Source organism: Pongo pygmaeus, chromosome 7, assembly GCF_028885625.2.
Source record: "Pongo pygmaeus isolate AG05252 chromosome 7, NHGRI_mPonPyg2-v2.0_pri, whole genome shotgun sequence".
Taxonomy (NCBI): domain Eukaryota; kingdom Metazoa; phylum Chordata; class Mammalia; order Primates; family Hominidae; genus Pongo; species Pongo pygmaeus.
Window position 1 is genome coordinate 17,618,051 of NC_072380.2, and position 288,358 is coordinate 17,906,408.

Below are 288,358 nucleotides of genomic sequence, written 5' to 3' on the forward strand. Positions count from 1 at the left end.
TATCCTGAATTTTTGGCTAAATTACAAGATGCCATTGAAAAATCCATCTCTGATGAGCGCACTCAAGGTATTCTCCTTTGTATGTTAGCTTTCGAGAATGCAAACCGTGAGTGGAAAATGGCCATGCATCCCGTCCAATGACTAAATTTACCTCAATTACACTTAGCATTGTTTACTTTAAACTTTCTAAATGTTCCTAAAGAAAATACTCTGACTGCAGCTGAACGCCATTATACAGGCAAAAAATTCTCCCTAAATGAAGGTAAGCCAGTGTTATGGAAAAACTCCCAAACCAATACCTGGGAACCTGGAACACTTATAACGTGGGGAAGAGGGTATGCTTATGTTTCACCAGGAGATCATCAATCGCCTGTCTGGGTGCCCACTAGAAGACTTAAACTTCATGTGAATACTGACAATAAAAACCACAGGGAAGAGACATCTGCCGACTCCTCAGAGACTGGCACGCCAAGTCAAAATGGGTCTGGTTCAATCCTCCTTAATGGCAACAGAGACCCCTCTAACTAATCCCCCTTCTCCTCATTCCCTTTCTTTTTCTCCTTATGAACCTAAAAACTCACCATTTCTATTAGCCTAAAAATAACATCCCCCTGTTCTTCTCTTCCTCCTTCAGCACTGGATCTTGCTTAAAATAGGTTTTATTTAATAATTCTCCTCCTTATACTTTCTGTCTCGCCAGTTGCCCCTCACACTGATTTACCTGCTACACAAAATTATTCTTATTGGGCTTATGTGACTTTTTCTCCACTTATTCGACCTCTCACCTGGATGGATGCTCCTGCAGAAATCTATACTAACGATAGTGTGTGGATGCCTGGAGCTACAGATGACCATTGCCCCACTCAACCAGGAGAAGAAGGCACTGCATTTAATGTTACTGTAGGTTATAAATACCCTCCTCTGTGCCTCGGACATGCACCTGGTTGCATCCATCTAGAAACTCAAGTCTGGGCTGCTTATCTTCCGGAGAGATTAGCCACAGGGGAATGGGGACATTTGGTCTCTGGCCTCTCCCTTTCTCCTTTAAGACAAATGAAAGCGGGAGTAATAGGAGATACCCTATACTTTCAATATAAACCTGTAGGAAAACGACGTCCTAAAAATTTTGAGGGCCCATCTAAAACTTTAATTTGGGAAGATCGTGTTAACTCACATGCAGTAGTATTAAAAAATGACTCATATGGTTTAGTAATAGACTGGGCACCAAAGGGCTATTTAAAGAACAATTGTTCCTTTGGTGGAAGGGAATGCATGAAGGCTACTTATTTTATTTCTTATTGGGAAGACGAGGATCATCATCCTACTTTGCATAGGAGGTTCAGCTCATTCTTTCCCTTAAAGTGGGAAGATAAGAGCATTACCACCCGGGGCCTCATATGATATTCCCCCATTCTGAGCCCAGAACACCCAGAACTTTGGAAATTGGCTATTGCCATGTCCAGACTGTGAATATGGGAAGGAGAAACTTTTCTGTCTGTTGTTCACACTACCGCCCCTCACATCCATGATTCTGAACCCCATGATAGATCCCCTTTGAACCCTTTTCCTCTTTTTGATGCTGATCCCACTTTATGGGACTCCAGTTGGCATTATGATAATTCTTCTCGACCCAGGTATGCCCCTCTACCGCTTCGCATCCCTGGGCACCTCGGATTGCTTCTTTACGGCAGAGAACATCGGGCGTTGCCACCGCCGCTCCTCTCCCTCAGTATCAACATAGATTCAAACATTCTGCTTTGTTTACCTCCAACCTGACTATTCCTATACAGAGTTGTGTTAAGCCTCCTTACATGCTGTTAGTGGGAAATATCAAAATTTGGACGAATAATCAAACTGTCCAATGCATTAATTGTCATTTATACACTTGTGTTAACTCCCGTTTTGACTTCAGGAAAAGTGTAATATTGATTCGAGCTCGAGAAGGAATCTGGATACCAGTAACCTTACCCAGACCTTGGGAATCTTCCCCCTCAGTACATTTAATTAATGAAGTGCTAACAATGAATTATCAAAAGATCTAAGAGATTTGTTTTCACTTTAATCGCTGTGATCACGGGCCTAATTACAGTCACTAAACTGGCCACCACTGCCAGAGTGGCATTACACCAGTCTATTCAAATGGCTTATTTTGTTAATGATTGGCAAGCCAATTCCACCCAAATGTGGAATTCCTAACAGAGCATTGATCAAAAATCAGCTAATCAAATTATTGATTTAAGACAGTCTGTTATTTGGCTTGGAGATCGGCTAAGGAGTCTCGAACATTGCATGCAAATGCAGTGCAATTGGAATACTTCTGATTTCTGTATCACACTGTATTCCTACAATGAGACTGATCATTCATGGGAAATGGTCAAAGGTCACCTTCTGGGCAGGGAACATAATTTACTTATGGACATAACTAAATTAAAGAAACAAATTTTTGAAGCCTCTCAAGCTCATTTATCCATTGTGCCTGGAGCTGAGGCATCAGATCAGGTGGCAGAAAGTCTTTCTGGACTAAACCCCACGACTTGGATTAAGTCTCTTGGGGGCTCCACTGTAGCAAATTTTGGAATCATGTTTCTCTGTTTAATTGGCTTGTTTTTAGTGTGCCAGACCAGTCCAAGAATCCTGCATCAAAACCGAGAGAATGAACAAGCCTTTGTCGCCGTGGCACATTTATATAAAAAGAAAGGGAGAGATGTTGTGGGAAGTCAGGGACCTCAAACGGAGGGACCAGCTGGAGCCGCGGCAGAGGAACATACATTGTGAAGATTTCATGGACATTTACCAGTTCCCAAATAATACTTTTATAATTTCTTATGCCTGTCTTTACTTTAATCTCTTAATCCTGTTATCTTCTCAAGCTGAGGATGTACATCACCTCACGACCACTGTGATAATTGTGTTAACTGCGCAAATTGATTGTAAAACGTGTGTTTGAACCATATGAAATCAGTGCACCTTGAAAAAGAACAGAATAACAGCGATTTTTAGGGAACAAGGGAAGTTACAATCGTAAGGTCTGACTGCCTGCAGGGTCGGGCAAAAAGAGCCATACTTTTCATCTTGCAGAGAGCCTATAAACGGACATACAAGTAGGAGAGATATCACTAAATTCTTTTCCTAGCAAGGAATATTAATGTTAATGCCCTGGGAAAGGAATGCATTCCTAGGGGGAGGTCTATAAACAGCCGCTCTGGGAATGTCTGTCTTATGCAGTTGAGATAAGGACTGAGATACACCCTGGTCTCCTGCAGTACCCTCAAGCTTACTAGGGTGGGGAAAAAACTCCACCCTGGTAAATTTGTGGTCAGACCAGTTCTCTGCTCTCGAACCCTGTTTTCTGTTGTTTAAGATGTTTATCAAGACTATACATGCACCGCTGAACATATACCTTTATCAGTGGTTCTGCTTTTGCCCTTTGCCTTGTGATCTTTGTTGGATCCTTATCAGTAGCTCTGCTTTTGCCCTTTGTCCTGTTCCCTCAGAAGCATGTGATCTTTGTTCTGCTTTTTGACCTTTGAAGCATGTGATCTTTGTACCTACTCTGTGTTCTTACACCCCCTCCCCTTTTGAAACCCTTAATAAAAAGCTTGCTGGTTTGACGCTCAGGTGGGCATCACAGTCCTACCAATATATGATGTCACCCACAGTGGCCCAGCTGTAAAATTCCTCTCTTTGTACTCTTTCTCTTTATTTCTCAGCTGGCCAACACTTATGCAAAATATAAAGAACCTACATTGAAATATTGGCGGTGGGTTCCCCTGATAGATTTTTGTGAAAAAATCATCCTGGTTGTATGTCTGTAGTTAATGAAGACTAGTTAGAAAAGTTACATGTCCTTATCTTGGGGATGGAGAAGGGATGCCCAAAATATTGGCTGATTTTTTCTTACTTAACAAATTCCTAATGGTATTCACCACTTCAAAGGGGCAAATAAAAAGCACGGAAGGCAATGGAGTAGGGAGATTTCATGGGTAAGCATAGAAAGCTACCGTTAATTAAAATAGATAATGAAAATGGCCAGGCACGGTAGCTGACGCCTGTAATCCCAGCACTTGGGGAGGCTGAGGCCGGAGGATCACTTGAAGTCAGGAGTTGGAGACCAGCCTGGCCAACATAGTGAAACCCCATCTCTACTAAAAATACAAAAATTAGTCAGACATGGTGGCACACACCTGTAGTCCCAGCTACTCAGGAGGCTGAGGCAGGAGAATTGCTTGAACCCGAGAGGTGGAGGTTGCAGTGAGCTGAGATCCTGCCAGTGTACTCCAGCCTAAGAGACAGAGTGAGACTTATCTAAAAGAAAAGAAAAGAAAGAAAAGTGGGTGTTACAGGTAATGTGATCATTTATCTAAAAACCCAAGAGATCAACTGAAAACTATTTAGTCTACTAAGAAGTTCCATTAAGGTGACCAGATACAAGCTAAACATACAAAAAAAAATTAATCAGGCCTTGGGAAAGCAGGCTTCAAGTTGTATTTGATTTAGAGCTGCAAGATAATGCTTATTTGAATTGGCTAACATTATAGTAATTGTTGGAAAAGGAAAGGAAAAGATCAACACGACATTCTAATAATAAAATTCTTTCTCACCCTAGAGACAAAGCACGTGGATTTTTATAGTGAAATAAGACCTGTGAAAAATACAGCTTGGGCAGTTTTTGTTTTCAAATTTAAAATCATCTTGAGATTGTCTCATTCAAGGATAATAAGCCTTGTGATGAAATAGCTACATGTCTTGGGGAGCCGTTATACTTCTTATGAATTCTGTTCCCATCCTAATAAAGACCCCTATATTAATTTGCTGGGGCTACCATAACAAAGAACCACAGACTGGGTGGTTTAAAGAACAGAAGTATATTCTCTTATAGTTCTGAATGGTAGAAATCTGAGAGCAAGGTGGCAGAAGAATGGGTATTCTCTGAGGCCTCTCTCCTTTGCTTTTATTTATTTATTTATTATTTATTTATTTTGAGACAGTCTCTCTCTGTGGCCCAGGCTGGAGTGCAGTGGTGCCATCTCAGCTCACTGCAACCTCGCTTCCCAGGCTCAAATGACTCTTTCGCCTCAGCCTCCCAAGAAGAGCCTCTAAGTGGCAAGAGAAAGAGGGACCACTCTAAGCTAAATGTAGCTGAGCCAGGGCAGTGAAGCTTGACAATAATGGCATAAGAGAGGCGGAGCTGGCACATGCACAGTCAGCATGGAGGGGATACTGCGACCGAGAGGAGGAATCTAGACCCAACCCCAGGCTCCAACACGGAGTGAGAGTTAAGCAGTCAATTCATGGGGTCAGAATGAAAAGAAATCTCAGGGTGGGGCAACTTAGGCAGATTTACCCTCTCCTGTGAGCACCCTCCAAGTCCTTTGCTCAGAATTCTCCCCAGAATACGACACACCACATTGCAGTGGTCTAAATGCTTGTCCACTCCTTAAAAGTAGCTATGATAGATGATGTCTTAACCTTCATAGCCATGAGGTTAATCACATAGCAAACTCCTGTTGAAATAATCGCCTAGTTCCCTTTCTTAATAAACAAGAGATGCTAAAACCCAGAAGGTTAAGTGAATTGTGAGAGGCGTTGAGAGTTTGGGCCAGTGTCAAGATCTGAACTCTGGTCTTTATTCCCAGGCAACTGTTCTCTGCATCACAAGGCAAGTGAGTGGCAAAGCTCGGGCTAGAGCTGGCAACAGAATATAGAATTCTTGGTTCCTCCTGCAGAAGTGACTGAGAAGCATTAGTTTGTTATAAATGGCAGCACTTCTTTCGTTGGGTGTTGAGGGACAAATCCCTTTCCTGTTATTTAGAATTGAGCTTCCTTTAATACCAGTGCCTGGTGCTGAAGAGCACAATGAGATGGGCTGCTTCTCACCAGGGGGAACACACACCGGCATCTCCCCCGCTAGCAAACTGCTTTGATCATGAGAGTCTGCAAGCTCAGAAACGCAGGATGGCTCTCTGCAGAGGGACTTGTGAAAGCCCGTATCCTCTGCCCCACTGTTACCTGATAGAATTGTCCAGGTTCTTGGCCTGTTGAACAAAGAATTGAACGAAATGCACAGAGTAACGAAAGAAAGAAGCAAGGAAAAACAAAGCAACAGAAGAGAGGAAGGAAAGCGTAGATTTATAGAAGACAATTCACAGAGGGCGCTGCAGCAAGCCACAAGAGCCTGACGTTCCCCAGGGATTTTATAAAGCGAAAAGAACTTGGCAACACCCTTGGGTTCCCTTTAGAGGCCTCCAACTGGTTACACCCTACGAAGGATTGGCCTGCGACCAATCAGAGGCTAAAGTGGAAACTTCTGCCTTGTTAGAGGAGCGAGGATGCGGCCTGTGTGCCGCCTCATCATGCCTAGAACTGTCTGCACCTGCTGATCTTTTGCTTCTGCGAACTGGCTGCACCTGCTGTTCTCCTGCTCATATCCTAGTCTGTGCTTACCCTAATTCCCTGTTCTCCTGCCTCACCACCACAGGCCCAGGTTATCTGCACAGTCTCATTTTCCACGTTATTCCTGTCATGAACCCGTCCTCCCACCCCCACCAGCAGTTACAGGGCTGGGTGAGCAGACCAACTCTGGCCAGACACAGAGGAGCAGCAAGAACCCAGGACAACGGTCCTGTGAGTGAGTGCATGTGGGAGAGAGAAATGGAATGAACAGAAATATTTAGGGAGCACTTTTTACAGAGCACTCAGGTTCTGCCTGAGTAGGTGGGGCGAGCGCTGGTAACATTTGGACAATCGTGGTTAAACGTGACCCCATCAGCACCCGCTGATCCTTCTTGAACTTGATAACCTCGGTGAAAACGCCAAGCGTTGGAGAAATTCAAGGAATGGCTGTTGTAATGTACATTTCACGCTTAGCCTTTCCTCCCCTCGCTGGGAAGAAGTGCTGCGCACCGCGGCTCCGCCAGGGGGCAGGAGACGTCATATTACACAGAGAACTAAAAAAAAAAAAAAATTCCCCAACTTTTCCCCCCAAACCTTGTTCCTCCTCAAGAAACCGAATCCTCCCGCTTCGGCGTCCCAGGAGCCCGCCCCTCGCCCGCCGCCTCCCCTGCGTCCTCGCCCCGCGCAGCCGCCGCGCTCCTGCGCCCCGAGGTTCGAGGTTCCCGAGATGAAGGTCTGGCTACTGTTTGGTCTTCTGCTGGTGCACGAAGCGCTGGAGGATGGTGAGTGACTCGGGGCGCGGGGCCACCTAGCTTGTGCCCTGACTTTAGCCGGGACCCGAAGCCCCCGCCGCCCTCCTGCCAGCTTTTGCTCTAACGTTCGGCCCTCGGTGGCTCAGTCCCCGCGCCACTGCCTGCCCGGTGCACCTGCCCCCTCCTGGTGGGGTCTCCTTTCCTCCCGCTCTTTCCCTGCCTGGAGAGCCCTCTAAGCAGCTACCCCGACCCTTAGGAGCCCACCAGGACCTCTCCAAGCCCCCATCTCCGGGCGAACCAAGCATCCCCAGCCAGCGCCTGGTCCAGCCCCCAGTGTCAACGTGTCGGTCTGGGAGGTGGCGCGGGAGCCTCGGATCGCTTCCACCTCCCAGCGGCGTGGCCGGGACCTCTGCTGCTGAGAGCGGGTGCCACCTAGGCTCGGCAATCGCTGATTCCGTTGCAGAGTTCCAGGTGACCTCCCCCTCCCCTCGCAGTTCTGGGCGTATTTTCGTCTACTACCTTGGGCTTGAATCTTGCAAGATCTGCCTAGATCTTCGAACAAAAATGTCAGTGTATGAAACTTCAAAACGAATCAAAACCCCACGGCATATTATATTTATCTAATTGAATGGGAAATGGTGAAGAAAATGCATTTTTTTGGTACCGCGTATGGGACCGTGACCGCTGCGAGTTTGTGAATGTGTACCTGCCCTGGGTCCACCCTGTCCTGTACACCCGTGACCACAGGGTCTGGTGTTATTTTTCTGTGTGTCTGGGTGTGTGTATTACTGTGGTGTGTATTATATATTGTTGTTAGCATTTAAATGTTTTGTTTGCTCTATTCACTCCATGGGTGTTATTTGTACAGTACATGTTTCATCTGGGTGCCTCCTGGTAGCCTCAAGCCTCTCTTGAAATTCCTGGGCTACAACACAATTTTTGCTTAGATTTAGTGGAAAAGTAGCTTTTGCTGTTATGCAACTTCATGCTGGAGCCAGCTCGACCTGGCTCACATTTTTATCCACTCGTTCATCCTGACCAGTTCCTTTCTTTCCTAGGAAACTACATTTGCCAAAAAAATACCGCATTGTAGTTTGCAAAATCCAAGATAGTTGTGGGACTTGAAGTTGAGCATGAGGGTCCTTCAGCCTAGAGCTTTGCTTAATAAGACGTAGGCAGAGCTTCTACTGGGAGAGTAACACTTAACTCTGCCCGGAGAGAAGTTGTCATGAGTCCAGTTTGTAAAATGCAATATTAAAATGCTCCTGGCAGGCCCTTGTATGCAACTGCTGAAAAGGCAGAAATGTAATTTGTAGTATCATTTTTTGAATAGGGCAGGAGATGGCCAGGCAAAATAATTTCAAATCAGCCATTCCTTTGTTTATACCCAACTTGCCAGTCTTAGAGGCTCAGAAAGTGGCTTCCATTCTGCCTCCTGGATCTCGCCCGGCCCATGTGAGTTTATTACAAACATCTGACTAAATTTACCATTTCTTTAAGTGTAATCCATACAAACAAGAAGCATTTATGAGACAATTGGAGAAAGCGGAATACAGACAATGTAAGAAATCGTTCATAAATTTTAGGTGATAATAGCACTAAGATTTTGTTTATAAAAGTACACACATCTGGCCAGGCACAGTGGCTCATGCCTGTAATCCCAGCACTTTGGGAGGCCAAGGCATGTGGATCACGAGGTCAGGAGTTCAAGACCAGCCTGGCCAAGATGGTGAAACCCCGTCTCTACTAAAAATACAAAAATTAGCCAGGCGTGGTGGTGGGCACGTGTAATCCCAGCTACTTGGGAGGTTGAGGCAGAGAACTGCTTGAACCCGGGAGGCAGAGGTTGCAGTGAGCCGAGATCGCACCACTGCACTCCAGCCGGGCAACAGAGTGAGACTCCATCTCAAAAAAATAAAGATAAAAATAAAATAAAAGTACACATATCTATAATATACGGACTATTTTTGGATACAATAGTGAACACACAGTGCTTCATTAAGTTATGTAACCATTTGGCTAAACCTATTAAGAATGGTTTTTGGTTTTGAGTTGTGTCGTGAGTTGTGGCCAGGAGCTACTAAGGAGAGTGGATTACACAGGAGGCCCTTCCAGTGCCGGTCTCCGATTGGCAGTTTGGGAATATCCTGCCTTCAGGGCCATCCCAAAGCACAAACTACAGACACAAGGTCCACGACTCAACTTGTTTCACTGCCTTTTAGTTTTTCTGATCACATCTAAAAGACAGTCTTTATTATTATTTTATTGTTGTTGTTATTATTATTATTATTATTTTTGAGATGGAGTCTCGCTCTGTCACCCAGGCGGAGTGCAGTGGCACAATCTCAGCTCACTGCAACTTCCACTTCCCAGGTTCATGCAATTCTCATGCCTCAGCCTCCCGAGTAGCTGGGACTACAGACATGCACCACCATGCCCAGCTAATTTTTATATTTTTAGTAGAGACAGTGTTTCGCCATGTTGGCCATGCTGGTCTCAAACTCCTGACCTCAAGTGATCCACCCACCTTGGCCTCCAAAAGTGCTAGGATTTCAGGCGTGAGCCACCACAACTAGCCAAAGACAGCCTTCTAAGAGGAAAAGACTTCCCTGCAAGTGTGTGTGGGGGTGAACATCTGGCCTGACCCAGTGAAGTTGGCTGCTCCCAATTACAAAATGCTTTAAATTTTTGGAAGTAATGTTATTTCTCCTCATGAAGATGGGTAGCTGGAAAGGCACATAATACTCCATGGCATGAAACTGAGGGATGAAAACAGGTAATAAATAATCCAAGATTCCACTTGGAGACATCAATCATAGCACCTGATTTTCAGCATTTATATGGAATACATGCCACCGAGTTTATTAATAGGGTGCTTCTATTTTCACATTAAAAGGTATAAAATCACAAGTATTTCCTGACTTTTGATTACCTACATATGTTTATTGAATGTCAGGAGCAAACATTGAAGTGTTAATATTGATTTGTCACTGCTGTTTTGTTGAACAACATGAGAACGTTGATCCAAGCTAATCTGGTCTTCAGTAACCTGGGTTTATTTTGCATCTGGTGAAAGGGGTTTCTTTCTGGGAGGACTAAAGACATTCATTATTGTCTGAGGGCAATATAGCCAGATCTCTAAGAAAGTAAGGACAGAGACACAATGACAAGGATTCTCTAACCAAGAGTCTTTGACATTTTCGTGTCTTCATTTATTCTTGAGAAAAAAAAGAGTAAAAATTAGTACAGAAATATTTTAATGAAAAAAGAATTCTAAAGTTCCTTATTGTTTATGAATGCACATAATGAATGCTTTGAAGCATTTAGGATCTTGGCTGGCATGTTTGACATACAAAACAATTTCTGATCCCTAAAACGCAGAAAGAGAAAAGTATGAGGGCAAGAGAGAGAGATCTGGTGGTCAGAGGATTGATGGTTTTCAAACCTAGACAAGGTTCTAAAACCCTTTCTTTGTGGTGCTCAGCGAAGGGAGAGGAAAGATAAAGAAGTAAAGATACAATTTAAGGAAGTGGTAAGTGGCATCAAGAATCATGAATCAGGGTCTATTAGGTTCCTAGGGCTGCCATAACAAAGTACCCCGGAATGGGAGGATTTAAAACCGCAGAAGTTTGTTTGCTCACAGTCCAGAGGCTTGTAGTCCAAAGTCAGTGTCAGCAGCGCCACACAGCTTCTAAGATGCTGGGTAGAATCCTTCCCTGCCTCCACTAGCTTCTGGGTGTGGTCAGCAACCCCTTGGCATTTTTTTTGGCTTGTGGCCGCAGCACTCCAATCTCTGCCTCTGTTGCCATGTGACCATCTTCTCCCTGTGTCTGTCTTTACATGGCATTTTCATGTGTGTGTGTGTCTTCTCATAAGAACATCAGTTCTGTTGGAGGAGAGCCTACCCTAATGACCTCATGCAAACTTGATTACATTTGCAAAGACTCCATTCCCTAATGAGGTTACATTCACAGATACCTGGGAGTTAGGACTTCAGCATATCTTTTTAGGGGACACAATTCAACCAGTAAGACAGGGTGAGACATGGAGAGGACTGAGGCGGGGTGTGAGGATGCTGTTTGGATGGATAGCCATAAGCCTGCCTGAAGCGAGGAAGCAAACCCCAGAGGTAGCTGAAAGCAAACCTGTGCACTCCAGGGACACCACAAGTGCAACAGCTTCAAGACGGGCTTGTACTGGTTGCCAGTGTGGCTGTGGCTGTGATGTGTGGGACAGGAGATGGCCAAGCCTTGTAGGGCATGGGAAGATTTAGGGCTTTCTTCTAGATGAGATGAAAGTCACTGGAGGCTTCTGAACGGAGAAGTACCCATAATTTGATTTATGTTTTCAAAGGTAGGTGCTATGGTTTGTATATGGTTTGTCCCCACCACATCTCAAGTTGAATTTTGATCCCCCATATGGTGGTGGTGGGAGGTAGGGCTTCATGGGAGGTGTTTGGGCCTTGGGGGTAGATCCTTCATGAAGAGATTAATGCGTTGGGGATGTGTGCGTTCTCTATTATTTCCAGCAAGAACTGCTTGTTAAAGAGAGTCTGGTCCCTCCTCCTCCCACCCCAGCATGTGATCTCCGCACTGCTAGTTATCCTTGCCCTCTGCCCTGAGTGGAAGCAGCCTGAGGCCTTCATTGGAAGCAGATGTTGGTTCCATGCTTCTTGTACAGCCTGCAGAATGATGACCCAAATAAACCTCTTTTCTTTATAAACAATGCAGCCCTAGGTATTCCTTTATAGCAATGCGAAATGAACTAACACAGAAAATTGGTACCAAGGAGTGGGATATTGCTATAAAGATATCTGAAACTGTGGAAGCAGCTTTGGAACTGGGTACTGGGCAGAGAATCAGAAGAGTTTGGAGGGCTCAGAAGAAAATAGGAAGAGGAGGGAAAGTTTGGAATTTCTTAGAGATTGGTTATATAGTTGTGACTAAACTGTTGCTAGAAATATAGACAGTAAAGTTCATGCTGACAAGGTCTGAGATGCAAACATAACTTATTGGGAACTGGAGAAAAGTCACCCTTGTTAGGCCTTAGCAAAGAACTTGGCTGCATTGTGTCCGTGCCCTAGGGATTTGTGGAAGGCCACACTTAAGAGTGATGTCCTAGGGTATCCAAAAGAAGAAATTTCTAAGCAGCAAAGTGCTCAAGCAGTGGTGGGTGTGGCTGGTTTTAAAAGCTTAGGATCAGCCAGGTGCGGTGGCTCAGGCCTGTAATCCCAGCACTTTAGGAGGCCGAGGCAGGCGGATCACGAAGTCAGGAGATCGAGACCAGCCTGGCCAACATGGTGAAACCCTGTCTCTATTACAATACAAAAAATTAGCCAGGTGTGGTGGTGTGCGCCTGTAGTCCCTGCTACTTGGGAGGCTGAGGCAGGGGAATCGCTTGAACTCGGGAGACGGAGTTTACAGTGAGCTGAGATCGGGCCACTGCACTCCAGCCTGGTGACAGAGTGAGACTCTGTCTCAAAAAAAAAAAAAAAAAAAAAAAGAACTTAGGCTCAAGATCAATTACAGCAGCAAAGGAATGACCTAAAGGTAGAATTTATTATGAAAAGGGAAGCAGAGAGTAAAAGTTTGGAAAATCTGAAGCCTGGCCATGTGGCAGAGAATGAAAGAGCATTTTGGGAAAAGAATCCAAGGGCATAGCTAAGAGACTGTTTGAATCATGTGCTAGTAGTTAAGAAAATAAGAGAAAGGCCTTATAGCCATTTTGGAAATCTTTGAGGAGCCCCTCCCATCCCAGGCCCAGAGACTCAGGAGAATAGAATGGTTTTGGGGGGCAGGCCCTGCTGCCCTCCTGCCCTGCACCACCTCGGGATGCTACTGCCCCTATCTCAGGTGCACCAGCTCTAGCCTTAACTTAAAAGGCCCCAGCGGTGGTTCCAGATGGGCAAATAAGAGCAGAAGAGGCCAATAAGTAGAACAGAGAGGCTGCTCCAGAGGGCACAAGCTATAAGTCTTGGAGGCTTCCACATGTTGTCAAGTGTGCATGTTCCCAGAATGCAAGAGTGATGGAGGCTTAGCTTCCACCTAGATTTCAGAGGATGTATCAGAAAACCTGAGTGTGTGGGCAGAAGCCTGCTCCAGGGGCAGAACTAACACAGAGAGTCCCTACCAGGGCACTGCCTAGGGGAGCCATGGGAACGGGGCTCATGTGGGGATCCCAGAATTAGAGAACCACCAGCAGTATGCACCCTCAGCTTGGAAAAGAAACAGACATTCAACTCCAACCTTTCAGATCAGCCATGTGGGCTTCACCCAGCAAAGTTAGAGGGGTGGGGATGGCCAAGGCTTGTTTTTGATTTTCCAGGCTCACAGCTGTAAGGAACTTGTCTCAAGTCTCAGATGAGACTTTGGACTTCTGAGTTGATGCTGGAACAATTTAAGATCTGGGGGACTATTGGGAAAGGTTGCTTGTAATTTGCAGTATTTGAAAGACATGAGTTTTGGGGGGCCAGAAGTGCAATGCTATGATTTGGATATTTGACCTCCTCCAAACCTCATGTTGAAATTTGATCCCCAGTGTTGGGGGTGGGGCCTAATGGGAGGTGTTTGAGTCATGGGGGCGGATCCCTCATGAATGGCTTGTTGCCCTCCTGGAGGTAATAGAACTAATAGCGTGAGTTCTTGCTCCATTAATTCATGTAAGAGCTGGTTAAAAGGAGCCTGGCACCTCCCCTCTCTCTTTCTTGCTTCACGTCTCTCCATGTGATCTCTGCATACACCCATTTTCCTTCACCTCTGCCACCAGTGGAAGCAGCCTGAGGCCCTCACCAGATGCCCAGTCTTGAATGTTCTGGCCAGCAGAACTGTGAGCTGAGTAAACCTCTTTCCTGCATAAATGATTCAGCCTCAGCTATCCCTTTATAGCAACACAGGTGGCCGGAGTGATACAGTGGAAGCCAGGGGGCTGCTTAGGACATAGTATAAATGTCTGGATGGTAAGTGGCTTGGCCCAGGGTGGTATCAGTGGATGGAAGGAAAAGAGGCTGAGTTCAGGGTCTGTTTTCAAGATGAAGTCAAAAGAATTTGTTGCTGGATTGGATGTGGCTTAGGAGAGGAAAATTTAAAACAAGTGAGACTTGGAGGTTTTTGTCCTGAGCAATTGTCATTTGCTGATAAAGGGAGCATCAGGAAGGAGCAGGTCTGAAGGGGCATTCAGAGGTCAGACATGCTAAATTTGAGATGCTAAATTTTGGACATGCTAACTTTGACATGCCTACTAGTGTTTCAAGTGGCCGTGCTGAGTAAGCAACAGGATATTTAGATCTGGAGTGTAGAGGCCGGGTCAGGACAGGAGCTACGGCTTTCAGCATATAGATGCAGCAAGGGTCACGGGACTGTGTGAGGTCACTTAGTGAAGGGTAGTTAGAGAGGAGTGATCAGGCAGGTAAGGAAAATGAGGAACAGCTGCCAGAGACTGAAGAGTTGTCAGTGACGCAGGAGGAAAACCAAGGCAGCACAGGGTCCTGCGAGCCATGTGAATCAAGTTTTTCAAGAAGACAGTAATCAACTGTATTCTAACAGGTGTTCTGGAAAATACTTCAGATTGAGGTCTTTATCCTGGCATCGAAGAATCTAATTCTCAGAAAATGCTTTTTTTTTCTTTTTCTTTTTTTTTAAATGATACTTTAAACAGTGGTAATGTTACCGGAAAGGGGTCCTGATCCAGACTGCAAGAAAAAGTTCTTGGATCTCGTGCAAGAAAGAATTCAGAGTGAGTCCATAGAAGTAAAGCGAAAGCAAATCTATTAAGAAAGTAAAGGAATAAAAGAATGGCTTCTTCATAGGCAGAGCAGTGGCATAGGCTGCTCAGCTGCTTATACTTACTGTTACTTCTTGATTATATGCTAAACAAGCGGTGGATTATTCATTAGTTTTCCGGGAAAGGGATGGGAAATTCCTGGAACTGAGGGTTCCTCTCCTTTTTAGACCATATAGGATAACTTCCTGATGTTACCATGGCATTTGTAAACTGTCATGGCGCTGGTGGGAGTGTCTTCTAGCATGCTAATGGATTATAATTAGCGTATAATGATCAGTGAGGATGACTAGAGGTCATGTTCGTCGCCATCTTGGTTTTGGTGGGATTTGGCCAGCATCTTTACCACAGTCTGTTTTATCAGCAAGGTGTCTGTGACCAGTATCTTGAGCCAACCTCCTGTCTCATCCTGTGACGAATGCCTTTACCTCCTGGGAATGCTGCCCAGTGGTTCTCAGCCTTATTTTACCCAGCCCTTATTCAAGATGGAGTCTCTCTGGTTCGAATCTCTGACAGTAGGTGGGTTTTTTGGAGTGGGGTTCTCGAAAGGAATAGAGAAAGGAAGGGCTCGCTACATCTTGCTACATTTTCCTTTCCATAGTGTGGCTTTCCCACCTTCTCAGCTTTGTTCCTGGAAAAGTGTATGTGTTCCTGGGAGCTACTCTTAGGGATGGCCTTTCCCCTCTACTGCCCATCAGGGAGGAGAAAACCCATCAGCTCTCGCACTTTGATATTAATGACTGTGCTTAACAAGAAATCTCATCCAGGCTGCAGTCAATGATTCTTCTAATGAATTTATTTTCTCCTCCAACACAGTTCTATTGAATTAGGCTAATTGGTCATTTTTGATGAATAAGATTTGATTGTGAGTCTCAGTTGATGATGAATAATGATGGTCCTTTTTCCTGCTTCCTTCTTGCTTTGTAACATTTGTTTATTTATTTTGGATATAAGGGTTTTGGGGTTTTTGTTTGTTTTTTCTTTTTTTTTTTTTGGAGACAGAGTCTCAGCCTGTTGCACAGGCTGGAGTGCAGTGGCACGATCTCAGCTCAGTGCAACCTCCGTGTCCCAGGATCAAACGATTCTCATGCCTCAGCCTCCCAAGTAGCTGGGACTACAGGCGTGTGCCACCATGCCTGGCTACTTTTTTTGTATTTTTTGGAAGAGATGAGGTTTCACCATGTTGGCCAGGCTGGTCTTGAACTCCTGACCTCAAGTGATCCACCTTCCTTGGCCTCTCAGAGTGCTGGGATTATAGGCATAAGCCACTGCACCCAGCTGGAGATGAGGTTTTGACCAGCATCTCCTTATTGAGGGGATCCAATGTGTGCCTTGGAAAAGCACCTCCAGCTCTTCCAGGAAGAGGAGGCTCTCATCCCCAGCATCAAGTTCTCTTTGGCTTGGAGCTCTATGTCACATCAAACGAATCTCATGGTGCATGAGATTGTGCAAAAAAAGTGAAAAAGCAACAATATGCTAATCTCTAAGTGGATGGAGAGGCAATGGCATGAGCCAGAGAAAGCTCTAGACTTGGAGTCAGAGGGTCTGTTTTTTCACTACTTTGTTGATGACCTGGAGTGAACTACTTGGCATCTATACTTTAAAAAGAATAATATCTGCTTTGTTTCCACCACAAGTTCATTATAAAGATCTCATGTGACAACCATAAAAAAACAAATAGCACTTAGCTAGCAATCACTTACTATAGATCAGATGCTAATTTCAGCGTTTTTGACGTATTAACTCATTTCACTCCCACAGTAATTATTATGGTTATTATGAGGTAGTTATTACCATATCATTCTCAATTTATAGATGAGAAAACTGAAACAGAAGAGGGCAAGTAGCTTCCCAAGGTCACACAGCCAGTAAATGGCAGGCCTGGACCTGAAGTTAGTAATGATATTTAATGGTTCTTGAATTTTGCCACCTATTTCTCCATAAAATATACGATGCAATAGTCTCAAAAATGCAATGGTAATGGACATTCACTTTTATTTATAGTATGAATTCTTGTATTTTTTAGGTCTTTGAAAAATAACCAATTGACATAGTTAGGCTGAAGAGTCACATTCTTTTAAAAAGTTAGACATGGGATTTGGGAGTCACTCAATTCCAGGACTGTCTGGGTATCTGTGGGGCCACTAGGCTGGCTCCTTTAACTTAGCATCATTACCATCAAACCACAGGCCAATTCTGTGGTCAGGCAGCTGGACCAACTCTACAGTTAGATCAGCTGGTGGGGCTATTTGGTCAAAAGGTCAAATTATTTTGCATAGATAATAGCAAGTATTTGGATGCATAATCTCCATAATCAGATAATCTGATGTTCCCGAGTAACATAGATACACAAGATATGATATCTTAGAAGTCAGACAAGTAGCTCTGTTTGTCTAAATTCCATAGGATTTACAGATGGTTATTGTCGTTTCTGATAGCTTGAATTCCTGTTACATGATACACAGAATACCAAATTAGACCTTAATCCAGAGGTTCATTAATTTCACAGGCATTAAAGTATTTATGGGGCACAGATATCTTGGGCATTATAAAGGTAGGCTTTTCTTTCTTTCTTTTTTTTTTTTTTTTTTTTTTTTTTTGAGACAGAGTCTTGCTCTGTCACCCAGACTGCAGTGCAGTGGTGCAATCATAGCTCACCATAAACTCGGACTTGTGGGCTCAAGTCTCAGTCTCAGTCTCCAGGCGTGTGTTACCACACTAAACTTATTTTTTTTCCCTTAATTTTTGTAGAGATAGGGTCTTAGCTTATTGCCCAGGCTGGTCTTGAACTCTTGGCCTCAAGCAAACCTCCCAACTTGGCCTCCCAAAGTGGTGGGATTACATGTGTGAACCACCATGCCTGGCCTATTATTTTCTATCTTAAGAAAAAAACTAACTTTTACCTTATTGCAGAGCTGAGGCTGATGCTTCACAATTGATGTTGCTGGATTAATGTTCTTTTGTTGGCCTGACACATTCCCAACTGTTGCAGTGCTTTTTCTTCTAGGAGGCTGGGAGCGTGTGCATGGGAGCCATTGTCTACCCCCACCTATCATTAGAACCCGGGGTGATAAACCACATGTGCAGGGTCAGCAGAATAATGGGCAAACAGAAGATTCTACAGCAGATGTTGGGGGTTCCACCCTGGAGACTAGGGTTCAAGGTCACAGCTCTGCTTCCTGGGAGGATTGAGAATGCTCAGTAAGGCCTATAACCAAGAGGAAACTTAGTATGGGAAGGAAGGAAAATAAACGACTCGGGCCTAAGAGAAGAAAGAGGTCACAGCTGGACTTGAAGTCACAGAAAATAGAGCAAGGCTCAGGGATTGAGGCGTTGAAGCCCAAAGAGTGAGGCTTGGTTGTTGACACTGAGCCAAGAGATCCCAAGGGCAGGATTGGTTCTAGAGTCAGGGCCAGACTGAACTAAGAGTAGAGGCCACATTGCTCCCGTTTCAAAGGGCAACACACAAAGGAAACCAAATTCATCATTACACAGTTGAGTCCAAATCAATTGCGTTTTTTATTATACTTTTCTCCTGATCTATCACATGTTCCCATTTTCTACAAACGCACTGTCGTTCTCTCAACTGGCCAAGGGCTGTGTGGTTATTCAAAATATGTACAGAATGTTTATCTCCATGTAGTGAAATGAGCACTTTGGAATAGGAATCGGGGGCCTGACTTCTGTTCTCACATTCTGCCACTAACCAGCTGAGTGACTCTGTACAGTTTATTCAACTTTTCAGGGAGGGCCTCCTTTAGTTTTTAAATCTACAACATGAGAGCTTGACCTAAATGATCTCTAAGGATCTTGTAAGTTTGAAAATTTTGTAATTCTGTGGGTATCTATCGAGGTGGCCTTTGAGCTTTTGCAGACAGATGGTCAAACTGAAACTCTATAGTCCCTTTTCCTTTCGTTTTCTTTTTTTATCTTTCTTCCATTTTTTTTTTTTTTTTTTTTTTTTTTTGAGACAGGGTCTCACTGTCGCCCAAGCTGGAGTGCAGTGCTGGAATCTCAGCTAACTGCAACCTCCGCCTCCTGGGTTCAAGCAGTTCTCGTGCCTCAGCCTCCTGAGTAGCTGGGATTACAAGCATGCGCCACCATGCCTGGCTAATTTTGTATTTTTAGTAGAGATGGTGTTTTGCCATGTTGCCCAGGCTGGTCTCAAACTGCTGACCTCAACTGATCTACCTGCCTTGGCCTCCCAAAATGCTGGGATTACAGGCATGAGCCACTGCACCTGGCCTACAGTCCCCTATTCATTCTTGTTGAGTGGACAGAACTGTGTGGCTGCAAGGGGCTTAGCTGAGACTTTTAGAGTCTGGTGGCCCACCACAGGCAGAACAGTGGGGGCACTCTTCCCTGGATGCAGGCAGTAAGGGTGCCTTACTTATAGAGAAGGCAAAAATGACAATAAAAGCAACTTAAAGTCAGTTAGCTTTTTATTATCACTATTTGCCAGCAACTCTCAACAATGTTGGTGATAAAATATTCCTTCCCCAAAGACATTTTGTTGGTGAAATTCTAAATCATTGCTACAGTTACAGTTGAGTTTTGATCATTTATATGTAAGCTTCAGATTAGTATACATTTAATATTTACTCTTTAATAATAAATATTTTATTCTACCTAGACATCGCCAGCCCCTGACAAATGTAATGTCTGCTTTACCATTTGTTTTGAGAGAAAGTTCACTGTGGTTCAAAATCTTGGCTGGGCAGAGTGGCTCACACCTATAATTGCAGTACTGTGGGAGGCCTAGGTGGGAGGGTTGCTTGAGGCCAGGAGTTTGAGACCAGCCTGGGCAACATAGCAGGACCCCATCTTTAAAAAAAAAAAATTAGCTCAGCATGGTCTCACATATGTGTAGGCCTAGCTACTGAGGAGGCTGAGGCAGGAGGATCACTTGAGCCCAGGAGTTCAAGGCTGCAGTGAGCTAGGATCATGCCATTGCATTCCAGCCTGGGTGACAGAGTGAGATTCCGTTTCTAACGTTAAACACAAAATATTTTGCGTGCACTTTCAGCACAGTTTGTGTCCTCAGTCTCTGTGGAACTACATATTTCTGTGTTTAAACAGTAGAATCAAAATGAATAGTGACAACATATAGACCGCAAAGTAAACAAACAGCCTTGAATGGCTTCACTTCTGCTGTTTTGTGTGACTGCTTGGAGACTATGAGACAGTGTGAACTACAGGCAGTAATATTTTTGTTTTCTAAGGGCAAATTTTAGCTCATACATGAATTATTTTGCTGAATTTGAATAATATCTTTGGAGCTGAAATATACTTTTTAATGTTTTAAAATTAAAGAATCAAAAAATGATTATTACATGACTTTTACTGAAAACAATATTGACATATGAGGAGAGGAGGATTAAAAAGTTATCTTCTCTACAGTTACCTAAAAGTTATGAGGGCTGGGCATGGTGGCTCACTCCTGTAATCCCAGCACTTTGGGAGGCCAAGGCAGGCAGATCACCTGAGGTCAGGACTTCGAGACCAGCCTGGCCAACATGCTGAGACCCTGTCTCCATGTCTCTACTAAAAATACGAAAATGAGTTGGGTGTGGCAGCGGGCACCTGTAATCTCAGCTACTCAGGATGCTCAGGCAAGAGAATCACTTGAACCTGGGAGGCGGAGGTTGCAGTGAGCTGAGATTATGCCACTGCCCTCCAGCCTGGGCAATAGAGTAAAAATCTGTCTCCAAAAAAAAAAAAAAAAAAAGTTATTGGCCTCAAATATTCCAAAGATGCCATTACTACAGCGCATTTCTCTCTCCTTACATTTGTGCAGTTACTGGCCAACACCTTCCCAAGAACAAGCGTCCAAAAGAACCAGGAGAGAATAGAATCAAACCTATCAACAAGAAGGTGAAGCCCAAAATTCCTAAAATAAAGGACAGGGACTCAGCCAATTCAGCACCAAAGACGCAGTCTATCATGATGCAAGTGCTGGATAAAGGTCGCTTCCAGAAACCCGCTGCTACCCTGAGTCTGCTGGCGGGGCAAACTGTAGAGCTTCGATGTAAAGGGAGTAGAATTGGATGGAGCTACCCTGCGTATCTGGACACCTTTAAGGACTCTCGCCTCAGGTAAGCATTTTTTTTTTTAAACTGTGTAGGGTTGAAGATTTGTAATAGTTAACAAAACTCCTTCTTAACTATTATTACACGTTGTTTCTGATATGTTCCATTTTACCCTAATAGATCATAAATATAGAAGCTCAAAGAGCAAAATTCATAGATTTTATTTCTTTACCCAGTTAATAAAAACAATTGCAAATCCTACCAACATTTGTTGAAAGAGTGAAATTTTATAGGAAACCATGTGACAAAACCATATAACAGTTTTCTGTGAAAATGTATGATGAGTGAAATTTTATAGGAAACCAAAATGTTATAGAAAACTATTATGCATAGAGATGGATGTTTAAAAATTCATATTGTGTGGCCAGGTGCAGCGGTCATGCCTGTAATCCCAGCCCTTTGGGAGGCCAAAGCAGGTAGATCACTTGAGGACAGGAGTTGGAGACTAGCCTGGCCAACATGGTGAAACCCCGTCTCTACAAGAAATATAAATTAGCCAGATGTGGTAGCATGCGCCTGTAGTCCCAGCTACTCAGGAGGCTGAGGCAGGAGAGTCGCTTGAACCCGGGAGGCGGAGGTTACAGTGAGCCGAGATCGCACCACCGCACTCCAGCCTGGGTGACAGAGTGAGACTCCGTCTCAAAAAAATTAAAAAAAAAAACTGTGAAAATTAATGGACTCATAGTTTAGGTGTTTTTTTTTTTTTTTTTGAGTAATCATAATGAAAACTGAAATGACCTAACAGGAGTTTCCTGTGAGCAACTTGAGCAGTTATCAACTTCAACTACTTTTCAACTGCTTCTGATTATTATTATTCTTTTTTCTTTTTTTTTTTTTGACTTGGAGTCTCGCTCTCTCCCCCAGGCTGGAGTGCAGTGGTGCGATCTCAGCTCACTGCAAGCTCTGCCTTCCGGGTTCACACCATTCTCCTGCCTCAGCCTCCCAAGTAGCTGGGACTACAGGCACCTGCCACTAAGCCCGGCTAATTTTTTCTATTTTTAGTAGAGACGGGGTTTCACCATGTTAGCCAGGATGGTCTCAATCTCCTGACCTCATGATCCACCTGCCTTGGCCTCCCAAAGTGCTGGGATTACAGGCATAAGCCACCGCGCCCGGCAGCTTCTGATTATTTTAACATTCGTAAATCTATGACTGTTAAACAGAGGCCTCAACTGGTAAGAAGGCCAGTGATTTCTCATGTTTGAATGAGTACCTTCAGGAGGCTAGGCTTCTAGGCCAGGAAGAGTGGTTACGATGGTGACAGTGGCAAGTGTGAGAAGCAAGAAAGAAACAAGTGCTTCCTGGGGTGTGGGAGGAACCTGAGCACGGGCTCTGAGTCAGGGGGTGTGTAAGGGGTTGGAGTCTTGTGCACCTTGGTGAAGTCTCCTAAACTCTGTCAGGTCTCAGTTTCCTTATGTGTAGAATGAAGGGTAGGGGATGACATGATTTCTAAGATTCTTTCTGGCCGTTTTTCTGTATATGATGGAGAAATAGGATGGATTTACAATGGAGAAATACCAGATATTGTCTGAGATGACAAGAATGGGAGAAAGAAGGACTGCAGGCAGGCTGGGCACAGTGGCTCATGCCTGTAATCCCAGCACTTTGGGAGGCCAAGGCGGGAGGATTGTCATGAGGTCAAGAGACTGATACCATCCTGGCCAACGTTGTGAAACCCCGTCTCTACTAAAAATATAAAAATTAGCTGGGCGTGGTGCATGCCTCTAGTCCTAGCTATTCAGGAGGCTGAGGAAGGAGAATCGCTTGAAACTGGGAGGCGGAGGTTGCAGTGAGCCGAGATCACACCAGTGCACTCCAGCCTGGCAACGTAGCGATACTCTGTCTCAAGAAAAAAAAAGAAAGAAAGAAAGGCTGCAGAGGGCAGGTATCTCAGACTGCATGCTCGTAACAGATTCATATTTCCACACAAACTGTGTTTCTGCAGAAATTCATCTCCCTCAAGGACATCATTATCCACTTGGTTACCCAACCAGATGACTGGGCAGCATCCATGCCTCCTCCCTCTCCCCCACACTCTCCACATCCAATCAGTCACCAATTTAAGGCAGTTCAGCCTTCATTTTAACATTTCAAAATTCTCAGTTTGTGCAAAAATAATAGCGGTTCTTGCCGTGAAAAGTAATGATGAGAAACCACTGTTGCTTTTGCGCCAACCTGATACATGACTCAATTCCCTCTTCATAGCAATTGAGCCTTCTTCCAGGAATGGGAATCTGTCCATTTGCATCCCTGGAGTCACTGTCCCCTGTCTGAGCTGCTGTTCTCTCCCATCTCTGATATTGCGGTGACCACACCAGGGCTAGGACTTCTCACTGCCGCTGGAGCAACACTTAAAAGTCAGAGTTCAGTGTGTGGCTCCCCTGCTTACCACTCGGTGGATGCCCATGGGGATAAAGTCCAACATCCTCACATGGCAGTGAGGCCCTCCCTGACCTCTGCCGTCCTCTGGAGTCACCTCTAATCTCGATCAGTCACTCTGCTTTCGCTGCCCTGGGCTCCTGTGAGATTCTCAAAAGCACCAGGCTCCTGGGGCCTTCAAGTTTGCTTTTTCATAGCCAGGAACACTCTTGGGCCCCTCAGCACCGGGCTAACCTCAGGCATCACTTTCTCTGGGAAACCCATGGCAGGCCCCCCCAGCTATGTGTTCCCACAGCACTTGCTGTTTCCTTTTCCCAGCTCTCTTCACACTGAAAACTACTTTTATTTTCTTTCAATATCTTTGTTTTTCACTGAGACTCACCTGAGTGGTTGGCGTTTAGCTTTCTCTCTTTATTGCTTGACTGACAAGCCTCCCTGATACATTTATCCTTCTTAAACACACATACACACGCACACACACACTCCCCTACGTACACGCCTTGGAGAATAAATAAAAATACATGCATACGTGATATTAAACTGTCTACTTATCTCTCTTATCCTCTTGTATTAAGACATCTTTCACATTTTTATTCTGACTCTACCCTCTAGCCTTGTGGATATAACAGGATAGAATCCTTCTTAAGGCTGAGTGGGCTGGGTGGGGATTGGAGAGGGAGAAAGTGAATCCATTCTTCCTGTTTCCCTTTCCACACTTGAAGTGCCTGGGTGTAAGAGAGAACGTATGGATATTCTGCTTGGAAGAAATCTGGAAAGGCTTACCACTATATATATTTATGTGCGGTAAAAAACACATAACATAGATTTATCCTCTTAATGATTTTGAAGGCCAGGTGTGATGGCTCACACCTGTAATCCCAGCACTTTGGGAGGCCAAGGTGGGCGGATCGCTTGAGCCCAGGAGTTCAAGAGCAGCTTGGGCAACATAGTGAAACCATCTCTACTAAAAATACAAAAAAAAAAAAAAATTTTAACCTGGCTTTGTAGTGCATTCCTGTAGTTCCAGCTACTTGGGAGGCTAAGAGGATGGGATCCCCTGTGCCCAGGAAGTCAACGCTGCAGTGAGCCGTGATCATACTACTGTACTCCAGCCTGGGCAACAGGAGTGAGACTGTTTCAAAAAAAAAAAAAAAATGCTGGGCGCAGTGGCTCATGCCTGTAATCCCAACACTTTGGGAGGCTGAGGCGGGTGGATCACCTGAGGTCAGGAGTTCGAGACCAGCCTGAACACGGCAAAACCCCTTCTTTACTAAAAATACAAAATTAGCTGGGCATGATACATGTCTGTAATCCCAGCTAGGGAGGCTGAGGCAGGAGAATCGCTTGAACCTGGGAGGCGGAGGTTGTGGTGAGCCGAGATCATGCCTTTGCACTCCAGCCTGGGCAACAAGAGTGAAACTCCATCTCAAAAAAAAAAGAAAAAAAAAAGAAAAAATAATTTTGAAGTGTACAGTATTGTTAACTATAGGCACATGGTTGTATAATAGTCCTCTAGACCGTTTTCATCTTGCATAGCCGAAACTATGTGCCCACTGAACTCCTCTCCTAGCAGCACCGAACTCCTCTCCTAGCAGCACCGAACTCCTAGCATTCTTTCCTGGCAATCACCTTGCTACTGGCTGTTTCTATGAGTTTGACAACTCTAGGTACCCCATATAAATGGAACATGCAGCATATTTGTTTTTTTTGTTACTGACTTATTTCCCACAGCATGATGTCCTCAAAGTTCTTTGATGTTGCAGCCTATGACGTGGTTTCCTTTTTGTTTAAGGCTGAGTAGTATTATATTGTACGTATATATTACATTTTATTTTTGAGACGGAGTCTTGCTCTGTCACACAGGCTGGAGTTCATTGGGGCGATCTCGGCTCAGTACAGCTTCCACCTCCCAGGTTCAAGCCATTCTCCTGCCTCAGCCTCCCAACTAGCTGGAATTACAGGGACACGCCACCACACTCACCTAATTTTTGTATCTTCAATAGAGACAGGGTTTCACTATGATGGCCAGGCTGGTCTCGAATTCCTGACCTCAACTGATCTGTCTGCCTCAGCCTCCCATAAGTGCTGGGATTACAGGTGTAAGCCACAATGCCTGGCCTATACTACATTTGTTTTGTTTGTTTTGTTTTGAGATGGAGTCTTGCTCTGTCACCCAGGCTGGAGGGCAGTGGTGCGATCTTACCTCACTGCAACCTCCACCTCCCAGGTTTAAGCGACTCTCCTGCCTCAGCCTCCGGAGTAGCTGGGATTACAGGCACGTGCCACCATGCCTGGCTAACTTTTTTATTTTTAGTAGAGATGAGTTTCGCCATGTTGACCAGGGTGGTCTCGAACTCCTGACCTCAGGCGATCCACCCGCCTCGGCCTCCCAAAGTGCTGGGATTACAGGTGTGAGCCACTGTGTCTGGCCTAGACTACGTTTTTGTAATCCATCATCCAGCAATTGGCATTTAGGCTCCTTCCACCTTCTGGCTGTTGTGAATGCCGCAGTGAACATGGATGTGCGTATATTTCTTTGAGATTCTGCTTTTAATTCTTTTGGATGTATACCCGCAAGTGGGATTTACCACGTACATTTTTTTTTTCCTAATGTACATCCTGATGTTGGTTTTACTGTTTGCGTTTTGAATACACAAGCCGGGTCAGGAGCAGTGAGATTTGCAAGCACTCAGGGCCCTAAGGGTCTTGGGCCAGCTCTGGATGGAGGGAGAGCCCCACATGCCCAGAGCAAGGCCCCCCATTAAGGGACTGCAGCTACCTCCAGGGGCTCCTCCCTCCACCCACCTGCTCCCACATGCCAGAGGGAGCCTCCTCGCCCTCCCTCCCTGCCAGCCATCCCCTCAACCATCAGCCTGGCGTTCAAAGCCTTTCCAAGTTCCACCTCACTTTTCCCGCTCCCAAAGGTGCCCAGGCTGTGGCAGGCCCAGCTCATATGCCTGATGTTGGCACATTCTCTGGAGGACCCTCCTGTTCTTGGGTAGAGGCCATGCCCCACATAGGTAGCTGCCCCATTTTGGATCCTGTAGGATCTCTAAAACCCAGCTCTGGCCCCAACTTTCTGTCTGGCCTGGAGGTTTCTCAGCCTCTTGAGAGCTCTCCTGGGCCCTGGTCTGGGAAGAACCTGGACCTAAACAAACAAGAGCCAGGGCAGCCAGGGTCTCTGCGTGGCTGGGCCCAGGGGTTGACCTCAGAGCTCACCTGTCCAACAGGAGAGGAGTGTGCCTCCACCTTCCCTACTGCCCACCCGTTTTTCAGGGTCTCAGGGCCTCTAGCCCTGTGGTGGGGCAGGGGTGCTGGGTGCCCCAGGTAGAGCTGAAGTCATGGGGCTGTTGAGGAGTTGGTGTCCACCTGGAGTCTGTCCAGTGAGTTTAGGTCAACAGGTGTGCAGTCTGTCCTTCGGGGCTGAGCCACTTCCCAACAGCCCATACACCTCGAGGGGCCTTTTGAGGGAGGGGCAGGCAGGCCTAGTGGGTGGTCAACCCAAGGTGAACCCACTCACCATGGCCAGGGTTCCTCAGGTTGAGCCTCCGGTGGGTGAAACCTGGGAGTCCTCAACCTTACTGGTAGATGGGGCCATTGACAAGAGGAGATGGGTGGGGCCTCCATTGACTCCACCCTGTGGTGTCACACAGCTGGCAGCCAATGGGAAGCAACCAGCCAGGAAGCCCGGGAGTTACCCTTGCTGGGGGACCTGGGCCATCCCAGTTGGTGAGAAGTGGCCGGAGGCAGTTAGGAGCCCACATTCAATCCAAGGCCGTCCACTGAGCCCCGTGTGACTCTGACCGGGCTGGGGATGTCCATGTCCTCTCTGGACCTCATTTCCTGTAAAACGGCCCGTTGGCCAGATCGGCTGCCGGGCTGCTCACAGGTGCACGAGGTGCACCTAACTCCGTGGGAAGAAGCCAACGCGCCCTCAGGACCGGCCCTGCCTCCAGTACCACATACATTTTAAACGACCTTATTCACCAAAGTCAGATTCATACACTTTTTATAAAAAAACAGAATTGATATAATTTAAATTATTCTGAACATTTAGTCTTTGACTTACTACAGAAAGCATCTTAAGCTTAGAGGATTCCATGCTTGAAATTTTAGTATTTTCTAAGAGTATTTTCAAATATATCTAAATTATATATTAAAAAAATACATTTGAAAACATTTTAAAGACTCAAAGTGAGCATTAATCTGAAGAGAAATATTCAGCATCTGAAAAAACAAATTTTGACTCTGTAGTGTTCATTCGAAGAACAGCAAGAGCCTTAGAAGAAAGTAATGACAGATGTGGGCTTCCAAAAACTTATGAAACAATGTGAAAAAATGTGAAAAACATCTAGTCATAGCTATATCAACCACAGATGTGCTATTTGCCTTCAAGGGGGCACGATTTATTTCACACCAGAGATTCAAGAAACGGACTCTTGACGTCGTTCCCAGAACGTGGTGCCTTTGGATAGAGAAGTATTCATTCTGTGTTTTCTTTTTTCCGTAGAATGAGTTCTTTCCAGGGCTATGACAGTGTTGGGTTTGGAAGCTCCCCAGGTGTTCATCCAACAAAGCCTTGTAGTTTTTTTGTTTTTTGTTTTTGTTTTTGTTTTTTGGCAAAGTCTTGCTCTGTCGCCTAGGTTGGAGTGCAGTGGCACGATCTCAGCTCACTGCAACCTCCGCCTCCCATGTTCAAGCAATTCTAGTGCCTCAGACTCCCGAGTAGCTGATACTATAGGTATCTGCTGCCACACCTGACTAATTTTTGTATTTTTAGTAGAGACTGGCTTTCGCTATGTTGGCCAGGCTGGTCTCGACCTCTTGGCCTCAAGTGATCTGTCCACCTTGGCCTCTCAAAGTCCTGAGATTTCAGGCGTGAGCCTCCTCGCCCAGCCAAGCTTTGTAGTTTTAACCAATATTGTTGGCTTTCTGGAAGCGTGGCCACATTATCCAAATCTTCTGACTGCTTCATCTTTTCCTACTAAATTGTGAAATGTTCTTGACACTCACCTACAAAAGCAGGCCAACAGAGAGAGTAATTAAGAAGAAGAAAGAGGTCTAATGAACTTTAGAGCTCTAGGAAGTAAAATGCCCAAGTAGAGAAAAATGCAGTATACATTTGTTTTTCCCAAAGTGCTGGGAATGTCATAGTTGCTTATTAAATACTTGAATGAATTAATGTATCTGGCTTTATTCATCAATGATTTTGGTAAACGATTTAAACACAGTATCAAGAAAAGAACATTCATGGCACTCAAATATAATTTGGTATCTCTCTAGGACTGGAGGATGCAGAAATCCATCTCTTCTTATTGATTTTTCATGGTGGTGTTTTAGCAAGGATGCTGCCTCATTTTCTTAGCCTGTAAAACAAGATGGTCTTTAAGGACCCACTCAACTATGAATTTGGGATTTGGGAAATTGTTTAAAGCAATATTTCAGTAAGTTAATGTGTTGTAACCTGCAGTAATTTCATATGGATTTTTATGTAGATCTACTTATGATTTTGATGACAATATGGTATTCCATCAATGTAACATAGCATTGTCTTCTTATCTAGTTCCCAGCTTGTGGCTGTTTGAGTTTTTACTATCATAAATAGTGCAATTATAAACATTATTATATAAATAACTTGCTCTCATGGTTCATATGTGTAACACAGAGAAAGCATTCAGTTTACTCAATAAGGATAAATATATTATTCTATATGTTCCCTGCAATGAGAGTAAAGACAAAGAATGCTATGGAACAGAGAAGCCACAGGCTGAGGCACAGCTAGATTTGAATCTTCCCTTTATCACTAACCAGCAAAGTGGTGTGTGATCAGTAATTTCCTTAGAACCCAGTTTCCTGATCTGGAATGTGAATATATTATTGCTTATTTGTTTATTTAATTGATTACTTCTTTATAATCTGGGATCTGTGTCCTTCTTCCCTCCTGAAAGAATAAACCCCTTGAGGGCAAATAACACATTTGTGGTTTATCATCAGATTCCTAGCACCTAGAACAATGTCTGACACATACCAGAGCTCAGGAAGTATGTTTTGGCTTCCCCAGGGGTTTAGGCCACATGTCAGAAGTCAGTTCCTAGCCATTCATTCATTCATTCATTCAGTATTTAAAGATAATTACTGAGTACTGATGTGTACACTGCATGTATTGGGAGGTGGGTCTGCTAGGCAAACAACAAAGTATTAACATATTTCATATCTATGGTGTGTGTCACCTGGATCCATCCCCATTGTCTCAGAGCCTGATAGGGTTTGACTATTTTACCTCCAAAATCTCATCTTGAATTATAGCTCCTGTAATTCCCACATGTTGTGGAAGGGGCCCAGTGGGAGATAATTGAATCATGAGGGCGGTTACCCCATACTGTTCTCATGGTAGTTAATAAGTCTCACAAGATCACATGGTTTTCTAAGGGGAAACCCCTTTCTCTTGGTGCTCATTCTTTCTTGCTGGCTGCCATGTAAGACATCCCTTGCTTTTCCACCAGGATTGTGAGACCTCCCCAGCCACGTGGAACTGTGAGTCCATTAAACCTCTTTCCTTTATACATTACTCAGTCTCAGGTATGTCTTTATTAGCAATGTGAGAACAGACTAATACAGAACCTATTGTTACTTGACCTCATAGAGCCATTAGTCCATTGACTCTCCCTTCTCCCTCTTTATCCACATTGCCCCTTAATGTCTTTACTTCTCTTTCTTTTTTAAAATTGTATTTTTCCATAAGTTATTGAGGTACAGGTGGCATTTGGTTACATAAGTTCTTTAGTGTGAGCCGTGAGATCCTGGTGCACGCATCATCACCTGAGCAGTATACACTGCACCATATTTGCATATTTGTTATCTTTTATCTCTCGCCCCCCCCCCAAACTCTTCCTCCCAAGTCCCTAAAGTCCATTGTATCATTCTTATGCCTTTGTGTCCTCACAGCTTAGTTCCCACATATCAGTGAGAACATACGATGTTTGGTTTTCTATTCCTGAGTTACTTTACTTAGAATAATAGTCTCCAATTCTGGGCTCTGTCATTTCTACTGAACTCTTGAATATGTCCTAAGTTCCTTTGCTCTCTGTTCTTCCTTCATTTCCACTTGGAAACTTGTGACCCTAAATAACGCTCTTCATCTACTTTCTCTTGTCTGCACATGGACCCTGAGCACTGCTGGAAGGAGCTGTACAACTGGCCACATGGCCGTGGCTGCCAGTAGATGTGGCCTCCTCACTTTTGCCTGGCAAAACTCAATACATTTCTCTAGAAAGGTCACTTTTTCTCTCTTCTTAAACCTCTGATCTCCATCTGTCTGACTTTCAGCTAATGAAGTTATCCCCTAACTTATTAAGAAATTGGAGCTCTAATTGCCTTAACTTTCTCTGATCATATGTCCTCTTTCCCTGCTCTACCAGTGACAGGGGAAGAAGGATGAGGATTTTCCCTCCGAAGGCCAAAGCACTGTCTGTGCCCTGGATCTCATCTCTACCTACTTTCTCAGGAACTTCAACACATCACTTACTGCCTCTTCATTCTGGATCGTCAACATCTCCTTGAAAAGGATTTATGGGTCCTTTTCATCAATAGTCACCAAATTAAGAAATTCTGCCTTGACCCCTATGAACCCTGCAGCCATCTTCCTCTCTCATAACCTTCACACCCAGTTCCCTGGGAGGAGTCTCCGTCCTCATTGTATTCACTTTTTTTCTTTTTCCTATTCACTCTTCAATAACTCTACCTGACTCCTGGCCCCATTGCTCCACATGCATTTTATCACTGAGGTCAACAAGGGCACTAAATCCAGAGTTCGCTTTTCCATGCCTTGAGATTTCCTTCACCAACTCCATTTAGCCGAGTGAAGTATCGTGTCTTGGCTTCCGCAGTCCTGTGTCCTTCTGGTTTTCTCTCTGTCTCACAGCCCTTCTGGAGTCCTCTTCACCAGCTCTGAATCTTCCCCTCCTCCAGACATTGAATGTTGGTTCTGTACACTCCTCTCTACATGCTGGCGTATGCCCTCAATTTATCCTATATTATGTTAAATGTTTCTTCTGAGCTCCAGACTGAGCTACCTAGCTGCCTGCTCACAATATCTGCTTGGATCTTTCATGAGCTTTTATTTAAGCTCAATCATCTATCCCAGCAACAGGGGAGGCCAAGATGGGAGGATCACTTGAGGCCAGGACTTTGAGACCAGACTGGGCAACATAGACGCCCATCTCTAAAAAAATTTGTTTTAAATTATAGGTGTGGTGGTACATGCCTGTAGTTGCAGCTACTCAGGATGCTGAGGTGAGAAGATCACTTGAGCCCAGGAGTGTGAGGCTGTAGTGATCTGTGATCTATGATTGCACTCCAGCCTGGGCAACAGAGCAAGACCCCATCTCTAAAAAAAAACAAAAAAAACCTAAAAATTAGCCAGGCATAGTGCTGCACCCCTATAGTCCCAGCTACTTGGAAGGCTGAGATGGTAAGATAGTTTGGGCCCAGGAGCTCAAGACTGCAGTGAGCTATGATTGTGCCACTGCTCTCCAGCCTGGGAGACAGAGCAAGGCCCATCTCTAAAGAAATAATAAACAAACTGAGCTCATGATCTTTCTCCACACCTGGTCATCCTCCTGTGTCCTTCATTTCAGAGAATGGCACTAATTCCATCCAGTTGCTCTTGACCAGAGAGGCCCGGGAATCACTCGAATACCACTTTCCTTATTCACTCCCGCATCCAACCAATGATGCTACTATCTAAGTATTTCTCGAATTGTCCCACTTCTTCCTATCACAATGGCAGTGACTGTAGTCTCTAACCTTAGAGGGTGTCTGTTTATTCCCTGATGTTTTCCTCACACCCAGCACAGTCTCCAGCACGCCACAGGTCCTCCATATGTATTTCCATGAATGAATGGTGCCTGAGGCACTGAGCCTGCAGGGGATCTAAAGTCAGGCCCCTGAGATCATGAGACCTGAGAATCTGGGAACAAGCTCAAAGAACTTTGGACCTGAAAGGGACCTTCTGATTGTTTAGCTTACACCCCCCCTTTATTTTTCTCTTTCCAACTTTTAGGTTGAGTGTGTATATGTGCAGGTTTGTTATGTGGGTAAATTGCATGTCACAAGGGTTTGGTGTACAGATTATTTCATTATCCAGGTAATAAGCTTAGTACCCGATAGGTAGTTTCTCAGTCCTCACCCTCTTCCCACCCTTCACCTTCAAGTGGGCCCCTGTGTCTATAGTTCCCATCTTTGTGTCCAGGTGTACTCAATGGTTAGCTCCCCTTTAAAAGTGAGAGCATGTAGTATTTGGTCTTCAGTTCCTGTGTTGGTGTACTTGGGATAATGGCCTCCAGCTGCATCCATGTTGCTGCAGACGACATGATTTCATTCTTTTTTATGGTTGTGTAGTATTCCATGGTGTGTACGTACCACATTTTCTTTATCCAGTCTACTATTGATGGGCATCTAGGTTGATTCCATGTCTTTGCTATTGTGACTAGTACCGCGTGAACATAGGAATTCTTGTGCCTTTGTGGTAGAACAATCTATATTCCTTTGGATAGATACTCGGTAATGGGATTACTGGCCCACATGGTAGCTCTAAGTTCTTTGAGAAATATCCAAACTGCTTTGCACAGTGGCTGAACGAATCCACGTTCCCACCTGCAGTGTGTAAACTTTCTCTCTTCTCCACGACCTTGATGACATCTGTTATTTTTGGCTTTGGTTAATAGCCGTTCTGACTGGTGTGTGAGGGTATCTCACTGTGGTTTTGGTTTGGATTTCTTTAATGATTAGTGATGTTGGGTATTTTCTCATATGCATATTGGCCATATGTACGTCTTCGAGGAAGCCCCACTTTTTGACAGATAAGGGAACTGAGAGTCATAGAGGAGATGTGTCTGGTCAGAGGGACAAGCTGGCAAGTGGCTGCGTGGGTCCCAGAACTTGGGCGCCGTAGTTCCTGAGGCAGAGTGGCTGCCCCACTTCAGAGCTCTGTGGTATGTCTGTTGAGATAAATTTAGATCACAGTACACTCTCGGTCTGATGGAGGTAGCTTCAGGCAAGAGAGATGAATCATCGACTTTTTTGTAAAGCTATAGACTAAACTAATCTGATTTCTAAAGATTCAAAACAGAAATGAAAAGCATATACTTACCCAGAATGAGGCATTGATTTTTCTTGGTGGAATAGCTTTGCGTGGAAAGTGGTTGAAATTCCACATTGATTTAGGGTAGCTCTTTGGACGCCAGAGTGTGAAAACCTGACACTGGGCTATTTGGAAAGGAGAGCTCTGTCAGAAGAGTGTAACTGAGGGATGCTCTTGGAGTTCTGGTCTACTCTGCGATGCTTGCTTGCAAAACCCTGTCATGAGAAGGTCCACTAGATGGCAGGTTTCAGCTGTGCTACAACTGTCTTCCTATCACCAGTAAATGAAGAAACATTCCAAATGAGAACTGAGTGGATATAATACCTGCACACTTATACGTTGTGGTCCTTTCAGCCTTTTAGGCTACGCAGTGGTCACAGTTTCAAGTTGTATTTTAAACAGTATAGAATTCATTTTACAAACAAACAAATTTTATTTTATTTTTATTTATTTATTTTTGGAGACAGAGTCTTCTCTCTTGCCCAGCCTGGAGTGCAGTGGCACGATCTCAGCTCACTGCAACCTCTGCCTCCTGGGTTCAGGCGACTCTCATGCCTCAACTTCTCAAGTAGCTGAGATTACAGGCGTGCGCCACCAAGCCTGGCTAATTTTTTGTGTTTTTAGTAGAGACAGGGTTTTGCCATGTTGGCCAGGCTTGTCTTGAACTCTTGACCTCAAGTGATCCACCCACCACCTGGGCCTCCCTAAGTGCTGGGATTACAAGCATGAACCACCGCGCCCAGCCCAACAAACACATTTTTTAAAAAGGGAGTAGACATTTGTAAGTGTATGTACCCACACAGGGACAAATTTATTCATGTCCCTGTGCCCTGCTGGGTCTTTCAGGAGCAATGGCCCCCTTAAACAGTGTAGTTGATCCCTTCGAGGCTAATAGAAACATGCTGATGACTGTATTTTCGGGTGCTGAAATTAATTCAGGTTTTACCTCCAGACTCAGTCCATCCCAGATCCCATAAACATCTCCTCTCTTTGAGATGGGAAACAGCAAAGGTACCGTTTCTGACAACAGTAATTATCACTTGTCGAACGCTCTGTTTCTTGACTCCTCTGCCCTGTTCCTTTCTTCCAACTGTTTTGTTATAAGCATCTACTACGTTTATGGTCCCTGCTAGGCAGATGCTGGAGATAAGATGGTGAGCAAAATAGATAAAATCTCTATATCCCATAGATCTTTTAATCTTATGGAAGACAATTAAATAAGCAATTTTAATAAAATATTAAAATCTGTTAGGAAGTGCCTTGTTAACAGAAGTATGGCGTCAAGGAGGAGGAAACTCAAGTTCATATTTGAAAGTTCCCTGGGTAAGGAAGGGCGTAGAAGGATATAAGGAAATTCCAGAAAGAGAAGTGTTTGAAGGAAATACCTAGAAGTGGGAAAGAGTATAGAACTAGGAGCATGGAGGGCAGGTGGGTAAGATGCGGCGGTCAGAGGTGAGGGAGTGGGAAGGAGGTTAGGAGGAGAGATGATGATGGGAGGTGAGGCAGACCATGGAGGGCCTTGTTGGCCACATAAAGAATTGTAGAGTGAAATTTAGGGCAATTGTGAGTCGAGGATTTAAAGCCTTTCTAAATATGTATACGTAGAAAATGTATGGTTGGGCGTGGTGGCTCACGCTGTAAATCCAGCACTTTGGGAGGCTGAGGCGGGTGGATCACTTGAGCTCAGGAGTTTGAGACCAGCTTGGGCAACGTGGCAAGACCTCATCTCTACGAAAAAAAAATACAAAAATGAGCAGAGCATGGTGGCGTGTGCCTATAGTCCTAGCTACCCGGGAGGCTGAGGTGGGAGGATTGCTTGACCCCGGGAGGTGGAGGCTGCACTGAGCTGAGATCATGCCACTGCACTCCAGCTTGGGCAACAGAGTGAGACTCTGTCTCAGAAAGAATGAAAGAAGGGAGAGAGAGAGGGAGAGGGAAGGAAGGAGGGAGAGAGACAGAAAGAAAATGCAGAGTAATATAAACCATAGTGTGAGGGTTAGCACTCCTCATTGCCTTCAGAGGAAAGACAATGTCTCTTCCTGTGTCAATTGCCTCCATTCTTCCTCCCCAGGCCCCACACCCATTTCACTCAAACTGGGGTCTTTAGATGTGTTCTTGGACATCATGCTTCTTTGCAATAATTTTTTTAATTTTTGCTTTCATTTTCTTGATAATATTAAAAAATTTGTATAAGAATATTCTAGATTATCTGAATAACCCCTGCTGGGAGATCAACATGACCCATTTCCATCTTCTCTGCACACATTTTGTTTGTTGAATCTCATCATAACACACTTCCAGGGTGTAGAGCCAGAGAATTCTTGGCACTGCACTGAGCCAGGGAAGAAAACGAGAAGAAACTGAGAATAAGTGGGTCTGGACGAAGGGTTAAATATAACCAATCAATGCTGGTAGGAACAAAGAGATTTTGGAGATTTCAGCTATGTTGTCAGCAGCATCACAGCAGTAAAAAGAAGATAGGCTCATGTGGTAATAATCCCTGGTCCTGCTCCCTAGGAAATAAGAGTCCAGGCATTGTCTTTCAGGATGTTTCTCTGGTATCTGGTCGGATGTTAGCATTTTTTCAGTGAAGAACTGGGAGTTGGGAGGAGTGTGTGGGGGCACAGGAGATCTCTTTGATGGCTGGCTCCTCTGAAAACAATAAATAGCTTTTAGAGAGAAGGGAGGGCATCGGGCTTTTCATTTGGCCACGGTTGGCAACAGCTTACTCCACCCACAGACAACACAAAGGGAGTGTGGGCCGATGGAGCAGAGAGTGGGCTCCCAGCCAGGCTCATCATGTCATCCAGCATCTGGATGGAGAGTCTGGAAGACATTTTAAAAGAAAAAGAGAAATATCTTAAGTGGTTATCAACAGAAGAATCCCACCATTGAGAAAGAATCTGCACAGACTTTGGTAAATTTTGCAGACAGTATTCTGGTGTTATGCTGAGGAAGGTATTTTTTTCTCATAATTTATATTTTTGGAAAATACACAGAACATACAAATTACAATATTAATCATTTTTAAGTAGATAGTTCAGTACACTTAAGTGCATTCATATCATTATGTGGGTGTCTTTTATATTCGAACTCACTCTCCTCCAAAGCTTGTTTTATTTTATTTTCTGAGCAGAGCAAATGAAGATGAGGAGGCTCTCACTTTGCCTTCATTCTTTTCTGGAGCATGGGTCCAGTTGGGGTCTAATTTGCAGTGGCCAGTCAAAAGGAAACACCACCCTCAAACTCTAATACTTGCCCTCAAATGGTCTTCTACCCCAGAAATGACAAACACATGACCTAACCAATGCTGAAGGTAGAGCGTTCTCTTTCCAGACTCACTGGCACCAGCTCCAGGCCCTCCCGTATTTCCCCAGAGATGGGTGGGTGGAGGCAGCAGGATACAAGACTTCCCCCAGTGTACTCAATGTTCTGACAGCGTTCAGGTTGCAGAAAAACACAGCTATGTTCCGTTCAGGACATGGGTGGGGGGGCAGGTAATAATAGAACGAGGCTCACTGTGCTGTTCTCAGGATAGAATGAGGTCATGCATGTAAAGCTCTTAGCACACATGGTAAGCCATCTAAATATCGGTGAGTTATTTCTGTTCGTCATACTGTACCCAAAGGAGGTAAATCATAAGAAACAGCCAGTTTTTCAGATTTTTTTTTTCTTTTTTTTTTTGTTGAGACGGAGTCTTGCTGTGTCACCCAGGCTGGAGTGCAGTGGCGCAATTTGGGCTCACTGCAACCTCCACCTCCCAGGTTCAAGCAATTCTCCTGCCTCAGGCTCCTGAGTAGCTGGGATTACAGGCGCACGCCACCATGCCCTGCTAATTTTTGTATTTTTATTGGAAACGGGGTTTTGCTATGTTGGCCAGGCTGGTCTCAAACTCCTGACCCAAGTGATCCACCTGCCTTGGCCTGGGAGTTTCGTTTTAAGAAACGTTTTAGACGTGTGTCTCAATCCCCTACAAACTCTTTGTGTCCATAGCACTGTGGAGGGCTCACTGATGCTCATACTAATGGTCCCGAGGTTCTCTAGATCACCCATTGCTTGTCGATCTAGTCATTAGGGTGGGGGGCAATTGGTTGAAGCACATTCTATAGTTTTGGGGAAAACATCTTCTGCTAACTCTTATCTAAAAATAATGTTTCTACCTACACCAAGCATGTATTTAAAAAAGCAAAAAAAAAAAAAGTTTCTTTCAACAAAACATTTCATTTCTTGAGCATTTCTCGTAAGTCTAGGATTGATTATCCCAGATGTATTGCACAGAACTAAAATAAAGTAAGAAAATGAGAATACAGTCAAGCTAGTGCATCAAACCAAAGACACTGTAGGACTATCACCATGTTAGATGATAATTTTGGGGCATCTTGCAAGATGGAGCATTGCTTATAGTACCAGTGATTGCATGTATTTTATGAGTGAAATTTTGCTTTAACAAATATGTATACATGTGGGTGACGTCTGGGATTTAATGCTCAAAAGTGAACACTGGTGTGTTAGCATGATTTTTGACCAAGTATTTGAATATGTAAAATGTAAATAAAACAGTTTTGAAAGGTATGTCAAAGGAGGGAGCAAGAAAAGAGGAATAAAGGATAAGATGTACAATGGGAAATTTTATGTCCACTAGCCTATAATTGTGTAGAGTGGCACATTTATAAAAAAGCAAGATGAAGATGTCAGAGGTTTGCCTCCAGTGTCCGGGCTTGGCTGCCTTGGCAGCTCTGTCCCACCCACACAGCCGGCTTCAGGTGGGCAGCTGCTAAGTTGCTGCCCTGGGGAGTCTGCCCAGAACCTTCTCTTGTCACTTCCCGTCCTGCATTCCCAACCTGTCCACTCTGTCCTGGGGCCTCAGGGGCCTGTCTCCTGCCTCACTTAGTGCCTTCCTGCTCAAAGACTTTGCTTGGATTGCCTTTGGGAGTTCATCGTGATTTACCCCTGCTCTCTGCCTTTCAGATCACATCCTACTGTCCAAAGCACTCCTCTCTCCCCATCCCACTGCCTAGAACCCAGGTGAGATCTGGTGCCTCACTTACATTGGAGCAGAGGTCAGAAAGCACCAGCTCACCCTTCCCTGTAACAGCACACTGTTCTTTGTGAACTTGACTTCATAGCTGGGAAAAGGTAGGGGGTTGGGGGCCCTGTGAGTCAACCAACGTTGATACAAGTGAATCAATGTTAAATGTGTCCTCATGCATTTATTTACCCAGGTGGCTCGTGCGATGGCACGATATATCACGTCACCTGTAGGCATCCTGGGGAAAGAGGCAGAGGGAGTCACTGTCCCATACAAGAGCCGGAGGGGTGACCAGAGTGAGTGTGTCATAGCCTTCAGTTAAGTGTTGGTCCGCTGAGGAGAGTGCACGCTAAATAGCATTAATGTTTGCTTAATGTATATATAAAGACAGTCTACTAAGTCAGAATGCATATGAGGGGGAAAAAAAACACAGAAATAGTCCCAACGACAAGCAGCTTAGGAACTAGTGAGATAAAAGACAAACGAGATACAAGGACAGAGCAACAGAAGACAGCGTGTGGCAAGTGTGAGTGTGGAGCGGCTGACGGGAAGGAGAGAAGGCAGCTGTGAGCAGGCGTTGTTGAGGCAAATGGAATCATTGAGTGAGTGATGACCTAATTGTAGGAGACCAGGCCTTGAAGATAAGGTAGAGACTTGTGCAAAGCAGAGCCAAGGAGGGGCCAGGCACGGCAGCTCATGCCTGTCATCCCAGCACTTTAGCAGGCTGAGGCGGGAGGATCACTTGAGCCCAGGAGTTTGAGACCAGCCTGAGCAAAATAGTGAGACCCCATCTCTTAAAACAAAAACAAACAAAAAATTTTAGCTGGATATAGTGGTACACCATCTGTGGTCCTGGCTACTTGGGAGGCTGGGGTGGGCGGTTGAGGCTGCAGGGAGCCATGGTCACACCACTGCACTCCAGCCTGCGTGACAGAGCAAGACTCTGTCTCAAATAGTAATAATAAAATAAAGAAGAGCCGGCTGGGCACAGTGGCTCATGCTATAATGCCACCACTTTGGGTGGCTGAGGCTGGTGGACCACCTGAAGTTGGGAATTCAAGACCAGCCTGGTCAATATGATGAAACCCCGTCTCTACTAAAAATACAAAAATTAACCGGGTGTGGTGGCAGGCACCTGTAGTCCCAGCTACTTGCGAGGCGGAGGTTGCAGTGAGCCGAGATTGCACCACTACACTCCAGCCTGGGTGACAGAGCGAGACTCTGTCTCAAAAAAAAAAAAAAAAAAAAAAAAAAAAAAAAAAAAAAATTACCTGGATGTGGTGGTGTGCACCTGTAATCCCAGCTACTCAGGAGGCTGAGGCAGGAGAATCGCTTGAACCTGGGAGGTGGAGGTTGCAGTGAGCCGAGATCACGCCACTGCACTCCAGCCTGGGTGACAGAGTGAGACTCTGTACAAAAAAAATAAGAGCCAAAGAGAACAGCATCAAACCTCCCCCAAAAGATTGTGATATGCAGCCAGCTTGGAGAACCACTGATGTGGCTCGAACGCTACATTTTACAAAGTGACTAGATTAGAGCCACAGAGCGTAAGAGACTTGTTCATGTTGCACAGCTTTTAGTAAAGTAAACTCAAAGCAAGCCATATTCCCAAGATCTCTGTAGTCTCTACACCAAGAAAACAGTTTGTTTATTTAGGTTTCTGATGTTATTCGGAAGATTTACCATCAAAGTGGCATTATTATGAGCGATTACCTTGAAAACGTTGGCAGGAGGGAGATTTGGTGGATTTTCCCGCAGTGAATTCACAGTGCTGGGTGTGAATGGGTCCAGGCCCCATGGCTGTTGCATTCGCTATTCTGACTTGGTCATAATACACTCACTGTGCCTGCACGCCTGCCCATTAGTAATTCACAGCTTGTTCTCCTAGCAAGGGTGGCAGAGGCTTGCTCCTTTGTCCTCTGTCCTCACTCATCTTCCAGGGCCGATTCTTCCCAAGTATGTGGCTGTGAGCATTCAGCTGAGCAGAGCTGGGGCGTGTTTTTCTCGTTACCCACACAGAAGTGCTGATGAGCTTCTGCTACATTGTAAGATTAGAATTGCCAGATTTATAGTAAGGGTTGGGCATCCCTAATCCAAAAATCAAGAATCTGAAATGCTACAAAATCTGAAACTTTTCAAGCACTATGACATTCAAAGGAAATGCTCACTGGAGCATTTCAGATTTCAGATTTTCAAATTAGGGATGCTTAACTAGTAAGTATGATGCAGATACTTCAAAATCTGAGAAAAATCTGAAATCCAAACCCCTCTGATTCCAAGCATTTTGGATAAGGGATTCTCAACCTGTAATGTGAGTAACCCATATACATCTGAATTATATGGTCACAAAGTTTGAAAGATGACCTTGTCAAAATTACATGAGGAGGGCCAGGCTCGGTGGCTCACATCTGTAATCTGAGCACTTTGGGATGCCCAGGTGGCAGGATCCCTTGAGCTTGGGAGTTCAAGAGCAGCCTGGCCAATATGGTGAAACCCCGTCACTACTAAACACACAAAAATTAGCCGGGCGTGGTGGCGCATGCCTGTAGTCCCAGCTACTCAGGAGGCTGAGGCGGGAGAGTCCCTTGAACCCAGGAGGCAGAGGCTACAGTGAGCTGAGATCACGCCACTGCACTCCAGCCTGGGGGACAGTGAGACTCCGTCTCAAAAAAAATTACACGAGAATGATGGTTTCATTGTTATTTCTATGCATTTCTCTATGTGGTGAGCGCCTATCTGGAAAGTTATCATCTGTAAATTTCGTCCAAGTCATTCGTTTGGTTAGGACTTACTTATGTATTTAAAACAGTCAACTCATGTTTCTTTTCCAGTGTGCAGTGGGAAGCATGCCATACTCTCTTTACTCAGGAGTCCCCAGGGATTTCATTCCCAGCTCTGCCTCTAGCTGGCCTTGTAACCTTGGATGAGTCACTTCATCTCTGTAAAGTGAGACATCCAACCAGATGATCTTTAAGGTCCCTCCCAGCTCTGAAATTACTCTTGGCACTTGCACTTAACTCACATTGGATAAAAAAGGGGGGTAAAAAGTAAGGACTCTTAGATAAGTTATTCAACCCGCTTTCACTCACTGCATTCTCTTCTATTCTGTACACTGTCACCTTTAACCATAGTTCAAGGTCACACAGCCAGTAACTGGTGGAGGCAGGATTTGAACCAAGGAAAGCTGACTCCTGAGCACATGCTCTTAACCGCTGTTTTACAAAGGCCACTGGACATGGTCGGCCTCCTTGGGAATAGGACCCTGAAGAGTAACCACGTTTTGGTCAGATAGAAGAAGAGAGCCCTTCAGAGGGAAAGAGATGGGCGGAGGGCTCAGAGGTGGAAATGAGCCGACGTGTCTGGGTTTGGTGAGGAGCTAGATGGCTAAAGACACAAGGTTACTCGGCTTAAGGGCTGGGAGAGCAAAGGAGCCGGAATACCAGGCAGAGGTGGTAACGTGCAATTCTGTGTGCAATGGGAGAAGCTAATATTTAGAACTGGAGGTAATGATAAAATGGTTTTCAGGGAAGTATATCTGATACTTGATGAAAGGCATCTGAAGGGGATGGAGGAGACATTTCTCCAGAAAGACTGATTTGTCAGCTGACAGAGTAGAAATGAGAGAGTCAATGGTGATAGCAGCCTGGGTGACAAGTGGAGTTGCAGCTCCGTGAAAAAACTAGAGATGCCGAGAGTGGACACCAAGTAAGAAGGAAGGCTTGCTAAGATCTGGGAGCCTGGGTTAAATTCCAGGGGAGGTGGCACAGCCTCGGCAGGTCCACACAGGCAGGGGAGCAGAATGGTTAAGAAACAGCCGTGCTGCACTCCAAATGATGTGTTATACTCCAATTGGCAGTGTTTCCATTAATCAGAACAAAATAATACACAGTAGTTTTAGGCCTCTAAAGGAATTCTTGGTGGCCCTGCCTGTTGGAAATTCACATTTTAAAAAGGCAACACTTTGTAAAACTAACCTCCAGGTATTTAAATACACATGAGCCATTGCGCTTACGCATTTATGCAGTATCTGTTTCGCATTGTATAAGTAGTTTTACTTTTATTATAGTTTTTCTTTTCTCTTCTCTCTTCCCTCTTCCTTCTTCCTTCTCTCCTCTCCTCTCCTCTCTTTTCTTTTTTTTGAGACAGTGTCTCACTCTGTTGCCCAGGCCGTAGTGCAGTGGCGTGATCTCAGCTCACTGCAACCTCTGCCTCCCGGGTTCAAGTTATTCTCCTGCCTCAGTAGGAGTATAGCTGGGATTACAAGCACCTGCTACCACACCTGGGTAATTTTTGCATTTTTAGTATATGTGTGGTTTCACCATATTGGCCAGGCTGGTCTCAAACTCCTGACCTCAGGTAATCCACCTACCTCGGCCTCCCAAAGTGCTGGGATTACAGATGTGAGCCACCACACCTGGCCCAGTTTTTCTTTTCTTATTATAAAATAACACATACTCATTCGATTTAGAAACTTAAAAACTATAAATAAGCAAAAAGAAGATCACTGAAAATCCCAAGATACATGGTTAACACGGTAGTGTTGAATCTTCTAGTTTTGTATTTAGTATAAAAAAGTATCAAAATCTGCAAACTCTTTAATGACTAACTTTTCTCCTAATCTGTTGTGAATATTTTTTATGTGTAAAGTTACCAAAATATTCAAACTCTTTTATGATTAACTTTGCACCTAATATATTGTGAATATTTTTATGTGTAAAATTATCAAAATATTCAAACTCTTTCATGATTAACTTTGCACGTAATCTACCCTGAATATTTTTTGTGAGTTATGGCTGTAATACTGTAGTAGGTTTAGTTAAATCTCTTGGGTCTCTCCATCTCTTAGATCATGGCCCCATTTTTTACGATCAATGTCATTGCTGCAGCTAACATCTAGCTAGCATTGATCTCTTCCTCTGGGTGGAATTGTTGGGCGTATTTTAAGGCCTTTATTCCAGTTGGTTTGAGGGGATTTTCTGTTGGGCGGATCGCTGGTGTGTCAGGTATGGTTTTGGTTCGTGGTGTCAAAGGGATATCCACTTCTCATTTTCTCAGAGGCTAGGGAATATCTGAAAGAGGAAGAGGAGCTTTTCCTTTGTAAAGGACCTGGATGTGCTGGTCAGAGGGTCAAAAAGAATGATGACCCCAGCAGGTGGCAGAGGGGAAATGAAAAGGGAAGGGGGACTTTGCAGTGTGGCGGGCAGAGTCCAGGCAGTGCCAAGAAAAGGACCTGCGGGGGTGAGAGTGATGCCAGCAGGGCTGGAGGGACGTAGTGTGTGCAGTCTCCCGTGAAGTAGTGGAGAAGTGCTTAGGGTGACTTCTTTTTCAATAATCCAGAGGAGGCCAGGCGCAGTGGCTCATGCCTGTAATCCCAGCACTTTGGGAGGCCGAGGCAGGTGGATTGCTCGAGCCCAGGAGTTCGAGGCCAGCCTGGGCAATGTAGGAAGCCCCTGTCTCTATAGAAAAATGCTAAAATTAGCCAGGCGTGGTAGTGTGCACTTGTAGTCCAAGCTACGCAGGAGGCTGAGGTGGGAGGATGGTGTGAACCCCACAGAGGTCGCACCACTGCCCTCCAGCCTGGGTAACAGAGTGAGACCCCATCTCAAAAAAGAAAAGCTACCTTAAAAATAATAATAAAATAATAATACAGAGGAATCTGGCATAAGTGATTGCAGTGGAGAGACCTGAGCCACGTTTCACAACGTAACTGGTTGTTGAGATGGAAATATTGTATCACATTGCAAGAATTTTGAATAGTTCCTTGGATAGTATGCAAATGTGGAGATAGATGGTAGATGGACAACAGACAAATTGACAGATGATAGATTGATAGATGATAGATCAGTAGATGATAGGCTGATAAATGATAATTGATTGATAATAGATAGATTGATAGGTGATAGAGGAATACAGCTATTCCAGCCTGATTTCTGATACAAGCACTATATTCACTTTGAAGTCCTTTAGTTTGCATATTTGTTTCCCTTAGATCGTCATGCATATTTCTTCTTTCTTTTTTAAAGAAACATAAACAGTGACAGTTTCAATATGTTTTACCCAGCTGTCTGTTTCCCAGGATCTGTACTCTGCTCATATGGCACGTTTCCTGCATATCATTCAGCCATTCTTCTCTGACATGTTCTGAGATGGAGACTTAGAGGAAACACAGGCCCTGTGTAAACACTCGAAACACAGACAAGCAAATACCCATGAGTCTTTATCGCTCTTGATTCTTGGCACAGTTCCTTGCATGTGGTAGAGGCCTAACAATTTTTCAAATGAATGTAGAATAAGGAGGATATTTATGTTTTAATTTTGTAAACTTGTTTAGAGACAAGGTCTCCCTCTGTTGCCGAGGCTGGAGTGCAGTGGCACAATCCTAGCTCACTGCAGCCTCCAGCTCCCAGGCTCAAGTGATCCTCCCACCTCAGCCTCCCAAGTAGCTGGGACTATAGGCAGGCTTCGTGACGTCCAGCTAATTTTTAACATTTTTGTAGAGATGGGGGTCTCTGTGTTTCCAACAGAGGCAGCACAGAGCGTTCAAAGCAGAAAATCTTTGTTTATCTAGCTGAGGCACCCTGGGAAAGTTGTTTAAACTGAGCTTCAGATTCTCTGGTGGCTCCAACACTTCCTGTGTAGCCTCGGGAAAGTTACCTGACCTCTCCAACTTGTTTGTTCACCTGCCACGTGGGGTTAATAATAGCACGTGTCTCTCAGGGCTTCATGAGGATCAAATGAGTCAAAATGGGTAAAGGGCTTACAGCATTGCTTAGCACATATTAAACACTGCTTAAGTTTCAGTTATTATTATTAGTTTCATCATTGCCATCTTACGGGATTAAGAAAAAGTAAAGTATCTCTTGCCTATTGCCAGTTATGAGGTCGATGCTTAATAACTGATGGGTGTCCCATTCTTGTTTCTTTTAGTCAATTACCGGATGGTTTAGTGTTGACATAATAGAAAACAGTGTACCATTTCTACTGTGGAATTTAAAATTCTGAGCTCATTTAACTGGATCTCTCATATTTTCGTTTGTGATTTGGGAGTGTTTGTGTGTGCATGGCTATGCTTAGCAGATTTTACAAGCTATTTAGAGGTGCCATCACTCAGTCAAAATTGCTTCATTTCATTTCTGTCAGATGAAAATCCATGCCCTCTTCATTTATAAGTGTTTGTAACCTGAGTCTGTGTGACACTAGATTTGATGCTCTGCCACTCAATAGCTGAGTAACTTGGACAAGTTGCTTCTCTATGTTTCGGTGCCCTCAATCAGTAAAAGGGGAAAAACAGTACCTCCAACTTAATGTGGCTGTGAGAACCAGGGGCACCATAATAACGACAATTTCTAAAATGTATTGAGTCTGGGTGTGGTGGCTCATGCCTGTAATCCCAGCACTTGGGGAGGCTGTGGTGGGAGATCGCTTGAGGCCAGGAATTCAAGCCTAGCCTGGGCAACACAGCAAGACCCTGTCTCTACAAAAAAATCTAAAAAATTAGCTGGATGTGGTGGCACATGCCAGCTACACAGGAGGCCAAGGTGGGAGGATCCCTTAAGCCTAGGAGTTTGAGGCTGTAGTGAGCTATGATTACACCACTGTACTCAAAGCCTGGGCAAGAAAGCGAGACCCTATCTCTAAATAAATAAATAAGATGTGTTGAGCACTTCTCTGTGGCAGATGCTGTTCTAAGGCCTGAACTTGTTTACAGAGCTTGGCAGCATGCCTGCACTCCATAAGCATTAGCTATCATTGTTGTTACTGCAAGTCTGAAGAGTAGGTGAAGCCAGATTGTGGAAGACGAGCCCTAGCTAAGGACTCTGAAGGTCGTTGTGGAGCCGGGATTTGAATCTGGTCAGTAGGGTTCCAAAGTCCATGATTTTAGTTTATTATTGTTATTATTTTTTCTTTCTTTATTTTTGAGACGGAGCCTTGCTCTGTTACCAGGCCGGAGTGCAGTGGCGCATTCTCAGCTCACTGCAACCTCCGCCTCCCGGGTTCAAGCGATTGTCCTGCCTCAGCCTCCCCAGTAGCTGTGACTACAGGCATGCACCACCACGCCCAGCTAATTTTTGTATTTTCAGTAGAGATGAGATTTCACCGTGTTGGCCAGGATGGTCTCGATCTCTTGACCTCGTGATCCACCCACCTCGGCCTCCCAAAATGCTGGGATTACAGGTGTGAACCACTGCACCTGGCCCAAGTCCATGATTTTATGCCTTTCACCATGGTCTTCAGCCAACCTGTGGTCCAGAAAAACATCTCTTTGTTCTGCACAAACCTGACTTTTTTCTTCTCTCTGGAGATCTCCTTCCCTCGGAATGAATGCCCTTGATTTGTCCATGTTGACATCCTTCCTTTCTACCAAGACCCTGTTGGCCTGGAGGCTCTTGCTGGTTACTCTCCTTGGAGTTCTCATGGCATGTTGTGTAGGAGCGAGAGCAGGGACTTCTCTAGACATCACTGCATCCCTCCTGTCCTCTCCAGCACCTCCCATTTATTTTGTACTCATTAAGTATGTATGGGTATAATACCAATGAATCATTATCTTGTAACCCAGGGCTCACCCCTGCCCTTGGCTTGCAGAGTCTTCACGGGGACAGATAGGAAATGGACCCCACTACTGTTCCCTGGCCACTGCCCCAAGTAAGATGCACCGGTCCCTGTATCTGAGGACTGTCAGCTCCCTCCTCTGTGCCATCTCATGACTTAGGCCACCCCCAGGAGAGAGCAGCCTGGGCTAAATGTAGGAAGCTTCAGGCCTCCACTGATGGGAGCAAGACTGTGTGTGTGCTAAGGCCAGGGGAGCGTGTTGGAAGACATACACACACATACACATACACAGGGTCTTAAAATTTGAACACATTCACTTTGAAACATGGACTTGGCCATCACTGAGATCTCTGTGGGTCAGGGCTAGAACTCCTAGTTTAGAAAGAAAAGGCCAGAGGCAAGCTGATATGTTGGCGTGTTCAGAGCTGCTTCCTGTTAATGTGAATTCTGCTTCTCTTAGAACGCTTTTTCCTGGCACTTGGTCATGACACCTCAGCTCCACTCAAACTCACCATTCTCCACTTCCTCCATCCCTGGGGGTGATGTTCAGCGGTTACACAGAAAGGAAGGGTCTTTGATGAAGCATCTCTGTATAGACAGTGGCTCTGAAGGGCTCAGGGAATCCTTGTCTCCCTTTCATGACACAGACTCAGCCTCCAGAGGCCCTTGGTCACTTCCAACCCCTTGCGTAGCCTGCTGCCTGGACGATGAGATACCATTAGTAGAAATGGACATTCTAAATCCAGGCACTTAAACTGTAATCCTACTAAATAATTTGTTTCCTGTTTTATAGTGTTTGCGTAGAAGAGGGGGTGGAAAAATGCAGAACTGTTTTCCAGTGCATTTCCTTCCTTCCACCACCCCCAAACCTACTAAAGATACAGCATGCAGGTTACACACTTGTGGTAGGGTTATTCCCAAGTGTTAATTTTTTACGTGCCTAATTACTTTCCCAGTAGGAATGGCATCTTATACTTTCTATCACTACAGTGCTTGCAAATGCTTGGCCCAGAGAAGATGTGCAGTGAATTTACTGATTGCCTGCTGATTTTGTACCCCAGTTCTGAGCTCTACGGGAATGTGGCCAGAAATTGTTGTGCGCATGGGGAGACTGCCGCCTCCTTTTTCCCTTCCCTATTCTTTTTTTTTTTTTAATTTGCTGAAATCTAGCTTCATCCTTAAAACTAGCATTGATCTTTCCATTTTTATTATTTTTTAAGTCAGGGTTTTGCTCTGACACCTAGGCTGGAGTACAGTGGTGGGATCATAGCTCATTGCAGCCTCGACCTCCTGGGCTCAAGAGATCCTCCCACATCAGCCTCCTGAGGAGCTAGGACTACATGCACATTACCATGCCTGGCTAATGTTTAATTTTTTGTAGATATGGGGTTTTGCTATGTTGCCCAGGCTGGTCGTGAACTCCTTAGCTCAAGCTATCCTCCTGCCTCAGCCTCCCAAAGTGTTGGTATTATAGGCACCTGGCCAAGGTCCACCATTTTTTTTTAATTTACTGTGCTAACTATCCCCAGTGCTGCATGTGTACTATTTGTCATGGCTATAGTAATATTCATGATTACTACTACTTATCTGTAATTAAGATATAATTGGGATAATACAATGAACCAGGCATTGCACGAAGGGCTTTGTATGTATTTTCTTATCTAATGAGTGGTATTCAGAACATACTTAAGTGACTAAAGGAAGACTTGATCACAAGTGTTTCACAAGCTGTGGGTTTCAGGGAAGTCATTTCTGCTGTCTGAGTCTCAGTTTCCCCCTCTGCAAAATAGGGAGCTGGATGCCTCCCTCTCCAGGTTCTTTCCTTTTCCATCACTGGTTTAACTCAATTCACTCATGTTTAGGGAGTCCTTACTGTGTACTCTGCACAGATTTGTTGCTTAGAGAATATAAAACAAATACAGTTCAGTCCCTGCCTCAAAGCTTGTACCATCTAGTGTAATGACAGGAAGCCAGAGGTATCCGAGGGGTAGAGAACAAGGAAGTCAATTATGTCAGGCAAAAGTGGGGAGATCCCTGAGAGTTGATTCTAATTAGAAGCTTCCTGAAGGAGGAGAGATTTTCGTTCAGGGTAAAGGAGGCAGTTGATGGCGTGGGAGTACAGAAGCACCACTTGGCAGAACTGGTGGACAAAACCAGCTATTCCACAGTAAACCAGAACAGGGCTGCATTCAGGACCAACTCACCCGACATTTTGCCCTATGCTAAATGTAAACTGGTCACGGTATTGATACTGCTGCAAGATAAACTGGAGAATCTCAACTACATCATAAAAGTATGTGGATCTCAAAAGAGCGAAACATTTGGATATTTCAGATGAGTCCCCAGATTAAAACTGCTTATTTTGGCGCCCCCATGTGCTGAGGCTCTCAGCCTCAGGGGAACCTCCAGTGTGAAGATGATAAATCTGATACATCTGGATTTCTGCCACAATATGATAGAATTAATTACTATTGAAATTGGCTAGTGCTAGTGTTTAATAATAAATATGTATGCCCCTCTTCATTTCAGAAAGAAACTGAAGGGGTTTGCAAATATATTGGCCATGCAACAAGATACAAAATACAAAAGATAAGGAAGAAAAATAAAAGAAGAAATAATAGAGTAAGGTCAGAGGAAACGTCCAAATGCCCAAACGCTTTAAACACTTTATTAGAAGTGGGCTGCATGCATACTTTGGGCTCGGGACCTTATCAGCCAATGCATTTTTTTCCTAAAAGAAAGTTTTTGGTTTTAACATGATAATGTAGCATGTCTAAGATTCCAAGAGTTAACGTGGAGACTTATCTTTATTGATGAAAGGGATTTTGGATATTGGATAATGCTGTGTGCTTTCATTCATGTTGACTGCTTATAAACGAATTCATGAGACACAGGCTGAAAGCAAAACACCAGGCCAAGGCTTTCTGGCTGAGCTTCTGAGGCTGCGTAGCTATTGCACCAATGATTTTACTTAAGGAAACTGCAGGTCTGAGGACAATTATCTTCCCCAAGAAGAGAAAGTCTCTTTGACATTTATTATTTCCTTTGAGGAGAGGCTTTTCTCTCTGCTTCCTCCACATAACCATTTATCAGAAACGTACTCTTTATTTTTTAGAGACAGGGTCTTGCTCTGTCACCCAGGCTGGAGAGCAGTGGCGTGATCACGACTCACTGGAATCTCAAATTCTTGTGCTCAAGCTATCTTCCTGCCTTAGCCTACCAAGTAGCTAGGACTACAGGAGTCAGCCATCATGCCAGGCTCATTGTTTAATTTTTGTAAAAATGGGGTTTTGCTATGTTACCCAGATTGGTCTCAAACTCCTGGCCTCAAGTTATCCTCCCATCTTGGCCTCTCAAAACACTGGGATTATAGGCGTGAACCACTGCCAAACACATTCTTTTTTTGAAATTTATTTTAGTGGTGACACATTGGTTTATTAAAATATGTAGCAATGTATGGTGAAAATAATATTCGTATTTTATTTTCTTAAAACAGAATATTGCAGTTTTTAGTGATAGATTTTGTTTTTTTAGGGTGGTTTTAGGTTTCAGAGAAATGCAGAAAAAGATACAGGGTGCCCATTTACCTCCTCCCGTCCTGCACACAGTTTTCCCATTATCAGTTTCTTACGTTAATGTGATACATTTTTGACAACTGATGTACCAATATTGATACATCATTATTAGCTAAAGTCCATAGTTTAAGTTAGGGTTCACATCTTGTATTGCTCATTCCTTGAGTTTTGACAAATGTATAATATTGCATTTTCACGATTAACATTTATATGTATTTGATCACTGCATAAAATCTGAAAAAAGTAGTAAAATCCAGAAATATGGTTATGAATAAAATTTTTTGAATTGTTGCAAAAAATATTTACCTCATTGTATTATACTGAAAAGCCGAATAATCTATCATGTTGCTCAAATTGTTTTAGAATGAACTTTAAAATGTAAAAATGTCATTTTTTTCCTGATTTCTTTTTTTTTCAGTTTTTATTATTATTATTTTTTATTATTATACTTTAAATTCTAGGGGCGTTTGACAAGTCAAACACATTCTTATATTACTTTGTGACATTGGAGAAAAACTGGGGCAAGTCTGCCCAGAGAACAGTGGAGCCAAGTGTGACAGCTGGAGGGCCCCAGCCAGGTCTGACCTGCTTTGAGTTCATGTCTGTTTTATTCCTAGTGTCAAGCAGAATGAGCGCTACGGCCAGTTGACTCTGGTCAACTCCACCTCGGCGGACACAGGTGAATTCAGCTGCTGGGTGCAGCTCTGCAGTGGCTACATCTGCAGAAAGGACGAGGCCAAAACGGGCTCCACCTACATCTTTTTTACAGGTAAAATACTTGGTGCATTAATGAAACTCTTCAAACTTCTGGACTGGGCTGAGAGCTGAAGGTTCTCCCACTGCATGCCGAATAGCAAATAATGACAATCAGAGCCCTTCCTGTTTGCCAGGCTCTGGGCTAAATGCTTTACATCAGTTATTTCATGTAAGTCTTACCATAACCCTTCGGGGCAAATACTAATACTATTCCTATTTTTTTTTCAGATGGGAAAGTTGAGGTTTAGAGTGATTAAATAAGTCCTTAAGGTCGCACAGAAAGTAAGTGGTGGTAACAGGATTTCAACACAAACCATTTGGTTCCAGGGTCTGTTCCTGCACTCCCCAATACGGTGACTACTAGACACGTGTGGCTACTTAAATGAAAATTAAAATGAAATAAAATTGAAAACAATTTCTCAGTGCACTTGCCACATTTCAAGTGCTCAACTGTAGCACGTGGCTTATGGCTATTGTACTACACAATACAGAGAGGGAACATTCCCTTTATCACAGAAAGTTCTATTGGACAGTGCTGCTGTTGACTTTCATCATTGTGCTCTCAGAACCTATGACCATCTTCTTTTTGGAAACTCCATAGGATGCTTCACTAAAGACCTCCTCCCATTTGTCCTTTTTATTATTTTGTTTTCTGATTTTTCGGTAGAAGTGAGGTGTCACTGTGTTGCCCACGCTGGTCTCGAACTCCTGAGCTCAAACTGTCCTCCTGCTTTGGTTTCCCAAAGTGCTGTAGTTACAGGCATCAGCCATTGTGCTCAGCCCCGTTTGTTCTTATGAATACTATGAGCTGAGATTTCGGGGTCAAGATTCCCAAAGATTGTGGCTCTTGTGTCTCCGGTCCCTGTCCCTAATCCTCAGTGGACTGCCTGAAAATGTTCAGGTCAGAGTGGAGAACTCTTCTCTGGAGTACAAAGTATGTTTCTGGAAGGTGGAGCTTGCATTTTTGAGAAACAGGTGTGCAGAATAACTGCTCAGCCTCTTTCTTCTGTAATGTTCTCTAAGTTCTGAAGTTTAGGGGATGAAGTTCTCCAGCAAGGTTCAGAAGTCAGTAACAGCTTTCAGGAATCTTACAAAGCCACCCTCGTCCTATTGTTGTCCAAGACATTTCAGGTGAAACCAGAATCCTTTGTTCGTGCTTGGGCAGGGGCTTTCATGAAATTTCTCTATGCTCTGAATCCATCTACCTTTCAGACCTAGACCTAGACCTAGCCACAGACCTATGACCCAAATGATGTTATGCCCTGACCATTAAAGAATGTTTTAGTACAATCTTATGTATTTGTCCTTTCCTGCCCAAATAACTCCTGTCTGGCAAGAAGGTGCATTAGTAGGATATGCTGCAGTTCTGGAAGCACATGTATCTCATTTTGATGCAGACTTTTTACTCCTTAGCTCAGAGATCCAAGTTCTTGTCTCATGCCAGGAAAACTTAGGCACACAGGCACTTAAAAGAGTGAGTGGAATAGAATTTATTCTGTGAAAAGGAAAGCTCTCAGCAAAAAGAGGGGTCCTGAAAGCAGGTTGCAGGTTGCTCTCTACACAGTTGAATACAAGGGCTTCTATGTTCTCCCGGTAGGGCTGGGTTCCCTGTTTGTAAAAGGTGTGAATTCCTGGCGTCTCCACCCCATCCTTTCAGTGTACCTGTAGGCCCTTAATCTGAGTCGCTCCACGTTGATTTATTTCCCTTACTGCATGTGTGTTAAGGGATGGAATTTTTCACTGGGGACATGTTTAGGCAAGACCCATGTGCACAATGACCTTGGTAGGTCAGAGGTTCTCTAAGGACCTTCCGTATCTGCTTAGGAGAGTTCTCTGCCTCCTGCCTCTATCAATTTCATTGCACAGCATCCCTGGGAAATAAGCAAAAGCTATTTTATTATCTCCAAAATACTAGAAGTACTAATGCTCATGCTGAGCCTCAATGTTCCAGGACCTGGAGTGGCACAATAGGGAGCCAAACCTGTTTTTCTGACCCAGGATCCATTGTTTTTACTGCCTTGAACCTTTTGTAGGACAAGGTGAAGGATGGACTGATAGCCAGATTCTAGCTAGCATAACTGGTGTTGTCAGGAGAATTGCTAATAATTGTTCATAGGCAATATCTTTGGATCTTCATTTTGGAACTTGCTACACGAGATTGTCCATGTGCCCTTTGTATTATACCATGCTGTGAAGCAACAGTGGAAAAAGCAACCAACTAAGATGAATAAAAGTCTGTTATTCAAGACAATGACTGATTCCACATTTCAAGTTGCAGAAGGAAGATTCTTTGCCAAGATTAGCACTGTTGGGTCTTCCTAAAGTATTGGTTGAGGTTTTGAACTGAAGGCTTAACTTGGACAGAATATCCTATTAATATTATGGGCTCTTGGCCGGGCATGGTGGCTTATACCTGTAATCCAGCACTTTGGGAGGCCAAGGCAGGCGGATCACCTGAGGTCAGGAGTTTGAGACCAGCCTGGCCAACATGAAGAAATCCCATCTCTACAAAAATACAAAAATTAGCTGGGTGTGGTAGTGCACACTTGTGCTCCCAGCTACTCAGGAGGCGGAAGCAGGAGAATCGCCTTAATCTGGGAGCTTGTGGTTGCAGTGAGTCAAGATGGCGCCACTGCACTCCAACCTGGGCGACACAGCAAGACTTTGTCTCAAAAAAAAAAAAAAAAAAAAAAAAAAAAAATTTATGGGCTGTCTTTGAGTTTTGGAGGCAGATCCTTTTTTTTTTTTCTTTCTTCTTTTTTTTTTTTAACTGAACTAATTTTGGGAACCAAAGAAATGCTAAAATATATTTATTCCAACTATGAAGAAACTTTGATCAAAAAGGGAGGTGACCTAATGTGTTACATCACTTATTTTTTCTTATTTGTCAACACTAAGCTAGGAGTCCAGTTGGATTTTCACTATAGGGTTTAGCAATTTGTCTTTTGAAGCATGGATGGGTTTGAGAAACCAATATGGGCTGTTACAGAAGCTGAGGTTCTCACTGCTGGCACAGGATTCTTTCAGAACATATGTTTCCTGGCTACCCATGTGGAGAAATGTTTGTCATTCATTATGTTTGTACATTTCCTAGAGTTTGATTAAAAACACTGAAGCTTCTTTTGGGGGACTGACTGTTGTTAGTGTGCAATTTGTGATTATATAATTGCTGTATATATTTCCTCTTTCATCTTGATCCAGGAGGCTCTTGGAAGGTTTTCCCTGCTTCTCTTTCACTTTTTATTGGAGTATAACATATGTAAAGAAAAACATTCAAATTCTCAGTATACAGCTCAATAAATTATCCTTAAGCAAACAGGCACATGTAACTCCCATCCAGATTAAGATGAGAACATTACCAGCAGCAGGGCTTTCTCATAGTAAAAGGCTGGGGCTCTAATTTTTATACGTAGGAAAACCACATTAATAAGTACTTTCCTGGCTGGGCGCAGTGGCTCATGCCTATAATCCCCTTGCACTTTGGGAAGCCGAGGCAGGCGGATCACTTGAGGTCAGGAGTTCAAGACCAGCCTGACCAACATGGCAAAACTCCCTCTGTACTAAAATACAAAAATTAGCTGGGCATGGTGGCACACGCCTGTAATTCCAGCTACTCGGGAGGCTGAAGCACAAGAATTGCTTACACCCAGGAGGCAGTGAGTCAAAGTTGCAGTGAGCCGAGATTGCACCACTGCACTCCAGCCTGGGTGACGGAGTGAGACTGTCTCAAAATACTGAATTTGCTGTAATTTGGATTTAGTTTATAGCTTGTTAACTTGCATTTTTTTTTGTTTTTTTTTTTTTGAGATGGAGTCTCGCTCTGTTGCCAGACTGGAGTGCAGTGGCACCATCTCAGCTCACTGCAACCTCCGACTCCCTGGTTCAAGCGATTCTCCTGCCTCAGCCTCCCGAGTAGCTGGGATTACAGGCATGTGCCACCGTGCCCAACTAATCTTTGTATTTTTAGTAGAGATGGGGTTTCACCATGTTGTCCGGGAGGGTCTCAGTCTCCTGACCTCATGATCCGCCTGCCTTGGCCTCCCAAAGTGCCGGGATTACAGGCATGAGCCGCTGCACCTGGTCGAGTTCTTTTTTTTGTAATCTAAAATCCCATGTGTTTAGTTTTCTTTAAGTAAAACATTTGTCTTCTAGATGAGTGGACATAAATACATTTGCAGGGGACATGTGTAATCTATAATTATTAAAACAAACTTCAACACTTTTTTATTGTTGATGGAAGCTACGGATTGCAAATATATTTTTAAAGCAACTGGTGTGGTCACTTATTTCAAAGTATGTATTATAGTATAAGAAGTAATGTGTATATTATAAGAAGTAAGGCTGGGAACATTGGCTCATGTCTGTAATCTCAGCACTTTGGGAGGCCAAGGCAGGAGGATTGCTTGAGTCCAGGAGTTTGAGACCAGCCTGGACAACATAGTGAGAACCTGACTCTACAAAAACTAAAAAATAAAAAATTAGACAGTCATGGTGGCACGTGCCTGTAGTCCCAGCTACCCAGGAGGCTGAGGTGGGAGGATCGTTTGAGCCCTGGAGGTTGAAACTGCAGTAAGTCATGATGGTGCCACTGTACTCCAGCCTGGGCAACAGAGTGAGACCCTGTCTCAAAAAATAAATAAAAATAAAATAAGATATTTTTGTGTTCTTAAATTCACATGGTTCACTTATTCGACTAACGGCTTTGCTTATCGGTTCAGATTATTCTACACACTCTTAAAACAAAAATTGCCTCTAAATCTTGCAATCATAAAATCCTAAAGTGTTATTGCTAAGAAAACATCTTTAATATTATCCACTCCAGATTCTTCTCTTGACATATGTGGACATTGAAGCATGAGGAAATAAAATAATGCCTCCGAGGCCATGTAGACGGACTCTGAACACATGAACACTGGGCATAACATTGACAAAGGTACCCCTTACCTAAGCCTGAAAGCCAATTTCTTATGAAGTAGCACAGACCTCCCAGCCTAATGGAAACCCATGTAAAACACGGAGAATCTCTGAGCCATGATATACTCTTCCCTCGTCTTAGAGTCAGGAGGAAGAATCTCCATGTTAGTGAACTTGGTACTCATAGCCCAAGAACTCTTGGCTCATGAACCATTTGATGGTGTGTCCAGGAATTCTGCCCCCAACCTAAAACACCATCTAACTGTGACACAAAGAAGGCAAGTCGGGGAGAAAGCCAAGAAAAATTATTTATTTCAGGAACACTGTGGGGAAAACACAAGAAAGCATGTAATACGTATTGGGGTATCACTAGCTCTGAAGATTTTTCTTTGCAAATACTGTAATATTCCCTCACAGAATGATCCAGAAAAACAAAGGATGTAATGTACCATGTCAAAAAAGAAAAGTCACCAGCACCGACAAAAATACCCCCAAAAGCCCGGTCCAGAGTTTCTTGCCTGTCCTAAGGACAGAATCAGTAAGCCAGTCCTCGTTTCTCCCATTTCACTAAGATAAAAATACCATCATCTGAGCTTAAAGAACCAGGCAGAGTAATTTCAGAGCAGATGAGGGGAGATAAGAGACTGGCTGAAGATTCCCAGCCAGGTGCTGGCCAAGCCGAGAGCAGACCTGAGACTGATGGGTTCCTCCTTCAAGCCGACACCATTCCCCTCCACTTACCTTGGCAGGTGCCAGGTCCTCTGGGCTGTGTGAGGACAGGCTGAGGACACTGTCACCGTGCTGGGGCTCCCAGGGGAGCTCTGATGTGCTGGGAAATGCTTCCTGGCTGGCAGTTACTGACTGTGGCTGTGGGGCTGATTTCTCCACCCACAAGCAGCAGATGGTTTCAAGGTTTTGCAACTGCTAAGGGTTTAAAACTTACAATCATAAAATCACATTAATAAGTGCTTTCCTAAATTTTGAGTTTGCTGTAATTTGGATGTAGTTTACAGCTTATTAACTTGATTTTTTGTGGAGATCTAAAATCCAATGTGCTTCGTCTTCTTTAAGTAATACGTGTGTCATCTACATGAGTGGATGTAAATACATTTTCAGGGGACATATGTAATCTATAATTATTAAAATGAACTTTAACACATTTTTTTGTTGATGGAAGCTACTGATTGCAATTTTTCTTTTTTTTTTTGAGACACAATCTCGCTCTGTTGCCCAGGCTGGAGTGCAGTGGCATGATCTCAGCTCACTGCAACCTCTGCTGCCTCCTGGGTTCAAGCAATTCTCATGCCTCAGCCTCCCATGTAGCTGGGACTACAGGCGTGCACCACCACACTCAGCTAATTTTTTTTTTTTTTACTTTTAGTTAAGACGGGGTTTCACCTTGTTGCCTAGGCTGGTCTCGAACTCCTGAGCTCAGGTGATCCACCCGCCTCGGCCTCCCAAAGTGCTAGGGATTACAGGCATGAGCCACCACGCCTGGCCAGATTGCAAATATATTTTTAAAGTAACTAGTGTGGTCACTTACTTCAAAGTATGTATTATAGTATAAGAAGTAAGGCTGGGCGTGTTAAACTTTAACTTGTTAAAGGTTAATATGTTAAACCTTAATTTAAATCTTGTTCCTTGCTTCCTTATGGTGGTGATCCATGGGCCTCATTTGGGCTTGAACTGATACCTTTTCTGTTTTCTTTTTCTTTTTTTTTTTTTTTTGAGATGGAGTCTTGCTCTGTCGCCTAGGCTGGAGTGCAGTGGCGCTATCTCGGCTCACTGCAGGCTCCGCCTCCCGGGTTCACGCCATTCTCCTGCCTCAGCCTCCCGAGTAGCTGGGACTACAGGCGCCCGCCACCACGCCCGGCTAATTTTTTGTATTTTTAGTAGAGACGGGGTTTCACCGTGTTAGCCAGGATGGTCTCGATCTCCTGACCGTGTTAGCCAGGATGGTCTCGATCTCCTGACCTCGTGATCTGCCCGCCTCAGCCTCCCAAAGTGCTGGGATTACAGGCGTGAGCCACGGCGCCCAGCCTTCTGTTTTCTTTAAGGAGACAGGAAGTAAAATCATTCTTCCAAAAAATGAAAAGCATTAAAGTAAAAAAAAGAAACCCCAGCCTTTCCTAGTCCTAAGGACTCAGTATTCGGAGTATGTTGCCAGAATCCTTAAGGGTGCTTTTACTTTGCGTCTCCGGAGTGAATAAGCCTGTGTCTTCCCTTTGCAGAGAAAGGAGAACTCTTTGTACCTTCTCCCAGCTACTTCGATGTTGTCTACTTGAACCCGGACAGACAGGCTGTGGTTCCTTGTCGGGTGACTGTGCTGTCGGCCAAAGTCACGCTCCACAGGGAATTCCCTGCCAAGGAGATCCCAGCCAATGGAACGGACATTGTTTATGACATGAAGCGGGGCTTTGTGTATCTGCAACCTCATTCCGAGCACCAGGGTGTGGTTTACTGCAGGGCGGAGGCCGGGGGCAGATCTCAGATCTCCATCAAGTACCAGCTGCTCTACGTGGCGGGTAAGCCTGGCCACCCCTGCCTAGATTCTAGTCACTCCCCTGGTCAGTTTCAGGTACTGCTGTTCCCTGCCTGCAGATGGAATAAGGAAGCGCCATGAGTACCTTTTGTTTCATTGTTATTGGGTTGTTGTTGGTTTTTTTTTCTCTTTTTTCCTGGGACAGGGTCCCGTTTTCTTGCCCAGGCTGGAATGCAGTGGCACAACGATTTTCTCACTGCAGCATTAAAGCCCTGGGCTCAAGCGACCCTCCTTCCTTAGCCTCCTGAGTAGCTGGAACCACAGGTATGAGCCACCATGCCCTGCTAATTTTTTTTTTTTTTTGTCTCATAGAGAAGAGGTCTCCCTACCTTGCCTGGGCTGGTCTCGTAATCCTGGGCTTAAACAATCCTTTGATCTCAGCTTCCCAGAGTGCCGAGATTACAGGTGTGAGCCACCATGCTCGGCCCACTTATGCTGTTCTTAAAAAGGCTTCCCTTCTGCCCCACCACTTCTAGGAGGGATGTTCTCCTTCCTTGTTATGACCCTGACCGAAAACCCCTCTTCTCCATTCCAGCCAAATCCTTCCGTCGTTCACTCTGGTGCTGCCTCTGTGTTTGATCAGCAGGTCTTCTATGTCCCCAAACTCCTTTAGAGCATCTTCCCAGCCTCTTGGTCTCAACCCAAATCTGCTGTCTCCTAAGGACACCGTTCACTCCCACCTCAAGGCTGGCATCCTCCTTGTACCCATTCCCACCTGCCAGCCCTCATTCTCTGCCCTTCTGTCGGGAACCTCTGCTCTTCGGGGGCTCTACCAGCATTCTCATTTCCTTTCCTTTCACTCCCATGCATTCATCGAAAATTTTGGCACTTGGTTCATGGCCCTGCTTGTCCCTCCATTTTTAGGGTGACTTTGATATCGACTTGGAACCCACTGGCCAGGTTCATGGACCCCTCATCCGTTCCACCTTAGATTGTCCCACCCTCATCACAATGCGAACATGTCAACCACAACCACTGTGACAGCAACTACCGGGGCTGACCCCAGCTCCAGTGACACAGGCTTGTACTTTCCCAGGATTCTGTGTTTAATGACTCCCTCAACCGCAGTCCTCACCTGCACCCCCCCTGTTCCCGAGGGCTTTCTGCCCTCCCCACCCACGAGGCTTAGATCCTGGGTCCCACCACATCAGTACTCACTGCCCACACACTGCATGCCCTCCTCTCTCTACTCCCCTCTCCTGTCCAGGAAAGAACCATCCTGGATGAACACAACTAACCTTCTCCCTATGCCTGTACCCAGAGAGTTAAGAGCTACTGGGACACTCCTATGGGTGGCTAGAGGGCATGGCCACGAATCCCCCATCTCTCGTCTACCGTGCGTGGTGTCCTCTGCGTTTTGTCCCGTCTTTCTTCTGCTTTCCCCAGTGTGCACAGAACACTTGGAGTCCTCAAATTCCTGCCTCATTCTCTTCCAATTGGCCTTACTCCCTTCCTCTTGACAGAACTGAAACATGATCAGTCTCTCAATTAAAATTGGAACAACTACTTTTAATGTGGCCATTTTAGTGAGGAGTTTCATTTCAGGGCATTTATACATGAAATACTTTTTTCCTGGTAACTGCCATCCGTTCCGTTGTGTTGAATCCTCCTTTTCCTGAGGGTAGGGAGATCTATTGGTCATGTCGAGTTTCCCTTTGATATCCACCAGGCTTGCTGGGTGAGTAAGACAGCCTCATTCTGGTTTCTAAGACTGTTTGTTTAAAATCTTCAGTCCCAACAATTGATCCAAGCCTGCTTTCTGCTCTTCCTGTCACATGCAGGCTCCATGGTGAGTCCAGCAGCTCTGAGTTAGAGGCCACAGTCCCCTCTCACAGCCCCTGCTCCACCTCCCCCAGTGTTTTGCTGAGCCCATCACTCTTCCCCACTAGAACCAAGTCCCTGAATGAAAGAGCTCTCCATGTCCCTCTCCACTTCCTTTCCTCCCACACACTCCTCCGCCCACTCCATCTGGCCTTCTCCCTTGACTTCCACCAAAACGACTGTTGCCAAGGTACTCGGGGACCCCCATGCCATTAAAATCGGTCCCTGTACCACTGGATTCCACCTCACCTGCAGGGAACCACCACTGCCCTGGCTCCATTTTTTCCCAGCTTCCCCCACCTCCCCCACAGCTTTCTCACTCTTCTTGGTCAGCTCTTAGCCTTCCATCAAATTTGAAATGCTGATGCTCCCCCAGGCACCCTTCTTTCCCACTCCTTGTTCTGTCCCTGGGCCTGCTTCACATCTGTACGCTGGTAACTCCCAAGTGAACGGAAGTGGCCGGATCTGGGAGCGTCAGGTCCATGTGTCTGCCGTCCACCTCAGATGTGCAATGAGATGCTTTGGGGTCCTCCATCCTCTGCATGCCATCCCTGGCCTCAGTGCCATCCTCCCTGGACCTGGTTCTTCCTCCTCCTCTGCCTTAGTGATGGCACTACCTTCACCCAGGGGACAGGCCTGCGGCTGGAAGCCAAACTGACCTCCCTTCTCCTCCTGATCCTTTCTACTTTTTTCATTAAATCACTTTCAAATCCTACTGTTTCTCTCCATCCTCACTGCAAAAAAGGGATCAAGCTAGCATTGTCTCTGCCCTGGACTTATGTGACTACCTTCTCATTTCCCCTATGTCCACCTTTTCTTTCTCCACTCCATTTTCCACACTGTAGCTGATTTTTTTTTTTTTTTTAAATACAGTCTTGCTCTGTTGCCCAGGCTGGAGTGCAGTGGCATGATCTCGACTCACTGCAACCTCCACCTCCTGGGCTCGAGTGATTCTCCTGTCTCAGGCTCAGTATCTGGGATTACAGGCATGCACCACCATGCCCAGCTAATTTTGTACTTTTAGTAGAGATGGGGTTTTACCATGTTGGCCAGGCTGGTCTCGAACTCCTGACCTCAGGTGATCTGCCCACCTCAGCCTCCCAAAGTGCTGGGATTACAGGAGTGAGCCACTGTGCCCGGCCCCTGATTTTCATTAAACAATTCAGTAGGTTCCCACTTCTCCCAGAACCAAAGTCCAAATCCTCTGTGTGGCCTGAATGGCCTCACATGGACTCACGTCTGTCCTCCTCCCCATCCAGGTCTCACTCCTCCCTCCCCTCCTCTCCCCAGCCCTCCTCCACTCTGCCACCGCCTCTCACCCAGGGCCATGAACATGGGCATTCCCAGCCTGCTCGTTCTTCCCTGCTTCTCCTGTTCCTGTCTCTGAAGCTCGGCCTTGAGATTTTTGTTCAAACAGCACTTCCTCAAGGAAGCCCTTCCGGGCTCTCAGACTGTTCTATTCTGGCCTTTTGGAGCACTCTGGGATTCTGCTTCATAGCTTTTAACACAGCATTTTAAATTAACCATACAATGACTCACTCAGTGTCTGGCCCCTCTGCTAGAATACAGGTTCCAAGGGCTCAGTGATCAGGTCCATCTCCCTCCCTGCTCTAGGCCCACCTGCTGGCACATAGCCTTGCTCAAGGCTGCCATCAAAATTGCTCGTTGACACACCTGTCATCCCAGCACTACGGGAGGCCAAGGCATGAGAATCGCTTGAGGCCATGAGTTGGAGATCAGCCTGGGCAATATAGACCAAAAAAATTGAAAAACTAGCCAGGTGCAGTGGCTCATACCTTAATCCTAGCTACTCAGAAGGCTAAGGTGGGAGGATGGCTTGAGCTTTCCTCCAGGATGCAGGAGTTTGAGGCTGCAGAGAGTTAAGATTGCACCACCGTTGGCAGGCACCTGTAGTCCCAGCTACTCGGGAGGCTGAGGCAGGAGAATGGTGTGAACCCGGGAGGCGGAACTTGCTGTGAGCCGAGACCGCGCAGCTGCACTCCAGCCTGGGCGACAGAGACCCCATTTCTAAATAAATAGCTTGTTGAGTGAATTCCCCATAATGAAGAAATTTGTTTCCGAAACGTGATGAGGCAAAGGCACTGCAGACCCAGGTAGCACTAATGCCCAAACATCTTTCACATCTGTACATTTAGATTTTCTCCTCCTCGTCTGTGGACGGACAGCCACACACCTATCTGCTCCCTGCCATCCCTGTGGACGCCACCACCCAGTACTTCCTACCTGCTTCTTCCCTAGGGACTTCTTCCCCCTCACCTCTTCATTCTCTTCACACAGCCACTGATGGACCTCTGAGCTTCCTCACCTAATCACAGGCTGGGAGGCTGTCCTGGGAGTCCTGGTGCCTACCCCATTCCAGACCACCAAGGTGAACAGGTAAAGGTGGCTTCAAAGGAGGCCCCAAGTGGTGGACTCACACCGTCCTGGCACTGGTCGGGAAGCTGTGAGAAAGGCAGAAAAGTCCATCTCTTTCCATGGAAAAGAATGCATCTGTAGGTTTGTTTTTGAGGTTACACTCAGGGTCTCACTCTGCCTGTCTCCTGCTTGCTTCCAGTTCCCAGTGGCCCTCCCTCAACAACCATCTTGGCCTCTTCAAACAAAGTGAAAAGTGGGGATGACATCAGTGTGCTCTGCACTGTCCTGGGGGAGCCCGACGTGGAGGTGGAGTTCACGTGGATCTTCCCAGGGCAGAAGGTAAGTGCTGTACCTGCATCTTAGCACCTGCATCTCAGCCTCTGCATCTCAGCCAGCCATTTTAATTCACAGCTTTGTCCCCACCCAGTGCTACATGCCATAACTTCAGAAGTGCAAGAAACATGTGGGGCTATGTTGGGGGCCAGGGCTTGTTTGTTTTTTTTGAAGATGTTTCAGTATATTTAAAAATGAATTTTTTGTTAAGGACAGGAAATAGAAGATTGAGTTTCATTAGTCAATTTGCTCAATGTACCCTCTTCATATGCAGGGTTTTTTTTTTTAAACCCTTAGCTAAGAAAGGACAGTAATGCTCATTGCAGCGCCATTCACAATACCAAAGGCATGGAATCAACCTAAATGCCCTTCAATGGTAGACTGGATAAAGAAAACGTAGTACATATACACCAAAGAATACTATGCAGCCATGAAAAAGAATCAGAGCATGTCCTTTGCAGGAACACGAATGGAGCTGGAGGTCATTATCCTTAGCAAACTAACACAGAAACAGAAAACCAAATACCTCATGTTCTTACTTTTAAGTGGGAGCTAAATGATTAGAACACATGCACATACAGAGGGGAACACCCACTGGGGCCTACCTGGGGGTGGAGGGTGGGAGGAGGGAGAGAGGATCAGGCAAAATAACTAATGGGTACTAGGCTGAATGTTAATACCCGGGTGAGGAAAGGATCTGTGATTTCATGACATGAGTTTACCTATATAACACACTTGCACATATACCCCTGAACCTAAAATAAAAGTTAAAAAAAAAATAAAAGGACTTTGGGAGGAAAGGGAAATGAAGGATCTCCCTCTTTCCTCCTGCCTCTACCTCAATCTTCAATCCCATCTTCTGGGCCAACTAGAGTCTAATCTAACCTCCTCCTGCAGACCTTCAGAGTGTTCTCTTTGTTTTTAATATATTTTGTCATTTTTGATTTCAATAGGTTTTTAAGAACAGTAGGTGTCTGTTACATGAATAAGTTCCTTAGATGATTTCTGAGATTTTGGTGTATCCATCGCTTGAGCAGTGTACACGGTAGCCAATGTATAGGCTTTTATCTCTCACCCCCCACAACCCTTTCCCCTGAATCCCCAAAGTTCATTGTGTCATTCTTATGTCTTTGCATCCTCAGAGCTTAGCTCGCATTTAACAGTGAGAACATACCATGTTTGGTTTTCCATTTGTGAATTACTTCAATTAGAATAATGGTCTCCATCCAGGTTGCTGCAAATGCCATTATTTCATTCCTTTTTATGGCTGAGTAGTATTCCATGGTATATATACTACATTTCTTTGTCCACTCATTGATTGATGGGCATTTGAGCTAGTTCCATATTTTTGCACTTGTGAATTGTACTGCTGTAAACATGTGTACAAATATCTTTTTCATATAATGACTTCTTTTTCTCTGGGTAGATACCCAGTAATGGGATTGCTGGATCAAATGGTGGTTCTACTTTTAGTTCTTTAAGGAATCTCCACAGTTTTTCGTAGTGGTTGTACTAGTTTACATTCCCACCAGCAGTGTAACAGTGTTGCCTTTTCACCACATCCATGCCAACATCGATTATTTTTTAATTTTTAAATTATGGCCATTCTTGCAGGAATAAGGTGGTATCACATTGTGGTTTTGATTTGCATTTCCCTAATCATTAGTGATGTTGACTACTTTTTCATATGTTTGTTGGACTTTGGTATATCTTTTGAAAATTGTCTATTCATGTCCTAAGCCCAATTTTTGATGGGATTGTTATTTTCTTGCTGATTTGTTTGAGTTCCTTGTAGATTCTGGGTGTTAGTCCTTTTTCAGATGTATAGATTGCAAAACTTTTCTCCCACTCTGTGGGTTGTCTGTTTATTCTACTGATTATTTCTTTTGCTGTGCAGAAGCTTTTTAGTTTAATTAAGCCCCATCTATTTATCTTTGTTTTTGTTGCATTTGCTTTTTGGTTCTTGGTCATGAACTCTTTGCCTAAGCCAATGTCTAGAAAGGTTTTTCCACTGTTATCTTCTAGAATTTTTATGGTGTCAGGTCTTAGATTTAAGTATTTGATCCATCTTGAGTTGATTTTTGTATAAGGTGAAAGATAAGGATTCAGTTTTATTCATCTACATTTGGCTTGCCAATTATCCCAGCACCACTTGGTGAATAGGGTGTCCTTTCCCCATTTTATGCTTTTGTTTGCTTTGTCAAAGATCAGTGTCAGTATTTGGGTTTATTTCTGGGTTCTCTATTCTGTTCCACTGGTCTATGTGTTATTTTTATACCAGTACCATGCTGTTTTGGTGACTATGGCCTTATAGTATAGTTTGAAGTCAGGTAATGTGATGCTTCTAGATTTGTTTTTTTTTTTTTTTTTTTTTTGCTTAGTCTTGTTTTGGCTATGCAGACTCTTTTTTGGTTCCATATGAATTTTAGGATTTTTTCTTCTAGTTGTGTGAAGAATGGTGGCGGTATTTTGGTGGGAATTGCATTGAATCTGTGGATTGCTTTTGGCAGTGTGGTCATTTTCACAATATTGATTCTACCCATCCATGAGCACGCAGTGTGTTTCCATTTGTTTGTGTCATCTATGATTTCTTTCAGCAGTGTTTTGTAGTTTTCCTTGTAGAGGTCTTTCACCTCCTGAATTAGGTATATTTCTGAGTATATATATTTTTTGCAGCTATTATAAAAGGGGTTGAGTTATTGATTTGATTCTCAGCTTGGTCGCTGTTGGTGTATAGCAGAGCTACTGATTTGTTTACATTAATTTTGTATCCTGAAACTTTGCTAAATTCATTTATCAGTTCTAGCAGCTTTTTGGAGGAGTCTTTAGGGTTTTCTAGGTATATGATTATATCATCAACAAACAGAGACAGTTTGACTTCTCTTTATCGATTTGGATGCCCTTTATTTCTTTCTCTTGTCTGATTGCTCTGGCGAGGACTTCCAGTACTTTGTTGAATTAAAGTGGGCATCCTTGTCTTGTTGCAGTTCTCAGGGGAAATGCTTTCAACTTTTTCCCATTCAGTATAGACGGTTTTCATTACCTTAAGGTATGTCCCTTCTATGCTGATTTTGCTGACGGTTTTAATCATAAAGGGATGCTGGATTTTGTCAAATGTTTTTTGTGTGTCTGTTGAGATGATCATGTGATTTGTTGTTTTTAATTCTATGTGGTGTATCTCATTAATGTCTTGTGTATGTTAAACCACCCCAGTATGAAACCCATTTGATCATGGTGGACTATCTTTTTGATATGCTGTTGGATTTGGTTAGCTAGTATTTTGTTAAGGATTTTTGCATCTATATTCATCAAACATGTTGGTCTACAGTTTTCTCTTTTTTGTTATGTCCTTTCCTGGTTTTGGTATTAGGGTGATACTGGCTTCACAGAATGATTTAGGGAGGATTCCTTCTTTCTCTATCTTGTGAAATAATGTTGATAGGATTGATACCAGTTCTTAGAATGTCTGATAGAATTCATTTGTGAATCCATCTGGTTCTGGGCTTATTTTTGTTGGCAGTTTTTTAAATTACCATTTCAATCTCACTGCTTGTTATTGGTCTGTTCAGAGTTTCTCTTTCTTCCTGGTTTAATGTAGGAGGGTGGTATAATTTCAGGAATTTATCCATCCCTTCTAGGTTTTCTAGCTTGAGTATGTAAAGGTGTTCACAGTAGCCTTGAATGATCTTTTGCATTTCTGTGGTATTGGTTGTAATATCTCCTGTTTCATTTCTAATTGAGCTTATTTGGATCTTCTTGGTTAATTTTGTTAATAGTCTTATCAGTTTTATTTATCTTTTCAAAGAATCAGCTTTTTGTTTATCTTTTGTATTTTTTTGGTTCAATTTCATTCAGTTCTGCTCAGATCTTTATTTATTTTCTTCTGCTGTGTTTGGGTTTGGTTTGTTCTGGGTTTTCCAGTCCTTGAGGTGCAACCTTAGATTGTCTATTTGTGCTCTTTCAGACTTTTTGATGTAGTCATTTAATGCTATGAACTTTCCTCTTAGCACTGCCTTCGCTGTATACCAGAGGTTTTGATAGGTTGTGCTACTATTTTCATTCAGTTCAAATAATTTTTTAACTTTCATCGTGATTTCATTCTTGACCCAGTGATCATTCAGGAGCAGGTTATTTAATTTCCATGTGTTTGTATGTTTTGAGGGTTCCTTTTGGAATTGAGTTGAATTTTATTCCACTGTGGTCTGAGGGAGTACTTGATATAATTTCAATTTTCTTAAATGTATTGAGACTTGTTTTGTGGCTCATGATATGATCTATCTTGGAGAATGTTCCATGTGCTGATGAACAGAATGTATATTCTGCAGTTGTTGGGTCGAATGTTCTGTAAATAGCCCTTAAGTCCATTTGTTCTAGGTTATAGTTTAAATCCATTGTTTCTTTGTTGATGTTCTGTCTTGATTACCTATCTATTGCTGACAGTGGAGTACTGAAGTTCCCCACTATTACTGTGTTGCAGTCTAGCTCATTTGTTAGGTCTAATAGTAATTGTTTTATAAATTTGGGAGCTCTGGCATTAGGTGCATATATATATCATATATATAAAATATATATATTATATATAATATATATTATATATTATAATATATTATATATAAAATATATATTATATATTATAATATATATAATATATATAATATATTATATATATTATATATGTATTGTATATATAATATATATATATATAAAATTGTGATATTTTCCTGTTGGGCAAGTCCTTTTATCATTACATAATGTCCCTCTTTGTCTTTTTTAACTGCTGTTTCTTTAAAGTTTGTTCTGTCTGATATAAGAACAGCTACTCCTCTATAAGACAGGCCTGCACCTGTAATCCCAGCTACTAAGGAGGCTGAGGCACAAGAATCACTTGAACCTGGGAGGTGGAGGTTGCAGTGAGCCAAGATTGCGCCATTGCACTCCAGTCTGGGTGACAGAGTGAGACTCCGTGTCAAAAAAAAACAAAACAAACAAAAAGAATAGCTACTCCTGCTCACTTTGGTGTCCCTTTGCATGGAATATCTTTTCCCAGTCCTTTACCATAAGTTTATGTTAGTCCTATTTGTTAGGTGAGTCTCTTCAAAACAGCAGATACTTGGTTGGTGACTTCTTACCCATTCTGCCATTCTGTATCTTTTAAATGGAGCATTTTTTAGGCCATTTACATTCAACAGTAGTATTGAGATGTGAGGTACTATTCTATTCATCGTGCTATTTGTTGCCTGAATACCTTGGTTTTTATTTATTGTGTTTTTGTTTTATAGGTCCTATGAGATTTATGCTTTAAGAAGGTTCTATTTTGGTGTATTTCAAGGATTTGTTTGAATATTTAGAGCTCCTTTTAGCATTTCTTGTAGTGCTGAGTTTGTAGTGGCGAATTTTCTCAGCATTTGTTTGTCTGAAAAAGATTGTATCTCTCCTTCATTTATGAAGCTTAGTTTTGTTGTACACAAAATTCTTGGCTGATGATTCTTTTGTTTAAGGAGGCTGAAGGTAGGGCCTCAATTTCTTCTAGCTTGTAGGGTTTCTGCTGAGGAATCTGTTGTTAATCTGACATGTTTTCCTTTATAAGTTACCTGGTGCTTTTGCCTCACAGCTCTTAAGATTCTTTCGTTCGTCTTGACTTTAGATAACCTGATGACTATGTGCCTAGGTGATGATCTTTTTGCGATGAATTTCTCAGGTGTTCTTTCAGCTTCTTGTATTCAGATGTGTAGCTCTGTAGCAAGGCCGGGGAAGTTTTCTTTGATTGTTCCCTCAAATATGTCTTTCAAACTTTTAGATTTCTCTTCTTCCCTAGGAACACCAATTATTCTTAGGTTTGGTTGTTTAATATAATCCCAAACTTCTTGGAGGCTTTGTTGATTCTTTTAAATTCTTTTTTCTTTGTCTTTGTTTGATTGGGTTAGTCCAAAAATCTGATGTTCGCGTTCTGAAGTTCTTTGTTCTGGTTGTTCAGTTCTATTGCTGAGACTTTCCAATGTATTTCGCATTTCTCTAAGTGTGTTCTTCATTTCCAGAAATTATGATTGTTTTCTATTTTTGCTTTCTATTTCACTGAAGATTTTTCCCTTCATATATCCTGTGTCTTTTTTGATTTTTAAGTTGGAGTTCACCTTTCTCTGATGCCTCCTTGAGTAGCTTAATAACTGACCTTCTGAATTCTTTTTCTGGCACTTCAGGGATTTCTTTTTGGTTTGGATCAATTGCTGGTGAGCTAGTGTGATCTTCTGGGGTGTTAAAGAAACTTGTTTTGAAATATCAGAATTGTTTTACTGGTTCCTTCTCATTTGGGTAGACTATGGTAGAGGGAAGATTTGGGGCTCAAGGGCTGCTCTTCATATTCTTTTGTCCCATGGGGTGCTGTCTTGATACAGTGCTCTCCCCCTTCCCCTATGTGTGTGGCTTCCTGAGAGCCAAACTGCAGTGATTGTTATTTCTCTTCTGTATCTAGCCACCCAGCAGAGTTACTGGGCTCTGGGCTGGTACTGGGTAGTGCCTGTACAGAGTCCTTTGATGTCTCAGGTGTCTCAGCCATGGATGCCAGCACCTGCTGATGGAGGTGGCAGGGGAGTGAAATGGATGAACTCTGTGAGGGTCCTTAGTTGTAGTTTTGTTTATTGCACTAGTTTTGTATTGGTCTTCTGCCAGGAGGTGGCACTTTAAAGAGAGCATTAGCTGCAGTAGTATAGGGAGGATCAGGTGCTGGGCAGGACCCTAGAGCTCCCAAGAGATTATGTCCTTTGTCTTCGGCTACCAGCGTGGGTAGAAAAAGACCATTAGTTGGGGGTGGGCTAGGTGTGTCTGAGCTCAGACACTCTCCTTGGGCAGGTCTTGCTATGGCTGCTGTTGGGATTGGGGGTGTGGTTCTCAGGCCAATGGGGTTATGTTCCTCAGGGGATTATGGTTGCTCTGCTGTGTCATGCAGGTCACCAGGGAAGTGGGGGAAAGCCAGCAGTTACAGGCCTCACCCGGCTCCCATGTAGCCCAAAGGGCCAGTCTCACTCCCTCTGTCCCTGCCAACAGCACCAAGTTTGTTTCTAGGCAGTGGATGAGCAGGGTTGAGAACTTGCCCCAGGCTACCAGCCTCTCAGCTAAGAAAGCAAACAGGGCTTTCAGATTTCACATCTCCTACCTGCCATGGTTTCTGTGCTGTGTCTGCACTCCTGCTTCACCCCCTCACCCGAGTTCTGTCCAGGAAACTTTGTGTTTGGTCAAAATTGTTACAAAGTTCAGCTAGAAGTTTCCTTCTCCCTGTGGTCTTTTCCCAGTTTCTCTGGTAGCCCTCTCCAAGGATCTCTGTGAGACAAAGTCAGAAATGGCTTCCTTGGGGACTGAGAGAGCCCATAGCTCTCTTTCTGCTGCTTCTTTGTACCCCTGTGTTTCACTTGGCTAGAGTGTTCTCTATACAAGCTGTGCCCATGGCAAGCTGCTCTGAGCAGACATCCACCAAGTGGGCATAAACCATGCCAAAAAGGTGCTGTGAGGCCAGAGATAATTTTAAAGTAGACTTCTCATAAAAGCAATTGCAGCATATTTAGCCCTTGTGCATGTTCTGCTTGCTAAAATAACAGCTCTGCTACCAGCACGGAATAATCCCTTTGTTGCCAGAAGAGATTTGGCCTCCACGAGACACATTCAGTAGCTGACATCCTTCTGGCCTACGGGCTGTGATTGGTAGAAAATAACTGTCTCTGGGGAATAGTGTTTTCCGGCATCCTGGTACCAGGCACTTGATTATCAAACGTGTCGGTCATACTTACAGGACATCGATGATTTTCAATAGAGGTCCCCCCCCCACATTGCTATTTGGTATTTTATGAGAAAAGGTATTCACTTAGTGTAATATATTAGTTCTGTTAAATGAATTCAGAAAATACTATGTTCTTATCACCAGAGTTGGCTGGACATCTCAAAAGTGACCATCGCACTTTCTAGAAATAGGGGTCCTGTCATGTAGTACATTATCTTACCCATCCTTGGTACAACTTTTCTCCCACTAGAGTCCTAAGGCACATTGGCCTAATCATACTTCTCCCTCTCCCAAATCTGAGCAATTGGGAGCTCTTAGTCATTTATACAGTGGGTGCTTTTTCAGGTTACTGACTTTCAGTTCTGTAGGTAAGAACCACTTAGCTAGGAAAAGAAAGTGGGCAATGTGAAGAACGGGACCAGTGGAAAATTTTGTCCCTGCTTATGCTTAATACCAGTTCCACTTCCTTGGAGTTCTAAAAGCATACATTTTAGACTAAGTAAAACCTTACAGAAGAAAAGGGCAGAAAGACAGTGCCAAACAATGTAATGAAATTCAAGGCTGTTTGGAAAAAATGCAGCCTAAAATGATTCCAGTGTAGAAGCTTCCACAGCTTATGAGCTACGCATACTAAACAGTCTTTTATAAGCATGTGCTTTGCTCTTTGAAAGGAACACTCAACAGTGTTGGGTGAGTGGGAGCTGTTTATAGCAGCTTGTCCCTCGTGCTTCAGTCTGTGTGGGTGTCGTTAAACAGGATGAAAGGCCTGTGATGATCCAAGACACTTGGAGGTTGATCCACAGAGGACTGGGACACACCACGAGAATCTCCCAGAGTGTCATTACAGTGGAAGACTTTGAGACGATTGATGCAGGATATTACATTTGCACTGCTCAGAATCTTCAAGGACAGACCACAGTAGCTACCACTGTTGAGTTTTCCTGACTTGGAAAAGGAAGTGTAATGAACTTATGGAAAGCCCATTTGTGTACTCAGTCAGCTTTGGGGTTCCTTTTATTAGTGCTTTGCCAGAGGCTGATGTCAAGCACCAAACCCCAACCCCAGCGTCTTGTGAGTCCGACCCAGACATCCAAACTAAAAGGAAGTCATCCAGTCTATTCACAGAAGTGTTAACTTTTCTGACAGAAAGCATGATTTTGACTGCTTACCTACATACGTGTTCCTAGTTTTTATACATGTGTAAACAATTTTATATAATCATTTCTATTAAATGAGCAAGTTTTTGTAAAAAATAAAAAGTGGGATAAGTGTTTTTTAAGTTAAGTTGGCTTAAAATACATCCAGAAAGGCTTGGTGGTGGTGATACGTGGTCAATACCAAGTATTCTCTTTTATATCACCACAATATATTAGAATTTTAAAATGGACTAGATACAGTTCAACTACTGACCCACAAGCAACAACTCCAGATTCAAATGCTTAGAAATGTCATTTTGTCTTAGTAGCAACTTTAACAAATGTGAGTTAATTTATGAAGGTATTGAAAAAAATCATGTACACTTCATTTTTTTCAACTGCTGCACTCAAAGGTATAATTGTAGATTAGTCTATTCAATACCTAGAACATGTTTTTACAAGTTTAGCTTTCAATATGAAATAGATGCATAGACTAAGAACATTCAACTTTTAGACTTTTTTTACCATATTCAAAAATATTTACCAAGTTTGTCCAATTTTCTTATACAGCAGAAATTGTTACAACCAGCCAAAATTTGTCAGATAGCTTTGAATTTAGAGAAGAAGAGCTTAGCTCTAACTCCAGCTCTGTGAGCCCATGAGCAATTCTGCGGTTGCAGTGGAAATTCCTGGGAAATAAACTAAGAGGAGATACGATCTTCACTGTGGTGTCACAGGGCTGTAAAAATGAAGAATTTGAAGAATGAAGGAGGTCAGAGGATGCAATTCTTGAGTATTCCAGCATTATTTATTTGATCAAAGTAAAATACACTTCCTATCACTACAAACTGAGCACAACTACAGTTGTCTACACATTCATATTTTTGACGTGCCAACATTTTGCATTCTACATGAAACATTTGGTTTAAACGAAATCTTAAAAATTCTCTATTTTGTTTCCCATCTTCTCTCCTGTTCTCTCCCATCCTCCGAAGATGTTTTATATTAACTGCTATGAGATTTATTTCCCAGTCACGTAATACGGAGGACGGCAGGGAACAACACAAGATTTACCATGCCTAGGGGATGAATGGCAAACCCAACTTTGGCTAATGTCATTGAGAACAACTTGGAAGCGTGAGCAGAGATATCCCACGAAGTGGCAGTGAATCTACATTTCCATTTATCAGAAGCAAACATGGAAGGTTACATACATGATAAACTATTGGAAGTTAAAGACTTAAGACACAAAATCACTAATTTAAAAGAACATGCAACATGAGTATCAACTTGCTATGTAGTGTACATGTAAATGACCCAAATATTCACCTCTAGCATCCTGAATCTCTTCTTACTACGGCAGTATTTGTACAGCCACTGAATGTAGATGAGTAAATACTGACATCGCAATGTTGACACATGCGGGGAGGGGGAGATAAAGCAACAGTTCTTCCTTCCACCTTTTCCAAAGTCTCAGGATTAGGAGAGGTAATAAGTTTTGGAAAGAAAAGAAACTGAAATGCAACTTGGAGGAGAGTTGGACGAGCCACATTTTCCACTCATGGGAAAGAAGCGGGCCATTCTGCTACTTTCCCAAAGACAGAGGGACTCCTCAAAGGGTACCTGAAAAATGAGCACGATCCTCCCAGACTGTTTTCCTCTATCAATCAAATACTGCATCATTGGTACGCACTGAATCCTACCTTTCTTAATTATATTAGCCAATGACTTCCTTTTTCTCGTTCTTTATTCTAAGATTTCCCAAAATGTGTAATATCAAATCCAGGCTTTACTTTATTTGGAAAGTGGTTTCAGCACCTGGAAGATGAGCTGGCTCTGGGGCTCTGGAAAATCATATTCCTTTATCCTTGTCCCAGAGAAAAGTAGGTAGGAGGTAGAAGGTTTGCTTTTGTGGTTCTGGATGGTGGAGAAAGGTAAAAGGAAAATGAGAATAATGGGAGAGAAGAAGACAGGTTAAATCTGCAAGGATAGATCAAAGGTAAAAATAAGGCGGAAAAATCCATTGGTACTGCCCTTTTTCTTTATACAGTTTGTTTTTTTATACAAAAATTAGGGCTCTACATTTACACATAGCCTGAGAAAACAAATTATAGGATAGTGTTAGGCTCACATGGGTAAGTGAAAAATCTAGTTTCAACTGACATGGCTGAACACTGAAAAACTGCCAAGAAGTTAACCCCAAAAGATACAGAGAATGTATACACAGGGACAAGTCAAAGCTTTTCCTGTTATACCCTCTCCCTACCCTGTTACAGGGCTGAGCAGAGTTGGTGGTAGATGATCATAATTCAAGCAACTATTGCTTTTTCTTCTATGGCTTTGGCTGAAATGTATACGCTGATTATTATTTGATTAGTACATATCCAGATATATTCAGATTTTGACATTTAATACACAGCAAAGGAGGCTGCATCAGACACATGACACTCTGTGACATCCATTTCATTCACACCCCCCCACCCCCACGGTCAGACTGAAAACTCACAAGAAGGTGTCTGTGGTGAAGAACATTACAAAGGTTATAAATCTTTATCTTAATAGGGCCCTGAGAGTTTTTCCCCCTATGCTTAGGTGAAAAAGGCGATGAACAAGATGCTCTCGTTCTTTAAGTGCTTTGTGCAACAACGTCCGTGTCGATGCCGACATCTTTTTTTGGAGGAATCTTTTGGACGGAGGCAAAAGTCTTCCTCCAGAGTTCCAGTCTCAGAAGCTGAGATTCCGGCGGTGGTGACGCTCCAGTTATCCTACGGTGATCACACGTGTGCTGATATACCTCTGTGCCCATATTCCTCCTTGGGGTCAGTCCTGCAGACCTGTATCAAAATGCTTTCCAAGAGTCTGTGGACTTTGGGGAGGTGTCATCTGGGTGAAATGCTGGGGCTGGGGAAGGAGCCCGAATTCCTTGGTGACTGGAAAGGGATGGCGGAGGACGTGGGGGATCTCTTGGGGCTACACAGGTCCCCATTGTGCAGCTTCCACAGAAGCTCCTCGTTTTCCATAGAGAGTCGCTTGTTGACTTTCGACTCCTTCTCCAGCGACTCTTGCAGAACGGCCTGCTCTGTGGAAAGTTGCCTTGAAGAAAAAAAAGCCAGAAACCATGAGATCTATGTAAAAAAAAAAAACTTGAAAAATTTTAATTAGCATTTGAAACTTTAAAGTCCAAAATTATTCCTTTGGGATAAAACAGAATCCTGCACAAGGTCACAGGTATTTGGCTGGCTAAGAAACCCAAATACAGGCCGGGTGTGGTGGCTCATGCCTGTAATCCTGGCACCTTGGGAGGCCAAGCTGGGTGGATAACTTGAGGCCAGGAGTTCGAGACCAACTTGGGCAACATGGCAAAACTCCGTCTCTATTAATACAAAAATTAGCCAAGCATGGTGACATGCGCCTGTAGTCCCAGCTAGCTACTCAGGAGGCTGAGGTGGGAGGATTGCTTGAGCCCAGGAGGTGGAGGCTGCAGTAAGCTAAGATCACACCACTGTACTCCAGCCTGGGCAACAAAGTGAGACCTCATCTCAAAAAAATATGTAATAATAACTGTACTTTTTGGGCAATTTCATAGTAGGCTGAGTGCCACTTTTGCAAATATTCGACATGTTTTATGACTATCTTATGTTGGGGGCTGTTTTCTATTTGGTTTTCTGTTGCTCTTTGTCTGAAAGCATTCTCAGAGGCAGCCAGAGGCCGTGGGAGCAGGCTTGCTGGCCTGGGTCTCAGTTTACAGTTCAGGCCACTTTGCTAAAAGCATGAACTACTACAATCGTATTTTCCAGAGAGAAATCAATGCCCCTTTAACCATCTGCTTCCATCATATTTCCAGGAGGTGCACGGGTAGACCGTGTCCAGAAAGTACACCGGATGTGCAAGGGAGTGGGGAGCTTGGGAGAAACAGCACTGTTTTATGTTTACCTTGAAATTGCCATGTGCTTATCCATCCGAGCTTTTAATTCTTCATTCTCCTGCTGGAATCGCTTCAATTTGTCAACCAATGCTGTGTTGTTGTCCACCTTGGCATAAACAAGAATTCCAACATTTATACAATATTTTTTAAAAACCCTCATTTCTTAAGGCACCTCACGACACAAGCATACTTTGGAGATTTAATTAAGGAAAATGCAATACCATATTAAAATACTTACACACTAACATACTGAAAAAGATTTTAAAACAGCGAAATGGAGCAGCTGAGTATTTTTAAAACATGTATGCCAGGCCACTTAAATACTGATACAAGTGGGTAACAGATTTGTTCCAGGTCACGCTGTTTTGGAATTCTCTAAGAATTGGTGCCTCTTTCTGTTTCAATGTGAAATAAACCCTGCTAACACACTGCCCACACTTATCAAAGCTCATGTATCTTCTTACGGTGAATTTTGCTGGAAAAAAAAAAAAAAAAAGATTCCCACATCTGATAAAAACTGATAGGCCAACAATTCACAGTCCCTGGCAACGTTTACTATGGACTTGAACTCAGTTTCATGGTAATTCTTCAGCATTTGCCTCTGAGTGGCCACACAAAGCTGCAATTTGACAGAGCTCTCAGAGCATCCCATCAAAGAAGTAACACTCCGCGAGTCTCCTCAGGTCAGCTGAAGATAGGTCTGTTCGCTTGCTGTCCTGTGCAGGCTGATCTTTCAAGACAAACAAACTCATCAGCAGAGAGATGAAAGGATAAGATGCCTGAGGACGTTTAATCACTCAACATGATGAAGATCTGATTCCATCCTCCACTCACTTTCTAAAGGTAAGGCTTTATGAAGAGGCCGTATTATAGCTCGGTCAGAATTAAGTCTAAGTCCTTGTCCTTGTAGCAGGACTAACGCGCTTTGAGTATGTTGCTTAGTTTGGAGCCCGATTGTTCTTAAGACATGCTGTTATCCAGAAGCAGCTCAGGACAAGCCGTTTGGGTTAAATCACTTTCCAGAAAAGGATTCTACGTTCAGTAGTTATGAAGGATTCCCAGATAAAACAATGTGGAAAAAAACCCTGGAATTCGAGATTGGGAGGTTTTGTCCTTCAAATATTATCTCATCCTAGGAAAACTAGTCCTGATAATGTCACAGAGCTGATTATCGGCAGTGCCAGTTTCATGGGAAAGCTGTCTTTCTTAGAAAACTTCCCGTGCTTCTAAGTCTCTTAATTTCATCAGAGGCCTGTAATTTACAAATATGAAGGGAACAGTGGGTTTCCCTCTCATTTTATCAACTCATTCTTCCACACATACACAATGCAAGGCTGATGCATATTATCAGGATACCTCTGGGGCACGGCAAGAAACAAATAGTAGATCAACAAAAATTAAATGTGTTGGTAAGTTTACAGCAAAGTCTGATTTATTGCACATGATTTTTTGAAACTTTTGATGCATGAATGGCATATGGAGCAGTCCTATTAACAGGATCATCTGAGTCATCCATGAATAACAGATTAGAAGATACCAGACTCAGTCGAACAGGACGACCTTTGGCAGGAACTGGTATGTATACTAGGTTGGGTCCATTAACAACCATGAGTTCCTTTCCTTCCTTTACAAAAATTTCCTGATAATTCAAAATGCTGTTATATCCACATAGGGGCTTGGCCGTTATCTCCCTCAACAGAAGTCATAGTCTCCAGAAGAAAACCAAACCCCAAACCAACTCAAACCAAACAGCAGAGAGGTCCCCCGTGTCCCCTACTGTCCAGGGCTGGTTTGGGTTTGAATGAGGCACTTGTAGAAGCCTGAGTCACTCATCACTGTGGGGAGAAGAGGCCAGCAGCATGCAGTAGCTGGACAGTGAGGGCGGGGATCACTTAAGCTGCCTTGCCAAGCTCTGCCAACTTGGTTAGAGTCCTGGCTGGCAGCAGCTGTATTTCAGGGCCGGGCCAAGACTGACGCTGAACACTGAACGTGCCACTCACACTGACATCGTTCTGTGTTCTAGACACTGCAAAGTGAATGTTATTCATATTTTTGGTAACACCTGCTACTTGTCCAAATGGATTAATCTTATTATAGCACAATTTTTTTTTTGAGATGGAGTCTTGCTATGTTGCCCAGGCTGGAATGCAATGGCGCCATCTCACCTCAGTGGAACCTCCACCTCCCCAGTAGCTGGGATTATAGGCACCCACCACCACACCTGGCTAATTTTTATATTTTTAGTAGAGACAGGGTTTCACCATGTTGGCCAGGCTGGTCTCGAACTCCTGATCTCAAGTGATCCACCCGCCTCAACCTCCCTAAACTGCTGGCATTACAGGAATGAGCCACTGTGCCCAGCCCACAATTCTTTTATCACATGCTAATTCGCAAAAAGCAAGATGAAGAATTTTGGTAGATTGTATTGCTATTCATTTCTATTAAACATACCCAACTGTTTTGGACCTAAGAAACCTGTCCAGGGTGGGTGGTATATTAAAGTATTGATTTTACATAGATATTTAAACATTTTTCTTACGCAGGTGAAGACTCAAAATACCACTGAAATATAAGCCTGATTTGTTTGTTGTACTTTTTCCAAGGACTGGGTACTGTTTTACATGTTCCTTGAAAAAGAAAACATTCTAGGAGGCAGCAATGAATAAATATTGAGCAAACTTGGCAAAGAAATGTAAACTTTATCTTTTGTATAATTTCTAAATATCTTTAGGAGCAGTTAACCCAACTCCATAGTTGTAAAATACAGGGCTCCATTTCACAGATATTACCCCATTTGTAAGATCCTCATTCATTCTGAAGGAAACATACCAGTTTCTCCATTTTCATTAACTTGATGTCCTGTTGATGCAGTTTCTCATTCTTGATCTCTAACACAGCTTTCAGGCTTTCTAACTCCTGTTCCAGATACATGATCTGAGGATTTTTCTGGAAAGGACATAGCAAGATACTGCTCTTATTCCACCCACTCACGTAGTTCAAATTCTTAACATAAAGAATCTTCGATTAGATTTAGACATTAGACAAGTAGCAAGCAACAGATGTTCATCATCTTAGAGCAATTTCAAAGAAAGACGTGAAAAACAAGAGCACCTTAATGTCAAAGACTAGTCCTAATATTGAAAGCAAACATTTCACTTATTTATCAGTAACTTAATATGCAAAAATGTGAGTTGCATCAAACATGTTATTGTATCAAGAGAAAAACCTTGCTTACGTACAAAACAGAATCTTGGCTGGAGATGAGGCAATGTGTGAGTCAGTTATTGGCATTTGCGGGGAGAACAGGGAACAACAGTTCTCTCCTACCAAACAAACTGATCAGGAAAGAAAAAGCAGTGCATTATATGGCTCTCTAGAAAACAACAGGGATAACAATGTCCTGAGTCTTTGGATTTTCGTTATTATTAGGCTACGTTGACCGGGCCATACTTCTAGGGCAGATGTAATACTATCATTTTATATTGTGACACCCCAGTATACACGGCATGGAGTACATAGCCTATTAAAATTTCTCTCCAAAAATTACAAGTTTGCCAGGCATAATGGCATATACCTACAGTCCCAGCTACTCAGAAGGCTGAGGAGGGAGAATCAACTGAGCCAGGAGGTCAAGGCTGCAGTGAACTGTGAATGCACCACTGCATTCTAGCCTGGTGGCAGAACAAGACCCTGTCTCAAAAACACAAAACTCTCCAAAATAAATGCTGCATCAGGGGAGGCATCCTCTGAGAGCACACCATCAGTGTGGATTTCCCACCACCGCCTACCCACTCCTTGCTTTATTCGGAAATTCAACTAAACCATCCAAAATTTATGCTACAGAAGAACACCATAAGGTCCACTGATCACGTATGTTTAATGAAGGAACGTCTTAGGTAAGAGTCAGTGGTGTGTCTCATCAAGCTTATCTTCCAGGGCAGTGGTTTCTGCTCTGGACCAATCCTTAGGGAGAATCCAGGAAGGGGTCTTCAGGGATTACTTAATCCAAACCCCTTACTTCACACAGAAAGAGGAAACGTGTTCCACGGGTTAAGCGACCTACTCAGGAAAGATCAGGAAAGCTTCCAGAGCTGGAAAGGGTCAGGGCAGGAACTAATACTCACATCTTTAATTCTAGGTTCTTCAGATAGTTCCCCGAGGCTGGGAGAGGTATGCGTGTTTATGGTGAGAGGTGGGGGGGTGGGATGAGGAGAGGTTGGTTAATGCATACAAACATACAGCTAGACAGAAGGAATAGGTTCTAGTGTTCAATAACATAGTAGGGTGACTATAGTTAACAATAATGTGTACTTCAAAATAGCTACAAGAGAAGATATGGAATGTTCTAAACACAAAGAAATGATAAAGATGACAGATACCCTAAATACCCTGACTTGGGCATTACACAGTCTATGATTGTCTCAACACATCACATGTAGCCCATAAATACGTACAAATACTAAGTATCAATTTTTAAATTTCATGCATTTTATACAGTGTTATCCTCGTACACAGCATTTTTTTTTTTTTTTTGCCTTGAAAATAGCGAATCCTACCTCATTTTTGTTAGAGGGAAACCGCATAACTTACCATCAGTTTTAAAATTAGAGCATTTACAAGACTTGTACCCTCTGCATTTTCTCCTCCTACTCTGCCAGCCCATCCCTTTCTCCCAGACTACAGAGACACACTTTTTTTCCGCAGCCTCAGCATACTTACGTGGCAGAAGCGGTTGTATGTTTCTGTGTTCCTCAATCTGACTCTGCCTTAGCTTTTCAAAAGTGGCTGCAGTAGAAGAATCCCCTTTGTGTACCGGAAGCTCTTTCAAACCTGTTTCCTGAGCCATCAATAAGGTTTACACCCTGCATATCCCTGCATATGAGTTTAGATTTCTTTTGAAATCACTGACTCTTCCTAAGAATCTTCTAGAATAGCTCTGAAGTTTCTTTGAATATTAGCTCATCTAATGTTATCAAATAGCTACAGGGTCTCCCAATGAGATTATTTGCAGAAGGTCTCACTGAGAGATCCACACATGCACTTTCTAGAGCTGGCCAGAGATTTTAAGTGGAGAAAAGCTTTGCTTCTGCAGTCCCAAAGCATAAACATGGAAAGAAAATGGTGATACTAAAGGCTTAAGCAGCAAGGAAACAAATTTTTTTCAAAAAGACAAAAAAAGGTTGGGGGAAGGCAGGGGAGAAAGGACAAATGTGCCATGAGAAATTTCAGCTTCCAAGAGATTTGTAGTTTTCAGAAGTGACATTTATCCATACGATGAAATATTATTCATCCATAAAAAGAAATGAAATACTGACATAGGCTAAACCATGGATGAACCTTGGAAACTTTATACTAAGTAAAAGACGCCAGTCTTAAAGGACCACATGTTGTACAATCAACCTTTTGTATTCATTCCTCAGAATAAGTAAATCCATAGAGATAGAAAGTAGACTGGGGATAGCCTGGTGCTGGGAAATTTGGGGGAAATGGGGAGTGACTGCTAATAGGTCCAGGGTTCCTTTTGGGGATGATAAAGTTCTAGAAAGAGGTACTGGTGACCAATGGACAACTTTATGAATATACTAAAAGCCACTGAATTTTACATTTTAAAAGGGTGAACTTTTCCTGGCCAACATGGTAAAACCCCATCTCTACTAAAAATACAAAAATTAGCTGGGCATGGTGACGCGTCCCTGTAATCCCAGCTACTTGGGAGGGTGAGACAGGAGACTCGCTTGAACCCAGGAGGTGGAGGTTGCAGTGAGCCGAGATCACGCCATTACACTCCAGCCTGAGTGACAGAGTGAGACTCCATCTCAAAAAAAAAAAAAAAAAAAAAAAAGTGAACTTTGTAGTTTGTAAATTGTATCCCAATACAGTGATTTTTTTTTTTTTTTAAATAAAGTCTTCACATAAGACTCTAATCCTAATTGGTAGTTTCCTTCTTTTTCTGTAGGTATTAGCTTAGACCACCAGAAACATCCTGGACTTCATCTGTATGTCAGATTTTAGGATGGTAAAACAAGACACCAGTAAGCAAAGCAGCTGTTTTACACACCTTAGAAAGCATATTGCCAGACATGAGAAGGACTCCCAACCTGTGTTATTTCTCTGGCTGCTGAGTACTTCAACGACTCTAAAAGGCATAAGAAGAAAAATTCCATCCTGATAAAGGAGCACACACAACTTACCAAATTTGCTTTCTCTCTTGCTCTTCTTTTTTGTTCTTCTGATTTCAATTTTTCATTTAAAGCATCATTTTCACTCTTCAGATCGTTGATTTGCTTCTAAAACACAAACAATGAAATGTGGAACATAAGTTAACAAGACCCCAGAAACTCAGCATACCTACACAGAAACATTAAAACCAAACAAAATCAAAAATGGTATTTTTTTTTGGGGGGATGCTGGGATATTGACATTCACCCACCTCTAGCGATTCCTGCTTCTCAGAAAGTAAATCTTCAAGCGATTTCTTTTCTATTTCATGGCCTTTCTTAATTTCTGGGAAAATAAAAGGAAATTTTTGAGGCAATAACATTCTATGAGATCAATGTACTCTAAAACAGTAAAGCATATAGATGTAGGGGTTGATGATGAAGCCATATGACGTTACTTTATATCTATAGTATGCTTTTATGTAAATTGGCCATCTGTTCTCAAAATGGCCTTGAGAGGTGGTTAGGGTAGACATTCCCATTTTATGACTGAGAGCCCTGAGGCCCACCAAGGCCCACAGAGGCCATGCGACCTTAGGACAACACTGAGTGCCATTTCAGGGCAGGCTCTCATAAATGCCACTCCAGACTCCTGGTCTGGAAACCCTGTGCTCTTTTCAATTTGCTCTTCATGACCTAAACATAAGTCTAAAATTATACTCATTTCTAGCAGGAAGGAAGAAAACCAATGTTTACTAAAAGTCTGCCTGGGGCCAGTCACTTTTACACGTTATCATCTCTGCCTGACTTTGGGCAACTCTATTTTTCTGGTGAGAAAGTCCTTGCTAAAGGTCACACAGCCGGTTCTTAGCACTCAACCATGCTGCTCTGTAAAATGCAACTGGTTTAGTAGAAAGACTGAGCGACACTGCCGATTCTGTTCTGAAAGCAATGGCTTACACCCTCCCACTGATGACAGATGAAAAATAGAAAAGACTGTTTTTCTATTCAGTAAGTGGCATTGACATTTCACAGCACCGCTGCTGTGCAGGAGCACTTGGGGTGGATCCTTTACTGTGGATTACAAGATAGAAACTTGTACTTTCCACTTCCCAGGAACCTAAGCTGGCAACCACCACCCCCAAAATGGCCTTTACAATCTTCCAAAGCCCATCCTATTCAACAGAAGGCTGGCATTTGTAACTATTATTTGCATCCTTAGTGGGAAAAGGCATCTGTTAACAATAAACAATGCAAAAAGGAACCAAGAACACCCCAGCCTGACGGCCACAGGGCATTCGCTGAAGCAGAAAGTTATGAATCATTTCCATCTTAAAACATATCATGTGGTTCCTTCAGATTTTATTGTTTAAAGAGGAAAAAAAGCATCCTTGCCTGAAAGGGAGGCTTCATAGGCCTTCTTTAGCAATTCAACTTTTTCCGAGTGGCTAGCTTCAATTTCCAACTTAGACGTTTCATGGGCAGCATTTAAGTTGTCAAACTGTAAGCAACAAACAAAACCGGGGTTTAACAGTAAAACCAAATATCCTAAGTTGAATAAGCAAAGCAACCACATTAGGAGACTTCACAGTTTCACAGGTAAGCTTGGGCTCTAGTTTAAAGGCTCCCCAACACGTACAAAGGCCAGGGCAGTGGTTCACACTTGTAACCTCAGCACTCTGGGAGGCAGAGGTGGAGGATCACTTGGAGCCCAGCAGTTCAAGTCCAGCCTGGGCAATGTTGCAAGACTCTGTCCCACATGCACACACACAAAGAATGCATAAAGAGCAACGCAACTGGGATTCACCGCTCAACTCTCCTCTGTCTCCTTCCCTACCCTCAGGAACACAGACATAGAGGCTCTCCAGGGTGATGGACGGAAATGGCTGCATCAGTCACAAGGAATGACCAGGAACGAGGATATGTTTCACAGTGACAGGGCCACATGCTCTGCGCCTGTCACTTGACCACTCAGGCCCTAGCACGTCCCTGGCCTGGAGTAGGCACTCTGTTGATATTTGCTAAATGAAAAACTGAGTTGAAAAGAGAGCTAAGAAATTAAAAAGGTTTGATATTTTATTCAGTGAAAAAAATGAGGTATTTAAACAAATGCCACTAAAAAAAAAAAAAAAAAAAAAGAAATGCAAAACAATAGTTTGGCAGCACACCACCAGGATGTTTACAAAGGATGATTTCTGGGTAGAAAGAAAGGGTTGTTTTTTCAATTTTATCTTTTCCTCCTTCTTTTCTTCCCTTCTTTCACTTAACATACATCCATTCCTTTGGTCATAAGAAAACTATTCAATTAAAAAGATATTGTTTCCGAGGCAGGCGGATCACCTGAGGTTGGCAGTTCGAGACCAGCCTGGCCAACATGGTGAAACCCCGTCTCTACTAAAAATACAAAAATTAGCTGGGCATGGTGATGGGTGCCTATAGTCCCAGCTATTCAGGAGGCTGAGGCAGGAGAATCACTTGAACCCGGGAAGCAGAGGCAGAGGCTGCAGTGAGCCAAGATCAAGCCACTGTACTCCAGCCTCCAGGCTGGGAGACAGAGTGGGACTCTGTCTTAAATAAACAACAACAACAACATACTTTTTATACCTATTAGACTAAAAAAGAGAAGCTCATCAAGGATGTGAATAGCAACAAGGATTCAAGTAAGCAGCAGAAGCCTCAGACAAACTCTGGCTGCAAAGGCACAGACCTGCTCTTGCAATTGCATTTTGTACTTCTCTGCTTCTTCAATGTAAGTGTCCCGAAGCTTTTCATACTCCCTGGTGTAAAATTCTTTAAGCCGATTCTCTCGTTCTGTTTTTTCAGCCTGGTGCTGCTGGACAAATGCTTCATACGCTGTTTGTAACTCATTCCTGGCTTCTTCTAATTTCTCACAGGTGGTTGAAGCAGTAACTGAAAACAGATGAGAAGGAAGAGGGAAGAAGTCATTTTATTTGTGAAATGTCCTATATATTCATTACAGTCACACACAGCTGTGATGACACCTGAAGCATAAACCCACGATGTCTCGGGTCTCTGGTGACCATGTCTTCAAATATAACAGTATCGAAGTGAACTGTAAAAAGGAAGATGAGGGCAGGGCACAGTGGCTCACACCTGTAATCCCAGCACTTTGGGAGGCCGAGGTGGGGGAATCACCTGAGGTCAGGAGTTCAAGATCGGCCTGGTCAACATGGTGAAACACTGTCTCTCTTAAAAATACAAAAATTAGCCGGGCATGGTGGCAGGTGCCTGTAATCCCAGCTACTCGGGAGGGTGAGGCAGGAGAATTGCTTGAACCCGGGAGGCAGAGGTTGTAGTGAGCCAAGATCATGCCACTGCACTATAGCCGGGGTGAGAGACTGAGACTCCATCTCCAAAAAAAAAACAAACAAAAAAAAAAACAAAAAAAAACCCCCCCACACACACACACACTCTCTCAAACAACTGACTCCCAAGCAGTAAGAGAAGTACTTCAGTCAGAAGACCCGGGTTTCCAAGGGATGATCCCCTCTCATGTGGTGAGCAGTCAGTGCAGTGCTCAAGAAAAGAGCCTTGGCCAGGCTCAGACATTTCTTAGGACAAGCGACTCCTCCCTCTCCCAGCCTGCCAGTGTGGCAGAAGCTCAGACAAGAGCAGGAAAGACCAGGAATAAGAAACAAGTGGACCTTAAGCTTGTACTTAATTTGAGCTGATTATAATTTGTTATTTCAAAACTAATAAAAATGAAATATTAGCCTCTATTAAACACAAATCACCAGAGCACAAATATCTTAGGGAAAAAAAACAATCTTAAAAGCACCCACATAGGCCAGGCGTGGTGGTTTGCGCCTATAATTCAAGTATTTTTAAGAAGCTGATGCAGGAGAATCATCTGCACCCAGGAGTTCATGACCAGCCTGGACAACACAGGGAAACCCCATCTCTTAAAATTAAAAAAAAAAAAAATTATCCAGGCATGATGGTGTGAGCCTGTAGTCCCTGCTACTGAGGAGGCTGAGGTGGGAGGATCACTTGAGCTCAGGAGGTTGAGGCTGCAGTGAGCCATGATTGCATAACTGTCAGGCAACGGAGCAAGACCCTACCTCAAAAAAAAAAAAAAAAAAAAGCAATATAAAATGAAAGGTTAAAAAAATTTATATATGTATACATAGGTACATATGTGCACATGTGTATGCATATTTACACATGCATGTGTATATATCTGTACATGTGTGTATACATATATGTATACATATATGTGTATGTATATGCATATATACATATCTATACATATATACACATATATACACTATATATAGACACACACACACACACACACACACACACACACACACACACACACACACACACACACAGTCTTGCTCTATTGCCCAGGCTGAAGTGCAATGACATGATCTTGGCTCACTGCAACTTTCAACTCCCAGGTTCAAGTGATTCTCCTGCCTCAGCCTCCTCAGTAGCTGGGATTACAGGCACATGCCACCACAACCAGCTAATTTTTGTATTTTAGTAGACACATGGTTTTACCATGTTGGTCAGGCTGTTCTCTAACTCCTGACCTCGTGATCCGCCTGCCTCGGCCTCCCAGTTAATATATTTTAAAAGGGCAAAGTAATCTGATAAACATAATTGAAAATCAGAACATCGATGCGCGAGAGGAGCCAAGATGGCCGAATAGGAACAGCTCCGGTCTACAGCTTCTGCATTTCCATCTGAGGTACCGTGTTCATCTCACTAGGGAGTGCCAGACAGTGGGCGCAGGTCAGTGGGTGAGTGCACCGTGCGCCAGCCGAAGCAGGGGCGAGGCATTGCCTCACTCGGGAAGCCCAAGGGGTCAGGGAGTTCCCTTTCCAGGGGTGACAGACGGCACCTGGAAAATCGGGCCACTCCCACCCGAATACTGTGCTTTTCCGACGGGCTGAGGAAACGGTGCCCCAGGAGAGTATAGCCCGCACCTGGCTCAGAGGGTCCTACGCCCACGGAGTCTCGCTGATTGCTAGCACAGCAGTCTGAGATCAAACAGCAAGTCGGCAGCGAGGCTGGGGGAGGGGCGCCCGCCATTGCCCAGGCTCGCTTAGGTAAACAAAGCAGCCTGGAAGCTCGAACTGGGTGGAGCCCACCACAGCTCAAGGAGGCCTGCCTGCCTCTGTAGGCTCCACCTATGAGGGCAGGGCACAGACAAACAAAAAGACAGCAGTAACCTCTGCAGACTTAAATGTCCCTGTCTGACAGCTGTGAGGAGAGCAGTGGTTCTCCCAGCACGCAACTGGAGATCTGAGAACGGGCTGACTGCCTCCTCAAGTGGGTCCCTGACCCCTGACCCCCGAGCAGCCTAACTGGGAGGCACCCCCCAGCAGGGGCAGACTGACACCTCACACGGCCGGCCAGGTACTCCAACAGACCTGCAGCTGAGGGTCCTGTCTGTTAGAAGGAAAACTAACAGAAAGGACATCCACACCAAAAGCCCATCTGTACATCACCATCATCAAAGACCAAAAGTAGATAAAACCACAAAGATGGGGAAAAAACAAAGCAGAAAAACTGGAAACTCTAAAAAGCAGAGTACCTCTCCTCCTCCAAAGGAACGCAGTTCCTCACCAGCAACGGAACAAAGCTGGACGGAGAATGACTTTGACGAGCTGAGAGAAGAAGGCTTCAGACGATCAAATTACTCCGAGCTACGGGAGGATATTCAAACCAAAGGCAAAGAAGTTGAAAACTTTGAAAAAAATTTAGAAGAATGTATAACTAGAATAACCAATACAGAGAAGTGCTTAAAGGAGCTGATGGAGCTGAAAACCAAGGCTCGAGAACTACGTGAAGAATACAGAAGCCTCAGGAGCCGATGCGATCAAATGGAAGAAAGGGTATCAGCCCTGGAAGATGAAATGAATGAAATGAAGTGAGAAGGGAAGTTTAGAGAAAAAAGAATAAAAAGAAACGAGCAAAGCCTCCAAGAAATGTGGGACTATGTGAAAAGACCAAATCTACGTCTGACTGGTGTACCTGAAAGTGACGGGGAGAATGGAAACAAGTTGGAAAACACTCTGCAGGATATTATCCAGGAGAACTTCCCCAATCTAGCAAGGCAGGCCAACATTCAGATTCAGGAAATACAGAGAACGCCACAAAGATACTCCTCGAGAAGAGCAACTCCAAGACACATAATTGTCAGATTCACCAAAGTTGAAATGAAGGAAAAAATGTTAAGGGCAGCCAGAGAGAAAGGTCGGGTTACCATCAAAGGGAAGCCCATCAGACTAACAGCGGATCTCTCGGCAGAAACCCTACAAGCCAGAAGAGAGTGGGGGCCAATATTCAACATTCTTAGAGAAAAGAATTTTCAACCCAGAATTTCATATCCTGCCAAACTAAGCTTCATAAGTGAAGGAGAAATAAAATACTTTACAGACAAGCAAATGCTGAGAGATTTTGTCACCACCAGGCCTGCCCTAAAAGAGCTCCTGAAGGAAGTGCTACACATGGAAAGGCACAACTGGTACCAGCCACTGCAAAATCATACCGAAATGTAAAGACCATCGAGACTAGGAAGAGACTGCATCAACTAATGAGCAAAATAACCAGCTAACATCATAATGACAGGATCAGATTCACACATAACAATATTAACTTTAAATGTAAATGGACTAAATGCTCCAATTAAAAGACACAGACTGGCAAATTGGATAAAGACTCAAGACCCATCAGTGTGCTGTATTCAGGAAACCCATCTCACGGGCAGAGACACACATAGGCTCAAAATAAAAGGATGGAGGAAGATCTACCAAGCAAATGGAAAACAAAAAAAGGCAGGGGTTGCAATCCTAGTCTCTGATAAAACAGACTTTAAACCAACAAAGATCAAAAGAGACAAAGAAGGCCATTACATAATGGTAAAGGGATTAATTCAACAAAAAGAGCTAACTATCCTAAATATATATGCACCCAATACAGGAGCACCCAGATTCATAAAGCAAGTCCTGACTGACCTACAAAGAGACTTAGACTCCCACACATTAATAATGGGAGACTTTAACACCCCACTGTCAACATTAGACAGATCAACGAAACAGAAAATCAACAAGGATACCCAGGAATTGAACTCAGCTCTGCACCAAGCGGACCTAATAGACATCTACAGAACTCTCCACCCCAAATCAACAGAATATACATTTTTTTCAGCACCACACCACACCTATTCCAAAATTGACCATATACTTGGAAGTAAAGCTCTCCTTAATAAATGTAAAAGAACAGAAATTATAACAAACTATCTCTCAGATCACAGTGCAATCAAGCTAGAACTCAGGATTAAGAATCTCACTCAAAACCGCTCAACTACATGGAAACTGAACAACCTGCTCCTGAATGACTACTGGGTACATAACGAAATGAAGGCAGAAATAAAGATGTTCTTTGAAACCAACGAGAACCAAGACACAACATACCAGAATCTCTGGGATGCATTCAAAGCAGTGTGTAGAGGGAAATTTATAGTACTAAATGCCCACAAGAGAAAGCAGGAAAGATCCAAAATTGACACCCTAACATCACAATTAAAAGAACTAGAAAAGCAAGAGCAAACACATTCAAAAGCTAGCAGAAGGCAAGAAATAACTAAAATCAGAGCAGAACTGAAGGAAATAGAGACACAAAAAACCCTTCAAAAAATAAATGAATCCAGGAGCTGGTTTTTTGAAAGGATCAACAAAATTAAGAGACCGCTAGCAAGATTAATAAAGAAAAAAAGAGAGAAGAATCAAATAGATGCAATAAAAAATGATAAAGGGGATATCACCACCGATCCCACAGAAATACAAACTACCATCAGAGAATATTACAAACACCTCTACGCAAATAAACTAGAAAATCTAGAAGAAATGGATAAATTCCTCGACACATACACCCTCCCAAGACTAAACCAGGAAGAAGTTGAATCTCTGAATAGACCAATAACAGGAGCTGAAATTGTGGCAATAATCAATAGCTTACCAACCAAAAAAAGTCCAGGACCAGATGGGTTCACAGCTGAATTCTACCAGAGGTACAAGGAGGAGCTGGTACCATTACTTCTGAAACTATTCCAATCAATAGAAAAAGAGGGAATCCTCCCTAACTCATTTTATGAGGCCAGCATCATCCTGATACCAAAGCCTGGCAGAGACACAACAAAAAAAGAGAATTTTAGACCAATATCCTTGATGAACATTGATGCAAAAATCCTCAATAAAATACTGGCAAACCAAATCCAGCAGCACATCAAAAAGCTTATCCACCATGATCAAGTGGGCTTCATCCCTGGGATGCAAGGCTGGTTCAATATACACAAATCAATAAATGTAATCCAGCATATAAACAGAACCAAAGTCAAAAACCACATGATTATCTCAATAGATGCAGAAAAGGCCTTTGACAAAATTCAACAACCCTTCATGCTAAAAACTCTCAATAAATTAGGTATTGATGGGTCGTATCTCAAAATAATAAGAGCTATTTATGACAAACCCACAGCCAATATCATACTGAATGGGCAAAAACTGGAAGCATTCCCTTTGAAAACTGGCACAAGACAGGGATGCCCTCTCTCACCACTTCTATTCAACATAGTGTTGGAAGTTCTGGCCAGGGCAATTAGGCAAGAGAAGGAAATAAAGGGTATTCAATTAGGAAAAGAGGAAGTCAAATTGTCCCTGTTTGCAGATGACATGATAGTATATCTAGAAAACCCCATTGTCTCAGCCCAAAATCTCCTTAAGCTGATAAGCAACTTCAGCAAAGTCTCAGGATACAAAATCAATGTACAAAAATCACAAGCATTCTTATACATCAATAACAGACAAACAGAGAGCCAAATCATGAGTGAACTCCCATTCACAATTGCTTCAAAGAGAATAAAATACCTAGGAATCCAACTTACAAGGGATGTGAAGGACCTCTTCAAGGAGAACTACAAACCACTGCTCAAGGAAATAAAAGAGGATACAAACAAATGGAAGAACATTCCATGCTCATGGGTAGGAAGAATCAATATCATGAAAATGGCCATCCTTCCCAAGGTAATTTACAGATTCAATGCCATCCCCCATCAAGTTACCAATGACTTTCTTCACAGAATTGGAAAAAACTACTTTAAAGTTCATATGGAACCAAAAAAGAGCCCGCATCACCAAGTCAATCCTAAGCCAAAAGAACAAAGCTGGAGGCATCACACTACCTGACTTCAAACTATACTACAAGGCTACAGTAACCAAAACAGCATGGTACTGGTACCAAAACAGAGATATAGATCAATGGAACAGAACAGAGCCGTCAGAAATAATGCCACATATCTACAAGTATCTGATCTTTGACAAACCTGACAAAAACAAGAAATGGGGAAAGGATTCCCTATTTAATAAATGGTGCTGGGAAAACTGGCTAGCCATATGTAGAAAGCTGAAACTGGATCCCTTCCTGACACCTTATACAAAAATCAATTCAAGATGGATTAAAGACTTAAATGTTAGACCTAAAACCATAAAAACCCTAGAAGAAAACCTAGGCAATACCATTCAGGACATAGGCATGGGCAAGGACTTCATGTCTAAAACACCAAAAGCAATGGCAACAAAAGCCAAAATTGACAAATGGGATCTAATTAAACTCAAGAGCTTCTGCACAGCAAAGGAAACTACCATCAGAGTGAACAGGCAGCCTACAAAATGGGAGAACATTTTCGCAACCTACTCATCTGACAAAGGGCTAATATCCAGAATCTACAATGAACTCCAACAAATTTACAAGAAAAAAACAAACAACCCCATCAAAAAGTGGGCGAAGGACATGAACAGACACTTCTCAAAAGAAGACATTTATGCAGCCAAAAAACACATGAAAAAATGCTCACCATCACTGGCCATCAGAGAAATGCAAATCAAAACCACAATGAGATACCATCTCACACCAGTTAGAATGGCAATCATTAAAAAGTCAGGAAACAACAGGTGCTGGAGAGGATGTGGAGAAATAGGAACACTTTTACACTGTTGGTGGGACTGTAAACTAGTTCAACCCTTGTGGAAGTCAGTGTGGCGATTCCTCAGGGATCTAGAACTAGAAATTCCATTTGACCCAGCCATCCCATTACTGGGTATATACCCAAAGGACTATAAATCTTGCTGCTATAAAGACACATGCACACGTATGTTTATTGCGGCATTATTCACAATAGCAAAGACTTGGAACCAACCCAAATGTCCAACAATGATAGACTGGATTAAGAAAATGTGGCACATATACCCCATGGAATACTATGCAGCCATAAAAAATGATGAGTTCACGTCCTTTGTAGGGACATGGATGAAATTGGAAATCACATTCTCAGTAAACTATCGCAAGAACAAAAAACCAAACACCGCATATTCTCACTCATAGGTGGGAATTGAACAATGAGAACACATGGACACAGGAAGGGGAACATCACACTTCGGGGACTGTTGTGGGGTGGGGGGAGGGGGGAGAAAAAATAAACAAATAAATAAATGAATAAATAAATAAAAGAAAGTCATGCGCTCCTCAAAAAAAAAAAAAAAAAAAAGAAAATCAGAACATCTTACCTCTTCCTTACAACTATCAAAAATAGAATGACTAAATATAATACATGGCAGAACACACCCAAAGATACATGTACACACACTACAATAAATCCTAGAAAATCTTGAATTCCTTAGGAAGCCTGACTTTGGACATTCCCAGTCTTCCATCACTGATGTGTAAATACAGGCAGACAGGGAACTACTGTAACTGTCAGGGGTACACATGTTGTCCACATCCCCAGAGTACCTGTGGATTAATACAACAGGGTTGCTGGCAAATCTGTTAAACCCTTACCTCTCTTTGGAAAGGAATAACATATCAGGAGTTGAAGGAAGAAGATTATTTTAGGGCAGAGAAAAGGACAATTTAGATCAATAATTATTTGACCTAAGGAACGTGAAAATGGCAGATTCTTAGGAAAATTTCCTACAATGGAGTCAACTTGTTATCTCAGGAACCTCCCATGTGGTGGTAGAAATACCCAAGTCACTTGCCCCCAGTCAGTATTCTTTCAGAGGAAAAGGAGGCCACATTGAAATAATGGCAGGAATAGTGTCTGCCAAAGAGAACCCTTAAAAATTAAATAAATCCACAAATGTTTATTGAAGGGCAAAGAACATTAAAAAAAAATCCCCAAAACAAAAACTATTTCTCATTGCCTGGCACAGAATGGGGCTCCTTATCTTGTTTAACCCTCACAGAGGACCTTCCTTAACATACAAATAAGGAAACCGCCACAGAGAGGCTACATCATCTGCCCAGGGGCACACAGCTGGCAAGTGCGAGAGGACGGGTTTTGGTGAGCTGTCTGAATTCTGATTCTGTCTGCACCCAAAGCCGGTGCCCCTTCTTTCCCACCAAGCTGTCTCTTGTGCTGGGGCTGGCAAGGCACATGACGGGGCCTCTACTGGAAGAGACACAGACAGAGGAGAAGTGGCGGGACCAGGCCAGACCGTGGGGCCCAGGGAGTGGCACTCAGGATAGTTTACATCCAGTCAGGGTGGGCCAAAGGTTTGGTCAGATTTTTAAAACAATTTAAAAAATAAATAAATAAAAACTGTGATGAGGGCTGGGCACGGTGGCTCACGCCTGTAATCCCAGCACTTTGGGAGGCCGAGGTGGGCAGATCATGAGGTCAAAAAATCCAGACCATTCTGGCCAACATGGTGAAACCGCATCTCTACTAAAAATACAAAATTAGCTGGGCGTGGTGGTGCACGCCTGTAGTCCCAGCTACTCAGCAGGCTGAGGCAGGAGAATCACTTGAACCCGGGAGGCAGACGTTACAGTGAGCCAAGATCGCACCACTGCACTCCAGCCTGGCGACAGGGAAAGACCTCATCTCAAAAACAAAAACAAAAACAAAAAAAATTGTGATGAAGTAGATACCAAATTAACCATTTAAATCATTTTTAAGTGTATGATTCAGTGGCATTAAATACACTTACATCGTTGTGTAAGCTTTGCCATCATCCATTCTCCAGAACGTTTCCCCCCAACCTGAAACTCCATACCAATTAAACAGTAACAAGCCATCCCCTCCCCTTCCCCAAGGCCCTGGCAGCGACCATTTTACTTTCTTTCTCTATGAATCTGACCATTCAGTACCTCATATACCTGGACTCAAATAGTACTTGTCCTGTTGTGACTGTTTATTTCATTTAGCATATGTCCTCAAGGCTCATCCAAGCTGTGGGATGTGTCACAATTTCCTTCCTTTAGAAGGCTCAATAGTATTCCATTGTTGGCCGGGCACAGTGGCTCATGCCTGTAATCCCAGCATTTTGGGAGGCCAAGGCAGGCAGAACGCTTGAATTCAGGAGTTCGAGACCAGCCTGGCCAACATGGCGAAACCCCATCGTAAAAATACAAACATTAGCAGGGCATGATGGCACACGTCTGTCGTCCCAGCTACTCTGGAGGATGAGGCAGGAGAATCACTTGAACCCAAGAGGTGGAGGTTGCAGTGAGCCAAGATGATGCCACTGCACTCCAGCCTGGGCAACAGAGCAAGACCCCTTGTCAAATAATAATAATAATGATAATATTCCATTGCACGTACAGATGACATTTCTGTATCCACTTACCATCCGTGGACACTTGGGTTGCCTCCACCTATGGCTATTGTGAATAATGCTGCTATGAACACTGGGGGACAAATACATGCCTGAGTCCCTGCTTTCAATTCTTTGGTGTATATACCCAGAAGGAATTTCTGACTCATATGGTGATTCTATTATTAATTATTTGAAGGACTATGGTACTCTTTTTCCATACTGGTTGGACCATTCTACATTCCCATCAGCAGAACTACACATAAGGGTTCCAATTTCTCCACATGCTCACCAGAACCTATTTGATTTTTTCAAATATATGTAACAGCCATCCTAATGAGTACATCACTGTGTGGTTATGATTTCGTCAGATTTTCAAACTGAACCATGTGATAGAAATAAAACTGAGGCATCATTGTGAAAATCCTATCCCAGCATGAGCAACGGTGGGAGATGGAACGGTGAGCCTTGGTGATTAAGAAACTCACAAAGCAGAAAAGATAGAACCCAGAAAGATAGACGGAGGCCAGATTACAGGGGCCATCGCACGGAACTCAAGCCTTTGGGACTGAATATTAAAAGTTTCTTTTTTCCTTTAAAAGAATTTAGTGAAATATAGTGATGGTCTTGACTGCTGGAGAACATTCTCTTCACATTCACTTTTTCTTCTATTACACTAGTAACCACAGAAGAAAAAATGACTCAAGAAGTCCAATCTTAGTCAAACGAGTAAACACAGCATTAGCTTCTGCCAAGTAACTTTCCGACTCTGAAGGCTCCTCGTGTGAATCTCATATTAGAACTTTCTATGAAAACCTACAACAGAAAAATACTTTGCAAGCCGTTGGTGAAGGCATCAAATAGCTTCTAGTCAGACAAATTCTAGTTTCATGCAGTCTTTTCACTTGCTTCTCTTAAAATTTCAGGTATTTCCAAAGTTAAAAAATAAAAAAGCAAGAACATGATCTGAACCCATCTGGTAGCTCATATCCGGGACAGAAACATCTAAGTGAACTCAGGGACTCAGCAATAAACAAGAGACTGCCTTCAAGCCCTGGGCTAGAAGAGCTTCGAAGCGGACGTTAACAGCAGGCTACCCTGGCTGATTTTAACACATCTGTTTATGATAAAAATACTGTTCGTTTGAATACGTAATTATGGCACATCAGCCTTTAAAACTAAACAGGATACACAGAACTCCTTTCCCATTAGCCATGGGACAGGGCTGTTTCCCTCTATTTACCAAAAAAAAAGGCAGCTCTGAAGTTTTGTTGGCCACCATAAGTGAGGTGAAGGGAGGACACATGGGAAGAAACGGGAAAGAGAAAGGGAGAAAATGGGTCAGATGGGGGAACAGGAGGTTCACTGCTGTTATTGCAATAGTCCAAAGCAGCAGGCCCAGCCCCAGACAGTGACATCAACCTGCAGCTGTGCACAGACCTTTGCTCTGTTTACTGGCCTGGTGTGCTGCTGGGGAACAGCTGGGCTGCAATAATCGCTCACACTAATGGCTTTAGTTTGAACGAACTGGCCTGGGCTCCGAAAGAAACATTTATTTGGCATAAAGACTCATGAAGTATTTTTAAAGGATGCACGTGGAAACGCTGTGTTAAAGGTTCTCAGAGTGCTCCTCGGCAGCTGTGACATAAACGTGTGTGTGTGGCGGTGGGGGGCGTCCATAACCCTGATTTTAGGCCATGGACTTTCCTGTGCACTGACTACAGCTTAGGAGAGATTTATGGCACCACCTGTGTGTGCTCTCACTCCTATCCTCAGTCTAGACTCTTCTTGCTTATTCTCCAGAATTCCACTCACTTTCAATTAATCAGACACCCAACAAAGCCAAAACCAAACATAAAATTGTTCCGAATTTGCAACAAGCAAGCACGGACATGCGACTGTTTGAAAGAAGGTATTAGACAAACACAAAGTCAAAATACTCTTTTTGTTCCTGTTTTTTTTTTTTTTTTTTTTTGAGATGGAGTCTCGCACTGTCACCTGGGCTAGAATGCAGTGGCATGATCTAGGCTCACTGCAACCTCCGCCTCCTGGGTTCATGTGATTCTCCTGCCTCAGCCTCCTGAGTAGCTGGGACTACAGGCGGACAACACCATGCTTGGTTAATTTTTTGTATTTTTAGTAGAGAACGGGTTTCACTATGTTGGTCAGACTGGTCTCGAACTTCTGACCTCATGATCCACCCACCTCAGCCTCCCAAAGTGCTGGAATTACAGGTGTGAGCCACTGTGCCTGGCCTCTGTTGTTTTAATCATTCCATTAGTTGATTTTTTAAAAAAGCACATATATGATTAGGAACACCAACAGACCACTGTCTGTAGGAGAACTGCTGGGCAACTTTTGTATACATGTTTGTAAACCATGAAAGCTATCTGCAGCAATCTAGCTTAAAAAAGGAAATACAGTTCTCAGGATTTAAGGAAAAACAGAAAAAAAAAAAAAAAGAAAAAGGAAGAAAGGAGGAAGGGAGGCAACGGGAGGAAGGGGAAGAAGGAAAGGAAGGCAGACTCATGTACAAAAACATCTCTAAAGTATAAGGCCATATTGAGATTAGAAATCAGTATTTTCACTCTGCAATGAATCACCCAAGAAGAATTCTAGGCCAGTGACCCTCCCTGACAGTTTAAATCATGGATATCTGAGCAAGACAAAAAAAATTGTAATCGGTGAAATGCTTTAAGTTTTGCTTTTCAAGTAATTATCAGGATGATATGTGGAAAATGCCCAGTGCCACATTTAAATATAATCTCTGGAAAACAGAGCTGGAGTCCTCCCAGTGGAGCCATTACTTAATTAGTCCTCATGGCTTTTTCTCAGAAGGGAAGGTCAGACTTTTATTATTTCCATCTCACAGAGACTCATTTCCCTTTGTTGACTGATAAATGTACTGTTTACAGAGAAAAGCATTACACAGCCACGGCCCGACACTGTTAATCTTCTTTTGAAATGATACAGTGCTTTCCTAGTTTTTATATCTGAGTAGCATGCTTCATTATGAGACGACCAAAAATATTTTAATGCTCAAGAACATAAATAAATGTCCTAGTAGAATAGAGCAAAAATTACTTGGGTTCAAATCTCAGTCACACCACTCAGCTGCTATATCACTTGAGGAAATTACTTAAACTTTCTAAGCCTACTTTTTTTTTTTTTTTTTTTTGAGACGGAGTCTTCCTCTATCACCCAGGCTGGAGTATAGTGGCGCAATCTCAGCTGACTGCAACCTCCGCCTCCCAGGTTTAAGCGATTCTCCTGCCTCAGCCCCGAGTAGCTGGGATTACAGGCATGCACCACCATACCCGGCTAATTTTTGTATTTTTAGTAGAGACAGGGTTTCACTATGTTGGCCAGGCTGGTCTTGAACTCCTGACCTCAAATGATCTGCCTGCTTAGGCCTCCCAAAGTGCTGGGATTACAGGCATGAGCCACCGCGCCCAGCCTAAGCCTACATTTCTTCATTTTTAAAATGGAGATAATATTAGTCCCTTCTCTAGAAGATGAAATAGCACAGGTGAAGCACTCACCCCAGTGCCTGACCAGAGTAACTTTGCAGATAAATTGTATAACTGTTACGGCTTGCAAGAGTCCACCGATTCCAGTGTGTTTGAAGATTCCTGGAAGACAGGCTTGGGGTTCCATAACAGAAATATTACAGTTAAAAAGCAGCATTGCTGGCCTCATATTCAAATTTGATGCATATGCAAGCACAAACATCGGTATTACGGTGGAGTGTACACTCACTTCAAGCCTTTACCTTCCGCTACTATTGTTCTTGACATTATATGCAATAGAATTTTCCTAATTTGGAGGAGATTTTATGTAAATCAGAACTAAAACATTAAAAAGTGCCAGGCAAATTTTCACAGCGCCACATAAGAGAATATGACAGAAGAGACGAACAGGAAAAAGAGATGATTCCATTCCCAAACTGCACACATACTCCTTTCCCAGACGCTCTGGCCAGTCTGCTGTGGGTGGCGACTCTCCCCCACCCCACCCTGAAATCCCCCTCTCTGCACCATCTAGGATGGAGAAGAGCAGCCTGCCTCCAGCTCTGCCTGCAGTGGGCCCCTCCCTCTCTCTTGGTCACCTGGGAAACCGGCCTCCTCCTCTCACTTCTGGGCTCCTTCACTTCTTTCTTCAACAGCACACACCCAATACACTTCTCACGGTAAAAAGAACTTTCACTTCTCTTGTGCCCCACCCCCAGAACCAGGAGGGGACACTACCTTCTACTGTAGGAGTGTGATGATGTCATAACATTCTACGAGGGGAAATCTGAGGAAATCCGATCCTGACACATGTCCATGGCAACTGACTATGTGGGTGACTCCCTTAAGCCAAGGTCTAATCTGGTTTGAAACTGGAGTTAGTAACATCACTGAACAAGTAACCAAGAAGTCGTTTTTAAACATCAAATTGATGCTTTGTGGACAGGCAGTGGCCTAAAGAAGAAAGAAAAGGTGGGACCTAGACTATCCCACAAATAGGCACGTCCAGTTTCCTGGGCCTCCGTGTCCTGATATGGAAGGTAGGAACAAATACCACCTGTTCTGCCAACAGTATAGATTGGTGATAGTAAAGTGAAACAGAGTTACTCTTATGCTTTGTAGAAAGTCTTCCCAGCCTGTGGAATAATACCCCACTCACAGAGTGCCAGGGTTTGCCTCTCTAAAGATACTTTGTCAAATGACCAAGAAATTTTGCAGACAAGTGGTAGACAAGGTTCTTTTTCTAAATTTCAAAATTATCTCCAAACGGCTTTCTGATTACTCTTGGGCATTAAATCAATGAATCAATGAGAGCTCATTTCAAAGTCTTCCACAAATTGTAAATTATTAGGAACTTACTTTTTACGAAAGGCCTGCACAATCAAATCAATCCTCCCATAAATGCCACTTCACCTTTAAAACTCAGTTCATACTTTACAAGGTGCTCTCACATTTGTTTCATGTAATGCAACAATGCTCTGAACGAATAAAATAGGTATTATCAGACATCTCATTTTACTAAAGAAGAATGGAAATAGCAGAGCTGGAGCTACAACTCCAGCCTCTTTTTTGTTGTTGTTGTTGTGTTTTGAGTAGATATGGGGTTTCACCATGTTGGTAAGGCTGGTCTCAAACTCCTGGCTTCAAGCGATCTGCCCACCTCAGCCTCCCAAAGTGCTGGATGTACAGGCTTGAGCCACGTGCCCGGCCCTAGAACTCCAGCCTCTTTGAGAGCCTAACCACAGAACACCCAACAGGATCTGACTGGCTATTTTTCCCAGCCTGATATGGAGAAGAGAGAAGTTAATTCACACGCACCATGGATGCCTCGGGGTAGTAGGGCTTAATTCTCTTGTGGAAGCACTGCTGAAAAGACTCCAAGATAAGGCAGGTAAAAAAAAAAATGACCTTTTCCCCCCTATACTGGCTAGTGCTGACAAAGTGTGACTCACAGGTGGGAAGAGAATTCCACCCAGCCAGACTGTCTTCCATCTCCATCTTGGCGCCTAGGTACCAGCTGGGCCTCCCCTAAGCTTCTAGCCTCTCCCTGCCAGTGTTTCTCCTCCCACCCCTGAAGAGAAGCCTGCAAAGGCCATGTGCTGTTTTTCAGCTCATTCACTGGCCAACATGCTGCAGAACAGATGCTCTTTTTTTTTTTTTAAATCACAACAGCAAACACTCCATGTACAAATGAAAACATTTAGGAATAAAAGTGGGTTGGAGGCAAGAGCACAGCTGAATATCTGACAGTATGTTCTAAGATTCAGGCCTGAGAAAAAGTGAGGCCGACTTTAAAGGAATCCTGTTTCAATCAAGAGTTTCACTGTAAAAAAAAAAAAAAAAAAAGGATGATTTCAAGTCAGGGACTACTCTGCCTCTTCTCCCCACTGACGGATCATTGTTTAGGGCACAAGGGTCAAAAAGGCTGCTAAAAGTCCTTGGCATGTGTAAAATTTAAAAGCTTATTTATAAGAATGGACTCAATTCAGTTGGAGTTACTTCGTATTATTCTTACTATGCTTATTTGAGATTTTTTTTTTATATATATAAAAGAAACAACATTCTAGACAGCTAGAGCAGTGTCAAAGGGTAGTCCTGGGGCACCTACATGAGAACCACCTGGACGACCATTAAAAGTACAGATTCCTCCTCAATTTCCATTTAGGGAAAGGTTTTGCTTTATTTTTCTTTGCAGGTAGCCAAGGCTGTACTCAGATATTGCTAGTAAGAAAGAAAAACTGGTCTCCTGTTAACCTGAGGACACTAGGGCCGGAGGTCAGGAAGAGGGATCACCTTCCCCATCAACACAACATCTTTCTAGAAGTGCTGCCTCTCCTTCTGTAATTGGGAAGCACCTATTACCATTCCTTAAAGCCCAAAGGGGGGTGAGTAGGATGATGGATATAGGAGATGTTGGGGTTTAAAAAAAACAAAGTGCAGATTCCTAGACTTCATCCCCAGCCAACCAAGTCAGAAGCAATGGGCATGAGAACTGAGACTCTGCATTTCAACCAGGTCTGTTTTCGTACACAATAAAGTTTGGGAACCACTGTTCTACACAATAAGGTATTAAATTAGGAAAATCACAAGTTGAGAGACTGGAGTTAGGACAAGGAACACTACAAGGAGGAACAGTCAGTGGGTTTCAAACACAGGTACCATTGGTAAAACTGCGTATCTGCAGGTGAAAGAGCATGGCCTTTTAGTTATAAATACAGCCAACCAAAGTCCAAATTGAGGGCAGATGTGGATAGGAAGAGAATGAGCTAAGTTTCAGATGGCTATCAACTCAGTCTTCAAACAAGTCAGGGAGATGAACAGCCCTGTTTTGGTGTACCGTTGGTTTTCAGTATATTAAAAGATTTTTCATTAAAGCCTATTTCAAGAAAAATCACTTCTGGAATTTTACAACTCAAAAGTGACTTTACCTATAAAGAGTTTAAAAATTATTTTAAATACATAGCCTTGTTAAACCAAAATTGTAGATAAAAACGGAACAGTGAATGAATCAACACATTCCATACGGTGTGAGGCAGTCTGAAATTCATAGACACTGGGTTAAGTGTTGATTAGACAATGTGTATACTGCTTTTGGCAATGTACTGTTTTTTGCAAGTTACTTTCCTCAGTAAGATACATTTTAACAATATTTCTTAAACTCTTCATTAGAAGAAAAATATTCCAAAAGTAGCTAACAATGTAAACTAGTGTTTATTTCAAATAATTTTCCAATCTTTTAAATCATTTCATCAAACTTTCCCTGTGGTGACTACCAGAAGATTGGTGGTCTAGCCATCCTGGGTTCTTACGCAAGCTCTTTGCTTTCTAGCTTCCCTTGGGAAGTTACTTAACCTCTGAGCCTCAATTTATTTTTTTTTAAATACAATGCAGATAAGTAGACTGAGAGCTGAACATTGTTTGTTAGCGATAAGTAGGCACCAAATACACGATGTTGTTATACCTGGCTCATAATTTTCATGCACAAAAATCAACTGGTCTTTTTACACTAGTATGGGAAGGGCAGGCATTTTTAGTGAATTAAGGATTAAAATCTTGTTTCACAAAATAGAAATAATTAGGACTAATGTATAAAAAGATGAGAGTTAGCTGTTAATTGTGATGGCTCAAAAAGAATTTTGAAATACAAAGTAACTTTTTCTTCATTAATTTAGATCAAGCTTGTCCAACTCACAGCCTGCATGTGGCCCAGGACAGCTTTGAATGCGGCCCAACACGAATTTGTAAACTTTCTTAAAACATTATGAGATGTGTGATTTTTTCTTTTAGTCATCAGCTATTGCTAGTGTTAGTGCATTTTATGTGTGGCACTAGACAATTCTTCTTCCAATGTGGCCCAGGGAAGCCAAAAGATTGGACACCCCTGATTTAGACGAAGAGTCTGATTCCAGGGATTAACATTAATAAAAAGCAAAAAAGAACTCTAAAGATCATAATCATGGCCCTCTATTGCACCAGTTTTTATTCAACATGACTCTGGAAAGAATCTTATCCTAGAGGCAAAATGTCTGCTGCAGATGTAGACGGTTTTAAATTTAACTGTAATCTATTTCAAAGGCTGACACTTTCAAAATGATCTGATTAACTGGGATTTCGGACATAATATAAAATGTATCCAAGAGAATTATAGCTCTCCTTTATGACTATGCATTCCTAAAGGACAATTATCTTTTCTTTGCAAGATGTGGATTTCATTTTTTAATTATTCTGACTCTGCTTTAAACTTTTATTTTAGGTTCAGGGGCACACGTGCAGGTTATTTGGATCAACTTGAATCACAGGGGCTTGTTGTACAGAATATTTCATCACCCAGGTACTAAGCCCAGTACCCGATAGTTATGTTTTCTGTTCCTCTCCCTCCTCCCACCCTCCACCCTCGGGCAGGCCCCAGTGTCTCTTGTTCCCCTCTTTGTGTCCATATGTGTTTGTCATAGAAATGTTAAACAGTTTATAGAAAAACATTTGTGCATAAAAAACACTGAGTATTAGCATATTTTAAGGAGAAAACTACCTTTCCCTAGCTACCATCGTTGGTAATAAAATCATTCATTCATTGAAGTCTAAGCACCTGGTAAGTGCCAAGCACAAGGTGGGAGAACTACAAAAATTAAGGAGCTACTGGCCTTGCCCTTGAAGAGTTCCTAATTCTAGATGGCAAGAAGAGGTCTATAAACAAGTCACTGTAAGAACAAAATCTTAAATGTGCACAAGGTGCCTTGAAAAGCACATTAGAAGGCGCAATTAACTTACTTGAAAGATTTGGGTGAAATTCAACTGAAGATATTTTAGCTAAGACTTAAAAACTGAGTAAATGAGAAGAAGCATGAGGGGTCCACAACGGGAGGGGAGTGGAAAGAGGAGAGTGCACTCCAGGCAGAGAGGATACCGTGCAAAAGATGCGGATAAGAGGTGCGAATGAACCCATGGCCGGGGCCTGGGAGGGGAAAGGAGGTATGAATAAAGGGGAAAGAATGCCTAGACGTGAATTTGGACTGGAAGATTTCAATCAGTCAAATCATAAATGGTGTGCTTAGTATGTCTGGATTTTTTCCCCCAAGGCCAAAATGGAGTCTTTTGTGTTTGTTAACAATGTCCAGTAGACGCCAGGCACGGTGGCTCAAGCCTGTAATCCCAACACTTTGGGAGGCCGAGGCAAGTGGATCACCTGAGGTCAAGAGTTCGAGACCAGCCTGGCCAACATGGTGAAACCTCGTCTCTACTAAAATACAAAAATTAGCCAGGTGTGGTGGCACACACCTGTATTCCCAGCTACTCAGGAGGCTGAGGCAAGACAATCACATGAATCCAGGAGGTGGAGGTTGCAGTGACCCAAGATCATGCCACTGCACTCCAGCCTGGGTGACAGGGTAAAAAACTCCTAAAAAACAAAAAACCAAAATGTCCAGTAGAGACACATGTTGGCTTTACTCTAAGTATAGATCCTGGCCGCAAGTGGAGTTAGGGGCGCAGGCCTGGAGGCAAGGTGACCCGTTGGGTAGCTGTTGCAGTATTTTCCAGGTGAGAAATTGTGGGACTTAAAACAGCAGCAGCCAGAATGCTGAGCAAGGATGGATCCAAGTGGCATTTAGGACACAGACTGACATGCACGTGGAGGATGGGGGAACAGGAGTATGATTTCAGTTGTTAGCTTGGGTGGTAAGTGAATCATATTGCCACTGCCAAAGCTGAAGAATAGGGGTGAATGAGGAGACGCTGCATGGTGCTCAGAAAGGAAGGGGCTGGGCAAACAGGAAGGTCTGATTATACTGGACTGGCTTACCTGGGGGCAGCCCCTCACTGGGAAGCATCTGCAGCTTGGGAAAGAGAGGACTAGAAAAATAAATCTGGCTCATTGTTGTATAGCTAGTAGTGGAAACCATGGGAATGGATGAGAAAACAGCTGGCAATGAAACCCTTGCTATATACTATGACACTATTTAAGGGGTAAGTTGAACGAATGGGACAGCCACTTGATAGACTTTCCCCCAGCCCATTAAAGGTGATCATAATGAGGCAATGTGATCATATGAGGCAATGTGGAAAAGTGCTTGACCTGTCCAGTGAAAAAGATCACAGCAGACATGTGACCAGGTGCAATGGCTCACATCTGTAATTTCAGCACTTTGGGAGGCCAAGGCGGGCGGGATCACTTGAGTCAAATGTTAGAGACCAGCCTGGCCAATATGATGAAACCTTGTCTCTAGTAAAAATACAAAAATTAGCCCAGCATGATGGTGTGCACCTATAATCCCAGCTATTCTGGAGGCTGAGGCAGGAGAACTGCTTGAACTCAGGAGGCGGAGGTTGCAGTGAGCCGAGATAGTGCCACTGCACTCTAGCCTGGGCAACAGAGCAAGACCCTGTCTTTAAAAAAAAAAAAAGATCGGAGCAGGCATTTAACATACACAAATCTCAAAAGTATTATTAAACAAGCCAGAGACAAAAAACAGCATACTATATCTTTCCATTTAAATAAGAATCTAGTTCAGACAAAACCTTTGATAATAAAGGTTAAATCAGTGTTTGCTTCTAGGTGGAGGGGTGTTCCACTGTGAAATGGCATGAGAGAATTTTCTGGATTGACAGAAATAGTCTATGCTTGATAAGGATGTAGGTTTTAGGAGTATATGTCTGTCAAACTGATGGAATAATTAGCATTCCACTGTATGAAAATTACACCTTAATTTAAAAAATCATAGTATGAAATTGTATATATTCATATAAACTAAGAAAAGGGAATATGCAAATAAAGTTATGTCAGGGCAGTGGAGTGGCGGGCTGTTTTCTTTTCACTTAAAAATCTTAATTTGCATACACTGTTCTAAAAAAAAAAGAACTTTAAAACTTAAAATACCCCAAAATATTTATCAATTACCTAAGAAAATAGAAAGCATATTATATTATTTTTCCATAGGAAACAGAAAAGAATCCCTACAATTATGGACTTTATACCTGAAGGTAACAAGAAAACACAAGAGACAGTAAAGACATCAATGTAGAGTATCAAAAAATCACTGGACCAAAGGGACACTTTTAAGAGTTTCTGCAGAAGCAAAGTACCAGTGCTTCCATGAAGGGAGTGTGGCTCAGAAAGTGGAAACACGCAGGCTGCTTTGGATGCTGCCACAGTGACAGTGAGAGGACAACGGGAAAGTCAGTGGATGCTGGGGCAGCTGGAGGCTGTTAGACTGGGAAGGTGGAAAGCACAGACTCTACCTGGGTTTCAGTGCTCCTGAGTTTATGAGCTGTCCTTTTTCTTTGTAGTTCTTAGTAGTTTGGGTACCTTGTCTCAACTTCCATAGAGAAGGTGAAAAAAAATTACCCAATGGCAGAGTGACACCAACACCCATTGCCCCACCCCCATTATTTTGGAGGGAAAAAGTGGGTGCTTTGATGACGGCGACAGTGGCCGCTCTCTTTTCTTGAGTTGCTGTGATGGGCCAGGCACTACGCCACTGCTTTATATGCATTACTATTTTATTCAAGCTCCACAATAACCCAGCAAAATACATACTGATTTCGTATCACCAGTGAAAAAACAATACTCAAAGAAGTTAGGTAACATCCAACTAGGAGTGGATGGACAAAAACCTAGGCTTCGACTCCACACACCAAACTCTACTGGATCAGGACAATACTCTGATGAGGTCTCATTTCCACTTGAGTCTGAAGAGCCTGTCGTTTGGGATTTCTAGTAATATTTAGTCTAATGACTATTCCTTTCTGTAGCATAGATGATGCCCTCACGAAACAGCCAGTATGGTTAATTACTACACAGCTGTCAAGCTGCATACATCCTAATACCTATTATTTAATAGCAGTTAACACTTGGTGCTAGATGCTTTACAATGCATTACCTCATGTAATCCTCACACCCACCCTTGGGGCAGACAATTGGCACCGCCATTTTTACCAAGGATGAAATTGGGACAGAAGAGATACAAAGTGACTTGTCCTAAGTCACTCAGTTACCACAAATGTGGCCCTGGACAGTGTGACAACATAAGCCTAACCACTTTACTGCCTCAAAATTTAAAGCTGGGTTCCCAACTTTGCTATGTCAAAGTCAAAGTTAGTTTCATGCTGAAACTAACAATCCCACTGGCAGCCTTGAGAGTGTTCTTCCTGGACCGCTTCATCACAAGTGTTTACAGGTTTCGCTTCCCCCCACTTACATAACCAAAACCCTTCTCCAAACGGAGAACAGTTACCATCAGATGTATGCCTGCTGCAACAGCAGCAATGACACATTCCCTGAGAGGCCAGCACTGGGTGACTGAGGATGTGGACAGGCCACCCACTGTACCAACACTCTGGAGGCAGCAGAAGCAGCACACCAGGGAAGCCTCCTCATCAAGGATAGGAAAGTGACAGTGGACACAGACTGTTACGGCTATTTCCTGTCAGGCTACCTGACTCACTGGAGGTGCTGAATCCCTGGGCCCCAATTGCAGTTGCTTAATTGTGCTGTCCACTAAAATGTAAAAAGAGCATCCTTCATTCAAGCAGAGTGAATGGGCACAGTGTTCCATTCTCATTGCTGCCTTGTCTTGGGAGAGAGGCTGAAACATGAACCTCTAGGTAGGCTCACCTCCACTTCCACTGGGTTATAATGAACTCTGAAACACACAAAAAAAGGCCTCTTTCCTGATCTTCTAACTCTCTGTTAATTATATTATTTAAGGATGGACAAAAGCGAATTGGGTTGGTCATTTAGGTAATCACAAGGGCAGCTGTCAAGTTAAGTAACATGGCAGAAAGCCTGCAAAGTCTGAGAGCTGGGCTGTCTCTCAGCTGGGATTTCCTTGAACTGTTTCACCAGAACTCTCAAATCTTTGGGATTCTGAAGTTTCCATCTATCTTAAAATTACTTTTCCATAAAGAGGGCTTCATTTCCACAGCCTAAAATAGGTCAGGACTGATGTCTTGGCTAGGTATTAAGAATCTGGATGGTTACTCAGGGATTTGGCCTCACCTCCCTTTGGAAGGGGAAAAGGGAAGAGGAATGCAGAAAAGTCTTTTACAGAGTCTTGCTCTGTTGGCCAGACGGGAGGGCAGCGGCACAATGACAGCTCACTGCCGTCTCAAACTCCTGGGCTCAAGCAATCTTCCCACCACAGACTCCCGAGTAGCTGGGACAACAGGCACACACCACCATGCTTGGCTGATTTTTAAATTATTTTTTGTATAGTCAGGGTCTTGCTATATTGCTCAAGCTGGTCTCAAACTACTGGCCTCAAGCGATCCTCCCACCAAGCACTGGGATTACAGGTGTGAGCTACCACACCCAGCCCAGACAAAGTCTTCACCCCACATTCACTGCCCTTTGATTTCTGCTCTGGTGAAGGTGGGAGCATTAAGAGTGTTCAAATCCAGCAAATCAGGTTGGCAGTGTGGTCTTATCCAAAAGAAAAAAGGGCAGTTTCTCCTAGAGTTGGGTGAACACAATTTGCTTCTCTGGTTGTTACCTTGCATTATTCATACAACATACCTGGGCATATTTTGGCGGAGACTGTAACGCACACAGGAAACTGCAAAAGGCAAGGAGATCAGCCCTGGAATGGTCAGCTCCAGATCTGGCTGAAGCTGAAGCAGGAAGCTGATTCTCTAGGCTGAGGAGCCCAGGGCAGAGAGAGGAACCCCAAAGCGGTCAGTTCACTCCAAGATAGGAGTTGACATAGAAAAGGCAGTGTTGGCTGGGCACAGTGGCTCACACCTGTAATCCCAGTACTTCGGGAGGCCAAGGTCAAGAGATCGAGACCATCCTGGCCAACATGGCGAAACCCCATCTCTACTAAAAATACAAAAATTAGCTGGGTGTGGTGGTGTGCGCCTGTAGTCACAGCTACTCGGAAGGCTGAGGCAGAAGAATCGCTTGAACCTTGGAGGCGGAGGTTGCAGTGAGTCGAGATCGCACTACTGCACTCCAGCCTGGCGACAGAGTGAGACTCTGTCTCAAAAGAAAAAAGAAAAAGAAAAGAGAAAAGCAAAGCAAAGGCAGTGTTGTGTCTGTTCCATGAACCCTAAGGACTTCCAGGAGAGACTGGAACTAAAATAAGAGCGTAGCCTGGAAAGTGGAGGGCTGGGTGGTAGGTGTTGAGACGTGGGGCTCCCCGTGGAGCGGGGAGTTGGTGCACCATCAGCCCCCCTCCAAATAGTAAGATTGGCATAGAACGTGCCTTTTTCAGCCAGGATGCCCTAATGCACAGCATCCTTTCAACTTCATACTCACTGCTCACAAACCAACCCTTGGAAGTACAACGGATTTACTGTTTATCAACAGGGGAAACTTTCACTATTCTCATATGAAAAGTGGTTCAGAAAAAAAAAAATGACAACATTATTTAACAGGAATTCACACAATTACAAAAATAATTCTGTCCCTCTCTTCAGCAAGAGAAACGTTTTGCTCATCAGAAGTTCTGCTAGGCTTAGTCAGATCAGTGCCAGGAATTCTGTCAACTGAAGGTCAAGCTGCCAAGATTCAAAAGAAATGTCGATAGTAAGTGTTTGCCCAGATACCAGACAGGGAATGCCAACACCTCCCAGCATGCAACTCCAGCCACAATGCAGACAGGACAACCACATTTTCCAGTGTTCCCCTTGTCCCATAAAACTTAACAACAACAACAAAAAGCTCTTACCTAGCTCTCCCCGGAGGTTAACAAGTTCTTGAGATAGGGTTTTGTGTTGTTTCAGCGCTTCCTCCCGCTGCGGAAAACACACATCAAGTTACTCATGTTTTCAAGAGGGTCCCTTTCAGTAAGGTACACATATGTTATCACTAGGAAAATGAGACCCAGTATTGGGAAGCCAAGATATGAATCATTTAGGCTAACAATTTGTGTTGTTAAAAGAAACACAGTTGTCCCTTCGTTGTTAAGGAAATTCGTAATTCAAAAATCTGTATTTTTGCAGGTCCCAGTGAAACTCTGGTTTGAGGCAGTGAATGGCCCATTTAGAAATATTTACTTTGAGCCAGTGCTTCACTGCTGATCCATAGAACCTTTCGGCTAATGCATACTGTACTTAAGACGTAATGCGTTCTCCTCCTCCAAGGGCAATAAACATCTAATCAGTTTAAGATAAATATTTAATGTTCTAAACATAAGCACATATGTGCACTTTGTCCTATATTTGCAAATAAAAAAGTTTCGTTATAATGCCAATCCTTCTAAAAGACAAAAAGTTTGTTAGAAAACTATAGCAGAAAGATAATCCTTTAAAGACAAAATTAAATTAATTTTTTTCAGCTACATACCATTTTCTAAGGATTATGATATTTTGGATCAGTGATAATTCTAAATCGATGTTAGAGAAACAAACCAAAGAAAACCGGATGGCTGTTTTTAGTATCAGAGAAGCAATTATCAACCTTGAGCTAAAGAATAATGTTCAAGTTACCAGCAACTCACGGCAATCACACATACACACATACTTACACAAATACAGTAATTACATACAGTTCCTTAAAAGGCAGATTCCCTAGCACCAAGGAGTAACTAAAAAAAAAAATGAAGAATTTCAAAGCTCACTGAAAAATGCCCTCATGAGGATCACCCAAGACGGAGCTCCCACCGCATCCTGATCACAGCGTTGCAGAGATCATGAGACCCGGCCTTTGCAGGCAAGAGTTGCTTGTCATTCAAAGCATTTTCCCCGAATTCCAGACAGCCTCTGCAGTAGTCCTGACATTCTTCCAGAAAAGCACTATAAACAAATACTAATTACCCTTGTTGCTGCACATGGAGAATAGAGGCACAGTTTGCTGCTGGGGCAGCCCATTTTCCAGCTTCTGTCTCCAAGTCCCCCCACCCCTCGCACTGTCCAAGAAGCATACAGGTGGCCGCGCCACCCACCAGTCGCGTCTGTCTACATTCAAAGCTCTAGCAGGAGGCGCGCCATTGGCCCTTGGGCGTCTTACTTCATGTCCTGCAGGTTACCGTGCGCCTCGGATTCCTCACTCACAGAAGCTGATACTGCAGCTTCTGCCTTTGGCACAGGCAGCCTGCGATTACTTAAAGCCACAGCCTTTCATTTATGAAAAACGAGAGGCAGGCATTAGACTGATCGATTGCCATTTAGTTAAATATCAGCTGCAACGAGGGAAAGAAAAAACTGACCCCCTATGCATGGATAATGGAGTTATTTTTAGACTTGTGAGCCTTTTTCCTCCCCTCTCTAATTGAGGTCATTAGATGATCACACTTACTAATAGAAAAGGGAAACTTGTTCTTCAAAACCCGTATACTAAATGAGGTTATGAACTAGGTGAAGAGCAAGGAAAGGGGCGTGCTATCGTTTACAATTTTAAATGACATTATGAAATGAGCGGTGTTTCAAAATAAGTCTGAAGTGCTGATCTGAGAGTTGGAGATCCCATATATTTTTAACTTTTACTTTGTTCTCACCTCTCAGTAAGAGCTACGGAAGTCAAGTCCAAATGCCAGCACTGAAACATGGTCAGCAGGGACTGGGATTTAAGACACACTTTTCACTGAGTACTTTTCTGGCCTCAATGGTATTCTAAATGCTTGGTTTTTAAAAATATGGTATTAAGTTGTTCTGAAATCAGCAGTGAGTCAGAGTTTCTTAAAATAATAAGTAATTGGTTTTCTAATGTAGAAATTAAAGACTGAGGAAAATCAGCCTGCATAATAATGGAAGAAAAACATAAAAATGTGTATAATAAATACTTCTCCTAATATCAAATTTAAGCCTTAATTTTGTTTAGTAATCTACTTCAAGTAAACACCAGGAAGCTTTACCACTCAAGTAACAGGAAAAACAAGACAGCTTTACTAAATCCCCACAAGCAATCCTGAAACTCATTTGGTGAACTTGTTTAAAATTCACTTTTCAGTAGTAACCAAGTTGCTAACAGAAGGAAGAGACGGCAAGAAAATTCAATCATTTTTCAAATTTATGGAAACTAATGGGAAGATGAAAAAAATTAAAAATTGCAGTTAGTATAATTTCAAAGAATAATTGTGTGAAATCATTATGTTCTACTGCAAAAATACACCAGGTGATATTTTTGCTTATTAAGGGGGGTTTTGGGAAAGGAAGTTTCACCAAGCACGTCGACATTTCCCCAAACTTCAGCTCCACTGCACTCCACCTTCCTGTCCTTAATGCCTCAGAAACTACTGACATCTTCCAACCTCTGTCAGGCACAGTAACAGTAACAGGAAAACCTTGAGGTCATCTTTCACTCTTTGTCTAAATGGGTTGTGCAAAAGTCAGTCGGTTCTTCTCTTGTAATGTGTCTTGAATCCATTGCACTTTTTCTATTAGTGCTACCTCCACTCTAGTCCTGATCCTAGCCCATTCCTGGACTACGGCAAGCATCCCTTCACCTTTCAGAGGGCTGTTAGATTATTAGTCCATATTCGTTGTACATATAAACTCCCTTGCTCACAACGAGCCTCGCTGAGTGCATTTGAAACAAAAAAACTACTTCACCATAGTTCCCTGGACTTGAAGCATCCAGCCTCCCCTTTAGCCTCCCAGCCTCTCTCCTGTGCAAGTCACACGGACCATGCATATCTCACCTCCACATTCTTGTCAACACCACCCTCTCTGGAATGCGGGGCCTTTCTTTACTGACTAAGTACTTAAACCTTCTGGGATTGCTAAATGTCACAGACACCATCCCCCTCTCCCAAATGCATAGAAAGAGCATTTACCCTTCTAAATTGGTTGGTAACTTATTACTTCAAACTAATTAACTAAGCATTTTTCATAGCAGATGCCGTGAAAATATAAAAGAAATTTAAGACATGGTCCCTGCCTTCAAGAAGCGTGGGGCCTACCTAGAAATAGAACATCCAGGCTCAATTCTTTTGGTCATCTATCAAGGCAGATGACCTCATTGGATGGGAAGCAGTAATGAAAACAACCAAGGGCTTTAAATACAATCCATAGGTAAAATGCTGACCCCAGCACCCATACTGTAAAAGACACATACTAAATGTTAGTTTCTGCCTGACTCTCCCTGGTAGCTTGGCCTTTACATGTACTTACCCCTTACTTGTAGATGATAAAATGCATTATGTCCTTTAGATACTGATTTACTGTTTCCGTTTACTCAGCTGCTCCTAGATCAGTGTTTCTGTCTTAGATGATAAACTCTTAACCGTCCAGATAACAGGTTGATTCAGTTCTCTTTGTATTGTAACATGCAGAATTTCACACAATGTGAAAAAAGAGAAAGGTGAAAATCTGGATATAAAGATGCCTTTATGCTCATGCATTAAATATATGAAATGCTCCAAGAAAAAAAAAATGGATTCACCATAACTGAATTAGGAGTCCCTGGGACACAGGCACTTAGTCTCTGGCTGTGGTCCCATCGGTATGCCTGCATTTTTGCTAGCCACTGAGTAGCATCAACAGCATAGAGCATCTTGCAGAGAACAGCCACATCAGATGGCTCAGACGTGTGCTGCATGTGACCTCCTCCCCATCACCCACACAGTGAATTTGCTCAATGCATCTATGTTTTTTTGTTCCAAGACAACTTTACTGCTAGTGCCATTCAAAATTCACCTTTGTTCAGGTGCTACTTTAGGTTAAATTCCACTTGCAAAAAAAAAAAAAGATTTGGAGGCATTTTGAAGAAATAGAGGTTTGGGGAGGGTGACCTCAGCCCTGCTCAAGTTTACCTAGAAAGCCACCCAATAGACCCTTTTAGGAAGAAGCTTAACTACTACCATCAATACTGTTGTTCACTTTGGCTGTCTGTGCAGAATACTGTCTAACTAAGCAAGGATAAACCAAGAATTAGAAAAAAACTAAAATAACGTTAGTGTGTCTTTTGCGAAACACAGTGTGACATTAGTTCTCAGATTCATGAGACATCAGAATGTCTGATACGTAATGAAATACGTCTGCCACTACAGTGGGAAACTTATAGTTACTAAGTAGACTTGCAACAAAAGCGTGGTAGTTCCAAGATTCTCTTAACCATTTTCACCCATAATCTAAGGCTCTAAAGCCATTTAGAAAAGGTTAGAAATAACAAAAAATATATATACACACACATAATACCTATATATTATACATATATAAAAATACAGACATACAATGTATAAGTATATCACGTATGTAAAATACATACATACTGTATATGTATACAAGGTGTATCTGTATCTATTTTATATACATATGTATGTGCGCGCGCACGCGTGTGTGTGTGTGTGTATAAACACAGTATATATACTTCCGTAATGGGAATGGGAACTAAAAGGTTAAAGGAGTTTTTAAAATTGTTTAACTTTACCCATGATTTTTTTTTCTCTAACTATTTTTATTATTCATTTATTTATTTATTTATTTATTTATTTATTTTTTGAGACAGGGTCTCACTCTGTCACCCAGGCTGGAGTGCAGTGGCGCAATCTTGGCTCACTGCAACCTCCACTTCTTGGGTTCAAGCAATTCATATGCCTCAGTCTCTTGAGTAGCTGGGACTATAGGCACATGCCACCACACCTGGCTAATTTTTCTATTTTTTGGTAGAGACAGGGTTTCGCCATGTTGGCCAGGCTGGTCTCAAACTCTGGACCTCAAGTGATCCGCCCGCCTCAGCCTCCCAAAGTGTTGGGATTACAGGTGTGAGCCACCACGCCTAGCCTCCAACTGTTTTATAATAGTACTCAGTATACATTACACAATCAGTAAATATTTGCTGATTATAAAATAAAGAGAGCAAAGAACATTTACATAAGACTTTATGCTCATCCTACATCTGGAATTCCATCCTCTCCGTTCATAGGTTCACTCACATATATACTATGTTGTCTATTAAAGCTGCTGGGGTGGTTTCATAAGAAAGAACTAGATGCAGATCCTGCCCTCAGTAAATTTCCTGTCTTAAAAAGCAAAAACAAGCATTAAACCGGTATCTCTAATATAACGCAGAGAATGAAAGAGAAGCATATATGCTTCTGGAATCTAGAGGGGGACAGAACGTAGATCTAGAAGGCCAGGAAATCATTCCTGAGTGGGTTCTGGACTGGGCGTGGTGGCTCATGCCTGTAATCCCAGCACTTTGGGAGGCCAAGGCAGGTGGATCACTTGAGGTGAGGAGTTTAAGACCAGCATGGCCAACATGGTGAAACCTCATCTCTACTAAAAATACAAAAATTATCTGGGTATGGTGGTGGGCATCCGTAATCCCAGCTACTCGGGAGGCTGAGTCAGGAGAATTGGTTGAACCCGGGTGGCGGAGGTTGCAGTGAGCTGGAGCGCCACTGCACTCCAGCCTGGGTGACAGAGAAGCCACTGTCTCAACAACAACAACAACAAAAAACAAAGTGGGTTCTGGAGCTGTATTCAGTGCAGTCACAATTCCTTGGCTGTCGGGACCTAAATTTAGGTATGAGGTGAAATTCACACACAGTACAACTGTCAGGGAAATTCACTAGGAGCTTGCCATGTTTGTGGACAATGCATCTCTCTGTAGATCCAACCCGGTGAATTTTTTTTTCCTCTAGTGTTGGATCAACTCTCTCTCTAACTGAGCACCTGATAAAGGCCTCGGCTTGTGTTTAGAGGCCAGGTTGTATGAGGGAAAAGTATCTTTAAACACTACGATCGCGAAGAGTATAGAATGCTCCTGCCACAAGAGGTGTTCAGTGACTGAGCAGACACGTGAAGGAAGGGTGGACTTCTGACCATCACCTCAAATTGACTCCCGGGCCTTCGTTCACTGGGGGGAATACAAGGTGGACTTGTGTTCTTCATTTCATTAGCTTTTTTCTTTTTTTTTTAAGTTGGAATCTCGCTCTGTTGCCCAGGTTGGAGTGCAGTGGTGCGATCTTGGCTCACTGCAACCTCCACCTCTCAAAGTAAAGCGATTCTTCTACCTCAGCCTCCCGAGTAGCTGTGACTACAGGCACATGCCACCACACATGGCTAATTTTTGTAGTTTTGGTGGAGACGGGGTTTTACCATATTGATCAGGCTGGTCTCGAACTTCTGACCTCAGGTGATCCACCCGCCTTGGCCTCCCCAAGTGCTGGGATTACAGGCGTGAGCCATAGCACCAGGCCTGCATTTTTCTTCCTTTAGTTGTTTGTTTACTGAATCTATGTAAATTAAATGCAAGTGGTGATGTGATGCTGCTGTAAAACCGATCTGAACATGTAGGTATTGTGGGCAAGGACAGCAACCCAGTAATGACACGTGAACAAAGGATGAAGTACAGGAAGTTTACAGGACATTTTTAGTTGAGAGCGTCCTAGACCTAGGTTTACGGCCTGGTTCTCCTCTTGCTAGCTGTCTGATAGCAGGCAAATTACCTAACTCTATTCCTCAATTTTCTATTTGTAAATTCCAACTCGTGTCTTCGGTGAGGATTTAAATAAGGTAAGTAAGAATAACTGGCACTTAGTAAATATTAGGTTGGTGCAAAAGTAATTGCGGCTTTTGGCATGATGGCAAAACTGCAATTACTTTTGCACCAACCTAGTATTCAATAAATCCCTCTTGCTTCTTCTCCATCTCTTTATGTACAGCTACAGCATCTGGGCATGAGAATAACATTAAAAGGGGCAGTTGTTGCCAAATGATAAAGAGCCTTATAGTACCAGTTAAAAACCAGTCTCCCCAAAACAAAATAACGTGAGTTACATAATTATAAATTTCCTAGTAGCCACACTGAAAAAAGTTGAAGAAGATGAAGCTAATTTTAATAATGTATTTTATTTAACCCAAATATATATAAAATAATATTTCAATATATTCAATATAAAAATTGTTAATGAGATATTTTATGTCCTTTGTTTTCATTCTAAGTTTTTGGAATCCAAGTGTATTGTACACTTACCACACATCTCAATTCAACGGATTACATTTCGAATCCTCAGTCTCATATGGCTAGTGGCTACCACACTGGACACATCAGCTGTATATAAAGGAGAACCACTGGAAGATTTAATCAGCAGCATGGGATGCTTTGGTAAGAGGACGCTGTCAGCAGTGCTTGGGATGGATTATAGGGGAGAAACAGTGTAAGCCTTATGAATGGTTAAAAAGTTGCCATCACAGGTTGGGCATGGTGGCTCACACCTGTTATCCCAGCACTTTGGGAGGCCGAGGTGAGCAGATCACCTGAGGAGTTCAAGACCAGCCTGGCCCACATGGTGAAACCCTGTCTCTACCAGAAAATTACAAAAACTAGCCGGGCACGGTGGCGGGTGCCTGTAATCCCAGCTATTCGGGAGGCTGAGGAAGGAGAATCGCTTGAACCTGGGAGGTGGAGGTTGCAGTGAGCCCAGATCATGCCATTGCATTCCAGCCTGGGCGACAGAGCAAGACTCCATACCAAAAAAAAAAAAAAAAAAAAAAAAAAAGTTGCTATCATAATCTAGTGGAAGCTATCCAGGGTCTGAGCAAGGATGGCATGAGTGGGGATAGCAAAGACATAGGAAGGGGAAAAACACTGTGAAATGAGAATTCACAGGACTTGACTGACGTCATGAGGAGGATGAAAGGAGAGAAAACAGTTGAGGATAGGGGCTATTAGGCTGGATATAATAAAATAAAATAATTGGTTTATTTCTAAACATAAAAACTAATTGTTCCCCACATTTGATAGTATACAGTTTCTATTTAGCTTACTTGGTTATATAAACACACTCTTGATTCCTTTCTTACAAATGAAAGAGAAACAAAAATACTATATACTATTACTGTAACTAAAACCCTAGGTAGTCTCTATCTTCCCCTCAAAAAAAAAAAAAAAAAAAAAATCTGGAGAAAACTGTAAAATACTCATCAAGAATTCATTGAGGCCGGGCACAGTGGCGCATGCCTGTAATCCCAGGACTTTGGGAGGCCGAGGCAGATGGATCACAGGGTCAGGAGATCGAGACCATCCCTGCTAACACGGTGAAACCCCGTCTCTACTAAAAATACAAAAAATTAGCGGGGCATGGTGGCGGGCGCCTGTAGTCCCAGCTACTTGGGAGGCTGAGGCAGGAGAATGGCGTGAACCTGGGAGGCGGAGCTTGTAGTGAGCTGAGATGGCGCCACTGTACTCCAGCCTGGGCGACAGAGCGAGACTCCGTCTCAAAAAAAAAAATTCAATGCAACTGTCTACTAGTCTGGTAGCTTCTCCAAGGCACAGACCAAGTCTCATCCACTTCTCTCTCTCCCCACTTCCTCAACAGGCAGCCATATCACAGGGGCCTCTGTATGAAACCAGGACAGGTTTGTTGATCTGAACAAAACTACAGAACAACCAAACTGAACAGTTTTCTTTTTGCTTTTAATTTTTATTTTTTCCCTAGGCTGGTCTTGAACTCCTGGCCACAAGCGATCCTCCCTCCTCGTCTTCCCAAAATGCTGGGATTCCAGGCATGAGCCACAGTACTTAGCCAGTCTTTTTTTCTCCCCCTTTGCATTATCATGTATAGCCATCTTTAAAACTATGATTAAAAAAATGTCTAAAGAGCTCAAGTTATATTCTTATCAGTTTCCCCAAGATAATTACAGCTTTTATTGCTATGTCAGAACATGTTGATATAAACTTGGTTTTCTCAATGAATTTTAGCCAGTTCCTGAAATCACATCCCTGAAGAATATTAGGGAGAGTAACAACACGGCAAATCTGCTTTGCTTTTGTTGCACCACACAGATTGTTTTAGGAATACATGGAACTTTCAGAAAGAATCCCCACATATGATTCTGGGAGTTAACTCAAAAGCGCTCTTTAATCCATAAATATAACTAACTTCATTTTTCAAAGCATTAAACTAAGTGTGATAGGAAAAGCTACACACAGACAAAAAGAAAAATTAAGTGAAAAAAATGCTAATGCTAGTTTAGGTCTAGAGGCATACAGCGGTGTAACAGGCAATTATGTTTTTGCTGTTGCCATTCTAACCAACAGACTCTAGGGGAAAAAGAGGAAGTGAGAAAATGTTTCCGTCCCAAATTGGTAGAGACCGACTCAAGTGTCTGGTGAGTTGACAAAAATGTAATGGGATGAATGACACCTGATCTTTCCCATCATTTACCTAGATATTCCCAAGGCAAGCGCGTTAGCAAGTCCTCCCCGTGCTCCCCCGACCTCAAGTAGAAAGGCTCTTTCTAGGATGCACATCCTTACCTCAGACAGCAGGTTTTGAATCACAACTGTCAATGCCTCAAACTTGGTATTACCACAGGCAAGAAGCTGCTTGAGCTGCAGGATAAATCCACTTTGGTTTTCACATTTTGTTTTATATTGCGTCAATTCAAGTGTTTTCTCAGGGGGCAGCACATCGGGAGCCGTCTGTGTCTGGATACATAAGCTTCGAGGATTCTTTTGCCTGCTCTTTTCAACTGCAAAACAAATTAACATAGGTACAAAGATAGGTGAGGTTAATTTTTAAAATTACCACCACATGGATTCAAAAACAACCAGATAAGCCACAGAAATGCATTTAAGTTATGTTCCTGTAAGGAATGCATATGGATGAGAAATGGAATGAATCGGAGATCTAGATGGTTGGAATTCATCAACAGGGACGGTGGCTTCAGTTATGACTTTAAAAGATTTATGCGGAACAGAGAATTAGGAACATGACACAAATAGATTTGGCAACCCAGAAACACAAAAAGTGGGTGCAAAATGTTGTTCTCCTAATTTCTCATTTTCAGTTAAATTGGTAGAGAAACCTTGACTGAAGAGAAGCCTGACTTTTCTGATCTCATATGCTGAAAGGAACACACAAATCACTGGACTTTAAATTAAATGCCTTTCTCTCCTCTCATACATTTTCTACAAATCTTTCATCCTTTCCCTGATGATAGCCTAGCCATTACACAGATTTATACTGCAGATGAGTCATTTCCTAATCTCTAATAAATCATAACATACATCGAAAATACTCAGATTTTGCCTCTTTAAGTTCACTGTTACGAGTACTGTACTGTTGACTATACTATTCCATTTTCTGTCGAACACAAACTTTGTTGGTCTTTTTTCCCAAGTAGTAATAATGGCTTACAGTTTTTTTTAAAGCACATGCTAACACTCCAAATCCACCCAAAATGCCACGCTAAGTGATTATTCCCTTCCTGTGCAATGGTGCCCTGGGAATTACTCTGTTTTAAATAAAAAACTGTTCAGTCTTGGAACCATTCCAAATGTGTCATTTTGAATATCAAACAGAATCGGAAAAACAGGACATGAATTGCTTAGCTTCTTGAAATAAACAAGCCAAGTAATCCAAATAAACGTAAATCTGGAAAAAAGACACAGGAAACTAAAAAAAAAAAAAAAGTTTCCTTATTCTAACAGTCTTTCATTACGGCATCCACATTCTGTGGTAGCAAATCTAAAACAACTTTTAAAGAAATGTAGTAATTATTGTCTCTAATTTTTCAGGAAAAGGCAAGCTACTATAGTGATTGCTTAAAGAAACATCAGTACTCACATTCTAAGAACAAATGGCTAAATATATTGAATAAACTCTAAGTTAAAAACAGGAAAAAAAAGGCTCTTATTTTCTATGGCTGCATTACATGGTTAAATAAATCATATTTGTATTAATACTTGATAATTCTCAGTTCTAAAATGATTAAAATATCCATTGTCCCACTGTGTCTTTGTAATACTTGATGAGAGGAAGTATTTATCCATTACTCTTTATTATTAGCAATTATTAGTAGTAGCTTATGAATAATTGTCACTTTCATAGATGTAGAAAATAGCCAAGTTAATATCATAATATTTCAGTCCTGAAGGAAGAACAAATTATTAGTTACATACTAATGAAAAATAATCTAAATATTTAACCATGAGATTAGTATTCTTTCATGTCATTTCCTAAATGTTTTTAGAAATTGTCACATAACACATAATAATAATTCCACAGTGTTTCACTCATCGCAGTGTACTCTCACTTTCCCTTTCTTTTCATCCTCCCAATAACCCCAGATAGGGAAGTGAAGGCTCACAGGTGTGAATGTCTTCCCTGGGTGTAGACAACTTCTATGGGAATCCAGATTCAAAGTCAGAACCCAGGCTTCTGATGCCAAGCCTCTTCTGTTCCCACACATTTTGGAAAGCAGATTAGGTGGTGATGTAATATATGACATACATAAAAATAAATATTTATGCAACAAATGTAATAATATCTTGCTTTAATACATGTAAGTCCATTATCTGATAACTCATTTTAACAAACCAACATATAAACATCTATGTGTTATATAATTTTATAAACAAAAATGTTCAAATTCTTTGACTATCTAGAATTTACTACAACAAATATAGACACAAGTTCATTCTCCTGATATGATTTGTATATGTCCTACCAAAACTTAAAAATTCATTTTTTGATAATTGCTTTATCATTTCCTGAGTCCTGAATAACATTTGCCTCTCTTTCTAGAATTTCTATGCTAATCAATGTTATTTTTAACACAATTTCAGAGCTTTAAAACTGTCGGTTTATAATTATTTACAAAATCTGTGAGGTGAGTCTTTTATATTAATATTTTGGAGAAAATATTCTTCAAGATTCTTGCTTTTTGCTTATAAATCCGTAACAAAAATATCACAGAATACATGTAATTGTACTAACAATGTTTACTTTTGAAGGGAAGGTAATAGGAATCAGATAGCTAAAAAGTATCCTGAAGCATTTTTTATACTTTTTAACCATGGGGTAAATATATTACCTATTCAAAAGTTAAATATAAGAAGTAAAATTACTTTTAAAAGATAGCTAAAGTGAAATTCTTTTATATAATACTTAGCTATGAAGGAAATATTCTATGCAGAATTTTTCCTTGGGGAAACTACACAGGAATCTAAACATTACACAGGGTTTGTAAGTGGTTACTCAGAATAGCTTTATGATTAAGGAGGAAAGAACACATTGATGTATTCGTCTAAGAGTACGTGTCTTCAAACTGTAAAATGAGAGCAAATGAGCAAACAGACTGCCCTCGCCTTGGAGCTGGAAACTCGTGCTGTGCACTCACAATCTTCCGCTCCATATACTGTGCTCCCTAAGGATGAAGTGTGACCACATGGCAGCTGATGACCCAGTTTCCACATGCTTCCCACTCTCAGCACTCCTGGCTCAGCTGAAGATGAGAGATGATGCAAAAATATCCAATGAGGCTCAAAGCCCCAAGGCTCATCAACAGGTACTTCAGTACTGAAAAGCCAGGGGTTTCCCTTAAATCCTGCAGGATTCATTACTTACATGAAATTAGCATAATATCAGCCAAACTTTGCCCTTACCCTTGTTTATCAGCATGTTACTGTTTTGATAACAAAGCTTTTACACAAAAGTATAAATTATTTTGTTTACTGTACCTATTAACAGAACATGTTCTGATTTTAAAGGACCAATCTAATCAGAAACCTTAAAATTAAATGTCAACTTCTATATCGATTCAGATTTCTCTCAACAAGATAATTACCATCATCAGCTGTGATCCAGCCTTACTGGGACTCATTCTAATGAAATGGCAACCTCCATCAGGAAAACAAAGGCCAGAGCCAAATACATTTGCTCATTTGGAAAGCAGTTGGATAACCCTGTTGGCTACCTTTGTTCTTCCTATTCAGAAACCTCAATTTAATAAAATTTAAAACTAGTGCAATGAAGTCATGTATCATCTTCTTAAAGAAAGTAGTTGGTTAAAGAGGAAGATGCCCGTTTCTCAGGCTCAAATCACTTAGGCAAATAGACCTCCAAATCCCAAGACCAAAAACAATTTTGAGAGAAAAACCTACCCATTAAGACATGGACTAACCATAATCACATACTAGCAGTTGAGGACACATTCATTCTAGGCCAAACAAGCCACACATTTCCTCAATCTGCTGGCTTTTCCAATTATTAAAATCAAGTTAGAGATGAAACCTACTGAGGGAGTTTGCCTTGGGTTCCGTGAAACACAAACTAAACACAGAATTTGGAAATGAACATTGTCTACTTTTGTGTATACTCATTGACCTACTCACTCACTCATGAAATTTATTTATTAAAATCTACCAAGAGGGCGCTGCTGTGGTGGGTGTGCACCTGCCCTGGCGCTTTGGGGGGACGGGAGAAGTATCACATAAGAGGGTGTTATTGCTCAGAGAGGCACAAAGACACCAAAGATCTCTGCTGACTCATGTTTCCCTAGTGCTCACTTCTTCAACTCCAAATCTCAACCTATCTGTATAAAGGTGACAGTCACTGACTGGATGGTAAGTACTTTCCACAACATATTGCATTAAAAACCGATGTTTGTGGGTTGACAAAACATAGGTTATGAACTCAGAAGCTAGTGAGGGGTCTCTCTCTGCTAGCAGCGTGGACAGACAGAAAATTCCCTTCTTTGTGCCTTAATCTAATCGTACACATCTAAAAACCCTCCTTATAGGGACTACCTACACAGAAGTTCTTTCAGTCAGTTTCCCCAGCATCTGGTGGCAGGTGCTTATCCTGCCTATGCAATCTTACATACAGTTTTTTAAAGTTATCATTCATGTCAATTATTAGTTTATATTTGTATAAAGTTTTCTAGTGTTCATTAGCTGTTTACTCTAAAAGAGTTAACAGTAATAATAATTTAGGAGACATATAATATTTTTCTATTTACATATAATATTTTTCTATTTCTAGGTAGATATGGCATTTACTGAAAATGGAAAAGTTTAAGCTCAGCAAAGCACAGTGTTTAAGACATTCAAAATGACCCAAGCCAGGCCGGGTGCGGTGGCTCACACCTGTAATCCCAACATTTTGGGAGGCCAAGGCGGGGAGATCACAAAGTCAGGCGATTGAGACCATTCTGGCTAACACAGTGAAACCCCATCTCGACTAAAAATACAAAAAGTTAGCTGGGCGTGGTGGCACCTGCCTGTAGTCCCAGTACTTGGGAGGCTGAGGCAGGAGAATCACTTGAATCTGGGAGGTGGAAGTTCCAGTGAGCCGAGATCACGCCACTGCACTCCAGCCTGGGTGACAGAGCAAGACTCCGTTCTCAAAAAAAAAAACAAAAAAAACCCAAGCCCAATTATTTGTGGGGGGTGGGAGGAGGACTTAGGATGCCCCACCATTTACACTTTTCATTACCATATTGGTAGAATTTGTTGCAATAGCTCATATTATAGGAAAAAGGGTTCTACTTCTTTTCTTCACTTTAAAAGCTGATTAGAGAATAGAAAGCATATTCATATAAAAAATTCCTGTTTGGGTTAATTTGCTTATAAAATTTTTCCTGAAGCAACAGTCCAAACTTGCCCTTAACTATTTTCCATATAGCTGGCAGGAAAAAAGCAAATTTCTCATACTCTTATGTACCTAAAATGGACTACTAACTCAAAGAAGAGTTAATATAAATTCACCACATTCAGAAGTACTTTTAACAAGGCATTGCCTCTCTCCTATAGCAACCAAAAAAGCATGGCACTGGTCTAAAAATAGACACACAGATCAGCGGAAGAGAACAGAGAACCCAGAAATAAAGCCACATGCTTACAGCTAATTGATCTTTGACAAAGTCGGCAAAAATACGTACAATGGGGAAAGGACACCCTAATTCAATAAATGGTGCTGGGAAAATTAGAACAGAGAAACTGGAGCCCTATCTCTTATCATATGCAAAACTTAACTCAAGACAGATTTAAGACTTAAATGTAAGACCTGAAACAATAAAAATTCCTGGGTAGGGGTAGGGAACTAGAAAAAACTCTTCACGACATTGGCCAAGGCAAAGAATTCATGACTAAGACCTCAAAAGCAAATTCAACAAAAACAAAAATAGACAAATGGGACTTAAACTAAAAAGGTTCTGCACAGTAAGAGAAACAGTCAACAGAGGAAACAGACAACCTATAGAATGGGAGAAAATATTTGCAAACTATGCATTTGACAAAGATCTAATATTCAGAATTTACAAGGAATGCTAGCAACTAACAAGAAAAAATACAACCCCAATAAAAAATGGGCAAAGGACATGAACAGATGTTTCTCAAAAGAAGACACAGAAGCAGCCAACATATGGAAAAAGTAGAACATACGAAAAAATGCTCAACATCACCAATCATCAGAGAAATGCAAATTAAAACCACAATGAGATACCATTTCCTATCAGCCAGAATGGCTATTACCAAAAAGTCAAAAAACCACAGATGTTGGCAAGGATGTGGAGAGAACGCAATACTTATACACTGTTGGTGGGAATGTGAATTAGTATAATCTCTACGGAAAACAGTATGGAGATTCCTCAAAGAACTAAAAATAGAACTACCATTGAACCCAGCAATCCCACTGCTGGGTATCTTCCCAAAGGAAAAGAAAAACACAGACTATCTTATAACAGAATTGAAAATTAAAATAGCCAATTAAAACATTAAACATTAGAAATATTTATAATACAAACAATAAATAAAAAGAGAACATCATTCTCAAAATACTAAGCCATTAAGGACAAGCAATTTGGAAGAGATGTGCCTAGGACTCAGGTCACCAGGGAGAAAAAAGGCAAATCTCTCACCCAAAAAGAAAGCTCTATTAGTCTTAATTTTCCACAGAGCCACATAATTGCTGATGTTTATAAAAAGGACCTTTGTGTACTAAAATAACCCAAAGTACTGCCTAAGATAAACACAGAAATATGATATTCAATATTAGATACCTTTAAAATCACACCTGTTGTGTTTCTAAGAAAATAATACGCATATACTATTAATAAAATATTATTCTTAGCTCTGAAAGATGCTTTAAAGCTCATAAAAAGCATAATATATATTAATTTATAGGGTAATTCTCTATTAATTAACCAGAATAAATTGTTCTAACGAAACAAGTATTTACTTATATACAGCTTGCCATATTCCTCCAGTGTCTCTTGATGAAAAACACTGCTATCCTTCCCATTCTGAATGCAACTCCAAACCGTAATTTATTATTTACTTTCAATTTTTGTGTGAAAGTAGATACTACATAAAACATAATTTAGTGTAGTAAAACTCTAGTTATCTGAAACTTGTCAGATTAGGACATACTGTCTCTTTCAACATCTCACTTTTAAAAACTTATCAAAATCTTACCTACTGCGAGCAAAACTTGCCATTTAACACTTTATTGTCTTCTTCAATTGAAAGCTGTAACTACAAAAGGGCAGATTTTCATGTCACGGCAAAGCTACAGCTCTAAAACCGCCACAGCTACCGAAGCTTGGAATCAATCTACGACAAAACGTTTTCAGCATCATGCCATTCATAACACCAGTTCTTAGCAAATGCTTGTCTATGTGGCAAGAGGCCAGCAAAATCTTTCATGACAGCTTTCAAGGAGGCTGAAAGGAAGAATCTGGATTCACAGTAAAATAACTAAGGGGCAGTGAAAGACTACATTTCTCATTCTTCTTCATCTCAGTCCTTTTGATTTCTTCTACATTCTACAAATCCCTGAATTTTATCTTTTCACACGCAAATTCCAATATATGTGGTTTTTTTAATGGAAGCTTTCTAATATGACTTCACTGACGTCTACATTTTGTAGTACAAAAAACACAAGAGAAATTGAAGTTTACTTACTGTCACCTTAACAGTACATGAATAAATGCCCTCTTAATCCATAACACATCCATAAATGTGCTAATTACATATTAGGCATACAAAAGCCACATTTAAAGTTGAACACATTCTTCCCAATGTATTTCATAACTGAAAATTCATTCAAGGGATCAAAAATCAAATATTAAGACTTACGTCCAAACGACAAAACAACTTGAAAGATTAATGGAACCATTACACATAGGTAATCAATGCCCCTCCAAAACGCATAGAATAGAGAAAAAACAGCAAGGCCTGTTGCAAGATCCAACTTGTTAAATAATATACTCCCCTCATTTATAATCAGCCAACATCTGCTTGAGAAATACCTGTTCTGCCTTCTCTGTGGCAGATATTCCAATAGGGCTCTTAACATTTTATACCTGTCTGTGGGACAGAGACTAGAGAAGTCACATGCTCTATTTCCCAGCCTCCCCTCCAGGTAGAGGCATGTGACTAAGACCCAGCCAATGAGACAGAAGCTTAAGCGACCTGGCACCACCCCTTCCTCATTTCTTTTTCTTCCTTCCTGGAGCAGCTACTGTGAGATCATGAGGCAACAATCATGAGGGCACGGCTAAGAAGACAGCAGAGATGAGGATTCCTGACACAGCAGAGCCACCCAACAACCTCAAAGCTGCATTTCTTCAGGTGAGACAAGTTGCTTCTTAGTGAAGCTGTTAATTCCATCTAAAAAGAGTCAAAAGTGAATACCAAATGCGAGAACATAATTTGATGAATTTCATCCCAATTAAACAAACGCATTCACATTTTGCCTGCCTCTTACTGAACACCTCTTTAAAACGGTTCTCTTCATGAACACAAAGAAGTGAAACAACAGACACGGGGGTCTAACTGAGGGTGCAGGGTAGGTGGAGGGAGAGGAGCAGAAAACAATAACTTGGGTGCTGGGCTTAATACCTGGGTGATGAAATCATCTGTACAATAAACTATTTATTGTACAAGAATCTGTACAATAAACTCTGTGACATGAGTTTACCTATATAACAAACCTTTACATGTATCCCTGAACCTAAAAGTTCAAAATAAAATAAAATGGCAAAAGTAAATGGAAATATTTTGTTCTGATACTACCTCTGCCATTCCTTGATACGTACGTACACATGTTCCTCCTTTGCGCTGCAGTAATCACTTTTAATGTCACTAGCTCAACAGAAAGAATTCTGTCTTTAGCGTACTGAATTGCCTTCACTGGAGTCAAGAAGGAAATTAACCTGTGAGGTTCAAATGGCACTCTTCATAGCAATTAATACAAGAATTTCCAGCTTCATAGAAAAACTGAATGCTAAGTGACAGGGAATATTTCTTAGTGAAGTCTTTTCCCTCCACTAACTCATAATAAAAATAGAACTAATATGTTGAGGTAGAATTCTGAAATAGACCGAGTTTAATACTTTGGTAGAAAGACTATTGCTGACCCTTCTCCATGTCAGTGAAGTCATCACTGGACTTCTTAGATTTTCTTCTGTGCCTCATGCCCTGCAACATCACACACAGTTCCTGACAAATTCACTGTTTCTCTCCCCTCTCCTAAAGAGGAAAGATAACCTCGATCCAACGACACGCTTTGCCAGTGATGGATACCACCCAGTAATAATATATCAGAGTGCCCAGTGCCCTCTGCGTGGGATCAATGAGAAAGCTTATTCTGGCCAGATCTCTACAACAGCGAGCCCCTGTCCCACCACATTCTATGCTCAGAAATATTACAACTCTTTTGTTTCCTTGAAGGAGCCCTTCCTCAAGCCCCTCAAGGTTTTTACATGCTGTTTTCTCTGTTGGAAACACTTTGTTTCTTGGTAAATTCTCCATTTCCTGAGGACCCAACTTAAAAGGCACTTCTACTGGAGGACCTGGATTAAAGGTACCTCCACCTGCTAAGAGCTGCCTGGGCACAGGTCCACATCCTGCATTATTACCTGGTGCTCTGTCTCCTTCTGTTCAACAGTGGGCTGTGTGAAGGCAGGGTCCATGTGAGACTTAGTCCCAGTCACACTTTCAGCACCTACCATTATGCCTGGTACACAGTACTCATCTAATGGGTACTTCTTTATGAAATGAATGAATTAATCTGTAATGTGAAAGACAGTTTAGAAGTAAGGGAAAGGCTGGAGGCACAGACCAAATACAAAGCTCTTCAGAAAGCCCAGTCAACATCTTAGGCTGGATTATATAAAACTGTTCATATTTGGCCACTTTTGACTTACTATACAAAACTGTTGATATTTGGCCACTTTTTACTTATTAGAGTAATTTTTTGTGTGTAGTTTTTTAAATAGAGACAGGGTCTCACTAACTCTCCAGGGCTGGTCTCAAACTCCTAGCCTTAAGTGATTCTCTTCCCTTGGCCTCCCAAAGTACTGGGATTACAGGTGTGAGGCACTGGCACCAGCCAAGAAGAGCAATTTCAATTCTTCAACATAATAATGCCTGAACTAGGGTAATGGCAGGTGGTAAAAACAAATCGAGATTTCAAATGATGGAGTCTTAGAGTTTTCAACCAATTGATTGTGGATAAATCAGGACAAGTAATGATTCAAAGGTGGGGTTTGGCCAGACATGGTAGCTCATGTCTGTAATCCCAGCACTTTGGGAGGCTGAGGCAGGCAAAATGCCTGAGGTCAGGAGTTTCAGACCAGTCTGGCCAACATGGTGAAACCCCATCTCTATTAAAAATACAAAGAAATTAGCTGGGCATGGTGGTGGGCACCTGTAATCCCAGCTACTCAGGAGGCTGAGGCAGGAGAATTGCTTGAACCTGGGAGGCGGAGGTTGCAGTGGGCCCAGATAGCACCAGTGCACTCCAGCCTAGGCAACAAAGCTAGACTCCATCTAAAACAAAGAAACAAAAAAAACAACAAAAAACAAAGGTGGGGTTTGATGACCAGACACATGGGGTGATGAAAAGAAACAGATAATTCAGGAGTATTAACTGAATTTAGGAGGTAAAAATAAAGAGACAAATCATTTAGATAAGATGAATTTTCAAGCAGAGTAATACACTGAGGGTTTTCACATCTTCAGCCAGAAATTCACAGATTTTGAGGCTAAGGGGAACCTGGAAGTCATCTCATGTGATTCCCTTATTTTGTAGCCGTGTGAGGTTAGGTGCACGGGGCTATTCACTTGGTCACTAGCAGAAACAAGGCTACAATCCAGGCCTCTTGGAATCCAGGTCAACACCACTGCACTGAGGCAACCAACACCACTGCAATGAGGCAACCAACACCACTTCCTTCACTAAGGATACAAACCCAAGTTACTGCTGACAGTCCATTCAGATAAGAGTCACGACGGCATGAATTACCTACTTGACGGACGATTTCTCGGACGTTAAAATGACATAACATGGATAAGCCCATAAAAGACTGACATTGGGAGTAAGCAGAATTATATTCCTTACATGACTTTAAAAAGCCTCCAACACACAAAACGCTTTCTCCATCCCTGCTATTCCTTGGATCTAACAAAATTACAGCAAAATTTGCAGCTGGAAAATAGGTATGCCAAAAATTCTAAATAGAGGTCCCAGGTTTTAGTCCTATCTCTGCCACTTACTGTGTGCCTTTGGGCAAGCGAATTCACTTCTCTGGGCCTCGGACTTCCTGGTATAAGACAGATTAGATCACCTCTATGTGAACTCTAGCTCAAAAAATTATGACTGCAAATAAACAAAAAATAGTTTTACATACATTTAGAAAATAAAATGTGTCCAATACATCACTATCAACTAAACTCTGGTAATAGAAGCCTTGTGTCTTTTGCTTAAGCTGTCTTGGAAAACTATCTGCTTCACAACAACACTACAAACAACTTAGAATGTCTACTACTAGAGCACTGGTTAAGTAAATCATGACTTACCCAATAATGGAATGTTACAGAACTATTTTTTTAATAAGGTAGATAAACATGTGATCACATGCAAATCTAAAATACATTAACTTTAAAAAGGTATGGAATATACAGTACGCTTTTATTTCTGTATAACAAAAAAGAATATAAAAGACCTACATAGATTTACATGCGACTGGAAACGTGCAAGAACACTATGCAAGCAGCTGAGAGTGGCTGTCTCCACGGAGAGCAGGCAGGGACTCTGGGTAAGAGAGAGGCTTGGCTAGGACTGCACAACCTTCCATATTGTTTGATTTTTAACTTGGAGCGTGGATTACAGTATTTTTAAAAGAACTCTTTAAAATTAAAAGCTATTTGGAGCTACTTTAGATCAGAGAAATTATTGCAAATATAGGGCACCCTTTAATTGTTATTTTTCCCCCCTATTAATTTTTTCAGTTGGAAGGGCTGCAGCGGCCCTGAGCTGGGAGAGGAGGGCCACTGTTGACCTCCTCCTCGCTGCCTCCCCCATTTCCCTTTAGCTGTCAGCTGAGACTGAAAGGGAGAGGCTGGCAAAATCAAATGACAGGTCAAGGGGAGTTATGAAACATGAGAGAGAGGTGCTGGAAAAAATGAGAATTCTACCACAGAGAAGGGAGATGCCTCTGGGAAAACTAAAAACAGTCAGCTGAAAACAAATCACCAGGGACAGAGATGAGCCAAGTGGAAAACAGATACACGAGGGGTCACATGCACCTGAAGCAGAAAAAAAAATCTATTTACATCCTCAAACAATCCTGTGACACCTAACACTATTCAGCCCAAAACAAATATAAGAGCACCCCAGCCAACATTTTTTACAGAATAAAATTGATTCAATTACTGTAGTTGTAAAAATCATCTAGAATAAAAGTAGCAATGTAGGCCAACCCAATGCCCTAAAAGTGAGCAGACAGGTCACCATGTACCTGAAATATATACTAAATTTATTTTCATCTTAGGCACAGAAAATAATAAGCAGATACAAACCTCAGGGGAAGTATTTTGAGACTGCACACATTTTTACTATGAAGACTGGAAAACTAGATTTGTGATTCACTTACTACTTCCCCATAACCATTAGGATGTTTTCTGTCAGAAGTGTTTAGAATACAGAAATCTTTTAGCATATTAAAATTAACTGTCAAATCTGACTGAGAAACTATCCAATGAAAAACGATGGAAACCTTCTCATTTACACAGGCAAACAGGAAATATTCTTCTAAATGTACCTGTGTCCTATTTCCCAACCATTGGAAGTAAAATATAATTTAACAGGTGCTGATTTTCACACATTTGGCTGGTGACGGACAAAAGAGCTAGGGAACACCAAGGCAACAATTCGGTCTTCCATCAACACAAACAACACAATCTGCTGCCAAAAGGAAAAGTATTATGCACTTGTGCTGAAGCAACAGAAAACAATTTTTAAATTAAGCCTCATCTCTCATTAGAAAGAGGTTTTTTCTCCAATTATCTGTCTCCTTGGAAAAACCTCTGATAAACATCTGCAAATTAATGAAGACATCCCCCGTGCAACACTAAACAGAGATCTATGCGAGACAGACCTGTGTGGAAAACAACAGTGCTTCTCCTAAACCCTGAAGGAAGTCGAAGGTTTCGAAGCAATCCTTTGGCCGTCAGTCGTACGTGAATGGTGGATAAGGAGAATTTGGGAGACAACAACATGTCTTCGGAGCAGGTGGCGAGATTTCACAGAAGAGGCAATTTCCATGGACTGTCACATACTGTCTTTTTAAACTCAGTACTCTCCAAGGCCAAGAAATACAGTCAGAGGAAACATGCCTACACAGCAAATGTCATTCCACCAGAGAGACACAGAAGAAAAAAATCCCCCAGGGCTGGCCAAGTGTTTCTGGCTTCCGTTTTCACTTCCAGATGTTGCCAAAATGATGCTCTTCCTCTAAATGCAATCTCCCTCCTGCAGGTCCAGAAGCCGCCTCTGAACCATATCACACTGTGCATGCTTGTGGAGTTGTTATGGTTTTCATCAGAGATGGTAAAGGGGAGGAGAAAGTGGGTGGTCTCAGGAGATTTACAGAACAACCAATAATGTCACAGATCCTGTAACCACTTGAAAGATCACTAGGGGAAATTAACTACTTCAAGTGCCTAATGTTTCTTTCATAATTAGGAAAAAATTAGGATTTCCTGAAAGTAAACTGTGTCCTGATTTTAACATTTTTCACTTCTTCTATTTACACTAATAACATGAGCATGTTTTCTCTGGATATTTTACATGTAAACCTACATTTAAACCTGGTATTTTGGAAAAGGTGTTTTTTTGTTTGTTTGTTTTTTTAAAAAAAGACTTCAGGCAATACATGTTCCCAACTACAATGTTTAAGAAAATTTCTATTCTAATATATTAATGACAGATTGTCAAAAGGTTTAAGTTCAACTTTAATTCCCACATGCTGAGGACCTCACAAATAATCAACAATAAAAGATTAATATGGTTTCTCTATCAGATGTAATATCAGAGTTCCAGAGGAATAGCCCATCAGATAGGCATATTCTAAAGACTACATTTATTGCGAGAGTAATTGCATTTATAAAACATCATGTGGTCTCTTACAGTGGTCTTTCAAGACTAGGAGTGTGAGGAGGGCACACAGTTATGAGTATCTTTTGCCAGTTATCTACTAATTTTTATTTCAGTAGAGTGGCTTGTAAAAGTATGTTAAAACACGAATAGAAAAAACCAAAAGAACCTGAAAAACAAAGATATGTGTATAAGTGGGATATAACAATATGCTCACTTAAGCTAATTCCATTAAACCACGAATAGCCTGAGCTCTTAACATTTTAAAAAATGTTATAAAGTAAACAAAACAATGTTTTAAAAATGTCCTATGCCTGTTTCCAAGATTTCCTAGAAAATAAGACTCAGAAATAAATGCAGAATTGTTACCATAAATAACACTATTAAGTGCTATTAAAACTAGAAGCAGTTCTTGTAGGGTATGAAGCAGGGAGGAGAGAGGGAGGAAGGGGAAATTTAAATAAGTTCTCTTCCCTCAGGCCCCATCCCTCTTCACTCAAGCCCCCAACTTGCCATTTTCAGAGGTTGTCAGCAAGAGAGACAGACCCAATAACCTGTCCAGGGTTCCTGTGAGAAAGATACACCTAGGTGATACAATGACGAAAAACCTGCTAAATACATTGCACCACGGCAACTGAAGCTAAATGATCAAGGAACTAAAGTCAAGGCAAGCTGCTTCTAGGTGTTGCCTTTTACTTCATCCCAGTTTATTATTAAAAAACCTGAACACCTTTTCCTTCCAGATTCTACATACTAAAAATATACCAGAACCTTTTCCTCTGCCTCCCAAAACCTTGTAAAAACCAAGAAACCAATCAGCATTAAAAACAAACAGAAGAACAGTCAAATTTTGCCATGATTAAAAACAGACATGCCACCACTCCATATAGGAGGTGGTTTTTCTTTTTTTCGGTTGTGTTTGTTGTTCGTTCAGTAACAGCAAGTTCTAAATTATCCTTTTTTGTTTGTTTTTTGAGATGGAGTTTCACTCTTGTTGCCCAGGCTGGAGTGCAATGGCGCAGTCTCTGCTCACTGCAACCTCCGCCTCTCGGGTTCAAGTGATTCTCCTGCCTCAGCCTCCATAGCTGGGATTAGAGGCGCCCACCACCATGCCTGGCTAATTTTTGTATTTTTAGTAGAGACGGGTTTTCACCATGTTGGCCAGGCTCGTCTCGAACTCCTGACCTCAGGTGATCCACACACCTCGGCCTCCCAAGTACTGGGATTACAGGGTTGAGCCACCGCGCCCTTAAATTATCCTTGTTAAAAGGGAAGTTCTTTAGACTCCCTAAAAGAAGAAATTAGCAATCTAATCACCAATTAATCAAATTCATTAACATTTTTACTTGAATTACATTAAGCTATAACCACACATATTAAAAATAAACACTGTTAATGATATCTCTTAACAGCAGAGCAAGAAGCTGCAGGAATAAACTAAAACAGTGCCAGTGAGGAGGAAAAGCCAAAAGTCATTCTTGTTTGTACTGTGAAATACACACACAAACATAGCAAGGTGTGCTAGACACATGACGGAACTGCACAAACTGGGTTTCAATTCTTTCCCAAACATAGTCTGCCTCCTGGTGGCCATGCAGCACAAGTGCACCAAGGCAAGGGAGCTGCCTTGGTAATCCATGAACAGGAATGGCCATCGCTTACAATCTACTGCTCCAAACACTCTCTTACACACTTTACGTTTGCTCATTTAAATAACTGGATAAGCAATTACTTTCAGGTCACAACTATTTTTATACTATATATGCCTCTGGGGGGAGCCAAGATAAAAAACTGGTTCAAAAAAATGCTTTGATTATTTGATCATCTGTTACCACTTAGGCACTCCGTATTTTCTGAAATTGAACGAATGTGAGAAGTACCTCAAAAAGCATCTTTGTTATTTTTAAAAGTCTTAATTTAAGAGGAAAAGATAGGCATCACCGAGGACAGTAGAGGAAAAAATAAGGAAATTTTAGCGCCTAAGGTAGAACAGTTTGTAGTTGTAAAAGTTAGCTATGAGTCTTTATGGGCCGGGCGCGGTGGTGAGATTACATGCCTGTAATCTCAGCACTTTGGGAGGCCAAGGCAGGTGGGATCACCTGAGGTCAGGAGTTCAAGACCAGCCTGGCCAACACGGTGAAACCCTGTCTCTACTAAAAACACAAAAAATTAGCTGGGCATGGTGACAGGGGCCTGTAATCCCAGCTACTCAGGAGGCTGAGGCAGGAGAACCGTTTGAATCCAGGAGATGGAGGTTGCAATCGGCAGAGATTGCGCCATTGCACTCCAGCCTGGGCAATAAGAGCGAAACTCCTTCTCAAAAAAAAAAAAAAAAAAAAGATGAGTCTTTATGAAGCAGAGCCTGTGTTAGGATATCAGTGGAAAACAAAACCATGATTTAAAATTTTATGCAATGTAGGATCTCAACGTTAAACAAAAAGGATAAAGTATAGTGGAGCAAACATGCCAGAATGTCAGCAATGCTCTGGGAGGTGGAAGAGGGAGGATTTCTATTTTTTCTTTATTATATGTTTTTGTATTTTCCTAATTTTTTTTTCAAAAATCATGGAGCCAGAAAAAAATTAAAAAGTTTAAGTGTTAGAATAATTTTATAGAAAGCCTACAAAATGAGCCGAGTTTTCATAATGACACAAAGAAAAATAAACGATGCGTAAAGTCTATACTTAAGGCTTAAATAACAAAAGAGGATGATACAAAACGTTTCGTAAGTCAGTATGTTGTAATATCACAGTATATTCAAACAAACAGAAATTCCACTGGTCTGCATAGAAATGTGTTTTTTTTAAATCAGTGATTTAGAAAACAATGATGTCATGATTCTAGACAAGATCCTAGCATAATCTGTATAGGGGTGCTTAGATGCTACAAAATGCCTTCAATTTATCTGTTATTGTTTGTTGTTGTTAATGATCATAAAGAATGAGGAAGAAGATTAAAATTTAAACCAAGTGACTTGTTCGGAGATTCAAGCATCTCTATCCAACCAATCTTCCTTAGCCTAATATGCAGTATTAATCTTTACATTTATCTGTTTACTTTCCCTAACACAGCATTAATTGCAACATTTTCTTCATTTTACTCCTCATAGTCTTTAATGTAATAAGTTCAATTCTCTATTCCAGTTGTAGAAACTTCAACTTAAGGCCCAATTTTTCCACACTATCCTCTTCCTTAGTACGAAGATATATTGTAATTATCAAAAAATTAACACAAAGCAATTAGAAAAACAATCAACTTCCACCCACCTGTAAGATGATAAGCTCTCAAAGAACAGTGACATTGCCTTTTATTTTGCAATAAGCAAAATAAGAGTTTAAATTAAAAGCAGTAATGCTTTTAATTCATGTACAATGTTTGTTTTTAAAAAACAAAACCCCATATGTTCGTTGTAGAATTTTTTTTCTTGAGACAGAACCTCGCTCTGTCGCCAAGGCTGGAGTGCAGTGGCGTGATCTCAGCTCAATGCAAGCTCCGCCTCTCAGGTTCAAGTGATTCTCCTGCCTAAGCCTCCTGAGTAGCTGGGACTACAGGCGCCCGCCACCACGCCTGGCTAATTTTTTTTGTATTTTTAGTAGAGACAGGGTTTCACTGTGTTAGCCAGGATGGTCTCAATCTCCTGACCTTGTCATCCGCCCGCCTTGGCCTCTCGAAGTGCTGGGATTACAGGCGTGAGCCACCGCACCCGGCCAGAATTTTTTTTTAAATTTAAATTACTTATACATCAGACTGCTCTGCAATTTGTTTTTAAACTTAATATAAGCTTAATAAACTTATTAAACTTAAAAATTTCACACTTATCTTTCCATGGGATTAAATAAGCATTTATATTGTTATTTTTACGGCTTCAAAAATGTCTTTAAAATGTCAATGAACTTAATTCCTGTAAGGTATACAGGTTGTTTCCAATTTTCCCCCATTGTAAACAGTTCTGAAAAGCAGTAAATAAGTAAATAAATTACTTTCCTAAAACTAATTCTGAAAAACAGAATTCATGGGTGGAAGGTGTTTGCTCTCTGCTACAGCTGCTGTAATTTACCAAGGAGCTGTACATATGAGTGCTGTTTCTTATTCTTCACCAGTACCAGGTACTACCATTAAGAAATAAGCAAGAACTGAGAGCACATTATTTTAACTCATATTAGGTAAACATTTTTCATATATTCCTTAGTCCTTCATATATTTCTTTTCTGTCCATCCACTTATTTTTCCCTTTCTTTTTGTTTATTTTTTTTAATTGTGGCAAGAACACTTAATATGAGATCTAACTTCTCAACAAAATTTTAAAAGAACAATATAATATTGTTAACTAAAGGCACAATGCTGTAACAAACATCTCAAAACCTTTTTTGCCCTCGCATAACAAACCTTGTACCACTGAACATCAAGTTCCCATTCCCTGGCAACCACCATTCTACTCTGTTTCTGACTTTGACTATGTTAGATGCCGCCTATAAGTGGAATCATATAGTATTTACCCCATGACTGGTTTATTTCACTTAGCATAGTGTCCTCCAGCTTTATCTGTATCATTGCATATGGCAGGACTTTCTTCTTTTTAAAGGCTGCATAATACTCCATTGCACATATATGCCATATTTGCTTTATCCTATGGACACATTTAGGTTGTTCCCACATCCTGGCTATCTATCATAATGTGGCAATGACCATTGTTGCAGGAAGTCAGGGACCCCGAATGGAGGGACCGGCTGGAGCTGCGGCAGAGGAAACATAAATTGTGAAGATTTCATGGACATTTATCACTTCTCTAAAAATACTCTTATAATTTCTTACGCCTGTCTTACTTTAATCTCTTAATCCTGTTATCTTTGTAAGCTGAGGATGTACGTCACCTCAGGACCCTGTGATGATTGCATTAACTGAACAAACTTATTGTAAAATGTGTATTTGAACAATATGAAATCAGTGCACCTTGAAAATGAACAGAATAACAGCGATTTTAGGGAACAAGGGAAGACAAATATAAGGTCTGACTGCCTGCGGGGTCAGGCAGAATACAGCCATATTTTTCTTCTTGCAGAGAGCCTATGAACGGACGTGCAAGTAGGAGAGACATCGCTAAATTCTTTTCCTAGCAAGGAATATAATATTAAGACCCTAGGAAAAGAACTGCATTCCTTGGGGTAGGTCTATAAACGCCCGCTCTGGGAGTGTCTGTCCTATGCGGTGGAGATACTTGGCCGGGCACGGTGGCTTACGCCTGTGATCCCAGCACTTTGGGAGGCTGAGGCGGACGGATTGTGAGGTCAGGAGATCGAGACCATCCTGGTTAACATGGTGAAACCCTGTCTCTACTAGAAATGTAAAAACTTAGCCTAGCATGGTGGTGGGAGCCTGTAGTCCCAGCTAGTAGTCCCAGGCAGGAGAATGGCATGAACCTGGGAGGCGGAGCTTGCAGTGAGCCGAGATCGCGCCACTGCACCCCAGCCTGGGTGACAGAGCCAGACGCCGTCTCAAAAAAAAAAAAAAAAAGGACTGAGATACACCCTGGTCTCCTGGTCTCCTGCAGTACCCTCAGGCTTACTAGGATTGGGAAACACCACCCCTGGTAAATTGAGGTCAGACTGGTTCTCTGCTCTCAAACCCTGTTTTCTGTAAAGATATTTATCAAGACAACACGTGCACTGCTGAACATAGACCCTTATCAGGAGTTTCTGATTTTGCTCTGGTCCTGTTTCCTCACAACCATGTAATCTTTGCTCTGCCTTTTGCCCTTTGAAGCATGTGATCTTTGTGACCTACTCCCTGTTCATACACCCCCTCCCCTTTTCAAATCCCTAATAAAATCTCGCTGGTTTTGCGGCTCAGGTGGGCATCACGGACCTACCGACATGTGATGTCACCCCCGGTGGCCCAGCTATAAAATTCCTCTCTTTGTACTCTTTCTCTTCATTTCTCAGACCAGCCAACACTTAGGGAAAACAGAAAGAACCTACATTGAAATATTGGGGGCGACAGACCATGGGAATGCAAATATCTCTTCAACATCCTGATTTCAATTATTTTGGTAAATAACCCCTTATCAGACGTGTGGTTTGAAAATGTTTTCTCCTATCTCATAGGCTGCCTTTTCATGCTATTAAATGACTGCTTTGCTCTGCAGATTTTTAATTTGATGTACTCCCACCTGTCTATTTTTGCTTTTGTTACCTGGGCTTTTGGTGTCATACCAAGAAAAATGTCATGAAGTTTTGCCCCATGTTTTCTTTGAGGTGTTTTACAGTTTCACATCTTATATTTAAGTCTTTAATTCATCTCAAGTTGATTTTTGTGTACTGTGTGAGATAAGGGTCCAACTTCATTATTTTGCTTGTGGATGACCGGTTTTCCCAGTACCATTTACAAAGAGACTATCCTTTCCCTATTGTGTATTCTTGGCACGCTTGTTGAAGATTAGCTGACCATATATGCATGGATTTATTTCTAGACTTTTATTTCATCGGTCTATGTATCTATCTTTGTGCCAGTACCATACTGTTTTAATTACTGTGTGTTGTAATATACTTTGAAATCAGGAACTATGATGCCTCCAGCTTTGTTCTTGTTTTGGCTATTTGCAGTCCTTTGTCATTCTATATGACTTTTGGGATTGTTTTTTCTGTTTCCGTAAAAAAAAAAAATGACATGGGATTTTGATAGGGATTGCATTGAATCTGTAGATCTCTTGGGATGGTATGTCCATCTAGCTTCTATGATAGAGTTGTCTTTATCTTGCTGATTTGACAGAGCTCTACATAGAGTATGTGCTAATATTACCTCAGTTTGTTCTTTGCTTATAAATACTGTTTCTAATGGTTTTTATTCTTACTTTTTATTTTTTTTGAGATGGAGTCTCGCTCTGTCACCCAGGTTGGAGTGCGGTGGTGCAATCTCAGCTCACTGCAACCTCTGCCTCCTGGGTTCAACGATTCTTCTGCCTCAGCCTCATGAGTGCTGGGACTACAAGTGTGCACAACCACGTGCAGCTAATTTTTTGTATTTTTGGTACAGATGGGGTCTCACTACGTTGCCCAGGCTGGTCTCGAACTCCTGGCCTCAAGCAACCCACCTGTCTTGGCCCCCCAAAGTGTTGGGATTACAGGCATGAGCCACCATGCACAGCCTGTTTCTAAGGTTTTTTAAAGCTTTTGTTGTCCTAATTATTAATCGTTTCTATTATACTAGTGTTCCTGGAAAGATCTTTTCTACTGAAGTCTATATTTTTAGTGTTTTAATTACTTTGTGTGTTTAAAACTAATTTATCTGGAATACTTTGTGTATATGTGAAAAAGATCTAGCTCCTGCTAAAAAGGTAGTCACTGTCTCAAGAAGATTTACTAAATGATCCACTTCTCCCAACCCCCAACACCAATTTAGAACAAAAATGTATCCCATATGAAAAGAGCATCTGTGTTTTAAGTATAGGGGGAAAGTTATGTTAATCATAAAACAACAGTGAAAAAACAGCCTTCTCTCTACTCTCACCAGAAGAAACCCTGGCAGCCTCGGCATCACCTCATCAGCAGGTTTGCAACTTGCAACCACTTCCCAGCACTTGGCAAAAGAAGGCAAGAAAGCCGCCTTGTTCTCATGTGGTGTCTTTACTAAGTAACTGTGGAAGGACCAGAGCATTTTCTACCTTCCAAGGCAGACACCCTGGCACCTGAGACTGATGATCTTGTGTAAAACAATCAGGGTACTGGATAAATACAGCTCTGGTGCCTCTGGTATCCCAGTGGCTTTAGTGTATGGTAGAGCCAAGGTAATAATAGTGTTCTGTGGTATGTGTGACATCTTCTTCATCCACAGTAAGCCAAGTTTTTTTTTAGAGTCAGTGTCAACTAGAATCTTGCAGCATCATAACCTTTAAATACATTACAACAGTTAGACCCCAAGAGGTTGGTTCTTGACTTCAAGTAGTCTTTCCTGCTTGCTTTACAGATTTAAAATAATTCAACTTCCTGGAAAAGAACTCTAAAAATAAGCCACTAGAATTATCAAGACAATGTAAAAGATCATCATCATTACTGTTCCTAGCAGCTGAATTAACTATTATTTGAGAACCTTTTATAAAACAATTCTAAGATGTCAAATTATTCCCTCTCTGGGAATTATTCCCCCAATATTCCCATGTCTCCAAACGAGACATTTGAGACTTGGAGAGGCTGAGCAACTAGCCCAAGGTCAGGACACAAATAGAAAGTGGCAGGACCAAGGTTTAAACTAATATCCTGTGCCTTAAAAGTTCGTTCTCCTCCTGCTCTTCTACATTGTCTTATGAGATAATGGAATTTCTTTAATTGATAAGGGTCAAGCTAAAACAATGACGTAACATTTTAAACTATTATGTCAAAAAAATTTAAAAATAATATCCAATGTTGACCCAAGGTATGATGAAGCCAGCTGTCTTTTATGTCAACCATGGTATAAACTGATATGAAGCTTTTGGAAAACAATTTGGCTATTTGAGTGAAGTGACTGTAAACAGGTACATATTGTGATTTCCTGATACCACTTTTAAGAATCTATCACAAGAAATTTCCCCCAAAGTTGAAAGTGCTAATTGTATAGATATTCATCATAGAATCATTTATGAATGTGATACAGAAGCACCCTAAATATTCAAAAGTAGTTAAATGCTACTGTATCCGCTAAATGTAAAAGTGATTACTATATGTTAAATGACAAAGCAGGATATATACTTATCTAAATTTCCTTTAAAATGACAAATTTAAAAAAGCTGAAGGGTGATTTTTGAAGTTTGGCAAACTGCTATAATTAAAAGTGATTATTTTACTAGAACTAAGGAATATGAAGTTGGTCAACTCAACTGTAATCTCCACCACTACTTACAGCTTTAAAATAAAAATATCTCAAAGCCATAGTACAACGATTAAAAATTTAACACTCAGAGGAACATGTTTATGTGTGGAGGCAATGTCTTCTGTATCAGCTAAAATATGACTCATTTCCAGCAGAATATGAAAAAAGTCAAGGCGATTTGCAGTCAAAGAATATCACAGTAGGGAGAAATCTAGAAATCCACCCTTTCAATTACATAGAAAACTATTATCAAAGAGGTTCAATGATCCACCCAAAGTCATTGGCTGTTTGGACAACATTTTTCAGCATCAAAATTGTCCTTCCAAAGCGCACACACTTTGTTGTAGACCTCTGTCCACAAAGTAACTTTTCCTCACTAGGCTCCTCATAATACCAGGTTAGTCTTAAGTCATGATAATAACTAACCATCAAAAAGAAGAACCTGGGAAAGTCATGCTTATGGTTTTGGGAAAATACAAAGGCCTAACACACACTCTAGATTAAGCTGCAATGTTGACCCCTTAGAATACATTCTATATATACAGAGTCATCTACAGATTCAATGTAACAGAAATTATTAGAATTAGAATTATTAGACTACATTCCTAAAATCTCACCTGACTTCATTACAGAGATTGACAAGCTGATCCTAAAATTCACACAGAAAATCAAGGGACCCAGAATACCCATAACGATCTTGAAAAAGAAGAAAGACGTTGAATGACTCACATCCTGATTTCAAAACTTACTAATCAAGACAGTGTAGCACTGGCAAAGGTAGATGTATAGATGCAAAGAACACAATTTAGAAACCAGAAATAAACCCTCACATTCTTAACCAATTATTTTTAACAAAGGTGCCAAGGCATTTAAATGAGGGAAAGAATAATGTTTTCAACACCTGGTTGTCCATGTGCAAAAAAGAATTAGACCTTCTATTTAATACGATACAAAAATGTAACTCAAAATGAATCAGAAACCCACGTACAAAAGCTAGAATAGCAAAAAAAAACTTAAAAGAAAACACAGGCTTAAATCTTCACAACCTTGGATTAGGCAACTGTTTCTGAGATACAATACCAAAAGCAGAAGCAACAAAAGAAAAAAAGTTGATAAACTGGACCTTGTCAAAATTTAAAACATTTATGTTTCCAAGGACATTATCAAGAAAGTGAAAACACAGCCCAAGAATTGGGAGAAAATATGTGCAAATGATAACTCTGACAAGGGTCTAATATCAGACTATATGAGAACTCCTACAATTCAACAATAAAAATAACCCAGTTTAAAATTGGCAAATGATTTGAATAGACACTTCTCCAAAGAAGATATACAAATGGCCAATAAGCACACAAAATGACACTCAATGTCACTGGCTGTCAGAACGCAAACTGAAACAACAATGAGGTATCACTTTATACCCAGTAGGGACAGCCATAATAAAAAAGACAGACAAAGCCAAGTGTTGACAAGGCTGTGGAGAAACAGGATTCTTCATACACTCCTGGTGAGGATATAAAATGGTCCAGCCACTTTGGAAAACAGCTTGGAGGTTTCTTAAACTGTTAAACACAGAGCTACCACTTGAGCCAGTTTTCTGATAATGGTTAACTAATTTTTAAACAAATCCATTCCACAGAATATTAGCTATCTTTTTTCCCCAGATATTAGGATGTACCAGAAACTTAAAAGGAAATAAAAGCCTAAATGTGTACAGCAGAGTTTCTTCTGCATTTTTAGACTATAAAGGCTTTAGTAACCACATATATTCACACACAGCATCCTGGAGATCTTTAGAACTTGGATCATTCTGCATGGCTGTCTTCCTAACTTTAAGAGCCTACAAAAGGTTAAGAATTCTGAGATAGCTGGGTGCAGCAGCGCAGTGGCTCACGCCTGTAATCCCAGCACTTTGGGATTTACAAAAAATACAGTATTTGCAAGGCTCAAGAGAATGAGCGATACTTGTACCTTCATTTCTTCTGATTTGCTCTTCTAATCTCATGGATTTAGAAGCTACATAACTGTTTTATCACTGTATATAAAATAAGACAATGTAGGCAGTGTACGGGAGACCTTATCTATCTATCTAGAGAGATCAATCCATCTATCTTTTTTTTTTTTTTTTTTTTTTTTTGAGACAGGGTCTCGCTGTGTCACCCAGTCTGGAGTGCAGTGGCGTAATCTAGGCTCAATGCCACCTCTACCTCCCAGGTTCAAGCAATTATCCTGCCTCAGCCTCCTGAGTAGCTGGGACTCCAGGAGCATACCACCATGTCCGGCTAATTTTTTCGTATTTTTAGTAGAGATGGGGTTTCACCACATTGGCCAGGCTGGTCTTGAACTCCTGACCTCAAGTGATCCACCTGCCCTGGCCTCCCAAAGTGCTGGGATTACAGGTGTGAGCCACCGCACCCAGCCTATCTATCTGTCTGTCTATCTATCCATCCATCCATCCATCCATCCATCCATCCAAAGTATAGCAATTGCAGTGAAGATATTTTGTGAAACATTTTATGGCTTCTTGAGAGACACAAAGTTTTGGATTCTCAGCTATGGTTCAAAGAGTGCAGGCTGCAGGCTATCTTGGGAATGTAAGTCCAGTAAAAGTGTGAAAAAAAAAACATAAAAATATAGGCTGCTGAACTGGGAAAAGCTGCTAAAACCAAATCTTGAGACCACTTAAAAATTAAGGAATATCCAATTTCAAAATAGCATTGATCTTGGGAGAAGCACATTTTCCATTTCATTTAGACCACATTAACAAAATCATTTTTTAAAAGACTATAATAATTATCTATTAGTAATACAATGTCCTTTTATGCATCAGATGGCCAATCATGCTTACCACATTTTAATACTATGTAACGCGTCATCAAAAGTTATGTTTACAACTCAAATTGCAAGTTCTACTTATAAGGACACCAGTAAAAAATCACTGTAAATACTTGTAGTAACATAACTTTGCAAAAAGATTCTTTTTATCCCCATCCATAAAGTGGTCACTCACCTGCATTAAGAGCTGTAAATAAATTTTTTCTCGAAGGACCTAAGATATAAAAGAAACATGTAAAATACACACGTTTTATTTGACATATCACACAAAAACAAACCATGTTGATAAGAATTATTTTCAAAAACAATCAATCTCTAAATTTCAGGTTCCCGGTGGGAAATATCACCGAGATTCAACCAACTTTTGTCAAGTGCATTTTAAATATAAGGTGATATTTCACATAACATCAAAATGTTTAAGAATGATATGAAGTCATCACCACAAATTAAATAGGACCAGTTTTAAAAGGAAAAGCCGCAGTATTTTTTCAGTCAAGAACAGCTGAAGTTCAAGTTTTAACAGTACTGAATTCACAGACTGTGCACATATGCTATTCTGCTGCCGGGAGAGCAGAGGCCAGACTTCACGAAGCACAGTCACTCCTGTGTGCTTTCCGAAACTGCCCGTTTCTATTCAGCTATGAAGAAAAATAGAAGTTTTTCCTCCAAACTGGTACAGTATAAAATCAGGAGTGGTAATAGGTATAGAGCTGTAAGTCACTAGAAGAAATCTATGATGCTTCTACTTAACATGAAATAGTTTCTAGGACATAATCATCTGCAGACACCAGTTAGAACAGCCACCATGTTCTATCTGAAATTTTAGAGAGATGGTAATCTCTTAAAATATGTGGCTGTTATCAATGGAAAGCACTGATTCCCATTCAAGTAAAACCGTTGCGACACAAAAACCTATCCATTCAATAGTGAGGCATTTTAGAATTCTGAGTCTCCTGTTCTACAAAGCTGTCAATGGAATCTCATTCTCTGAAAGTTATTTTAGTATCAAAGTTCAACAGCGTTAACTTCATTACTGCTGTGTGGATCATGAAGCTTTATCATCCTCAATAAAAAACCACAGTTTTCCATCCTGATGTCAACTCAGCAAGAGGTCATTTGGTGCCTCCGAAATTTGATTAACTCCCTAGGCAAATGACAACCTGCTGCACACTGAAGAATTCAACCCACTCCTAAAATTCATGCTTATTTTCTCTTCAATTCAGTACAAAGAAAAGGTATTGACGTACATTTACCAGCCTCAAGTTACCATATTATCCTTTAAACACACACACACAGAGAGAGACACATGTTGAGGATGCTGTGACAGCGTAACACCTTTTAGAAAGTTACTAATAGATATTAACAATCCAAAGAGTTTCATGCAGGTTAACCCAGTAATTCCTCCTTCTGGGATATACACAAGTAACCAGAATCTGAAACAATGAACCTTGACTCACATTTGAAGAGGTTCATCTCAGTATTAATAAACCCCAGTAAAAGTCAGAAGTTGTCCACTATAAACTAAAGTGGACAACCATATAATAGCCATTTAAAGTGAAGAAGCTCTCATGATATACTACTAACTTAATAAAAAGCAAGATACAGAAGAGTATATTCATTATTACCTCAGTTTTGCTGGAATAAAAACAAAACAACATATACATACAGAGGAAAAAAAGTCAGAAGGAAATGCGACAGCAATTGGTGGTTGACAGAATTAAGGAAGACTCTTTGTTTCTGTGTTTTCCAAATTCTCTAACATAAATGTGGGTCTCATTTTTTAGGTCAAGTTTCTCACCCACAATTATTCTCTCAGGCTTTAGTTAAGCATCAGTTCACTAAGCACAAATAATGCTTTTTTTTTTTTTTTTTTTTTTTTTTTTGAGACAGAGTCTCGCTCTGTCACCCAGGCTGGAGTGCAATGGCGTGATTTCAGCTCACTGCAACCTCTGCCTCCTGGGTCCAAGCAATTCTCATGCCTCAGCCTCCTGAGTAGCTGGGACTACAGGCACACACCACCATGCCCAGCTAATTTTTGTATTTTTAGTAGAGATGGGGTTTTGCCATGTTGGCCAGGCTGGTCTCGAACTCCTGACCTCAAGCGATCCACCTGTCTTGGCCTCCCAAAGTGCTGGGATTACAGACGTGAGCCACCGCGCGTGGCACAAAGAAGCTTCTGATGTGCTTTGGGCCCACTGAGACAAAGCTGCATGAAAACACTGCACATTAAGTGTATACCACATATTTTGTAAACCTGACAATTACTTTTAATAGTCACAGCAAATAAAAAGTGAGTGATATGAGAAGGAACAGAGATAAAGAACATTTAGAGAAAGAACAATGTCTTAGACCAAAGACATGAAGACACAAGTACAGTAATAAACATAAAACATCTACCCTGATGAAAAGTAATCATGCATTTCTACTCCCTTCTATCTCACTCTTCTAGAGCACTATTTTAAAATAATTTAACTTCTGAAGTTTTGTTATTTTTACCTTATACCTTTGTTCTGCCTGCTGATTTATATGTAATGATTTTTAACTATAGAACCTACCGACCGTCAGAACAACAATTTCCTCAGTGCAAAAATGTATTACATCTCCTTTCTCAACACATTTTTAATCATTGTTAAATATGCCATAAACCTAATTGTCAAAATTTAACTTTCTACAAGCCAAGGACTTTAAGCGTCTTGCCCTCCCTCTTCTAACCACAATGAGGACTGTACCTTTTGGAGGAGTTTTCAGCAAGTGAACATGAGCCCTGGATACCAAAGGCTTCAAATAAAAGGATCCTGAGGAACCATTCTGAAATGCTGGTTTTGGAGGTTTCTCCTCATATTTGATGACAGTGGCATTACCAGCTGTAATAAAACAGAAAAGTACATTTTATTGTATAGATAAATACAGTTTCGACTTTCCACATTTATTCCTTTGTCCTTGAATCAACAAATGCTCAATAAGCACCTACGACATGCCAGTCATTACTGAACGTTGGGAATACAGCGTGGATAACGGGTAGCTTGTGTCCTCAGGGATGCGAAATAAAGGCTATAATCAGAGTGACCACACATCCTGGTTAGCCTGGCACAGTCCAAGCTTATGCATCTTGTCCAGTTCAGCTTTCATCCCAGATAAAAGTTGGGGAACAAATAATACAGCCATTCATGCTATGTTAACAAGAATGCCCCAGGTGTAGCTAGGAAGAGCACCCATCTCCATGGGGACAAGGAAGAATTCACACAGTCAGCTAGTTAATGACACAAGAACAGTAACATACAGACTCCTTGGTAGCTATAAGGACAAGATCTGGTTCAAATCCTTGCTCCTACAGCAAGGAGTTAAAATGCCAACTTCTGCCCTGAACAAAGGAAGTTTGTTCCAAAGTAAACTTTATGTTTTAGCTCCAAAGCAAAAACATAAAACGGAATCTCACCTCAATAACAAAAACCATCTTTTTATATTATGTGTAAAAATTTCCCCTCCACCAGTCCAGACTGAATTTTCTATTGTTTGTTTGTTTGTTTGTTTTGAGACAGAGTCTCACTCTGTCACCCAGGCTGGAGTGCAGTGGCATGATCTCAGCTCGCTGCAAGCTCCGCCTCCCGGGTTCACGCCATTCTCCTGCCTCAGCCTCCCGAGTAGCTGGGACTATAGGTGCCTGCGGCCACGCCCGGCTCATTTTTTCTATTTTTAGTCGAGACGGGGTTTCACTGTGTCAGGCAGGATGTTCTCGATCTCCTGACCTCGTGATCTGCCCGCCTCAGCCTCCCAAAGTGCTGGGATTACAGGTGTGAGCCACCGCACCCAGCCTGCTTGTTTCTAAATAATCATCAATACCCAATTCTAGGCACCCAATTCTATTCTACTATTCAACACTTCTAAATTTCTTTATTACCAACTATGATCCCTTTTCTCACTTCACTCACTTAGCAAAGGGTTAAGATACCTACCTTGTTTAAAAATACATTATAAATGTGAAGACAGCTAGAAATTTTTCACTAGGCTAACCTATTCCAACTGCTACAATAGTGCTTATACACATCACATTCAAGCTTTGTACAGGCATGCTATTGTTTTCCCCTAATCCACACCCAGTCCCTGTACAATGAGCCATCTGTTAATTGTTCTTGTGCCCAAATAACATTCCTAATATTAGGTCAAATCAACACAGAGCTTTCCCTCCTGCTGAGAAAATCCTGTCAATTTCCTGTCCTTTTTTGCAATTCTCACCTTCCCTAGAACCTAGAGACTTGGCTTTTCCAAAGTTGACAGGAAGCTAATGGGAGTGACAGTATTAAAGATACTGCCATTATAACATTCAACAGAACCCTTTTTAGATGTTCATAGAAAATGGATATTGGGTTTCAATTAGCATTTTAGCTTTTGCTGAATCAAATCCAACAAAGAAAACTAGACAGTCTTAGCCATGGAATTATAACAATCTGGATTTTAGTCTTACTTTTCTTGAAGCCATATTTGATTACATTCAGCAACAAATAAGTCACTTATTCATATTTTAAAAAATTAAACTGAGTTCAATTTACAAACCTAATATGAAATTGTATGATTCTAAATTCATGCTTTTCTAAAATTTAGAGACACAAAGGCCCACGGTTCACAAAGAGATCAGTAAAAAGATTTTCACTAAAGTAAAGGACAGGTTCTTCATGAGGCATGGTGCTCCTGTCCCTTGCCTCTCTGTCACATGCAAAATAGGAGGTGGTGTGCTGGAAATCAGCTGTCTCACTGCCACTTTTCAGACTCAATACAACACTAGATCAACCCGGCACCACACCCATCATCAACTTCATAACACACAACATGAAGTCAGAATTCATATTCCAAGGATAAAATGTCTGCATTTGACTCAGGTACCAACACACATGCATTTATATTTTATACATATTTACATGAAAGCTATATATACAAGATACATATTCATATACTCTATGATCAACGATTGTACCTGCTTTCTGCTTTACTAATGGCAGGCACAAACTGTACTGAGCTGAACATAATTTTATGACTAACAATATCTTTCTCTCAATTTCTACTCACTGTACTCTAGGCTGGCCCACTGCTTTCCAGTAAACCCCAACTTGAAGGACGTATACCACCATGAGGCATAATGCTCTTCAAGTATTTCCCCTGCCTTCTATTTCTGTTCCTAACGTGGCAACTGACCGGGTATCCTGATGCTGTCTAAATTTTCCCTCAGCCAGAGTCATTATATCCAAACAATAAAGTCCTCAGCGGCAACAGTTCCAATATAAGAGATGCATAATAGTTTCGAGCAATGGAACAGGATGTAAAATATCCAAGTTCTGGTGCTGACTTGACCCCTGCCTAGCTGTGCTGAATCACCTATCTATGAATAACAAGGGTCTGAATATCGGGTATGGGAATAGACAGTGCATTCGCCTTCACAGGGGCCCTACCAACTCACTGTGGTATTCAGTCCCACTGAGGCTGGATGCATCCTCAGAATCACCCTTAAGACAGTGTTCTAGAGAGCCATGGACACTAAACACTGCTGGCTTGAAGAGACAATACATAAAATTTTCCACGTGGCCAACTACTTCTCAACCTGATCTAATATGTAGTTTAAAACTGCCCCTTTGTCATCTTTGGTCCCAACTGTCTCAATTATGCCAGAATAATAGATTCTCTGGAATCCTTATCTTCATTTCCCCATGGCCAAAGTGTCGTTCAAGTGAAATAAAGGAGCTGGTGAGTCTAAAAGGAAAAATTAAGGGATATTCTCAGAAAAGCCCAAGCAGAAGACATGATTTTCCTATTAGAAAAGGGCTTCTCAGGCTGGGCACAGTGGCTCACAACTGTAATCACAGCACTTTGGGAGGCCAAGGTGGGCAGATCACTTGAGGCCAGGAGTTCGAGACCAGCCTGGCCAACATGGCGAAACCCTGTATCTACTGAAAAAACAAATATTAGCTGGACGTGGTGGTAGGCACCTGCAATCGCAGCTACTCAGGAGGCTGAGGCGGGAGAACTGCTTGAACCCAGGAGGCGGAGGTTGCAGTGAGCCGAGATCGCACCACTGCACTCCAGCCTGGGCGACAGAGTGAGACTCTGTCTCAAAAAAAAGAAAAGGGCTTCTCATTGTTCCAGACTTTTATCTGCAAACTAACATTCATACTACATTCTAACACCTAGTGAAAATTCGCTTTTATTACATTATGTATATACACACAGAGCCAACATTCTGTTCATTTCTTGAATTTTATGTGAATCAGTTTAACACTCCCCACTGTGCCAGATCATCTGCCCACCTGGCTTAAAATCAAAGTACTACTGAAATCTAAGCTTTTGAATTTCAAAAGCAAAATCACTCAACTATATAATAACAAGAATGTCTCACATATACCCTAGAAAAATGTGAACAGAGAAAGAACGAGAACAGAGTTAACAGTGGTCTGGATAATATTTCCTTCTTAAATATCCATTCAGAAGTGCGTAAGTACTAACATGTTTTGTGATGTAGAGCCTAATGAATCTACTGCCTGTTCCTCATCTTAGCCTCACCCTTGACAGACATCACGACTTGAACACAAAACTTTCCCTCTGAACCTGGAGGCACCCTGAGAAACCACTAACACCATCCTACAGGCGAATTCTTACCCACTAACCAGTGTTGGCCACTAACCAGTGTTGGCAGGTGAGACAATATTCACTTGCCATTCCCGTTGTGAGAGAAGAAAAAAAAAAAAACAAAAAAAAACTAAGGGTAATAAGACCCACCCTATTCTTTATCAGCTTAATCACTTGAACAACTCAAAACACCATCCTGCCCAACAATGAGGCCCTGTCTTGTTGCAGTGAAAAGGGTCAGAGATGTTTGTTGCTGCAAGGACTTTGAAGATGACCCAGTCCTCCCTTGTCATTGATCAGAGGAGAGTATGGAGGCCGGCGGCTAAGAGAAGAGAAAGATAGTCCAACTTAACACGAGTTAGTAGGAAAACTACAGTGGGACCGGGCGTGGTGGCTCATGCCTGTAATCCCAGCACTCTGGGAGGCAGACCCAGGCATACCACTTGTGGTTAGGAGTTCAAGACCATCGTGGCCAACATGGTGAAACCCCATCTCTACTAAAAATACAAAAATTAGCCAGGCATGGTGGTGCATGCCTATAATCCCAGCTACTCGGGAGGTTCAGGCAGGAGAATTGCTTGAACCCGGGAGGCAGAGGTTGCAGTGAGCTGAGATCACGCCACTGCACTCCAGCCTGGGCGACAAGAGCGAAACTCCATCTTAAAACAAACAAACAAACAAACAAAAAAAACAACAAAAAAAAACTAAGGTGGGTCCAAGGTTAGTGCCCTTTTCTGCATGTCACACCCCTCTCGGCCAGGGCTGGCAGTGAAGGTGAAGGGAAAGAACACTCCATTTCTTTTATTCAGTCTCCTGTTCCTTCCATTTCCAGGAGAATGCAAATAGCTTTGGTCTGCACCTCTTACATTTCCCCTACCATGTGGCTCTCAAATATAAACATGGTTTTGTGGCCAAAGTGGAAGAGGAAGTAATGTCTTTGGACCTTATTTTCCTGCTAACATGGGAAAATTATACAGTCTCCCAAGACTCCCTTCTAAATTGCAAAACCGTCCCCAAGTCTTCAACTCTGTTCATGACATACAATATATCATTTATTTTTATCCAGTTACTTTAATGATCTTAAAAACTGGGTATTAGGTATCTGAGTGTGAAAGACCTTATAATCTTTAACCTCTATAAATGAGAACATTTGGTATAGAAACCATTGTGAAATGTTTTACATTTCACAATATCCAAAAGGATCAAGATCGTAACTTTGAAATTTTCTACACTTAAAAGAACACACACAAAGAACCTGCTAAAATTCCCAAATAAGAACAATTTATTGCCTTACGTATTTTGATTCGGTCATTTAAAAAACTTAGTAACATTATTTCTATAAGATCCCAAAGTTCCGAGAACCCACTGCTAATTTTACAACAGCACTGTGTTATATCAGAAGTTCTTAAATGATGCCACTAACGATATCACATCACAAAGAAACAAGCAGACAAAGCAAGAAACCAATATTCGTTAAAGGGATTCAAATACTCAAGCTAGGATAAATCAGAACACTGATCAAAAGAGAAAGTTAATTCTTAACATGACCACCCATTATCAGAAACAGGAAATTTTCAGCGCAAAATGATTTTTTTCATGTTTTGAGGTAGTCTTTAAAAGTATACATGTTTAATACTTTGAGATACAACTCAGGAAAATAATCAAAGATGTGATGTTTCCATTTTAATTTTAGAAAAGTATTTTCTACACTTGCACAACTACCAGCTACATACACACAAAAACTAGTTATTTAATAAGAAATTAAACCATCAAAAAGTCTTTGATAATAGGATAATATCATGCGCCAGAACATTAACGATGCTGCTGAATTATATTAAGTGCAAAACACATAAAAGAGACAATAAAATTGGTCCTACACAGAAGCATTCACATCTTAAATATACATACAAAATGCCCCCAAATACTACCATTACCATAAATTACACGTTACAAAAATAGAAGTCAAGAGATCCTAAATCAATTTATTGAATAAAAATTTAAGCATGCTTACAAAGAAAAGAAACCAGAAATCATCGACCTACTTTTTTTCCCAGTAAACGTGGCTAACAAAGGAATTATACAAAGGCTGTACGATCCCACGACCAGCAGTGTCAATAAGGTAGCATCATAGTGCCTCTCTGAACCAGCCGGTGGGGTGAGTGTAGAATTGATAAAGATTTTTGAAGAAATATCAGTTTCTGTACAACTGCGAAATCCTCCTGGTACAGTCATTTAAAAGGACGAAAGCAAGCTTAAGCAGGAAAAACTGCAGCCATGTTCACTGTCATATCCCTCATGCTTGCTCTTAGTGAATTCGAATGGAGGGAGGGAAAAAAATGTGTAAGCTCCAAGGCACTACACAAAACAGATTAAACCAACTAGCAAATCAAACTAAGAAAGAGACTCATTGATCTGAATGCTTAATCCGCAACAGGAACACATCGCCACTAGACAGGCTCTGTGGGTGTATGGTAAACCCCTTTGTTAAAAGACAAAAAGGAATGGACAAAAGCATTTTACAACCTCCTTAGGAGCATCAGACACAGTACTGAAACGGTGGCCAAGTCAACATGGATGTCGATGGAAAACGCAGGGCTATGACACTACAGACTGTGTCTGCTTCAAGTGCCACAAATCCTGTTGCCACAACAGTTTTTCTAGAGCATGTTGGTGATTCTGTTTTGGCAGTTTGTTTTTAAAATTGCTTTGCAAGACAAAGAGAGCTTAAAATAAATACACGTGTGAATTACCTTTTCAAGTTCAGAGTTCTCTCTTACATGCAAGCCTGATTTTGCACAACTTCAAAATTCAAACAATAAAGCTGATAACAATCCTGTTTAATTTCAAGTCACATATCCCAGTATTTCTGAAGTGCCAGGGTATGCAGCTACTTACTCTCATATGAGTCCAGCTACTGCTGCTAGGTGACCCGTTGGAAATGTGCTCATTAATTCGGTCATTAATTCAATGCCTTCTCTACAAAAAAATGCATTCTCAATTCCCTCACATACCTGCTGTGTGATTTTGGACCAGTGACAACATCTCTGAGCCTCGATCACCTCATATATAAAAATCAGGGTAACAGCAGAAGTTACTTGAGAGAAAAAAATAAAAGCAAATATGGACATCCTAAAATACTGCTCCACACCCAGAGGAGCCCCATGAGCATTATTACACTTTGTCCCCGACTCCTCACTCAAAAGAAGAAACTGATCTGTCAAACTGGAGAGATCAATTCACCGCGCCTCTCCACACCCCTGTGTCTGGTTTTATTGGTATTCTCATCATCCATGAAAATACCTTCTTTTTCTCCTCAACTGTTTTTTAGAATAAGGGCCATTGCTTTTATATCCTATGTCCCTCACTGTGCCTATCATGGTGTCTGTGCACAGCGGGCACTCCAAGATGGTTTAAATTTATGAATTATTTCATGGGGAAGTATAAAAAAGGAAATGAAAAAATAAGAACCAAGTCCAAATACATCTTTGGAATGAAAGAGATATCTCAGTAAATTCACTCATTTATACACAGAAAATAGAACTCACGTTAACTGAAAACTTTAACAAAATTCTCCTGAGTTTAAATTTTTTAAAATTAGGATTCAAGTTATATTAGGCCTATTACACAAAATCTAGCATCCAAAGAGTCCACAAGAGATAGTCTTTTGCAAAGTAAATGAAACTGAAATAATCTTTTTTCTGATTCCAGTTAGAGTCCAAATCCCCTGGGTTGCTACTCTTAAACCTCCAAAACACCATCACTTCAGACGATACACCTTAGAATCCTTCAAGCAAAAATATACTTTAACATACAATTATTTCAAGAGTGTTTTTCAAAGAATTTTGTTTTTTTCTGCCAAACTTTCAGAGCAACTCCAAGGAAGCAGTATGCCTATTTTTCCTGAAACCCCAGAAACAAAAATTCTAATTATTTGCAGAGCATTAGTTTTTCCTGTAATGACTGTTTCCACAACCCCCGAAGTGTGATATAAAGTCGACTTACAATTGTTGCTGTAAGTGCTCAGCTCACTATGGGTGCTGGCTATTGAGGGGGTGCTTCCTGTCCTCCGCAGCGCAGGACTTTTCAAAGATGCTTTGGATTTAGGAAGTGGTCTAGGCAAATTCACCCATGACGACTGTGCAGTTTTCAAGGATGTAGGCTTTCCTTGGGGTTAAAAAAAAAAAAAAAAAAAGTTTCCACTGCTATTCATCCCGAAAGCTGGCACTTTTTAAGCCTGTAAACTCAAACTTCTGCACTAACAACAAAGTCGAAACACAAAATGAATGTTCACAATCATGTAACTTCAGATGAAAGATGAAAGCTTCACGCAGACATGTTTATTTTTGATCATTTAGAGGCAAGAGAGCAGAAATGATGAGGCAATTAGGATATGAGAAGTGTAGGAGTAACCCTGTCTCCTAAAGTAATTAACTCACACACGTTCTCTGAAGGAGATGATCAATCAGAATAATCATGAGAAAGCAGCTTTTGGCAAAACTGAAATAAAAAAATAAACAAATTGATATGACCTCCCATACTGGTGACTAAAAAAAAGAAATATTCCATTAGCACAATAGGCTATCATATAAGAAATAAATAAGAACCAAGTCCAAATACATCTTTGGAATGAAAGAGATATCTCAGTAAATTCACTCATTTATACAACACAGAAAATAGAACTCACGTTAACCGAAAACTTTAACAAAATTCTCCGGAGTGGAAAATTTTAAAATCACCCAAACAGGAAGAAAAATGCAATTTGATAAGAAAAAATTTCATTTGAAAAATGCCTAATGTTCTAACACCAGGTGGTGCTATACTATTAAGATTCTTTTTTTAATCCCACCTTTTCTTCTTTACTCCCCACACAGTTTATCTGCCAAACTTAAATGATCTTCACTCAAACTTCTCTTTCTGGCAGTAAAAATGTTTCCACTTATCAGTGAAATAAATATACATGCTACATATCCTCTGGCATCTCTGAAACTACTCTCTCCTGATGCTCACGAACCTGCTACCTAAATATGGGCATTTCCCAAGTCCAGTCTTTTGCTCATAACCCTCCTCACCCTCATTGTCTTGGAGAGTCTATTTTCTCTACTTTCCTCTAACCATTGTCCTATGCAGATGAATCCTATATTCTCACCCGTAGCCCTATCTTCCTTCTGAATCTCAAGGCTACTCATGTTTTAAAGTACTTATCGAGTACTTTAAGTTTTCATCTTAGACTGACATGCTCCTGTTTATGCTAATTATAGCTCCATTGTTTTATTTTTTTAAAAATCTTGCTTTGTTGCCCAGGCTGGTCTCAAACTTCTGGCCTTAAGCAGTCCTCCTGCCTCAGCCTCCCAAACTGCTGGAATTACAGGTGTAATCCACCCCACCCAGCCACATAGCCCTATATTTCATCTTTTTCCAGCTTCAAACCATTGGAATCATCTTTTCTTCCCCAGATCCCTATATATTCTAGCACTGTCTCCCAATGCTACCAGTACCACCTAACTGAAGATTACCCAGAGTTGAAAAAGACCTTTGATGAAAATGACATTGTTGCGTATCACTAAGGATCCCATAAATGAGTCAAATAACGCTGCTGGAAAGTAATGCCCATTGCTTTGTTCTAGCGATTTTGCTCATAAAAACCTCATCCTAATGGAGAAAAAGATGCTGAAGCTCCTCAGGCCTGGCATTTGAAGTGACCACATTAAGCTCCCCTCCTTCGGCTCCAGCCTCACTCTTGTATTGCTCTTCTACATCCACGTGTGCTCTGCTCCAATCAACCTCGCTTTCTCTCTGACACCAGGGCACACCATGTGCTATATTCTATTAATATTCTAACAGGCACATCATTTCTTTTCAAAGAGCTCTTCTTCCGCCCTTTGAATCCTTATTTAACCCTTTATATCGTTGTCTAAACTGTTCTGGACTCCTAAAATCCTGTCCTTCCATCCCTTCCAACTCCATCATGTTAATCTCCTGAATGTGAAAATTAAGGTCATGACCGAATCTAAAATCTGGGATTCTCCACCATCTACAGCATGCGGCCCAGGACAGCTTTGAATGCTGACCCAATACAAATTCATAAATTTTCTTAGAACATTATGAGATTTTTTTGCAATTTCTTTTATTAGCTCATCAGCTATCATTAGCGTATTTTATGTGTGGCCCAAGACAATTCTTCTTCTTCCAATGTGGCCCAGGGAAGCCAAAATATTGGACACCCCAATCTATAGGATGGTGATCTTAGTTTCAATCCTTTTATTTAATATTTAATTTCACGGCTTAAAAGGCAACATAAGGTTGATCCCTACCCACTTCTTCCCCCTCAGGCCATGCCTCCACCCCTTCATACACACACACCCCTTCGTGGTTTCTCTCCAGTCATTTCGCTCTATTCTTCTGCTTATGCCCATTCTTCCGACTGAATGGCCTCCTTTCTATCCCCTCCCCTATTTCTGTCCAGTGAATCCAAAGTCAGCTCAAGCTTCTCTTTTTAAACCCTTGCTACTCATTTGCAGCTCCACCCTGTGCCTACTGAATCACCACCTGCAGTTTCACCAGATCCCCCGGTGATTAAAATGCACCTGGAGTTTCTGAAGCACTGTTGAGAATCAGGACCTCTTTGTGAGCTTATCCTGCCAGGACACCCTTCTCTGCATGCCATGGACTATGCCTTGCTTTCTGCTCACACCATGTACTTGTTTCTATCACAGCATTTCCCTCCACATTCCTCTTGGACCATCTCTAAGGTTCTTGAGATCAGGAAGAGCACCTGATTCAATTCTGGTCCTCAGGAACTGGCAAAGGTCTAGCATGAAGTGAGACTTAATAAATGTTTTCTCAACAAATTCATCTTTTTAAATACCAAGAGTAAATGATGTATTTTGATAATGTGTTCTCCCATCATCTATACTGAAGCATTCAGTGCTTAACCCATTTTTACAAGCTTATTTGTCTCTTCAGTCTATTAGAGACTTTTTTCTCTACATCCTTTACAATAATTAGCAACTGTTAGATAGCAAATACCCATTTTAAAAATTTATGGTTAGCCACCAGTTTTACTTGCTTTAGGAGGAACAGAAAAACAGATTTTTAGGATATAAATTTACCAAATGGCCGCCCCTTCAGCAGAAACACTGATGAGTCATCATCAAAACTAATAAGCAAGGTTGGGCAAGTAACAGATCAAAATGACCGGGCCACAGCCACAGTGCCGCCAAGGCTTCCTACATTTTGGAAATCAGCTTATTCTTCAGAAATGCATGCCTCATAGCTTTGTTTCTAAACACATCTTAGGTTTGCAGACATTTCTGAGTGTGCCTGGGAATTACTACGGAAGACCTGTAACTTCACACAGCTGCACTAGAGGAAAGCTTACCCCTGCACCCAAATATCATTTCCCTCACCTTCCCTATCTCATTGTCATCCCCATCCAGGCACATCCCCTACGCCTAACAGCAGCTAGTCCTCACCAAAGTCTTCCCAATTCCACCATGACTCTTGACTAATGAGCACTGAGGATAACGAATGCCGATTTCACCAAAATATTAGTTCCTTTGATAGTGAGAATAATCCTAACAGTGTGTGACTATTACTATCCCAGTTAAGAGATGAGAAGACTACTTAGGTGGTTAAATGTCTTACTTGGGTCACATACCCAGACGGTGATAGTAAGGCCTAGAATCCAAGTGTCTAACCACCTGCCCAGTGTTCCCTCAGCCATGCCACAGAATAGAAATATCTCAGTTAAAGAAAGAAGTATGAGGCTTGGAGTCAGACAGAGTTCAGACTGGAGCTCTTACTAGACAGGAGCTTCTACAGCGGAATGGTGAAAACAGTGCGGATGCAACAAAGACATTTAACTATTTCACCAACAGTCCCGATGTTTAGCTTAACAGTAAAGTTGGCCTAAAGTCGTTTTAACTGGATTTCATACGAAGCAATAAAATATACACATCATAGGCAATATTAAAAGTAAAACATAGCAATATGAGGTTAATTGAGAGACTGCAAGTAACACAGGCACTAACTTCTTAAACAGTGAAATCAATGCAGGACTTCTCTGAATTACAGTTCTGAAAAGGTGACATTTACCAGTTCATATCGTATTGTGTAACTTATCCCAGACGTGAAAGATAAAGATTTAAGATCTACTTGCGGGATATTATTAAAAAAGGTTTATTTTAAGCTCATGCACTTAGCATAGACTTACGTATAGACAACAGATTTGTTTTCATTCTGTAATTATAACCATCTTTTATGTAGAGAAAATCTGGAAGGAATAACACTTCCAATTTGCCTTAGATAGTAACACAGTCTATTGGATTTGAAGCAAACCTTCACTAATCAACCAATTTACTAAAATACTCACCTCAGAAAACCTGAGTAAGTATACTATCTTTAACAACAATAAAAATCAGTAAAAGACGCCTAGCAAAACTACAATTTCAATGGAAAGATTAAGTGAACAACAGGATAGTGTTAATATTAATATGATCCTATTCTGTAAAACAAAACGGTAGAATGGAGCTTGCCAGGGGCTGGTGGGGAAGGGAAATGGGGAGTTGTTCAATGGGTAGAAAATTCCAGTTATGCAAGATGAATACGTTCTACAGATGTGCTGTACAACTTGTGTTGTAGGAAGCTGGGATTACACGCACACAACACCACACCCGGCTAATTTTTTTGTATTTTTAGTAGAGATGGGGTTTCACCAGGCTGGTCTCAAACTCCTGACCTTAAGTGAGCCACCTGCCTTGGCCTTCCAAAGTGCTGGGATTACAGGTGTGAGCCACTGTGCCCGGCCAAAACAGATCATCTTAATAAAAATGTGGACAATAAAGTCACATGAAGGTGTGTGTTACACAAGTATTTATGTGCTTACCTAGTAAGGCAACTGCAAGTAATCACAAAGTTCAAACATATACAGAGCCAGAAACACCTGACATCCTGCCACAGAATTAGATGTTCTCAGTAAAAACTGTAATAGAGAAAACATCATGTCTCATCATAAGGTATGTTGTTCTGTAGTTTATACGGCTTAGTAGGAACACAGGTGGAAAGAAGAAAACGAGGCTAGAGAGGTAGGTAGTTTACAGTTGGGTGAGACATGGCATTGAATGCCAGACTCATAATTTTAGGCCTTAATTGTTAGGGATAGATACGGTGGGAAGATGTGGGTTTGGGGGTTGGGGAGGCTGAGGCTTTTTTAGCATTTACATGAGAACTTGACTGTGTGGTAGCAGTGTGCACAACTGACTGAAGACTGAAATCAAGGAAAAAGATAGGAAGCTAGTGTACCAGCACCTGCCAGGGTTAGAGAAGTGAGAATTTTAACTAAAAAATGAAAAGATTATTGAGGTCCATTTGAAATATATCAGGATGGCACACAAGTGGCAAGGCCACTAACTACTAAGGTCAGAAAGAGAAAATGTGAAATTAACAGACACGGTTAAAATACAAGACATGAGAATATGTATTTTTTTTTCCAGTTAACTCAGAGAATATGTCTCTAGCTATAATTATAACTTGGGTTCCTTAAATACAACTCAACTACTTAGAGGCAGTTACCTTTACAGTAATTATCTACAGTAACTAGAAATTATTATAAAATCAGGGGAAACCTAAAAGTGACAAACAAGTTAACAATAAGTTATGAGAGAAATAAATTATACATACTCAAAACCGTGGCTGCAGGTCCACCTCCAGTTAAGCTTAAGGGACCAAATTCTCTCACCAACACTAAATATACATGTTTAAGAATTTAGCTTCAATGGTAGAGTATCATTGTATAAATATTAAATAAACCTGATGGGCTTCTTACCAAATAAGTATTATACAAAATCCATATATTACCTATGTGCCAGGAAAAAACAGAAAAAGAAATCCCTTACTTTAGTAACAAAAAGGAATTGCACACATAGACACACGCATATGCACTGTTTCTATGAATAAATTTATCAAAAAAGTGCTATTCTGTTATGAAAATTATAAAAATGAGAAAAATAAAAGTTCTGAACAAGTGTACACATGTGAATTCTTCCATGAATTGATATCTTATCGAATGCTATTGCAATCTGAACCTATCTGTGATTGCTTTTAAATGGGGGAAATTGAATTTCTAAAACAGGTTAAAGTAACCTAGGATAATTAAGAATAGCCAAAAAAATTTAGAACAGAAAAACATTAAGACTACAATTCAACAACAAAAATACCAAACAACCCAACTTAAAAAGTGGACAAAGGACTTGAATAGACATTTCTCCAAAGAAGACAACAAATAGCCCACAGGCACATGCAAAGATGCTCAACATCACTGGTCACTAGTGAAATGCAAATCACAATCGCCGTGAGATACCACTTTGTACCTAATAGGATGGTATCATCAAAAAAAAAGCAAAAACAAAAAATTAACAAGTGTTGGCAAGGACACGGAGAAACTGGAACCCTTGTGCACTGCTAGTGGGAATGTAACATGGTGTAGCCACTGTGGAAATGGTATGGTGGTTCCTCCAAAAAATTAAATCTGAAGTTACTATATAATCCAACAACTGCATGTCTAGGTACAGATCAAAAGATGTGAAAGCAGGCCAGGTGCGGTGGCTCGCGCCTGTAATCCCAGCACTTTCGGAGGTCAAGGCAGGGATCACCGGAGGCCAGGCCAGGAGTTTGAGACCAGTCTGGTGAACATGGTGAAACCCCATCTCTACTAAAAATACAAAAACATTATCTGGTCGTGGTGGCAGGCACCTGTAATTCCAGCTACTTGGGAGGCTGAGGCAGGAGAATCACTTGAGCCTCGAAGGTGGAGGTTACATTGAGCTGAGATCGCGCCACTGGACTCTGGCGTGGGCAAGAGAGCAAGAATCTGTCTTAAAAAAAAAAAAAAAAGTTAAAGACTTGAGCAGATATCTGTACAACCATCTTCACAGCAGCATTATTCACAATAGCCAAAATGCGGAAGCAACCCAACTGTTCACAGGCAGATGAACGAATAAACAAAAGGTGGTACAGACATACCACGGAATACTATTCTGCCTTAAAAAGGAAGTTGACACATGCTACAACATGGATGAACCTTGAAGACATGGTGCTAAGTGAAATAAGACAGTTACAAATAATGTATGATTCTCCTTCATGATTACTACAATAGTCAAATGCATATAGACAGAACATAGAATGATGAGTGCCAGGGGCTGAAAGAAACGGAGAACTGGGGGGTTAGTAAAATGGATACAGGATTTCAGGGGGGAAAACAAAGTTCTGGAGATGGATACAGAGCATGGCTGCAAAAAATGTGAATGTACTTAATGCCACAGAGCTGTACATTTAAAAAATTGTTAAAATGGCACATTCTGTGCAATATATATTTTGCCACAATTTTTTAAGTTAAAAAAAACAAGGAACTTGTGCAACTACTTGGAGTAAGATATTATAAAATAATAAAAGTCTTACTGGAATAAAACCGTACTGACAGATTAATAAGGGTGGTATATAAATCTCAGAAATATAAAAATTCAGGATAGGATAGGATAAGGGAGGTATCTTAAATCAGCAAAAACATACTTATTTGTGGTATTAAGATATTTGAATTGCCAAATTAAAATGTGAGAAGCAGAACGGTACAGTAGTTAAAAGTTGACAATCTCGAGGTAGATGATCTAGGTTCAAACCCGGCGCCACCTCACACTGCCTAGTGAGCAGGTTCCTTACCGCTCTTCACTTGTGTTTTCTCATATGTGAGAAGGGGGGTGACAGGAGTAGTCCTTACCTCATAGGTTCTTGTTGAGAATTAAATGAATTTATAATTTTAAAATGCTTAGAACAGCATCTGGCACAAAGTACCATACAAATATTAGCTGTCAGCGCTCACCATCCACCAAAATAAATTAAATTGGATTACAAAAAAAAGGGCTTAAGATGAAACCATAAAAAACAATAATTAAACATAGGTCAGTCTTCTTGAGTAGGGACTGTCTTATTATACATAAAAACACAGGAAAAGTTAAAGGAAACAATATATTTGACAATATAAAAGTGAAAAAAAATTAAGAAATCACCATATGCAAAATAAAAAAACATAAAAACAACAGGCAAAGGAAATGAAGAGCAGCAGATCAAAAAAAATCCTATGCCCCCAAATATAAGTGAGCAAAAGCTCTTGATGAAACAATGAATACAAAGAGTTGATAACTTTTTTTTTTTTTTTAATTTAACCTCACTGTGTCTAACACCTTTCCTGGTGAGCCAACTGTCATTCCTAATCCCCATTTCTATTGCTTAACTCCATAGAAAAGTTTAAAAAGTCAAATACTTGCTTCCCAACCTTTCATGCCAGTAGGGGCAAGAGCCAGATCTGGTCTGTGCCAATCAGACATAAGGACAAGAGGGTGAAGGGGGAGCTGCTGCACGTGTGTCCCCCTGATAAACGAAGAGAGGAGGAGGTCCCTGCCCTGAGATGCTGTCCTTTGCTTCCAGCCTTTGAACACAGTCACAGGAAGTGGTGGCATGCACACGGAACTCCTAGCAGCCATATTTTAACTGAAAAGTCAATGACAAAGCCACATGCTGACGTGAGATGAGCGGAGAAGCAGAAAGAGGACATTTCTGAATCGTCAAACCTGGAACGGCCTGCCTCTAGCCCTCCTGAGGAATAAACACACACAGCCTCTGGTTTACGTCCAATGGTCGGGTTTTCTGTCGCCTGCTGTAAATTGTGTTCTTAACTGCGCCATTCTGCTGCCAGCAGTATTGGATGCAGTTGGTTCCTCCTTTCTCCTTGAAAGGCTTTCCTTACTTGGCTTCAGGAATGCCCCTACCTTCCTGGCTGTTCCTTCTTGACTTTGGAGAGTCCAGGGAGCACCCCAGAGCTATCCTTGACCTGTGCTCTCTACACTTACTGCCGTGGGGATCTCATCCAGTCTGGTAGCTTTAAATATCCTCTATGTGGTGCTGAATCCTAAATTTATATCCATAGACCAGATTTCTCCCATGCACTTCAAACTTGCATATCCAGTTTTCTACTCCACACAGCCTCTTATCAATCATTTCTATGTAACTGAGTTTCGGATCTCCTGTTCCCAACATCTGTGTTTCCACCATCCCTTCCCATCTCGGGTAAAGGCTGCACCATTCTTCCATTGCTCACACCAACAAGGTCATGGTCATCCGTGACTCCTCCCTTTGCTCTCACCCCCAATCCAATCTAAGCAAACCTCACTGGCTTTACCTTCAAGCACATACCTAGAATCTGATCAGGCCCCACTGCCACAACCTGGGCCCCAGAAACCATAACTTCCTGCTGCCATCACAGCGACCCCTCCAAACTGATCTCCCTGTTCCTACTTCACCCATATCCCATCTACTCCCAACACAACTATCCGAGTGATCCCGTTAACATTTAAGTCACTCCAGTTCAAAGTCAAAGTCCTAATTATGATTTTCAAGACTATACATGATCCATGCTGGGCACGGTGCCCCACGCCCGTAATCCCAGCACTTTGGAAGGCCGAGGTGGGTGGATCACCTGAGGTCAGGAGCACGAGACCAGCCTGAACAACATGGTGAAACCCTGTCTCTACTAAAAATACAAAAACTAGCTGGGCGTGGTGGCAGGTGCCTACAATCTCAGCTACTAGGGAGGCTGAGGCAGGAGAATCGCTTAAACACGGGAGGCGGAGGCTGCAGTGAGCCGAGATCGTGCCATTGCACTCCAGCCTGGCTGACAGAGCAAGACTCTGTCTCAAAAAAAATAAATAAATAAAACAGCAGACACTGTCTCCATTATATACATAAATATATGTGCATGAGAATATGCAAAAAGCAAAGGTACCAAATAGTCATAAATTTTTAAGTTAAAAGCTATTTGGTGGTGGTAAGATGACAGGTGTTTATTTTCTCTTTTAATTTAAAATGCTATACCTTTAAAATAGCCTACTGGGAAGAGAGTAGTGTAAGCTTGATAAACTATCCAATTTGCCTGGTTAAATTCAAGACACAAGAGGTAAAGAATAAAACAGGGCCCCGCATCCCTTTCTTGACATTGAAAAGAGGCTCTCGGTCAGCCTCTTCTTTGTTGACTGCCAGAAAGCCAATCTGTTGTGTCCTAATCACCTGCTGGCCCTCCTCTGTATTTTCACGCCATCTGTACTGACTTTGACCTCAATCTCTACATTCTATATTCTGAGCCATAACTCCTCTTCTCATTCTACTTTCTAGTACCTCAGTCAAGTCCTGAAAAATATCTCAATCCATGTGCATCCTCCTTACTTCTCAGATCTCAGGGGGCAAAAGTTAAACAGCACAAAGTATCAACATTAAACAAAGCCTGGCCCCTACCTATTTAAGAGTGTAACTCTATTACATTATATAATCTCCTATATTACAGAAAGAAAAAAATTAAGCGAACTTTGGTATTTGTAATTACACCCTCTTCCAAAATCCTACAGTTCTATTAAATTTTAGTATTATAAGAACAAATGTGATGAAGAAGAACTTGTCACCTCTTCTGTTTGGCACTTAATAACAAGGAGGCAAAATCCACGTCTTACTCATCCTACAATCCCTCAGTGTCTGGCACATGACTTACCTAGCATACACGCTCTATCTATTAAGTAAATACGTTGCAGAACACAGAGTATTTCAGTAACACTCTAGATTTATATGTTGCAAATGTGATTTTAGTATTCCACCTTCTTGAGTTCATCAAGGCAATAGGACTCTGTTTAACTATCCTCATTTGCTTAAATTCAAAGGTAAGCTCCCCAGACAAGGGCACAGCAACACAGGTGAGTCATAACAAAAACACAGCAAGTCTTAAGAGTGCACTAATTTGACAAAGGAGCAAAAAGTCCCACAAAGCAAAGTTCTCACCATGACTTGAACTGCACAGAAGCGCAGCATTCTCGGTGATGCTGTCAGTACCTGCCTCTGCAAGCACGTTCACAAGATGTCTGTGGCTTCAGGTGGGGATTAAACAAAAATAACTGCCTTAGTCACAGGCCTGGAACATGTGTCCCATAACTACAGGAACATTTAAATTCAGAGGGGAATAAACCAAAGACTTAGAGGTGTTACTTCGTTTTCCCAGCTACCATACAAAGGAGATGAACAAGCGTCTTCACATGTGCACCAGCAAATTTATTTACCATCTGATACCCATGCTAATAATGCCTGATAAGAACAAAAGAAGGTGCACAGTGAGCCTCCTGGCTCCTTAGGAGTCAAGGTTTATGAGCAGAGCTCCACTGAGCAATGAGGTGGTGAGATCATTGAGACCTCAAAACTTCACACCAAGTTTTTTTTTTTCTTTTCTTTTCAGAGGGTCTCGCTCTGTCACCCTGGCAGGGGCACAGTGCTGCAATCATAGCTCACTGTAGACTCAAACTTGCGCTCAAGAGATCCTCCTGTCTCAGCCTCCCGAGCAGCTAGCAGCTGAGACCACAGGTGGGAGCCACCGGGCATGTCTCTTATATCTTTATGTCAGCTTTTTTCTGATGGTTTCCTTGGGCTCTACATATTTCTACTCTTAAACCTCAGGCATGCACATACCCCTCTGAGGTGCTTCCCAGTCTGTAACCTCCTCCAATTTCACATGCCCCGAACTAAACTCACTATTCTCCTCCAGAAAACTTCTTGCTACTCTATTCCGCGTTTCACTTCATAGCCCACCACCTATCCAGCCTCTGAAGGCAGTGGCTGGGGAGACACTTGGGTCTGTTCACCACCAACAGAAGTGACCAGACACTCTGTCTCCAAATTATTTTAAACATGTACTCTACTATCCGTTCCCAAAAAGTGTGTAGCACTCGTGCAAGTTTGTGTCTACAGTATTAGAACTAATCAGCCTCAACCTCCCTGGAGGCAGAGGCTCATCTCTCATTGACCCCGGGACACGTCTGCTCCAGGCATGCTGACTCTGGCCTTGACGTTCCCCAAGCACACGGTATCCTTTGACAACGCCACATCTGCACCCTCAGCAACCCCAGCAGCCTCCTCTGCTGGCAAGCTCCTGCAGGCGCATTCCAAACAGTTCAAATGTCACCGCCTCTCCTCCAGTTCTCCCTCACAACGAGTTAGTGTTGCTCCTTTACTGTGGATACACAGTGCTTCGCACAGGTCTCCATTCAAATCAAGCCAAGCAATGTTTTTAAACACCTGTTGTGCAACCAGTACACTGTGCTGGGCACTGGAAAATATGAAAATAACTAAGAGCTGAACTCTATCCTTATGGATTTCACGGTCTAGAAGGAGACAGACATGTAACAAAATAATGAGCATACAGCACTATAAATGCAAAGTAGCAGAGAGTCCAGGACAGCTGAGCTGGAATCTGAAGAGCCAAGAGTTTTCATTGGAACCATTTGCTTAGACACCCCCTTACCCCCTCACCCTCCAACCAGTAAGCTCCTTAAGAGGGCATATTTGCTTAATCCTGTTTGTAGTCTCAGAATCTAGTACACTGCCCAACACAGAGCAGGGACTCTAAGCACTTCTTGAATGAATGGGCGAGCCTGCACTCTGACATATTAAGCCTACTCATGAGTCATTCCACAAAGCAATCTTCTCCATAATTACTGCCAAGTGAGAATTGTGTGAAACGCCTGGAAAAGATCAAGCATTTACAAGTGATGATGTTCGTGAGGATGAAAAGAGGACATATGCCTCGCAGGCACCCGCATGGCCCTGCTTGGTCAGTCCAGACCTCCTTGGCCCATCCACGTCCTCCAGCCCCCACCACACACAGTGGGTGGTTCACTTTTCCTCATGCACCCTACACCCTGCCTCACCTCAGGGTCTCTGCACGGCTGGTACCTGTGCCTGGAAAGTCCTCCCACCTGACACCCAAATGCCTCCCTCCTCCCTTCCTTTCAGGTGTTTGCCCAAATGTCGTCCTCTCAGTGAGGCCTTTCTTGACCACCCGTTTAAAAATCTAATCTCCTTCACTGCTTTATTTTTATTTTTTTTGCTTTTTTTTTTTTTTTTTGAGATAGGGTCTTGCTCTGCCACCCAGGCTGGAATGCAGTGGTGCGACCTCAGCTAGCTGCAATCTCTACCTCCCAGGTTCAAGAGATTCTCCTGCCTTAGCCTCCCAAGTAGCTGAGACTACAGGCACCTGCCACCAAACCCAGCTAGTTTTTGTATATTTAGTAGAGATGGGGTTTCACCATGTTGGCCAGGCTGGTCTCGAACTTCTGACCTCAACTAATCCATCCGCCTCGGCCTCCCAAAGTGCTGGGATTACAGGCGTGAGCCACCATGCTTGGCCCTTTCTCTTTTATTTTTGGATTCATCATCATGAATCCAAAAATGTATTTATTTTCTTAATCCCCTTATTAAAATTTAAGGTCCCTAATGGAAGGAATGGGTCTCTTCTGTGCACTTCATTCCAGTACTTAGAAGAGTTCTCAGGAGAAGCCAGCCTTCCCCACATTCTCCTTCACACATATGTGGTTTAATGAAGAATTCACTCACGCCCATGAAAGAAAACATGAGCGTGTCAGGACTTCTGCATGCACGTAAAGGACCAGGGTTAAGAGCACAGACTGTGGGGCCAGAATACCCGGCCCATTTCCCGTCTCCACCCATTACCCCACTGTGTAACTTTGGACACGTTACTGAAGCTTTCAGACCCTCAAATTCCTCATCTGTAGAATGGTGATAATCACAGTATCCCTACTAGGACTTCCGAGAATTAAATGAGATTACACATTTAAAAGAGGGTTTAGCACTGTGCTTGGCGCACACAGGCACTCAAAACATGTTAGCGACTAATACTATTTTTATGAAAAGAGATCCTGAGACACACTCTAAGGAAAGTAATTTAATTACATACAAATATAGAAACATCTATTAGTGACACATTAAAGTTAGATTTTATTCACATTTTAGAGACAGGGTCTTGCTCTGTCACCCAGCCTGGAGTGCAGTGGTGCAATTATAGCTCACTGAACCCTCAACCTCCTGGGCTCAGTGATCCTCCCACCTCAGCCTCCTGAGTAGTGAGGACCACAGGTGTGTGCCACTTGCCCAGCTAATTTTTTTTATTTTTTTGTAAAGACAGGGTCTCACTCTGTTGCCCAGGCTGGTCTGAATCTCCTGGGCTCAAGTAATCCTCCCACCCCATCCTCCCCACCTGCTGGGATTACAGATGTGAGCCACCATGTCCGGCCTCCAAGTTGGCTTTTAGAATAACTTATTGGGTAATAACCTCTAATTTTCAGTAATTACTTTATTCAAGTATGTGAAAAATCTCTCAATTTTGCTTACTATCTCTCAAATTCTCACCTAGAAAAGTTTAAAAGGATATAAAAGTAATTTGAAGAAGATTTTAAATTCCCTTTAAACGAAATGAATGAAAAAAAATCAGTTTACATAAACCACGAAGGAAATAACTTAGCAAGAAAGAAGAGAAACCTGCAATGACAGGCAAGTCACTGCAAGTTTCGGACGGACTACTGTCTTGAAAGGAATTTACTTTATTAACCCACAATAAACTCAACTGAAATAAAGAGTTGCCCTTTTGAAATGTGGTTTCTCTTTCTCTAGAAGAAAACTAAAACTCATCTCTTTCAGGAGGCCTTTCTTCACCGACCCGCCCCTGGACATTCTTCTCATGGGGACTTTTCCCCATCCATCACCATTCTTTGCGCTGCTTTGTGTCTGCTGCATAAACACGCACTCTCCCTCCTCAGTTAGCTCACAGGAGTCACGGGGCAGGGAGAGCCTTCTGCGCTACTTCTGTAATCCTACCTGGCTCAGGCTGGCCACTGAAACGGCAACTCGTGTGTGTAGAGAAGAACACAGATATTTATCATCTAAAACCTGGGAAAAGCTGATATTGCCTCCAAAAGAGAGTGAAGGCGGGTCTCTCTGAAGATGTCTAAACTGATCATGAAGGATTTACTCAGCAGTTATTTATTCAGCAGCATTAATTTTATTTATTATTACTGTATTTTTTCTTGTTTTAAGTTCCGGGGTACATGTGCAGGCTGTGCAGGTTTGTTACATAGGTCAACGTGGGCCATGGTGGTTGCCTTCACCTACCAAACCATCACCTATGTATTAAGCCCGGCATGCATTAGCTATTTTTCCTGAAGCAGCATTAATTTTCAATAGCCACATAAAATCATTCACATCAGCGTTAACTGACATCAAGCTTTAAACCAAGGCCTGAAAAGAAAAGTGCCACAGTTTCTAAACCATTCAGCTGGGCAACAAGAATTTTAATTTTTTAAAAAATTGAACGTTAGCCTGGTGTGGTAGTTCATGCCTGTAATCTCGGTACTGTGGGAGGCCTAGGTGGGAGGATCACTTAAGCCCAGGAGTTCAAGACCAGCCTGGGCAACAAAGTGAGACCCCCATCTCTACAAAAAAATATAAAAATCAGCTGGGCATGCTGACACACACCTGTGGTCCCAGGTACATGGGAGGCTGAGACAGGAGGATTGCTTGAGTCCAGGAATTCAAGGCTGCAGTGATCTATGGTGGAGTCAGTGCACTCCGGCCTGGATGACAGAGTGAAAATGTCTCAAAAAACAAACAGGAAACAACAACAAAAAAACAAATTAGACTTTTTTATTATTAAAAATAAAACTCAGGCCAGGCGCGGTGGCTCACTCCTGTAATCCCAGCACTTTGGGAGGCCGAGGCAGGTGGATCACCTGAGGTCGGGAGTTGGAGACCAGCCTGACCAACATGGAGAAACCCTAACTCTATTAAAAATGCAAAATTAGCCGGGTGTGGTGATTCTTGCCTATAATCCCAGCTACTCGGGAGGCTGAGGCAGGAGAATTGCTTGAACCAGGGAAGCGGAGGTTGTGGTGAGCCACGATTGCCTCAATTGCACTCCAGTCTGGGCAACAAGAGCGAAACTCCATCTCATAAATAAATAAATAAAACAAACAAAACTCATGGCCATACTAATAGTATTCAGATTAATAATGTGATGGTTAACAGCATCACTGGCTGGTCTGAATCCCACCTCTGCCACTTTCCAGCTGTTTAACATTGGACTAATTATTTAACTTTGCTGTGGAAGATTCCTTGTCTAGTGAATAGGGATAAGCCTCAAAGTTATTGTGAGGATTAAATGAATTTATAGATGAAATTACTAAAACTGAGCCTGGAACTTGACATATACTTAACAGTGTGAGCTGCTATCATTCACATTATAATAATTACTATTACAAATAATTTTCATCACTATCTCATTTTATTTCAGTATATTTCCAAAGAAGCAAAGGTACTCTAGATTTGGTTTGTTATAATCTCTTATAATCTGGTCTCATATAAATTTCTGCATTTTGACAAGTAAAATGGAACACCTCTTTGGGAGGCCAAGGTGGGTGGATCACCTGAGGTCAGAAGTTCAAGACCAGCCTGGCCAACATGGTGAAACCCTGTCTCAACTAAAAATACAAAAAATTAGCTGGGCGTGGTGGTGGGTGCCTGTAAATCCCAGCTACTCAGGAGGCTGAGGCAGCAGAATCACTTGAACCCAGGAGGCGGAGGTTGCATTAAGCTGAGATTGCACCATTGCACTCCAGCTTGATCAACAGAGCGAGACTCCGTCTCAAAAAAAAAAAAAAAAGAAAAGAAAAAGAACAGCTCTATAGAGTTTAATCACAATTCCTTCTCACATTCATTTTAAAGCTTCAAGAAAATGGCTGTTTCAATACTGGGTCTGGTTTTCTACTTAAGTGTTCTGAAAGGATTTATTGAAAACCCCAAATTGGCTGGAACACTCCTGCCACTTACCTTTCAGCAGAGTAACTGTCAGTATGGTGGATATCCATTTGGTTTCAATTTGCTAATACACACAAACACTTCATTGTACAATCAATGGCAACAGGATCACAGGTATCTAAAAGCACATTGTTTCTGCTCCTTGATTTTTCTGTTCTACTTTTAACTCTGTGGTGATTAAGAAACACCTCTCAATTTATTGAGAGCATCCAAAAAATTAGTTGCTATTAATTTTTCTGTAAAACATAATACACTAGAATCAAATTAGTCTTCTTAGTCAGCTCGGGCTGCCATAATAGTAATAATACCAGATGGGGTGCCTTAAACACAGAAATTTGTTTTCTCACAGTTCTGAAGGCAGGAATGTCCAAGATAGAGGTGCCAGCTGATCTGTTTCCCAGCAAGGGCCCTCTTCCTGGCATCCAGACGGCCACATTCTCATTCTGCCTCACATACTGAGGACAGTTCCAGTGTCTCTTCCTCTTTTCTTTTTTGAAAGAGAGTTTCGCTCTTGTCGCCCAGGCTGCAGTGCAATGGTGCTATCTCGGCTCACTGCAACCTCCACCTCCAGGGATCAAGGAATTCTCCTGCCTCACCCTCCCCAGTAGCTGGGATTACAGCCACTTGCCACCACCCTTGGCTAATTTTTTTTTGTGTTTTTAGTAGAGACGGGGTTTCACCACATTGGCCAGGCTGGTGTCAAACTCCTGACCTCAGGTGATCCACCTGCCTCAGCCTCCCAAAGTGCTGGGATTACAAGCGTGAGCCACCATACCCAGCCCATCTCTTCCTCTTTTTCTAAGGGCACCACCCCTACTGGATTAGGATCCCACTCTTATGACCCCGTTTAACCTTTATCACCTCCTCACCGGCCCTGTCTCCAAACACAATCACATTGCAGGTTGGGGCTTCAACATATTAATGTACAGGGACCCAAGTATTCAGACCATAAAAGTCTTCTAACCAGTCAAATACAAAACTCAGATTCAAATCCAGAATGTTTCTGGTTACATTAACTTTTTTTCCATTCAGATACAGAAAACCACCCAGTAAAATGTAATTTAGTTTTTAACTCAGACTGAAAAATCTGGATGCATAACTCAGTTATTAAGCTCATTGACACAAGATGATAAAAGCTCAAAACCACGCCCTGTCTTTTCACTAAGACTAAACAGATCCACTTTTCTCTAAGACACGTTATGCAACACAGAGTAAAAGGACTTAACAACTGCTTCCCCGCTGGGTGGGACTGATCGCCTACAGAAAAGGATTCTATCTTTTTCAATGTATCCTGGGTACTGGCCTCATTTCGTAAAAGTATGTACACTCAGATTTTCTGGGATTCAAGCACCACGAAATTCAGAGAATCATACCAGTAACAGCAGTTACTCAGAAAATTAGGTGAGCTCCAAATTGTCCCTAGAAAGGTAAGGGCTGTAAAAGCTGACAGGGTATTAGATTCTCAGACACTTACACTTTCCAGATGTGAAGATGAAGCCCAGGGAGAATAAAAGACTTGCTCAGGCAGCGTATTGGGGCCAGAATGGAACTAAAACACAGAGCTCCTAACTGCAGGCCAGGGGCCACACTCCAATGCCACCAAGCTACAGGTGTTCCTCACAGAGGAGGAAGGGAGCTCCCCATTCTCTGCAAACACAATGAGCCTTACTGGACAACTACAGTAAGGACCAGAGCTTTTTCTTCTCCACCAAGGGACAGGGTTTTGCTCTGCTGCCCAGGTTGGAGTACAGTGGCATGATCATAACTCACTGCAGCCTTGAACTTCTGGGCTCAAGTGATCTTCCTGCCTCAGCCTCCTGAATAGCTGGGACTACAGGGGCACACCATCATGCCCTTGTGCCTAGCTGTTTTTTTTTTTTTTTTTTTTTTTTTTTTTTTTTTTTTTTTTTTTTTTTTTTTTTAGAGATAGGGTCTTGCTATGTTGCCTAGGCTGGTCCTGAACTCCTGGCCCACTTTGGCTTCCCAAAGTACTGGGATTTCAGGCATAAACCACCACACCCAGACAGAACGAGAGCTTTCATCTCACTCATGCCTTGACTCCTCAGGTGTGGCAATATCCCAAATAAGAATCACTGTTTCTCCCAGTGGCTTTTGGCTTCCGTTTTTCTCTCAAACGATGAACACTCCAAGCTAACGAATTCCTCTTTCCACCCAGATCCTCTGAGGATGGAGCCATGTGCTGCAAATCCCTCTTCCTCCACTCACACCTCTGTGGTCATGTCTCCTTGACCTTGACACTAGGCCTGAATCTAAATAAACAGCCCGTAAAACATTTCTGAGCATTATAGGCTTTCACACCTGAGGCTTCATGGTAGGGCTGAAAAATGAAACCTACAAATACTAAATTGTAGAGAGGTACAGAGATCTTCTGGGATTTGCTCGCTTTCGTTAGTTTCCATAAAACATTCTCACGTGTGTGCACACATAACTATTTTTATAAGGGAACTTACTTCTAAATTGATTTGACATGACTTTAATTTGCTCAAGGTTGTACCGGCAGAAGTAAGGTGTGTTCTTTGCAAAATGTTCTCGTCAACTGGAATGGCTAGCAGGCTTTTCATCTCTGTGACACAAAGTTGACTTTTCCATTTCTTTGTAACACAAATCTGTACATCCGCCAAATTTAGTATGATACTTAATAGCTATTCTTGAGGCGCTCAAATTTCATTGGCCTAACATGACTTTAAAATTACAAATTGTAAGATACAAGCCAACATAAATAAAACTTCACATTAGAAAAATTTAACTTTTTAGTCACCCTCATATCCCTCCTAAATCTATCATACATCTTTCAGTAAAATTAAAAAAAAAATTAATCTCTTCACATGTATTGAGGGCACAGTAGGGACCTACTGTACAACACTTCAGCATTGTTAAGCACTTAACCATTTGAAAAAAATTAATGAAATGATTCAAATTTACAACAGCCACCTAATTGTATATTTATGTATACATCCTTCTGAATAGCTTATAAAATGGTTTATACACCTATACCTCTCTCCTCAACTAGTCTTTGCCTTGCTCAAAGATAAGGGATATATGTTGTTATCATCTACCTTCTCTGCTCAGGATGCTGGTCCACAAAAGGCTAAATGCTTTAGTGACACAATGCATTAGACCTATAATCATGACTGTCAAATTTTACATTCAAATAACTCATAAACTACTGAACTATTTTATTCTTACCAGAACTGGACACACGCCTGATCCTCTGCGGAGATACGGCTCGATCAGCACTGGGATTTCTATTGTCGCTGTTCCGCCTCAAACAGGAAACAGGGGGCCCCACTTTGGCTTTTGGAGCAGCTATTTGCCTCAAACCACAGGAGTCAGGCTTGGATATATTCCTACCTGAGGTGGTTGTTGTTTTTGAAGCAGAGCCCTGTGAAAATAACAGTTAAGACTGTAAACCAAAAATAAAATTCTAAGCCCCCCAACTGACAGAATGGGCCCCTCCTCTAGGCCAAGGGAATTCTAAAGAAACCTAAAAAACAAGTTCAGGCCATGATGGCAAAGAGGTCAGACATGCCTCATTATACTCTCCTCCCTTAAGAATTCAGGCACAACTGACCAGCATTAACATTAAAACAGAAACCTTAAGTCAGACAAAACAGACTCTTTATAGCAAAAAGACACTAAATTCCAATCTGACTCTAGTATAGCATCACATGACAGACAGCAAGCCCTGAAGGAAACTGAAGTATTTTACCCCAAAATATTTTTTAATTAATTATTTATTATTATTATACTTTAGGTTTTAGGGTAACACGTTTTGAAATGGCCCTGCAAAGCTGTCTCTTGCAGGGGCAAATTTACTTTCCGTAGGGAATCTTCTTCCCTTCCCAGATCTTTGGTCCCAAAGAAATTAGCTGAGAAACTAGCACCTTTTAAAAGTCTAAATAGGTAATATTTGCCATCTATTGCCTCTAAAGGCAGCCACCTATGAAATTTCATCTACATAATAAGAACCTTGGTCTCCACAGCCCCTTATCTTATCTTAACTGAGACATTCCTTTCTATTGATTGCAGTTCTTTAGATAATAACTTCTTTTGCTTTTTTTTTTTTTTTGACACGGACTCTCGCTCTATCGCCCAGGCTGGAGTGTAGTGGCATGATCCCAGCTCAGTGCAACCTCTGCCTCCCGGGTTCAAGTGATTCTCCTGCCTCAGCCTCCTGAGTAGCTGGGATTACAGGTGCACGCCACCATCAATCTTTTTACTTTTAGTAGAGACGGCTAATTTTTGTATTTTTGTAGCTAATTTTTGTATTTTTTTTTTTTGGTATTTTATTTTTAGTAGAGATGGGGTTTTACCATGTTTAGTAGAGATGGGGTTTCACCACGTTTTTTCTTTTTTTTTTTTTGTATTTTTTGTATTTTTAGTAGAGACTAGGTTTCACCATGTTGGTCAGGCTGGTCTCAAACTCCAGACTTCGTGATCTGCTGGACTCGGCCTCCCAAAGGGCTGGGATTACAGGCATGAGCCAGTAACTTAATTCTTTCAATGAACTGCCAATCAGTAAATCTTTGAATCCACCTATGATCTGTAAGTCCCTACTTCAAGATGTCTCATCTTCCCAGACCAAACTAATGTGTATCTCAAATGTATTGACTGATGTCTTTTGTCTCCCTAAAATGGATAAAATCAAGCTGTAACCCAAACACCTAGGCACATGTTCTCAGGACCTCTTGAGGATGTGTCATCAGCCATGGTCCTCATATTTGGGTCAGAATAAGTCTCTTCAAATATTTCAGAGTTTGGCTTTTTTCATTAACAAAATTTTAATCCAGATCATACCTTCCCCATACCACTTCCTTGTGGTATTAGCTATGTGAAAGGAACAATTTCTAAGTGGACGTGTACAGTTGTCCCTCGTTATCAAAAATGATTAGTTCCAGGACTCTGGCAGATATCAAAATCCATGGATGCTCAAATCTCATATGAAATGGTGTAGGTTTTGCATATAACCTACGCACATCCGCCCATATACTGTAAATTATTTCCACATTACTTACAACATCTACATATTACTTGTTTCGGGTGGATTTAACATAGTATTCAGCATGTAGTAACTTCAAGTTTTGCTTTTTGAAACATTGCAAATTTTTTTTCTGAATATTTTCAACCCAAGTTTGGCTCAATCCACAGATGTGGAGCCCATAGATACAGAGGGCTGACTGTATTCAATTTTCATTTTTACTATGAAACAATTAAAACTCTTCACAACTTACTCTTTAATTCACCATATTCTGCCTTTGTACCCATTAGTGAGAGTATACTCAAGATCACCAGTGTCACAAGTTAAATTCAAGCTAGTTTTCAATCCTTTCCCTGAGGGCTCTCTCTACAGCATCCAACATTATCAACTCCATTCTCTGGTTTCCTGACAAAGCTCTTTCCTGGTTTTCCTTCTACCTGTCCGGTCATTCCTTTTCTGGCTCCTATTCTTCTGTACCTTTGAAAGCTAGTGATATAATTTGGATCTCTGTCCCCACCCAAATCTTACATCGAATTGTAATCCCCAGTGCTGGAGGAGGGGCCTGCTGGGAGGTGACTGGATCATAGAAGCAGACCTCCCCCTTGCTGTTCTCATGACAGTGAGTTCTTACAAGATCTGGTTGTTTAAAAATGTGTGTCACCTTCCCCCTCACTCTCTTCCTCCTCCTCCAGTCATACGGCATGTCTACTTCCCCTTTGCCTTTGGGCCTGGACTGTAAGTTTCCAGAGGCTTCTGCAGCCTTGCTTCCTACACAGCCTGTTGAACTGTGAGTCAATTAAACCTCTTTTCTTTATAAATTACCCAGTCTCAGGTAGTTCTTTATATAGCAATGTGAGAACAGACTAATAGAGCTAGTCTTCATGAAGACTTAGCCTTGGCCCTGTTCTCTTTCCTCAGCATGTACTATTCCTACGTGATCTTGGCTGCTGTTTCAATTGCCACGTGTACATTGGTACATCCAAATCCACATGTTCGACCAGTACTCTCTCCTGAGTTTCCCACATACCTAACTTCTTTCCATACCTCCCAACTCAGCATCCTTCAAGCACCTCTACGTATTAGTCCGTTTTCACAATGCTGATAAAGTCACACCTGAGACTGGGTAATTTATAAAGAAAAAGCAGTTTAATGGACTCATAGTTCCACGTGGCTAGGGAGGCTTCACAATCATGGCAGAAGGTGAAAGGTTCATCTCGCATGGCAGCAGACAAGAGAGAATAAAAGCCAAGTGAAAGCGGTTTCCCCTTATAAAACCATCAGATCTCATGAGACTTATTCACTACCACAAGAACAGTATGGGGGAAACCGCCCCCATGATTCAATTATCTCCCACCAGGTCCCTCTCACAATATGTGGGAATTACAGGAACTACAATTCAAGATGAGATTTGGGTGGGGACACAGCCAAACCATATCGCTCTACTTAACTTACTAACATATAGCCCTTATAAAACACTATTCTAAATTCTAAGTATATGTATCAATTCACTTAACTCTCATAATAATCCTGTGAAGTTGGTAGGTTTATTGTACCCCACTTTAAAGAACAAGAACATGAAGCATTTTCGAAAATTAAACTTACTTTCCCATCTATCTCAAAACTTATCTCTTCCCGTATTCACCACAACATACCCAGGCACCCAACTTCAACAATGAAAGCTGTTTCTCTTTTCCATCTGCTGTCATTTCTCAGCAACATTACTGAAACCATGTCCTCAGGATCTTTCTAGTCTCTCCAGCTTTCAATTCATCTTTTATCTGCCTGCTAGGGCAATCTCTCTCAAACTCAAATAGGGTTAGACACCTTCTGTCTGTCTTCCAGATAACATCTCTTCTTCACAAGGCCCAGCAATCCTTTTGCATATGGAAGCCCCTGCCATCCTCTTCACCTTATTCCCTACTGCTCAGGGTTCTATACTCCCAGCTCCCATCACACCTACTACCTAGAGTCCCCTAAATTAGAAAATCTTCTCATATTTTTTCAGCTTTGTACTCTACCCAGAATACTTGCCCTTCAAGTTCCAGCTAGTGACAACATGTGATGTCCCCTATAAGCCTTCCTTGACAACTCTGCCCATCACCACATCTTGTTCCCCCCTCCTGCAGCACAGCAGTCTACTCACACTCCCAACTTAGCAATCAACATACCCTTGCTGGTTTGCTATATTGATAGAGGTAGGAGGCAGAGAAATTCTAGGCAGACAGGGGCAGGTCCCCAGCAAAACCCCACCTTCAAGGCAAAAACCCTGAAACCCACCACCCAAAGTGAGAACTTCTATCCCTGTTTTCCCACTCTCTCCTAATTAGTTCTTTCTGAATAATGTCTTTTTACCAATTGAAAGTTGCCTTTTCCAAAACTACCTACGGCCTGCCTGGCCCCCACATTCCATTCCTGTAAAGACCCCAGACTCACTCAGTAGGGGAGACAAGAGGCTTGACTGATGTATTAGTCCATTTTCATGCTGCTGATAAAGACATACGTGAGACTGGGCAACTTACAAAAGAAAGAGGTTTAATTGGACTTAAGAGTTCCACGTGGCTGGGGAAGCCTCACAATCATGGCAGAGGACAAGGAGGAGCAAGACATGTCTTACATGGACAGCAGCAGGCAAAGAGAGCTCGTGCAAGAAAACTCTCCCTTATAATAACCATCAGATCTTGTGAGACTTAATCGCTATTATGAGAACAGCATGGGAAAGACCTGCCCCCCATGATTCAATTTCCTCCCACTGGGTCCTTCCCATAACATGTGGGAACTCAATACGAGATTTGGGTGGGGACACAGCCAAATCATATCAACTGGACACTTCAGAGGACAGCTGAGTCTACTGTCATATCACCCTGAACACACCCAATCTTGCCTGATCTTTGAAGCTAAGCAGGGTCAAGCCTGGTTAGTACTCGGATGGCAGGCAGACAGCTGGACTTTGGAGGAGAGATGGCTTAGCTTTGGAGAAGAGCCAAATGGAGATGGCCAGACTTTAGGGAAGATTATCTGCCCATCCTGTCCCCTCTTCAGCAACCCTCTCTGCTGAGAGCTACTTTCATTGCTAAATTATCTGCCTCCACCATCCTTCAGGTGTCCATGTGACCCAATTCTTCTTGGACAGTGGACAGGAGCTTGGGACCCACCAAGTTTGGGTACCCAAAAAAGGTTATCACACTGACCCTCTGACCTCACTACTGGAGGGCAGCTGCCCCACACAATGAGGCAAAGGGCCCACTGGGCTGATGACACACCACTGTCCATGGATGGTGGAGCCAAGAGAGCACTGTAACATGCCCTCTGGGGCTTTAGGGGTCACAGACACCACCACCTAGGCACCACTGCGGGGCCTGCACACAGCATGCTCCTGCTGGCGCTCAAAGTGGCTGGCTGGATCCTGTACTCACTTGCCCACACACTCCTGCCCGCAAGAGGTTGAGCATGGCGGGCTGAATAAATGGGGCACCCCCATTGCAAGTTTTACAAATGGGTTGAGAGAAACCCCTGCAACAGTATTACCCACTGCACTAGGCACTTAGACAGTGTCTCTTTTTTCCCCTATATCCTAACAATCATCACCGTATACATAATACATAGTAGGCACCCAGTAAATGTTTCTATTCTACACAGAAGAAATGGGAGTCTGAGCCTTACAGTGTGAATTGCAACACCAAACTACAGTTTGCATTCTCCCTTTACATTAATGTAAAGCAAAAATAAAATTCTAAGCCCCCCAACCATCTGAAGGGACCACTTCTCTCAGCCAAGGGCATTCCAAGGTTAACCTGAAAAACTAGTTCAGGATATGAAAGGAAAGGGGAGTCAGACATAATTATACTCTTCGAAGGGTTGGAATTCAGGCACAGCTGACCAGCATTAACGTCAACAAAGACTTTAAGACTGATAGAACAGACTCTTTTAAGTCTGATAAGAAACATATACAATCAACTCCCCCTGAAGCTGGCTACCTGAAGGTTTCATCTGCATGATAAAACCTTGGTCTCCACAGCTCCTTATCTTAACCCAGACATTCCTTTTTGTTGATTCCAGGTCTTTAACTCTTTGAACCAACTGCCAATTAGAAAATCTTTAGGCTGGGGGCGGTGGCTCAAACCTGTAATCCCAGCACTTTGAGAGGCCAAGGTGGGCAGATCACATGAGGCCAGGAGTTCAAGACCAGCCTGGCCAACATGACGAAAGCCAGTCTCTACTAAAAATACAAAAAAATTAGCTGGGTGTGGTGGTCCTCACCTGTAATCCCAGCTACTCAAAAGGCTGAGGCAAGAGAATCACTTGAACCCGGGACGCAGAGGCTGCAGTGAGCCGAGAGATCACATCACTGCACCCCAGCTTGGGCAACAGAGAATCTGTCTCAAAAAAAAAAAAAAAGAAAGAAAAAGAAAAAGAAAGAAAATCTTCAAATCTGCCTGTGACCTAGAAGCTGCCTCCACTTTCAGTTGTCTCTCCTTTCTAGACAGAACCAATGTATACCTTACATGTACTGATTGATGTCTTATGTCTCCCTAAAATGTGTAAAACCAAGCTGTACCTGGATCACCTTGGGCACATCTTCTCAGGATCTCCTAAGGGCTGTGTCATGGGCCACTGGTCACTCATGTTTGGCTCAGAATAAATCTCTTCAAATATATTACAGAGTTTGACCCCTTTTTTGACACAAAGAATAACTGAGCCCAATAGAGACTTAGTAACCTGCCTGAGGTCACTTTGCCCAGTAAATGGTAGAGCTACAATTTGAAACTACTCCAAAATCCACACTTGTAAAGCAGCATGTTCCCTGTCATCATTCTTCTTTCTTTAATAAATCACAAGTGTTAATTTCCGATAGATATACATAAAGCCCAATGCCGATGGCAGTCGAATTCATACATTAGGTGAATTCAACAATAACATAGCAGGCCAATCACCCATGAGAACAGCTGGAGGTCATGTTTTGGCACTGGAGAACAATACAGAATTGGCCAAGAAAAGCAAGTGACTGTACACAAACTAACAAAGATCTTCTGTCTCTGGCTAGGTTAAATTAAAGCTGGCTAAATTCATCTCCCAGAGAAAAATCTTCTTTTAAAAAGTAACCCAAAAGTTAACCTCCCAGAGAAAACTTTCTTTTAAAAAGTAAGGCAAACTTCTCATCAATTTACAAAAGTGAATCTTCAGCAAATCACTTATTTTGCCTTTCAGAGCCAACATTCCAAAAATTTTGAAACCGTATGGTGTATGGAGCAAAATAGGCCAGGATTCAAGTGAGGGCTCTGAGCGTGAATCCCAATTTTACTATTTACCAGCTGTGTGAGTTTTAAGTGACCTCGCTGAAGTATCAAAATGTCGACAACAATTGCCCTGTTGTTATTGGGAAGAGTAAATAACAATGTATGTAAAGCACCTGAGCATTACAGGGCCCATTAAATGGCATAATATAACTAAGGCACCTGAGCAAAGTGCCTGACCCAGAGCAAGCACTGAATAAATATCTTTTCCTTTCCTTTTAGGTTAAGTCTCCACTCCGTTTATCTCACACACTATGATGAATACATAACCTCTGTTGTGAGGAGCTACATCTAGCCCCCTGTTTCAAATAAAAATCAATTTCCTTCTTCCAAATAAGAACTTTTCTAAAGAGTCAGATACACCCTGACCACCCATGAGCTGTGAAGTTGCAGGAAGCCTAGGGATTCAGTAAACTCAAGGCCTAAGGCAGGCCAAGGCCAATAGAGCAACAGTAAAAATTAACATCCGGCCGGGCACGGTGGCTCACGCCTATAATCCCAGCACTTTGGGAGGCCGATGTGGGCGGATCACTTGAGGTCAGGAGTTCGAGACCAGCCTGGCCAACATGGTGAAACCCCATCTCTAATAAAAATACAAAAAATTAGCCAGGCATGTGCACCTGTAGTCCCAACTACTTGGGAGAATTGTGTGAACCTGGGAGGCGGAGGTTGCAGTGAGCCGAGACCGCACCACTGCACTCCAGCCTGGGCGACAGAGAAGACTCCATCTCAAAGAAAAAGAAAATTAACATCCCTCCAGCATAGTCTCTTCATCAGTCCAGGGCAGTAAGAGCCTTTGAGTGCTGCTGAAGTGACCAACAGACACTCACGTTTCAGGAAAACATGCAGCGAATTCATTCAGCTTTCTACAGTAAGTGCAAAGCCAGTGGCCTATGAGGGTCTGCCCAGACACTTTCCAGTCCTCCTTCCCAGAGACATGGAAATGTGAAAGAGGTAAACTAGCAAAATTAGAGAGCACTGTGTTTCAGACATGATCATGAAAAAAGAGTAGGCTGGGGGCAGTGGCTCACGCCTGTATTCCCAGCACTTTGGGAGGCTGAGGCGGGTGGATCATGAGGTCAAGAGATTGAGACCATCCTGGACAATATGGTGAAACCTCGTGTCTACTAAAAATACAAAAATTAGCTGGATGTGGTGGTGCGCTCCTGTAGTCCCAGCCACCTGGGAGGCTGAGGCAGGAGAACTGCTTGAACCTGGGAGGCGGAGGTTGCAGTGAGCCGAGATCATGCCACTGCACTCCAGCCTGGTGACAGAGCAAGAACAAGACTCTGTCTTAAAAAAAAAAAAAAAAAAAGAGTAAGTCCCTTATGCCAGTTGATAAGCAAAAGTGACAGCACTGCGAATATGGGACAATCTTTCAGGACTTACAAAGTATTTCATATCTAATTATGAATCCTAACTGCCAGATTCCTAAGGTGAAAGGTGCTGCTTCTCCAAGACGTACTAGGATCCATTTCAACCTGATGATTCCATCCTTACTTCAATACCATATCGGGAGCCTGAAAAACAGGCTTTCAAGCTGCACAGGGGCAACATAACCCTAAGACTAAATGCACAAACCAGGAAAACTTTTAGTTTCAAAATTATACAACCAATTTAAATTCAAGACAAATGTCATTAAAAAAAAAACTTTATGATAGAGTTTTTGGTAGCTGGGGACTGACACACCAAAAAAAGTCTCCCATAAATCAAGAGAATAAACATCGTGTTTCTATGTATATCTATAAACGCCAAACTAACAATGTAGATTAGAATTAAGAGCGTGTTATAATTTAATTTTGCAAAAAAATTAAAATTATAAATGAGTTTTCTAAGTTTGACTTCAAGATAACTTAAAAACTGAGTTTTGAAACAATGGATGAACTCATTAGTTTAGAAATCACTGTGGTATACCCTTCTTCCAAATAGAGAAGACTGGTTGTTAAAGCCCAAACACGTCTAAACTGATATTTTAGAGAATCAAGAATATCTTCAGTCTTTCCTAACCTTGTCTTCTAAAGGGACCTGACAATTCCCTCCTGTGTGGCCCCTATGCACCCTGAAGACCCACCTAAGTCAGCCCTTCTGCACTTGCTATTCTGTGTGCTTCATTCCTCTTGCCACAAGCCCTCCAAGGGACAGGCTGTCTGTGTCACACCTGCCTTTCTCCCCTGGCACCTAGCTCCCTTCCCGGCCCAGAGGACAGGCACCCAAGGACAGCCTGTCTGGGGCTGAAAATACACCTAAGTCCCCACTGCCAAAAATAGGGCCGAGGACACATGCCCAACGACCAACAGTGGCCTGTCAAATGTTTTTAAAACCCAGAAAACCAATTTCTACACACTATTCTCAAGAATATATGCATGTTTAAAGGAAAATCAACTTTACACGGCATGTGAATTCTTTATTCTTTAAACAGAACTCTCTAGGTCCCCCCCCAAATATTTTAGGCAGGTGCTATGGAAAACATACTGGCTTTTCACTATACATGAGTAAAAGATATTTTATTTTATGTACCAGGAATTAATACATTAAGGCTGCAAGAGGCTTCACACATCCACTAGGTCCAATCCTTTCATCTTTGGGTCTCAAAAAATTACTTGCCCAAAATCATTATTAGCTGGTCAGAGGAAAAATCAAGAACACTCTTGCTCATACACGAGGGCTCTACTTCCCAGAGCTGCCTCCTCCACAAGAGTCCAGGAGTTATTTTTATGTAGACATGTTTACCAACACTCCCAAGCGCTTTCTTAAATGCTGTCCAACGCATTTTAAAGTTGACAACCCAACTTTTTCAGAAAAATAAAATATAACCTGATTGTATCAGGCACTTAAACTACTAATTATACTAAAATATTAAAGTAACTTCACTTTTTCAGCACACTATTAAAAGGAACGGTGATACTTGATACAAAATACTGAAATTGAGGATTTTTTTTTCCATATGCAGTTTTGTTATATTGAAACCTATTAACACCCTAGTACTGACAAGACAACGAATTAACAACTAAATGTAAATCTGCCCACCTGGTTCTGCAATATTATTGACTAATAGATAACTAAATGCTAACACATCTCAGTTTTCTCCACAGTTCTCTGAAGCATGCAAAAAATATATGTATATTACTTACCAAAAACAGAGAACCATATTCAAAAGTCTCATTCATAATCTCTTGTTTCAGCTCTTGTTTTTCCATAGATGTCCCATTTTCTTTTTCACCCTTCTTTTCAGGGCTAATCCTATCAATGTTGGGAACATAGGTCATTTCCAAACATTCTGCACTTTCCATTTTAACAGGGAGTATGCCTTTGATCTTCTGAAACAACGCAGAAACGGACCCGGTCTCGCATGCTGAGTTAGAAGAACTGGCTTTGTCAACATCTTCCTGATTTGATTTCACGGCAGATGTTGTTCTTGGAACCCTGTGTGAAGCATTTTTAGAATGAGTTGTAACATGCACAGCCTGGCTAGTAATGAGTTTATTAAACTGCTGCTTATGCGTCTTGTTAATTAGAATTTCTGCTTTTTTGTCTGCATTTAAGTCAGATCTTGGTGTTCTGCTCAAGACTGTTGGTTGTCTTGAAATCGCTGATGAGGGTGATGAGGCACTGGTCAGCTGAGGTCTGGGCGTGACCTTTGATAAAGCAGCATCTTTGGACTGCAACACTGGTCTAGACATAACTTTTGCTTTGACATTCTTGAAGTTTGGTCTTGGGTAACTTATAATTTCAGTTTTTCTAACTTTGCAGCCTATTGGGGTATTCGTTTTGGTTGTTGATTTTCCTAAACTAGGTTTACACAGGTTCACAGGTGCCTCCTTCGAGTTTGATATGTTTTTAAGCCCTCGATTACCCTTCTCCACTTTCTTACATTTCTCTGTTGCTTCAATCGGTGAAACAGAAAAGGTTACTTTTGTGGGTTCTAGGACTGGTGTTGACATGCACATCGTGTTGTCTGTGCTAATGACCATATCATTTGCATCCCAAGTCAGTCCAAATGACGAGCCCACCTTCTGTCCTGGCGGGCTACTTAGAATCAATTCTGAGGTATGATTTTGGGTTCCCAAATCCTTTCCTTTGGTGACCATTTGTGTATCTTCAGTCTCAGTGACTTTATGCTCTGGGTTCAGCACTTGAGCTTCGCTTTTATCAAAAGCTGGCACCATTAAAGGGCATTCATCATCAACAAGACAATAGGACACTGTCTCTCTCAGATTTTGGCCCATTTCCTTGTGCCTGTATGAGCTCTGTGAATGTGGTTCGCTATTGGATTCATCATGGGATAAACAAAAGAACTCTTGTAATGCAGAATCATTGGGGACTTCCATGCCATCAGAAACTGGTGTTAGTGCTTGTGTCTCTTTTTCTCCAACTAGTCTTTGCTGTGATCCATCTGTGTATTCACTGGTGACCTTTCCTGAAGAACATGGACACTGATTTCCAATATCTGAAACAAAAACCTCACTTTGCATCACCACATCAGAAAATGCTGTGTAAGTCGTGTCTTGGGCTTCCGATGGTGTGACTTGAGGGTTTTCAAAGCTTTCTCTATCATAAGTAGTTTCTCTTGCATGCATCTTATCAGAATGGGAAGATGTCCAAGTGGAATAGGATAAAGAAGATGTATTTCCACTTCTCCTACCAGTTGGTGGCAGGCTTCCAGCAGTATGGAAGGACTGACTCTTTCTGATGGCATGATGTGATATAAAGGTGCAGTTAACTTTATCCACTGTCATGTCAAATGTCTGGTTTAGCTCCAAGGCATCAGAGTAGCCTGTACAGTTCAAATTGTCATTAGGCTTCCACACAAAAGGCAAAGATGGCTCAACACTCTGGACCTCAACTGCTTCTAGGGAATGACAACTGTGTTGCAGATATTTGGGCTTCTCGGTACCTACAAGTGCAGGAGACTGACAAATGGAATCTTTATGCATATCTAACACCTGCTTACTAGTGAAATCACTAGAAGACTTTTCATGATCAAATACTTCAACACCTTGAAGGCTTAAAGAAATATTTTCACCAGTAACCACAGCAGGGTCAGTTTCATAATCAACCACCATGTCATCTGGGTTGGCAGAATTCCAATTCACACTGCTGGCTGAAGACTTTTGTGTAGGTGGTGATTTCGGGTTGTATGCATGTGTATTTCCATCTTTATCACTGGTAAAGAAGGTTTGCAATTCATCTTCTATTTTATCATCTGAATTATCATCAGTCATCCTGAATAGTAACCTTAAACCTCTGCCATTTTATTTCTTCTTCAATTCCTTTTAAATGAGAGGGTGGGAAAAATGGTCTGTCTTCTAGGTTTTTCAGCACAGTTGAAAGTTTTTCAGTCTAAGATGCTCTGAAGATTAAATGATTTGTTGTTCCCTGGAAGAAATAAAATGTTTAACTCAAGTAATTATTAGAAAAATTAACAGGCCACCCCTTGGTTTCAATCACTAAGTGATTAGTTTCAATCACTTTATGTTCACATTTAGAACTCACAGCTATTGATGTGGGTAAATGAGATATAATTAGGTAATCTATCACTGCTTTTCAAGACACTTTTTGAATTTGAGGGAATAGCAAATGGGGCAAAATGGAAGATGGGGTCAATGCTCGTTAACCCTGTCCCTGACTTTATAACTGATATGCCTCTTCCCACTCCCAGGGACTTGTCAAAGAGAGAAGGAGCTAAATCTGGCAATAGTTTTTTCTTCTTGTTGGCTGACAGAGGGACAATTCACCCCAATTTGCTTATGATGGTCCCAAAGTATGTCTGTTGTCCCAGGATGACTAGTCATCATGTCCCTTTCATTCTCAGAAGGGCCCCCTATTGTTTCCATGCAGAGCAATTATTACACAGGCCACGAAAGCCCAGCAAATCAGCTGAAGATCAATCAAGAACTCACATTTCTCCTTTGTTTTTATTCCTATCTTAAACATATACCATTTCCAAATTGAAAGGAAGAAAAAGTTGTCGATTATTAAAGGCTTAAGTGGTACCCTGTTGGAAGTCCCTTGAAAATGTGAGAGAGTTACCTTATGTTATGGACTAAACTGTTCCCCGCCCCCTCTCCAATTCATACGTCAACCCCAACCCCCCCTTATGTAACTATGTTGGAGACAGAGCCTTTAAGGAGGTGATTAAGGTTAAATGCAGTCATAAGGACGGAGTGCTGATCCAATAGAGCTGGTGCCCTTAGAAGAAGGGGAAGTGACACCAGAATGCTCTCCCACCCTTGGTTCATCCCCTCTCTCTACCAAATTAGGATACACTGAGAAGAGTAGGAGAGCTCTCGCCAAAAACCAAACCCTGAAAAGAACCTTAATCTTGAACTTTCCATCCTCCAAAACTGTGAGAAAATAAGTTTTTGTTGTTTAAGCCATCCAGTGTATGATAATTTGTTATGGTGGCCGAAGAAGACTTAAGTACCACATGCCCCAGCAATTCTACTCCTAAGAATCTACTGAAGAAAATGAAAACATATGTCAACATGGGAACTTGCACACAAATGTACATGATTCTTAACAGAGGCACTATTCATAATAGTCATAAAGTAGAAACCCATATGTCCATCAACTGAAGAGCAGAAAGCAAAATGTGCTGTTATGCATTTGACAAAATATTCCTCAGCAATAGAAAGGAATGCAATATTGACACATGGTACAACATGGATATAATATTACACTTGAAATATTATATCAAATGAAAGAAGCCAGTCATGAAAGTCTACATACTATATGACATTACTTACATGAAATGTCCAGAATAAGAAAACCTAAAGTGGCTGCTAATTGGGATGATGTTTCTTTTGCGAGTATGTTCTAAAACTATGTACTGATGATAGTTGCACAATGTTATATACTGAAAACTACTGAATTGTACACTTAAAAATGAAACCTTTAAAACACCCACGAAAGCATTTAAATCTAAAACTTTTTGCAAATAAATTATTATTGCTTTTTTGAGATGGAGTCTCGCTCCGCCACCCAGGCTGGAGTGCAGTGATGCAATCTCGGCTCACTGCAACCTCCACCTCCCGGTTTCAGGCAATTCTCCTGCCTCAGCCTCCTGAGTAGCAGGGACTACAGGTGTACACCATCATGCGTGGCTGATTTTTGTATTTTTAGTAGAGATGGGGTTTCATCACACTGGCCAGGCTGGTCTCAAACTCCTGACCTCAGGTAATCTGCCCACCTCGGCCTCCCAAAGCATTGGGATTACAGGCATGAGCCACCATGCCCGGCCACTTTTGGGAAATAACTTAAATTTTATTATGCTTTTGGTCAAACTGCAGTGCCTAAGAAAGGTCCAAATGTTCAAGCTAGGACTGCAAACAGGTCACTGTGAATCCTAAAATGAGGGCTGTGTGATTTATATTCTGATGGAAAGTGTAATTTGTTAACTCTTTTGGATACACACACACTTGAACTAATTTTCTAATCCTAGTATTCAATGTCAATCCGATGTCACAGTACTGTTGTAAAGAAAAAAAAATATCCATGAGGGAGGGAAAAAATGCCATTCCGTGTGTTAATTCAAATTGCTGAATGAAGAGTAGGTCTCATTTTTCTATCTTGCAGCGTTTTCTCTGCATTCAAACTTCAGTGGCCTGAATAAAACCAGAATAGGAACTATGTTAAAACTGAAATGATCAGTTTTCTTCGCTAACAATGCTCTGTGTGTTTCTGGCCAAGCATTCTGATACCAGCCTTTAATGGAATAAAGAAAGGCTGCAATGTTGATTTCAACAGCATGTGTACACACACACATCCAAAAAGCAATTTTGAATCCAAAAATGAAGGCTGTGTGATTTATATACTGAAGGAAAGTGTAAATTTGTGAACCCTTTTTACCATATAACTCCTTAGTGAAATCACTGAATAGTTCATTGGCAAGAGCCTTAATAAAATCTTTTATGAAACATAAATTAACATTTTTAATCCTCCAGTATAAAATACATCCAAGCTAAATGTTTAAATCAAGAAATATATTTATTCATTTTTAGACTTACATGCATGGGACATAATTTCCAAAAGCACTAAATATGCTACAGCTTTCTGCTTCCTTAACAGCTAATATTCAGTTAACAGACTGTGGCATAAGCAAATATATGCAAAGTGCACTGCAAACACGCACTTAGCACAGATCGTGGGAATTGTCTTTGTAAATAATTGTTAGCTTCAATTAATGGAATTTTTATTACCCAAGTTTCCTCTTCTGAAGTACATAAAAGATGATTTTTAAACCTCATATAAATTGAATAAAGGGCTCATATGTCAAAGTTATTTTTTTTTATTTTGAGACAGAGTCTGGCACTGTCGCCCGGGCTGGAGTGCAGTGGCGCAATCTCGGCTCACTGCAACGTCCGCCTCCCGGGTTCAAGCGATTCCCCTGCCTCAGCCTCCCGAGTAGTTGGGATTACAGGCGCGGCGCCCGCCACAATGCCTGGCTCATTTTTTGTATTTTCAGTAGAGACGGGGTTTCACTGTGTTAGCCAGCATGGTCTTGATCTCCTGACCTCGTGATCCGCCCGCCTTGGCCTCCCAAAGTGCTGGGATTACAGGCATGAACCACCATGCCCGGCCCCAAAGTTATTTTTTAAATAAGTATATAAAAGGATAAATAATTGTATCACTAGTCCTATGTTTGTTTTTACCAGTTGTCTTTTTTTATTTTTCTTTTTTTTGAGACAAGGTCTCACTTTGTCACCCAAGCTGCAGCGCAGTGATGTGATTACAGCTTACCGCAGCCTCATCCTCCTAGGCTCAAGCGATCTTCCCACCTCAGCCTCCCGAGTAGCTGTGACTACAGGTATGTGCCAGCATGCCCAGCTAATTTTTTTAAAAAACTTTTTGTAGAAAAGGGGTCCAACTTTTCTCATTTATAAATAATACTAAACTGAAATCTTCACAATCTTTGACATCTGATCATCTGCCAAATTGCTATATTTAAAAAGGGGGCAGGATTCTTTATAATGTGCATGTTACTATATATGTATATTTTATATATAGATATATATAAGTTCTCTTTCTTTTTATATATTTATATATAAAAATACGTAATATAAAATATATATATTATATACTGAGTTTTGCTTTTAAGACTCATATACTGTGGTCAGCATTGTCTCCGAAGCATTTTCCCATGTCATTATAGTATAAAAACATTTTTAAGGGTTGGGAAACGCCACTAAAGTTAAGGTTAAATGTTTTAGATTTACAAGCTAGTGGTTTACAAGAGTAACAGAAAAATAAAGAAGCCATCAACCATTCAACTTTCACATAACTTTTTAGTACACTTGGGTTTATGATTTTTTTTTAATACACAGAAAGAGTTGGGTGTGGTGGCTCATGCCTGTAATGTCAACACTTTGGGAGGCCGAAGCAGGAGTATCATTTGAGCCCAGGAGTTCAAGACTAGCTTGGGCAACATAGCAGGACCCTACCTCTACGATTTTTTTTTTTTTTATTAGCAGGGTGTGGTGGTGCATGCCTTATAGTCTCAGCAGGCTAGGAAGAAAGGATCACCTGGGCCCAGTAGTTCACAGCTGCAGTGAGCTATGATCGTACCACCACACTTCAGCCTGGGTGACAGAGACCCTATCATTATTAAAAGAAAACAAAACAAAATAAAACAAATTTCAAATTGGTGAGCAAAGAGACTAAAAAACCCACAAACATGTGTTCATAAATACTTAAGGACTGTTTTTATATAAAATAAATTTACTGACATCTCCTCTACTTTGCAGACAAGAGCAAAAAATTAGTGGTACAGAGATTTGGATATCATAAAGGTTCTGCAGTTAAGCTGATTGGTTCCAGCAAGCTGGAAGATCAACCTCACCATTCATGAAAAGAAAACAATGACTTTTAAGTCACCACCACCACCACCACTGAAGACAAAGCCAAGCACAGAAAAGGGGTGACCAGCCTTCGCTCAGGAGTTTGTCAAAAGAGTTAAAAGTTGGTCATTTTGTTTTACTGCCTATTTCTCCCCGACTTTAAGAATGGGTCCTAAGCTTGCACCACTTGCTAGACCCATATATTCTTTGCCTTAATTTCACCTGACTCATGAACAAAGTCTTCATATTCCTGTAGTTGCTATTTGTAAAGCCTTCAAATTTGCCATCTGAGAAATATTTTGATTAAACAAGATGCAGAAAGTTAAAAAATAAAAAGAGAGAGAGTGTGCTGGAGGGAGGGGAAAAAAAAAAAACAACTTGAAACAAACCATCCTCATCCAAAGAGATAATTTCTCAAGTTCTCTTTTGGTAGCACTACCTACCAGAACAAAGGTATAACACCAAAACAAAGGTATAACACCAGAACAAAGGTATAACACCAGAACAAAGGTATAACACTTGTATAACACTCCAGAACAAAGCAGAATGATCAAGTTTCCTTTCTAAGAGAATCATTTGGGAAAACAAGGAGATCTTTTTCAGAGAACAGTTTGGACCAGAGAGAACAAATTCCCCACTTTTTAAGATCTGGGAATGTAACAGAGCAGCTCCTCTTAAACGGTTACCAAAATATGTATTTCCCTAAGGATTTATAAGGTTAAAAATTGGTAAATATGTGCTGAAAGAAATGGTCAAAGAACTACTAGTATAAGCTTTGAGGTATAATTCCAATGCCTTTGGAAAAAAGACTTTCTAAATCTTAGCTTAAGAAAAGTGACTGTTTATTCCCCAAAGATAAAAAATTCCATTATTTCTTCATGTGAAGAGACACACCTGAAGAACTGAATCATTATATTAATTACAATTATTATCATGTAATAGAATTCATTATCATTACCATATTAATGCTAGAAGAAATTTTAGAGATCCAATTCAAACTTCATTTTACAAATGAGGAGACCTCTGAGAAATAAACTGCATGACATGGCCAAATCAGTTGTCAATAGCAGATTATACAATAGCTGTGTGCCTTATTTCACCAACTGAACTAGAAACTCACTAGAGGCTTATATAAGAGTAGATGTCTTCTATACCTTCCTATTACCCACAGTGTCTAGCTTAATAATTTGGACTTAATATAGTTAACGCTGTAACACCATATTATAATTATAAAATCAAGAATGTTTCCAAAGTAAAACATAAAAACTGGCTTCATTACTTTATAACCACACAGAATGTAATTTTACTCCTTATTTATGTCAATATATGGCACGCCAGTCCTTTAAGATGTGAATACAAATATAGTTATAATTCATAGCTTCCAAACCATAAAGTCATTATCGGTCTTCTTAAAAGTTTTTAAGAACTCACAAATCACAATAGTAGTTTAGCTCTGTAAGCTTTAAAACCCAAAATATTACCTGATCTTCAACCTCCCTTGAATCAAAAAAGATGACACTGGCACAACATCTAAGCTATCATTTTATCTTACTATAAACGAAGCAGTTGAGGCCGGGTGCAGTGGCTCAGGCCTATAATACCAACACTTTGGGAGGCCGAGGTGGGTGGATCACTTGAGACCAGGAGTTTGAGGACCAGCCTGGCCAACATGGTGAAACCCCGTCTCTACTAAAAATACAAAAATTAGCCAGGTGTGGTGGCAGGTGCCTGTAATCCCAGCTACTCAGGAGGCTGAGGCAGGAGAATCGCTGGAACTCAGGAGGCAGAGGTTGCATTGAGCCGAGATCACACCACCACAGTCCAGCCCAGGTGACAGAGTGAGACTTTGTTTCAAAAACAAAACAAAATGAAAACAAAAATTAAGCAGCTGAACAAAATGTCATCAGCAGCATGTATTATAAAAAATATATTCATAAATCTCTACCTCCTGTTAAAACCATTCAAGGTAGCTAACAGTTCTACTCTAAGCCTCAACTTACTACTATTTTTCATAATTCAAGTTATATTCTTAAATTTGCTCTTGCAGCCTACCTTTCATCAAACTTAATAGCCACCTCAAGCACTAGGTTTAACGGAGCATGTCTACCACCTAGGAACCAAGTAGAGGAGTAGCTGGTGGTCAATTTCCTAAAAGCATAATGATTTCCCATGAAGTTGCTTAAATAAACAGCAGGAAACTAGAGTTGATTTAATGCATTTCAAAATGGAAGGCTATGAAGTAATACAAGTTATACCTTAAATAATTTAGAAAACAAGTATAAATTTGAAATTACATCCTTTTATTCTGAAACAGTATTTCTCTGACTTTAATGTGCCCACAAATCAACTGGGCCTTTGGTTGGTCAATTGACTGATTCAGAAGGCAAGGATGGGGCCTGAGATTCTGCATTTCTATCCTTCTCCCTGGTCATACCGATCCTTTTGGTCCATGGGCCACCTTGGATTAGCAAAGATGTGGCAGACAGCTTTGAGACACACCTGTCCAGTTGACCAGATCAATAACAACAGTGGCTGTCAGGGCTGGCTACTTTCACATCCAATGGTACCTTTTTTTTTTTTTTTTTTTTTGAGATGAAGTCTTGCTCTGTTGCCCAGGCTGGAGTGCAATGGCACAATCTCGGCTCACTGCAACCTCCGCCTTCCGTGTTCAAGCAATTCTCTGCCTCAGCCTCCTGAGTAGCTGGGATTACAGGTGCCCCCCACCATGCCCAGCTAATTTTTTGTGTTTTTAGTAGAGGCAAGGGTTCACCATCTTGGCCAGGCTGGTCTTGAACTCCTGACTTTGTGATCCACACACCTCGGCCTTCTAAAGTGCTGGGATTACAGGCGTGAGCCACCACGCCCGGCCGGTACCATTTCTTAAAGCAGATACAGACTTCCCCTACATTTGGACTCTTAATTTATGCTTCTGAATGCTCCTCTCAAGACAGCTGATATTTTGCATCTAGAAAATAACTGGAAATGCAGAGAATGTTGCTTCCATACCACTTCAGCTTATTCCTTCCATGTGGAGGGAGCTTAATTTGTATAACACTCCTGGCTTTTGACTCACTCCATCCAGGAGAAGTGAAGTGACTTAGTGGATTTTTGTAAATTTAGTGAGAATTAGCTGCACAAACTCAGAATGGCCCAACCTCTTTTTTTCTCTTGGGAATGAGCTGCCCACCAGAGCCAGGACGAGGGTGCAGTGAGGGAGATAGTCACTGGAGGCACTAAGACAACAGGATTAACAGTACTCTACCCAGCCATCCTGGAGACCGAGGCAAAGGGAAAGACTAGCAACCGCGGCTGGCTGGTTATCCAACTCATCTCCTCTTCTTTCTAGCACATAGATAATATGTTTCTATGCGTTTTTTAGGTAATGCTGTGTGTTCCAGCCAGCAGAAAGTGAGTGGACATCATATGTACCACCTCTGGGCCTGGACCATAGAACTCACACATAATCCCTCATGTTCTTATCTGACCACACAGATGAACAAAGCAAGCCAAGTGTGGAAACGTGTTAAAGATGACGGAACCACAAGATGGAACAAGCCTGGATCCCTGAATCCCTCCTTGGAGGATTAGTGCCCACAAATCGTAAATAGCCACCCAGATCTCAGTGAGCAAAAAATAAATTATTATATTTGAACCTGAATGTTTTAAAGGGTTTTTTTTTGCGGGGGGAAGAAGAGTGATGATAGATACATTCTTAAATACTATAACTACTTTGAAAGAAGAGAACAATAGTTAAGAACTATGTCATTTTAGTCATCTTTTGTTTTGTCAAAACAAAGATGTTACAGGCCTGTGCTTGCTTAATATGAAAAAACCATATGATCTACAAATCCTTGGGGATACAGAGAATCTGGGTAGCTGGTCACATCTGACCTATCCTCTTACTCACTGATACTGTGCAGAAATCCAAGCTAACAGGTTCTATAACAGCCGGGAAAAATGGTAATTTCCATGCACTTGCATTTTTATGAAAGAAAACTGCAAAAAAACCCAATAATTTCTATGTACCTGCAGTTTTATGAAAGAAAACCCATTAAACAATAGTTTACAATAATGCATCCCCTATACACTGAACAATTTCCCTGTTCCTGTTTCATCTTTAAATCTTCCCCAGGTCTGCTTCTTTTAAGACGTCTTCACACGTTAATCTAGTCCAAGGGCTGGCAAGCCATTTCTGAAAAAGGCCAATATAAAACACCTTAGGCTTTACGGGACGTGCGGTCTGTGCTGCATTTATTCAAGTCTGCTGTTGTAGAATCAAAGACGCCACAGACGATATGGAAATGAACAAGCGCAACTGCATCCCAGTAAAATGATTTACAAAAAACAGGCAGTGGGCCAGATTTGACCGTCGACTGAAGCTTGCTGACCCCTGAACTAGTCTATGCCCTAATCCAGCAGTCCCCAACCTTTTTGGCACCAGGGACTGGTTTCATGGGAGACAATTTTTCTGCGGACCGGGAGGAGGGGGATGATTCAAGCATATTACGTCTACTGTACACTTTATTTCTATTATTATTGCATTGTAATATATAATCAAATAATTATACAACTCATCATAATGTAGAATCAGTGGGAGCCCTCAGTTTGTTTTCCTGTAAGTAGACAGTCCCATCTGGGAGTGATGGGAGACAGTGACAGATCATTAGGCATTAGATTCTCATAAGTAGCTCACAACCTAGATACCTCACGTGCACAGTTCACAATAGGGTTCGCGCTCCCGGGAGAATCTGATGTTGCCGCCAATGTCACAGGAGGTGGAGCTCAGGCGGTAATGCAAGCGATGGGGAGTGGCTGTGAACATAGATGAAGCTTTGCCCTCTCGCCTGCAGCCTACCTCCTGCTGTGCACCCCAGTTCCTAACAGGCCACGGCCCAGGAATTGGGGAACCCTGCCATGATGAATCAAAATTAGCTGTCCTTGGCTGGGCAGGGTGGCTCACGCCTGTAATCCCAGCACTTTGGGAGGCCGAGGCAGGCAGATCACCTGAGGTCAGGAGTTCAAGACCAGCCTTGCAAAACCCTTTCTCTACAAAATATACAAAAATCAGCCAGGCGTGGTGGTGTGCACCTGTAATCCCAGCTACTAGGGAGGCTGAGGCAGAAGAATCACTTGAACCCAGAGGCACAAGTTGCAGGGAGCTGAGATTATGCCACTGCACTCCAGCCTAGGCAACAGAGCAAGACTCTGTCTCAAAAAAAAAAAAAAAAAAAAAGACTAGCTGTCATCTATACTTCACAATCATTAAAATACAGACACACACACACATACATATATACACACACAATTCTTTTGGTTTTATTTTTATTTCTTGGCTCTTTCAGAGACAGGTCAACTCAATTCAAGGACAGTATACTCTCAATTTTCTCGTAAAGTCCATTACTACATCTCTTCATAAAAATAACCACTCACAAAATCAGGTACCACAGGGCTTCTAAATTACCTAACGACAAACAGAAATAGCACCAAAAATTGGTTCTTACTTTTCACAAATCCTCTCCACTAATTATCATTTAAGATATCATTTACTATATGAAATTATATACTTTATATACTATAAAATTATTACACACTACAAATTAACAGACCTTTATGCTAGCATTAGTTTACCTTTGTTTAAAAAAAAAAAAAGCTTAATTGTGACTTTAGAGGCATTTTAAGACTGGTTGACACTGGGTGCCGATTTAGAGAATTTTTGTCACCAAGTTCAAGTTTGCTACAGCTGTCAAAGATCATAAAACTGAAAGCATACGGTATTAGCAAAAACAAGTCTTATCAGTATCCATGCAATTTTAAAAAGAACAGAAACTTGGCAACTCATGGGTAATTAAATGTCTGCAGAGCATCACACATGAGTACACCCAGTACACAAGTAATCATCATCCTTGATGAGAATGAGAAAATGTTTCATTCCCACTCATCCCAAAGGCTACATACAAGTCTCCTTCCTCCATGAGATCTCCTCCTACTACTCAACATGGCTATCTTTTTTCAAGTTTAATATGCAAACCTCTCTCAGCACTTGACTAGAATAACTGTTGCACCATTTGGGAGTTATTTTTCTTTTAGACATTTGCAGATCTTATCTGAAGGTGACTAAGAGCCCAGAGTTAAGTATTCGTGAGGCAATCTACGCGAACTCTGATCTTACCTAGTTGGTTTATATGAAATTTGTAGAATGCACGGCAGGAGCCTTCGTAAGAAAGTATTTGTCCTGGTTTTCTGGGGGTTTGTTGTTGTTGTGTGGTCTGAGAATGTACAGCCAACCCCTCTTTTATAACAGAGAACTGATTTTGATACATATTTTAAAATATGATAGCGCAGAGTTAATGGATGTTAAAATTTTATTTTCTTGTTTTGGTAGGTAGATTGAATTGAGAATCATATAATCAGTATATCTGAGAATTGTATGACCAGTAAATTTTAAAATATGATCTTTATTTTAATCATATTTTAAAGTATGATAGTGTAGAGTTAATGGATGTTAAAATTTTATTTTCTTCTTTTAGTAGGTAGACTGAATTGAGAATCACATGATCAGTATATTTGACAATTATATGACCAGTATATAATAAGACCAGCACAATCATTTGCCATCTTTTCCTGTTATCATCACATAGTGTGGGTGGGGAGAATGAATGGAAATCACTCCAGAATAATGACAAATGGTTTTTAAAACTCTATGCTGAATACATTCCAGCTGATAATGACTGACTTTTCTTTTTTCACTTTGGTGATATCACCCTCAGGGTAAAAAAAAAAAAAAAAAAAAAAAAAGGCATTTATAAAAAACAGTTTCATAAATCTTTTAGTTATAAACAGGAAAGTTTTATATTATGTGTCATTTCATTTCTAGACTGTTGATGATGATGATAAGGAATTTGGAGCCAATTTTGATATATGAATGTATTGTTTTTCCATGTGGTGATTAAAGCTTCCATTAGCAGTTTAAAAAAAAAAAAAAAAGAGTGAAAGGAGGTAAAAGGGGCTGGGTACAGTGGCTCATTGCTGTAATACCAAAACATAAGGAGTCCAAGGCAGGCGGATTGCTTGAGGCCTGGAGTTCAAGGCTAGCCTGGGCAACACAGAAAGACCCCATCTCTAAAAAAAAAAAAAAAAAAAAATCCGCCAGGCATGGTGGTGCACACCTATGGTCCCAGCTACTCTGAAGGCTGAGGGCAGCAGGATTGCCTGAGCCCAGGAGTTCGAGGTTACAGTGAGCCATGATCATGCTACTGCACTCCAGCCTGGGTGACAGAGCAAGACCCTTGTCTCTTTAAAAAAAAAAAAAAAAAAAAAAAAAAAAGGTGTGAAAGAGACTGAAGCGCAGTAAGATGCTCCAAGTTTGGGGGTTGGGGAACATGAAGATAAAGAGCCAACAGTTTGGTCAACTCAAGAGCTTGGCTTCTACTCTGAGAGCAATGTGAGTCTGCCAAAGGAATTATGATGGAGACTGATGCTTCGAACTGGCTGAAGGTGGAAGATGTCCTAGTGAGGAGAGACTGGACGCTGGAAACTACTAGGGCAGATGGGAACTCCTGGCAGTGGCAGCACGAGGCAAAGGAGAGGACAAGCCAGACACGCTTAAAAGGCCACTGCTGTGTCCTCTGCCCTGAGCAGCAGAGAGGCTGGCACACAATATGTGCCCAATACAGGTCTGTTGAATTAAACATTATTTTAAAAGACTACTTCACTTACATTAATATTTAAAGAAGGAAGCCACAGCAGATAGTATCAGAGAGCTGAATAAATAATCTATCACATTCTAGAGAGATACACAAAGGATTTACGCTTTGAGTATAAAGTAGGAGACTTTTATAATGTTCTCTCTTCTCTTTCTTCAAATAAACTAATATGTGTGCTTAGGATATTAATTCTGGATGTTCCAGGGTCTCAAAGGTCTTTTACTCAATCCAAAACAAATAAAAGAGAGGTTCAAAGCATGAATAAGAGATCTAGGTTAAAATGAATAATTTATTAAGCATAGAGACAGATACTAGTTTAATTATCCAAGGAAAAGTAATTTGCTTCTTTCTAAAATACACACATTTAAGACTTTTTAAAAGAAAATCATATACAACAAAGAAAGCTATGAGAGAAACTCTGTTTATGCCATGGTAAAAAAAAAAATTAAAATGACCTCAACAAAAATATATCACCCCCTTTCCCTACCCACCCTCAAAGCCACATGAGGTTTGTATTTAAAATATCTTTAAGAGCCTTTGTGCAGCAATTAGAATATTTTTATACAAACAGTCAAAAATTACCAAGTGTCTTATAAGAAGATAGAAGTCCCCTACCTCCAAAATAAAAAACAAAAACAAAAAACCATTACAAGACCACCAGCAGAGAAGAGAGTCCTGGTGGGCAGATGACATTCCAAAGTCCTCTAAAACTGTTATCAACACATCAGAAAAGTCAAAGAATCATCCAAAAAATCATGCTTACACCAATAAATAAAGATTAAACAATTAATGGTATTTTGTTTACACTTCTGGAGTAGAGTTTTCAGGGGATTTTTGTTTTTGTTTTTTTAATATGGTTACAATTTAAATGGGCATTGGAGTGGAAAACTGACTTACTCCGTCAATAGCACAGTATAGTCAGTTTGTCTTAGATAATTCACACTATGCAATTAGAAAGCCTTTGCATGGGGGTGGAGGAGCAAGCCCCGAGCTGGTGATGGCAAAGACAGCACCCCGAACGAGAAGCTCCCAGCAAAGCCTGCGGGAAGTATAAAGATTCAAGACAGAATCAATTCACTGACCTGCTGAGGTTCAAGAATTCTGATTCCTCAAGTTCATTCCAAAAAATGCTTTTATTCCTTTTTTTTTTTTTTTGGCTCAACTACTTCCTAAAACCTCCAAACCAGCATGTGGAAGACCCCACACATTCACAAACTCTTAAAGCTGCATTTCTGAAGGCTTAGTCAGTATTTTTTTTTTTTTTTTTTTTTTTTTGAGACGGAGTCTCGCTCTGTCGCCCAGGCTGGAGTGCAGTGGCGCGATCTCGGCTCACTACAAGCTCCGCCTCCTGGGTTCACGCCATTCTCCTGTCTCAGCCTCCCAAGTAGCTGGGACTACAGGCACCCACCACCACGCACAGCTACTTTTTTGTATTTTTAGTAGAGACGGGGTTTCACCGTGTTAGCCAGGATGGTCTCGATCTCCTGACCTCGTGATCCACCCGCCTCGGCCTCCCAAAGTGCTGGGATTACAGGCGTGAGCCACCACGCCCGGCCCTTAGTCAGTAATCTTAATAAGGAAAATGGTTTAACATTTTCAGGGCATCCTATATTCTTTAAACATATCATAAAAGCAGCAGAAATAACAAAGTTGTGTTTCCCTCAATCCTCATCTCTTGCTGTGAAGACGACATGAAAGCCAAATTGCCAAGTTTAAAATGCTCAGATCATTTTAAATCATAAGCACTCAAGTAGTTTCAGTTTTCTTCTCTCTCTCAGTCTGACCCACTGCCACACTTTGCTTACACACACACACACACACACACACACACGGGGGGGGCTGCGGGGTAAGCACTACAATCAGAATTACAATGCAAAAGTGACAAATAAGCAAGGCTCTAGACACTTCAGATGACATATAAAGTATATAATACATAATAATTTCCTGCCGCACTCCATACAATTGTTGGTGTAACCATAAAATAACCACAGTCATTTGTAATAATATACAACATTTTTACAAGTTGCTTAATGAGAGTTTTTGTACTTGATACTTTAACCCAAAGCAGAGCCCTGCATTTGACTATTATCCTTTCCAAAAAGTACATAAGGGGATACTCACTTTTCTGCATAATAATCTTTGCATTTTCAAACATTCTAGAATTTAGCCTGAAGTAGGGGTAATCCAATAAAGTATGATAAATACCACAAACAAAATATAAGCAGGTGGAAAGCATGTAAGATTTAAAGAGCAGCTTTAAAAAAAAATCACTTTTGAAACTTGAGTGGTTTTAATTTAAATGCCCCAAATCAACCATACCAAGCTAACTTACCTATATTCCTCAGAATATCAAAACCAACTGCTATAAACTTAAGCAAGAGATGTCTCATTCGAGTTATCTGTCCAAACAAAATTTTTTAATGCCTTTGGTTGCACCTCAGAGACTGTCTTTTTCATGGAGCAATGCAGAAACTGCAACCAGACTACAGGAAATCCAAACACCAGACCATACAATGAATCCTCTCTGGGGACTACGATTATTCAAAGACCAGCTCAGCCTTGCAGCAGTAATAGGGTTGAGTGTAGTGACTTTTTTATTCTTCCAAACTAAAGAATTTTCCCTGGACTCTCTGCCAATGAAACATCACAGACTTTTCTGAGGCTTTATAGGCAGAAAACTTGTACGCAGATGTTTCTTGGTTATACTATACACATCACTTACAGTAAAACTGTAAACAAATAAAAACATGACAAGTTCTTTAAGCAATTTTCAGACCATCTCTGAAAACAGAAGGGACTTTTGCCTGTCAGATTAAATCAGCATTCACTGTGGCTGGGTGACTGCTTCTGGATTAAAGAAACTGGAATATTCCAGTGTTTTGGATAATGAAAAAGAAAAAAAAAGTTTTAAAGGTAAGATGTTAAGTATGCATCTATAACATAATTGGAATTTAGATTTAAGGAATAACCTACATTAATCTGGCTACAATTGTACTTCTCATTCCCTTGACTAATTACCTATACCAATAAGTTCTTAGGAGTGTTATATCTTTTAAACTCAGAAGTTCAGACTGCTTAAAAATTCTCAAGTTAATAATACATCAAATAATCTGTGTAAGGAAAAGTTCCTGAAAGACACATACCATCTCATTAGCAGTGGTTCACCATCTCAGGTCAGTGATGAGGAAGGGGAGGCAGAGGGCTGCATTGTAAGTTTGCTTTATACATTTATATAATTATTTAAATATTTGTAATTACTTTTGGAATTTTATTTGAATATCAAAACATTAAAATATATTTATGCTCCAATGGAATCAAATACATGCTTCATGCATTGAAGTTTTCAAATGAACGTTTCTTTCACAGACATTGCAATTAAAAGATCTGGAAATCTTTTATTCAGAATCTTGGGCCAGCATATCTGCTCTCAGCAATGTGAACAACTAGTGTCATCAAAGCTGTTACTTTACAAAATAGTCAGTGTAGTCCCTAAATAAATGTCTTTCAAATTCCAACAACAGATTGTCTGAATCAGACACCTGAAATGCATGCCAAGAAGTCTTGCAAGCAGGCAGTCTACACATGAAAACAAACCCTACAATAGATTCTCTTGAAATTAAATACAACTCTTACAACAAAGACAATTTTACTATTTTCCGATAAACAGGGTCCACTCTTGGAAAAGAGACTGACTAACATGGATAATTCAACGTCCAGTGTTTAGAGTGGCTGAGTTCATTTAACCCAATCTACTAGTTCTGTATGTGAGAAAACTGAGATCTAGAGAAAAGAAGTTACGATTTCTAGTAGTGTCTACTGCATAACTCCACGAGTCACCATTCACACCACATTCTATGGATAGAAACTTTACTGGTCCATTTACATTAAAGATGATGGCCGTGGTGGCCCTAGAATTGTGCAGGGTGCTGGCCTGGATGACTTTTAAGATGATACAATTATTTAGAGGCAGAATCAGGATCAGAATTATCTCCCACTTCTCCTTTAGTTTACCATCATCTTGCCTCATAAATGTATGAAAGAAAGCAAAATACAAATGCATTTAGGATAAAACTCTAATTTTTATCCTTTTTAAAACCTGTGCATTTAGCCACCTTAGGTGAAATGGCATGAATACTGCAGACTAATCCTACCTTCAGAACATCTATGTATTAAAAGGAATGCCTATAGAAACTAGACACACACGTACAAAACAAAATAACTGAAACATTTAAAGATGTCCTACACCAATATACTATATTAAATACTTTGTGTCCCAAAGCTACTGGTGAAAACAAGAATAAATATTTCACTCGTATTATCCAAACTTGAATCCCTATTGTTTTCAATATCCCTACTGACTATACCACAGAGGATTTAAAGAGATTCCTAATTATGACTGTCATATTACGTCTGCTAAAACATAATTATCTGGTCCTGCTTCCCAGTAGAAGAGGCCAGTGTACTCTGTACTGATGTCATACCAAGGAAGCACTTTTGGCTACAATCACTGATGCCAATTAAGATAAGAAACCAGTACATTCGGTTCTCTAGTGGGTTGTTGGAAAGCAGATTAAGTTTTCCTACAAAGAGAAACTAGGCCCAAAACCAGACAAAGTATGTTCAACTTCTTTTTATAACCCACTATCATTCAATGTTAAAGAAAATCTAGACACTAAGTAAAAGCATTTCAGATCATTACTTTGTAAACAGAAAGAGTAGTTCTTCTAATTTCTGAAACAACCACCTGTGATTCAGCACCAAAAAAACACAAAGGAATAAAAAGTAAGGAGAAACCACATGAACATAAGATGCCCTTGAAAAGTACTGGCATGGAAATGAAGATTATATAACAAGACTAATCCATATTAGAGAATCAAAAGGAGATTAAACTCCCAGTAGTAGTTTCCAGAAGAAAAACTACTAAGAACTAAATTATCCTGTACTTTCCTCAGTTCATGCAATATATACACATGCACAACTTTCCCCAACTTTCACCTAGTTGGGATGAGACGTTAATTTAGGCTGAACGACTATTATTTCTCTTTACTCCTGGTATGCCAGAGAGGATCCAAGAGGAAAAAAGATATATAGTAAAATACAAAGATTAGGAATCAGAGCCCCAAGGAAAATAAAAGATTGTACTAAGCATCACTGCAAATCAACGTCTCTGAACAGAATTTTTTAAATATTTTGCAACGTCTCAGATGACCATACGTAGTGCAGCAGCGGGGGAAGAGTCTTCAAGAGTCATGCTAGCCACACTGTCATTAGAGGTGGCCTAGAGATGCTCTGGGGTTATCTGAAACAAGCCAAAAAGCCCAGTATCTATATCAATGGCCTTCCTACATAAAGGCAAATCTAGGGTAAGATACCTCACTTTGATGTATATGTTAGTATGTTTTCTGTTGCTACACCACAGACTGGGTAACTTATAAGCCATCAAAGTTCATTTAGCTCAGGGTTCTGAAGGCTGAGAGTCCAAGAACACAAAACCGGTGTCTCGTAAGGACCATCTTGCTGTGTCATAACATGGCGAAGGGCATCACACAGTGAGAGAGTAGGAGCCTGCCAACTCAGGTCTCACTTCTTACGAAGCCACCAGTCCCATCATGGGGTCCACAACTGATGAACTTATCTAAATCTAATTACCTCCCGAAGACTCCACCTCCAAACATATAAAATTTGGGAGTCACATTCAAATCATAGCAATGGAGCACCAAAATCCCACAGGGTCTTTCCAGGGAGAACTCTGACATGTCCCTCATCACTCCTGTCTGTCAACCAGCTTGGACACAGATCTACACATGCATGTATCAATGACTAGCATTTCTGAGGTGGAAGCTAGGGCCCACAGCACACTATATGTAAATAAGACTAGGAGGCAAACCTAACCATTCCAACATCCATGTTCTTCCCCATTGTGCAACCCTCACACATACATTCCCTCCTTCAGCAACCTCACCTCATTATATGACCTTAACAATCCTGCTGGTAAAGGCAGTCCCCAACCCACAAGCATATAATCTTCCAAAGTTTGCTTGGAGATTTATTTAACTTAAAGCTCATTTTCCTAGATAAATGCTACTAACAGCATTTCTCTTTTAATGGCATTCTGTTAAGAAGCTCCCAGGCTGGCCTCCAATCTGAAACCCATTTAAACCACAATGCAGCTGCTACTACTAGTTTGGGAAAAAACTAGCCCTTCACATCTGTATAAACGCCAAACAGCTGAACACCAGTTAGGACTTTGTTTCCATGTGGCTAAAAGGATCAAAGGTGTTGCTTTTCCTACTTGATTCTGGCTAGTACCACCTCAGTCTCAAATCAGAAGAGGATAAGGACTGGGGAAGAAAATGAAAGTAAGTTTACCCCTTTCTAAAATGTGAAGAAAAGGAAGGGGAGGGGATGCCACCAGGCATTGGGGTGAATCTCATGAGAAGATGCTCAACATCATTAACCTTTAGCGAGATGCAAATCAAAAGCACAATGAGATACCACTTCACACTCGTTAGGACACCTATGATCAAAATGCTGGTGAGGATATGGAGAAACTGGAACCGCCTCGCGTTGCTGGTGGAAATGTCAAGTGGTGCAGCAGCTGTGGAAAAGAATTGTGTGGTTCCTCAAAGAGATAAACATAGAACTGCCATATGATCAAGCATTCCACTCTTATACCTCCCAAAACCAGAAAATACAGACTCCAAGAAATTTGTACATCCATGTTCACGCAGCAGTATTTACAATAACCAAAAAGTGGACACCACCAGAGGTGTCAGTGGCCACCCCTGACAGATGAGTGGATAAACAAAATGTGATCTATACATACAGTGGAATATTATTCAGCCATAAAAAAGAATGAAATTCTGTTACATGCTGCAACATGGCTGAACCCTGAAAATATTATAAGTAAAAATAAAAAAAAAACAGAAAAGGACAAATATTGGATGATTCCACCTACGTAAAGTACCTGGAGTAGTCAAATGAATAGAGACAGAAAGTCAATTCGAGGTTATCAGCGGCTCGGGGAGGGGAACATGGGGAGCTATTGTTAAATGGGTACAGTTTCTGTGTGGGATGATGAAAAAGTTCTGAAAATACTGGTGAAGGTTACACAACTTTGTGAATGTACTTTATGCCACTGAACTGTACACTCAAAAATGGTTGAAAACGTAAATTTTATGTTATGTATATTTTACCTTTTTTTTTTTTAAAGTAACACCACAAATTAGAAGAGTCAGAGCTAATGGCTTCACCTCTCGATACCTCAAACCTTCCCAATCTACAGAATAGGAGAAAAATATCGTACCACCTCCGGGATCCTGAAACTTCAGGCTGCATCATGAGTATCTGAGACCTCAAATGTTAAATCCTCCAATGCAAACGGTCTACATGACAGCATGCATCACGCCCTACACACCTGCCAGGTGGAAGCTTTTCTAAGCTAGACGGTCACACAGAAAGCAGCCATGTGTACATATGAACAAATTTCCTAAGTTTGCAAGTTCTTTGTTAAAATCGTCAATGAAATTCTCACTCTATTAACTTAACTATCATAAAAGAGACATTATATCATAGAAGAGTAAAATTATCATAGTAACCACAGCAAGTATGCTGACAAAGATGTTTTCTATGTAGCTGTTTAGAATAAATTACTAGGACAAACATCTGGACCCATGGCCACCAGACACTGGGCAAACACAGCTCAGGTACAGTCTCCTGGTGAGGCAGCCTGGCCAACCTGGGTGACCCCAGTGGGGGCCTAAAAATAAAAGTGACCACAAGACACACAGCCCGATACTGAGTCGCATGACTACACAGGCATTTCAGAGTGAAGTCAAGGTGCTTAGGTTCCTACTGGGCCACCAAGCCATTCAGCACCAGTGCTGGTCCCATCTGCAGGTAAAAAATGACACAACTACCTCTTCATGGAACATTCCCAGTCAAGGCCCACTTAATAACGAGGTCCTTCTGCAGGGTTAAACAAACCTCAGTTAGAATGCAGTGTGGTGCTGAGTGATCTTTCAAACTTGCTTGTATTTACAGTCAGCCAACTGCAGACTGAACACAGTCAGGAGAAAAAAATATATAACAATACAAAATACACTATAACATAACTAGTATAAATGTATTTACACAGCACTTACATTAGGTATTAAAAGTAACCTAAAGATGATTTACAATCTATGGAAGGATGTGTTTTTATATGCAAATACTACAATATTTTATATAAGGAACTTAGGCATTCTCAGATTTTGGTATTGACGGTGGGGGCGGGGGTGATCCTGGTAACAATCCCTGCAGAGACCTACAGACAATACACAGAAGTCATGCCTGTGTATACGAGGCCCAGTGCAGTCACGCCTGTAATCCCAGCATTTTGGGAGGCCAAGGTGGGTGGATCACCTGAGCTCAGGAGTTCACCAGCCTGGCCAACATGGTGAAACCCTGTCTCTACCAAAAATACAAAAATCAGCTGGGCATTGTGGCACATGTCTGTAGTCCCAGCTACATGGGAGGCTGAGGCAGCAGAATCACTTGAACTCGGGAGGTGGAAGTTGTAGTGAGGTGAGATCGCACCATGGCACTCCAGCCTGGGTGACTGAGTGAGACTCTGCCTCAAAAAAAAAAAAAAAAAAAAAAAAAAAAAAAAAAAAAAAAAATCTCAGATACAAGGCTTACATAAAGTAAGCATTCAATAAATGTTGACTGTAAATTAGATTTTCTTTGCTATTAAACATTACTCATAGGTGATGATGAGTGATATTTAATCACTATTAACAACTATTTTTCTATCTAAATACAAATTTAAGGAAATAGATGTGTAATACTCCCTGGGCTCTCTCCTCTTTTAAGACCTAATTGTAATTGCGCTTTCGGAGAGCAATTTCAACAGCTGTAAGACTCGTTTCATGGTATCTTACTTAAAATGGAAAACCTGGGTGTGGGCTTAGTCCACAACAGTCCCCTTTCTCTGAACACAGCCCCACCTACTCACTGAGGTGGGTTCCACTAAATGAACTAGTAAATTAGCCCTCGTGCAGACACTTAACTCTAACAGTATGCAATTTTCCCTCCCCCAGCATTTGGATTTGAAACAGGTGGCCATGGCCGGGCACAGTGGCTCATGCTTGTAATGCCAGCACTTTGGGAGGTCAAGGTGGTTGGATCACCTGAGGTCATGAGTTCGAGACCAGCCTGGCCAACATGGCAAAACTCCAACTTTACTAAAAGTACAAAAAAAAATTAGCCAGACATGGTGGCACACACCTGTAATCCCAGCTACTTGGAGGCTGAGGCAGGAGAATCGCTTGAACCCAGGAGGTGGAGGCTGCAGTGAGCTGAGATCACACCACTGTACTCCAGCTTGGGTGACAGAGGGAGACACTGTCTCAAAAAAAGAAAAAAAAAAAAAAAAAAAAAAGATGGTCCGGCACAGTGTGTCCCTGGAACTAAAGAACATAAATCCAGGAGTTGTGCATCAACCACCTTCTCCACACACCCAGAAGCAGAGAAAGCAAATCTCTACAGAGACATGGATGGGACCAACGCACCAAGAGGAGCAGAAATGAAAAACAGAGAGGGTTAGATTGCCTCACTGACTTGGTTCCTGATAACCTGCCAGACACTAAGTTCTTAGAAGGACTCCACATCCTTATCACACCTATCCAGTTTTTGTCCCTATTTGCTTGAATTTTTATGACTTTCAATTAAGAGTCTCAAGAAAATTATTGCAAGAAATTTATTATAGGAAATATTTGAGATTTTCAGTATATTTTCCACATCTGTGAAGACTTAGAAATGATGAAAATGTTGACAACAAGGAATTAGAAAACCACAGTACAGTAATTCAATAAAATGCAACTATTTATAAATCATGCAGTTTACAAAACTAGGAAAAATATTTGTGTTTTATGATTTCTGCTATGTAAAATATGTAGAAAAAGCAACACAGGAAAATAAAAACAGATGTGGGTGGGGGTATGGAGCTGTGGGTTATTGATGCCATTTTATTATCTTGTCTGTGTTATTAAACTAGGAAGAAAAATCTAATTGCCAAAAACTTGAAATAACCCAAATGTCCATCACTGGTAGATTATTATTTTTTTTATTGTGGTACATTCATCTGATGAAATACCACTCCACAACAGAAAGGTAAACCATTGATACACAAACCACACAGATGTATCTCAAACACATACGCTAAGCAAAAGACGTCACACACAAGTCTCCATACTGTATAACTCCATTTATATAATATTCTGGAAAGGCAAATGTAAGGGAACAGGATTGGTGTTTGTCTAAGAATGGGCAAAGACTGAAAGGGGCACAAGGAAACTTTGAAATAATGAAAATCTATTTCGTTGATTGTGGTTGGTGGTTGCACAGCTACATGTGTTTGTCAAAATTCATTGTACTATACACCCAAAAAGTGCAGATTTTGCTATATGTAAATTATACCTCAATAAACCAGACTTAAAGAGGAGGGAAGGTGCGGTGGCTCACGCCTGTAATCCCAGCACTTTGGAGGGAGGAGGCAGGCGGACCGCTTGAGCCCAGGAGTTCGAGAGCTGCATGGTGAAACCCTGTCTCTACCAAAAAATACAAAAATTAGCCAGGTGTGGTAGTGGGTGCCTGTAGTCCCAGCTACTTGGGAGGCTGAAGTGGGAGGATTGTTTGGGCCCTGGAGGGGGAGGTTGCAGTGAGCTGAGATAGCACCACTGCATTCCAGCCTGGGTGGCCGAGTAAGACTCTATCTCCGAAAATATATAAAAATAAAAATAAAGAAGACACTGAGCTCAGACACCAAACCAAAGCTACTGAGGCACATGTAAGGTGTCTGTTTTATAATACTGGATAACATTCATTCATCAAATGTACTGAGTGCCCATCTTATGCCAAATGCTCTGCTATGAGCTAGTACAGAGTAAACAAAACAGACCAAAAAAACAGACATAACTACATAAACAAACTACAGGCCACATAGGAAAGCATGGATGCTCTGATTGCTATTATGGGAGTAGGCGTCAGGGAAGGCCTTTCTGAACAAGTCACACAAGCTTAGACCCCAGGAATAAGTAGTAGATAAGGAGGCAGAGATTGGAAAGGTTTCTAAATGTGTCATTACAGCAGTAGTTAACAGCAACTCAACTGTTTCAACATGTGAAGGGTGGTTACAGTTTACTATTTTGCTGTGGTGAGGATTAGGGCCTACTACATAAGAAGCCTTAGTAAATGAAGGTTTGAAAACCGCCTAAAGACAGTGACCAGGAGATGTAATGATGTGTTTTGGATTTCAGGGACCGTCAAGGAGTACGTTCCTCCAATCCTTGTCAGTATTTCAAAAATGATCAACACATGTATGTATTTCCCTGAAATGAGGTTGCCTATGGGTAAACTAAAACCCATGTTCTGGTGTTTAAAAGATTTGTTGTATTTGTTCTTACTTCTGGCTGAATTTGCCATTATTTATTTAACAAGGTTTCCTGAAGCTTATCAACGTTTCTAAATGATAATTATACTCACTCACTCTCTCTCTCACCAAAAATTGGACAAAATGGTCCCAGTTTGACAAACCAAAACCTCTTCACAATACGGGAATCAATCTTGAAGAAGGCCCCCTTCACTTGGCTTCAGAGGCCCTACTCTATCTTGGTTTTCCTCCTAAACTCACAGACTTCTCTTTGGCAAATGCCTCTGAGAGATTCTTCTTTCATCAACCTCCAAGTGTTGGAGGTGGAGGGCAGGGGCAGCCCCTTATTCCTTTTCTTCCTTCACTCACTCTTGTTTCAGATACACTCCAATAACAATTCCCACATGCTCATCTCTAGCACTGATCTTTCCCCAAAGCTCCAGGTTTGAATTCCCAACTGTCAATGTGACATCTCCGTTTACATGTTTAACAGGAATCTGACATGGGTTGATGTGTGTCCCCTCCAAATCTCATGTTGAAATGTGATCCCCAGTGGTGGAGGTGGGACCTGGTGGAAGGTGACTGGGTTATGGGGGCGGATCCCTCATGAATGGCTTGGGGCTGTCCACAAGAGAGAGCGAGTTCTTGCAACATCTGGTGGTTGAAAACTATGTGGCAGCCGACTCTGGGCACACTTCCTATGGCTTTGCCCTGTTCCACAAGGGACAGCCAAAAAAAAAAGTGTGGTACCTCCCCCGTCCCCTTGCTCTTGCTCTCACTATGTGACATGCCAGATTCCTGCTACCTTCCGCCATGACTGGCAGCTGCCGGCGGCCTCATCAGAAGCACATGCCAGCAACATGCTTCCTGTACAGCCTGCACAACCATGAGCCAATTAAACCTCTTTTCTTTATACATTACCCAGCCTCGGGTATTTCATTCTAGCAAAGCAAAAACAGTCTGATACAATCTCAAGCTTCAAGTCTAAAAGGGAACTCTGGGCTTCCAGACCCCTGCCCATTTCCTTCTTGTCCTAGTGTTCCTGGTTTTCAATAAAAGACACCATGAATGTACCTCAAGCCAAAAACCTAGGAGTCAGCAACAATCTGCCTCTTTCCCTCTCTCCCCAGTAGCAACTCCAGTAGGTACTGCCTTCAAAATACATTTCAAAAGCAACCATTCCTCACCTTCACTATTATCCCTGGCCCAACCACTGTCTCTCTCTGGGACTACTAACTGGTCAAATCATGAGCCTCTGCCTCCTTACAATATATTCTCAAAACAGCAACCAGAGTCATCCTTCTGAATTGTACTCAGTTCCTGCCATCCCTCAGTCCAAGCCTTCTAAAGGCCTCCTATCACATCTAATACAAAAAAGGGACCCAGTGACCTAAGACAATAATTAGCAACAGACTAACCTTTATGCAAAAGGTGACGTGAGGCATCATCAAAGGCAAGGGAGTGCTCACTGCCATGACAAATCAGATGACACAGCTTACACTTCATAGTCAATCCTGAGGGGCTGTGGAAGAATCTATGAAAATCAATGACATTTCACCCCTAAATCAATAGGTGTTCAAATAGAATTATCCTCTTATCTAATCAGATCTCCACAATTACCCTGAAGGCTTCAAGGAATAAGAGCGCCTGGTTTTTGACCACTGATTATCTACCTGCACAGCCTCTCAAGTGATCTGTTTCCACCTAAAATGGAACAAAGGAGTCTCTAAAAGAAATACTACGTTTCAAATATCTCATAGCCAATCAGCAAACAGCTACCATTCTGAAAAGATTTTTGTCTCAATTTCCAATCAAAAGTTTCTTCCAGCCCACATAACTTCAACATACAATTTGTACCATATTGTAACCAAAGAGTTATTAGTAAGAATGTTAAATAATCCTCCCCTAAATTTCAACTTAAAATGTGTAGTCTTTGTTTAAATGGCCTGTTGTCTGCAAGTTTTGAAACAAGGCTTCACTTTGTGTTCAAAGGCAGTATAAGGAAACAAGACACGTTACTGTTTCGATTCCTCTGAATGACAGTCATTAACATTAAACACAAGAGTTTCTTACAAATTAGAATTATCCAGAAACCTATCCCAGTAAGCCTAGCCTCATAAAAAGACCAACTTCAATATTTACTTTCATTTCTAACATTTTTTAAATCAACCACTAAGACTCTAACCTCCCTACACAAGCCAAGAAGAAATGCTGGCTCTCCCCTGCACTGGCCACACCTGTCTTTAGACAGCACCCCTTTCCTGCTCGACGGCCTCCTGCCCCCATCATGTGATCAACTTCTGGCATCAGGAAGGCAGCGGTGGCTCTGTGCCATGAGGTCCCTCTTTGCAGGCTGTGGCTATTTTTAGGCTGGCAGCCCCTCTGATTCCTAACTTGGCTCTAGATAATCATGAGGCAGCCTTTAGAGAGAAACCCTTCAGAAGCCAGGCAGGTCCCTGTGGGATTAGCAACACTCCACTGCTAACACAGCAAGTCTCAGGTCCTAAGTGCTATAAAGGCCCTCCCAGGACAGCGCCCTCTAACCTGATGGCCCTCGGTTGGCCAGACCCAAGGCTGGGCTCCCATTTCAAATGGGCAAGTCCGTGGTTTTACGGGGCTAACAAATCAAAGCTGACAGAGATATACTACTCATACATGGATTTTAGCCAGGAAATTTAAAACAACTCACTGATGGGATATTTTTTTCCCTTAAATGTCATGTCCATTCATAACACTGAGATTTCAGATGTGTGTAACAGCTTTGGGAAAAGATATTGATAAAAATATTCAAAGAAAATGTTAGTCACCTTTCAAAAAAAGCACAGCATACCAAGATGATGTAGTAAGTTAAATATTCCCTTGTGCTATTTATAAACATAACCATATACTGTATCATTTCTAATTGGAAAAGGTCTACCAGAAACACTACATACATCTGATGCTAAAACTATACATTATCTTCTGCTACGCCTCTAGGAAAGAAGACTATAATAACTTGAATCTTAAGAACTACACATTCAAGATAAATATTTGATTGGTTTTTCCATCTCACTATTAAAATGAAGCATAAGACCCTCAAATTAGGTTTAAATGTTTTAACAGTGAAGTGTTATGGGAGAGTACATCCAAAAACACAGAGAAAATACATTTATGTATTTCATATCACACCTTTCCTCCAAGGCCATCATGACATCAAAACTGATCCCTTTTCTTTATCCCTAACTTGGATTTTGTGAAGAATTGTAACATCTTTTCTGAACCCACAAGTCTATGGTGTAAAAAATGTTTGATCCCCAGGTTTCTACTGGTAACATTAAATGAAGACCTTATGAAACCTGGCCGGGCATGGTGGCTCACACCTATAATCCCAGCACTTTGGGAGACAGAGGTGGGTGGATCACCTGAGGTCAGGAGTTCAGGACCAGCCTGGCCAACATGGTGAAACCCCATCTTTACTAAAAATACAAAAATTAGCCAGGTGTGGTGGTGGGCGCCTGTAATCCCAGCTACTCAGGAGGCTGAGGCAGGAGAATCGCTTAAACCTGGGAGGCGGAGTTTGTAGTGAGCCAAGATCATGCCATTGCACTCCAACCTGGGCAAAAAGAGTGAAATTCTGTCCCAAAACAAACAAACAAACACACACACACCCTTAAGAATGCAATGAGGATAACATGTTGGCCCTTGTATTTGAGAAGGCAACCTGGCTTGACTCTGAGCTACAACTCCAAGAAATAAAGAGGATTTGCTCACTGGTCCTAGCTCTGACAATAAGCACCTGCCTAGTGAAGTCTCTGGCTGTGAAGGTGAGTGAGGTGTTCTCTCCATTCCATCCACTCTGGAGTTGGAATTTTCCAAACATCGCTAAAGGTGGGGGTGTGCCAGGAAAATAAAGGAATACAACATGGACCAGCCAAGTTCCCTCTCTTACCCTCATAAGCAAAACAAAGCCTCAGTGCTCCAGGACTGGCTGCTTTTTTGCCTTTCTTAGATGGGAGTGTAGGAAGAGGGAGCCTATCAGGCCTTAGAATCTGTCCTCACTAGACATGGAGGAGGAGATGATGTAATTTTTTTTTAAATAAAAAGATATGCAATGCGCATGCTGTTGTGCTATGAGAAGAATGTGGAAATTCACAAGTTGGGCATTGTTTAGCTTTGTATTCCTGTCACTAATGTGTTCAACTCAGCCTGAGGCTCCATGAAGACGGTCCTTGAGTCTGACTTCCAAGGGTCTGACAGCCTATTGGTGACGGCCCTTACAATCACTGGTATCTGAAGCTCAAGCAAGACAGACACCAACTAAGTGACCCCAGCAGTAATTTCTCAAAAAACAATTCAGTAACATGCGGACTCCATCCTTAACGACAATCTGAGGCTCTGCTGTGGTCAACAAATGCCAGTGACCGAGGCCCGGCCCACCACTCCAATTCCCACAGACCTGTGGGCCCCCATGACATGAAGGTCACTCAGAGCTCAAAGGCAGAGATGAATGCAATGAAGATTTCCACTGAAAGATGGTAGAGAAATGTTCTACCCACACTCACTCAATTGAGATTTGTGGAACTGAACGGCCCCCAAACATTTTAAAAGCAAATAATTCAGTATCCATTCATGCCTTTCTCCAAATGATTTCAACTCTGTATAAAGTATTTAATCATAAGTTAAATAAAATAACATCTCTCCTTTTGATACTAACTTCCTATAGCTTAGCTGTTATAGGCAACATGGCAGTGTGGTTTAACTGAATCCACATTTACAGTTGAGAATACTCCTATTCCCTGCTGTTACATCAATGTAAGATGTTTTAGTTGGCAATCTAAACCCTGCTAATTTTCTTACAACTGTTTTTTTTTTTTTTTTGAGACGGAATTTCACTCTTGTTGCCCACGCTAGAGTGCAATGTTGCCATCTCGGCTCACTGCAACCTCCACCTCTCTCAGATTGAAGTGACTGTCCAGCCTCAGCCTCTCAGGTAGCTGGGATTACAGGTGCGCACCACCATGCCTGGCTAATTCTGTATCTTTAGTGGAGATGAAGGTTCACCATATTGGCCAGGTTGGTTTTGAACTCCTGATCTCAGGTGATCTGCCTGCCTCGGCCTCCCAAAGTGCTGGGATTACAGGCATGAGCCACCATATTAAGAGACTTTCAAGAATGAAATGATCCCTGTGTAATTTTTACAATATTCAGAGTTCCAACTGGCTACAAAAAGAGGAATGTATACAATAGCATGCAGAACAGTCTCCGAGAAGTTCCGTGGCTACAGAATGGGGGCATTTCTCACATCACTCTGTCAGCTTCCTTATCCCTGTTACAGAGTGACCTTTTTATAATAAGAAGAACTTTTTTTTTTTTTTTTTTTTTTTTTTTTGACACACAGTCTTGCTCTATCACCCAGGCTGGAGTACAGTGGTGCAATCTTGGCTCACTGCAACCTCCGCCTCCCAGCTTCAAGTGATTCTCGGGCCTCAGCTGCCTGAGTACCTGGGATTGTAAGTGTGCACCACCATGCCCGGCTAATTTTTGTATTTTTTGTAGAAACAGGGTTTCACCATGTTGGCCAGGCTGGTCTTGAAATCCTGGCCTCAAGTGATCCACCTGCCTCGGCCTCCCAAAGTGCTGGGATTACAGGTGTGATCCACTGCACCCCACCTATAACAAGAACTTTTATTCATGTAACAAACATTCCTAGGTCCTCTATCACATGCCAGCTTCTTTGCTAGGTGATGGGGACACAATGCTGAACAAGACGGTCCCAGCCTTCAAGGAGCCTCCAAAGAGCCTCCAGTTCAGCCAGGACGACAAAAATGTACAAGTAAATAATTACAAAAACTGCAAAGGTAGAAGCAACTGGAGGCTAAAGGGACCCAGAAAATAGGCTCCATTGTTACAGATATGGAGAAAACAGTGAAATGTCACTTCCAGAAGAAGATAAAGCTTGAGCTGAGACTAAGGCATAGGCAGGTGAGTGCTTCTCAGCCTTTCGGATTTTATGGATCCGTGACATCCACACTCCAAAACTCTGCAGAGACAGCATGGGGATGTCAGCTTTAATTTCGCCATGAAGGGCAATTCAGACAAAATTTGTACTACTGCCAACACATCATAAAAGGACATTATTTTAACACAAAAAGTGAAGGGGGTACAAAGCTGCAGCATGAAGAACATTCCTTTAGTTTACGTAACATACATTTAGCCTTATGAAAATCTTGGTACACTGTATTTTTATTCCATCTCACCATGTTCAAGTCAACATTCTGTCACCAGGCACCCCAGGGTCACAGATGCACATTTGGAACCTCTGATCTAGATGAGAAAGGCAGTGGTGAGATCTGGAGGGCAGTTTCTCACCTCTGCAAAGATCAAAGCAACAGACCAGGAGAGAAAGAAATACACCAAGGGAAGTACTGAGAGGGCCGATGGATCAGCAAAGGCCTAAGGCCAGGTATGGTGGGTAATGCCTGTAATTGCAGCACTTTGGGAGGCCAAGGCAAGAGAATCTATTGAACCCAGTTCAAGACCAGCCTGGGTGACACAGTGAGACCCTGTCCCTAAAAAATTTAAAAATTAGCCAGCCGTGGTGGCACATGCCCATAGTCCCAGCTACTCAGGAGGCTGACACCAAAGGATCACTTGAGCCCAGAAGTTAGAGGCTGCGGTGAGCCACGATTGTGCCAAAGCACTCCAGCCTGGGTGACAGAGCGAGACCCCATCTCTGGAAAAAACGAACAAAAAAAAGCAGCCTAGAACACATCAAGGAAGGGTCAGTGTATTCTGACCCTTCTTGCAATGGAAGCCACATCACCAACACACGCACAAGCCTAGGACAGAGGCACCCAAAGACCAACCCCAGTGAGCTGCTTCCGTAGAGGCCAGAGAGGTCTGGAAGGCAGTGCCTGGCACCAGACAGCCCTCACCTGCTGCCATGATGCTAAAAGCTCCTCCAGGACCCAGCCACCATCTCAGATAAAAGCTCTTCAAGGACCCAGGCACCATCTCAGAAGTGGGTGTGCCACTGAGGAAGGAGGAAATCTATCCTTCAGAGGAGAGAAGAGCCTCAGATAGGAAGCGTGAACTGACCACACTTAAAATCCTCAAGTAGATATTTATCTGCAAGCGACTGTTTGAAACCAAAAAACACTGAGTTATCTTGAGGTTGCCACATTATATGTTCTCTACAAGTGAGGTGAAATGAGGATGTGTGAGGCAGTTGTGTTATAAAGAAATAAAGTTCCATTTGGGGTCACAATGTATAAGTGTCTCACCTGCTTCTGTAGTTGAGAGACTGGCTGGGGCTGGAAGAAATGGATCCACCAGAGCGGTATGAAGGAGTTGGGTTTCCCATTTGATATTAAGAGTTAAGGTGCTATGTTAACAACCAACATTTAACACACTGCAGGGATAGCACTTTATCACAAGAGACTTTCACTCAGGCCACAGCACATCAGTTCTTCGGATCCCTTACGAACTCATCCACCTCAAACCAGCACATACTGTTTTGTATCATGACTATACATTTCAGAAAGAAAATAAAAGTAGAATTTTTTAAAAAGACTTTTTCCTAGTACACTTGACAAGCTTTGTGGAGTGAGGCTGACCTCATTGCTGAAAAGCGATCGGAAGCCTCTGGACATCATAAGGGCTGGTGAGAGAAAGCGCTGTGTAAACACAGTGTTTGGCACATCCAAGGACTGACAAGGAGGGGCCACCGCTCCCTGACACCCTGTCAATTCCACTGCTCCACTCCAGGCGAGCACAGTGTGTGAAGCCAGCAGGAGGAACAGGCCACAGCCTCCACCATGGGTAAAGATAACGACATCAGTGCACAGCTCTTCAAAGTCCACAGTGTTCCCACAGTCATCCTCCAGTAGACAGTCCCATGGGACAGACAGGTCACATGACAGCCATATTCCCCCATCCCTCCTCCGAGATGCTAAACCTGATGTTTCCAGAAGTTGAGTACCTTGCTCAAAACACAGAGTTAATAAAGAGCAACAATGGACATTAAACTCTACTCCAAAGTGTAATCTTGATCTATTTCCACCTTCCTCCTCACAATAACCAAATCACCTAAACACCTGGTAGGTCTGCACAGCCATGGACCCTATAGCCACCTGATACGAGGAGCATACGTTTAATAAGGAGCTCCTAAACTGACTCAGGAACTGGGTTACCTGTTACAGGCCAAAAATATTCTTGGCCTCATTTTCCTCATGGACAAAAACTGATTCAACAATCCATCTCATAGGGTCGTTTTAGAGTTAAATAAAATGTATACAATTGTACATTGCTACTGTTATGCCAACAACCTTGTAAAACAAGCCTTATTATCATCCTCACTTTTCTGATGACCAAAGCTCAATAGCTTATTCATCCAGTCAAGAAGACTTTCCGACTAGACGCAGTGGCTCACACTGTAATCCTAGCACTTTGGGAGGCCGAGGTGGGCGGATCACCTGAGTCAGGAGTTCAAGACCAGCCTGGCCAACATGAGGAAACCCATCTCTACTAAAAATACAAAAAATTAGCTGGGCGTGGTGGCGGGTGCCTGTAATCCCAGCTACTCAGGAGGCTGAGGCAGGAGAACGGCTCGAACCCGGGACGTGGAGGTTGCAGTGAGCCGAGATGGCGCCATTGCACTCCAGCCTGGGCAACAAGAGCAAAACTCCGTCTCAAAAAAAAAAGACATTCTAGGGTGATGGACACATTCTGTATCTTGATTGGTGTGATGGTTACACCAATGTGTATTTCTCACAACTCATATAATTGCACACTTAAGCCAGGTGCACTGCATTTCATGATACTTAATGTTATCTCAAAAATTGTTTCAAAGATCACGTAGTAGTGAACAGCAGTGTGTATTCTGAGACATATTCATGAATTCTTACTGGAATCTACAGATATTTCCGCATTCTTTTTCTGTAATCTGCTTGCCAACTAATCCTTCCTACCCAACTGAAACCCTTAAATGTTGACGATAGCTACTAGTTACCATTTTTGTCTCTTTACTCAGAATTTCATGTTTTACTCTTACATCCTGAACATACTCATCTAGAACCTTCTACCGAAGTAGGTCTCTGGCCACAACCCAGTAGGGTACGATAGCCACAGACTAAACAACCACCTTGAAAAGCAGGTCAGGAAGGATCATGTGCCAGCTGCCTGCAGTCCTAACCCAACGGACTTCTGAGAATCTCAACTATATTTCTCAATCTAAGTCAACATTCCTTCAACAGTTTATTGAACAAAAATAAAAAGCACAATTCTAAATCCGTCCCAGAGGAAGGAACAAAATAAAGTCCTTGCTCTCCTAGATATCACATCATATTGTAGATGATTTTCAAAATTCCATCAGAAAGTAACCTTTTTCATGAAAATCAGTAAACAAGTACATCAGTAAACAAGTATAAGAGTCAAAACAGTAAGTTTCAGGATAGTACTGGGTCCAAAGTATTTACTTTTATACAATGAGGTGTTTGTATAGAAGTAAATAATTAAAACCACCATCTACACCCAGGGCTTATCAAAGGCACTCTCAAAGACTGTACAGTTATGCTAAAGAAATGATTTGATGTACAGACTGTGCATGCTTTTAGTTGTCTTTTTTTTTTTTTTTTTTTTGAGACGGAGTTTCGCTCTTGTTGCCCAGGCTGGAGTGCAATGGCACGATCTCGGCTCACAGCAACCTCTGCCTCCCAGGTTCAAGCGATTCTCCTGCCTCAGCCTCCCGAGTAGCTGGGATTACAGGAATGAGCCACCACGCCTGGCTACTTTTGTATTTTTAGTAGAGACAGGGTTTCTCCATGTTGGTCAGGCTGGTCTCCAACTCCCAATCTCAGGTGATCTGCCCGCCTTGGCCTCCCAAAGTGCTGGGATTACAGGTGTCAGCCACTGCACCCGGCCACTTTTAGTTTTTAAATTATATGCAGTTAGTTTTTAAAAACTACCTAAAAGGTAGCTCAGACTGTTTGACGGACGTGGGGGTAGATCGCATGCGCAGGGCAGAGTTTACAGCTGAAATATAAAATCTTTACCCCAAAGTGTTAAATGACCATGAACATTTCCTTGTTTAGAAACTTCAGAGTTGTCCTCTCTCTCCAAAGTCCACTTGGTGAAAAGGAAATAATTTTCCATTTGAATCATGCCAACACCAAATAGAAAATGTCTTTATGTGTTTGTAGTTACGCAAGTTGGCACCTCACCTTATACCTCCCAACCTTTATTAAACATCGACTTCCTGCACCTTTTTCTTGAAAATGATTACCTATGTTAGGCTTTCTGCTAGCAAGAGTTATTTAACAGAAAGTGACTGTATATACACATTTAACTCACAGCAGCAGCCCAACGAGAGCCAACCTCCATCCAGGGCCTACTTATACAGTCCTAACCCTATATATTCCTTAGAAGACAATTTGGAAATAGAGAACTGATGACTTTTAGGGCTAAAAATCATGACTGATATTCAGCTGAAACTGCGGTTTTGTGAGGGCATTCATCCCTTCCCAGTTGTGACACTGGCCTCACCTCCTACTTCAGTTTCCATCTGGGATTACCTCCATTTCCTCCACTAATTACGTGCCTCTCTGTAGCTTACAATAAGGAAACCGAATTCAAGATTTCTACTTTTAAAAAAACTTTCGACTGGGCACGGTGGCTCACACCTGTAATCCCAGCACTTCGGGAGGTTGAGACAAGTGGATCACAAGATAAGGAATTCAAGACCATCCTGGCTATCATAGTGAAACCCTGCCTCTACTAAAAATACAAAAAATTAGCCAGACATGATGGCACAAGCCTGTAGTACCAGCTACTCGGGAGGCTGAGGTAGGAGAACTGCTTGAACCCAGGAGGCGGAGGTTACCGTGAGCCGAGATCACACCATTGCACTCCAGCCTGGGTAACAGAGCAAGATTCCATCTCAAAAAAAAAAAAAAAGTTTCAGGAAAAAAAATAGTAGTTTCTATCCAGCATATAAGACTTCAGACTGCTAATCTATAAAGTGAGATACAAAAAATCTGATTATTCAAATGATTGTTTCTATAGAGTTCTATTAGGATTTATTGAAAAAAGCAGTCTGAAAGCTATAAAGTCCTATGTAAGTGGAATTCATGATTGTAATGATCTGTCAGTTTTTCACTTGTGCTACTAATCTGAATGGCTTACAACATTTAACATTCGGTTTTGTGTTCTGTGATTAGAAAATGTGAAAATAAACCATAATTCTCAGCTATGTCATTTGAAATTTTACATATCAAAACTACTGCATGACTTGGCCTGGCACGGTGGCTCACTCCTATAATCCCAGCACTTTGGGAGGCCAAGGCAGGTTGATCACTTGAGGTGAGGAGTTCGAGACCAGCGTGGCCTACATGGTGAAAATCCATCCTACTAAAAATACAAAAATTAGCCGGGCATGATGGCAGGCACCTGTAATCCCAGCTACCCAGGAGGCTGAGGCAGGTGAATCGCTTGAATCTGGGAGGTGGAGGTTGCAGCCAGCCAGATAGTACCACTGTACTCCAACCTGGGTGACAAAGCAAACTATCGGTGGGGGCGGGGGGAACTTTTATCCCATTTCAGCACCAATGTATAGAAAATCCTGGCAACAGAAACTTATTACTTCCACTCGCATTAAAACTAGTCAAATAACAGTATCATATTGGGTGTGGGAAATGGACCGGTACAAGTCCAGTCCCAGTTCCATAACTTACTCGCCATAAGACAAAACATTTATCCAAATAGTTCTGGTCCCCAGTCTCCTTCAGTATAAAAGAGAGCACTCATGACCTGCTCTGCCCAACCACAGGGCTGATGTGATCAGTTCTTAATATCATATTTACAATGTGCTTGCCACAAACATAGGGAATTAATATTTCACTATGCTTAAAAGATGAAAATACAGAATTGCTTTTATATTTAAATACTGTATATTAATAGTAACATTTTATAATTGAAACTCTAAAATACAAATATTCTGGACTATGTTACAGGTGAAAAATTAGAACAGGGAACCTTAGTACTGTAATATCCACAAGTCCAAGATTAGTTCAAAGTGATGACTCAATTCTCTTTCGAATGCGCTGATTGATAGCAAACAGGCAACATAATTTACAGACTTTACCAAAGATAAAAGTATCTACTTTGATTTTTTGAAAATACAGTTCAAATGGAGTATCAGCAGCTCACTAGACTTAAACTTTCAAGAAAAACAAGAGGTGACAAAGTTGGAGTCTGAGAATAAACAATCTCCAATGTTTGGTACAAATCAGTTCCTCCTAAGGAAGAGGGAAAGTTATCAGCCTCCTGAGCCTAGAATTTAACTCCCAACAGACAGCACCAGCAGATCCAAGCAACACCTCCAAGACTAAGCAGCAGAAATTAAATGAAACACCTATCTATGAATCGGAAGATTTAATTTAAAACTAGAGACAAAGGAAGGTTATTAGCACCCATTGATCATTTTCTATATACCTGACACCTGTGTCAGAATAACCCCAGGAGACAAGATACTACCCCCACCTCCCAGCGTCCTGATGAGCCAACTGGGGAGCGAAGGTAATGAAATTTCCCCCAAGGTCACATGGCTAATAGGAAAATCTCAGACACGACCCAATTTTGCCTGTTAAGTCTGTGCACTCTCTATGACATTACTGCACCAAATGTTCTGGATACCCATTACGTTTTTCCAATTCTATAATAAAGTATGTCCCCAGAGTTTCATAATGGATGTCACGGTGGGCAAAATCTAGCTAAATGGTGAAATACCTCTATTTATTATTTGAAATTCAATGAAAACAGGAGGAAAGAGAGAAGAAAAGCAGTCCCTAGCACTGAAGGATGGAGGGCTAATCATTCAAGATCAAAACAACTCACACTATATAAGGAGAAAATAGTTTTCATTTGATTATATATCTACAAGGTTATACATTTTTAAATGTTCAGCTTAATAAGCTATAACCAGAACTTTCCAACAAAATAGTCTTATCTGCAATATAAAATGGTTTAGGTTTTCTCATAGAAACAGAAATGTAGGATTTTTCTTACCTCCCTTTTCATTGACTGACCCTATTCTTTTAAATTCAAATTAAGAGTAAGTAAATCCCTTTGCACAGGTGCCATCAAAAACACTATAAAGCAACATCAAAAGGCTGGGCACGGTGGCTTACGCCTGTAATCCCAGCACTTTGAGAGGACAAGGTACGCAGATCACCTGAGGCCAGCAGATCGCCACCAGCCTGGCCAACATGGGGAAATCCTGTCTCTACCAAAAATACAAAAATTATCCAGGCGTGGTGGCGCATACCTGCAGTCCCAGGTACTCAGAAGGCTGTGGCATGAGAATTGCTTAAACCTGGGAGGCAGAGGTTGCAGTGAGCCGAGATCACACCACTGCCCTCCAGCCTGTGACAGAGCAAGACTGTCTCAAAAAAAAAAAAAAAAAAACTGAAAGCAAAACAATTTTTTAACATTAAACAGAAAATACTTCTTCACAACATTAAACAGAAAATACTTCTTCACAGCATTAAATCAAGTTCAATAACAAGCAAGTCTAGTGAACTACTGAAAAGTTTTACATAAATGCAAAACTACTCTGAAACACAAATCTTATTAGATGTAAAGAGAAAGAACAATCCTAGCCTGAAAAGTTATCTGAATTCCTCTTTAAGTTGTACATACATTTTTCTCTAAACAGAAAACAGCCCAAGTCCCCAGTCAAGAGAAACTGTCAACTTGCGATTGTCTGCATGAATAGAGAATGTCATAAATCATGAGTGGAATCAAGTACGTACATGTATTTGCACATGTGTATGCCAGATGTTCTGAAACTGACCCTTCATAATAAAACAGTAACTCAGAAGGAACAGGAAACTTGGCACCTTCCAGCTCTGATGCTCTGCTCCCAAAGCCATGGCCGTTCAGTTGGACACAAGACTGAGGCTGAGCTACCTTCCCTCTGCTTGCTGAGTATGAAACACTGGATGAGGGGGTGAGGGCAAGAGGCGAAGGCAAGGAGCAAGGCAGAGAAAAGCAATAAGGAAATTAATACCTGTGGTTTAAAAGACCTTCCAGTAGCTGTGACTATCTGAAAAAAGAATTTCAAATTCCCATGCCATCAGAGCTCTAGATGATTTATTCCAGACCACATCTGGGAGAAGCAATTATAAAAGTAAAAATGTACCCAGCATCCGAAGATTTAGACCCTATCCTTAAGGAGCTTGCAAGATGTAGCAAAAAGATACTGGAAAAGGTAACTAAAGATTCTCACTGAGAGAAATTAAGAGACGCCAAAGAGTGCAGTGCTAAGTATTTTCCTTCTTAATCCTTTTGGTGAGAAGGAAAAGGGTAAGCATGATTAAGGATAAGGATGCTTTATATAACCAAGAATGTCGATACAACCTATGTGACCAAACTTTGGTCAAGACAGCAGGTGGAATTTTTAATGCAGAGCCCAATGTTAACAACCTGGGAGAATATTTCGAACAACACAAACACTAACATTTCCAAAACTGCACTTTTCACAATGATTGGGGTTTCTCTGACTCCTCCAAGAAAAGAGGTCAAATTCTTTTTTTTCTCTTCTACCTCACAGTGTTTGGCCCACAGAAAGTGCTCAAAAATGGCTGAGGCCGATGAAAACCAAACACAGGCCGGGCACAGTAGTTCACGTCTGTAGTCCCAGCACTTTGGGAGGCCAAGGCGGGTGGATCACCTGAGGTCAGGAGTTCGAGACCAGCCTGATCAACATGGTGAAACCCTGTCTCTACCAAAAATAAAAAATGAACACGGGCGTGGTGGTGCATGCCTGTAATCCCAGCTACTCAGAAAGCTGAGACAGGAGAATCGCTTGAACCCAGGAGGCGGACATTGCAGTGAGCCAAGATCACGCCACTGCACTCCAGCCTGGGCAACAAGAGCAAAACTCTGTCTCCAAAAAAAAAGATAAAAGAAAAAAAAAATCAAACATAATATTCTAACAGCAAGGATTTTTACTCATGCTTTTTATTTATCATTTGACATGAAAATATAAGCCTAACTATACACTATGTATAAATGACTTGGTTCTGTATGTGGGGCCTAGATTGGGGAACTAATACAACAAGTGAATTTTTCTTGGTAGCTAGGTCCTGGCATGGCTCAGCTCTTTTAAATCCATCTCTCGTTCTCCAATGTCCTTCTACCCTACCCTGCCCCACCAGCAAGGAGGACTTCTGCAATCCTCACTTCAATTAAAGCCTACTGGCTTACGGTCACAGTAATAAGCAAATATGGTTCAATTCTGTAATGTGATTAACAACGAAATGATTACAGTGTAGCAGTTTACAGTATGATAAAAAATAAGATTTTAATAGTGCAAGGTGATTTAATCAGAATTCTGGGAAATATGACTCAACCACCTTGACACAGAGGTCAGGGGAAAGGGGCAGGTCTACGTTTCAATGTCATCTCTGAAACTGCTCATATCTATGCTGGCTTCTATTTTCATTGCATAAAGCTAGCCAAGTGAGCTATGTTTTACGAGGACACGCAGTTTCAACTTCATATCATTCACAGCTAACAATCATGTAAAAATCTACAAAATAAACATTAAGGAAAATAAATTTCTTATTTGTCATTGAACACTGCTGAACACCTCCTATGAACTGCTTATCTGAAATAAGGTGAAGAAATATTGATTCTTTTCATCCAGATTGGTATATGCGTAAATAACACCTGAGTTAAATATTACCATGTTTCCAATGTACAAAAAGCATAAAAGATAAGCTAACTACCCAACAGTCAAGACTTAATGAACACTGTCACAAACATTATTTACACAAGAATGTATGTTATGTGCTTCTTCCTACTCTCCTGATAAGTACGAGTCTTTCCCAAGATTCCCTTTTCAATGTCATTTTAGGACACAAAATGTCCTTAAATGTTTTAGTTAACAGTAGAAGATCAGAATAATTATACTTGATTAGTCCTCAAATTTAAATACTAATTTTCTTTTCTTCTGCATCAAGCTTAAGACACAATTTACTTATAAGGTAGACATTTATGCATTTAAAAGAATAAGGTCATTTGATGGTTTAAAAACCTCTTCCAATACCTCTTACCTGAAAGACTGATCCATTCCTAGTCTGTTCTTCTCTTTAGCGGAGTTCACACTGTGTCCCAGCAATAAAGCTTCTAGGTTAGAATGAGGATAAAATGTGTGGTTTTTCTTACCTTTATTTACGTAGCTAATGTGTATACAAGAACATTCTTTTTATTCCTTTTTAGACAGAGTCTCACTCCGTCACCCAGGCTAGAGGGCAGTGGTGCGATCTCGGCTCACTGCAACCTCCGCCTCCCAGGTTCAAGTGATTCTCCTGCCTCAGCCTCCCATGTAGCTGAGATATAAGCACCCACCACCACACCAGCTACTTCTGTATTTTTAGTAGAGTCAAGGTTTCACCATGTTAGCCAAGCTGGTCTCAAACTCCTGACCTCTGGTGATCCACCTGCCTTGGCCTCCCAAATTGCTGGGATTACAGGTGTGAGCCACTGAGCCAGGCCCAAGAACATTCTTTTTTTTGTTTTTCTTTTGGAGACAAAGTCTCACTCTGTTGGCCAGGCTGGAGGGCAGTGGAGCGATCTCGGCTCACTGCAACCTCCGCCTCCTGGATTCAAGCGATTATCCTGCCTCAGCCTCCCAAGCAGCTGGGATTACAGGCACCCACCACCACACCCAGCTAATTTTTTGTATTTTTAGTAGAGATGGGGTTTCATCACATTGGCCAGGGTAGTCTAGAACTCCTGACCTGAAGTGATCCGCTCAGCTTGGCCTCCCAAAGTGCTGGGATTACAGGCATGAGCCACCACGCCCAGCCCCCAAGAATATTCTTAATTTAGATATGGGCCTGCTAGCAAGACTTAAATGCAGTTCATTTTTAAATAAATACATTTTTATTACTCTTCGGTATGGAGCTTAAAGTCTAAGGAAAACCTACGAGCTTGTCAAGCCTCCCCTTCTGCTCCACACAACCTCGGTGAAATCTGAAATCAGTTCAATTTCAGGGCAAAGTCCACTCCCCAGAGGTGCCGCCTCCTTGCAACCTCTTTGCCCTTCCCAGCTAGTCTGAGAAACTCAGGACCTGCACTTCATCTTCTTTCACTGCTCAAAAAGATTCTGATCAATGCCAATCCAAAAGTAAACATGTTTCCTCATCAGAAACTTTAAGTGACCTTAAGACTATCTTTACTTAATTTTACAATTTCATTCTAGGTTAGAATGAAAAAATGTGTAACCAGTGTGCAGACAAGAACATTCTTAATTTAGACAGGGGCCTGCTAGCAAGATTTAAACGCAGTTTATCTTTGAACAAATACATTTTTATTACTTTACAATATACAGCTTGAAGTCTAAACTTTAATGAACAAAGTTATTTTGTAATCAAGATTTATATGCAAATACGTACTTCTAAAGTACTTGAAAGCTATTTACTTAAGTGAAGCACTTCCAAGTTCGACCTTGTTCACACTCTAAATTTGTTGAGAAAACCCACCCTTTCTTCCTTGATTGTGTAACATTTATATATGAGAGCAATCACAAGTTGCCAATCTGCTTCTAGTGTAGGAAAAGGAAGTTTTATCTTATGTATCCACAAGGCAAAGAGCCCCCAAATTTGTCAGCTCCAAAATGGAAGTCTCTTTTACCATTTCTAAGGCCAAGTGAATGTCATGATTAATGTTATCATGGAAAACTGTCCCATATCCAAGAGTAATTTCAAAGATCACTGAGGGATTTTTCTCTAAGAAAATAAATAAATAACCATCATCAGGGCAATCATCTACAGAACTTGGTTTAGAAATAAATTTTTAGGCCGGACTTTTAGGCCAGACACAGCGGCTCACGCTTGTAATCCCAGCACTTTGGGAGGCTGAGGTAGGCAATCACTTGAGGTCAGGAATTCGAGACCAACTTGGCCAACGTGGCGAAACCCTGTCTCTACTAAAAATACAAAAATTAGCCAGGCGTGGTGGCGCACACCTGTAATCCCAGCTACTCAGGAGGCTGAGGCAGGAGAATCACTTGAACCTGGGAGGTGGGGGCTGCAGTGAGCTGAGATTGCACCACTGCACTCCAAGCTGGGCCACAGAGTGAGACTCCATCTCAAAAAATAAAAATAGAAAAAAAAGAAAGAAATTTTTAGGCTGGGGGCAGTGGCTCATGCCTCTAATCCTAGCACTCTGGGAGGCTGAAGTGGGAGGATTTGCTTGAGCCCAGCAGTTCAAATCCAGCCTGGGCAACATGGCAAAACCTTGTCTCTACAAAAAATACAAAAATTAGCCAGGCATGATGGCACATGCCTGTAGTCCCAGATACTCAGGAGGCCGAGGCGGGAGGATAGCTTGAGCCTGGGACGTGAAGGCTGCAGTAAGCTATGATCATGTTACTGTATTCCCGCCTGGGTGACAGAGCAATATCCTGTCTCAAAAAATAAAATAAAATAAAAAGTCAGAAGAAGAAATTACAAGCCAAACTCAACTCCTGGTTATACTGGACCATCCTAAACCAGGTATAGAGACTCCCTGGTCAAAGTAGGCTTTGCAGGGCCAGATTTCAAGCTAGCTGAGTTCATACCATCCCATCTAGTCCTTCATTTCCTGTGGGGTGGGATCACTCATCCTCTTTCTCAGGAGGCCACAGTCACCAATGTACCCGTTGCTAAGTGGTCACCTCCCTCCGGCGCCTGCCTTCCTCCAGAGAAAATCTGAGGCCGTTTTTAAGTGCCCCTAAGCACACAGATACTGAACTCCAATTTCATCCTTATGGCTCAAATATGGTTCTATCACTTACTCTCACGCTCTAAGCTTGGGGAATAAAAGGGACTCAGGCTCTGATGGAGAACACACCTCCTTCAGTGAGGCCTTTCAGGGTATATTCAAGCTTTCACAACACAGAGAAAGAACTCAACTTTGAGAAATCAGGAAGACGTGTTCCCCCACCCACCCCCACAATAAATACTTTGCTGAGTAGCAGTATTGGAAATTAATCCAGGAAATTTTTCAACTACATATACGTACATTTGTCTGGACATCAAAACAACACTCATCATCAAGTCCGTATGAAACCACAATAATGACTAAGAATCTGGCAAAATGATACTACAAATAGATTACTGAAAATAAATGGAGTGTGAGCCTACTTTGTATAATCACAGAATAACAGATCTGAAAAACATTCAGTCTTTGGGATTTAAAACTTTCTGCTCTGATTTCAAAGGATGTTGTTCCTAATAGTATATACCAGGCCCAATGGCTTCTCATCAACAAATGCAATTAGTTTTGCAACAGTCTCTAACCCAGGATATGGAAGTTCTTGTAACGAATTTGAAAAGATTCTAATTTAGAATTTGGGGAATTTTTTTTAAGATGGAGTTTTGCCTTGTTGACCAGGCTGGAGTGCACTGGAATGATCTCGGCTCACTGCAACCTCCACCTCCCGGGTTCAAGCGATTCTCCTGCCTCAGCTTCCCAAGTAGCTGAGATTACAGGTGCACGCCACCACACCTGGCTATTTTTTGTATCTTTAGTAGAGACGGGGTTTCACCATGTTGCCCAGGCTGGTCTCGAACCCCTGACCTCCCGATCCACCCGCCTTGGCCTCCCAAAGTGCTGGGATTAGAGGCGTGAGCCACTGCACCCAGTTGGAAAAATTTTTTTAAATCTTCTACCACAGTCACATATAGTTCTGAAGCTACGATTTAGAAGTGTTAAAAATTCTGTTTTGAGAAAGTCAACAGATTTATCAACATTAAAGAAATTTGTGTATGTCAAAACCACTGTAAATATATAAAGCAAAGATAAAATCGGAAAAGTATCTGCAATATGAATGGCAAAGATTTACTATCAATCCATAAAAGGCTCTTATGAATTAATGGAAAAATACTAATATCCCAGGAAAAAATTCTGGCACTACATCAAATTTCAAAATGGAAAACAACTAGATTTCTTTGGTGTTCAAATCATCTGTAATCAAAGAAACTGAAGTTTAAATAGAGAGAAAGCACTGTTCACCTATAAAGCTGGGAAGAATTTTTTTTTTTTCCTTTTAAGGATGATTCTCCATGTTGACAAGAATATGGTAACACCAGTATTCTCACAGAGAGCTAGTGGGAATATAATTTGGTTAAACATTTTTTGGAAAGCAAATGGTCAATATGTATGAGATCTTCCAACCATCAACTGTATTTCAAGGACACTAAGGATATTAACCCTGCACATAAAGTTTTAAAAAGGCATTTGTTGCAAAAGTATATTTAGTAATACTAAGTGGAAATAAATGAAAACCAGTCTGATACATCTATGTAACGTAATATTAAGTAGCCACTAAGATTTCTGAAGATTTCATGACATGGAAAATTTTTCATGATACATTAAGCAGAAAAAAACCTCCATGCAATAGTATATTTAGATAAACTATATAACTATAAAAAATATTTTCTATATATTAACAAGTATTTTCTTAAATATTAAATATTAACTGTGATTATCTTTGCTGAAATTGCTTAACTCACTTTTCTCAATCTACCTATTTTTATACAGCAAGCATGGATTACTTTTGAAATCAAAACAAACAGGGTTAACAGAACAGGGCTATTAAGTAACAGGCTTTTTAAATGCTTGAGTGTAGTAACAGCAGGTTAGTTTCCAAAAAAATATAAGATATTTATCTTTAATTTTATAATCCTATTATACTCCACAATGTAACCCTGACTTATTGACATAATTAAAAGGTCTTGTTCCAAGCATGATTTTCTTTCCACCAAGCAGATCTACCAAGAACTATTTTCTCTTCATAAACCTGATTTTAAAAAGAACAGGTGAAAAAAGGTGGTGCAAGTTACATAAATAACTACATATTATTTTAAACTAAATTCCACTTCTAAGGTTTTTTAGCTTTGGTTTTAAGGATAAGCATGTAGTTCTAATCTTTTCTTTGTATAGCTTTCCTAATGGAATATATTGCTTATGAAAAAAAAATCTGTAACAGCACTTTCTTCACTGTAAAGCACTGTCCTAACAGGACATCATCATTTTAATTTAAATTGTCCATCATTTCCTGCCCTAATCATCCCTGAAAAAGAAATTTGTCTACAGAATTGCAATTCCGTTTACGCAATTCCTTTTAAAGTTATCCATGCACTGTCATGTTGTATACAGCCTCCTTAAAGAGGTCACTGGTTCCCAGGATGCAGTGACTCTCTTTTTTAATCCCCTCCCTCCTGCATTGCCTCCCTTCCTCCTGAAATCCACTGGTAACATCCCCACTCCCACCCTCCAGCCCCAGCGCTGTGATTTAGTGATGACTGATTTCCGATCACCTGCACCTGGCAAAACTTAAAAGCTTTCACGCACTGTTTTGCCTAAGACTTTGGTTTCATTGAAACAAACAAAACACACTGGATTTCCTTTCTTAGAACACTGACTACTTCAAATAGACAGTATTTAACAGAGTATGTGTAACTACGCAGGCTAAATGAAGAATTAACCTCTTCCTTCCTAGTCCCAAATTACTCCAAGTCAAAATCAACAAACAACTTGGTAGAAAGGAGTACGTCTTCAAAAAAGAACAAAAACGTTCCTCAGTAAACACCTAAGTCTACTAAGCACTACAGAGTAGTCAATAAGGTCACCTTAATTAAGAGCAGATTTTTCTAGAGCGTGAAAAAGTGCAAACAAGCTGCACAAAGTAGCGAGGTGCCGCGAAGGGTCTTTGGGACCTGCAGCAACCCTATTCCACCCCCTTTCTCGGCCCCGCTTGCTTCTGCTGAGAAGGGGCCCAGCGAGAAGGCTGGGACCGCCGGGCCCGGGTGGGCGGCGTAAGGAGTCCACAGTCAAGCCCCTCGGTCACTTTCAAGGTGACAGCGACGAGATCCGCATCCGTCCCTTCCGCAGGCTCTGCGCTGGCCCACGTGAGACCCGCCTCCGCTCCGCCGGCGCTGCAGCCCCCTTTACCCCCAGCTTCGGCCCCCAGGCCCCTGGAACGCCCCCTCCCCTCCCCGAGGACCGGTCCCGTCACCCTGGGCGGCGCGCTCGCCTGTCCCCTCTCCACCCCTGCCGCGGGGCAGGGGGAACAGACTCCAGCGCGCACTTACCCGCAGCTCTTTCAAGCACTCCGGCAGCAGAGACGCAGACGCGGGGAGCGCGGGCGCCCTTTGGACCACTGGCGGGGTCGCCGCGAACCCGCCCCGGAGGTCTCGGGGGCGGCGTCTGCACCTGGGGGCGCGCGGCGCGGTACGGCACCACCCCACGCCGGCGGCGGCGGCTACGAGGCGGGACCCGGAGCCCCGGCCTCCCCGCCTCCCCGCGTCCGGGGCCGCCAGGGGGTGGAGCAGGGCGGGGAGTTCGGGAAACTTGTAAATAGCCGAACTCGGGCCTCCCGCCCCAACCCGGGGCGGCTCCTTCCGAAGGCTCCCCTCCAGCGGCTCGCTGCGGGAGACCAAGGCCAGCCGCCGTCCCAGGGGGCGGCCCTCGGGGAACCTGAATGACGTGCGAGGCCGTACCTCGGGGCGCTGGACTCCGCTCGGCCGCTCCCGGGTCCCAATCCCGACGCTCCGCGCGCTCCCGGGCTAAGTGCGAACGCGCCCCACGCCCCGCGGCGCCCGCCCGGGACAGCGCTGCACCTGTTGCCACGTGCGACGCGGGGCTCCGCGGCTGCCACTGCCGCCCGCGCACCTGGCTGCACCGCGCGTCCCGGGACCACACTCGTCCCCGCAGGAGTCCGGGGCTCCGCCGCACCCAGCGCTGGGGGCCCAGGCCGGGCCGCGGTAGGTGGGGGTCTGCCTCCTGCTTGCCTCTGGCCACCTGCACGCCGAGGGGCCTCGCACCGCGGGGCGTATAGAAGGTGGGACGGTTGCAGAATTATCAGGGCGGAAGCTTGCAAGGAAGGAGTCGTGATTGTCTTTTAGAAGGGCTGATTCGCAGTCTGTATTATCTTCATGCTTCTAGCAAGTTTACTAGCAAGTGTGTATTAAAGGTTAAAGAAAGTAGCTTTCCAGCTGTTAGAGCTTGAGATACAACGTGGAAAGGAGTCTAGAACCCCAGGGAGAAAAACTAGGCTCGACCTACTTTTCTCTAAACACACAAACATAGTCCTTGCTCTTTGCTAAACTGAGCAAATTTCATCCACAGCTGTCTTTTAGGTCCTTAAAATATTTTCTTCTATGAAGCATATTTTTAATAGAAAACTTGTCCAAAGATGCTATTCTGCCTGTGAGAGATGTCACATTACTGAACCATGAAATGTCAGACAACCTGAGAACAAAATTTTAATATTTCCTTTTTAATTACCTGGATTGTGGTTTGCTAAAAGCTTTTAAAGAGAAGTGAACTCTTCTGGAAAATAGACGTAAGGACGCTGTATTTCAGTTTTCTATACCATGAATATTAGAATAACTGACAGATGTCTTGCCATTGATAGTTGTAAAGACTTTTCATATGTACAATGATCCATTATTTCCTGACTGCAAAACCCAGGGGTACAGAGGTCAGATTATTTCCATTATTCAAATGAGGAATTGAAGCTCAGAAAGGTCAAGTGACTAGCGCGAGGTCACACAGCCAGTGAGGGCAAGTGCAAACCCAACCAGCCTAACTCCTAATCTTCTTTTTTAATTCCATCACATAATGATACCTCTCATTTGCTTCAGAAATCCCTGTTGTAAAGACAGATGCAACTAACATGATCTGTGTTGTTAGGAAAGGCATGTGATTAATTTTAAATAGATATAGTATTTAACACCACCAGATGATTCTCCCTATGAAAAAGCACACAAAAACAAAACAAAACGCTGACATAGTTTCTGCAAGTCACGAGGCAGTTATGCTAATTAGCAACAAGCCTCCATCCCTAAGCAGAATAGTTCTTGTGTTAAACATATCATTTAATCTTTATAACCCTGATGTGACCTAGATGATTTGGTCTAAACCCCACAATCCTATTGTGTGGCTTAGTTATATCTATAAATATAGAACCTGTTTTACTTCATTTTTGTACCAGGTGGTTTGAAGGGGGAAAAATACTATGCTCTGCTAAGTAATTAGAGCTACTTATGCAGGCATTGGGGAATCTGAAACTTAGCTTCTAATTGTCTCCACATAAAAACAGAAGTTAACTTCTAGGGACATCTTCAGGGACTCCTCAAGGCAAATATTCATGAAATGGGGCCTATTGGCTTTTCTTTTCATCTTAGTTCTGGGCATGTTGCCATGTTCCTGATCTCTGAACTCTGATGCTGACCTGCTACAGACTCCAGGAGCAATATTAAGGATAAAATAATAACTCACATAACTTTGTGGCTCTTTATCCTAAAAAAAAAAAAAAAAATTGGCTCAATTTTTTTTCCTCCATGAGGAAATGCAAATTGCAACTGTATTGAGAAACCATTTTTTCACTTATCAGATTGTCAAAGATTAGAAAGTTTGATAATCACAGTGTTGGTTAAAAGTATAGACAAGCAGTCATAATGAAAATGTAAATGTAAATTATAATGACCTCCATAGGGGGAAGGTCAGGATACCTAACAATATTGCAGATATACATATAAGAGTTTATCTTGGCCCTGCGTGGTGGCACAGTGACTCATGCCTGCAATCCCAGCACTTGGGGAGGCCGAGGCGGGCAGATCACCTGAGGTCAGGAGTTTGAGACCAGCCTGGCCAACATGGTGAAACCCTGTCTCAACTAAAAATACAAAAATTAGCCAGGCGTGATAGCAGGCGCCTGTAATCCCAGCTACTTGGGAGGCTGAGGCAGGAGAATCCCTTGAACCTGGGAAGCGAAGTTTGCAATGAGCCGAGATTGTGACACTGCACTCCAGCCTGGGCAACACAGCACGACTGTGTCTCAAAAAAAAAAAAGAGTTTATCTTACAACACACAGGAGAAATGGTATGTATCTACAACCTTGTTTATTTCAGCATTGTTTATAATAAGATATTTTTCAAATACAAATATTCTTTAGTAAAGGACTGGCAAATCATGATACAGGCATAAAATGAAATCCTATGAAAGCTTTTAAAAAGAATGAGAAAGCTCTTTGTACTTCTATGAGATGATCTTCAGTATATATCATGTGCATTTTTTAACACAAAACAATTACCTAATAGTATGCTACAATTTCTACTAAAAAGGAGGAAATGATAACAAACTTGTAGGGATACATATATAGATATGTTTGTATAAGCATAAAGTAAGCATAAGCCACCAGGCATGGTGGCTTGCACCTTTAATCCTAGCCTTTGGGAAGTCTAAGGGGGAGGATCACTTGAACCCAAGAGTTTGAGACCAGCCTGGGCAACTTAGACCCTGTCTCGATAAAAAATACAAAAATTAGCTGGGCATGGTGGCATGTGCTTATAGTCCCAGCTACTCTGGAGGCTGAGGTGGGAGGATGGCTTGAGTCCAAGAGGTTGAGGCCATCGTGAGCCGTGATTGTGCCACTGTGTTGCAAGCTGGTGACAGAGCAAGACCCGGTGTCAAAAGAAAACAAAACAAAAACCCATCAAATATCTGGAGAGATATACCAGAAGCAGATAATATTGGTTGTGTCTTGAGATGGGAGTTGGATAGTTAAAGGGCAGCATTGGAAGAGAAATTTGTTACTAAATACAATTTTGTACTTTTTTTGGATTTTGAGCCGTGTAAATAACAGAACCCATTCTAGTATTTTAAAATGTTTTACCACATGAAGTTTTGCCATCAGGAATGACTAAAGTTTCTCTGTGAACGAATTTCACTTATAGATAAAATAAATGATTGGCCAGGCATGGTGCTGAGGTGGGTGGATCACCTGAGGTTCGGAGTTCAAGAGCAGCCTGACCAACGTGGAGAAACCCCGTCTCTACTAAAAATACAAAAATTAGCGGGGGCGTGGTGGCGCATGCCTATAATCCCAGCTACTAGGGAGGCTGAGGCTGGAGAATCGCTTGAACCTGGGAGGCGGAGGTTGCGGTGAGTAGAGATCTCGCCATTGCACTCCAGCCTGGGCAACAAGAGCGAAACTCCGTCTCAAAAAAAAAAAAAACATGTTCAATAGATGCTTTTGACCCTATTTCTTCTCTAGTTCATCTAAAAAAGACAACTTTGGTACATAAAACTCTAACACGAGTGTGGTGAAAACGATGAATTAGCAAATTCCTTACAATTTGATTAGCAGTGACATCTCCCTTGGGCAGGGCTTCCAGCTAACTTTCCCAAAGTTGCATTCAATCAGAAATGAAAAAAATATTCCAGACCTTAATTCTCAAGGGGAACTCCCTGTAGTCATTGCCTTTGTTCCCAATCCGGATCCCTTTTTTGTTATTTATGTTTCCTTATGCCAGCATCTCATTGAGAAGGGAGTTGAACATCTTTAAAAGACAGGATCAATACATTTTAAAAATAAATATTTCAAAGTGTAAGTATTTTTAGTATAAAATGGGATTCCTGGAAAAGCATACAGGTAACAGTAAACATACTATTGAGCAACAAATTAAAACACTGAGCTTCCTGAGACCCAGGTACCCCAACCGCTTACATAATTGTCATTTTCAAAAGAGGCTGATGGTTTCTCAAGGGAAGAAAAACTTTTCCAGCACTGAATTTTAAGAAAAACTTGTTACTCATTTTCAATTCAAGACTACAAAATGGAAAATGACAATATACTATTAAAATACCATAAGGAACTTCATGTGGCTGTTTTTCATAGTGACTGTGAATAAAACTAGAAGTTTTTTCCTTCTTCCTTTTTTTTTTTTTTTTTTTAAATAGACATGGCATCTCATTATGTTGCCCGTCCTGGTCTTGAACTCCTGGGCTCAAGCAATTCTCCAGACTTGGCCTCCCAAAGTGCTGGGATTACAGGTGTGAGCCACTGTGCCTGGCCAAAAAAACAAAAGTATTGTAATAAAACTCAACTTGAGGAAGTTACTTACCCAGACAGGGACCGGTCTTATAACAGCATAATGAGATCAAGGATTGGCTGTTAATAGAAGTGTGGAAAGATGGCAACTTCTTCAGATACACTTCTGAAAGTCAAATATGCTCATGGTAAAACGTGAACATCTCCACAAATCCCTTGCTGCAGAGGTAAACACAGTTGCTTTATACAACATTCCAGAAATTTTCTAGTGAGCACTCATTAGACAGGTGCTGAAGCATTGTCAGAAGTTGCGGTAATCTCTGGCAAAGTCCCAGAATGCTGGAATTTTGTGATACTGTCTATGACCTTTTCTTTGTTTTTGTGAAGAGAATGTGTATATTACACATAGTCATACGATTTTTTTTTTTTTTTTTTTGAGACAGAGTTTTACTCTTGTTGCCCAGACTGGAGGGCAATGGCATGATCTTGGCTCACCACAACCTCCACCTCCCAGATTCAAGCAATTCTCCTGCCTCAGCCTCCCAAATAACTGGGACTACAGGCATGCACCACCATGCCCAGCTATTTTGTATTTTTAGTAGAGATGGGGTTTCTCCATGTTGGTCAGGCTGGTCTCAAACTCCCACCCTCAGGTAATCTACCTGCCTTGGCCTCCCAAAGTGCTGGGATTACAGGCGTGAGCCGCCATGTCCAGCCTATGACTTAATTCTTGTATCCAAAGATAGTGAGACATGCGTGGTAAGATACCCAAACTGACCAGCTATAGCAATGGCTGCATAACAAGAAAGTGAGAACGTGAGAGCAGTAAATAGCCCTGATTTATTTACCAATAACTCCCAGGTTCTTGACTATGTATTTTTTTTTCTCAGTGGACTTGAAGACCCAACTAGACTCTCCTCTTTTTTCTTTTCTTTTCTTTCTCTTTTTTTTGGGGTTTTTTTTTTTTTTTTAGACAGTGTCTAGCTCTGTCGCCCAGGCCAGAGTGCAGTGGCACGATCTCGGCTCACTGCAACCTCTCCCACCCAGGTTCAAGCGATTCTTCTGCCTCAGCCTCCCAAGTAGCTGGGATTACAGGCACCCACCACCACACCCAGCTAATTTTTGTATTTTTAGTAGAGACAGGGTTTCACTGTGTTGGCCAGGCTGGTCCCGAACTCCTGACTTCATGATGCACCTGCCTCAGCCTCCCAAAGTGCTGAGATTACAAGTGTGAGCCACCGTGCCTGGCCTTCTTTTTTATTTTATTATTTTTGAGACAGGATCTCACTCTGTCATCCAAGCTGGAGTACGGAGGTGCCATGATGGTTCAACCGCAGCCTCGACCTCCTGGGCTCAATGGATCCTCCCAAGTAGGAGGGAATGCAGTCATGTGCCACCGTGCCCAGCTACTTTTTATATTTTTTTATAGAGATGGGATTTCACCTTGTTGCTCAGACTGGTGTCCAGCTTCTTAGCTCAAGTTATCTGCCCACCTCGGCCTTCCAAAGTGCTGGGATTACAGGCATGAGCCACTACGCCTGGCCCTGGACTGTCTTCTTAATGTTCCAGAAGGTGACTAGCAGAATAGAAATGTTCTTATGCCGGCCAGGCATGGTGGCTCACACCTTGTCATCCCAGCACTTTGGGAGGCCGAGGCAGGCGGATCATGAGGTCAGGAGATCAAGACCATCCTGGCTAACATGGTGAAACCCCATCTCTACTAAAAATACAAAAAATTAGCGAGGCATGGTGGAGGGCACCTGTAGTCCCGGCTACTAGGGAGGCTGAGGGAGGAGAATGGTGTGAACCCGGGAGGCGGAGCTTGCAGTGAGCTGAGATCGCGCCACTGCACTCCAGCCTGGGTGACAGAGCGAGACACCATCTCAAAAAAAAAAAAAAAGAAAAAGGTTCTTATGGCAAAGTCTGAAGATTTTTAAGTATCTCAAGAAAGGAGTTTTTTGTTCCAAGTTCAAAGCAGTAGAAAAAATGAAGAAATGTAGCTTCGTCTTATCAAAATGACCTGCAGAAGTTTGAAAAACTCTTCCATCTCCCCATACCATGGAAGGCATCTTCAACAGCCCTATTCCATTCATAGACTCTGTAGAAGGAACAGTTCTTATAACGTGATGCGAAAATTATTTTAGTTCACACGCAAACAAGTTGTCCTGTAATTCTGCTGTGGGCCTCCTCATATTAGGAAGAAATTAAGGAAAATATAGTACCACCAGTTTGTTATGCAACCACTTCGAAAATGTTTACTTTGCTTAAAATGTCATGGCTAAAGAAACTACTTGTCTGCATAATCCACTCTTGACAGTGATTCATAACTGTGTGACATTTGGGCTTGGTCAGGCTTTACTCCAGTCAGATTGAGTCTTTCCTTAAAAAGGGGATATATTTTCAATTTCAAAGTATTTACTGCTTCATGAGAAATATTAATAACAAGTCTGTGGCTTTGAGGCCTCATACCTTTCAGACTACCACAGTCTACTTAGCATTTTTTTTTTTAACTTAGACCTTTTGAATTTGCTTTTAATTTATGCCCCTGGCCTTGTTCTTTTGACCAAATAAAAGCCCTAAGAGAGCTTCCACTGCCAGCAGCCTTCCAATTTGCTCTGTTCCCCCTTGGGCCCTGTTGATTGGGCCCAGTGATCACCTAAAAAGAGTGCAAAGAGTCAGGAAGCCTTGTGGGTTCAGTCTTTCTGTGCTGACACCAGGCCACATCCAGGCCTGATGTACTAACTGATCTCCAGTTCATTCCTTTTGCAATTTTTGGCCTTGATTCATAGTTCCTGATTCATGATTGGCTCTGAAATCCTCCCCGTTTGCAAGTGGGATGTAGTCAAGCAGGCCAAAGCCCTCCATGTTCTAACAAATGTTTGCAAATCGTAATAATGTAGGAAGAGAACCATAAACTAAATGAACAACAGACATTAGCCCTCATGCTGTCACATAAGCATTCCTCAAAATATAATCATGCTTCTAAACATGGGCTGGCAATTCAGGAAAGGGCCACTGAAAATATTAGCCTCGTTCTTTTCTCTGTATAGTGAGCACAGACTAACTATGCCTAAACCACATTGCAGTGTGCCAACATTGTAAATTAATGCCTGATTGGTTACCTAAAAGTAAGACAATCTTACTTTTAGGCATCTAGAACACTGAGAAATCCAGGATGGACACTTAACACTACCAAAGATTGATCTATTTTGGGTAAGTATACTTCTGATCTCTTTTTGAGGACTGTATTAGTCCATTTTCACACTGCTATAAAGAACTGCCTGAGGCTGGGTAATTTATAAAGGAAAGAGGTTTAATTGGCTCAGAGTTCTGGATGGCTTGGGAGGCCTCAGGAAACTTACAATTATGGCAGAAGGCAAAAGAGAAGCAAGTACCTTCTTTACAAGGCAGCAGAAGGGACAGAGAGCCATTTTTAAGCTATCAGATCTTGTGAGAACTCCCTCACTATCACGAGAACAGCATGGGGGAAACTGCCTCCATGACCCAGTCACCTCCTACCATCCCCTGCTCAACACGTGGGGATGAGAATTCAAGATGGAATTGTGTGGGGACACAGAGCCAAACCATATCAAGTACCTACAAAATTATGGTGAATCTTCACTAATTTGCAAACTGATTATCTGCAAATCTTAAATAGGGAATAAAACACAAAAATATCATTATCCCTCCAAAACTGAGGACACAAGTTGGAGTTAGAAGACTTAGCTTTGACACCTAGATATGTTTCCATTGATTTGACCTAACTTGATCTCAGTTTCTCTTTTATGGAATTAGTTCTTTAGATCAGAGGTCCCCAACCCCGGGACTGAGGACTGCCACTGATCTTTGGCCTGTCAGGCACCCAGCCACACAGCAGGAGGTGAGCGGCATCAAGCAAGCATTACCACCTGAGCTCCACCTCTAGTCAGATCAACGGTGGCATTAGATTCTCATAGGAGTGTGAACCCTGTTGTGAACTGCACATACAAGGGATCTAGGTTACATGCTCCTTATGAAAATCTAACTCATGCCTGATGATCTGAGCGGAAACAGTTTAGGCCAAAAGCATCCCTCCTGCACCCCATTTTGTCTTCCAAGACAAAAGATTATTCAAGGTTACTATGAACACCTTTATGTGGACAAACTAGAAAACCTAGAGGAGATGGATAAATCCCTGGAAATATACAACCCTCCTATATTAAACCAGAAATAAAAATAAATCGGAAACTGAACAGAACAATAACAAGTAGTGAGGCTGAAAGAGTAATAAGAAAAATTGCCAAGAAAAAATAATCTAGGACCAGATGGATTCATAGCTGAATTCTATCAGACATTCAAAGAAGAACTGGTACCAATACTATTGAAACTATTCCAAAAGATAGAGAAACTATTCCAAAAGATAGAGAAAATCCTCCCTAAATCATTCTATAAAGGCAGTATTACCCTAATACCAAACCCAGGAAAGGACATAACAAGAAAATTACAGACCAATATCCCTGATGAAGATAGATGCAAAAATCCTCAACAAAAGGATTCTCAACAGAATACTAGCTAACCAAATACAATAGCATATCAAAAAGATAATACACCATGATCAAGCTGGTTTCATACCAGGAACGCAGGGATGGTTTAACATACATAGGTCAATAAATGTGATACACCACATGTGGTTGTCTTATGAAAGTTTTTGTCAAGTAGATGCCTCAGGAAGTGCTCATGGAAACAATATTCCCTGAATTTTTGCACAGTGATTACATTTTGTATACTGCCTTTATCTTGGAAAGCTACTGACTCACATTTTGTTTCATTGAATATCTTAAATATATTACTCCATTTTTCTTCTGTCTAAATCATTGCTGTTAAAAAAATTTGATGGCAAATCTGATTTTTTTTTTACTTTATAAGTGGATTTTTTTGCCTGGAAGCCCAAAATAATTTTTTTTCCCCTTTAAAATGTGTAATTTTGGTGGGATGATCACTTATGCTCAGGAGGTCAAGGCTGCAGTGAGCTGTGATCACACCACTACACTTCAGCCTGGGGGTCAGAGAGAGACACTGTCTTGAAAAATATTTTTTTTCACTAGTGATTTCATTACAATATGTTTTGGTGTTACTAGTCCTGGGTCAGTTTTTCCAGGTATGTAGTATAACCTTTCACTATGTAGCTTCAAATACATATATTGTTAATTTGAAGAAGATCTTCTTGATTATAGTTTTTTGGTAGTCCTTCTGTGCCTTGCTTTGGTTTTTCTTCTTGAGAAACTCTTGTTAAACATATTTTTTGTATATCTTTTTTGCCTGTCTCTAAGTTTGTTTCTTTCTCTCAAGCCCTTTTTATTACTTTCTTTCAATTAAAAAATTTTTTTCTCTTTCATCTTCTCTTCTTAAGGTATTCTCTGTGTTTATTTATTCTTCCATTACTTTCAGTTTAGTTTTTTTGTTGTTTTTTTTTTAAGAGATGGGGTCTCGCTTGTTGCTCAGGCTGGTCTTGAACTATTGGGTTCTTGAACTACTGGGTTCAAAGGATCCTACCGCCTCAGCCTCTCAAAGTGGTGGGATTACAGGCAAGAGCCACTGCACCCAGCCTAGTCTCTGTTTTTGACTATTTTTTCTACATCTTTTTCCTAAGTATATCTATCATCTCATTTCTGATATTTCCCAGTTGTCATTTTTCTTGTTTTTTTTCTTATCTTGGATGATTTCTTTAATGTCTTCTAGCATACTTTGAAATAATAAGTAATGGTTTGCATCTGTTCTGTAGGTATGTCTTTTTAGCATCTTTGGCATTGTCTATAGGGATGTTTTTCAGTTTCTTCTCTTTTTTCCTGACAGTAATTTTCTATGAGATTTAATCTTGGTATTTTTTTGCTTATTTAAAAAAATATGAAATAATTTTCTTAAACTTTCAGGAGGAGGTAGGATTTGGGAAAGCATTTCCAATTTCACAACCTGATCACTCTCTTTTTTAGTTGTATTTGTGTAGTGTTTAAAACTATTGGGGCTTACTTTTTTTTTTTTTTTTTTTTTTTTGACGGATCTCGCTCTGTCACCCAGGCTGGAATGCAGTGGCGTGATCTCAGCTCGCTGCAAGCTCTGCCTCCCAGGTTCATGCCATTCTGCTTCAGCCTCCTGAGTAGCTGGGACTACAGGTGCCCGCCACCACACCTGGCTAATTTTTCACATCCCCCCCCCACCACGCCCGGCTAATTTTTTGTATTTTTAGTAGAAACGGGGTTTCATCTGTGTTAGCCAGGATGGTCTCGATCTCCTGACCTTGTGATCTGCCCGTCTCAGCCTCCCAAAGTGCTGAGATTACAGGCGCGAGCCACCACGCCCGGCAATCGCAGCTTATTTTCTGAGATGGTCAGGCTCTGTTTTCATTCCTTGCTTTCATCTGGACCCCGTCTTTCCTTGGTCTCTATTGTCCCAGTTCCGTACAATGAGCATTCTTTTCCAGGAAGTTTTTTCTCTGTGCAGTGCTTGTCCAGGAGTGGAAATTTGGGTGGTTAGTTTTGAACATTGATTGTGCCCCTCAGATGCTTTGCATTCCCCTGACTTTGGAGTGTGCAAAACTTTTTCCAGTTTCAGCTGCTGTTCCCAAGTGGAACCTCCAAGCTTTCTAGCAATTGCCTGCTTGCTGTTTTGAGATTATCAGATTTATCAGTGTCTCATGACTTCCCTCCACTTTCTATGATACAGTTGCTGATACCACCTAGCCCTTGTATCTGTCTGTGGCTTTCCTCAATTCCTTATGTCCTAGGGTTCATGGAGACACTTCATCACCTAATTTTGTTATAGATGTTGTCCATGGGTTTTTTATTTTATCTTTTGTCCTTTGTCTATATTTGCACAGAATTTTAAAGTTAAAAAATGATGACCCCCAGATACAGGTGACCATTGTAGGGGTGCAAGGAAAATATCCCCTTTGTCCTCTGAAGATGTGCTTAAAAATCAACTCATAAAAGACAGATTAATTGGAATAAAGGTATATAAATTTTACTAATGTGTACATGAGAGCCTTTAGAATAACGATCCAAAGATATAGAGAAAATTATCTTTTTTTGTTTGTTTTCGCTTGAGACAGGGTCTCTCTGTCATTCAGGCTGGAGTGCAGTGGTGCAATCACAACTCACTGCAGCCTTGACTTCCTGGACTCAAGGGATTTTCCCACCTCAGCCTCCCAAGTAGCTGGGACCACAGGAATGAACAACCTGCTAATTATTTTATTTTTAGTAGAGACAGGGTCTATCTGTGTTGCCCAGGCTGGTCTGGAATTCCTGGGCTCAAAGGATTCCCCCACTTCAGCCTCCCAAAGTGCTGGGATTATAGGCATGAGTCCTTGAACCCAGCCTGGAAATTATTTTTATGTTTAGGTTTAATAAAGTATGGACAGCCATGTAGAAATATAACTGGACAAAAAGGGTACGATCTAATGTTAATAGACAAAGTAGGGAAACCCAGGAAGGCCTGATTAGACCGTAAGCTTAGATAGTAAGGCCTATTGTATTAGTCTGTTCTCATGCTTCTAATAAAAACATACCCGAGACTGGGAAATTTGTAAAGGAAAAGGTTTAATGGACTCACAGTTTCACATGGCTGGGGAGGCCTCACAATCATGGCAGAAGGCAAAAGAGATGCAAAGGCATGTCTTACATGGCAGCAGGCAAGAGAGGTTGTGCAGGGGAACTCCCATTTATAAAACCATCAGATCTCGTGAGTTTTATTCACTACCACAAAAACAGAATGGGGAAACTGCTCCCATGATTCAGTTATCTCAACCTGGCCCCACTCTTGACACGTGGGGATTATTACAATTCAAGGTGAGATATGGGTGAGGACACAGCCAGACTGTATCAGCCCGTCTGTCTCTCCAAGTATGTATTTTTTTCTTTTGCATATAGGGTAGGACCCTCTCTGTAATGGGGATCGTATGGCCTATTGTTAAATAGCATAGCTCACATAATTTTTTTATGACCAGGTTTTACACAGAAAGGTGCAGGGAAAATTAGAGTAATATTTTTAGGTTTTATGGCTGGCTTTGGGGCAAAGAGGTTCTCGTTTGTATGACCCGCTTTGGGGAAGACGGATTCTAGTTTCTATAGCAAGCCTTGAAGGAGAATGGGACCTTAGTCTTAGACAAGTCTTAGTCTTAGACAAGAAGACAGGAGAAAATTAGAAAAAAAAGTTTTGCTTCTAAGACTGTTTCTGAGGCCTTTATTTTGGGGGTGTGTTTTGAGTCCCAACACCATCAAATAGATCTTGGTAGCCACCAGCTCTGTATGGTGAGTACTCCTCGACAGCACCAAGAATGAAATGCTCAAACAGGTTGGCAGAAGTCCCTGTGGATGCTAAAAGAGTGCCATAGAGAGGAAAAAAGAAAGAGCAGAAGGCAACCAGCTTTTATTTGAGATCTGTGTGCCAGATATTTTGCTAGTAGTTTCCACATATATTATTTGATTTGATTTAATCCAATAATCGCTCCAATCTTCTGAAGTAGAATTTTCAGGTCTTCCTAAGTGCTGTGGTCACTCAAGATGGAATTGTGAGAAACTTAATCTCCATGAAGGAATAGGAATCAGTTAAAGTGTAACAGAGTAGAGGCACCTGAGTCAGCAGTAATGAACCTTGTGAAGTCCTTTAGTGTTTGTCAAAACTACTGTAAAGATACTACCTGAGACTAGGTAATTTATAAAGGAAAGAGGTTTAATTGACTCATAGTTCTGCATGGCTGCAGAGGCCTCAGGAAACCTACAATCATGGTGGAAGGGGAAGCAGTCATGTCTTACATGGTGGCAGGCAAGAGAGAAGTAAGTGCAAGCAGGGGAAATGCCATCATCTCTCATGAGAACTCACTCACTATCATGAGAACAGCATGGAGGAAACTGCCTCCATGATCCTATCACCTCTCACCAGGTTCCTCCCTTAACACCTGGGGATGACAATTCAAGATGAGATTTAGGTGGGGACACAAAGCCTAACCACATCCATATATATCATGGATTCAAAGATTTCTTGATTAAAATTATGAGATATTAAGATTAATTATGACGATTATAAAAATAATACCAAACCTTGATTGTGTACCATGCACGATTTTAGACATTTTACCCTTTACATATATTAATTGTTTAAATATTCATAACAACTCTATTAGGTAGATATTATTATTGCATTCTTCTTCTTTTTCTAAGAGACAGGTCTTGCTATGTTGCTCAGGCTGCTGCTGGCATCAAAGCCCTGGACTCATGTGATCCTCCCACCTTGGCCTTCTGAGTAGCTGGGACTATAGTCATGTGCCACGGTGCCCAGCAGGTAGATATTATTATATTCATTTTATAAGTGATGAAGTTGAAACCCAGTCTAGTTATAAATATGCCCACTGTCACGAAGCTAATAAATAACAGGATTAGGATTGAGATCCAAGTCAGTCTGACCTCTGAACCACCAAATACACTGCCTTCTTATAACTCAGCTCTTTGGAGTTCTACATTTGATTTACTTTTGTGTTTCAACCCCAGATGTATAGTTCAAAAATAATATATAACTTTAAAGATAATTTTTAATGAAAAGAACCAGAATTAATTGTATAATCTGTTGTTAAAAAAATCTCTTGGCCAGGTGCGATGGCTCACGGCTGTAATCCCAACACTTTGGGAGGCCAGGGCGGGCAGATCACGAGGTCAGGAAATCGAGACCATCCTGGCCAACATGGTGAAACCTCATCTCTACTAAAATAGAAAAAATTAGCCAGGCATGGTGTTGCACACCTGTAGTCCCAGCTACTCAGGAGGCTGAGGCAGGGGAATCGCTTGAACCCGGGAGGCAGAGATTGCAGTAAGCCAAAATGGCACTGCATTCCAGCCTGGTGACAGAGCAAGACTCCGTCTAAAAAAAAAAAAAGAAAAAAAAATCTCTTAATGAAGAAATACCAGTCAGAAACACTTGAGCCAATTTACTTAAAAAACAGAAACATACAGAGGGTACCCCTGCCACCACTATCACTAAACAGAGAATGTAGAAAGATTTAAGTGTGTTTTACATATTACAGGGTTGCATACTTAAAACGTCAGCAGAATCAAACAAAAAATAGTTATACACAACTAGAAGACAGAATTTACCATATCAATGATACATTAAATAACATAGCAATAAAATTAACTTGAAACAGATATGTTTCTTAAAAAAATTGATTGAAGGGACAGACAAAGATTTCCTGACAAAGATGCCAAAAGCAATTGCAACAAAAGCAAAAATTGACAAAAGGTATCTAATTAAACTAAAGCGCTTCTACACAGCAAAAGAAACCGTCATCAGAGTGAACAGACAACCTACGGAATGGGAGAAAAATTTTGCAATCTATTCATCTGACAAAAGTCTAATATCCAGAGTCTACAAGGAATTTAAACAATTTACGAGAAAAAAATGAACAATCACATTAAAAAGTGGGCAAAGGACATGAACAGACACTTCTCAGAAGACATACATATGGCTAACAAACATAAGAAAAAAAAGCTCAACACACTGGTTATTAGAGAAATGCAAATCAAAACCACAATGAGAGACCATCTCACACCAGTCAGAATGGCTATTATTAAAAAGTCAAAAAACAACAGATGCTGGAGAGGATGTGGAGAAATAGGAACGCTTTTACACTGTTGGTGGGAGTGTAAATTAGTTCAACCATTGTGGAAGACAGTGTGGTGATTCCTCAAAGACTTAAAGGCAGAAATACCATTTGATTCAGCAATCCCATTATTGGGTATATACCCAAAGGAATAGAAATTATTCTTTTACAAAGATACGTGCATGTGTAAAAATAAATAAAAAGATACGTGTACACGTATGTTCATTGTGGCACTACTCACAATAGCAAAGACATAGAATCAACCTGGACACCCATCAACAATAGACTGGATAAAGGGAATGTGGTATATATACACCATGGAGTACTATGCAGCCATAAAAAGGAATGAGAACATGTCCTTTGCAGGGACGTGAATGGAGGTGGAAGCCATTATCCTCAGCAAACTAACACAGGAACAGAAAGCCAGTCACCGCGTGTTCTCACTTATAAGAGGGAGCTGAACTACGAGAACACATAGACACATGGACAGTAACAACACACACGGGCCTCTCCAAGAAGGTGGGATGGTGGGAGGGAGAACGTCAGGAAGAATAGCTAATGGATGCTGGGCTTAATACCTAGGGGACGGGTTGATCTGTGCAGGTCTGTGTAGCAAACTACCATGGCACACATTTACTTATATAACAAACTTGCACATCCTGCACAGGTATTCAGAACTTAAAAGTTGAAAAAAAATAAGTTGATTAAATTCTAAGGAAAAAAAAAGTTAAACATACCTAAATAACTATGCTACATTCTTTTTTAGAGAGATTAAATAAGACATCAGTTAAAAATGTTTAATATATAAATTTATTGCAGTTATAAATTCCTGTGAGAACCAATGGTGAAAAATAAATGGATGACATTATCAAAACAATTTCATTGGGAATAAGGATGAACTCAGCAAACTTGGAAAACTGAACACACTGCAACAATGATCAAAATCTTATGGTCTTGGGTTATCACAGTCGGAAAAAAGAATCCAACCTATAGGGCAAGGGAAAACCACATAATAAATTGTCTTCCAAATAGTTGGCTAACAGGCTGGAAAAAAAATCATGTTAGATACGTAAATACATGGAAACAAACAGTATAATAAATTCCAGCTGTATCAAAAAGTAAAAGCACTTTTGAAAAAACAGAAAAGTGGTTTATCTATTTCATATGAGAAAAAGAACATGCATTTTTATTTTCTTTTTTGAGACAGTGTCTCGCTCTGTTGCCCAGGTTGGATTGCAGTGGTGTGATCATGGCTTACTGCAACCTCAGTCTCCCAGGGTCAAGCAATCCTCCGATTTCAGCCTCTCAAGTAGCTGTGACTACAGGCATGCGTCACCATGCCTGGCTAATTTTTTAATTGTTTGTGGAGACACAGTCTCACTATGTTGCCCAACCTGGAGAACATGCATTTCTAATCACTGCAGAAAACAAAGGTTGTTACCAGAAGCAGGGGTGATTAATTGAACAGATTTAAATTTTTTAACTTTCATGCAACAAAATGTAAAATAAAAATGCTATAAAGAAAACTTTCTAGTATAGAATAGATATATTACAAATATCACGTGATAATAGCTTTCTCCCAAAATATGTGAAAAAATAAATGATTATGTAAGTCAATAACCACTTTCCACTTGATGAATGGACAGTTTGCAGTTAAGAATATTTAGACTACATCATTGTGTTTTTAAAAATCACAGTTTTATTAAAAAATGAAAATAAGGGTTAATTAAACTCACATGAAGACTCCCTTACAGATGCATTAAACTGGAAGACATTTTTTATTTTTTATTTTATTTTTTTTTTTTTGAGACGGAGCCTCACGCTATCACCCAGGCTGGAGTGCAATGATGCGATCTTGACTCACTGCAACCTCCGCCTCCCAGGTTCAAGCGATTCTCTTGCCTCAGCCTCCCAAGTACCTGGGTTTACAGGCACCTGCCACCACACCCGGCCTGTTTTTGTTTTTTTAGTAGAGACAGGGTTTCCCCCATGTTGTCCAGGCTGGTCTCGAACTCCTGACCTCAGGTGATCCACTCGCCTTGGCCTCTGAAAGTGTTGGGATTACAGGCTTGAGCCACCGCGCCCAGCCTGGAAGACATTTTTTAACTTGTAAAACCGAACCTGGACAAGTCTTTGGGAGGAAGGCAGACGTATATTTTGTATGTTAATGGTCGAAATGTAAAATGGTTACATATTTCTAGGGGGTAATCTATAACATGCCCTTTGACCTATTACCCATTCCTTCCCCTGAGAAAGGAAAACTGACTTATAAAGCGGTTTTCATTGCAGCCTTACCTATAACGGGGAAAATTAACTTCAGTTCAAATGCCCAATAGTATTAAAATGTTTAAGTAAACCATGGTGTATTACCATATACAAATTAAAATGACAAGTAAATGGAAGATGTAATACATAGATATGTTTATGTGAAACAAGGTGAAGTAAACAACTTGAACCCATGATCACTTTATACAATTATATAGACATATATAAATGTAGGCCAGGTGCAGTGGCTCACACCTGTAATCCCAGCACTTTGGGAGGCCAAGGCAGGTGAATTGCTTGAGTCCAGTAGTTCCAGACCAGCCTGGGCAACATGGTGAAACCCTGTCTCTACAAAAAATACAAACAAAATTAGCCAGGTGTGGTGGCACAAGCCTGTAGTCTCAGCTACGTGGGAGGCTGAGGCAGGAGGATTGACTGAGATTGAGGCTGCAGTGAGCCATGATCACACCACTGCACTCTAGTCTGGGCTACTGAGTAAGACCCAGACATTTATATTTCTTTTTCCAGGTATGTTATATATATATATTTACTGGTTTGTCATATATATACACATATATAATATATATATGTGTATATATATGACAGCATCAGTCTTAATAGCTTAGATGATTTCTATTTGCTAGTTGTTTTAATTGACCTCCAGATTCTGGTCCTTATATCTCATGTCTACATCTCCATTCATCTCTCTAGTGTGAAAAAAAAGGAAAAAACTGAAAATCTCAAGAGGATTCCAGGAAATCAAAACAATGAATTATTGAATAAAGAATTTGAAAGAGAAAATAGATGCATACTGAAAAAAGAATTTTGTTTAGTGAGATAGATGTAATAATGAAGGCATGTTGATAACGGGGGAGCTATGTATATATGAGGGGAGGGATATATCGGAAATCTCTGTATCTTCCTCTCAATCTTGCTTTGATCCTAAAACTGCTCTAAAAAATATTTTGAGAAGGAATAGTGATGTAGTAAACATGTTCTGTTATTTAAAAAGAGAGACTTTTCATAGCCATCTCCCTCCCCCTCTACACACACACACAGTCATGTCCGTCTTCATTCCCTTACTCAATAATTTGTACAGACACACCCACTGGGCTCCAGTAATCCTAAAGTTTCTAGAAAATCAAGCACAGAAAAAGGTTAAAACCCTGAGGGAATAAAAGAATTCCTTTACGTCCATTGCATTTCTCAGGAAGTGAACTAACAAATTCACTGCTTTTAAAGGAGGAAATTTTATCAATGAAATTGATTCCAAACCTTCGTTAGGTCAACTGTTCCCAGACTTCTTAGCTGATGCCTGATCTGACTATTCCTTATCTTTAGTACAGAAACCAAGGTGAATGACCTTTAAAAAACATAGTAGACTGTTGACGTGTCTTCTGTTTTGTACTCCAGGTAAAAACGATAAACCAGGAAAAAGAAAGTAAGATTCAACCTTAGGCTCATGGATCCAGAGTAGATAATTATGAGTCTGTAGTATCTACATGCATGTGATGAGGTTTAAGAACAATAACCTTATATAAAGCAAAGACTTAAAAGGTTTTATCATTAGAATGATTGTAATTCACCTGAACTCTCAATGTAACAAAATACTTCAGTCTACTGTCTCAAGCCATTATTATGTCTTACACTCAGCATATTGGTTTGTCTACCATTAAATATTTATTTTCTACAGTGCTTTCTGGAAGGCAAACAAAGCAGCCACTCTGCTACTTTATATTGATTCCTGAGTTGTCCTTAGGAAACGCTTTCAGGAAGTTTAATAGGTTTGAAAGATATTTATTCAGACCTGTGACTGGCAAATATACTTCGTTCTTTTTATTTCAATAAGAGAGTACTAGAACTTAGTTCTTTATTGCTTAATCTAGTCAATGCTGTCATTGTTAATCAAGTTCTCAAATGACACTTGTTCTGAGCCGTAACTGATCTATTCAGAAGAATATGAAAATAGTAAAGAGGGCAACTATGCATGCTTTTACCGGACACGATTTTAATTGCTTTCACATGAAGTTATGCAACCAATGAGGAATGGAGCTTTTGGAGTGGCCTGAAGCTAAAGGTTTCAGGTGTATTTTTGCTTTCTTTGAAGAAAGAACTAAATCATTTTATTTAATAAAAAGGCCGTTTATCAAGAATTACTTAAAGCTGTTTTAAACCTGAGTTTGCAATTTATAGAATATGTTCAAGCAGCCTCAGTACCCTTTTAATTGGATGGTTTTCACAGATTTATCCAATTTGAGATTTATCCAGTGAGAATTCCCTTTGGTTCAAGTATATATGTCTTCTCTTCCATAAAGGAGATTCAAGTGAAAGAATGCAATCTGTTGTATCAGACATATCAGTTATACATTTGATGTGGTAAATTTATAAGACAGGCCAATTACTGTTATGAAAAAATACATTGAAATACATGATAGTCATTTACTGTTTTTATAACTAATCTAAAAGTATTTACTAAAAAGAAACTATTTCTTTTCATATGTACTTTACTTTTTACTTTAACCCTTCATATGTCCTTTAAATAAATTAAGAGAAAAAAAGTCATTTATATTTATCCACTTATTTTCTATTTCAGGTGGTCCTCATTCATTCTTGTAGATCCAAGTTACCATCTGTTATTATTTTCTTTGTCACCTGAAGAATCTTCAGAACTATTTCTTCCTATATGTAGCATGTACAGATACTCTAAAAAGTCCATTATATGATGCATAAAACAAAGCATACAATGTAGTCTCTGCCCTAATTATTTGTAATTTATATAAAACCTTTTGTTATTTTTTGTTTTTAATTGTTTATTTTATTTTATTTTGTTTTATGTTTTTGAGATAGAGTCTTGCTCTGTTGCCCAGACTGGAGTGCAATAGCGTGGTCTTGGCTCACTGCAACCTCTGCCTCCCAGGTTCAAGTGATTCTCCTGCCTCAGCTTCTCAATTAGCTGGGATTACAGGCAGCACCACCATGCCTGGCTAATTTTTGTATTCTTAGTAGAAACGGGGTTTCACCCTGTTGGCCAGGCTGGTGTTGAACTCCTGACCTCAGGTAATCTGTCTGCCTTGGCCTCCCAAACTGTTGGGATTACAGATGTGAGCCACTGCACCCAGCCTAATTGGTTATTTTATTATTTAGACTCCACATATCAACTTTCTTACTATGTCGATATGAAATAGCAATTAACCTTGAAATATCATTTATTTTTCCCTATTACTACATTTCCTTTAAGAACTACAATAAATTATTTTACTGAAAAACATTGTCCTTAACGTACCATGAGCTAATCATTCAAGAATTGTGACTAAATTACATAAATTATTTCAGTGTAATCACCTGAGGTTCTAGGTAAGCTCTCCTTCTCATTCTTTGCTTCACACATGCCAGTGATTAGAAGATCAGATTATCAGCCAGGTGAGGTGGCTCATGCCTGTAATCCCAGCACTTTGGGAGGCTGAGGTGGGTGGATCACGAGGTCAGGAGTTTGAGACCAGCCTGGCCAACACAGTGAAACCCCCGTCTCTACTGAAAATACAAAAAAAATTAGCTGAGTGTGGTGGCAGGCACCTGTATTCCCAGCTACTCAGGAGACTGAGGCAGGAGAATCACTTGAACTTGCAGTGAGCTGAGATTGCGCCATTGCACTCCAGTCTGGGCAACAGTGCGAGACTCTGTCTCAAAAAAAAAAAAAAAAAAAAAGATCAGATTATCTTTAAGTAAAAAAAGTAGTCAACTGGAGTTCCACTTTTGGTAATGGTAGGGTAACTGGCATCAAACTAGATCTCCTGCAGATCAAAATTATATACTGTGAAAAAATGTAAATAATGTCTATCTGAAGGCACTGGAGAGTGTCTAGAAGCAGGCAGAAATAAGAAGGGAATCCTTTAAAGAAGGGAACTATATATGGTTTTTCAGTTGAGGATTCTCCCCAGACCTTGTGGTAGAAAGAAGCTAGAACTGAAGCTAAAACCACAATTTTAATTGCTTGAAGAGTTGAAGGACAGAATTTGGGACTGCCAATATGGCTGGATTATGAGGGGAGAAATTTGAGAAAGATGGTAGCCACAGATATCGGAGCCTCTAAATCCATCTGTAAACTCTCTACACACATTCCTGCAGATCTCTGAACTGTGTATGTGTGTAGGAGACTCCAAGGAACACAACCAGGAGGCTGAAAAACTGAGTAGAGATTTCAGCTAATGCCTTGGCAAGGGAGAAAAAATTTGGGGTTTGAGTCCAGCTAGGTAACTGCCTGCTAAAACAAAACTCAACAGTCAGCCAAAAAAATAAGAAAATCAAGAGTATGTAAAATGTATCATCAAATGCACCAGATGCAATCAAAACTTACTAGACATGCATGCAAAGAAACAGCATATCTCTTGACCCAGAGTCAAGAAAAATTCAATCAATAGAAATCTATCCCAATATGTCTCAGATGTTGGAATTAACAGAAAAGATCTTTTTAAAACTGTTTTAAATATATTTAAGATCTTAAAAGATAATATCAGTGGAAAAATAGAAAGAACCAAAGTAAATTCTAGAATGAAAAAATATAATAACTAAGTCTTTAAAATAGGCTTAACAGCAGATTGGAAATAGTAAAAGAAAAGATTAGTGAATTAAAAAAAAAAAGATCAACAGAAATTATCTAATCTGAAAAACAGAGAAGAAAAAGAAATTGAGAAAAGTGAGTAAAGGATCTATGAAGAAACATCAAACATATGAACACAGATATACTTAGAGTTCCAGAAAGAGAAGAGGTAGAAAACGGGGTGGAAAAATATTTGAAAAATCAGCCAGGTGTGGTGGCTCATGTCTGTAATCCCAGCACTTTGGGAGGCTGAGGTGGGTGGATCACCTGAGGTCAGGAGTTCAAGACCAGCCTGGCCAAGATGGTGAAACCCCATCTCTACTAAAAATACAAAAATTAACCGGGCATGGTGGCACACACCTGTAATCCCAGCTACTCAGGAGGCTGAGGCAGGAGAATCACTTGAACCCAGGAGACAGAGGTTGCAGTGAACCAAGATCATGCCAGGGCACTGCAGCCAGGGTGACAAAGCAAGACTGTGACTCAAAAAAAAAAGAAAAATATTTGAAACATTGTGGCCAAAAATTTCCCAAAATTTGTTGAAAATGTAATTGTATAGATCTAAGAAGTTCAACAAACATAAGCAGAAAGAAAAATACAGAAAACTATGCCTAGATACATCATAGTAAAATAATTTTTTAAAAAAGATAAACAGAAAATCTTGAAAATGTCCATAGATAAACTACACATGAGAAAAAGGGGACTGATTAATCAAATTTTGACAAGTCAAGAGAAATAATAGATTCCAGGAGACAATGGAATTACATCTCTCGGGTGCTGAAAGAAAAGCCTGTCCACCCAATTCCATATCCAGTGAAAATGTCCCTCAAAAATGAAAGAAGGGCCGGTCGCAGTGGCTCATGCCTGTAATCCCAGCCCTTTGGGAGTCCGAGGTCAGCGGATCACAAGGTCAGGTGATTGAGACCATGGTGAAACCCTGTCTCTACCAAAAATACAGAAAAAAATTAGCCGGGTATGGTGGCAGGTGCCTGCAGTCCCAAGTACTCGGGAGGCTGAGGCAGGAGAATGGCGTGAACCCAGGAGGTGGAGCTTGCAGTGAGCCGAGATCATGCCACTGCACTCCAGCCTGGGTGACAGAGCCAGACTCCATCTCAAAAAAGAAAGAAAAAAAAATGAAAGAGAGGTAAACACATTCTCAAATAATAAAAGTGAGAGAATGAGTCACCAACCAACACACACTACAAGAAATGCTATAGAGGATTCTTAAGGTGACAAAGGAAATAATAGCAAATGGTAACTTGGATCTACAAGAATGAATAAAGACCACCAGAAATGGTAAATATATGGATATATATAGATGGGTACATTTTTTCTTCTCTTATTTAAAGGACATATGAAGGTTAAAGTGAAAATTATCACACTGTATTGTAAAGTTTACAAAATAAGCAGATGTAATATATATGTGATAAAATAGCACAAAAATTGGGCAAATAAAATTATGTAGTTGCAAGACATATTTTACATGTAATGATGTAACATTAACTTTAAGCAGATTGTACTAAAATTAAGGATGTATACTGCAATCTCTAGAATCACCACTAAAAAATGATGTAAAGTAGTAGAACTAAAAATTCAGGGGCCAGGTATGGTGGCTTATACCGATTATCTCAGCACTTTGGGAGGCCGAGGTGGAAGGATCACTGGAGGTCAAGAGTTCAACACCAGCCTAGGCAACAAAGAAAGACTCTATCTCTACAAAAATTAAAAATTAAAAAAAAACAGTTGGGTGCAGTGGCATGTACCTGTAGTCTTAGTTGCTTAGGAGGCTGAGACAGGAGGATCACTTGAGCCCAGGACTTCAACGCTACAGTGAGCTATTGTTGTACCACTACACTCCAGCCTGGGCTCAGTGACAGAGTGAGACTTTAAAGAAAAAAAAAACAATAGAGAATTGAAATGAAATACTAAAATATTGTATTAACATAAAGGAAGGCACAAAAAGAGGAGCAGAGAAACAAATATCAGACTGGACAAATAAGAAACAAATAACAAAATTATAGCCCTAAATCCAAAAGTATTTATATTATATGTAAGTTAAAATGTAGAGATTGTCAGAATGAATTTAAAAAAGCAAGAATCAAAGATATGCTGTCTACAAGAGATGCACTTTAATTGTAAAACACAAATAGTTTGAAAGTTTGAAAGTAAATGAATAGAAAGGATATACCATGTAAACAGAAACCATAAAAAAGCTGGAAAGGCTTTTTTTAACAATTAAAAAAAATACACTTTAAGAGAAAGAGTTTTACCAGAAGTAAAGACATTGTATAATAATATAAAAGGGTCATTAATCAGGAAGACACTATCATGAAAGTATTTCTATCTAATAATAGACCATCAAAATATAATAAGCCCAAATTGACAGAACTAAAGGGAGAAATAGACAAGTTCACAATTTTGAGTGAGACTTTAACATAGCCACCTCTGTAAACAATAAGGTAACAAAAAATTAGTAAGGACTTAGAATATCTGAGAAACATTATCAAACAACTTGGCTTAATTGACATGTATAGAGCACTATACCTAACAACTTCAGGATATTATATTTGCGTATAGAACATTCATCAACATAGAACATAAGTTAGGACATGAAATAAGTCTCAGTAAATTTCAAAAGGGTGAAGTCTTAAAGAATATATTCTCGGATTATAATTAGATTATAAGTAAATATCTAAAAGAACTTCCAAATAGTTAGAAATTAAACAGTATGCTTTTAAATGTGTTGAAGAAGAAATCCTAAGAAAAATTAGGAAAAAATGGAACTGAATGATCACAAAAGTACATTCCTTCCAAAAATCTAAATTCCCAAATAGAAGTTTGTGAGACTCAGCTAAATTATGGATTAGAAGAAAATTTAGACCTTTAAATGGCTATACTAAATAAGATAAAACTTTCAAATCAATGATCTTTCTACTTAAAAAGCTAGAAAAAAAGAGAATAAATGAAATCTACAGTAAGTAAAACAGAAGAAAATAAATAAGAGTAAAAACCAACAATACAGAAAGCAGACACAATAGAGAAACTTAACAAAGTCAAAGTTGATTCTTTGCAAAGATTAATAAAATGGTTATATCCTGGTGGGACTGATAAAATGGAGGAGTGGGATGAGAGACCAGCCATAAGAGAAAGAATACACATTACCTATGTGAGGAATAAGAGGTAATAGGAGAATATTATAATTGACTTTATGTCAATAAATGTGACAACTTAGATGAAAAGTTGGTCAGACCACTTACCACACTTGATACAAGATGAAATAGAAAGTTTGAATAACTGTACATCTATTACAAAGCTCTTTCAGAAAACAGGAAAAATAAATACTTCTCAACTCATTTTACAAAGCCATCAGAATACCATTACCTGACTTTGTCAGCATAACTCCAAAAAAGACATGAACAAAGGAAATTAGAAACCAATGTTCCTAATACAAGCACAATAATCATTAACAAAATATTAACCAACTTATCCAATAATATGTTAAAAAGATAATATATCATCACCAACTGGGGCTTCTTCCAGGAATGCAAAGTTGGTCAATATTTGAAAATTAGTGTAATTCACTGTATTAACAAAATAAAGGAAAAAAACCACACGATAATTTCAATAGATGCACTTGTGATAGAAACTCTCAACAAACTAGGAATAAAAAGAAACTTCCAGGCTGGGGGCGGTGGCTCACGCCTATAATCCCAGCACTCTGGAAGGCTGAGGCGGGCAGATCACCTGAGGTCGGGAGTTCGAGACCAGCCTGACCAACATGGAGAAACCCCGTCTCTACTAAAAATAAAACATTAGCTGGGCATGGTGGCGTATGCCTGTAATCCCAGCTACACAGGAGGCTGAGGCAGGGGAATTGCTTGAACCCAAGAGGCGGAGGGTGCAGTGAGCAGAGATCGCGCCATTGTACTCCAGCCTGGGCAACAAGAGCGAAACTCTGTCTCAAAAAAAAAAAAAAAAAGAAAGGAAAAACTTCCTCAACCTGATATAGAGCATATAGAGCGTCAGTCAATATCACACTTGATGGTTAAAGAGGCAACTCCTCTTACATGATTGGAAACCAGGCAAAGATGCCTCTTCTTTAACTTCTGTTCTATTCTATAAACTTCTGAACCAGTTTGATAAGCCAAAAAATGGAAATAAAAAACAGAACAATTGGATAGAAGAAGGAACTGATTCCTATTTGCTGATAATATAATTCTTTATATAGAAAATCTTAAGGAATCTACAAAAAGTTACTGGAACTAATACGTGAACTTAGCAAGATTTCAAGATACAAGTTCAATATGAAATAAATCAATTGCATTTATACATACTAACAGTAAAGACATTTTTAAATCAAATTAAAAGTTTATTTAACAATAGCTTTAAAACATAAAATACTTAGAAACAAATTCAACAAAAGATCTGTAAAACCTCAATGTTCAAAGCTACAAATACTAATCAGTGCAATTAAATAACACATATAGAGATACACCATGTCCAAATGTTGCTAGACTCAATATTATTAAGATGTCAGTTTTCCCCACAATGATCTTAACTATAATCCTAGCAGGCATTTTAGTACAGGTGACAATCTGAGTCTAAGACTTATTGGAAATGTAAAGAGCCTAGAATAGCCAAAACAACTTTGAAATAAAAGAACAAAGCTGGAGGATTTATATAATTTAACTTCAAAACTTAACATAAATTATGGTAAGATGTGTAATACTGGCAACAGGATAGACACATAGATCAATGAAACAAAGTACGAGGCAGAAACACACCAACATCTAGCTGGTTATTTCATTTTGAACAAAGGTGGCAAGGCAATTCAGTGAGGAAAGGAAAGTGTTCAATAAATTATGTGGGAAAACGAGATATCTATATGGAAACAAAACAACCATAACTTCTACCTCATTCATCCATGGACCTAAATATAAAAGCTAAAATTATAGATAGTCTTTAAAAAAAAAACCTAAGTCTACGGTGAAAACCTCAGGTAAGTGAAGATTTCTTAAAACAGAAAACAACTGCAGAATTGTTTTAAAAGATAAATTAAACTTTATCAAAATTTAAGCCTTCTCATTAAAAGACACTTTAAAAATGAACACAAAGCCACAGACTGGGAGAAAATGTAATGTACATATCGGACAAAAGACTTGTATCTAGGATATATAAATAACTGCAGCAATTCATTAGTAATGACACCAATGCAAGAAATAAAGTAAATAAAATCTGTAATAGACACACAATGAAGGAAATATTATGCATGTCCAATAAGCACATGATCAAGTTCTTTATTAGTCATTGGAAAATGCAAATTAAAACTTCAGTGAGATACTAGCTTATACCCAGCTAAAACGGTTAAAATTGAAAGTACTGAAGACACCAAATATTGGCCAAGATGTGAAGAAAGTGGAACTATTATACATTGCTAATGGGAATCAAAAACAAGAAAGACTGGTAATTTCTTACAAAGTTAAGCATATACCTGCTCTATGACCCAGAAATTCTACTCCTAAATGTTTACCAAAGAGGGATTAAAACATAGGTCCAAAAGGTCATGAATGAGGACATTCATGGTCACCAAAAACTGAAAACAACCGAATTGCTCATTAATAGGTGAATGGATAAACAAATTGTGACATTGTACACTCAAACAATGAAAAACTATCCACAGGAAAGAACTCTTGATATATTCAAAATATGGATGAATCTCTCAGATGTGCTGAGTGAAGGAAGCCGGACACGAAGAGTATGTTCCATGATTCCACTTACATAAATTTCTCAAAGAGGTTAGAAAATATGTGTTGAAAATCTATGGTGGAAAAATAATCTGGAATGGAAAAAAAAAGAACAGTTTGCCTCTGCCAGGGGTGTTAATTAGGAAGAGGCATTAGGGAACTCTAAGGGTGAAAAAAAAGCTCTAAATTTTGATAGAGGGTTATACAGAATATTCGTTTGTCAAAATTCATCAAATTGCACACTTAAGATTTGTGAATTTCACAGTATTTAAATTTTACCTCGAAGATAAAGAACCAAAAACAAATATCAGCTCTAGTAGATTTGCTTTTCTCAGTGGATTAGCAACTCCAACATGAGTTTTTGGGTATTCTAGGTTGGAACAAGTATATGAATTTATTGAGGGTAATGAAAACCAGGTTTTTCATTGTTCATGGAGAAAGTTAGAAATATTGAAAAGGGAAACCAAGCTGTGGATTGGAATCAGAGGTACAAATATGAAGTAATGCTTTTTAGTATCTAGATATAGATTTGTAGATAGAGGTAGCAATAGTTATGGAAATACATAGATATGTATATATATGTATGTATATGTGTCTATGTAAGTGTATGTGATTCCTAAATCTGTTCACTCATTGGACCTAGAAGGGCCTTCAGCAAAGAACACAGCTGCTACTCAGATCATTGTCTGCAAATATCTTTACTCTAATAAATGGAACCTGGGTTCCTTGAAGAAATGCTTATCCCAAAACTAGAGCAGGAAAAGTGGAAGATGAATCAGGAACATCTTATTGTATCTGTAAGGATAGGCTCAAAACAGGATAGCCACATATCAAAAGGACACAGGTTGGCTTGAAGTGGTTGCCACTAACCCAAACTGGCAAAATTTCACATTAATATAAATAATAGTAATACTGGGTTATAATCTATTGAGTAAAGTTAGAACGTAGGAGTCCATACTGATATGAATAAAAAGAAAGAAAGGAGGGAGGGAAGTGGGTTAGACAGTTTTTGCATTGCTATAAAGGAATACCTGAAACTGGACAATTTATAAAGAAAAGAGATTTAATTGGCTCATGGTTCTGCAGACAGTACAAGAAGTGTGGTGCTGGGCCAGGGGCGGTGGCTCATGCCTGTAATCCCAGCACTCTGGGAGGCCGAGGCGGGCAGATCACTTGAGGTCAGGAGTTCAAGACCAGCCTGACCAACACAGTGAAATCCTGTCTCTAATAAAAATACGAAAATTAGCCAGGCATGGTGGCACATGCCTGTAGTCCCACCTACTTGGGAGGCTGAGGCAGGATAATTGCTTGAACCCAGGAGGAGAAAGTTGCAGTGACCCAAGATCGTTCCACTGCACTCCAGCCTGGGCAACAGAGTGAGACTCTGTCTCAAAAAAAAAAACAAAAAAAAAAAACAGAAGTGTGGTGCTCGAATCTGCTTATGATGAGGGCCTCAGAAAGCTTCCAGTCATAACAGAAGGCAAAGGGGGAACAGGTGTCTCACGTGGCAAGAGGGGAAGCAAGAGAGAGATGGGGGAGGTGCCACATACTCTCATTTTAATTTTTTAAAATTTATTTTTAAATGCTTAGATGTTTGATGTTTGTGGGTACATAGTAGGTGTATATATTTATAGGGTACATGAGATGTTTTGATACAAGCATGCAATACGTAATAATCACATCATGGAGAACGGGGTATCCATCCCCTCAAGCATTTATCCTTTCTTAACACAAAATCTAAATACTCTCTTTTAGTTATTTAGTTATATGTACAATTAAATTATTATTGACTATAGTCACCCTGTTGTGCTATCAAATAGCAGGTCTTACTTATTTTTTCTATTTTTTTTGTACCCACTAACCATCCCCACCTTCCCTCCACCACTCCCCCCTTCCCAGCCCTACCCTTTCCAGCCTCTGGTAACCATCCTTCTGCTCTGTATGTCCATGAGTTCAATTGTTTTGAGTTTTAGATCCCACACATAAGTAAGAACATGTGATGTTTGTCTTTCTGTGCCTGGCTCATTTCACTTAACATAAGGATCTCCAGTTCCACACACTTTTAAACAACCAAATCTCGAATGAACTCAGAGCGAGAACTCATTCATCACCAAGTGGATGGCGCTGAGCCATTCGTGAGGGATCCACCCCTGTAATCCAGTTGCCTCTCACCAGGTTTCACCTCAAAGTCGGAAGGGACTAACATCCAAACTATATCAGGAGGGATGGCAGGAGGAAGGGAAGAAGGAGGGAGGAAAGGACAGAAGGAAGAGAGGGAGGAAGAGAGGGAGGGAGGTGGTTTACTACACTACCAGCCTCAAAAGGAAAAACGTTAACATAGAGTTTTGCAATCATATATACTTATTTTAATACCTATAATCTTTATTCAGCATTTTAAATTCACTGTATCTATTTCCTATTTATGCTAGCTGAAGAACATGTGGCTTTGAATTATTTCAAATGCAAACTTTTTTCCCCATTTTATCATTTTGTTGGCTGTATTGGTTTTCTATGGCTGTTGTAACAAAATACCACAGATTTAGTGTCTTAAAACAACACAAATTTATTCTGTCACCATGCTGGAGGTCAGAGGCTAACATGAGTCTTAAAGGGCTAGAATCATGCTATTAGCAGGGCTGGTTCCATCGAGAGGCTCCGGGAGAGAACTCTTTCTTTCCCTTTCCCATTCCCTCTCTCCAATATGTCTTTGGCTTTGCCTTCTGCTCTAACAGAGTCCAATTTGTCCCTCTGTTTCTTTCTTTGAAGAAAACCTGTGATTATATTTAGGACCCATAGGGCTAATTCAATATAATCTTCTCATCCTTAAATCTTTAACTTCATCACATCTGTGACATTCCTTTGCCATATAAGGGCACACTCATGGGTTCTGGGCATTAGAACATGGACATTTTAAGAGGCCATTATTAAGCCCACCACACTGATTATTCTAACTATTTAGTCTCTGTCCACCAGAACACTGAAATGAAGTATCTGTCATTATAATAATTTATATTTTTATTATTTTACTCTTAAGGTGAATTTACAATACTTTATTTCATATGAATTAGAATATTTAAAAATATGAAGATCAACTTATATTTAATAAGTAATTATACATACTGTTTTTTTTGAGACAGGGTCTTGTGCTCTGTCCCCCAGGCTAGAGTGCAGTGGTGCAATCACTACTCACTGCAGCCTCTACCATTTGGGCTTGAATAATTCTCCTACCTCAGCCTCCTGAGAAACTTGGACGACAGGTGCGTGCCACCATGAGCGGCTAATATTTTTTTATTTTTCCTGCAGATGCAGTCTTGCTATATTGCCTAGGTTGGTCTTGAACTCCTGGGCTCAAGCGATCCTCCTGCATCAGCCTCCCAAAGTCCTGGGATTACAGGTGTGAGCCACTGAATATACTATTTATATATCATTTATAAATAAATATATAATATATTAATAATAAATCTAAACTTCATAAGACTATTCAATCTGAAGTTTTTTCCATTAGTTTAGTTCTCTTTATACTTAAGATTCTAGACAAAGAGTAACTATGAAAAGTAATGAACAAGAATCAGATTTGGAAGATAGTGTATCCTATTCTAGTTGCCTAGTCATTCATTGAACAAATACTTACTCGGTCCCAAGTGCTATTGTAGATACTGTCCAGCAAAGAAGAGTCTATTTCCATTTGCTCTTCTCTGTTATGGCAGATTGTTTTTGCCAAGATGGTTCTAACAACACCTCCCGTTCTACCTGCTCATCTTATCATGCAAGTTGTCACTCTTCACTTTGAGAGATGGGGACTATATTCCCTTTCTTTGAATCCGGACAGGCCTGTGATACAGCAGTTTAGCCATGTGACTTCTAAGGTTAGGTGCTACAAGTTAACACAGCGTCTGCCTGGCTCCCTTAGGACGATCATTCTTGGAACCCAACTCCCACACTGTGAGAAAACTTAGGCCACATGGAGAGGCGACTGTGTTCCATCATATGTGTGTCCCAGGCAAAAGTTCAATAGCATCAACTCACCAGCCAGATATGTGACTATGGAAGCTTCAGAGAATAACTCCATTCTTTCGGTTGAACCCCAAAATCATGAGAAATAGTAATACAATAATATAGTTGTTCTAAGCCACTAAGTTTTGGAGTGATTTGTTATATAGTGACAGATACCCTGAATATCTCTTACCTACTCATTTTATGAACATACATGATACTTACATTTCATAATATAATGTATAAAATTTAGAATGAGCTCACTTCCTACCTATTTTACTAAACTAAATGATACCATGTATATGTCATTCTTTGAATGTCAATGAAAAAATAACAAATTAAATTCAAAGTGCTTTCTATGTGCCTTTTAGATTGTTATTGAGGAGATAAATGGATTTAAAAAATCATTCAAGCCAGTCACGGTGGCTCACGCCTGTAAACCTAGCACTTCGGGAGGCTGAGGTGGGCAGATCATGAGGTCAGGAGTTCAAGACCAGCCTGACCAACATGGTGAAACCCTGTCTCTAATAAAAATACAAAAAATTATCTGGGCTTGGTGGCGGGCACCTGTAGTCCCAGCTACCGGGAGGCTGAGGCAGGAGAATGGTGTGAACCCAGGAGGCAGAGCTTGCAGTGAGCCAAGATCGCACCACTGCACTCCAGCCTGGGCAACAGAGTGAGACTCTGTGGCAAAAAATAAATAAATAAATAAATAAATAAATAAATCAAGCAAGAATTTCAAAAAAAAAAAATGGAAGCTTCACAACTTGCTGGAGCAAAATCACTATTGCCTTTGTTTTTTGTTTTTGTTTTTTTTTTCTTTCTGTCTCATTTTTAAGCCATCTGACTTTCAAAATTACCCTGCAAACTCTGGTGCTCTTCTAACTTTCCTCTCTCAATGTGTGTCACCATCATCCATGCAGTTACTCAAGCCAGAAGTTTTAGTAGTTGTCCTTGACCTCTCTGTCTTTCACATCCGTATCCAATCTATCACTAAGTCCTGACCAGTTCTTCCCAAAGAACTTCGGAAGTTTTCTGCTTTCCATCTCCCCTGACACGATCTCAATTCAACAGAAACCTATCAATTGTTCTCCCCAAATTTCTAGTCCTCACCAATCCTTTGCATCAGAATGCAAATCTGGTCATGTCACTGCCCTGCTTTCCTTTTTTTGAGACAGAGTCTCACTCTATCACCTAGGCTGGAGTGCACTGGCGTGATCTCAGCTCACCGCAATCTCTGTCTCCCAGGTTCAAGCGATTCTTGGGCCTCCCAAGTAGCTGGGGCTACAGGCGTGTGCCACCATGCCCAGCTACTTTTTGCATTTATAGCAGAGATGGGGTTTGCCATGTTGGGTAGGCTGGTCTCGAACTCTTGACCTCAAGTGATCTGCCTGCGTTTGCCTCCCAAAGTGCTGGGATTACAGTCAGGAGCCACTGCGCCTGGCCCTGCTTCGTTTTGATGGCTTCTCAACGCTCTCAGAGAAGGAGATCAAATCCTAAATGTGGTCCACGAGGCTTTGGATCATTGGACTCCTTTCTCCCTCTCCAGGTTCTTCCTGGCAGCTTCTTGCCTTGTATTCCAGCCATAAGGGCCTTTTGTCATTTCCCTGTGTCTTCCTACCTTGGAGTCTCCTTGACTAAGATCCCTATGCCTGAAATCTTCTTACATCATTTTCTTTGTTAATACGGTTCTTATTTAACTGTCCAAGCCTCCCTTAAAAGGTTCTTTCATCAAAGGATTCTTCCCTAACCCCAGCCTAAGTCAAGTTCTCTACATTTTTACATCTACTGTACTGTGTCACTAAAAAATATAACAGGAACAAAAAACCAATTCATAAGATTTCATATTTTTTTCCACCACCGCAATCACTAGAGAAAACTCTCGCCAGGAGGTAGCTTCATTTGCATTGAGGATAGAACAGATGGAAGAAGAGGAAAAGATAGGAGTAAGAGGTCAAAGAGCCAGGAACTTCTTGGGCCAAGGGTCAGGAAGAACTTAGGAAAATTCATTTTTATCAGTGAGTAACTGGAAAGGGAAACACTGAAAATGTAAGACACGGGAAAAGATGTTAAAACTTTTCTGTTTTGCAATAAGATGGACTCTCCTGGGTATTTTCTGAAGAGTTGCAATAAAGTTTTTTTCTGGTGGACTGACCAATTAATATGCAAATTGAATATTCAATTAATATGCAATTAATATGCATATTGAATATTAATTTAACAACTCTGTCCTCCTCTCACCTCCACTTACATACAAACTTTACGTGGTCAATGTCTTGTTTTGCTTGTCATTGCAACCTTGATGTTTACACAATTAGTAGTGGGGGCTGAATCAATATTGATTGAATTAATGTGTGATTTGGGGCAATTTGCTTAACCTCTCCAGACTTCAATATTTACCCCCTCCTCCCACCTCCAGAAGCCTGGGATAGCCTGAAACAGCTAACTACAGTTCTGATATTTCTCTGGAGTTTCTTTGAAGTTTCATGTTTTGTCTCAAAAACTTGTTTCATGATTCATTTTACAACTTTAATGTTAATATTCCATACCATTGTATGTCAGTATTTATTTAAAATTAAAATAATTTCATCTCAAGTCTTTTAACAAAAGGAATGGCATTGTACCTATTACCTCCAGGGCTATACAGACTTCAAACCAGTTTGACAAACTCAAGTATTCATTAAATTATCACAAAGGCTCTCTTTGAGCCAAAAGTTTTATGACTCTTGGATTCTGACAAATCAAACAGCTAATATTTACTGAATTCCTTTTGTGTTAAAGTCACAGGGGAGAATACAAAGAACAATGAGATGAACTGCCTTGGAGATGCAGTTATGATGACAAGCCATGCATATGTACAAAGGTAATATTATGAGGCAGTACAGACTGCCAAATGAGTAGAACAGCTTGTTAATGCAGAAGAATCCAGGATGACTGAGCCCTCTAGGCCTCAATTTCCTCACCTGTAACATGGGTAACCATGCTTATGCTTTTATATCACAGGATGGCTATAGAGCTCAATAAGATGAAATGTACCTACACACAAATTAGAAAGCATCTTATTCTCGGAGGGTTTCGATCACATGGCAAAACCTTGAGATGGGGTAGGAAACAAGTTGATAGACTAGGATAGCAGAACGGCCTTCATGAAGACACAGAAAAAGAAATATACCACAAAGATACAGGAAACTAAAAATGACAATCTTTATGGGGTGGAAAGCTCAATCAAGTGAGATAGCTCTGAAAAAGCAGGATATTGCGGGCCTTGAATTCTAAGTTAGGAAATTTAGAATCACCACTGTGGATGTCATTTTCAAAAGATAAATCCCTTGGTACATAATTTGGTTCATATTTTGAGACAGCTGGGAACATTTGGCACAGACAAAAGGGCTATTTTAAATGCTTTGACTCTTTTAAAGAATATTAAAGGGAGACTTGAAGAAATCAGATAATTGCTTGCAGAGATCAAGTGTCAGGATGGTAATATTGCTAAAAGAGGAAAGAAGAGAACATAGTTGTTTTTTTGAGTTAAAAATGAATTGGCATTGTGCCACATGTGGGCAAACAGAATAGAAGTAAATTTGAAAGGAGTTTCAATATAACTCTTGATGCTTGGAGGCAAAAAGCAAATGGCCCTCAGCGTAATTTGGAATAAATTCTAGCATTATTGGATGAATAACACATGGCTTAAATTTTAATCCAAAAGCTTAACCAGCTCTCTAAGATGAAAGTGTGGCATTGGTAGAAGAATGAGTTTTTGGAAAATAATATAGAGGAAATAGTACCTGGTGTTGTTGATAATTCTGTATATTCAATTGTTTAAATGAGATTTTTGAAAGTCAGCTAAAAAGAAAATACATTGTTAGTATACAGTATTAGCATTTGTTTAATGGAAGAATGTAAGTGCAAAACAAATCTTTATTTTAAGAGGTTTCCAGAAAGCACATCCCTTTTGCAAAATGTGGAAAAGCCCACCAGTGTTGAAACCATATACCTTTGAGGGCTGTTAAAGATGGCTGCATTTGAACACTGCATATTGTGCTATAATTTGTGTAGAAAAGAAAGAATACATCTACTTGTTAGTATGTAAATAAAATAACCCTAGGAATATACAAAACAAACCTATAATCTTGGTTTTCCACTAGGACATAGGAGTGAAAGGGAGAAATTTTTTAGGTTTTTTTTTTTTTTTCTTTTTTGAGACAGAGTCTTGCTCTGTCGCCCAGGCTGAAGGGCAGTGGTGCGATGCTGGCTCACTGCAACCTCTTCCTCCCGGGTTCAAGCAATTCTCATGCCTCAACCTCCCGAGTAGCTGGGATTATAGGCACCTGCCACCACGCCCAGCTGATTTCTGTATTTTTGTAGAGACAGGGTTTCACCGTGTTGGCCAGGCTGATCTTGAACTCCTGACCACACGTGATCTGCCTGCCTCAGCCTCTCAAAGTGCTGGGATTACAGGAGTGAGCCACCCCACCTGGCCGAGAAATTTCTTTGTATATCATTTTGAATTTTTAAAGTTTGAATCGTATAAGTAAATTTTGTAGTCCAATAAACAGATAAACAAATCAAATGACCTCAAATAAAATGATTATCTTTGATATGGTTTCTAGAGTTTGAAGTTCACTTTATTAATAAATAAGTCAACTTACCCTATGTACTCAGATGGGTAAGATGATAATCCTCTTTCTCCAGCACATTCTTTCCAAGCTTCTTTAGTGTGCATCAGAATCACCTGGGGACTGTTAAAAACAGATTGCTTGGCCTCATCCCCCAGATTTTCTGACTCAGACTGGCTGGGGCAAGTCCCAGGAATTCTCATTTCAACAAGATCCCAGGTGCTGTTGCTGCTGATTTTCTGGGGACCAAAATTTGAGAACCACATTTTTTTGTGTGTTGTTGTTGTTGTTTGTCTTTTTGAGAGAGTCTCCTTGCTCTGTTGCCCAGGCTGGAGTGCAGTGGCATGATCTCGGCTCACTGCAACCTCTGCTTACCAGATTCAAGCAATCCTCCTGCCTCAGCCCCCCTCATAGCTGGGATTACAGCTAATCCCAGCTAATTTTTGTATTTTTAGTAGAGAAGGGGATTTGCCATGTTGGCCAGGCTGGTCTTGAACTCCAGACCTCATGAGGCCTCCCAAAGTGCTGGGATTACAGGCATGAGCCACCGTGCCCAGCCAAGAACCACTGTTCTAGCAGTAACATCAGCAATGAGTCACTGGTGCTGTAAAACACTTCACATTCCATAGCAGAAATAAAAATGTATATGAATTAGAAGTCTGCTGGGTGCGGTGGCTCATGCCTGTAATCCCAGGACTTTGGGAGGCCAAGGTGGGCGGATCACCTGAGATCACAAGTTTGAGACCAGCCTGGCCAACATGGTGAAACCCTGTCTCTACTAAAAATACAAAAATTAGCCAGGCGTGGTGGCGGGCGCCTGTAATCCCAGCTACTCGAGAGGCTGAGGCACAAGAATCGCTTGAACCAGGGAGGCGGAGGTTGCAGTGAGCCAAGATCATGCCACTGCACTCCAGCCTGGATGACAAGAGTGAAACTCCACCTCAAAAAAAAAAAAAAAAAAAAAAAAAGTCACCAGACTCTGGAGAACATAAGCAAAACTTCAAAACTTTATAAACCTAAAATGTAACCCGTTTTGAAGGTAGCATCTCTAGATAAATTGCTTTAAAAAGTCTTCTCTGTGATCGGTAAATCAACACCATGCCCAGCACTCTACTATTATGATTACTCTAATGACATAGAAGATACCCGTCTGCCATCAAGGAGCTTTGAATCTAGTTTAAAGAATCCCTTTTTGAGAGATGATCCATTTAAATGTTTGTTTTAATACTGAATTACTTGAGAAGGTGTAACTCAAAGAAGTTTTGTGAAAAGTTTTAGTATCTCTTGTATTTATTTCTCATTAACTTTTACCCAAATTCAGACCTGTCAATGCTTGGTGAAGAGTAAACAATTTGCAATTTGCACATGGTGAATTGAAAGTCCATGAAAATGCAGATGTGGGCCAGGTGCAGTGGCTCACACCTGCAATCCCAGCACTTTGGGAGACCGAGGCGGGAGGACTGCTTGAGCCCAGGAGTTTGAGACCAGCCCAGGCAACATGGCAAAACCCTGTCTCTACTGAAAATACAAAAATTAGCCAGGTGGGTGCACCTGTAGTTCCAGCTACTTGGGAGGCTGAGGTGGAGGGATCACTTGAGCCCAGGAGGTCAAGGCTGCAGTCAGCTATGACTGTGCCACTACACTCCAGCCTGGGTGACTTGTCTCAAAAATAACAAAACAAAACAAAAAAGAGATGTGGGTTGAAGGACAAGTTTTACTGCTAATATTATGTAAGCTTGACTTTTCTTATACTGTTTCTTCATCTAAAAGAGAGTATAATTTTAACTATGCCAAATGTGATACTCTATGATGATAATAATAAAAATCTAACATTTATTGAACACTTACTAATAATTTACATGCATTAATTCATTCACTCTTCCCAACAACCCTATGAGATATGTACTATTATTACCATTTTCCAGATAAGAAAACAGAAGCTCAGAAAGGTTTAAGAAACATATCCAAGTTTAGTTGGCCAGTAAGTGACAGAGCCAGGATTCGAATACCTGTCCCTTCCATAATCGCCATGCTTGCTGCTTTTCTTAAAAGTTGGAGATGAAGGTAGACCTTTTTTTACCTCAAACACCTTAGCTATCTTTAGTGGGTCGTATAAATGGGCCTTTGTACTTTTAAAAACATATTGCCCTGATATGTTTCTATAAATGTGGAGAAAACACATGTACTTGCCTGACTGTATGATACGGTTTTTTGTGTGCACACGAGGTAGTGCTCTGTTAGACCATTGCATATAAGTCTGTTAAGTTCAGGTAATATCTTGGCCGGGCGCAGTGGCTCACGCCTGTAATCCCAGCACTTTGGGAGGTTGAAGTGGGTGGATCTTCTGAGGTCAGGAGTTTGAGACCAGCCTGGCCAACAGAGTGAAACCCCATCTCTACTAAAAATACAAAAAGTAGCTGAGCATGGTGGCGGGCACCTGTAATCCCAGCTACTTGGGAGGCTGGGGCAGAAGAATCGGTTGAGACTCTGTCTCTAAATAAATAAATAAATAAATAAATAAAACCAAAAATCAATACCAAAATGCCTATCAATCCCAACACTTTGGGAGTCCAAGGCAGGAGAATCACTTGAACCCAGGAGTTCACGATCAGCCTGGGCAATATAGTGAGAACCCATCTCTACAAAAAATAAAAAAGTTAGCTGGGTGTGATGGCACATACCTGTAGTCCCAGCTACTAGGAAGGCTGAGGTGAGAGTATTGCTTGAGCCCAAGAATTCAAGGCTGCAATGAACCATGATCGCATCACTGCAGTCCAGTCTGGGCGACAGAGTGAGACTCCGATTCAACAAAAAAAAACACCAAGAGGAACTTTGGAAAATATGTAAATATATGGAAATTAAACAACATGTCCTGAATGACCACTGGGTCAACAAAGAAATAAAGGTGGGAATAAAAACGTTTCTAGACACAAATAATGGAAAGAACATATCAAAACCTATAGGATTCAGCAAAAATAGTGCTAAGAGGAAAGTTTATATCAATAAATGCCTATGTCATAAAAGTGGAAATGTTACAGATTAGCAATCCAGCAATGCACCTAAATTTAGAGCTAAAAAAGCAAGAACAAACCAAACCCAAAATTAGTAGAAGAAAATAAATAATAAAGATCAGAGCAGAACTAAATGAAATAGAGAAAAAAATCAATAAAAAGGATTGGTGAAACGAAAAATTGGTTCTTTGAAACGATAAACAAAATCGATAAAAGTAGACTTTATTTTTTAGGGCAGTTTTAAGTTTACAACAAAATTAAGCAGAAAGTACAGAGAGTTACGATATGTCTCCTGCCTTCACGCGTGCATAATCTCTCCCATAATCAACATTCCACCCTCAAGTGGTACATTTGTTAACAATCAATGAATCTACATTGACACATCATTATCACCCAAAGCCCATATTTAGGGTTCACTCTTGATATGGTATATTCTATAAGTTTTGACAAATGCATAGTGACATATATCCTCCATTGTAGTATACAGAATAATTTCACTGCCCTAAAAATCCTTGGGCTCTGCATATTCACCCCCTCTCCCCGCATAACCCCGTAATATTTTTTCGTTTTCTTTTTCTTTTCTTTTCTTTTCTTTTTTTTTTTTGAGAGAAGGTCTCACTCTGTCGTTCAGTGTGGTGTGCAGTGGCACGATCTCAGCTCACTGCAACCTCTGCCTCCACAGCAAGAGATTCTCATGCCTCAGCCTCCTGAGCAGCTGGGATTACTGGTGCCTGCCATGACACCTGGCTAACTTTTGTATTTTTAGTAGAGATAGATGGGGTTTCACCATGTTGGTCAAGTTGGTCTCGAACTCCTGACCTCAGGTGTTCTGCCCACCTCGACCTCTCAAAGTGGTGGGATTACAGGCATGAGCCATTGCTCCTGGCCATAACCAAGTAATTTTTAATGTTTTTCTTATACAAATAATATATAAGGAGGAAGAAATATTTTCATCCAAATAACATAGTATGGTTAAGAATGTTTGCTTAGTATAGACATGAAACTAATTATCAAGAATGTCAGACAAGTCTATCAAGCACTATAACTTCAGAATGACAGGATGAGCCTTCACGTGTCTTGTACTTAATTCATCCTCTTCTGTGGTTAGGTGAAGATTTCTTAAACTGGTGATTAAAAACACTAACCACAAAAACAAAACTAATAAATAGTCAAGAACTACCCATCAAAAGAGAATGAGAAGTCAGGCCACAGACTGGGAGAAAATATTTGCAGAGCTTATATCCATATACAAAGGAAACCTACAAACCCTTAGAAAAAAGACAAACAACTGAATTTTAAAATGGGCAAAAGACTTGAATAGATCCTTCCCAAAAGACGTTACCCAATGGGTGTAATGGAATGAGTATATGCAAAAGTGCTCAGTTTCTTAGTTATCAGGGAAATGCCTATTAAAAAACCACATTCAGATGCCATGATGTACCCATCAAGATGATGAGTTAAAAACAAAACAAAACAAAAAGCCTGACAATACACATTGTTGGAGACAATGTGAAGCAACTAGAACTCTCATATATTGCTGATGGGGGTATAAATTGGAAAGACAACTTTGAAAAGTAGTTTCGCAGGATTAAACTAAAGCTAAATTTCTGTATACTGCATACGAGGTACATACAGAAGAGAAGCAAATGCTTTTGTCCACCAAAAGGAATATGCAAGAATGTTCCAAGAATGTTCATAGCAACTATATTCATAATAAACCGAACCCAAAAACAACCCAAATGCTCAACAATAGTAGAATTGGTAAATGAGTTGGGATATATTCATACAATTGATTATACTGCAAGCAACAGGAAGAAACAAACAATTGTTGCATGTTAGAAAATGGGTGAATCTCACTGAAAAATGTTTAGCAAAAGAGGCCAGGCACAAAAGTACATACTCTAGTGTGTGTGTGTGTGTGTGTGTGTGTGTGTGTGTGTGAAGTTCAAATACAGACAAAATGATGGTGATGAAATTTAGAATAGTACAACAGTAATTGCTTCAATGTTCAAGCACAGGGAACAGTAACTGAGAAGAGATATGACAGAGCCTTTGAGATGCTGGAATGTTCTATATCTTGATTTAAGTAGTTCTGCACAAATGAATACACATGAAAATTCATCTGGTTAAGATTCACGCACTTTACACCTGAATAAAAAAGAAAACAAAGTCATTCTGATTAATATAATAAAATACATATTTCCATGCTAAATATTACATTTACAGCTTTGAAAGATTAAAAGACTGAAAAAATACTGAGTATTAATCTAGTCAGAAGGGTCTGACTGCCTTTGCTAAATATGGAATTGGCTTGGTAAAATTACACTTTACCCATGCAGTGGTGTGCAATGATTCCATCAGTGGGACACTTGGGGGAAAATATTATCAAATAACTTTCACCCAGTGAATATGCTTTTTGTTAAGAGATGCTTGCTTCTAATTGCTTTAAATTTGTGAGTCAGAAATTGGAGGAAGAGGGGGTGGAACCATTCCCCACCCTTCTCCCCTTGGCGCCCCTACTGACCACAAATCCTTGGCTTTGATTCTTATTAGAGGTTTTCTGTCCAATTTTATGGTTTTCCGCCTTCTAAAACACACGTTGTATAAATAAATGACACATGCTTAGGGCTTGCAGATGCCTTTAGATGTTTCTCAAACTTCCCTGTTGGCCAGTTCTCCACCTTCCTGGTGTTTGGACTTGAATTCACAGTCAAAAGTTGGAATTTTACTTTGGACTTTCATATGTCTATTGTCCCAGTGGCTCTAGGTAGGATTTGATTAGGATTAGCCCATAGGATTTCAGTAAACAAATTTTAGAAATTGTTGGAAAAGTCACCTTCACCAAAATAAATTTTGTGTGATGTCCCTAATGCATGTTAATAATCTGTTGGTATATCATATGGTGCATTCTGCAAAACTTAACTGGAACATATCAAATATAATTGGTAAAGGTAGAATTCAGTCGGCTCCTACCTTCAAGTTCAAGGATACATCCTGCTGGCTAGGCAGAAAGGAGAGGCTGAAATTTCTGCATAGCAGCTTGACTTAAGGTTTCTGCAAAGACAGCACACTAGAAATGATAACGAATGTTTGCAAGCTCTTTCTTCACTTACCACTGACTATACCAGATTAGGAGGAGATTTAAAATATCTAGGATCTGGAGAAGATGGAGCCTTATGTTATCTTGATGGACAGTATCAGACGTAGATTAGGACTAAGGGCTTACGTGGTGAAACGTCATTCTGAGATTGTAAATATTCTCCCACTGCTCACCCAGCCATGTGCAGGACGTGATAGATTCTAATTGCTCTGAGTCTGTGGGCTCCCGAATCCTCATTTTTATCCGAGCTGGGGTTTTGGTACAGAGACGATGATAAGAAGTACTTTCTTCTCTTTGTCCCTGCAGATGGTTGCAAAATGAATCTTTTCAGGATTTTATCATCGGGGTGTCAGGTCAGATCCATGAGGCAGGAATGTCAAGTTGGCTAAAGGACATTCTAAAGTGAATTTATTAAAATGATTCTAAGAGAGAATTAAAATTGTGCTAAGAAATTTTTTTTACTGGGTTTACACAAAACCTTCATGTTCATAGTTATTTACCTGTCTTTGAAAAGTAGAATTTCGAGAATTGAAATTGCTAGTGTATGATTCCTTAGTCAATTTTCTTTACACTTGCCTTGATTTCTTTCCTCCATGACTCATTTCTTTCTCCTCAGCTTAGAGATACTTTGTAAAGTTTCATTAGGTGTTAAGTGTGTGGATTCTAGAGCCAAGGTAACTGAATTCAAACCCCAGCCTACTAGCTGCATGATCTTAGGCATTATTACTTAACCTCTATCTGACTGTTTCTTCATCCGTCACAAGGTGGGGGTGATTATTATAAAACCTAGTCACAGGGTCACTGGTAGGATGAATGAGTAAGTAGAGACAAAGCTCCTAGCACAGTGTCTGTCACTCAGTAAACACTGCATTAAGGATCAACTTTATCTCTGTTCTTGTTGAGGGACTCCCCTGTATCTTTCACCGCATGGCTTGGCTCTTCCTGATGCTCTTTCTTTCCCAGTCTTAACTCCAGGGTTTGCTATACATCAGCATGCCAGCTTTGTTTATTTTTTGGTATAGTTTATTCAAAAGTTTTGAATCCTAAAATCTGGGTGGTGGAGAATGAGGAGATTATTATTGACCTTCATTACATGCCTACAAAGACCTTGGTGTAGTATGTGAAGAGTGTCACTTGCTAAGTGACTCATTCATTACCCAATACTGTCATGCACTAGTCATAAGACAATTGGAAGGGACAGATGAAAAGAACAGCCAGCTACTTGAATTGCTATGTTTTGGAAATAATGTATAATATTAAAACCACAACTCCAAATCATAAAGCCTAAGGTTTGGAAGAGACGGAAGATCGCTCAGCCTAACCAGTCAGGTGTTGCTTGTGTATATTTGCAATATTCTCTACAGAAGGTTCAGCCTCAATTAAGTCTGCCCTGCCATGATACTCTTATCAACTCAAGAAGCAGTTTATTTTATCTTTTAGATAGCTCGGATTCTTTGGAGGATGTTTCTAACTTTAGTCAAAATTAATATACTCACAGTTTCCATCTACTATGTATTTTCATTTATTAATTTACTCTTGAAGTCTTATGGAATAAATGTTATACATCTTTCCATTAAAAGCCCTCCAGATATTTGCTGACTGCTAGCATGTTTCTTCTGAAGTCCTCTGTGGATATTCCAGTTGAGCTAAATATTAGTCATCTTCTCCAACGTGGATGGTCTGTTCTGAATAAGCTATGATTTCTTAATATCCTTTTAATGTGGGTCCCAAATTGAACCCAACACTCCACATATAGTTGGGTAAGTCCAAAGTAGTTACTACCTGTGTCTACTATTCTAGCTTCTAGATAGTTATACTTCTATTACTGAACTCCAAGATCATATTAGCTTATTTTTGGTAGCTATGTCATATTTGTGAAAAATATTGTATTAATTCTGTCCAAATGACTCTTTCCATGCCCTAAGACAGACCTAACTAGCAGCTTATTCTTTGGAGTTTCCACAGCATTTTGTATGGATTGCTATTGTAAAACAAAACCCAAAAATTTATCTACAGTTATACACTGCATCAGAACATCTTGGTCAGTGGTGGACCGCATGTATAATGGTGGTCCCATAAGATTATAATGTTATATTTTTACTGTACTCTATGTTTGGATATGTTTAGATTCACAAATACTTATCATTGTGTTACAGTTTCCTACAGTATTCTGTACAGTAAATGTTGTACAGATTTGTAGCCATCTAGATTTGTGTAAGTATACTCTACAATGTTCACACAACAGCAAAATCACCTAACGATGCATTTCATAGAATGTATCACTGTTGTTAAGTGATACATGACTGTATATTATTATATTGTGTTTTTATTCTAATTATTTTATCGTGTTCTTGCATTTGACTATGAACTCTGCATAGGTAAATTTTTCATTATTTTGTTGTAGTGACTAATAACCCATCTGTTACTCAAAACATGTTTGTCAAATAAATGTTGAACTAATCCCTTGATAGAGCATTTTAAGGTAACTCTAGTTAACAAAGACCACTGCACCATAATGTCATATGAAAATTTTGATATCAGAGGCCCACAGAGATTGATAGCCCCATCTCCTTTTCTAGAGTCCTACTATACCTAAACCATCCAGCTAAAGGTTTGTATAACAGAGGTCTAATGGACTTCAGGAAAGGGAATTATTAAACCCAGTAGCTTAGTCAAGTGCATGCCCTATGTATGCCTCTAACTTGTATAGTTAGAGGATAGTATATACAACCATTGGAAGTATTATGCAAGAGTGTGGATAGATCACTTTGCAGTCAGCACTCACCATGGCAAAGCAATCAGCTTTAGAAGACAGAGGCCATGTGCGAGCCTGTTCCAAGGAAACCTGATCCTGAAAACTTGCAGTGAATTCGGCTGCCTTGGCAGTGACATCTCATCTGGCAGCGACATCTCATCTGGCAGCCTGGAACAGGATACCTTATTTAGAGAACAAACACGCCTTTTAGGAGCTCGCAATGAGTCCAATCTTAAACTGAAAACTAGGGGCCTAGGAGTTTTGGTTCTGTTTATGTTGTTTGTGTTTTACATATGCTGCATATCCTTCCTTAAGTGGTCTTTGGTTAATGCATATTCCTCGCTAACAGTTGCTGTATTGAACACAGAGGAACAGACGCATCTCTAGACCTTCATTCTTCTGGATTTTGCAAACCCGATAGTCAATTTCCAGCTCAGCTTTGATAGTAATATTTCCAAATGATAAGGAACAGGAAATGTTGCAACAAGTTCTCCTGACAATGAGGTCCTGTGTGCCTAGGTTTTGTAGAACGTACTGAAAAAGTAGGTGGCCATGTCTTTGACATGCTTTACAAGGTGCATCCAACTACAGTCTCCTTCCTTTCTGCCCAATAATTCCCATTAGTGAACTTAGGCCCAAAATAAAGCTGTTTTTTATAAACTATTATTAAAGGGCATTTCCACTACCTGAGAAGGAAGGGAAGACGTTCTAGCTCACCCTTATTAGCACCGTAGGAAGCACTGGTGCATCAATACCTGAAAACATGCAAGTCCCAGACAATCAGTGCTCAGAGGGAGAGGGGGCAGTGACTGAACTTGGCCCCAGGCCCACCTATGAAGCCTCCTGAAGACACTGAACAGCCTGATGCAGAGAATGCCAAGTACTGGAGGGGTGGACGCAAAGGTTCCAGACCAAGCTCAAGGGTGTCCCAGTGCGCTGGCCAGCGTCGTAGGGAGGAAGGGGTAAAGGAAGGAAAAGAAGCCTAGATTCATCTACAATTTGATCTGTGAGGAGTGTTGTTTATGAGCGGCATTCTTTGCAACTATAGCTTTGGAGGGAAAACAAATGCATGCTATGAATTCCCAGTAACATCCTGCCTGAGGCAGACTCAGTCACTCTGTAAGACCCCACTGTGCAGACAGGGAAAAGAGATATAACTGTAGCTGATTCTGCAAACAGTGGCCACAGTGTCCTACCAAGATGACAGAACAGAGGTCACAGCCACCCTCTAAAGGGCCTCGGGTGTGGCACCCACCCCCTTGCCACCGCCTTCTTGCCAAATTCATAAACACCCAAGCTGGAAAAAGCTGACAAGTATATCTTCCTCTCCTACCCCTGTTGGAACTTTCTTGGATGAACCAAGAAACTTCATAAAGTTTCCCCCTCATGCAGAGGAAGACTTCTTACATTTTTTTTCTCTTACTTTAGGAAATTTGAACAGAATATTTTTTTCAGGTAAAATATACAAATATTTATTTTTAAATATTTGCATGTCAAAATACATTCAGGCCCAGAAAGTACTCTTAATGGGAGACTCATCAGATCTTGGTATTGAAGGCTCTGTGTTTTGGCAGGTTTTATTTATGGTTATAGAAAAAAAAAAGAGTAACTGAAAATGAAAATGGTTAGATAGACTGCCCCACACTTTACCAATTTCTTTTATTTTCTTTTTGCTCTGGGCCTGAGACCAGCATGGAAAAGTTTTAGCTTCTAAATAGACTCTTTCAGGAAGATTTGGATGCTGATGAAGATGGTGTAAAGAAAAGCTTGAGCTTTTTTTTTTTTTTTTTTTTTGAGACAGAGTCTCGCTCTGTTGCTCGGGCTGGAGTGCAGTTGTGCTATCTTGGCTCACTGCAACCTCCACCTCTTGGGTTCAAGCAATTCTTTTGCCTCAGACTCCTGAGTAGCTGGGATTACAGGCACACACCACCATGCCCGGCTAATTTTTGTAGTTTTAGTCGAGATGGGGTTTCATCATGTTGGCCAGGCTGGTCTCGAACTCCTGACCTCAAGTGATCTGCCCACCTGGGCCTCTCAAAATGCTGGGATTACAGGCGTTAGCCACCGTGCCCAGCCACTTGTGCTTTGATTAACATTATTTTCCTGTGAAAAAATTAAAGTGATCAATGAGCTCCAGGGATGCGTTTTTAATTAAATGATGAAGCAGCTGGCATTCATGGCCTCTTGGCAGGTAGTCCAGCCTGGGCTTGCTGACTGGAGGAATGAGAGTGGGGAACTTACCAGCTGTGTAAGTGTCTTGGTTCCAGGTAAATGATACTTATCAGGCTATTGAAGAATTTAGGGAACACACCCGATAGCCATCTGCACACAGTCAGCTTCATTGAATTACTCTTTTCTTGCTCTGTTTCAGAAAACTGTATGAGAATGTAAATCCAAACTTTTCACATAAACTTTTATCGCTTTTAGGTTTGTTCTGAAAGATTGTCCTTGAAGTGAAATGAATACATCAAAACTGCTCAGCTTCTCTGAATGGGAAGTATTGAGAAATGATCTTTAAACTTTGGGGTGAATCAGATTTATTTATGGAACTTGTTAAAAATGAAGCAGCCCAGGCTTAAAACTTGGTATGAAAACCAGCCTTGAGAGTAAAATGCCCAGTTCCGCCAAACTCCTAGTTCCTCTGAGTTGCTGATTATACCACGTGCTGACTCACATACAAACAATACACACATGTTCTTTGAACCTGGATTTCAAAAGATCTGTATTCAGAAAGAATTCTCAATCACATTCACCATATTCCTAATAGACTCCAAAAGTTCTCAGAATTTTCTCTTTCCCGATCCTGCTGATCTCTGAGTCAACATGGAGCCCTTGTTAAAATTTTATTTTAATTTGGCATTGCTTTATTTTGCATAATCATTGTCTATGTAAAAGTCTATCTGCTTCTGACTTTTTAGAAAGTGATTATTTTATAGAAAGTGTTATTTATTTCCTATCTGTTCAACACGAGTAAATGTATGAGGACATTAAGATTCTTTCAAACACAATTATTAGCATAGGACACAAGTTGAAAGGGATTGGTGATTTTCCACCCCAAAGCTACTTACTGTAGTTTCAAATGTAACTTTCCTGTAACTAGGGAAGCATAGGCTATTTTTAAGCTTTAAAACAAAACAAAACAAAAAAACAAAAAACTAGTGATTAAAAAGCTAGTGTTCTCTGCAAAGGACCTTCTTTAAAGAACATATGATTCCTAAGAATCTCAATTAGTTGGTCACTAGAAAGGACAGAGAAGGCTTTATAGCTAGCAGACTTTTCTAAGGTTCATTTTACAATTCAGGAGCTCTGTGTTCTAATACCACTTAACTGTCAAGAGATACTGTAGGTGGAATAAAGGAGAGAAGTAAAAGAGATGAAACAGCTGGCATATGTTAGCCAGCTTTAAGAGCTCCAAAATTACCCAGTATTCTAGAAAATTATGACATGCGTGATCATTCTCTCTGGGAGAGAAGCTGCAGCAGAAAGCAAACAGTGATGTAGTATGCAACAAAGGGGCATCTATTTGGCACCCTGAAGAAAAATATCAAATTGCCCCCACATCTAGACAGTCTGGGCATCATCTTCTAATAAACTTAAAATTCTAGTTCTTCTAAGATAGGCTCCTGGCCCCATTCCAATTAGTGTATGACCTTGGAGAAATGTCTTTTGAAGTGTTTCTGTGTCTGGATAATAATAGTGTCTGTCCCAGATGGTTGCAATTGTATGAATTAATTAGTTCAAGCTGGAAAGGTCTTTGATAATGTTAAGTGCTGAATATTGTTATTGTTATAGATACAGGTGGAGGCAATGCTACACAACACATCTATAATTAGAAAGGCCTAGAAACTGAAAGTCGTGCCAACACCGCAGGAGTTAAGGAGACAATACCTTGTGTCATTTTCTCCCGAGACTCAGCTTGCTATGATGGAATACTTAATTTGCTCTTATCCTCTTCGAAAGGTTGAAGCTTGTCTTGGACTTGCCGACCAAGCAGCATAGTCTTTACTGGGTGTATGTGCTTTTTCAGGCAGTGTTTTGAATAAAGTGCTGACATTTATTAGAACACAGGATACAGTCTTGGGTTTACAATGCTTGTTAATTGTTCTGAGTCAAGAGACCAAGAAATTCCATTACCAGAAATACCTGTCATCTGAAAAATGCAGATTTTTTTTTTTTTTTTTTTTTTTTTGGAGACAGGGTCTCACTCTCTTGCCCATACTGGCATGCGGTGGAACAATCATAGCTCGCTGCAGCCTCAAACTCCTGGGCTCAAGTGATCCTCCTTCTTCGGCCTCTCAAGTACTCTCAGGACTACAGATGCACACCACCATATCCAGCTAATTTGTTTTTATTGTTTTTGTAGAAATGGGGTTCTTGCTCTGTTGGCCAGGCTGGTGTCAAACTCCTTGCCTCAAGCTGTCCTCCTGCCTTGGCCTCCCAAAGCACTGGGATTACAGGTGTGAGCCACCACACCTGGCCAGAAATTTTCTTGAGCTATAAAATGAAGAAGAGGTCCAACCTTCTTTTAGAGATTAAAAGGTTTTCTTTTTTCATAAACAGACTGCAAAGTGTTATGTGGACTGAAAATATATAAAATAGGCTGGGCGCGGTGGCTCACACCTGTAATTGCAGCACTTTGGTTGGATCACATGAGGTCAGGAGTTTGAGACCAGCCTGACCAATATGGTGAAACCCCGTCTCTCCTAAAATTACAAAAATTACCCAGGCGTGGTGGCATGCGCCTGTAGCCCCAACTACTTGGGAGGCTGAGACAGGAGAAGTGCTTGAACCTGGGAGGTGGAGGTTGCAGTGAGCTGAGATCGCGCCACTGCACTCCAGCTTGGGGAACAGAGCAAGACTCCATCTCAAATAAACAACAACAACAACAACAACAACAAAAACAATGTAAAATAGGTTAAAAACTGAGCTGTGCTGAATAAAAGGAAAAAGGGAAAGATTATCCTTGACTTTGTAATAACCCTGAGGAATGTTGTCAGAATCTAAGGCTCCCATGAGCCCACTGGACCATACCAAGTCTAAACCAGTTTTTAATACCTCATTTTTGAGTATTCTAAATACCAGCAACATTAAAAACCTGCACTGCTGGGCTCTTCTAGAAGACATACTTCACCCAGACTGACAATTTATTTCATATGCTATCTCCTCTGGAAAACCTCCTCTGACCATCTCCTCTCGTCTTACAAGTTCAACTATTGGTGAGAGTCACACAGCACTCCAATTTACCATTTCAAAATCCTTTGTTATCTTCTTCTCTATCATCATCATCATAGCAAATATTTATGAAATACTTATGTGCCAAGCATGGTATTATCTCATTTAATCCTCTCAACACTACCGTGGGATAGTTATAATATTATTCATATTTTAGAGATGAGAATATCCAACACAGAGATGTGAAAGAATTGACCACCTAGGAAACGGTGAAGACAAAAGGTAAACCCCAAAGAGGTTGACTCAAATCTTCTTGGGCAATAGCAAAACCCAAGATTATCTTGTTTATCACTCGGTGTAGAGTAACTGCCTATAAGTTTACTTGTCTTTCTCCAAAACCAAACCTGTCGGTTTCTTGAGAGCAGGAACTCTGTTATGCTCACGGCTACATCACCATGACCTCACACAGCACCTAACACACAGTAGTTCTTTTATTTTCCCCATAGGCTTTAGGGGAACAGGTGGTGTTTTGTTACACGAGTAAGCTCTTTAGTGGTGATTTGTGAGATTTGGGTGCACCCATCACCCGAGCAGTACACGCTATATCCAACGTGTAGTCTTTTATCCCTCACTCCCCCTCCTACCTTTTTCTCAAGCCCCCAAAGTCCATTGTATCATTCTTATGCCTTTGCTCCCAGTTGTGAGTGAGAACATACTATGTTTGGTTTTCCATTCCTGAGTTATTTCACTTAGACTAATGGTCTCCATTTCCATCCAGGTTGCTGCAAATGCCATTATTTCATTCCTTTTTTTTTTTTTTTTTTTTTTTTTTTTTTTTGCGACAGAGTCTTGCTCCGTCACCCAGGCTGGAGGGCAGTGGCGCGATCTCGGCTCACTGCAAGCTCCGCTTCCCGGGTTCACGCCATTCTCCTGCCTCAACCTCCCCAGTAGCTGGGACTACAGGTGCCCGCCACCACACCCGGCTAATTTTTTGTATCTTTAGTAGAGACAGGGTTTCACTGTTAGCCAGGATGGTCTCGATCTCCTGACCTCGTGATCCGCCTGCCTCGGCCTCCCAAAGTGCTGGGATTACAGGAGTGAGCCACTGCGCCCGGCCTATTTCATTCCTTTTTATGGCTGAATAGTATTCCGTCATTGATAGCAATCACACTCCTGGGAATGATAGTAGCTGTGTGGATTAATACTGGGTATCTGTCCAGAGGAAAAGAAGTCATCATATGAAAACAATACTTGCACACAGAGTAGTTCTTAATAATTGTTAAATTATCAAACTGGCAGCATGTTTCCTTCAAAGGATAAAACAATTTGCCTATGGTTATTCAAAAGAGTAAAATATTAAATAAATTAGAGTTATGGTTGAATAAAGTTTAAAATGATGACAAATTTTAAGAAATAATTTCTAATAGAAAACACTAATCTTTGAACATTTGGGATGAGGCTACTTTGGTGGCCAAGCCTAAATTCTTATTCTGCCCAAGAAAGTCAAATTGACACAACCTTTGGGAAAGGAATTCAGCAATTCCACTTCTGCAAGTTTATCTTATAAATAATTCAGAAAACAAAATAAATAAAATTATTGTGTAGAAATATATTACAACATTGTTATAACAAACAATTGGAAATAGCCTAAATATTTAAAAAATAATTAAATGATTTTTGAATGGTCAACACTCAGAAGAAGAACCTTATGATAATTTTTTTTTTTTTTTTTGAGAGAGTCTTGTTCTGTCGCCCAGGCTGGAGTGCAGTGGCGCGATCTCGGCTCACTGTAAGCTCCGCCTCCTGGGTTCATGCCCTTTATGATAATATTTTATAGAAACTTCAAAATTATGTATGAAAATATATTTTAATAGCTTGTGGATGTAGTTAAATCACAGTACTGCATTAAGTAAAAGAAGGAAAATGTAATACTACATTATATAGGATTAAATGTATTTAATGTACATATTAAATACATTTCCCTAACTATTGTTAGCAAAGCAAAAGAAAAAAACCGAAGAATAATCTCCAAAGGGTAGCATGGGTTAGCTCTGGTTGATGAATACTGTTTGTTTTTCCCCCCTTGAACATTTCTGCATTTTAAATTTTTCTACAAGAATATATCATGATGAGATGAAGAATAAATTATGTGGTTTTTTTTAAGTGTTATTAAAGAGCAGCCATCTGGTATCACAAGATCAGTTAGGTTAGATTTAAGAAACTCATACGAAATAAAAAAAGCCTTTAGAGGAGCAAACTTGGTTGTTTAATTCCTAGAGTCAAATTGCATGTCACTGTGTGTCACATAGTGTATGACGTACATACAATCAGTTCCCCAAGTATCAGGAGTTAAGAAGATGCATTTATTGAAATAAGAACTGATATGATGTCCATGTTACTCTTATTTTATTCTACAGTTGTTTCTGCTAATATTGGAAGTTTTTGGCTGGGTGTGGTGGCTCACATCTGTAATTCCAGCCCTTTGGGAGTCCAAGGTGGGCAGGTCACTTGAGGTCAGGAGTTCAAGACCAGCCTGGCCCACGTGGTGAAACCCTATCTCTACTAAAAATACAAAAAATTAGCCAGGCGGGGTGGCACATGCCTGTAGTCCCAGCTACTCAGGAGGCTGAGACAGGAGAATTGCTTGAACCCAGGAGGTGGAGGTTGCAATGAGCTAAGATCATACCACTGCACTGCAGGCTGGACAACAGAGCAAGACTCCATCTCAAAAAGCAAACAAAAAATTTTTGAATTTGGGTGGTGAGGTAAATATCTGGGCTCATGAACATATTAAATGCATAATTGTTGCTTATAATTTCATTTATCTCTCTTCAGCCAGATTCAATATGATCTACTATGTTGCCAGACACAGTGCTAGATGCTTTTTCACTGTATCTCATAATTCAACTCACATAACAACTTTTTCCAGCCAGTTTTAATGTCCACACTTGACAGACGAGGAAACTAACTTTCAGAGAAGTGATCATTCCAAATTCAAGTTGTTTGTTGGGCTATGAATGCTGATCTTCAGCAACTGAGAATCTTTTGATAGTATCAGAAGTAGACCATTTATCCTATTAGAAAACTAAAAAGCAACAAACATATTTATTAAAAAAATTAAAAATGATAAAAATTAATAATAAAAACAATTCTCATTTTTAAAGTTGGAATAGTCTCTAGGGCTTAGTAACTGGAAAAACAGTAATTGACTCTCCATCCAAAATTATGTTCTCATAGCCAGATGTGATGCCACACACCTGTAGTCCCAGCTACTCAGGAGGCTGAGGTGGGAAGATCACTGAACCCAAGGACTTTGAGGCTGCAGTGAGCTATGATTGTGCCACTGCACTCCAACCTGGGCAACAAGGCAAGACCCTGTCTCTAAATAAATAAATAAATAAATAAATAAATAAAATTATTGTTTCCTATATGTTTTTTATTTCTATCATATCAGTTCCTTCTACAGAGTTTGATGATTGGCACATACTGTAACGTGTGAGCAAATTGCATAGTCTTATGGCACAATGAGTGCCCAACATAGAATTCTTCTAGACTGTATTCAAACCTACATAAAAAGAAATGAATACAAACAAGCCATGCATGCACAACCAGAAACGTATAATCTCACTAATCCATAGCCACTAGGACTTCTCAAAACCAAGCTGGTCTATGTGTGAATGTGTGTGTGTCTGCACACTTTAAGGAACATGTGTGTGATGAGGTTAGAAGCCACCATTCAAAAATCTCTTTTGAAAGACATATGCAGCTGGGCGTGGTGACTCACGCTTGTAGTCCCAGCACTTTGGGAGGCTGGGGTGGGCAGATCACGAGGTCAGGAGATCGAGACCATGGTGAAACCCCGTCTCTACTAAAAATATTTAAAAAAAGAATTAGCCGGGCTTGGTGGTGGGCGCCTGTAGTCCCAGCTACTGGGAGAGGCTGAGGCAGGAGAATGGCGTGAACCCGGGAGGCGGAGCTTGCAGTGAGCTGAGATCACGCCACTACACTCCAGCCTGGGTGACAGAGCAAGACTCCGTCTTAAAAAAAAAAAAAAAAAAAAAAAAAGGCAGACATACATGCAGCCAACAAATATATGAACAAATCCTCAACATCACTAATCATCAGAGAAATGCAAATCAAAACCACAATGAGATATCATCTGACATTAGTCAGGACGACTATTGTTAAAAAGATTTAAAAAAACAGATGTTCTTTATATCGAAAAGACAACTGCATATGTTTGGT

General features: G+C 41.2%; 2 protein-coding genes across 10 annotated transcripts; one reads left to right on the forward strand and one right to left on the reverse strand.

Moving 5' to 3' along the window:
* Positions 1 to 6,976: 6,976 nt before the first annotated feature.
* On the forward strand, positions 6,977 to 73,105 carry PDGFRL (platelet derived growth factor receptor like). Of its 3 annotated transcripts, none has more exons than XM_054498504.2 (6): positions 6,977 to 7,175; positions 20,719 to 21,016; positions 51,302 to 51,453; positions 58,586 to 58,879; positions 63,293 to 63,432; positions 71,951 to 72,453. In XM_054498504.2, the coding sequence occupies exons 1-6, from the start codon at positions 7,121 to 7,123 to the stop codon at positions 72,137 to 72,139; spliced, it is 1,128 nt and encodes a 375-aa protein (XP_054354479.1). In that variant the 5' UTR covers positions 6,977 to 7,120; the 3' UTR covers positions 72,140 to 72,453. The 3 variants fall into 3 exon arrangements, with proteins under 3 accessions (XP_054354479.1, XP_054354480.1, XP_054354481.1); XM_054498505.2 differs by lacking the exon at positions 71,951 to 72,453 and adding an exon at positions 72,901 to 73,105 and having other exon boundaries at positions 6,979 to 7,175; XM_054498506.2 differs by lacking the exon at positions 71,951 to 72,453 and adding an exon at positions 72,904 to 73,105 and having other exon boundaries at positions 6,979 to 7,175.
* A 14-nt stretch (positions 73,106 to 73,119) lies between these two features.
* MTUS1 (microtubule associated scaffold protein 1) lies at positions 73,120 to 233,803 on the reverse strand. Of its 7 annotated transcripts, none has more exons than XM_054498493.2 (15): positions 233,492 to 233,803; positions 185,553 to 187,797; positions 175,339 to 175,534; positions 155,389 to 155,550; positions 147,504 to 147,638; positions 144,950 to 144,988; positions 119,190 to 119,404; positions 109,714 to 109,780; positions 85,121 to 85,323; positions 83,809 to 83,914; positions 82,686 to 82,759; positions 82,447 to 82,542; positions 79,085 to 79,201; positions 76,264 to 76,361; positions 73,120 to 75,423 (listed from the first exon to the last, which is right to left on the reverse strand). In XM_054498493.2, exons 2-15 carry the CDS (start codon positions 187,641 to 187,643, stop codon positions 75,210 to 75,212), a joined length of 3,813 nt encoding a protein of 1,270 aa, XP_054354468.2. In that variant the 5' UTR covers positions 187,644 to 187,797; positions 233,492 to 233,803; the 3' UTR covers positions 73,120 to 75,209. The 7 variants fall into 7 exon arrangements, with proteins under 7 accessions (XP_054354468.2, XP_063524620.1, XP_063524621.1 ...); XM_063668550.1 differs by lacking the exon at positions 233,492 to 233,803 and adding an exon at positions 202,293 to 202,390; XM_063668551.1 differs by lacking the exon at positions 233,492 to 233,803 and adding an exon at positions 189,168 to 189,789.
* Positions 233,804 to 288,358: the final 54,555 nt, after the last annotated feature.

What these genes read in the sequence shown, in the direction of transcription:
- MTUS1 (XM_054498493.2), bottom strand. Translation starts at nt 187,643, where the DNA reads ATGACTGATGATAATTCAGATGATAAAATAGAAGATGAATTGCAAACC. An exon ending in GCTGAAAACTCCTCCAAAAG is followed by an intron (nt 144,989 to 147,503) that starts GTACAGTCCTCA and finishes TTTATATCTTAG; the next exon opens with GTCCTTCGAGAAAAAATTTA. An exon ending in TAATGAAAATGGAGAAACTG is followed by an intron (nt 76,362 to 79,084) that starts GTATGTTTCCTT and finishes GTTTATGCCAAG; the next exon opens with GTGGACAACAACACAGCATT.
- PDGFRL (XM_054498504.2), top strand. Translation starts at nt 7,121, where the DNA reads ATGAAGGTCTGGCTACTGTTTGGTCTTCTGCTGGTGCACGAAGCGCTG. An exon ending in TTTAAGGACTCTCGCCTCAG is followed by an intron (nt 21,017 to 51,301) that starts GTAAGCATTTTT and finishes TTTTATTCCTAG; the next exon opens with TGTCAAGCAGAATGAGCGCT. An exon ending in GGATCTTCCCAGGGCAGAAG is followed by an intron (nt 63,433 to 71,950) that starts GTAAGTGCTGTA and finishes GTCGTTAAACAG; the next exon opens with GATGAAAGGCCTGTGATGAT.